This window comes from Mustelus asterias, chromosome 1, assembly GCF_964213995.1.
Source record: "Mustelus asterias chromosome 1, sMusAst1.hap1.1, whole genome shotgun sequence".
Taxonomy (NCBI): domain Eukaryota; kingdom Metazoa; phylum Chordata; class Chondrichthyes; order Carcharhiniformes; family Triakidae; genus Mustelus; species Mustelus asterias.
The window spans coordinates 737,296-1,025,653 of NC_135801.1; the positions used below are offsets into that span (position 1 = coordinate 737,296).

The 288,358-nt window shown below is 45.8% G+C and overlaps 1 protein-coding gene across 4 annotated transcripts; it reads left to right on the plus strand.

Moving 5' to 3' along the window:
* The first annotated feature begins 865 nt into the window (after window positions 1–865).
* Window positions 866–166,006, plus strand: pcgf3 (polycomb group ring finger 3). Of its 4 annotated transcripts, XM_078202167.1 has the most exons (11): window positions 895–962; window positions 36,248–36,334; window positions 37,041–37,110; window positions 63,398–63,515; window positions 80,276–80,372; window positions 82,888–82,943; window positions 118,707–118,817; window positions 121,313–121,401; window positions 143,202–143,339; window positions 157,416–157,496; window positions 163,853–165,777. In XM_078202167.1, the coding sequence occupies exons 4-11, from the start codon at window positions 63,407–63,409 to the stop codon at window positions 163,898–163,900; spliced, it is 729 nt and encodes a 242-aa protein (XP_078058293.1). In that variant the 5' UTR covers window positions 895–962; window positions 36,248–36,334; window positions 37,041–37,110; window positions 63,398–63,406; the 3' UTR covers window positions 163,901–165,777. The 4 variants fall into 4 exon arrangements, with proteins under 4 accessions (XP_078058179.1, XP_078058244.1, XP_078058326.1 ...); XM_078202053.1 differs by lacking the exon at window positions 37,041–37,110 and having other exon boundaries at window positions 866–962; window positions 163,853–166,006; XM_078202118.1 differs by lacking the exons at window positions 36,248–36,334; window positions 37,041–37,110 and having other exon boundaries at window positions 866–962.
* Window positions 166,007–288,358: the final 122,352 nt, after the last annotated feature.

Consider the following 288,358-nt stretch of genomic DNA (forward strand, 5'->3'; position numbering starts at 1 on the left):
GAGGGCATAGGTTTAAGGTGAGAGGGGAGAGATACAGAAGGGTCCAGAGGGGCAATTTTTTCATACAAAGGGTGTGTGTCTGGAATAAGCTGCCAGAGCCATTAGTAGAGGTGGGTACAACTTTGTCTTTTAAAAAACATTTAGACAGTTACATGGGTAAGATAGGTAGAGAGGGATGTGGGCCAAACACGGGCAATTGGGACTAGCTTAGTGGTTAAAAAAAAGGGCAGCATGGACAAGTTGGGCTGAAGGGTCTGTTTCCATGCTGCAAACTCTGACTCAATGATTCTAAAGAAGGCAAATGGTACTTGGGCCTTCATAGCAAGAGGATTTGAGTATAGGAATAGGGATGTTTTGCTGCAATTGTATAGGGCTCTCTCGTACTGAACATTTCCCCTAAAGCTTCTTGCTCAGTTCTTCAGAGATACCTTTTCAAAATGGAACAGAATGGTTGAATGCAGACAGTACAGAAAGAGTCCATTCGGCCCATGGATCCTGCACCGACAACAATCCCATCCAGGCCCTATCCCCGTAACTCCACATATTTACCCTGTTAGTCCCCGGACACAAAAGGGCAATTTAGCATGGTCAATTGGACATCTTTGGACTGTAGGAGGGAACCAGAGCACTCGGAGGAAACCCACACAGACATGGGGAGAATGTGCAAACTCCATACAGACAGTGACCCAAGCTGGGAATCGAACCCAGGTCCAGGCAGCAGTGCTGATCAGCGCGCCATCGTGCCGCCCGTAACAGTGCCCTTGTTCTCAGGCACGTTGCTTTCCCTCCCTTGTTTTCAGGCACATGGTTTTCACACCTCACTGCGCATGTGCGGGCCCATTTGGGCGCTTGTTGATGACGCTGTGTGGCCTGTCGCAGGCTGGTGGCGTCACGGGGAGCGCGGCGGCGGTTGTCCATCAATGAGTCCGCCGCCCCTCAGCCTCGCAGCGCCGCGGAGACAGGTGAGTGCTGGCGGCCGAGTAGCCTGCCCGCGGCTGTGCTTCCGTCCCGCACCGCCCGTCCCGTGTACCGCGGAGAGCACCCCCCCCACCCCACCCTACCCGCCCCCGGCTTCGGAGCAAAAATACACCCAAAGGCGGAGAGAGAGCGGCTTCTGTGAACCAAGGCCGGGGCCCGGGGGGAGGCTCAGGCTGCGGGGCTGGGGGTGCGAGTGTCCCAATAGGCTGGAGTGCTGATCCTTTGTGGCAGCCTCTCTCCGCCCAGGCTTCAGGTTTCACTCTACTTCAGTGTCAGGGTTCACTGCCAGGGATCTAGAGTGGGCATCCCCCAAATCCTGTCATCCCTCAATACACCCCCTGTATACACCCAGTATACCGTCCTGTCATCACCACCCCCATATACCGTCCTGTCATCATCACCCCCATATACCGTCCTGTCATCATCACCCCCATATACCGTCCTGTCATCATCACCCCCATATACTGTCCTGTCATCACCAACCCCATATACCGTCCTGTCATCACCACCCCCATATACTGTCCTGTCATCATCACCCCCATATACTGTCCTGTCATCATCACCCCCATATACCGTCCTGTCATCACCAACCCCATATACCGTCCTGTCATCATCATCCCCATATACCGTCCTGTCATCACCACCCCCATATACCGTCCTGTCATCACCACCCCCATATACTGTCCTGTCATCATCACCCCCATATACCGTCCTGTCATCACCACCCCCATATACCGTCCTGTCATCACCACCCCCATATACCGTCCTGTCATCACCACCCCCATATACCGTCCTGTCATCACCACCCCCATATACCGTCCTGTCATCATCACCCCCAGCATACTGTCCTGTCATCACCACCCCCATATACCGTCCTGTCATCACCACCCCCATATACCGTCCTGTCATCACCACCCCCATATACCGTCCTGTCATCATCACCCCCAGCATACTGTCCTGTCATCATCACCCCCATATACCGTCCTGTCATCACCACCCCCATATACCGTCCTGTCATCACCACCCCCATATACCGTCCTGTCATCATCACCCCCAGCATACTGTCCTGTCATCATCACCCCCATATACCGTCCTGTCATCACCACCCCCATATACCGTCCTGTCATCATCACCCCCAGCATACTGTCCTGTCATCATCACCCCCATATACCGTCCTGTCATCACCACCCCCATATACCGTCCTGTCATCACCACCCCCATATACCGTCCTGTCATCATCACCCCCATATACCGTCCTGTCATCACCACCCCCATATACCGTCCTGTCATCACCACCCCCATATACCGTCCTGTCATCATCACCCCCATATACCGTCCTGTCATCACCACCCCCATATACCGTCCTGTCATCATCACCCCCATATACCGTCCTGTCATCATCACCCCCATATACCGTCCTGTCATCACCACCCCCATATACCGTCCTGTCATCACCACCCCCATATACCGTCCTGTCATCACCACCCCCATATACCGTCCTGTCATCATCACCCCCATATACCGTCCTGTCATCACCACCCCCATATACCGTCCTGTCATCATCACCCCCATATACCGTCCTGTCATCACCACCCCCATATACCGTCCTGTCATCACCACCCCCATATACTGTCCTGTCATCATCACCCCCATATACCATCCTGTCATCACCACCCCCATATACCGTCCTGTCATCATCACCCCCAGCATACTGTCCTGTCATCATCACCCCCATATACCGTCCTGTCATCACCACCCCCATATACCGTCCTGTCATCATCACCCCCATATACCGTCCTGTCATCACCACCCCCATATACCGTCCTGTCATCACCACCCCCATATACCGTCCTGTCATCACCACCCCCATATACCGTCCTGTCATCATCACCCCCATATACCGTCCTGTCATCACCACCCCCATATACCGTCCTGTCATCACCAACCCCATATACCGTCCTGTCATCATCACCCCCATATACCGTCCTGTCATCATCACCCCCAGCATACTGTCCTGTCATCATCACCCCCATATACCGTCCTGTCATCACCACCCCCATATACCGTCCTGTCATCACCACCCCCATATACTGTCCGTCCTGTCATCATCACCCCCATAGACTGTCCTGTCATCATCACCCCCAGTACACCGTCCTGTCATCATCACCCCCATATACCGTCCTGTCGTCACCCCCAGTACACCGTCCTGTCGTCACCCCCAGTACACCGTCCTGTCGTCACCCCCAGTACACCGTCCTGTCGTCACCCCCAGTACACCGTCCTGTCGTCACCCCCAGTACACCGTCCTGTCGTCACCCCCAGTACACCGTCCTGTCGTCACCCCCAGTACACCGTCCTGTCGTCACCCCCAGTACACCGTCCTGTCGTCACCCCCAGTACACCGTCCTGTCGTCACCCCCAGTACACCGTCCTGTCGTCACCCCCAGTACACCGTCCTGTCGTCACCCCCAGTACACCGTCCTGTCGTCACCCCCAGTACACCGTCCTGTCGTCACCCCCAGTACACCGTCCTGTCGTCACCCCCAGTACACCGTCCTGTCGTCACCCCCAGTACACCGTCCTGTCGTCACCCCCAGTACACCGTCCTGTCGTCACCCCCAGTACACCGTCCTGTCGTCACCCCCAGTACACCGTCCTGTCGTCACCCCCAGTACACCGTCCTGTCGTCACCCCCAGTACACCGTCCTGTCGTCACCCCCAGTACACCGTCCTGTCGTCACCCCCAGTACACCGTCCTGTCGTCACCCCCAGTACACCGTCCTGTCGTCACCCCCAGTACACCGTCCTGTCGTCACCCCCAGTACACCGTCCTGTCGTCACCCCCAGTACACCGTCCTGTCGTCACCCCCAGTACACCGTCCTGTCGTCACCCCCAGTACACCGTCCTGTCGTCACCCCCAGTACACCGTCCTGTCGTCACCCCCAGTACACCGTCCTGTCGTCACCCCCAGTACACCGTCCTGTCGTCACCCCCAGTACACCGTCCTGTCATCATCACCCCCATATACCGTCCTGTCATCATCACCCCCATATACCGTCCTGTCATCACTCCCAGTATTCCGTTCTATCATCATCACCCACCAATATACCATCCTGTCATCATCACCCCCATATATACCGTTCTGTCATCATCACCCACCAATATACCATCCTGTCATCATCCCCAGTATACCGTTCTATCATCATCACCCACCAATATACCATCCTGTCATCATCGTCTCAATAAACCCCATAACAGATGCAATCCTGTCACTATGGTTCTGACAATCTCACAGTCGCCAATATATCCTGTCCCCTTACCATTTTTCCACCTGCCAAACCCCTCACTTCTCTCATCATTTCCAACCCTTTCTTTTCTCCCTTCTTCTGTCTCCCCAAACTTCTTTACTCTTCACCCTGCCAAACTCTGTATTTCTCCCAAGCTGCTCCATTCCTGGTAATTCTCTACATTTTTTCTTTAACTCCTGTTCAGTGTGACTCGTCTTTGTACATTTGCTTACTGCTATAAGATATTTACTGTCACTGTTGGTACAGTGGTAAGAACTGCTACCAAAGTGTTTATGCCATTTTTGTTTCTCTTATATGAGATCTGATATTGAAAATGATATCAAGAGAAAAGACCAAATTGGTAATAATATTGCATCAATGGGAAGCCTTTACCATTTGTTGCTGTTTAATATGCTAGTTGCCAATTCAGTGTATGACATGCACAGCTTGATAAGAATTCTTGTGACTATGAATCCAGTATTTAGATGAGCAAATTCTTAATAACATGCTGTAAGATAAGAAATGCTGGAAACACACCAAGTCCATCAATGCCCGTAAAGAGAACAGAGTTTAACTTTCCAGGCGTAGCACTTAGGGGAAGTTGCATAACAAATATTGGATCTGCACTGAATTTCTTTTTGGGTTCAGTGCTGCTGGTCTCTCCCATATGCAAACCCCCATGTCCCTATGGTTGTGAATTTCTCTTATCCAACCCTATCCATAATGAAGATGTGTGAACTGCATAGAGTTATTAGTGCATAGAGAAAGGTCATTCAGCCCTTTGAGTCCATGCATTAAAAGCATTAGTCAACATTAAGAGCATTCAAATGGTTATTGGATAAACATATGGATGATATTGGAATAGTGTAGATTAGAGGGGCTTTAGATTGGTTCCACTGGTCGGCGCAACATCGAGGGCCGAAGGGCCTGTACTGCGCTGTAATGTTCTATGTTCTATGCTGGCTCTCGAGAACAATCCAGTCAGCCCCATTCGCATGTTCTGTTCCTGTTTCTGAAAGTTTATTTTCTTCAAACACCCATCCAATTTCCTGCTGAAATCATTGATCTTTTCTGCTTCCACCATCCTTGTAAGCAGCAAGAGTCCAGGTCATTACCAGGTACTGTGTGGGGGAAAAAAGGTTCTTCCTTCCATCCCTGATCCAAAACCTTAAATTGATATTTCCTAGTCCTTGTACTGTCTACTAGTAGAAAGTTTTGCTTCGTCGGTCTTATCTAAACTTGTTGTAATCTTGTACACCCTAACCAAATCTCCTTTCAGTCTCATTTGCTCCAAGGAAAATAACCCCAGCTTCTCCAAACTAATTATGTACTTCACCCCTGAACCATTCTGCTAGATTTCTGCTCTTACGCAAGGACTCTCACACATCCATCTTAAAGTATGGTGACCAGAACAAGACACAATACTCTTATCGTCACCCAACTGGAACTATATACATGTTCAGCATAACTTTCCTGCTTTTTGTACTCCGTACCTCTCTTCATAAAGCCTAAGATCCCATATGCCTTGTTAACCACTCTCTCACTATGTCCCTGCCAACACCAGTGATCTATAATCTAATATCTCTCATGCTGCTGTGTTGTTTTCCTATCCTCTCAAGAAAACACTGGACATTCTAATTTCACCAAATCAATTGAACACAAAGCAGCTGATTTGATTTATGTGTATCATTATGAATTAATAGATATAGTTTGGCGGGGGTTGTGGGCGGCACGGTGGCACAGTGCTTAGCACTGCTGCCTCACAGCTCCAGGGACCTGGGTTCGATTCCCGGCTTTGGTCACTGTCTGTGGAGTTTGCACATTCTTCCCATGTCTCTGTAAGTTTCCTCCGGGTGCTCCAGTTTCCTCCCACAGTGCGGGTTAGGTACATTGGCCACGCTAAATTGTCCCAAACGAGTAATTTCCCAAAACAATACAACAAGCGCTAAGTAGCGTTCTGATACTAAAACATACACCATCATGTTTAAAAACAGAAATTGAATTATCTCTTTGATCTTTTTGGCAACTGCTCCTTTTAATAAAGTTTTGAAGGGGTTCACAATTATCTTCTTTATTGTTAGGTTAATAATTTTTCACTTACACTTAAGTTGTCTGTTGTAACTTCAGAACTTTTGGATGCTTTAGTGTAACTGTTTTCTGATTTTCTAATGGGATACATCGAGTGAAGATTTTAGTGAAATAGAGGCAATTTACAATCTTGTAGTTCTGATCTAACAAGTGAAGAAGATCATTCTGAACTTCAGCCTTTGCTAAATTTAGGCCTCTCTTACTGATTTTAAAATACATAAAAGGTACACTAAGATACCTTATCTTTTACAATTTTATCCAACGATTTCCTCATTGATACTTTCTAGTGCCATGTTAGTTTCTCGTGTTTGCTAATGCTCCAGTGCTGTATTAATGATGCTTGTGGTCCAGTGCTGTATTTATATGATTATTAAAAATGTTCCAGTGTTGTGTTTATGATGTTTGCTAATGCTCCAGTTCTGTATTTATGGTGCTTGTTAAATCTCCAGTGCTGTAGTTAGTGATGCCTATGTCGTGGTTACAGTGATATTAAGCTCCAGTGCTTAGCCATGTATGCTAAGGTTCTGGTACTGTTAAAGGTACTCACTAACATTCCAGTGTTGTGTTATGGGTTCTTGCTAATGTTCCAGTGCTGTGCTAATGATGCTTGTTAATGCATCATTGCTGTCTTAATGATGCTCACAAATGCTTCAGCGCTGTGTTAATGATGGTTCAGTGCTGTCCTGGTGATACTTGCCATTGCTGTAGTAGTGTTGATGGCACATGTTAATACTCATGTTAATGACACTTGTTGATGCTCCAGTGCAGTGTTGACGATATTTGATAATGCATCAGTGCAGTGTTTATGACACTCGTTAATGCTCCCGTGCAGCGTTAATTATGCTTGAGTATAACATAACAAAATTTGCAGATGATATTAAAATAGGTGGGAAAGCAGACAATGAAGAGGAGATAAAGATTTTACAGATGGATATAGATAGGCTAGGAGAATGGAGTTTCACGTGGATAGATGTGAGGTTATTTATTTCAGCCGAAAAAATAGAAAGGCAAATTATTATCTAAATGGAAAGCAGATTCAAAATGCGTCTGGGCAGAGGGATCTAAGTGTCTTTGTTCATGAATCACAGAAAGTCGGTATGCAGGTACAGCATGTAATAAAAAAGGCAAATGAGATGTTATCATTTACTGCAAAAGCACTGAGGTATAAAAGTGAGAAGCATTGTTGCGATTGTATAGGGTGTTGGTGAGACCGCATCTTGAGTATTGTGTCCAATTTTGGTCTCCTTATTTGAGGAAGGATGTGGTGGCATTGGAGGCAGTTCAGAGGAAGTTCACCAGATTGATTCCAGGGATGAAAAGGTTTACATATGAGGAGAGATTAAACAGTTTGGGCTTATACTCGCTGTAGTTTAGAAGGATGAGAGAGGATCTGATCGAAATATATAAAATACTAAAAGGGATTGATAAAGTAAAGAGACCAAATGTTTCCCTTGTGGGACAATCTCGAACAAGAGGTCATAGGTATAGGTTGAGAGGCAGTAGATTTAAAACTGAGATGAGGAGGAACAACTCGCAGAGGGTGGTGAATATAACATGGAAAAATGTTTTTGGTAGGAGGAAAAGAAGGGCCAAAAGGCCTGTTTCTGAGCTGTAATTTTCTATGGTTCTATGGTTCTAGATGTGCAGTGTATTTTTCAATGGTAAGAAATTAGAAAGTGTAGATGTACAAAGGGTGCTCTCATAAGTCGCTGAAAGCTAACATGCAGACACTGCTAGCAACTAGGAAGGCAAATAGTATTTTAACATTTGTCGCAAAGGATGCAGTACAGGAGTAGCAAAGTCTTGCTTTAATTGTAAAGGAGCTTGGTTAGACTGCATCAAGAGTACTGTTTTAGTCCCTTGACCTTAGAAAAGATATTATTGCCATAGAGGGAGTGCAACAAAGGTTCAACAGACTTGCTCCAGGGATGGCAGGACTGCCCTATTCGGAGAGCTTTGGGAAACTGGACCGGTATTTTCTAGAATTTTGGAGAATGCGAGGTGATCACATTGAAACCTACAGAATATGTCAGGTTGGATTGTTCAAGTCGCATGTGGCCCCAGATTGATTGGTGAAAATGCTGGTAAGAGTGCTGAGTGAGTTTGAAGAATTTTACAGGGGACTGTTTCTCTCCTGCGTTTGCTGCTGATAGGCTCTACGGTGAGCCTATCAGCAGCAAACATGGGATTGAAACAGGCTGTAATTTGAGGAGCAGCAAACAATCGGGGACTGCAAGCACATGAAGGTAGATACTCAGGAGTGTGAGAGAAAGAGTATGCGTGTGAGAGAGAGGGCCAAGCGTGTGGGAGTGTGTGTGGCCTACCTGTGACTCTATGTCCACAGCAATGTAGGTTGACTCTTAAATGCCCTCAGGGATGGGCAATAAATGCTGGCCCAGCAAGTGACGCCCACATCTCATGAACAAATAAAAAAAGATAAGGTGCCACATGCAAGATTAATAGGCTATATGAGGGCTCATTGTGTTGGGTGTAATATTTTTAGCACGGATAGAGGATTGGTTAATGGATAGAAAGCATAAATGGGACTTTTCCAAGTTGGCAGGCAGTGAATGTTAGAATGCCACAAGGATCAGTGCTGGGCCTCAGCTGTTTACAATCTATATGAATGATTTACATGAAGAGACAGAGTAATATATCAAAGTTTGCTGACATTACAAAGCTTGATGTGGAGATGCCGGCGTTGGACTGGGGTAAACACAGTAAGAAGTTTAACAACACCAGGTTAAAGTCCAACAGGTTTATTTGGTAGCAAAAGCCACACAAGCTTTCGGAGCTCCAAGCCCCTTCTTCAGGTGAGACTTTGGGAGAGAGAGAGGTTGAAACAGGGAGACTTCGGGGGAGAGAGAGGTTGCATTATCCCACTTATCACAGCCTGCTAACCTGAAAATTACTCCTTTATTCCTGCTCTCTCATCCCAGGGACTAATTTAGTGAACCTTTGTTGTACCACCTCCAAGGCAAATGTATCTATATGGAGACCAAAACTGCATATAGTATTCCAGATGTAGCCTCATTTGTGCAATTGTAGTAAGAAATAATTTAAAACAGTGAGACTTCGGGAGAGAGAGAGGTTAAAACAGGGAGGCTTCGGGAGAGAGAGGTTAAAACAGGGAGGCTTCGGGAGAGAGAGAGGTTAAAACAGGGAGGCTTCGGGAGAGAGAGAGGTTAAAACAGGGAGGCTTCGGGAGAGAGAGAGGTTAAAACAGGGAGGCTTCAGGACAAGTCTCACCTGAAGAAGGGGCTTGGAGCTCTGAAAGCTTGTGTGGCTTTTGCTACCAAATAAACCTGTTGGACTTTAACCTGGTGTTGTTAAACTTCTTACAATACAAAGCTTGACAGGAATGCAAGCTGTGAGGAGGACGCAAAGAAACTGCAAAGAGATACAGCCAGGCTGAATGAGTGGGCGACAAGATTTGCAGGTGGAGTACAGTGGAAGGAAATGTGAAGTTATTCACTTTGGTAAGAATACAAAAGCATAACTTTTTTTTAAAGGTGTGAAACTTGCAAGTATTAATGTCGCGAGACTTGAATGTGCTCGTACTAGGAACACACAGTTAGCGTGCAGGTGCAGCAAGCAATTAATAAGCCAATTGGCATTTTAGCTATTATTGCAAGTGGATTGAAGTACAACGATAAATAAGTCTTACTATAACTGCACAGATGAGGCTACATCTGGAATACTATATGCAGTTTTGGTCTCCATATAGATACATTTGCCTTGGAGGTGGTACAACAAAGGTTCACTAAATTAGTCCCTGGGATGAGAGAGCAGGAATAAAGGAGTAATTTTCAGGTTGGCAGGCTGTGATAAGTGGGATAATGCAACCTCTCTCTCCCCCGAAGTCTCGCTGTTTTAACCTCTCTCTCCCAAAGTCTCGCTGTTTTAACCTCTCTCTCCCGAAGCCTCCCTGTTTTAACCTCTCTCTCCCGAAGCCTCCCTGTTTTAGCTTCTCTCTCTCCCGAAGCCTCCCTGTTTTAACCTCACTCTCTCCCGAAGTCTCCCTGTTTTAACCTCTCTCTCTCCCGAAGTCTCCCTGTTTTAACCTCTCTCTCTCCCCCGAAGTCTCCCTGTTTTAACCTCTCTAACCTCTCTCTCTCCCCCGAAGTCTCCCTGTTTTAACCTCTCTCTCTCCCGAAGTCTCCCTGTTTTAACCTCTCTCTCTCCCGAAGTCTCCCTGTTTTAACCTCTCTCTCTCCCGAAGTCTCCCTGTTTTAACCTCTCTCTCTCCCGAAGTCTCCCTGTTTTAACCTCTCTCCCAAAGTCTCCCTGTTTTAACCTCTCTCTCTCCCGAAGTCTCCCTGTTTTAACCTCTCTCTCTCCCAAAGTCTCACTGTTTTAACCTCTCTCTCTCCCCTGAAGTCTCCCTGTTTTAACCTCTCTCCCGAAGTCTCCCTGTTTTGGATACTGATGTGGAGGAAGGTCCATCAGGGGACAGCAACAGTAATGGTCAAGGGAGAAGGCACCACGGTTAGCCCTGCTGCACGCAGGGGAGCTACAAAGCATAGCAAAGCAATAGTGGTAGGAGATTCAAAAGTTAAGGGCACAGATAGGTGCTTCTGTGGCTGTGAAAGGGACTCCAGGATGATAGTTTGCCTCCCTGGTGCCAGGGTCCTGGATGTCTCTAAGCGGGCACATCCTAAAACAGGAGGGGAATCAAACAGATGTCATTGTCCACATTGGCATGAATGACATAGATAGAAAGAGTAGCGAGGTCTTGCAACGGCAATTTAGGGAGTTAGGTAGAAGATTACAAAGCAGGACTTCTAGGGTAGTAATCTCAGGAATTCTCCCCATGCCACATGCTAGTGAGGCTAGGAACAGGGAGAAAGCGCAGCTGAACATATAGAACATAGAACATAGAACAGTACAGCACAGAACAGGCCCTTCGGCCCACGATGTTGTGCCGACCTTCATCTGAAACCAAGATCAAGCTATCCCACTCCCTACCATCCTGGTGTGCTCCATGTGCCTATCCAATAACCGCTTAAATGTTCCTAAAGTGTCTGACTCCACTATCACTGCAGGCAGTCCATTCCACACCCCAACCACTCTCTGCGTGAAGAACCTACCTCTGATATCCTTCCTATATCTCCCACCATGAACCCTATAGTTATGCCCCCTCGTAATAGCTCCATCCACCCGAGGAAATAGTCTTTGAACGTTCACTCGATCTATCCCCTTCATCATTTTATAAACCTCTATTAAGTCTCCCCTCAATCTCCTCCGCTCCAGAGAGAACAGCCCCAGCTCCCTCAACCTTTCCTCATAAGACCGACACTCCAAACCAGGCAGCATCCTGGTAAATCTCCTCTGCACTCTTTCCAGCGCTTCCACATCCTTCTTATAGTGAGGTGACCAGAACTGCACGCAATATTCCAAATGCGGTCTCACCAAGGTCCTGTACAGTTGCAGCATAACCCCACGGCTCTTAAACTCCAACCCCCTGTTAATAAAAGCTAACACACTATATGCCTTCTTCACAGCTCTATCCACTTGAGTGGCAACCTTTAGAGATCTGTGGATATGGACCCCAAGATCTCTCTGTTCCTCCACAGTCTTCAGAACCCTACCTTTGACCCTGTAATCCACATTTAAATTAGTCCTACCAAAATGAATCACCTCACATTTATCAGGGTTAAACTCCATTTGCCATTTTTCAGCCCAGCTTTGCATCCTATCTATGTCTCTTTGCAGCCTACAACACCCCTCCACCTCATCCACTACTCCACCAATCTTGGTGTCATCAGCAAATTTACTGATCCACCCTTCAGCCCCCTCCTCTAAGTCATTAATAAAAATCACAAAGAGCAGAGGACCAAGCACCGATCCCTGCGGCACTCCGCTAGCAACCTGCCTCCAGTCCGAAAATTTTCCATCCACCACCACCCTCTGTCTTCGATCAGACAGCCAGTTACCTATCCAATCGGCCAACTTTCCCTCTATCCCACACCTCCTTACTTTCATCATAAGCCGACCATGGGGGACCTTATCAAACGCCTTACTAAAATCCATGTATATGACATCAACCGCCCTACCTTCATCAACACACCTAGTTACCTCCTCAAAAAATTCTATCAAATTTGTGAGGCACGATTTGCCCTTCACAAATCCGTGCTGACTATCCCGGATTAATCCGCATCTTTCTAAATGGTCGTAAATCCCATCCCTAAGGACCTTTTCCATCAATTTACCAACCACCGAAGTCAGACTAACCGGTCTATAATTACCAGGGTCATTTCTATTCCCTTTCTTAAACAGAGGAACAACATTTGCCACTCTCCAGTCCTCTGGCACCATCCCCGTGGACAGCGAGGACCCAAAGATCAAAGCCAAAGGCTCTGCAATCTCATCCCTCGCCTCCCAAAGAATCCTAGGATACATTTCATCAGGCCCAGGGGACTTATCGACCTTCAGTTTATTCAAAACTGCCAATACATCCTCCCTCCGAACATCTATTTCCTCCAGCCTATTAGCCTGTAACACCTTCTCTTCCTGAAAAACATGGCCCCTCTCCTTGGTGAACACTGAAGAAAAGTATTCATTCATCACCTCGCCTATCTCTACTGATTCCATACACAAGTTCCCACCACTGTCCTTGACCGGCCCTAACCTCACCCTGGTCATTCTTTTATTCCTCACATAAGAGTAAAAAGCCTTGGGGTTTTCCTTGATCCGACCCGCCAAGGACTTCTCATGTCCCCTCCTAGCTCTCCTCAGCCCCTTTTTCAGCTCGTTCCTTGCTAACTTGTAACCCTCAGTCGAGCCATCTGAACCTTGTTTCCTCATCCCTACATAAGCTTCCCTCTTCCTTTTCACAAGACATTCCACCTCTTTTGTGAACCACGGTTCCCTCACTCGGCCATTTCCTCCCTGCCTGACAGGGACATACCTATCAAGGACACCCAGTATTTGTTCCTTGAAAAAGTTCCACTTTTCATCAGTGCCTTTCCCTGACAGTTTCTGTTCCCATCTTATGCCCCCTAATTCTTGCCTAATCGCATCATAATTACCTCTCCCCCAATTGTAAGCCTTGCCCTGCCGTCCGGCCCTATCCCTCTCCATTGCAATAACAAAAGACACCGAATTGTGGTCACTATCTCCAAAGTTCTCTCCCACAACCAAATCTAACACTTGGCCCGGTTCATTTCCCAGTACCAAATCCAATGTGGCCTCACCCCTTGTCGGCCTATCCACATATTGTGTCAGGAAACCCTCCTGCACACACTGCACAAAAAGTGCCCCATCCAAACTATTTGACCTACAAAGGTTCCAATCAATATTTGGAAAGTTAAAGTCCCCCATGACAACTACCCTGTGACCCCCACACGTATCCATAATCTGCTTAGCAATTTCTTCCTCCACATCTCTATTACTATTTGGGGGCCTATAGTAAACTCCTAGCAACGTGACCGCTCCTTTCCTGTTTCTAACTGCAGCCCATATTACCTCAGTGTGCATATCCCCCTCAAAGTGCTTTTCCGCAGCCGTTAAACTATCCTTGATTAACAATGCTACTCCTCCACCTCTTTTACCAGCTTCCCTACACTTACTGAAACATCTATAGCCCGGAACGTCCAACAACCATTCCTGTCCTTGTTCTACCCATGTCTCCGTAATGGCCACAACATCGTAGTCCCAAGTAGCAATCCACGCCCCAAGTTCATCCACCTTGTTCCGGATGCTCCTTGCATTGAAGTAGACACACTTCAACCCATCTTCCTGTCTACCGGTACCCACCCTTGACCTTGATACCTTCCCCAATACCTCACCACCCTCAACACTGACTTCTGGACTACAACTCCTTTTCCCACTCCCCTGACAAATTAGCTTAAATCCCCCTGAAGAGCCGTAGCAAATTTCCCTCCCAGGATATTGGTGCCCCTCTGGTTCAGGTGCACCCCGTCCTGTTTGTAGAGGTCCCACCTTCCCCAGAATGTGTTCCAATTATCCACGTATCTGAAACCCTCCCTCCTGCACCATCCCTGCAACCACATGTTTAAGTGCACTCTCTCCCTGTTCCTCAACTCGCTATCACGTGGCACCGGTAGCGTACCAGAGATGACCACATGTTTTGTCTTTGCTCTCAGCTTCCAGCCCAGCTCCCGAAATTCCTGTTTTAAATCCCCGTCCCTTCTCTTACCTATGTCGTTGGTACCAATGTGTACCACGACTTGTGACTGTTTCCCCTCCCCCTTAAGAATCCGGAAAACACGGTCCGAGACGTCACGGACCCTGGCATCCGGTAGGCAACAAACCATCCTCGAGTCTCTTTTGCTGCCACAGAACCTCCTATCTATCCCTCTAACTAACGAGTCCCCAATAACTATTGCCCTCCCGGCTAAAGAATTGGTGCAAGAGGGAGGGCTTCAGATTTGTGGATCATTGGGATGTTTTCCAGGGAAGGTGGAGCCTGCACAAGAAGGACGGGTTACACCTGAACTGGAGGGGCATCAATATCCTGGCTGGGAGGTTTGCTAGTGTGGTTCGGGTGGATTTAAACTCGTGTGGCAGGGGGTTGGGAATCAAGACAGTAGGCCAGCAAGTGTAGAGACTGGGGATGAGCATGGGACAAAGGCCAGGCTAGCTAAGAGGAAGGGCAGGCTGGGGGAGGTCGAACTCAGTGGGCCTGGAGGTCTGGAATGCATCTGCTTCAATGCAAGGAATATAACAGTTGTGACAAATGAACTTCGAGCCTTGATTCATGCGCAGAACTTGGATGTGGCTGCGGTAACAGAGACTTGGTTAAAAGAGGGACAGGACTGGCAGCTAAACGTTCTGGGATATAGGTGTTTTAGGCAAGACAGAGGGGAAGGCAAAAGAGGTGGGGGAGTTGCAATACTGGTTAGGGAACAATGTTACAGCTGTACAGAGGGAGGACACCTTGGAAGAATCACGTAATGAGACACTGGGGGTAGAGCTCAGAAACAGCAAAGGGGCAGTCACTATGATGGTGGTGTACGATAGGCCTCCCAACAGCCCATGGGAAGTTGAACGGATATGTGAGCAGATTCTGGACAGATGTAGAAATAGGGTTGCAGTGAGAGATTTTAATTTTCCTCATAATGACTGGAAATCCCTTAGGACTATGGGTCCAGATGATGAGGAATTTAAGTGTGTCCAGGAGGGTTTTTTGGAACAATATGTAGATAGTCTGACTAGAGAAGGGGCTATACTGGACCTGGTACTAGGGAATGAGCCCGGACAGGTCATCAAAGTTGCAGTGGGGAAAAATGTGGCGAACAGTGATCACAATTCCCTAAATCTTTGGATACTCGTGGAAAAGAAGAGTGTTGACTTAGGCTTACGGTGCTAAATTGGGGGAAGGCTAACTACAACTGGTTTAGGCAGGATTTGGAGGCTGCTGTTTGGGAGAGGTTTTTTGAGGGTAAATCCACATCTAGCATGTGGGAGTCTTTTAAGGGAGCAGTTAATCGGAGTGTAGGACAGGCATGTGCTTGTGAAAAGGAAGGACAGGTAAGGCAAGATTTGGGAACCGTGGATGACGAGAGAAATTGCAAGTCTAGTCAAAAAGAAAAAGGATGCATACATAAGGTCTAGGCAACTAAAAACAGATGAAGCACTTGAAGAATACAGGGAAAGTAGAAAACAGCTCAAACAGGGAGTTAGGAGGGCAAAAAGGGGTCACGATGTCCTTGACAGGCAGGATTAAGAAGAATCCGAAGGCATTTTATACATATATTAGGAGCAAGAGGATAGCTAGAGAAAGAGGTGGTTCACTCAAGTACAAGGTAGGGAAATTATGCATAGAACCAAAGGAAGTGAGTGAGATCCTTAATGAGTACTTTTCATCAGTATTCACAAAGGAGAAGGACATGTCGATTGATGGTGTCTCAGAGGGGTGTGTAAACCCTCTAGAGCAAATCATCATTACGAGGGAGGAGGTGTTAGGTGTATTAAAAAGCATTCAGGTAGACAAATCCCCAGGACCAGATGGCATCTATTCCAGATTACTGAGGGAGACGAGAGGACATTTTTGGGCTTCTATCAGAAGTCTTTGTTTCCTCAGGTGAGGTCCCAGAGAACTGGAGGATAGCCAATGCTGTCCTGTTATTTAAGAAGGGTAACAAGGATAACCCAGGTAATTATAGGCCAGTGAGCTTGACGTCAGTAATTGTGAAATTGTTGGAGAAGATTCTTAGGGATAGGGTCTATACATATTTGGAACTGAATGGTCTTATTAACGACAGGCAGCATGGTTTTGTATGAGGGAGGTCATGTCTCACTAATTTAATTGAGTTTTTTGAGGAGATGACAGTGATTAGAAACATAGAAACATAGAAAACTACAGCACAAAACAGGCCCTTCGGCCCCACAAGTTGTGCCGAACATATCCCTACCTTTTAGGCCTACCTATAACCCTCCATCCTATTAAGTCCCATGTACTCATCCAGGAGTCTCTTAAAAGACCCTATTGAGTTTGCCTCCACCACCACTGACGGCAGCCAATTCCACTCGCCCACCACCCTCTGTGTGAAAAACTTCCCCCTAACATTTCCCCTGTCCCTACCCCCCAGCACCTTAAACCTGTGGGATTGTGGTCGGTGCAGACTCGATGGGCCGAATGGCCTCTTTCTGTGCTGTAGGGTTTCTAAGTTCATAGCAGCCATTTCCACCCTGGGAAAAAGCCTCTGAGAGTCCACCCGATCTATGCCTCTCAACATCTTATATACCTCTATGAGGTCTCCTCTCACCCTACGTCTCTCCAAGGAGAAAAGACCGAGCTCCCTCAGCCTATCCTCATAAGGCATGCCACTCAATCCAGGCAACATCCTTGTAAATCGCCTCTGCACCCTTTCAATCATTTCCACATCCTTCCTGTAATGAGGCGACCAGAACTGAGCACAGTACTCCAGGTGGGGTCTGACGTGGGTCTTATATAGCTGCATCATTATCCCCGGACTCCGAAACTCAATCCCTCGATTGATAAAGGCCAGCACACTATACGCCTTCTTAACCACCTTCTCCACCTGCGGGGCCGATTTTAGAGTCCTATGGACCCGGACCCCAAGGTCCTTCTGATCCTCTACAGTACTAAGAGTCTTTCCTTTTATATTGTACTCCTTCATCCCATTTGACCTGCCAAAATGGACCACTGCGCATTTATCTGGGTTGAAATCCATCTGCCACTTCTCCGCCCACTCTTGCATCCTATCTATGTCCCTCTGTAACTTCTGACATCCCTCCAGACTATCCACAACCCCACCAACCTTTGTGTCGTTGGCAAACTTACCAACCCATCCCTCCACTTCCTCATCCAGGTCATTTATGAAAATGACAAACAACAAGGGTCCCAGAACAGATCCCTGGGGCACACCACTGGTGACCGACCTCCATTTAGAAAACGACCCATCTATACACATTCTGCCTCCTTTGGGCAAGCCAGTTCTGGATCCACAGGGCAGCAGCCCCTTGGATCCCATGCCCTCTCACTTTTTCTAGAAGCCTTGCATGGGGGACCTTATTGAACGCCTTGCTAAAATGATTGATGAGGGAAGGGCCGTGGATGTTGTCTACATGGACTTTAGTAAAGCATTTGTTTAGGTCCCTTATGGCAGGCTGGTGCAAAAGGTTAAATCACATGGATTAAGGGTGAACTAGCTGGATAGATTCAGAACTGGCTTGGCCATAGAAGACAGAGGGTAGTGGTGGAAGGGTGTTTTCTGAATGGAGGTCTGTAACTAGTGGTGTTCACAGTAAGAAGTCTCACAACACCAGGTTAAAGTCGAACAGGTTTATCTGGTAGCACAAGCCACTAGCTTTCGGAGCGTTGCTCCTTCATCAGGTAAGTGGGAGTTCTGTTCACAAACAGGACATACAAAGACACAAACACAATTTACAAAATAATGGTTGGAATGCAAGTCTTTACAGGTAATCGAGTCTTAAAGGTACAGACAATGTGAGTGGAGAGAGGGTTAAGCACAGGTTAAAGAGATGTGTATTGTCTCCAGACAGGACAGTTAGTGAGATTTTGCAAGCCCAGGCAAGTCGTGGGGGTTACAGATAGAGTGACATGAACCCAAGATCCCGGTTGAGGCCGTCCTCATGTGTGCGGAACTTGGCTATTAGTTTCTGCTCAGCGACTCTGCGTTGTCATATGTCATGAAGGCCGCCTTGGAGAACGCTTACCCGAAGATCAGAGGCCGAATGCCCGTGACCGCTGAAGTGTTCCCCAACAGGAAGAGAACACTCTTGCCTGGTGATTGTCGAGTGGTGTTCATTCATCCGTTGTCGTAGTATCGGCATGGTCTCCCAATGTACCATGCCTCGGGACATCCTTTCCTGCAGCGTATCAGGTAGACAACGTTGGCCGAGTTGCAAGAGTGTGTACCGTGTACCTGGTGGATGGTGTTCTCACGTGAGATGATGGCATCCGTGTCGATGATCCGGCACGTCTTGCAGAGGTTGCTGTGGCAAGGTTGTGTGGTGTCGTGGTCACTTCTCCTGAAGGCTGGGTAGTTTGCCAGTGGTGTTCCACAGGGATCAGAGCTGGGACCTCTGTTGTTTGGAATGCATATAAATGACTTGAAAGAAAACGTAGCTGATCTGATTTGCAAGTTTGCGGATGATACTAAGATTGGTGGAGTTGTGCTTAGTGATGAAGATTGTAAGAGAATACAGCAGGATAGAGATAGGCTGCAAAATTGGGCAGAGAAATGGCAGATGCAATTTGATTCGGACAAATGCAAGATGATGTGTTTTGGTAGATCCAATTCAGGTAAAATAAATGGCAGATTCATCAGGATGTGGAGATGCTGGAGTTGGACTGGGGTAAACACAGTCAGAAGTTTAACAACACCAGGTTAAAGTCCAACAGGTTTATTTGGTAGCAAAAGCCACACAAGCTTTCGGAGCTGCAAGCCCCTTCTTCAGGTGAGTGGGAATTCTGTTCACAAACAGAGCATATAAAGACACAAACTCAATTTACATGAATAATGGTTGGAATGCGAATACTTACAACTAATCAAGTCTTTAAGAAACAAAACAACATGAGTGGAGAGAGCATCAAGACAGGCTAAAAAGATGTGTATTGTCTCCAGACAAGACAGCCAGTGAAACTCTGTGGGGGTTACAAATAGTGGGACATGAACCCAAGATCCCGGTTGAGGCCGTCTTCGTGTGTGCGGAACTTGGCTATCAGTTTCTGCTCAGCGACTCTGCGCCGTCGTGTGTCGCGAAGGCCGCCTTGGAGAACCTTCGGGTAAGCGTTCTCCAAGGCGGCCTTTGCGACATACAACGGCGCAGAGTCGCTGAGCAGAAACTGATAGTCAAGTTCCGCACACACGAGGACGGCCTCAACCGGGATCTTGGGTTCATGTCCCACTATTTGTAACCCCCACAGAGTTTCACTGGCTGTCTTGTCTGGAGACAATACACATCTTTTTAGCCTGTCTTGATGCTCTCTCCACTCATGTTGTTTTGTTTCTTAAAGACTTGATTAGTTGTAAGTATTCGCATTCCAACCATTATTCATGTAAATTGAGTTTGTGTCTTTATATGCTCTGTTTGTGAACAGAATTCCCACTCACCTGAAGAAGGGGCTTGCAGCTCCGAAAGAATCATCAGGAGCAGAGACACACAGAGAGATCTGGGAGTTCAGGTCGACAGATCCTTAAAAGAGGCAGCACAAGTGGAAAAGGTGGTAAAGAAAGCATATGGCATGCTTGCCTTCATCGGCAGGGCATCGAGTATAAAAGTTGGCAAATTATGTTACAGTTATGTAAAACGTTAGTTAGGCCACATTTGGAATACTCTGTCCAATTCTGGTGGCCACACTACCAGAAGGATGTGCAGGCTTTGGAGGAGTACAGAAAAAGTTTACCAGGATGATTTGATTTGATTTGATTTATTATTGTCACATGTATTGGTATACAGTGAAAAGTGTTGTTTCTTGTGCGCTATACAGACAAAACATACCATTCATAGAGAAAGAAACGAGAGAGTGCAGAATGTAGTGTTACAGTCATAACTAGGGTGTAGAGAAAGATCAATGTTATGCGAGGTAGGTCCATTCAAAGGTCTGATGACAGCAGGGAAGAAGTTGTTCTTGAGTTGGTTGGTACGTGACGTCCGACTTTTGTATTTTTTTTCCGACAGAAGAAGGTGGAAGAGGGTATGTCCGGGGTGAATGGGGTCCTTAATTATGCTGGCTGCTTTGCCGAGGCAGCGGGAAATGTTATGGAGAGTATTAGCTATGAGGAGAGATTGAATAAACTGGGATTGCTCTCCCTGGAAAGACAGGCTGAAGGGCAACCTGATAGAAATTCATAAAATTATGAGGGGCATAGAAAGGGTGAACAGTTGGAAGCTTTTTCCCAGGGCAGAAATGACAATTATAAGGGGGCACAAGTTCAGGGTAAGGGGGGAAAGGTTCAGTTGAGATGTGCAGGGGACGTTTTTTACACAGAGGGTGGTGGTGGCCTGGAATGTACTGCCAAGTGAGGTGGTTGAGGCAGACATGTTAGTGACATTTAAGACTTATCTGGATAGACACATGAACAGGTGGGGAATAGAGGGATACAGGTGGTTGGTCTAACAAAGAACAAAGAACCGTACAGCACAGGAAACAGGCCCTTTAGCCCTCCAAGCCTGTGCCGCTCCTTGGTCCAACTAGACCAATCGTTTGTATCCCTCCATTCCCATGCTGCTCATGTGACTACCCAGGTAAGTCTTACACGATGTCAGCGTGCCTGCCTCCACCACCTTACTTGGCAGCGCATTCCAGGCCCCCACCACCCTCTGTGTAAAAAACGTCCCTCTGATGTCTGAGTTATACTTTGTCCCTCTCAGCTTGAGCCCGTGACCCCTCGTGATCGTCACCTCCGACCTGGGAAAAAGCTTCCCACTGTTCACCCTATCTATACCCTTCATAATCTTGTATACCTCTATTAGATCTCCCCTCATTCTCCATCTTTCCAAGGAGAACAACCCCAGTCTACCCAATCTCTCCTCATAGCTAAGACCCTCCATACCAGGCAACATCCTGGTAAACCTTCTCTGCACTCTCTCCAATGCCTCCACGTCCTTCTGGTAGTGCGGCGACCAGAACTGGACGCAGTACTCCAAATGTGGCCTAACCAGCGTTCTATACAGCTGCAACATCAGACTCCAGCTTTTATACTCTATACCCCGTCCTATAAAGGCAAGCATACCATATGCCTTCTTCACCACCTTCTCCACCTGTGTTGCCACCTTCAAGGATTTGTGGACTTGCACACCTAGGTCCCTCTGTGTTTCTATACTCCTGATGACTCTGCCATTTATTGTATAACTCCTCCCTACATTATTTCTTCCAAAATGCATCACTTCGCATTTATCCGGATTAAACTCCATCTGCCACCTCTCCGCCCAATTTTCCAGCCTATCTATATCCTGCTGTATTGCCCGACAATGCTCTTCGCTATCTGCAATTCCAGCCATCTTCGTGTCATCCGCAAACTTGCTGATTACACCAGTTACACCTTCTTCCAAATCATTTATATATATCACAAATAGCAGAGGTCCCAGTACAGAGCCCTGCGGAACACCACTGGTCACAGACCTCCATCCGGAAAAAGACCCTTTGACCACTACCCTCTGTCTCTTATGGCCAAGCCAGTTCTCCACCCATCTAGCCACTTCTCCTTGTATCCCATGAGCCTTAACCTTCTTAACCAACCTGCCATGTGGGACTTTGTCAAATGCCATACTGAAATCTAGATAGGACAATGTGACCTGTGCAGCCTTGGTGGGCCAAAGGGCCTGTTCCTGTGCTGTTCTGTTCTTTGTTTTAACCTCTCTCCTCCAACGTCTCACTGTTTTGACCTGTTTCTCCCAAAGTCTCACTGTTTTAACCTCTGTCTCCCGAAGTCTCAATCTTTTCCTGACTAACCCACTTGAGTTATTTGGAAAGCCAAGACTAGAGAATATTTAGGGAGCATTTGAATCATAGAATCCCTACAGTGTCGAAGGAGGCCATTCGGCCCATCGATTCTGCACTGACCACAATCCCACTCAGACCCTATTCCCACAACCCCACATATTTACCCTGCTAATCCCCCTGACATTAAGGTCAATTTAGCATTGCCAATCAACCTAACCTGCGCATCTTTGGACTGTGGGAGGAAACCTACGCAGACACGGGAGAATGTGCAGACTCCGCACAGACAGTGACTGGAGGCTGGAATTGAACCCGGCCCCTGGTGCTGTGAGGCAGCAGCACTAACCACTGTGCCACCGTGCCACCAAATTTGCTTTGCTTCTGCTTTTGTGAATGTTTATTCCAGTGGATTGAGTGAAAAACGCCAATCATTCTGGAACAAGTTTGCCAAAGTTCATTGTGATTTAGTTCTAGAAGTCATTTTAAGACAGTATTTTTGATTGCATTCTCCAAAGGGAAATTTGATCACTTTTTTGCAATGTTTTTATTCCCCTTTTCAATTTAAAGTCAGCATTCCTGAAGCAAAATACTGATATTTCTTTTATGAACTCAACAAATTGGATTTGAGGTTTTGTCTTTTGGCGTGAAACTTTTGCCACTGGTGAGATCTGGAAACATAGAAACAGGGAAGATAGGAGCAGAAGGAGGCCATTTGACCCTTCGAACCTGCTCTGCCATTTATTAAGATTATGGCTGATCATCAAACTCAATAGTCTAATCCTGCTTTCTCCTCATAACCTTTGATCCCATTCGCCCCAAGTGCTATATCCAGCCGCCTCTTGAATACATCTACTAAGCCCTATCTTAATATAAATTTTGTTGATTGAAATAAAAGCCTACTTCAGTGTCAGAACATTAAGCTACAACTCTGGGCTTCTTTTGTTCAAACAATATATTTGATGTGTTTCTCATTTCCTGGATTGAGAGCTGGATAGCCAAACTGATTGGTGTAACTTTTTGCTGGACTTAGTCTTGCCTTATTTACAAATGTCTATTTGATAAAAACTGAACTTCAGTATCGAAACAGTTCAAAAGCTGATGGCCTATTCAAGAAGACAGGTATTTTTGGTTTCACCAGAACCAGTGTATACTTAATGTTGCATTTGCATTGCAATTGTTACCATGCTTGAGTATCCTGTAGATTGTTACTGCTTTCAAAAGATATAAAGCTCCTGTCGCGTAAAGGTAAAGTTGCCATAATCCCAGATGGCCATAGGCTTCTTTCCCCTTTGAGGGGGAGAGCTGACTGGTGGTGATTTAACCTGAGGATCACCACATCTCTGGTGAGGGTCAAGATTGAGAAGGCGGGGCCTTCATGAATAACCTCAGCTGATACAGAATTAAACCCCCGCAGTTGGTGTCGCTCTGCATTATGAACCGGCCGTTCAGTGGACATTACAGACACCTACTTAATAACGTGTCCTGAGTTTCCCCTTTCCAGCATTGAAAAAACTAACAAGACAGTTCAGATGGTATTAACATGGTGTAATTCGTAATTTTGAATTATATTGCATCTGCTTGCAGTTATTGTACATCATTGCTAACGTTTTTAGGGATTGATTGTTTGGTGATCTCTGGTTATTCATTGTCGGTTTTTTAATGATTTAAGATGTATTAAGAGATTGTGAATTTGTTCCAGTTTTCGTTGCGTCAAGAGGGAATTTGAGGCACTCCTCGTGATTTACACCGTATCCATTTTTTGCTCTGAATGCAACATCTTGATTATCGAGATGGTGCAAGACGGCACTCCATGTTCTAAATTCTTTTCAAGGTGATTTGTTACTGATATAAACCAAGATGGACTGAGAAGGCTGATACTTTTATTACTCAAGGGTAGCGGTATCCTGTAGGTTATTAACGTTAGTTGTGCTTGTTGGGATGGCTTCTCATTCTCAGAATACTGATTTAGATTGTGCTGTGCTGTTCTGTGACAAACTTGATCTTTATTGCAGAGCTGAGTGGTTTATTGCATTCATAATAGAATACACTGTCCTTATAAATTTTAAGCTTCTCTATCTATGTATTGGTTGAGAATTTCATAGTGTTTTTAGTAGAAGAGGGCGACCTATTAAGTTATACCTGCTATTTGACAGTGTCCAAATTAGAACACATCACTGCATTTAAAATAATTCCTTTTGTGTTGCTCTTTTCATTGCTTTCATAAGCTGTACTCTTGCTTGTAGAGTGCCTAGTCTATGTACACCAACGTCCTCTTCAACCCTCTCTGTTACCTCTTCAAAAAACTCCAGCAAGTTAGTTAAAGATGATTTTCCCAAACAAATTTATGCTGGTTTTCCTTAATTAACCCAAATTTGTCCAAGTGACAATTCAAGTGACAATTTTGTACTGAATTATTGTTTTAATTATTTTATTTTAAATTATTATTTTATAAATGAATTATTTTAAAGAAGTCTCCCTACCACCAAAGCTAAACTGACTGGCCTCTGCACCCTGTTAAGGACAACTGGTAACTTTTGGGCAATGCCTCTGCAACTTCCACTCTCACTTCCCTCAGCATCCTTAGATGCATCTCATTTGGTCTTGGTGTTTATCACTTTAACTACAGACAGTCTATCTAATTCCTCCTTGTTGCCAAATTTAAATCCTCCTTGTGTATTTATTACCACTTTTTTCACCATGACCTGGATAGCATAATTTTCCTTGGTGAAGACAGATGCAAAATGTTCAATAAATGCCTCATCTGGCCAGTAGTCATCTGACGAAGGAGCAGTGCTCCGAAAGCTTATGGCTTGTGCTACCAAATAAACCTGTTGGACTTTAACCTGGTGTTGTGAGACTTCTTACTGTGCTTACCCCAGTCCAACGCCAGCATCTCCACATCGCAGCTAGTAAATCCAGAGTCTGAGTAAATTTTGTGATAATTTCTTAGATCCACTAGCCTAGATCTGGGTGTGCTCCATTGTTCTATCAACGAAAGGTATGGTGGCACAGTGGTTAGCACTGCTGCCTCACAGCACGAGGGATGCGGGTTCGATTCTGACCTTGGATGACTGTCCGAGTGGAGCTTGCACGCTCTCCCAGTGTCTGCGTGGATTTCCTCCAGGTGCGTGGGTTTCCTTCTACACTCCAAAGCTGTGCAGGTTGGGTGGATTGGCCATGCTAAATTGCACCTTAGTGTCCCAAGATGGGTAAATTAGGTGGATTAGCCATGATAAATGCATGGGTTTACGGGATAGGATGGAGGGGAGGGTGAGATGTTCTTTTGGAGGGTCGGTGGAGACTCAGTGGGCTAAATGGCCTGTTTGTGCAATGTACAGATGATATGGTTCTAACTTACTGGCCAATCACAGGTGTTTTGGTTGAATTGCCCGTATAGTATTGGCTATGCTAAAATTCTCCCTCAGTGTACCCGAACAGGCGCCAAAGTGTGGCAACTAGGAGATTTTCACAGTAACTTCATTGCAGTGTTAATTGGGTTGCCTTGTTAATTAGAAATGAAATTAAATCAATAGCACTAAACGACATAGGGTCAGACGATGTGGAGTCTGTGTGGGTAGAGTTGAGGAACGACAAAGGCAAAAAAACCATAATGGGAGTTATGTACAGGCCTCCTGACAGTGGTCAGGACCAGGGGCACAAAATGCACCACGAAATAGGAAGGGCATGTCAGAAAGGCAAGGTCACAGTGATCATGGGGGATTTCAATATGCAGGTGGACTGGGTAAATAATGTTGCCAGTGGACCCAAAGAAAGGGAATTCATTGAATGTTTACAGGATGGCTTTTTGGAACAGCTTGTGATGGAGCCCACGAGGGAACAGGCTATTCTGGACTTAGTGTTATGTAATGAGCCAGACGTGATAAAAGATCTTAAAGTAAGGGAACACTTAGGAAGCAGTGATCATAATATGGTAGAATTCAGTCTGCAATTTGAAAGAAGGAAGGCAGAATCAGATGTGAAGGTTCTACAGTTAAATAAAGGTAATTACAGGCGCATGAGGGAGGAACTGACAAAAATCGACTGGAAGCAGAGCCTAGTGGGAAAGACAGTAGAACAGCAATAGCAGGAGTTTCTGGGAGTAATTGAGGACACAGTGCAGAGGTTCATCCCAAACAAAAGAAAGGTTATCAGAGGGGGGATTAGGCAGCCATGGCTGACAAAGGAAGTCAGGGAATGCATCAAGGCAAAAGAGAGAGCCTATAATGTGGCAAAGAGTAGTGGGAAGTCAGAAGATTGGGAAGGCTATAAAAACAAACAGAGGATAACAAAGAGAGAAATAAGGAAGGAGAGGATCAAATATGAAGGTAGGCGAGCCAGTAACATTAGGAATGATAGTAAAAGTTTCTTTAAATACATTAAAAACAAACGGGAGGCAAAAGTAGACATTGGGCCGCTCCAAAATGACGCTGGTAATCTAGTGATGGGAGACAAGGAAATAGCTGAGGAACTTAATAAGTACTTTGCGTCAGTCTTCACAGTAGAAGACATGAGTAATATCCCAACAATTCAGGAAAGTCAGGGGGCAGAGTTGAATGTGGTTGCCATCACAAAGGAGAAAGTGCTAGAGAAACTAAAAGGTCTGAAAATTGATAAATCTCCGGGCCCAGATGGGCTACATCCTAGAGTTCTAAAGGAGATAGCTGAAGAAATAGTGGAGGCGTTAGTTATGATCTTTCAAAAGTCACTGGAGTCAGGGAAAGTCCCAGAGGATTGGAAAATCGCTGTTGTAACCCCACTGTTCAAGAAGGGAACAAGAAAAAAGATGGAAAATTATAGGCCAATTAGCCTAACCTCAGTTGTTGGCAAAATTCTAGAATCCATCGTTAAGGATGAGATTTCTAAATTCTTGGAAGTGCAGGGTCGGATTAGGACAAGTCAGCATGGATTTAGTAAGGGGAGGTCGTGCCTGACAAACCTGTTAGAGTTCTTTGAAGAGATAACAAATAGGTTAGACCAAGGAGAGCCAATGGATGTTATCTATCTTGACTTCCAAAAGGCCTTTGACAAGGTGCCTCATGGGAGACTGCTGAGTAAAATAAGGGCCCATGGTATTCGAGGCAAGGTACTAACATGGATTGACGATTGGCTGTCAGACAGAAGGCAGAGAGTTGGGATAAAAGGTTCTTTCTCAAAATGGCAACCGGTGACAAGTGGTGTCCCGCAGGGTTCAGTGTTGGGGCCACAGCTGTTCTCTTTATATATTAACGATCTAGATGACGGGACTGGGGGCATTCTGGCCAAGTTTGCCGATGATACAAAGATAGGTGGAGGGGCAGGTAGTATTGAGGAGGTGGGGAGGCTGCAGAAAGATTTAGACAGTTTAGGAGAGTGGTCCAAGAAGTGGCTGATGAAATTCAACGTGGGCAAGTGCGAGGTCTTGCACTTTGGAAAAAAGAATAGAGGCATGGACTATTTTCTAAACGGTGACAAAATTCATAATGCTAAAGTGCAAAGGGAATTGGGAGTCCTAGTCCAGGATTCTCTAAAGGTAAACTTGCAGGTTGAGTCCGTAATGAAGAAAGCAAATGTAATGTTGTCATTTATCTCAAGAGGCTTGGAATACAAAAGCAGGGATGTACTTCTGAGGCTTTATAAAGCACTGGTTAGGCCCCATTTGGAGTACTGTGAGCAATTTTGGGCCCCACACCTCAGGAAGGACATACTGGCACTGGAGCGGGTCCAGCGGAGATTCACACGGATGATCCCAGGAATGGTAGGCCTGACATACGATGAACGTCTGAGGATCGTGGGATTATATTCATTGGAGTTTAGGAGGTTGAGGGGAGATCTAATAGAAACTTACAAGATAATGAACGGCTTAGATAGGATGGACGTAGGGAAGTTGTTTCCATTAGCAGGGGAGACTAGGACGCGGGGGCACAGCCTTAGAATAAAAGGGAGTCACTTTAGAACAGAGATGAGGAGAAATTTCTTCAGCCAGAGAGTGGTAGGTCTGTGGAATTCATTGCCACAGAGGGCTGTGGAGGCCGAGACGTTGAGCGTCTTCAAGACAGAAATTGATAAATTCTTGATTTCTCGAGGAATTAAGGGCTATGGGGAGAGAGCGGGTAAATGGAGTTGAAATCAACCATGATTGAATGGTGGAGTGGACTCGATGGGCCGAATGGCCTTACTTCCGCTCCTATGTCTTATGGTCTTATGGTCTTAATGTTAGCCTACTTGTGACACTAATAAATAAACTTTAAAAATACTTTAAATGTTGCTCAAAGTTCTACAGGAGCAGACTGAGTGATAATTATTTATGTGTGACATAATAACAGAGTTCCTGACACAGAGAATCTCACTGTATTATGCTTTGGAATTTGTTCAGGCCTTTGTATCCAATCCTTTTATTCATTTCCTGGACTGGATATTGCTGGCAGGACCAGCATTTATTTCTCCTCTTTCAGGTACCATGCCCTAAGACGGTGTTGGCAACCGTGAGCTTCCATTGGATTGGTCCATGGATATGTTTGGCAAAGTACAGCAGTGGTTTGTCATTGCCTTCTGCGGTACTTATTCCTAATTGCGCTGGAGAAGGTGGCAAAGAGCCACCTTAGAATCCTAGAACTTCTTGAGCCATTTTAGTCAGTGTGGTAAAGCACTCCCACAGCACTGTGAGGGAGAGTGTTCCAGTTCTTTGACCCAGTGCTAATGAAAGAACGGCAAAATATTTCTAAGTCAGCATGGTGTGTGGGATGGGGGTGATTGTATTCCCATGCACATGCCGCCCTTGTCCTGTGTAGTAGAGGTTGTGCATTTGTGGGGTGTTGCTTAAGCAGCCTTAACAAGTTGTTGCAGTTCATTTTTCAGACTGCACACACAGCAACCACAGTGTGAGGTGCTGGTCAAGAAGTTTCATTTGTAATGGATGGTCAAGCTTCCTGAGTGGTGTTTGAGCTGCACTCATCCTGGCAACTGTTCATCAATCTGATTGGTACATTGCAAATGATGGGCAGGTTTTGGAGAGTCAGATGTGTTGATTCACTCATTGCAGAAAGCCCAACCTCTGATCATTCTTGCAGCTACAGTATTTATGTATCAAACTGTGGGTCGTGACCCCAGTGGGGACATGGGATGAGCAGTTGGGGTTGCAAGCTTGATGGGTGGGGGGAGGGGAGAGATTAGACTTTGTCTTATTGGAGATGGTCATTGCTTGACCTTTTGATAGTGCGAGTGTTCCTTGCCACTTATTAAACCTATCCTGAATGTTGTCCCGGTCTTGCATGCAGACACAAACTGCTTCAGTCTTTGAAGAATTGTGAATGAAATTGAATATTTTTCAATCGTCATTGAATATTTGCACTCTTGACCTTGTGTTGGAGGGAAGAAACATAGAAACTAGAAGCAGGGGCAGGCCATTCGGCCCTTCGAGCTTGCTCCACCACTCATTATGATTATAGCTGATAATCAAATTCAATATCTTGATCCCTCCCTCCCCCATATCCCATCATCCTTTAGCCCCAAGAGCTATATCTAATTGCTTCTTGAAATCGGATAACGTTTTGGCCTCAACTACATTCTGTGGTAGTGAATTTCACACATTCACCTGCCCCCCCCGGGTGAAGAAATTTCTCCTCACCTCAGTCCTAAAAGGTTTACCCCTTATCCTCAAATTATGACTCCTTGTTCTGGACTCCCCCACCATCAGGAACATTCTGAATCTACCCTATCTAACCCTTTGGGGTGGCACGATGGCATAGTGGTTAGCTCTGTTGCCTAACAGCTCCAGGGACCCGGGTTCAATTCCGGCCTTAGGTGACTGTGTGGAGTTTGCACGTTCTCCCCGTGTCTGCATGGGTTTCCTCCAGGTGCTCCGGTTTCCTCCCACACTCCAAAGATGTGCAAACTCCACACAGACAGTGACCCGAGGCTGGAATTGAACCCGGGTCCCTGGTGCTGTGAGGCATCAGTGCTAACCAGTGTGCCACAGTGCTACCCCAATGGGGGTCGAATGCGGCCTTGATGTCAAGGGCTGTGAATCTCATCTCTGGAATTCAGCTCTTTCGTTCATGTTTGAACCAAGGCTATAATGAGGTCAAGAGCTGAGTGACCCTGGCGAAACCCAAACTGGGTGTCACTGAGCAGGTTATTGCTGAGCAGTTGCTGCTTGATAGCACTGTTGATGACCCCTTCCATCACTTTACTGATGATTGAGAGTAGGCTGGGAGGTAATTGGCCGGATTTGTCCTGCTTTTGTGTACAGGACATACCTGGGCAATTTTCCACATTATCCGGTAGGTGCCAGTATTGTAACTGTATTGGAGGAGCTTGGCTAGGGGAGCGACAAGTTCTGGAGCACAAGTCTTCAGTACTATTACCAGAATGTTATCAGGGCCCATTGCCTTTGCAATATCTAGTGCCTCCAACCGTTTCTTCATATCATGTGGAGTGAATCGAATTGGCTGGAGACTGGCATCCAAGATGCTGGGAACCACTGGAGGAGGCTGAAATTGATCATCCACTTGGCCCTTCTGGCTGAAGATTGTTGCGAATGCTTCAGTCTTGTCTTTTGCACTGATGTGCTGCCTCCATCATTGAGGATGGGGATTTTTGTGGAAACTTCTCCTCCAGTGAGTTGTTTAATTGTCCACCACCATTCACGACTGGATGTGGCGGCACTTCAGAGCTTGGATCTGATCCGTTGGTTGTGGGATCACTTAGCTCTGTCTATCACTTGCAGTTTATGCTGTTTGGCAGGCAAGTAGTCCTGTTTGTTAGCATCACCAGGTTGACACCTCAGTTTTAGGTATGCCTAGGTATATCTGTTCTCATTTAGCATGTATGCCTCAGTGCCAAGACAAGACTTCACAAAAACCCCTACCAATGTTATCGTGCACTTTCAAAAGATAGATTGATGGGGATGAGGTGAAATATTTTTTTCCCCTCCATGGTGGTGTTCTCACCACCAATCACCGAGCCAGTCTGGCAGCAGTGGGTATTTTAGTAACTACAGTAGTGATGGTACCAAATTATTCTTAGTGATATATATTCAAATCTTTCACGCAGTATATTCTGTTCCCTTGCTACCCTCAGTGTTTTTCCAAGTAGGTGTTTCACGTGGTAGAGTATTGATTCATTAGCTGAAGGAAGATGGTAAGTGGTGAAAAGCAGGAGGTTTCCTTGTCTGCGTTTGACTTGATGTCATGAGACTTCATGAGGTCTGGAGTCAATGTTGAGGACTCCCAAGACTACTCAGTCCCTACTATATACCACTGTGCCAACACCTCACCTCTGCTGAACCTGTTCTGTTGATGGAGTAGTGATGGAGGAGTCTGAGACTTTGATTGAAAGGGATAATTCTGAATGACATTTCAAGTGTTAGAACATAGAACATAGAAAGTCACAGCACAAACAGGCCCTTCGGCCCACAAGTTGCGCCGATCACATCCCCACCTCTCGGCCTATCTATAGCCCTCAATCCCATTAAATCCCATGTACTCATCCAGAAGTCTCTTAAAAGACCCCAACGAGTTTGCCTCCACCACCACCGACGTCAGCCGATTCCACTCACCCACCACCCTCTGAGTGAAAAACTTACCCCTGACATCCCCCCTGTACCTACCCCCCAGCACCTTAAACCTGTGTCCTCTCGTAGCAACCATTTCAGCCCTTGGAAATAGCCTCTGAGAGTCCACCCTATCCAGACCCCTCAACATCTTGTAAACCTCTATCAGGTCACCTCTCATCCTTCGTCTCTCCAGGGAGAAGAGACCAAGCTCCCTCAACCTATCCTCATAAGGCATGCCCCCCAATCCAGGCAACATCCTTGTAAATCTCCTCTGCACCCTTTCAATGGCTTCAACATCTTTCCTGTAATGAGGTGACCAGAACTGCGCGCAGTACTCCAAGTGGGGTCTAACCAGGGTCCTATAAAGCTGCAGCATTATCTCCCGACTCCTAAACTCAATCCCTCGATTAATGAAGGCTAGTACGCCATACGCCTTCTTGACCGCATCCTCCACCTGCGAGGCCGATTTAAGAGTCCTATGGACTCTTGCTTGACTTGTCTATCGAACACCTGACCCAATTCGGGTACAACTCCTCAGAGGAGGACTTTGCAGTGTCTACTGGGTCAGGTGAGCTTTTGTCATGTCCAAATTTGGTACCTAGGTCAAAGCTGAATGATCTGTCTGATTTTAATATCATATTTTTATGGCAGGTTGGTATAACTTGGTGATTTTCTAGGAGGGTATTCAGATGGTTAGGGTGCTAATCGCAGGATGGGGATGTGATCGGGAAAGTAGTTGGGGCTGGGGTTTGTTGGAGCTGAAGGGTAGTGGGGAGGGGGGTCAGTACCATAGTTACTCAGGAGTTAGATTTGCTTTAACCTTTTTACTAAGAGAGTTGAAACCATCCAAAGACTCTGATTTAAATTGGAGTATTGAATGATTCCCATAGGGGTATGATGGTTTAAGGTGCGAGGGACAAGGTTTAAAAGAGATGTACGAGACAAGCTTTTTTGCACGGAGGGCACCTGGAACTCGCTGCCAGGGGAGGTAGTCGAAGCAGATAGGATAGTGATTTTTAAGGGACGTTGGGACAAATACATGAATAGGATGGGAATAGAGGGATATGGTTCCCGGAAGAGTAGGGGGTTTTGGTTCAGTCGGACAGCATGGTCGGTGGAGGCTTGGAGGGCCAAAGGGCCTGTTCCTGTGCTGTAATTTTCTTTGTCTTATGGCTACTGACACTTGTGTCGATGGGAATTAAATTTCCCTTTAATCTTCTCTGCTCTAAAAAGAATAAATCAACTTCTCTGGTTTCTCTGCATAATGAAGGTCTTTCATACCTGGTATCATTCTGATAAATCTCTTAAGCATCCTCTCTAATACTGTGAAATCCATTTCTAAATTCTGCTGTGTGGAATTAGCCAGAACATTGCAACTCCAGCCAGTGTTATGAAGATTTACCATAACAGCCTTCCTTTTTTATGCCTGTCTTTATGGATTACAGCCTCCTGTATGCTTTATTAACGATGTGGAGATGCCGGCATTGGACTGGGGTGAACACAGTAAGAGGTCTCACAACACCAGGTTAAAGTCCAACAGGTTTATTTGGTAGCAAATACCATAAGCTTTTGGAGCACTGCTCCTTCATCAGATGGAGTGGAAATGTGCTCTCAAACAGTGCACAGAGACACAAAATCAAGTTGCAGAATACTGATTAGAATGCGAATCCCTACAGCCAGCCAGGTCTTAAAGATACAGACAATGTGGGTGGAGGGAGCATTAAGCACAGGTTAAAGAGATGTGTATTGTCTCCAGACAGGACAGCCTGCAAGTCCAGGAGGCAAGCTGTGGGGGTTACTGATAATGTGACATAAATCCAACATCCTGGTTTAGGCTGTCCTCATGTGTGCGGAACTTGGCTATCAGTTTCTGCTCAGCGACTCTGTGCTGTCGTGTGTCGTGAAGGCCGCCTTGGAGAACGCTTACCTGAAGATCCGAGGCTGAATGCTCCCCCACAGGAAGAGAACAGTCTTGCCTGGTGATTGTCGAGCAGTGTTCATTCATCCGTTGTCGTAGCGTCTGCATGGTTTCCCCAATGTACCATGCCTCGGGACATCCTTTCCTGCAGCGTATCAGGTAGACAATGTTGGCCGAGTTGCAAGAGTAGGTACCGTGTACCTGGCAGATGATGTTCTCATGTGAGATGATGGCATCCGTGGCGATGATCCGGCACGTCTTGCAGAGGTTGCTGTGGCAGGGTTGTGTGGTGTCGTGGTCACTGTTCTCCTGAAGGCTGGGTAGTTTGCTGCGGACAATGGTCTGTTTGAGGTTGCGCGGTTGTTTGAAGGCAAGAAGTGGGGGTGTGGGGATGGCCTTGGCGAGATGTTCGTCTTCATCAATGACATGTTGAAGTCTCCGGAGGAGATGCCGTAGCTTCTCCGCTCCGGGGAAGTACTGGACGACGAAGGGTACTCTGTCCACCGTGTCCCGTGTTTGTCTTCTGCGGAGGTCGGTGCGGTTTTTCGCTGTGGCGCGTCGGAACTGTTGATCGATGAGTCGAGCGCCATATCCTGTTCTTATGAGGGCATCTTTCAGCGTCTGGAGGTGTCTGTTGCGATCCTCCTCATCCGAGCAGATCCTGTGTATTCGGAGGGCTTGTCCGTAGGGGATGGCTTCTTTTACGAGTTTAGGGTGGAAGCTGGAGAAGTGGAGCATCATGAGGTTATCCGTGGGCTTGCGGTACAGTGAGGTGCTGAGGTGACCGTCCTTAATGGAGATGCGTGTGTCCAAGAATGCAACCGATTCCGGAGAGTAGTCCATGGTGAGTCTGATGGTGGGATGGAACTTGCTGATGTCATCATATAGTTGTTTCAGTGATTGCTCACCGTGACTCCAAAGGAAGAAAATATCATCGATGTATCTAGTGTATAGCATCGGTTGAAGGTCCTGTGCGGTGAAGAAGTCTTGTTCGAACCTGTGCATGAAGATGTTGGCATATTGAGGTGCGAATTTGGTCCCCATGGCTGTTCCGTGTGTCTGGATGAAGAACTGGTTGTTGAAGGTGAAGACATTGTGGTCCAGAATGAAGCGGATGAGTTGTAAAATTGCATCTGGAAACTGGCAGTTGACGGCATTGAGTACCGAGGCCGTTGCAGCAATGTCATCATCGTGGGGGATGCTGGTGTAGAGTGCCGAGACACCCATTGTGACGAGGAGTGCTCCTGGTTCAATTGCTCCATGTGCGCTGAGTTTCTGTAGGAAGTCCGTAATGTCACGACAAAAGCTGGGGGTTCTTTGTACAATGGGTTTCAAGATGCCCTCGACGTAGCCGGAGAGGTTCTCGCACAGGGTCCCATTGCCTGGAACGATGAGACGGCCGGGTGTGTTTGCCTTGTGTATCTTTGGGAGGCAGTAGAGATCTCCAACGCGTGGAGTACGTGGGATGAGAGCACGGAGGGTGCTTTAAAGGTCCGGATCAAAGGTTTTGATCAGAGTGTTGAGTTGACGGGTGTGTTCTTTGGTCGGATCTGTGGGTAACTGTCTGTAGTGTTCCTCGTTGTTCAGTTGTCGGTACACTTCTTTGCAGTAATCCGTTCTGTTCAGTATGACGATGGCCCCTTCCTAGACTGTTCTCTTCCTGTGGGGGAGCACTTCAGCAGTCACGGGCATTCAGCCTCGGATCTTCAGGTAAGCGTTCTCCAAGGCGGCCTTCACGACACACGACAGCACAGAGTCGCTGAGCAGAAACTGATAGCCAAGTTCCGCACACATGAGGACGGCCTAAACCGCGATGTTGGATTTATGTCACATTATCAGTAGCCCCCACAGCTTGCCTCCTGGACTTGCAGGCTGTCCTGTCTGGAGACAATACACATTTCTTTAACCTGTGCTTAATGCTCCCTCCACCCACATTGTCTGTATCTTCAAGACCTGGCTAGCTGTAGGGATTCGCATTCTAATCTGTGTTCTGTAACTTGATTTTGTGTCTCTGTGCACTGTTTGAGAGCACATTTCCACTCCATCTGACGAAGGAGCAGCGCTCCGAAAGCTTATGGTATTTTCTACCAAATAAACCTGTTGGAATTTAACCTGGTGTTGTGAGACTTCTTACTGTGCTTTATTAACAACATTCTCAACTTGTCCTGCCACTTTCAAAGGTTTGTGCTCATGCACCCCAGTCTTTTAGGTTCCTGCACCAATTTTAAAATTGTACTATTTAGTTTATATTGCTCTCCTCATTCTTCCTATCAAGATGTTTCACTTCACTCTTCTCTGTATTAAATTTAATCTGTCCAATTCATCAGTCAGTTTATATAGTTGGATTATCAGACTGTATTACTTTGTCTCTCAATCTTCTGTTCTGTCATTAGTGAAAATATAGGTTTAGCTATTTGCCTGCCTGAGATCAACACCATTAGAATCTTTGCTTAGAATACAGACAGAAAGTTGTGAACTTTCAGTAGTTATGATATAACTAGAATATAATGATGCAAACTGAACGTCGCCTCTCATTCTTGCCTAGGTGTTTCACCCGAGTGCTCAAACATTCAGATCTGTACCGGCCTCATCACATGACTACACTGCAGTGCTCCGTGTTAGAGCAACACAGGTAACTTGCTGATTAGACATCATTTCAGCTCATTCTTTACCAAATCCAAATTCTACTTTCAATCAAGTACTGAGTTTAATTTAATGAAATGTTGCTTTATAGCTGTTTACTGTTCTGGCTTCACTTCTCTGAAAATGCTGTTTTGCATCAAAATATACCTTTTTCCCACTGTATGGTACTCATTCAGTAAATCAAAGGAATTACTTCCCCTTGCTTGAAAATTAGAAGTTGAAAAAGGGCAGAAAAATACCAACTGGTCTATCCAGCCTGTTGCATGCCTAGATTTACCATTGAAACTCCAACCCCCTGGAGTCATCCATTCTCCAGAAAGTGACAAATAAAACCCATAGGTAATTTAGGACAAGACTCTGAGAATTTACTTCCTGGCTCCAGAAGCATTTAAGCATGCCAATGTCTTATTAATTACATTATTAAAGTCGAGTGGCAACCACTTGTTAAATAGCAATTACATTTTTAAGGCACTTGCATTATTAAACAGGTGATGGCTATTGGTACACATATAAATGGGGATAGGTACTAAAATAGTCTAGGTAGTATGGGGAGGATTCACCCCTGGAAATGATATTTTGGTTTAGTTAGTTAAGTTTCCTTGACATTTTGGTTTTAGTTGCAGTGCCTCATCAGAGGCTGTCATCCCATCTCATTTGTTGACTTTTGTTTAATTCATTGATTTTTTTTCTGTTAGTATACGCGGGGACAGCTGGAAAACTGAGATGTGGGGAAGTCTTCAGTCTTCAGAATAAACCTGTCTTGAGGTACAGGCTTGGTTTCAAACTCATTTTTGCTCATCGTATGGCTATTGAATTTAACATGGTAGCAGAGGATAAACATTAAGCTCTGGTATTGTTAAATAAGAAGTTTCTTGTCCCTATTCTCTGAGAGAAAGGAAGCATACTACTCTTGGCTAGCTTAGGTACAGGCTGGCAGAAGGACAATGTAAATTCTCTAGTTTTTTTCAGAGTCAGCAATGGAAAAATAAGGTGAAAATGTGGACACAAGTTACCTCATTTTCCCAGAAGAAGGTATGGCTTTGATTTTATCATCGCCAGAAAAAAAATCACAATTAGCAGTAAAACATTTTTGGAACTGGATGTGGATGATCTGGATACTGAAGAAGGATTAACCCTTCCATTACGCTTTTTGGATAAGCTTTTATAAAACGATGAGTTGTTGGAAGTATACGAGACATGGTCAATCTTTGATAGATTTAAGAAAACAGATGATCAGTCATGGAATGGATTGTTATTATGTTACGTTATGGACTTTGATAAGTGGTGTAAGAGACTGAAAAGTTTAATCTTAAAATCCTAGTGTCTGTATTGGCATTCGAGTTGTTGGATTGTGCACACATTTCTCATATAAATAGACTTTTGGTGTTGACGAGGGAGGGAAACATTAGTGTTTCCCTCCCTCTCTCCTCCTCTAACCAAAAAAAAAGGTCACTGTGAGAAGGTAAAAGTGAAGGTAAGAGTTTTATAAATTTTCTTAAATAATTTAATTGGTGCGAGAAATGTCGGTCAGTGGGGTTAAGTGCTGCACTTGTGAGATGTGGGAGATCTGTGACACTTCCAGCGTCTCGGACAACTACATCTGCAGGAAGTGCACCCAATTACAGCTCCTTACAGATCGCATGGATAGGTTGGAGCAGCAGTTGGATGCACTTAGGAGCATGAAGGTGGCGGAAAGCGTCATAGGTAGGAGCTTTAGAGACGTGGTCACACCCAAGGTGCAGGCAGATAGATGGGTGACTGCGTGAAGGAGCATGCAGTCAGCACAGGAATCCCCTGTGGTCTTCCCCCTCTAACAAGTATACCGTTTTGGATACCGTTGAGGGGTATGAATTATCAGGGGATAACAGCAGCCGCAGCCAGAGCAGCGGCACCATGGCTGGCTCTGTTGTTAAACAGGGACGGACAAAGAGCACTAGAGCAATAGTTATAGGAGACTCTATAGTTAGGGGTGTAGATAGGTGCTTCTGTGGATGTGAAAGAGACTCCAGGATGGTATGTTGCCTCCCTGGTGCCAGGGTCCAGGATGTCTCTGAACGGGCAGAAAGCATTCTGAAGGGAGAGGGTGACCAGCCCGAGGTTGTGGTACATATTGGTACTAACGACATAGGCAGGAAGAGTGATGAGGTCCTGCAGCAGCAGTTTAGGGAGTTAGGTAGAAAATTAAAAAGAAGGACCTCTAGGGTTGTAATATCAGGATTACTCCCTGTGTCAATTGCCAGTGAGGCTAGAAATAGGAAGATACACAGCTCAACACGTGGCTAAACAGCTGGTGTAGGAGGGAGGGTTTCAGATACCTGGACCATTGGGATCTCTTCCGGGGCAGGTGGGACCTATACAAGAAGCATGGGTTGCATCTAAACTGGAAGAACATAGATATTCTGGCCAGGAGATTTGCTAGTGTCACACGGGAGGATTTAAACTAGTTTGGCAGCGGGGTGGGAACCAAAGCAAAGGCGAATTAACTGAAGGGGAACCAGAGAGAAGGGTCATTAAGACTCAGAGAAAGAGCAGGTAGGGTGTGGTTGCTAATCAAAGAGGATCTGGTGGACTGAAGTGCATTTGTTTCAATGCGAGAAGTGTAACAGGTAAGGCAGATGAACTTAGAGCTTGGATTAGTACTTGGAACTATGATGTTGTTGCTAATACAGAAACTTGGTTAAGGGAAGGACAGGATTGGCAGCTTAACGTTCCAGGATACAGATTTTTCAGATGGGATAGAGGGGGATGTTAAAGGGGTGGGGGAGTTGCATTGCTGGTTAAGGAGAATATCACAGCTGTACTGCGGGAGGACACCTCGGAGGGCTCAAACAACGAGGCAATATGGGTAGAGCTCAGGAATAGGGAAGGTGTAGTCACAATGTTGGGGGCTTACTTTAGGCCACCCAACTGCCAGCGGGAGATAGAGGAACAGATATGTAAGCAGATTTTGGCAAGGTGTAAAAGTAACAGGGTTGTTGTGGTGGGAGATTTAAACTTCCCCTATATTGACTGGGACTCACTTAGTGTTAGGGGCGTGGATGGGGCAGAGTTTGTAAGAAGCATTCAGGAAGACTTCTTGAAACAGTATGTAGGTAGTCCAACTAGGAAAGGGGCCATACTGGACCTGGTATTGGGGAATTAATCCGGCCAGGTGGTCGACGTTTCAATAGGGGAGGGTGAAGGCTAATTACAACAACATTAGGCAGGAACTGAAGAATGTAGATTGGGAGCAGATATTTGAGGACAAATCCACATCTGGCATATCGGACGCTTTCAAGTGCAAATTGATAGGGATTCGGGACCGGCACATTCCTGTAAGGATGAAGGATAAGTATGACAAGTTTTGGGAACCTTGGATGACGAGGGATATTGTGAGCCTAGTCAAAGAGAAAAAGGAAGCATTTGTCAAGGTTAGGAGGCTGGGAACACACAAAGCAAGTGTGGAATACAAGGAAAGTAGAAAGAAACGTAAGCAAGGAGTAAGGAGGGCTAAAAAGGGTCACAAAAAATCATTGGCCAGCAGGATTAAGGAAAATCCCAAGGCTTTTTATACATATTAAAAGCTTAATAGGATGGAGGGTTATAGGTAGGTCTAGAAGGTAGGGATGTGTTCGGCACAACTTGTGGGCCAAAGGGCCTGTTTTGTGCTGCAGTTTTTCTATGTTTCTATATATAAAGAGCAAGAGGGTAGTCAGGGAGAGGGTTGGCCACTCAAGGACAGGGGAGGGAATCTATGTGTGGAGCCAGAGGAAATGGGCGAGATATTAAATGAGTACTTTGTGTCAGTATTCACCAAAGAGAAGGACTTGGTAGATGGTGAGTCTAGGGAAGGGTGTGTAGATAGTTTGAGTCATGTTGAGATCAAAAAGGAGGAAGTATTGGGGGTCTTGAGAAACGTTAAGGTAGACAAGGCCCCAGGCCTGATGGGATATACCCAGAATGCTGAGAACAAGAACAAAGAACAATACAGCACAGGAACAGGCCCTTCGGCCCTCCAAGCCCGCGTCGCTCCCTGGTCCAAACTAGACTATTCTTTTGTATCCCTCCATTCCCACTCCGTTCATATGGCTGTCTAGATAAGTCTTAAACGTTCCCAGTGTGTCCGCCTCCACCACCTTGCCTGGCAGCGCATTCCAGGCCCCCACCACCCAGGCAAGGGAGGAAATTGCTGGGCTTTGAGAGAAATCTTTATATCCTCACTGGCTGCAGGGGAGGTCACAGTAAGAAGTTTAACAACACCAGGTTAAAGTCCAACAGGTTTATTTGGTAGCAAAAGCCACACAAGCTTTCGGAGCTGCAAGCCCCTTCTTCAGGTGAGTGGGGATTCTGTTCACAAACAGAGCATATAAAGACACAAACTCAATCTTTTAGAGGAAAATGTAACTGGTTTGATTCGTAAGTTTGCGGATGACACAAAGGTTGGTGGATTTGCGGATAGCGATGAGGACCATCAGAGGATACAGCAGGATGTAGATCAGTTGGAGACTGGGCCAGAGAGATGGCAGATGGAGTCCGGACAAATGTGAGGTAATGCATTTTGGAAGATCTAATGCAGATAGGAAATATACAGTAAATGTATTGATAGGTAGAGGGATCTTGGTGTACAGTACACAGGTCACTGAAAGTGGCAAGCAGGTGGAGAAGGTAGTCAAGAAGGCATACGGCATGCTTGTCTTCATCAGACTGGGCATTGAGTTTAAAAATTGGCAAGTCATGTTACAGCTTTATAGAACCTTAGTTAGGCCGCACTTGGAATATAGTGTTCAATTCTGGTTGCCACACTACCAGAAGGATGTGGAGGCCTTGGAGAGGGTACAGAAAAGATTTACCAGGATGTTGCCTGGTATGGAGGGCATTAGCTATGAGGAGAGGTTGGAGAAACTTGGTTTGTTCTCACTGGAATGACGGAGGTTGAGGGGCGACCTGATAGGAGTCTACAAGATTATGAGGGGCATGGACAGAGTGGATAGTCAGAAGCTTTTTCCCAGGGTGGAAGAGTCGATTACTAGGGGCATAGGTTTAAGGTGCGAGGGGCAAGGTTTAAAGGCGATGTACGAGGCAAGTTTTTTACACAGAGGGTGGTGGGTGCCTGGAACTCACTGCCGGGGGAAGGAGTGGAAGCAGAAACGATAGTGACTTTTAAGGGGCGTCTTGACACATAAATGGGAATAGAGGGATATGGTCCCCGGAAGGGTAGGGGGTTTTAGTTCAGTCAGGCAGCATGGTCGATGCAGGCTTGGAGGGCCGAAGGGCCTGTTCTTGTGCTATAATTTTCTTTGTTCTTTTGTTCTTTGTTCTTTGATGGGTGTTCCATTTTATGGGAAAGACGCTCTCTAGATCAAATGGCTGCCACTAAAAAAAATGTTCCTGGCAAAACTGTCATTTGCAGTTACTTTCCTAGCAAATGCAGGCAACTCTGCAGTGAAGGAAAAGATGGAGGATTCTATGGCCACTAAATTTTGAGATTGCCAAAATATTAGACACCAATTTCAATACAACGATGGGGTCGCTGATACGTGATTTGAAGATGGTTGCACTTTTAGCCAGTTTGAGAGTTGAGATAAAAAGAGGGTCTGGGACAGTGACAAAGGCACTTGAATCCGAGAAATGAACGTGACATGGTAAATTGGTGTTATCTGTGTGATTCTGAATATTACACAATGAATTGTCTGCAACAAAAGAATTGTGTTTTTGAAATTGCAAGTGAAGCATGACAGTGAGTGCCATGAAGAAATTGTGTTGGTCACTGAATCCGGTGGTGAGTGTTTTGGCAACTGATTTGTTCAATTGTGCACTCTTGGGTAGCAATTGCACTTCCACAGTGTGTGGGTTGGACTGGCTTAATTGCTACCTGGAGTTTCTTGATGAGGCAGATTGGCGGAAGGTTAAGGAAGATGGAAGCTCTACCTGCTTTAGGTTTGGGGACAGCTGGGATCAGTGTCTTCATCAGTATTAATGTGGTCTCTGTGTGAGAGATCTCTGTTGCGAGATCTTGGCCAGTATTTAAATACTCTGACCAGCCTGAACGAGTACTTCATTAGTAAGTGTGTAGAAGATTGTGTGCCAAAGAAGCAAATCCATGTGTTTCCCAATGGGAAACCATGGATGAACAGGGATATCCACTGCTTGCTGAAATGCAGGTTTGAGGCGTTCAAGTCAGGCGACCCTAACCTATACATGAAAGCCAGATATGATCTATGGAGATCCATCAAAGATGTCAAAAGACAGTACTGGACCAAGCGAGAATCCCAGGCTAGCCACACGTACTCCCGCAGACCGTGGTAAGGTCTGCAAGACATAACAGGCGACAAGATGAAGTCAGGTAAAACCATCTGCTCCAATGAATCCCTCCTTGATGAGCTCTACACATTCCACACCTGTTTTGAGCAAGAGGTCAGCGAGAGCACGCCCTCCATCCCGGAAGCCTTGGACGAATCTGATTCCAAGGTCACCGAGGTCAACATCAGAGCAGCCTTCTCAAAAGTCAACCCACGGAAAGCAACTGGCCCGGATGGGATACCTGGACGAGCACTCAGATCCTGCGCAGATGCAGGTCTGCGAGTACCCCCAGTTGGCGGGGGTATTCGCAGACATCGTCAACCTTTCTTTATACCAATCTGAAGCCCCTACTTGCTTCAAGAAGATGACCATCATCCTGGTACCAAAGAAAAGCCAGGCAGCGTGCCTTAATGACTATCGTCCGGTGGCTCTGACATTCATCATTATGAAGTGTTTCGAAAGCTTAGTCATGGCACGAATCAATTCCTACCTATCAAACTGCTTGGATCTACTATAGTTCACCTATCGCCGCAACAGGTCCATAACAGATGCCGTCTCCCTGGCCGTACACTCAACCCTGAAATACTTAGATAACAAAGACACGAATGTCAGACTCCTATTCATAGATTACAGCTCAGCCTTTAACACCATTATTCCTATGAGACTCATCTCCAAACTTTGTGGGCTGGGGCTCGGCTCCTCCCTCTGCAGCTGGATCCTAGACTTCCTGACCCACAGACCGCAGTCAGTAAGGATAGGCGATAACAAAGAACAGTACAGCATAGGAAACAGGCCCTTCGGCCCTCCAAGCCTGTGCCGCTCCTTGGTCCAACTAGACCAATCGTTTGTATCCCTCCATTCCCAGGCTGCTCATGTGACTATCCAGGTAAGTCTTAAACGATGTCAGCGTGCCTGCCTCCACCACCCTACTTGGCAGCGCATTCCAGGCCCCCACCACCCTCTGTGTAAAAAAATCCCTCTAATATCTGAGTTATACTTCGCCCCTCTCACCTTGAGCCCGTGACCCCTCGTGATCGTCACTTCTGATCTGGGAAAAAGCTTCCCACCGTTCACCCTATCTATCCCCTTCATAATCTTGTACACCTTTATTAGATCTCCCCTCATTCTCCGTCTTTCCAGGGAGAACAACCCCAGTTTACCCAATCTCTCCTCATAGCTAAGACCCTCCATACCAGGCAACATCCTGGTAAACCTTCTCTGCACTCTCTCTCTAATGCCTTCACGTCCTTCTGGTAGTGCGGCGACCAGAACTGGACGCAGTGTTCCAAAACACCTCCTCCACGATCACCCTCAACACCGGTGCTCTGCAAGGCTGTGTCTTCAGCCCCTTACTATACTCCTTACACACCTTTGACTGTATGGCAAATTCCCCACCAACTCTATTTTCAAGTTTGCTGATGACACCACTGTTGTCAAACAATGATCTCAAACAATGACGAGACAGAGTACAGGAAAGAGATAGAGAATCTAGTGAATTGGTGCGAAGACAATCTCTCCCTCAATGTCAACAAAATGAAGGAGATGGTCATCGACTTCAGGAAGCGTAGTGGAGGGCATGCCCCTGTGTATCAATGGGGAGAAAGTGGAAATGGTCAAAAGCTTCAAGTTTTTAGGTGACCAGATCATTAACAACCTGTCCTGGTCCCGCCATGCCGACACTATAGTAAGAAAGCCCACCAACGCCTCTACTTTCTCAGGAGACTAAGGAAATTGAGCATGTCCGCTACGACTCTCTCCAAATTCTACAGATGCACCATAGAAAGCATTCTTTCTGGTTGTACCACAGCTTAGTATGGCTCCTGCTCTGTCCAAGATTGCAAGGAACTACAAAGGGTCATGAATGAAGCCCAGTCCATCACTCAAACCAGCCTCCCATCTGTTGACTCTGTCTACACTTCCCGCTGCCCCAGAAAAGCAGCCAGCATAATCAAGGATCCCATGCACCCCGGACATACTCTCTTCCGCTGCCTTCCATTGAGAAAAAGATATAAAAGTCTGAGGTCACCTACCAACCAACTCAAGAACAGCTTCTTCCCTGCTGCCATCAGACTTTTGAATGGATCTACCTCGCATTAAGTTGATCTTTCTCCACACCCTAGCTATGACTGCAACACTGCATTCTGCAACCTCTCCTTTCCTTCTCTATGAATGGTATGCTTTATCCGTATAGCACGTAAGAAACAATACTTTTCACTGTATACTAATACATGTGACAACAATAAATCAAATCAGATCTTCAATGAAAAAGCATAGATGAAGCTATGCATGATAAATGACAAAGCCATTGTGTTTGGGAAAACTGTGGAACTACAGTTATCTGCCACTGAGGAAGCCAAATATTTCTTGAAGAGTTTAAGCAGTGTTGTTAATTTCTGAGGAGAGACATTTGGTGGACAAGAAAAAGATTATCTGGAAGTTGCATAGATAATTTGCACATTTGGTGTCATATAAATTCAAAGCTGTGAGATCAGATGCTGGAGTGGTTGATTGAGAACACGTTGAGCAAGTTACAGTTCAGTGTGATATTTGTGTTAAATATCGAATGCCACCTCCATGTTCTGTTGTGAGTCTGCCACTGTGAATGGATTTAAAAGTATGGGACTAGGATCGGGGATTTTCTTTGCCACACTTCATAGGCTGAATTACATCGGATTAACTATCTACAGTAATACATGGTAAGGGCAAATAGACTCTTGTCAACAAGGTCATGAAGAAATGGGTAGGCACTGGATTAGGAACACCCAACAAAATTCCTGACAGATAATGGAGGAGAGTTTGCAAATGATGAGTTTTGGGACAAGTATGAAAGTTTGAATATCATAGCTTTGCATACTGTGGCCTCGAGCCCATTCAGCAATGGTTTAAGTGAGAGAATGAAATAATTGATTACATATTGCATAAAATACTAGCCGAACAACCAGAGTGCGAGTTGCAAATGGCACTGGCAAGGGCAGTACACGCAAAAGATTCTTGCAAATGTTTGGGTGGTACAGTCCATACTAGTTGGCATATGGAAGGAATGCAAAGTTGCCTTCGGTGCTATCGGAGGCTCCCACTGCTCTTGAAGGAACTGCCATTAGTTGTGCTTTTTCTGCCATGTGAATGCCTTGCATGCAAACAGGAAAACTTTCATTAAAGCTGAGGCTTAGGAGAAAATTCAGCAAGCCTTATGGCACTACATAAGGCCATTGGGAATACAGTTTAATCAAGAGACATGGTATATTACAAAAGAGAAGGCTGAAAGAATGGAAAGGGCCTGATAACGTTAAGGGTAATGATGCAAACAAACATGGTAATCAAACTGTTGGGGTACATTCCTCGAGACTAATTGGCATAGATTCTGAATAGGACATAGAAAACATGAATGTTAGATGGTTACAAGGAACGGATTATGGCAGATAGAGGGATGACTGAATATGGGCAAATTAACCTTGAAGCATTGGATAAGGCTATTCATCTGAAAGTAGGAATGAGAAAAAACATATTCCAGTCAAGGCCAGTATGTGGAGGAATGCCACTATTATGGGGAGAGCAGGAAAAGCCACTGCAAAACACAAACATTGGCTGAATGTGCAGGATGAAGGAGAGGAGGTAAAACCAATGGATTGACAAAATGAGGTTAAGATATGGAAGATCAGAAAATGTAGTACGTCTTCTGAAAGTAGACCAGAAAGTGGCCATGTCCCTCGAAGAAGATCATGGACTTGCAAAAGGGACTCTGCATGCGGGAGAGTTTGTGTCACAGTAGTCCAGAAAGTGAGAGGAGAGTGAGTGGAGGTCATAGTTTGACAAGAACAAGGACCATGGAACAAGTTAGAAATACTACAAGTAGTAAAAGCCCTTCTAATTGAGAAGTTCTAATAGCTGCAAACAAATTGGAAGACAAGTTGATAAAGGATGCCAAACAAAGAGAGTCAGAAGGAATTTGGTGTATGCACTAAAATACCAGACAGGGAATGGCCAGTCTTATCAGAAAGATGGATATACACAGAAAAGATGCTTCTTAATGGCACTTAGAAGGCTAAAGCCACTAGCTCGGGGTTTTGAAGAAGATTTGGTAATCAAGATGTCAGGATGAACTCCCCTACTGCAGGAAAAGTGAGCTTGAAGATTTTCTTAAGCTCTTTTAGCAATATACTCCTGAGTGTATAAATCAATTCATATGAAAGCTGTGTATTTTCATGGTGAGAAATTTCAAAGGGAAGTGTTTTTAAACCATCTAAAGAAGCTGGTGGTATAGAAGGGAAGATTGAATATTGAACAAACGTATATATGGGTTGAGTGATGCATCAAAAGTATGGTATTTCTCAGTGAGGTTCATCCTGATGAAAATGGGTTGTCTTCAGCAAAAGGCAGATCCAGCATTGTGCTAGTGGTATCACGAGGAGAAACTCGCAGACATCTTTATCATGCATATTGATGATTTTCTGTTAGGAAGCTCGGTAGAATTTGAGCAATGGGTGATGGAAAGAATTCAAGGTCCAAAGTCAGGCTTTTGTGGCCTTTAAATACATAGGGTTAGACATTAAGCAGAACAAGTCAGGAGTGACCTTGAATCAAAAGTCTATTTAGAAAATATTAATCGCATCCCAATATATTGTGCCAGTTCTTCCCAGGAAGAAAACAAAACAGCTAGGAAGTTTGATTGGAGAAATGTTATGCACTCAGACTAGACCTGATGTGAGTTATGATGTATTGGAACTCAAATAAAACATTAAAGAAATTCAATTTAGAAAAATGAACGTTCAAGTTTCCTTTAGTGAACCTGAAGATATGGGGTTAGTCATTTTTAGCGATGCTTCGCATGCCAGTCTTCCAGCGCAGCAGGGTCTATCATATTCTTGATGGGAAAGAAAAATAAATGTTCCCGATTGGCTTGGGAAATTAAGAAAATATAAAGGGTAGTGAAAATCACCTTATCGGCTGAAACATTGGAATTAGTAAAAGCAATAGATATGGGGGTTTATTTGTCTAATATACTGACAGTCATGCAAGACGAGGAATAATCTGAGAAAGGCTTGCCCATAGAATGCTAAATTGGTAACCAGTCTCTTTGGGACGTTGTTAATTCGTCAAAGGGTATCACTGAGAAAAGGTGAAGAATTGACCTTGCTAGCATAAAGGAAATGTTGGAAAGAAGAGAATTTCTAAAATAAAAGTCACCAATGGTCAGACTGTTGTAGAAAAAGAGGTGCTTGCTCCAAGAAGTGATTAGATCTGCTGGAAGAGGGATGCCTTTTATTATAATGATATGGAAAGCCAATATTTTTCTTGCTTTGTAATTAGTTATATCGGGTAAAGAAGAGATTATTTTTGTTCACTTAGGGAAAAAATGTGGGATCTGTTTTTGATTGGTTATAATGTGAAACACAGATGGAAAATACAGGATTTTGTTTCCTTTTCTTCAATTTGCAAAAGCTTTAATTTAAAAGAAGGGGGATCTGTCAATTACATTGTTAAACTGGTGATGGATATTAATGCACATAAATGGGGACAGTTGAAACATTTAGAATCATAGAATCTATGGCATGGAGATAGGCCCTTCAGCCCCAACTGGTCCAGGCCGACCAAAATGCCCAGCTAAGCTAACCCCATTTGCCTGCATTTGGCCCATATCCCTCTAAACCTTTCCTATCCATGTATCTGTCCAAATGCCTTTTAAATGTTTTCAGTGTACCTGCCTCAACCACTTCCTCCGGCAGCTCATTCCACATGCATGCCACCCTCTGTGTAAAAAAAGTTCCTCAGGTTCCCATTAATTCTTTCCCCTCTTAACTTAAACCTATGCCCTCTAGTTCTCGATTTCCCCAATCCTGGGAAAAAGACTGAATGCATTCACCCTATCCATCCCTCTCATGATCTTATACACCTCTCTAAGGTCATCCTTCAGTCTCCCACGGTCCAAAGAAAAAAGTCCTAGCCTGTCCAATCTCTCCCTATAACTCCGTCCCTTGAGTCCTAGCAACACCTTTGTAAATCTCTTCTGCATTCTCTCCAGTTTAATAACATCTTTCTTATAGCAAGGTGACTAAAATGTAGAACAATACTCCGGGTGCAGCCTCACCAATGCCCTGTACAACTGCAACATAACTTCCCAACTTCTATACTCAATGCCCTGACTGATGGTCAGCATGCCAAAAGCCTCCTTCACTGCCCTATCTACCTGTTACTCCAACTTTAGAGAACCGTACATCTGAACTTCAAGGTCCTTCTGTTCAACAGTACTCCCTAAGGTCCTACTGTTCACCGTGAAAGTCCTACCTTGATTTGACTTTCCAAAATGCAACACCTCACACTTATCTGTATTGAACTCCATTTGCCATTTCTCAGCCCATTTCCCCAGCTGATCAAGATCCTGCTGCAATTTTTGATAACCTTCCTCACTGTCTGCAATACCATCTATTTTAGTCTCATTTAGGTGTGGAAAACTCTATGGTGTTGGGAATAAAATTGTCTTGAAGTATGGGCTTGGCTTGGGACTTATTCCTCCCGCATTGTATGGCCATTGGAGTTAACAAAACAAATATCAAACACTGCTGTTGCCAGTGCCACAGTTCATAGCTAACCTTACCTACCTGTATTATGTAAGATGTCTCCAATCACAAGCTCCTTTGAACTGCTGTAGCAAATCATAATTCTGTATCATCTCTAATAATGTTATGTCACAGGTTGTCTTACTCTCTGCAGAAAGGAATAATTCTTAGCACCTAATTTGATTTTGCTTTCTTATTTTCTACTAATGTGTCCTAGTCCTCACCTATCCTGTTCAAACAGGAGCTGTCAACTGAATAAAATCCATTCCTTTCAGTATTTCATGTGATTTCAAAGATTTAAGTTGTATGTTTTTGTGGTCTATGCTTGTTCCCTTCAAAAGTCTGAGTTTCCTGCGTGCTTCCTGATACTGAAGAGCCACAAGCCAGGTGGCTATCCTCTTGACTTTCTCCAGCATTTCTGCAGATCCACTTAAATAACAGTAGGGCATGTTAGCAAAAATAACTTTACCCTGAGGGTGGCCAAAATGGAGAATTTGCTGCCACAGCCATTATAGAAGCGGAGTCAATTTCTTCCCAAAGAAATGAGAGAGCTTCTTGAAAAAGACTGAATGCTCATGACTGTCGAGCATTGCACAAAGGAAATCTTAGCCAAGTGTAGTAGTCACATTAAAGAGGGTTAGATTGCCGCCAGGAAGAGTATTCAGATGCAAGATGCTCAATACAAATGAGGATGAATTGAAGAGTGGGACTAGACGAGATGGCTTACTGAGAAAGACAATGAACAACAAAATGGAGTTGACCCATTTCTTAAGCTGACTTTCCCACCATTTTTCAGAAATATCAAATAAGCAGTAGCTCAATGTTTTTGTGAACATTTCAATACTCTTTGCCAATCATGTTTTCACTTATTTGGTCCAGTTTACTGCGATGTTGCCTTTTGTTTCAGCCTTCTGCTTTCTCTGCCTGCTGTTTGCTTCTGGCCATTACCTCGTGTTGCTATATTTTTGCGTTGCCAAATGGCCTCTATTTGGTCTAACCCCATGTAGATGATTGACTTACTGTGATCATAAGGTGTGTTCAAAAGTCAAATGGGGATGGTAGCACAGTGCAATCATGCATTTAGTGCTGTGCATTCTCTTTGGTCCATAGTCTCTGAATATCCACAAATCCCACTCACCACTCATTTCACTGATATTCCTATCCCTAACTCTAAAGTCCAATGCTGAATAATTAGAGAAGTATGGTTATAGTCCCTTCTCTATGAACTAAGTGTACTGGCAACATCTCTCCAATGCTCCTCTGTTCCTCTTGCTCTGTCACTCTGACCTTGGTAATCCAGTGGCAGGTAACTAAATGCTGTTGGTTTACTTTGCTAAAAATTGGCTAACTCCTGTTTGAAGCACTGCTAACCTCTAACCCTGGGATGTCTTTCTGCCCGAGCTCCCCATATCCTTGTCTTAGTCCCCAGATACTTCCCTTGTAACCAATCCCGTTTACAGACACTGAATCCCAACACCCATCTTCAACCTATTATATGTTGGCTATTAGCTTTATTCATGGTGAATTTTAACCAAGGAGCATTTGGAATAGATGCACCAGAACTTGACAGGGTAGAGCAGATGGAGAAGAAAAATGATAATCAAAAGCGATGGACAAATTAAATGAATAAGTGTATGAGATCATTATGACCCAGGCCAGAAACTCCAATGTGTGTTATGAAGATAGGCTAGACCCTAAATTTTTACATCTGAATTTGGCATGGGTGAGCATAAGGTGTTTCACTCCAGGTATGATTTAAGTGACCCACCAGGAAACCTTTATCAAACAAAGTTTATTTAAGAACACATTGAGGCTTCCCAATCCTGGAACTTTCCAGAAAGCCTCTGAAGTGAGAGACATTGCCTGCCTCCTCCAGTTTCTAACAGCAACTCACAGGCAGCAAAATTTACAACTCCAGAGAGAGGGGGAAAAAAAGAGACACTGCTTTCTGTCTCAAGTCCAAACCGCCTCTGAGAAAAATTAAACTATAATCTTGGACTTTTCTGTGGAAAAACTCCTCAGGCATCACCTGATCTGTCAATCACACTCCACGCAGCAATTCCAAAAGGATTAAGTAAGAAGTCTCACAACACCAGGTTAAAGTCCAACAGATTTGTTTGGAATCACGAGCTTTCGGAGCGCTGCTCCTTCATCAGGTAAGTGGTGGTAGGTTCACAAACATATATAGGCAAAGACACAATTAAGAACATAAGAACATAAGAAATAGGAGCAGGAGTAGGCCATCTAGCCCCTCGAGCCTGCCCCGCCATTCAACAAGATCATGGCTGATCTGAAGCGAATCAGTTCCACTTACCCGCCTGCTCCCCATATCCCTTAATTCCCTTAGCGATCAGAAATCTATCTACCCATGATTTAAACATATTCAACGAGGTAGCCTCCACCACTTCAGTGGGCAGAGAATTCCAGAGATTCACTACTTTCTGAGAGAAGAAGTTCCCCCTCAACTCTGTTCTGAACGGGCCCCCCCTTATTTTGAGGCTGTGCCCTCTAGTTCTGGTTTCCCTTCTAAGTGGAAAGAATCTCTCCACCTCTACCCTATCCAGCCCCTTCATTATCTTATATGTCTCTATAAGATCACCCCTCAGCCTTCTAAACTCCAACGAGTACAGACCCAATCTGTTCAATCTCTCCTCATAAGCTACACCCCTCATCTCCGGTATCAACCTGGTGAACGTGCTCTGCACTCCCTCCAAGGCCAATATATCCTTTCGCAAATAAGGGGACCAAAACTGCACACAGTACTCCAGTTGCGGCCTCACCAGTGCCTTGTGTAGTTGGAGCAAGACCTTCCTGCTTTTTTATTCTATCCTCCTCGCGATAAAGGCCAACATTCCATTCGCCTTCTTGATCACCTGCTGCACCTGAAGACTGAGTTTTTGCGATTCGTGCACAAGGACCCCCAGGTCCCTCTGCACAGTAGCATGATGTAATTTTTCTTCATTTAAATAATATTCCAATTTACTATTATTTCTTCCAAAGTGGATAACCTCACATTTGCCAACGTTATATTCCATCTGCCAGATCCTCGCCCACTCGCTCAGCCTATCCAAATCTCTCTGCAGACTTTCCACGTCCTCCACGCAATTCGCTTTCCCACTCATCTTCGTGTCATCAGCAAACTTTGATACCCTACACTCAGTCCCCTCCTCCAGATCATCTATGTAAATGGTAAACAGTTGAGGCCCCAGCACCGATCCCTACGGCACGCCACTGGTCACCAACTGCCGACCAGAAAAGCACCCATTTATTCCAACTCTCTGCTTCCTGTTAGATAGCCAATCCCCAATCCACGCCAACACCTTACCCCCAACTCCGTGTACCCCAATCTTCTGCAGCAACCTTTTGTGAGGCACCTTATCGAATGCCTTCTGGAAATCTAAAAACACCACATCCACCGGTTCCCCCCTGTCAACCGCACTAGTCACATCTTCATAAAAATCCAGTAAATTCATCAAACACGACTTTCCCTTCATGAATCCATGCTGCGTCTGCTTGATCGAACCATTCTTATCCAGGTGCTCTGCTATTTCCTCTTTAATGATGGACTCTAGCATCTTCCCAACTACGGACGTTAAGCTAACTGGCCTGTAGTTACCTGCCTTTTGTCTCCTTCCTTTTTTGAACAGTGGCGATTGCCTGTAAAGACTCGCATTCCAACCATTCTTCACGTTCCAATCTATAATTATCTTGCAATTGTATCTTTGCCTATACATGCTGTGTTTGTGAACCTACCTCCACTCACCTGATGAAGGAGCAGCCCTCTGAAAGCTCATGGCTCCAAATAAACCTGTTGGACTTTAACCTGGTGTTGTGAGATTTCATACTGTGCCCACCCTAGTCCAACGTCGACATCTCCACATCATGCCCAAAAGGATTACATTTAAGTATTATTGTCACACATAGTCTTACTGCAATGAGGTTACTGTGAAAATCCTGTAATTTTGGATTCTAAACCCCCCCCCCGGACACTGCATTACTCCAGATTAAAAATAAACATGATGGTCCATTACATTGCTTCAGCAACAGTTAGAGGACACCGGTTACAGACCAAATGGTGCCAATCCTAGGAGCTGTTTGAAAAAACCTGCAAAGAAACATGATTAAAATACATTTCTTAAAGACACAGTATCATCACACGATCCAGAGCGATAAACAAAGAAATAGACAAATGGAAAGAAACATGCTAGGAATGAGGCTTTAAAAGACAATTCCAATTTAATTAAGTTGTTAAAAATAGATACCAGACCCTTACCTTTTGTTATGATATGGCAGGTGGTAAGTGCCAAGCTGCCCAAATCTTGAAACTTGAACAAACTATTACGCTTTTCAATTTTATTTCATAGGAAGGCATCTGAAGTCAGGAGAAAGAATTTCAAACCACTTGTGAATATTTAAAGAAATAATTTGAAACATTTATTTAAAAAAAGGAAAAAATAAGAACACAAGATTACATTTTCAGTTAACAGTACTTTTGCAAACATTTTCCAAAGGATTTCTGCTGAATTAACTCCAAGCTCAACATCCTTTTAGGTACAGTCTCATAAATTTTAGTCTGTAAAAATTCCAATAATACCATAAATCTGCTGTTACTTTAGGGAAGTCTCACACAAACTTCACGCTCTCTCATTCAATACTGAGAAGCCAAAACTTGTCTCAAAACTTTGCAGCACAAACACTTTTCTCTGAGGGTAACGGTGGCTACTTCTTCATGGGTCTGTTTCCAGTACACACTACTTTAGGATTTCATAACCACGCCCACAGACAGTCTTCCATCTCTCTTTAAATATATTTCCTCTCTTTCGTCATAGAGTCATACAGTGCTGAAAAGGCCCTTTGGCCCATTATGTCTGCACTGACAATAACTATCACTAAAGGTGTGCTAATCCTATTTTCCTGCACTTGTCCCATATCCTTGTCTTTGACTCTATTGTTTTACATTCTACAGTTCTTTCAGGTTATTTTAGGGCAAAGTAAACTTGCTACTTTGCTTCATCCACTTATGATCCACACCAATTGCACATGTTCCTTTTGAAATACAATAGTTAACTTCATGTCACTTCCCTTATCTTCCTGATGTAAATTTCTATTCATGCTGACCACTGGTAGTCTATATTAGCTCTGCTCACCTCCATTTCGAACTGCTAGCTTTCACACCTAACTCCTTTTTGATGTTCTGAACCTTGAAGTCTATGCCTCCAATTTATTTCAGTTATTCACACAAGCCCGTATGTCACAGTGATATTGGGAAAATATTGAAAAATATGTTATTTGGACTCATAGAACGCTTACAGTACAGAAAGAGGCCATTCGACCCATCAAGTCTGTACCGACTACAATCTCACCCAGGCCGTATCTCGTAACCCCATACATTTACCCTGCTAATCCCCCTGACACTAAGGGTCAATTTAACGTGGCCAGTCAACCTAACCCGCACATCTTTGGACTGTGGGAGGAAACCGGAGCACCTGGAGGAAACCCACGCAGACACGGGGAGAATGTGCAAACTCCACACAGACAGCGACCCGAGGCCGGAATCAAACCCGGGTCCCTGGCGCTGTGAGGCTGCAGTGCTGACCGCTGTGCCACCGTGCCACCTCACAGTTTACAGAGATATAGGACACAAAAGCAAGGAATAAAAACAGCATATGCTGGAAACACTCAGCAGGTTTGGCAGCATTTCTGGAGCAAGAAACAGTTAGCATTTAGGTTTGTGACCTTTCATTAGAAAATTAAAAATTTTAAGATCTGTGAATAGGTGGAGGGCAGCAGAGATTAAACAACAAAAGGTCTCATGGTACAAGACCGACAAGAGTGGGGCAAAAAATACACAAACAATGTCTAGGTGAGGTGTGAATTATAGCACAGCAACTGTTTGATTAACAAAGAAACAAGAAAATGAATCAAACAATCAAAAAAGACAAAATGGAGGCAGATGTTATTGTTGTACTCAGTGTTAAGTCCAGAAGGTTGTAAGGTTTTCAATCAAGAGGATAAGCTTGCATTGAGCTTCACTGGAACACTGCAGCAGGCCAAGGACAGAAATCAGAGTGGGAGCAAGGTGGAGAATTGCAAGGACAGGTGTCTGGAAGCTCAGTTTATACTTGGGGACTGATTGGCAGTGTTCTGCAACGTGGTCACCCAATCTACATTTGTTCTCTCCGATGTTGGGGAAACTACATCATGAGCAGAGGAACAGTGAACAAAAATGAAAGAAATACAAATTTTTTTTGAAAGGACTGTTTGGAGCATTGAAGAGAAAAGGTGAAGAGGCAGGTCTCTTAGACTTGCACGGCACAGTGCTGTAGAAAAGGAAGGGGGTGTTGTGGGAGATTAAGAATTGGACCAAGATATTGCAGAGAGGGAATGGCTCCTTGGAAATGCAGGAAGTAGTGGGGAGGGTAGGACGTGTTTGGTGGTGACATCGTGCTGGATGTAGTGAAAATGGTGGAGGGTACAGAAGAGGTTTACCAGGATGTTGCCTGGTCTGAAGGATATTAGCTATGAGGAGAGGTTGGATAAACTCGTTTTGTTCTATGTTCTATGTTCTCGCTGGAATGATGGAGGTTGAGGGGCAACCTGATAGAGGTTTACAAGATTATGAGTGGCATGGGCAGCTCTTTCCTAGGGTAGAAAAGTCAACTACTAGGGGACGTAGGTTTAAGGTGCATGGGGATAAGTTTAGAGGAGATGTGCAAGGCAAGTTTTTTTACACCGGGTGGTCAGTGTCTGGAACGCACTGTCTGGGGAGGTGGTGGGAGCAGATATGATAGTAGCATTTAAGGGACATCTGGACGAATACATGACTAGGATGGGAATGGAAGGATATGGACTTAGTAAGTGCATACGGTTTTAGTTTAGGCAGGCATCATGATCGGCACAGGCTTGGAGGGCTAAAGGGCCTGTTCCTGTGCCGTACTGTTCTTTGTGATACATTACATTATTGTATGCTTTTTCGGTTTTACATTGCTCTTTGCTCTTTTTTGGCAAGTAGAGCTCCTACCTCTTACAAGTATAAACAGGGTATGTATGATGACTTCTTTTGGCACCTCTCACTGTCATTTTACTCATTTGCCCAGTTTATTGAAGATTGTCTCTGTTTTGTACATTGAAGTCAACTGTACCTAAATCTAGATTTTTTTTGTAGCTGTTATACATTTTTTCCTTTCAAATCCTACATTGAAATGGATCATGTTAAGATTGTATCAGATAAATAAATGTTCATGCACTGTTAGGTCATTAACTAAATCTGGCACATTATGCCTTTCTAAATCTACATGGCATACTCCCTTGTTGTTGTGGGAGTTGTTGCACAAAACTATCCTGAACACACTCTAAAATTAATTATTTTTCTGTCATGAGCTAGTTTCCTGTCCAGATCTATCCCATTTTGTTTTGTGATGTGTAATACCATAGGGCACTAACTGCTAAGTACAATAACAGTTTGATGTAATCTTAATTTGAACAGACCTGAAAAAACAAATGTTGATTCCTTCAGAATTACTGATAGGGGGACTTTGCAAATCAATAATTTTAAAAATCTCAATTATTAGCTTTTGGGTCTTGGCCATAAATTGACTTCTACAATCTACATTTGATAGCTAAATCTCTAAGAAGTCAACTGGGTAAACGTGAATTAAGTGAGAATGCACATGAGGTATTAGAGCTGAAGCTAACTAGGTAGGTCTATGATTCGAGAGCTGTTTGATTACATTAGCCTATTATTGTTTGTGTAATACAATGGAAAATGCACAAAAATAGGGCCTCTTAAGAAAGAGGCTGGTTAGGCAGGGGTTGTTTTACTTAGAGTGGAGAAGACTGAGGGGGGGACATGATCGAGGTGTACAAAATTATGAGGGCTGTAGATAGGAAGAAACTTCTCCCCGAAGTAGAGGGGTCAATAACCAGGGAGTATAGATTTGAGGTAAGGGACAGAAGATTTAGAGTTTTGAGGAAAACCCCTTTTCACCCAGAGGGTGGTGGGAATCTGGAACTCACTGCCTGAAAGAGTGGTAGAGGCGGGAACCCTTGCAACATTTAAGAAGCATTTAAATGAACACTTGAAACACCATAGCATAGAAGACGATGGACCAAGTGCTGGAAAATGGGATTAGAACGGATAGGTACACGATGGCCAGTGCAGACACAATGGGCCGAAGGGTCACTTTTGGTACTAAGAGTCTGTGACTTTATGGATCGATCAAGATCATAACGTGCTTTATCTGTATTATTTTTAAGTATATGGTCAGCTAGGTATGTGTATTAAAGTGTTGTGAAGTTGAGTTGCTTCAATCTTGCATAGATGGCATGACTGTTACTGGGCCAATAATTCAGAGGCCTGGAATAATGACCTGGGCACATCCCACCACAGTGGCAGGGGGAATTCAAATTCAGTTAATTAAATAAGTCTAGAATTAAAAAGGGAGTCTCCGATGGTGACCACAAAATTACCAGTTTGTCATAAAAAATCTGATTCATATCCTTCAGGGGAGAAAATCTGCCACCCTTGCAATAAAGTTGAATCTTAACTGCCTTCTAGAAAGCCTAGGGAATTAGTCAATTGCATTTGAGAAAGTGGCAGAACATCACCCTTTCAGAGTTCGTTAGGGATGGGCAATAGATGCACATTGAATGAACGATTTAAAAAAAATATTGCTGAAAAAAGACATAATTTAAAAACTTTTCACCATGTCATCACCAGGACAGCTATGAAGATAAACCATCAGTAAAGGTGTTATGATGGCAATGGGGAATTGTCAACAGGTCTCCCCATGGGCCTCATAGAATACAAACTCCCCTATTAATTGGGTGGAGCTCGCCCAATGGGGAACAAGCAGGGTGTGCAGGAGGGAGTTTAAAACCAACTGGTTCCAATCAGGCTGCCAGTTGAAAGATTTGAAGGAGTGAAGAACTAAATCCAGATGATTCTGAATTTGAGATTTCTCAAATTAAATTCGATAATTAGAAAGTTATCCTATCTTCGGAGGAAAATCAAAATGACCTGCAAGAGTTATTAAAATCACATGGAGCGATATGTGGGAATAAACTGAAAAGTACTGAAATAGCTATGCATGATGTAGATGTGGGAAATGCTGTTCCAATTAAACAACATCCTGAGAGGCTTAGCCCTCTAAAGTTGGCACAGGTTCAAAAGGAGATTGAAAGCATGCTGAGTTGCAGTGAGTGGAGCTCACCCATATTGATGGTACTGAAACCAGATGGTGCCCAATGATTGTGTGTGGACTATAGAAAGGTTAATACAGTTACAAAATCAGATTCCTATCCTATTCCTCAACTGGAGGACTGCATTGAAAGGGTGGGACAAGTAACTTTTATCTCCAAATTTGACTTATTCAAAGGACACTGGCAGGTATCTTTATCGGAAAGAGCGAAGGAGACTTCAGGTTTGTACCAGTTCAAAATCATAGCATTTGGAATGAAAAATGCCCCAGCCACATTTCAAAGATTAACCAACAAGGTCATTTCAGGATTAGCAAATTGTGTAGTGTACATAGACAACCTGGTGATTTTTAGTCAGATGTGGAAAGAACATTTAGAGCACCTAGTGGAATAGTTCGATCGACTTCAGGGGCGGGCTTGGTGGTAAACCTGGCTAAGAGTGAGTTTAGAAAAGCCTAAGTCACGTTCCTTGGCCATACAATTGGACATGGACAAATGGCCCCATGGGCTGTGAAGGCAAAGGTTATTAGGGAGTTCCCAATACCATTGACGAAAAGGGAACTACTGAGATTTCTGGGCTTGAGTGGTTTTTACAGGAAATTTGTGCTGAATTTTAGCAGCATCGTTGCTCCACTGACTGACCTGCTGAAGAAATGTAGTAAATTTCAGTGGATGGTGGAGTGTCAGCAGGCATTTGACAGCCTGAAAGCTGTGTTAACCACTGCCTGCCCCTGTGTTAACCACTGCCTGCCCCTGTGTTAACCACCAAGTTACGCAAAACCATTCAAGGTGGCCATTGATGTGTGTGATGTGGGTGTCGGTGCCGTACTATTACAAGAAGGCAATGAGAGAATCAAATGGCTTATTGGGTATTTTTACAAAAAGCTAAATGATCATCAGAAAAAATATTCAACCATTGAGAAAGAGACCTTGAGTTTGGTGCTGATCTTGCAACATTTTATCATTTATGTTGCCAGTAATTCATTTGAGATGATTGTGTAGAGATAGATAGGTTCTTGATTAATAAGGGGATCAGGGGTTATGGAGAAAAGGCAGGAGAATGGGAATGAGAAAAATATCAGCCATGATTGAATGGCAGAGCAGACTCGATGGGCCGAGTGCCGAATTCTGCTCCTATGTCTTATGACCTTTTGGTGTAAACTGATCACAATCCATTGACGCTTTTGAAGAAATTTAAGAATGAAAATGCAAGACAGTTTAGATGGAGTTTATTATTGCAGCCATTTGATTTGAAAATTATACATGTGGCAGGAAGAGAGAGTGTGTTTGTCGATGCTTTGTCACGCATTTGATGAAAGAGGAAGGAATGTTCGATGATGGAAGACAAACACTCAAATGGACTATTCTACTGTTATGTTTGCATGTTTTGATTTTATAAAATGTACGTATAACTAATGTAGAGGACTAGTAGAGTGGAACTGAAAGGTTTTGAAATATGAAGCCATCTTTGAATATTGATGGTTCCTTTTTCTCGTAAGGGGGAGGTGTGATGGTACTGTGCCTTTAAAGAATATCTCTGTAGGATGGTTTGTCGGCACTGTGTTGTCTATAGTGGTGTCCATTATTGTTACTGAGGCAGTATAATTGATATGTTGATTTTAATCTGAACAAATGCAATATTCTGTGGTTTTAATGTTTTCCTTATGATTGCAGAGTAGAGCTTGATTTGGGATAATTGACAGGTCAGGTGATATGCCTGGGCCAGCCATTTTTCTCAGTATTCCAGTTTTTAGTTTCCTCTTCAGAAGCAGCTTGAAGCTGAGAGAAGCAACAGTGGTTTTTTTCTCTCTCTGGAGTTGGAGTTTTTGCTTTTAAAAAAAATTTATTTGTGGGACACGGGTGTTGCTGGCTGGGCCCAGCATTTATAACCCATCCCTACTTGCCCTTGGAGGGCAGTTGAAAGGCAACCACATTACTGTGGCTCTGGAGTCACATGTAGGCCAGACCAGTAAAGGATAGCAGATTTCTTTCCCTAAAGGACATTAGTAAACCAGATGGGTTTTTCTGACAATAGATAAAAGTTTCATGGTCATCAGTAGATTCTTAATTCCAGATTTTTAAAATTGAATTCAAGTTGACCATCTGTTGTGGCAGGATTCGAACCTGGGTCCCCAGAAGATTAGCTGGGTTTCTGGATTAATAGTCTAATGATAATACCACTAGCCCATCACCTCCGCAATATTTAAGTGTAATGAGGCGACCAGAACTGAGCACAGTACTCCAAGTGGGGTCTGACGAGGGTCTTATATAGCTGCATCATTATCCCCGGACTCCTAAACTCAATCCCTCGATTGATAAAGGCCAGCACACCATACGCCTTCTTAACCACCTCCTGGGACATTGCTTTACATTGGAACAACAGAGATAGCCAGGTGTTAGGAGTTACAATCATGTTTAAGCCTTGTAATTGGTAAAAGTTATGTTAATTCTTTTGTTATATTTTAACTGTGGTCTTAAACAACTTTGTTTGATAAAAGCTTCCTAGTGGGTCACTTGAATCATACCTGGAGTGAAACACATTATGCTCACCTGTGTGAAATTCAAATGTAAAACTTAGGATCTGGCTAACTTCACAAATACCTGGGGCCTCTGGCCTGGGTCTTAACACACGTTTGACCTCAGCTAGAGTATTGTCATAGAGTCTTAGAGGTTTACAACATGGAAACAGGCCCTTCAGTGCAACTTGTCCATGCTGTCCTTTTTTTAAACCCCTAAGCTAGTCCCAATTGCCCGGGTTTGGCCCATATCCCTCTATACCCATCTTACCCATGTAACTGTCTAAATGCTTTTTAAAAGACAAAATTGTACCCACCTTTTATACTATCTCTGGCAGTTTGTTCCAGACACTCACCAGCCTCTGTGAAAAAATTGCCCCTCTGGACCCTTTTGTATCTCTCCCTTCTCACCTTAAACCTATGCCCTCTAGTTTTAGATTCCCCTATCTTTGGGATAAGATATTGACTATCTAGCTGATCTATGCCCCTCATTATTTATAGACCACTATAAGATCACCCCTTAGCCTCCTACGCTCCAGAGAAAAAAGTCCCAGTCTATCCAGCCTCTCCTTATAACTCAAACCATCAAGTCCCGGTAGCATCCTAGTAAATCTTTTCTGTACTCTTTCTAGTTTAATAATATCCCTTCTATATTAGGGTGACCAGAACTGCACACAGTATTCCAAGTGTGGCCTTACCAATGTCTTGTACAACTTCAACAAGTCGTCCAAACTCCTGTATTCAATGTTCTGACCAATGAAACCTTCACCACTCTGTCCACCTGTGACACCACTTTCAAGGAGCTATGCACCCTGTACCCCTAGATCTGTTTGTTCTATAACTCTCCCCAACACCCTACCATTAACTGAGTAAGTCCTCCCCTGGTTCGATCGACCAAAATGCATCACCTTGCATTTATCTAAATTAAACTCCATCTGCCATTGGTCAGCCACTGGCCCAATTGATCAAGATCCCTTTGCAATCCTAGATAACCTTCACTGTCCACTATGCCACCAATCTTGATGTCATCTGCAAACTTACTAACCATTCTCTCATTAGAGAGAAGAAGGTTAAGAGGTGACTTAATAGAGGCATACAAGATGATCAGAGGATTAGATAGGGTGGATAGTGAGAGCCTTTTTCCTCGGATGGTGATAGCTAGCACGAGGGGACATAGCTTTAAATTGAGGGGTGAGAGATATAGGACAGATGTTAGAGGTAGGTTCTTTACTCAGAGAGTAGTAAGGGCGTGGAATGCCCTGCCTGCAGCAGTAGTGGACTCGTCAACATTAAGAGCATTCAAATGGTCATTGGATAAACATATGGATGATATTGGAATAGTGTAGATTAGAGGGGCTTTAGATTGGTTCCACTGGTCGGCGCAACATCGAGGGCCGAAGGGCCTGTACTGCGCTGTAATGTTCTATGTTCTATGCCTCCTAAATTCTCATCCAAATCATTAATATAAATAACAAATAACAGTGGGCCCAGCATCGATCCCTGAGGCACACCGCTGGTCACAGGCCGCCAGTTTGAAAAACAACCCTCTACAACCACCCTCTGTGTTCTGTCATCAAGCCAATTTTATATCCATTTGGCTACCTCACCCATGAGATTTAACCTTATGCAACAACCTACCATGGGGTACCTTGTCAAAGGTCTTCCTAAAATCCATGTAGACAACATCAACTGCACTGCCCTCATCCACCTTCTTGGTTACCCCTTCAAAAAACTCAATCAAATTTGTGAGACATGATTTTCCACTCACAAAGCCATGCTGACTGTCCCTAATCAGTCCTTGCCTCTCTAAGTGCCTGTAGATCCCGTGTCTCAGAATAGCTTCTAACAACTTACCCACTACAGATGGGTAGCCTGTTGTTCCCAGGCTTTTCCCTGCAGCCCTTCTTAAATAAAGGCATCTGGTTCTGGATGCCCCACATCAGGAATGATGTGAAGGCATCAGAGGGGGTGCTGAAAAGATCTACGGGAATTGTTTTGGGGGTAAGGAACATCAGTTATGACAGTTTGGAGAAGTTGGGACGCTTTTCCTTGGAGAAAAGAAAGCCGAGAGGAGATTTGATAGAGGTATTGAAAACCATGAGGGGTCTAGGCAGAGTAGATAGAAACTGTTCCCACTCATGAAAGGATTGAGAATGAGAGAGCACAGATTTAAAGTTTATTTGTAAATGAAGCAAAAGCTATATGCAGAAAATGTTTTTCATATAGCAAATGGTTAGGTTCTAGAATGCACTGCCTGAGAATTTGGTGGAAACAGCTTCAATTGAGGCATTCAAGAGGGAATTGATTGTGGTTCGAGGAGAGCCTGGAGAATGGCACGGGATGAAATGCTCATTTGGAAAGCCAGTGCAGACTAAATGGGCCGAATGGCCTTGTGTGCTGAAGCAATTCTGTAGTAGTATACTTTGAGATTTTCCTCAATTGCTGTTTGTTTTCTATTTAAAAATGTAACATTTTTATTTGAAACTGTTATTTGTTTGTTTTTAGGGTTCGAAGATGTTGACTAGGAAGATAAAGCTGTGGGACATTAATGCTCACATCACATGTCGACTTTGCAATGGATATTTGATTGATGCCACCACAGTCACAGAGTGCCTACATACTTGTACGTATCAGAATAAAATTGTTCAAGGTTTAACTAATTGCTTAATGATGCAGAGGTGTGAATTTACTTATTTCTTAAAAAAAGGCTAGTCACAGTCTGATCTAGCAACTCTGTGAAAAGTTGAACTGTTAACTTTCTACATCAGAGGGAGGAGTAATTACTGACACATTTGTAAATGAGCAGATGAAAACCAAAAAGAAAAACTTGTCTTATTTCCATGTCTCGATTTGTCTCCGTTTGTGAAGTAACTCATTTCAAATGGTTGGCAGCTGGCTTGCCAACTAAATGATGTACCTTTCTTGCCTGTGGTCTGTTTTTTGTGAACTGTTAAGACTGTTTTTCTCTCTTTAGATATAGATGTACCTGCTGTTTTGTCCAGAATGTTTATTTCCAGCTTATTTGGCTTGAAAAACACTTTTGATGTATTTCAGGTGTTAAATTATATTGATGGTAACAAGTTTAATTTTAATTCTAAATATAGCCACTAGATGGAGCTGCCTTATCACTCTGGGAGTTAGTGAAACGCAGTTCTTTGTTTTGTACAAATTACACTCTTTGGTAAGAGAACAGTGGTTAGCACTGCTGCTTCTAGTGCTGCCAAATAAACCTGTTGGACTTTAACCTGGTGTTGTGAGACTTCGTACTGTGCCCACCCCAGTCCAACGCCGGCATCTCCACATCATGGCTTCGCAGCACCAGGGACCCGGGTTCGATTCCCGGCTTGGGTCACTGTCTGTGTGGAGTTTGCATGTTCTCCCCATGTCTGTGTGGGTTTCCTCCGGGTGCTCTGGTTTCCTCCCACAGTCTGAAAGACGTGCTGGTTAGGTGCATTGGCCGTGCTAAATTCTCCCTCAGTGTTACCCAAACAGGCAGTGGAGTGTGGCGACTGGGGGATTTTCACAGTAACTTCATTGCAGTGTTAATGTAAGCCTACTTGTGACACCAATAAATAAATAAACAAAGTAAGAAGTGGGTTAAGAAACATCAGTTCTATGTGCTGGGGAATCCAGCATGATGATATGTCATCGAGAACTCTGGTTAAATTGAATAAAAGTGTTTGCAAAACTTTTCTCCACAGAGGTTTAAGAGAAAGTGAAAAGGGGGAATTTAATCTGTGGTGCATTCCCGATCAGGGTGACACTTCTCCTTTCACATTGGGAGCTGGCACCCACACGATTCATATGAAAATTTGAAGGGCACAATCAGCGCATAAAACACACAATTTGGGGATGGGGCAAATTGGAGAATTCTGACATCAGTCTGGGCAGGGGCCTTCAACAGTTCAGGAAACTCCATATTCCAAAAGATATCTGAATTGTGAGAGCTCACTGAGAAGTAAGACCTGCAGGATTCTTTCCCTGTGGTTGCAGACTTGTTGGACATTTATAGAGTGGAATATCTTGTGGTTCCTATGTGCTGCTGGCTTTTCTGAAGAAGCTGTAATGACAGCATGAGTGCAGTCAATTGCCACTAGCATTCGAGGGGAACGAGTGGTGGCCACGAACCCATCATCCTGCCCACCTGGCTGTCATCTGTGGTCAACCTAGGAATTAAGTTAAATTAATAGCAAGAAGTGATATAGGATTAGAAGGCATAGAATCTCTGTGGGTAGAGTTGAGGAATCACAAAGGTAAAAAGACCCTGATGGGAGTTATGTACAGCCCCCCGAACAGTAGTCAGGATGTGGGGCAGAAAATAAATCAGGAGATAGAAAAGGCATCTAAAAAAGGCAATATTACAATAATCATGAGGGACTTCAATATGCAGGTGGACTGGGAAAATCAGGTAGGTAGTGGATCCCAAGAAAAGGAATTTGTGGAATGTCTAAGAGATGGTTTTTTGGAGCAGCTTGTGACAGAGCCTACTAGGGAACAGGCAATTCTGGATTTGGTGGTGTGTAATGAGGCAGACTTGATTAGGTAACTTAAGATGAAGGAACCCTTAGGGAGCATTGACTACAATATGATAGAATTTACCCTGCAGTTTGAGAGGGAGAAGCTGGAATCAGATGTAACGGTATAACAATTATATAAAGGTAATGACAAAGACCTGAAGGAGGAGCTGGCCAGAGTTGATTGGAAAGGGAGCCGAGCAGGGAAGACAGTGGAACAGCAATGGCAGGAGATTTTGAGAGTTATTCAGGAGGCACAACAGAAATTCATCCCAAGGAGGAGGAAACATGCTAAGGAGAGGACGAGGCATCCATGGCTGACAAGGGTAGTCAAGGACAGCATAAAAGCAAAAAAAAAGCAGACAAAGTGGCGAGGATTAGTGGGAAGCCAGAGGATTGGGAAGCCTTTAAAAGCGAGCAGAGGACAACTAAAAAAGCAATAAGGGGTGAGAAGATGAAATATGAGTCTAAGCTTGCTAGTAATATAAAAGAAGATGGGAAGAGTTTTTTTCAACATATACATGGTAAGAGAGAGGCAAAAGTAGCCATTGGACCACTGGAAAATGAGGCTGGAGAAGTGATAATAGGAAACAAAGCAATGGCAGAGGAACTGAATAGTTACTTTGCATCAGTCTTCACGGTGGAAGACACCAGTGGGATGCCAGAGCTTCAGGAGAGTCAGGGGGCACAGTGAGTGTAGTGGCCATCACTAAGGAGAAGGTTCTGGGAAAACTGAGAGGTCTGAAGGTGGATAAATCACCTGGACCGGATGGACTACACCCCAGGGTTCTAAAAGAGATAGCTGAGGAAATTGTGGAGGCATTGGTGGTGATCTTTCGGGAATCACTGGAGGCAGGGAGGGTACCAGAGAACTGGAAAGTAGCGAATGTAACACGGCTGTTTAAGAAGGGAGGGAGGCAGCAGATGGGAATTATAGGCTGGTTAGCCTGACTTTGGTCATTGGCAAGATTTTAGAGTCCAGTATTAAAGATGAGATTGCGGAATACTTGGAAATGCATGATAAAATAGGACTGAGTCAGCATGGCTTCGTCAAGGGGAGGTCATGTCTGACAAATCTGTTAGAGTTCTTTGAGGAGGTAACAAGGAAGTTAGATAAAGGAGAACCAGTGGACAAGATTTATTTAGATTTCCAGAAGACCTTTGACAAGTGCCGCATAGGAGACTGTTAAATAAGTGCCCATGGTGTTAAGGGTAAGATCCTGGCATGGATAGAGGATTGGCTGACTGGCAGAGGGCAGAGAGTGGAGAAAAAGGGGTCTTTTTCAGGATGGCAGCCGATGACTAGTGGTGTGCCTCAGGGATCGGTGCTGGGACTACAACTTTTCACAATATACACTAATGATTTGGAGGAAGGAACTGAAAGCACTGTTGCTAAGTTTGCAGATGATACAAAGATATGTAGAGGGACAGGTAGTATTGAGGAAGCAGGGGGGCTGCAGAAGGACTCGGACAGGTTAGGAGAGTGGGCAAAGAAGTGGCAGATGGAATGCAATGTGGAAAAGTGTGAGGTTATGTACTTTGGAAGGAGGAATGGGGGCATAGACTATTTTCTAAATGGGAAAATGCTTAGTAAGTCAGAAACACAAAGGGACTTGGGAGTCATTGTTCAAGATTTTCTTGAGGTTAACGTGCAGGTTCTGTTGGCAGTTAGGAAGCAAATGCAATGTTAGCATTCATGTCGAGAGGGCAAGAATACAGGAGCAGGGATGTATTCCTGAGGCTGTATAAGTCTCTGGTCAGACCCCATTTGGAGTATTGTGAGCAGTTTTGGGCCCCGTATCTAAGGAAGGATGTGCTGGCCTTGGAAAGGGTCCAGAGGAGGTTCACAAGAATGATCCCTGGAATGAAGAGCTTGTCGTATGAGGAACAGTCAAGGACTCTGGGTCTGTACTCGGAGTTTAGAAGGATATGGGGGATCTTATTGAAACTTACAGGATACTGCGAGGTCTGGATAGAGTGGACGTGGAGAGGATGTTTCCACTAGTAGGAAAAACTAGAACCAGAGGGCACAACCTCAGGCTAAAGGGACAATCCTTTAAAACAGAGATGAGGAGGAATTTCTTCAGCCAGAGAATGGTGAATCTGTGGAACTTTTTGCCGCAGAAGGCTGTGACGGCCAGGTCATTGAGTGTCTTTAAGACAAAGAGGGGGATAGGTTCTTGACTAATAAGGGGAGCAGGGGTTATGGGGAAACGGCAGGAGAATGGGGATGAGAAAAATATCAGCCATGGTTGAATGGTGGAGCAGACTCGATGGGCCGAGTGGCCTAATTCTGCTCCTATGTGTTATGGTCTTTTGGTCTAACCTGATTGGCTCAACAGAAGTTTCCAGTGGATACCACTTTGATCCACCTGTGTGTGTGTCGCAGTCTGCAAACTGCCATTCCTATCACTCAGACAGTCTGCAAACTGCCATTCTATCACTCAGACAGTCTGCAAACTGCCATTCTATCACTCAGACAGTCTGCAAACTGCCATTCTATCACTCAGACAGTCTGCAAACTGCCATTCTATCACTCAGACAGTCTGCAAACTGCCATTCTATCACTCAGACAGTCTGCAAACTGCCATTCTATCACTCAGACAGTCTGCAAACTGCCATTCTATCACTCAGACAGTCTGCAAACTGCCATTCCTATCACCCATGCAGCCCTGGAAGCAGCCTGTGGCAAAACATTGAGGGCTGCAGTCACTTTGAGGGCCACAGGTAAGGGGGCTGCTGCCAAATCCATGTGACTCTTTCAAAATGTCATCGATATGGATTTCAGTAAGGCATTTGACAAAGTCCCTCATGGTTAAGAAGGTTAAGGCTCATGGGATACAAGGAGAGGTGGCTAGATGGGTAGAAAACTGGCTTGGCCACAGGAGACAGAGGGTAGCAGTCGAAGGGTCTTTTTCCGGCTGGAGGTCTGTGACCAGTGGTGTTCCGCAGGGCTCTGTACTAGGACCTCTGCTATTTGTGATATATATAAATGATTTGGAAGAAGGTGTAACTGGTGTAATCAGCAAGTTTGCGGATGACACGAAGATGGCTGGACTTGCGGATAGCGATGAGCATTGTCGGACAATACAGCAGGATATAGATAGGCTGGAACATTGGGCGGAGAAATGGCAGATGGAATTTAATCCAGATAAATGTGAAGTGATGCATTTTAGAAGAACTAATGTAGGGGGGAGTTATACAATGAATGGCAGAGCCATCAAGAGTATAGAAACACAGAGGGACCTAGGTGTGCAAGTCCACAAATCCTTGAAGGTGGCAACACAGGTGGAGAAGGTGGTGAAGAAGGCATATGGTATGCTTGACTTTATAGGACGGGGTATAGAGTATAAAAGCTGGAGTCTGATGTTGCAGCTGTATAGAACGCTGGTTAGGCCACATTTGGAGTACTGCGTCCAGTTCTGGTCGCCGCACTACCAGAAGGACGTGGAGGCTTTAGAGAGAGTGTAGAGAAGGTTTACCAGGATGTTGCCTGGTATGGAGGGTCTTAACTATGAGGAGAGATTGGGTAAACTGGGCTTGTTCTCCCTGGAAAGACGGAGAATGAGGGGAGACCTAATAGAGGTGTACAAGATTATGAAGGATATAGATAGGGTGAACAGTGGGAAGCTTTTTCCCAGGTCGGAGGTGAGGATCACGAGGGGTCACGGGTTTAAGGTGAGAGGGGGGAGGTATAACTCAGATATTAGAGGGACGTTTTTTACACAAAGAATGGTGGGGGCCTGGAATGCGCTGCCAAGTAAGGTGGTGGAGGCAGACACGCTGGCATCGTTTAAGACTTGCGTGGATAGTCACATGAGCAGTCTGGGAATGGAGGGATACAAACGAATGGTCTAGTTGGACCAATGAGCGGCACAGACTTGGAGGGCCGAAGGGCCTGTTTCCTGTGCTGTACTGTTCTTTGTTCTTTGTTCAAAAGGATTGGACAAATTTCAATGACTGCTTTCTGGGGCTGCCTCGTGTGCCTCTGAAATTGCCCCTCGAACATCCGGAGGTAGTTTGTCCATTCCTGAAGACAGGTGTCATTGACCTTGTCCTCTGATGCCTTCCTTGGATGGCTGCCTCCTGACCACCCTTTGGTGCTGCTTGCTGCTAGACGTGCAGGCTCAGTTGACTGGAAAAAGTTCTCCATTGTTGCATCCTCTACTGTGCCCAAGGTTATGGGAATGTTGGGTGTATGAACAAAGAACAATACAGCACAGGAACAGGAACAGGCCCGTCGGCCCTCCAAGCCCGCGCCGCTCCCTGGTCCAAACTAGACCATTCTTTTGTATCCCTCCATTCCCACTCTGTTCGTGTGGCTATCTCGATAAGTCTTAAACGTTCCCTGTGTGTCCGCCTCCACCACCTTGCCCGGCAGCGCATTCCAGGCCCCCACCACCCTCTGTGTAAAGTACGTCCTTCTGATATCCGTGTTAAAACTCCTCCCCCCCCCCCCCCCCCCCACCTTGAACTTATGACCCCTCGTGAACGTAACCACCGACCTGGGAAAAAGCTTCCCACCGTTCACCCTATCTATGCCTTTCATAATTTTATACACCTCTATTAGGTCACCCCTCATCCTCCGTCTTTCCAGGGAGAACAACCCCAGTTTACCCAATTTCCCCTCATAACTAAGCCCCTCCATACCAGGCAACATCCTGGTAAACCTCCTCTGCACTCTCTCTAAAGCCTCCACGTCCTTCTGGTAGTGTGGCGACCAGAACTGGACGCAGTATTCCAAATGCGGCCGAACCAACGTTCTATACAACTGCAACATCAGACCCCAACTTTTATACTCTATGCCCCGTCTTATAAAGGCAAGCATGCCATATGCCTTATTCACTACCTTCTCCACCTGTGACATCACCTTCAAGGATCAGTGGACTTGCACACCCAGGTCCCTCTGCGTATCTACACCCTTTATGGTTCTGCCATTTATCGTATAGCTCCCCCCTACGTTAGTTCTACCAAAATGCATCACTTCGCATTTATCTGGATTGAACTCCATCTGCCATTTCTTTGCCCAAATTTCCAGCCTATCTATATCCTTCTGTAGCCTCTGACAATGGTTCCTCACTATCTGCAAGTCCAGCCATTTTCGTGTCGTCTGCAAACTTACTGATCACCCCAGTTACACCTTCTTCCAGATCGTTTATATAAATCACAAACAGCAGAGGTCCCAATACAGAGCCCTGCGGAACACCACTAGTTACAGGCATCCAGCCGGAAAATGACCCTTCCACTACCACCCTCTGTCTTCTGTGACTAAGCCACCTCCCCCTTTATCCCATGAGATCCAACCTTTTGCACCAACCTACCATGAGGGACTTTGTCAAACGCTTTACTAAAGTCCATATAGACGACATCCACGGCCCTTCCCTCGTCAACCATTCTAGTCACTTCTTCAAAAAACTCCACCAGGTTAGTGAGGCATGACCTCCCTCTCACAAAACCATGCTGACTATCGTGAATGAGTTTATTCCTTTCTAAATGCGCATACATCCTATCTCTAAGAATCCTCTCCAACAACTTCCCTACCACGGACGTCAAGGTCACCGGCCTATAATTTCCCGGGTTATCCTTCCTACCCTTAGAACATAGAACATAGAAAGCCACAGCACAAACAGGCCCTTCGGCCCACAAGTTGCGCCGATCACATCCCCACCTCTAGGCCTATCTATAGCCCTCTATCCCATTAAATCCCATGTACTCATCCAGAAGTCTCTTAAAAGACCCCAACGAGTTTGCCTCCACCACCACCGACGTCAGCCGATTCCACTCACCCACCACCCTCTGAGTGAAAAACTTACCCCTGACATCTCCTCTGTACCTACCCCCCAGCACCTTAAACCTGTGTCCTCTCGTAGCAACCATTTCAGCCCTTGGAAATAGCCTCTGAGAGTCTACCCTATCCAGACCTCTCAACATCTTGTAAACCTCTATCAGGTCACCTCTCATCCTTCGTCTCTCCAGGGAGAAGAGACCAAGCTCCCTCAACCTATCCTCATAAGGCATGCCCCCCAATCCAGGCAACATCCTTGTAAATCTCCTCTGCACCCTTTCAATGGCTTCAACATCTTTCCTGTAATGAGGTGACCAGAACTGCGCGCAGTACTCCAGTGTCCCTACACGACACACGACAGTGCAGAGTCGCTGAGCAGAAACTGATAGCCAAGTTCCGCACACATGAGGACGGCCTAAACCGGGATATTGGATTTATGTCACATTATCAGTAACCCCCACAGCTTGCCTCCTGGACTTGCAGGCTGTCCTGCCTGGAGACAATACACATCTCTTTAACCTGTGCTTAATGCTCCCTCCACCCACATTGTCTGTATCTTTAAGATCTGGCTGGTTGTCGGGATTCACATTCTAATCAGTATTCTGTAACTTGATTTTGTGTCTCTGTGCCCTGTTTGAGAGCACATTTCCACTCCATCTGACGAAGGAGCAGTGCTCTGAAAGCTAATGGTATTTGCTACCAAATAAACCTGTTGGACTTTAACCTGGTGTTGTTAAAACTCTTACTGACCTCACCTGTGTCCAGTGACGAGACAAAGATTTGCATCAGAGGCCCAGTGATTTCATCTCCGTCTCCCTGAGCAGCCTTGGATAGATTCCATCAGACCCTGGGGATTTGTCAGTCTTTATATTCCCTAAAAAACCTAACACTTCCTCCCTTGTAATGGAGATTTTCTCTAACGGGTCAACACTCTCCTCCGAGACACTCCCAGTCAACATATCCCTCTCCTTTGTGAATACCGACGCAAAGTATTCATTTAGGATCTCCCCTACTTCTTTGGGCTCTAAGCATAATTCCCCACTTTTGTCCCTGAGAGGGCCGATTTTTTTCCCTGACAACCCTTTTGTTCCTAACGTATGAATAAAATGCCTTGGGATTCTCCTTAATCCTGTCTGCCAAGGACATTTTGTGACCCCTTTTTGCCCTTCTAATTCCTAGTTTGAGTTCTTTCCTACTTCCTTTGTATTCCTCCAGAGCGCCCTCCGTTTTTAGCTACCTGGACCTAACGTACGCCTCTCTTTTCTTTTTGACCAATCCCTCAATTTCCCTGGTTATCCACGGTTCTCGAATCCTACCCTTCCTATCCTTTTTTACAGGCACCTGCCTATCCTGCAGCCCCAACAACTGTTCCTTAGGACAGATGGTGGCTAGAGGAGTGGGTGGGTGGGGTGCTCAGGTTGCCGGGCGATCCTTGCGCAATAATCGCAATAACTTTTCTCAATTTCAATGTTTTCCTTGATCTCTGTTTCTCCCATTATAACATCTCTGACTCATAGACCCCAGACCCCATAAACTTATTGCAGTGTTCTGCTGACTTGTGCTCCTCTCATTTCTCTAGGCTTAGTCCCAGGGATGCGAGAAGTGACTGAAGAGGTATAGCTACTGCTAATTTACCAATCAGGCATGTCCCCCGCCTCCCCCCGCCAACCCAAGAGTTAGGTTTTAGCTTTGCCTCATAGTCGACAATAGAGTTCACCCTTCCCCTTGACTAACCTTACTCCAAAACCTCACTTCTAGATTAACTAAGGAAGAAAAACCAGCACTTTGACCCAGGAACATGCTTACACTACAAGATGAGTTCCAACTCCCCTGTACCTGGCGTATCAAGAACGTGAATCAATCCACCCCCCTCAATACTACCAAAAGAAAGATGGGTCTTTAATCCCCTCCAACAGCCGGCTATAGGGTTACCACCTCCCCTGTTTAAGCTAGTTCTGCTGATGTTTCGTCACATCAAATGAAATGCCTGGGTTACTTTTAATCATGTGGCAAATAAAAGGTTTGATCTTGGGGTAGCGAGAACTAAAACTGAAGAGCTGAAGCTTCCCAAACAACATTTCCATAGGTTTTAAAACTATAAGCAAAATCCAGCAGCAGTTATCGTACACGGCACCTATATCTATTTTGGGATTTCTTCTGGTTTAGAATAGAAACAATTGGTAGTTCAGACAGGATGCCCCAGGCACTGTCTTGTTTGGAGCGATGATGTGCCGGCGTTGGACTGGGGTAAACACAGTAAGAAATCTCACAACACCAGGTTAAAGTCCAACAGGTTTATTTGGTAGCACAAGCCACTCGCTTTTGGAACACTCAGATGAAGGAGCAGCGCTCCGAAAGCTAGTTGTTTGAAGTGAACACACCTTCCTGCTGTGAGTAACTGTGATCTTGGGACCAGCTCTGCTCAGCTCCTGAAATTCTTTCACCACATTACTCATTTGTATGAAAGATGGAATGTCTTTTTAGCTTGGTGGTGGCATTGTGTTAGTGCCAGATACTACTTGCTACTGCACAGTAGCAGCATGAAACAGCTAGCTTCACCTATTGCTCAAATTCCTGTGACACTCTGCCCAGCCAGGATAATCTGAGGTAGACTGGGCACTTTTCAGTGCCATAAGTGATGGCCTTGGGCTCATTCATGAGTTTAAAAAAAAATAGTTTATTTATTAGTCACAAGTGAGGCTTACATTAACACTGTAATGAAGTCACTGTGAAATTCCCCTAGTCGCCCCACTCCAGCACCTGTTTGGGTCAATGCACCTCACCAGCATGTCTTTCAGACTGTGGGAGGAAACCGGATCACCTGGAGGAAACCCACACAGACACAGGGAGAATGTGCAAACTCCACGCAGACAGTGATCCAAGCCGGGAATTGAACCTGGGTCCCTGGTGCTGTGAGGCAGCATATACAGTGAAAAATGATCTGTTCAGGATAATCATTATCCTGCAAGATGTCTTTCATGTGCCCAATTTCACCATTAAGCTTGCATGGTGAGAGAATGGCTTGGGTCTTATTTCCGTGATTGTCAATAAGGCCAATCTTATATTGTGTGGAACAGTAAGAATCCCAATGAGTATATTGGCCAATGAAGGTAGGCTTGTGGTAGACCAGGGTAAAGAAGCCCCGGGCGTATTTCGCAACTAGTACATCAAGAAAAGGGACTCTATTCAACAACTCCATTTCAAAGATTAATTTTAGTACAGAATGGAGCCCAGTAATACATGTAGGGAAATTATTACATCCTTTGTACAGAATTAGTATAACAAATAGAATAACATACTTGCCTTCATACCCCTAGAGGGTATCTTTGTTGTGTGGCATGTAGTACTAATTTAGTATGATTTTGGCAGCATATCTTTAATTTGATTGCCTATAGCTATACAAGGTTGAAGTCTTTAATGTTTTCAATATCTGCCTATAACAGCTGTCCCAGGATAGTGCACTAATGTGAAACTGGGTCAGAGATTGATAACTGTTTTTCTGCAGCTGAATCCTGCCACAGTATCCGACTGCAGGGGGAGCAGCAGCAGCAGTGCTGTATTTGTTTCAATGGTAAGGAGTTCAGCCTACAAAACAAAAGATGCAGTTAACCATTGCTGGATCTTTGTGCTTAAATATTCCTGCCGAAGACACTTTACTCCATCAAAAATATCAGAATTTAAATGATTTTGATATATTAATAAATGATGAATACCACTTTCATCAATTCTCCTGTCAATTTGCCTCATCATGTAGAAATTGGGCAGTTAATTAGGCCGTTTTGGGTTGGGTAATGCAGCCAATAACAATGTACCAAAAGCACATTTACAGATTTTCTTTGAGCGAGAACATTCTTGGTACAAAAATGAAGATATCGAGAATCATAAACTCCAAGCCAAGCTGAAAGCTGCTGGATTTTGTGCCTGAACATTTAACACCATTAATGTGACCATTCAGCACAGCCTTTCCATACTTAATTTCTATAGATATTTCAGATCTTCTTTAACCAAGCGCACTAACACAAAGGCAAGTTTGGTAGTTACATAGTTAATAAGATTATTGGTTTAACTTACAGACTCAAGTTAATAATTGAAAAGTTGTAGGTATAGAAAGCAGGGAGGGGGACTGTGATATAATTGAACTGACCAGCATTGAGGGGGAGGAGGTGATAGCAGCTTTAACAGGCTTAAAAGTGGATAAATCCCCAGGCCCAGATAAGATGTATCCTAGGCTGCTGTGTGAGGCAAGAAAGGAGATTGCAGAGGCTATGACATTAACTTTCAAATCGTCTCAAATTAGCACTGGACGGTGGCTAATGTGGTGCCATTATTCAAGAAGGAAAGTAGGGGGAAAACCGTTAATTACAGGACAATGAGTCTAAAATCAGTGGTAGGGAAATTATCGGAAAAAGGTCTGAGGGACAGAATTAATCTCCACTTGGAGTGGCAAGGATTAATCAAGGATAGTCAGTTTGGCTTGGCAGGGGGAGATCATATCTATCAAATTTGATTGCATTTTTTGAGGAGGTGGCGAGGTGTGTAGATGAGCGTAGTGCAGTTGATGTAGTCTGCATAGAGTCATAGAAGTTTACAACCTGGAAACAGGCCCTTTGGTCCAACTTGTCCATGCCACCCTTTTTTTAACCACAAAGCTATTGCCCACATTTGACCCATATCTCTCTATACCCATCTTATCCATGTAACTGTCTAAATGCTTTTTATTGTATCTGCCTCTACTACTGCCTCTGGCAGCTTGTTCCAGATAATCACCAACCTCTGTGTGTAAAAATTGCTCCTCTGGACCCTTTTGTATCTCTCCCCTCTCACCTTAAACTGATGCCCTCTAGTTTTAGACTTCCCTACCTTTGGGAAAAGATGCTGACTATCTAGCTGATCTATGCCCCTCATTATTCTATAGACCTCTATAAGTTCACCCCAAGCCACCTACGCTCCAGAGGAAAAAGTCCCGTTCTATTCGGCCTCTCCTTATAACTCAAACCATCAAGTCCTGGTAACATCATTGTAAATCTTTTCTGCACTCTTTCTCGTTTAATAATATCCTTTCTATAATAGGGTGACCAGAACTGCACACAGTATTCCAAGTGTGGCCTTACCAATGTCTTGTACAACTTCAACAAGACGTCCCAACTCCTATTCAATGTTCTGACCAATGAAATCAAGCATGCTGAATGCCTTCTTCACCACTCTGTGAAGCTATGAACCTGTACCCCGAGATCTCTTTACTCTGTAACTCTCCCCAGTGCTGTCCAATTAACTGAGTAAGTCCTGCCCTGGTTCGATCTACCAAAATGCATCACCTTGCATTTGTCTAAATTAAACTCCATTCGTCAGCCCACTGGCCCAATTGATCAAGATCCCATTGCAATCCTAGATAACTTTCTTCACTGTCCACTATGCCAGCAATTTTGGTGTCATCTGCAAACTTACTAACCATGCCTTCTAAATCTTCATCCAAATCCTTGAAAGTGGAGTCACAGGTGGACAGAGTGGTGAAGAAGGCATTCGGCATACTTGGTTTCATCGGTCAGAACATTGAATACAGGAGTTGGGACGTCTTGTTGAAATTGTACAAGACATTGGTAACTTGGAATACTGTGTACAGTTCTGGTCACCCTATTATAGAAAGGATATTATTAAACTAGAAAGAGTGCAGAAAAGATTTACTAGGATGCTACCGGGACTTAATGGTTTGAGTTATAAGGGGAGGCTGGATAGATTGTGATTTTTTTCTCTGGAGCATAGAAGGCTGAGGGGTGATCTTATAGAGGTCTATAAAATAATGAGGGGCACAGATCAGCTCGATAGTCAATATCATTTCCCAAAGGTAGGGGAGTCTAAAACTAGAGGGCATAGGTTTAAGGTGAGAGGGGAGAGATACAAAAGTGTCCAGAGGGGCAATTTCTTTCTCACACAGGGTGGTGAGTTCGGAACAAGCTGCCAGAGGCAGTAGTAGAAGTGGGTACAATGTTGTCTTTTAAAAAGCATTTAGACAGTTATATGGGTAAAATGGGTATAGAGGGATATGGGCCAAATATGGGCAAGTGGGATTTAAAAAGGGCGGCGTGGACAAGTTGGGCCGAAGGGCCTGTTTCCATGCTGTAAACCTCTATCACTCTATGATTGCAGCACAAAGTTGGTGTGAAATCTGAGATCTTTCTTGCTGGAAATGCTCAATTTCACACTCCATTCACCGAGTGTTTGTGGAGTTTCTGTGATCATGTATGAAAGTATCACTGCATTCTAGCAATTATGGAATTTCAGGCATTGAAAAATTCCGAGCAATTCTGAAAAGAGACCTGTATTAATATTCTAAATGTTCTTTAAATCCAATTACCAAAGAAACTTTAAATGTAACATTTCAATCAGGAAACATTCGCTGTTTATTAAATGTTCATATTAGAGCGTAGCCTCCATGAATTTCAGTTTGGATTCTCTTTGATCTGCCAGATTGGCTGCTGTGCTATACAAAGGAAAATAGCAACAACCTTTAGCTGCTATCTGCTGAATCAGAAATCTCTGCGATAAAATGTCTTCTGATGAAGTTAAACTTTCTGCAAACATAATGTCATTGTTGGACTGCTTTATCCTATTTGTGTTGGTGCTTTCTAACACTGTTCTGCCCCTTGGAGTGATGGTGAATACTGGGTGCATTAGAGAGAGTAATAGTTTATAGTTAATCAAGACTAGGGCATCAGAGGTGTAGCTGTGGGCTGGCTGAGCAGATTGATAGCTGCAGAAATGAAACGATGAATGAAAGGTAAAAGGTGAAACTGTCCAAACAACAGCTTCTATGCGTATCTGGCAACACAATAAAACATCTCAAGACATTTCATAGGCTTGTAATCAAGCAAAATTTGACACTGAGCCAAGTAAAATGAAATAAAGTCAGATAACCAAAAGTTTGGTCAAAGAGGTAAGTTTTAAGGAACATCTTAAAGCAGAAAGAGAGCTCAAAGTCTAGGGAGACAATTCCAGGGCTTGGCCACAGCTTCAGCTGCCTAGATTCTATCAATGGCACAGCGATTAAAATTAGTTGATCAAGAAATGGGAATTAGAGAAGCAGACATATGCAAGGGGCTGGGGGAGAATACACAGAAAGGGAGGAATTGAAGGGATTTGAAAACAAGAATGTAAAATTTAAAATTACAACATTGTTTAACACAGAACTAATGCCAGTCAGCCAGCATAGGGGTGAGAGGTGAATAAGATTCAGTGCAGATTAGGACACAGGAAACAGTTCTGGGCGACCTTGGGTAAACACAGTAAGAAGTCTCACAACACCAGGTTAAAGTCCAACATGTTTATTTGGTAGCAAAAGCCACTAGCTTTCGGAGTGCTGCTCCTTCATCAGGTAAGTGGGAAGGAGCAGCGCTGCGAAACCTAGTGGCTTTTGCTACCAAATAAACCTGTTGGACTTTAACTTGGTGTTGTGAGACTTCTTACTGTGTTTACCCCAGTCCAACGCCGGCATCTCCACATCACGACCTTGGGTGTACAGGGGGTAAAATGCGGGAAACCATTCAGACGTGCGATGGAATAGTTCATTATGGAGATAACAAATGCATAAGCGAAGGTTTCAGCAGTAGATGAACTGAGAAAGGGACAAAGTCAACCTGTGTAACAAGACTGAAGGGAGACATTCTTGATGGTACGGGTATGTGATCGGAACTGATCCAACATAAAATGATTGTTGTGAAGTCAGACACTTTAGGAACATTTAAGCGGTTATTGGATAGGCACATGGAGCACACCAGGATGATAGGGAGTGGGATAGCTTGATCTTGGTTTCAGATAAAGCTCGGCACAACATCGTGGGCCGAAGGGCCTGTTCTGTGCTGTACTGTTCTATGTTCTATCTCTATGTTCTATGAACTATCTGGTTCAGCCTCAGGCAACCGGCCAGGGAGAGCAGAAGAGTCACTGTTGAGGGAGCAGAGTTTGTGGCAGGGCCGAAGACGATGGCTTTGGTCCTCCCAGCATTTAGTTGGCAGAAATTTCTACTCTGGTGCTGGATGTCAGACAAGCAATCTCAGGGTCGTGGATAGTGAAAGAGCTGATGCTGAAATAGAGGTGTTGTTAGATGATGTCCCTCGGGCCAGAATGTGGATGAAAATAGGATGGGGCCAATAAATAGATCCTTGGAGGGGCAGGAAGAAAAGCCATTCGAGGTGATTTTGTAATTCCGATTAAACCTTTGAGCCTGGAAGGCAAGTTGGGCGGTCATTTTCATGAGAGTAGAGTCGAGGGAGCAGGGGGTGCATCACATGGACAAGATGAGTCGGAAAGCGCATGAATCGAATAGGAGAGAAACTAGAAAATAATACAAGTTCAGTGTATGGAAAGGATGACTATTGAACATATTTGGCCCTCTGTGCTCACAGAACAGAAGGAGGTGCTGGAGGAAATTGATCGAATGATCTCATACTTGTGACATCCATGTGCTCCTCCCACTTGTTGGGGGTGAGGGTGGAGGAGATGGGAGACAGATTTAAGATGGTGGTTTGCAGTCATAAAGTGAGGTGAGAGTGAGTGACTGCCCATGACATCGAGGCACCTTTTGACTCGTGTGTCATCAAGGAAAACTGAAGTCAATGGGTCCAGGAGAAAGCTCTCCACTGGTGGGAGTCGTACCTAACTCCTGCAGGGCATCACTGCAGGAGTTCCTCAGGGTAGTGTTCTAGGCCCAGTCATCTTCAATGACCTTGCTCCAATCATATGGTCAGAAGTAGGGATGTTGACTAATATTTGCACAATGTTCAGAATCACAGAATTATTACAGGCAGAAGGAGGCCGGTTTTTATTATTGAATAGTAGGGCTGTGACTTGAATTCCTTGAGGTATCTCTGATTTAGGTGAGTGAATCTTTTATAGATGTTTGAACTGAAATTTGCGGGATCTAGCTGTATTTTGGACTGTCTAAAAGTGGCATATTTATTAATTTAGAGATCAAAGCCACTTAAACCGGGAGATCTGTTTTATATTTGAACTAACCTTTTTGCTGAAGGTAGAGAACAGAGGAAAGTAAATGTAGGTAGTCCTGTAAATGCATTGTTGGTTTGCCTTCAGTCTGTAGGAGCTGCCTTGTGAAATATCTAGAAGAGAACAACACATGCCCGACCTGCAGGATTGTCATTCACCAGAGTCACCCACTGCAGTACATAGGGTGAGTATTAAACACATGATTGCAACTGCTCTTCAGTGTCAAAATGCGTCTGGAGAATTCTAATTATCGATATTCTTGTTTTCAGATTTTCTTACAGTAGCCTTTTGATCATTTGATATGCACAACATATGTGAGCTGATTTTGTGCATGTTAAATTGCCAATTCTGTATAATCTGTAATAACAATGATTTGATAAGGAAGGTAAATCAACGAAAACAAGCTTTCAAAAAAGCAGTTAATTGAGTATGTGGGGACCGTGAATCTCCAGCCTGTGTTAGCAATGCAAACTTAAGTATCTACACTATGAAGTGCTCCTTCCTCCCTCTTTCAGGACACTGAAAATAAGGCAGAAGCAAACAAATATTGAATACAATCTGTGCTTGGCATTAGCGTCAGAAGAGTTTAGAAACAAAATTGAATTGCATACAGGATAGGAAAGCTGTGGTAAATACTTTCAGTGCAAAATGCTTCTTCCCATTTAGTTGGGAGCAAAGGAGTTCTGCGATTTCATGTCTCCACATTCACTCATACTTCTTTGACAACATAGCTTATTCTGAGCGGCTCCATTGACTCCCCTGTCATTTGCATTGTGCACTAGGCTGGATAGCAGTGAGGAATTTCATCCTGCAATGTTGGCATCTATGAAAGGGGTCTGTCTGGAACTGCAAGTTTAACAAATGTAGTACTCTGTGAAAACTAATATTTTTCACAACATTTATTTTAAAAGGAGCTGCTCTCAGGTTGCTGTATTTTATTTGGTGGCGCTTGAGCCTGCGGAATATAGCTCCCTCCTTCCTTCCCATCAATTTGAAACCTGAACGACAACAGATGAGATTTATGTGGTGTGATAGGCCAAGAACTATGACTTTAGTACATGAACTAGGCTGAGGGCAGTACAGAAGGAGCACTGCACTTGCAGAGTGCTGTCTTTTGGATGTGATATTAAACTGAGGCCCTGTCTGTCCATTCAGGGGATATAAAATATTCCACATACTATTGGAGGAAGGTTTGGGAAGGTTTGATGTTTTGGCCAATACTTATTCTGGTCAGCATCATCAACATAGATTAATGTGTTAGTTAACTGTGTGATTGCTCTGCATGAATCTTCCAGACAGCTTTTAAAATTATTTCATGGGATGTGGGGGGTCACTGACAAAGCCAGCATTTATTTCCCAACTCCATTTGTCCTTGAATTGACTAGCCAGACCAGGGAAGCATGGCAGATTTCCTTCCTTAAAGAACATTTTTGAACCAGATGGTTTTTTACAACAATCGATTGTTTCATGGTCATCCTTACTGAGAGTAGCTTCCAATTCCTGATTTACTGATTTTAAATTCCCACTGTATATTCAGGACAACAGCCCACTGAACTATCTTACACTGCTTTGTATTGTTAATCAAAGATTTGCAATGTGTGTGATGCGCGATTAAATCACTCGGGAGGCTAGATCGTACCCGGGAAATAAAGGCTTTTATTAGTAACAAGAATGGAGCATACTATATAATAATACAATCCCAGACTAAAGGGTCACCAGGCAGTGCAGTGACCTTTATACTCCTACAGGTAGGCAGAGCCAACCGGAGTGTACCACAGAACAATACCAACAGGTAGAACACCCCAACCCTAACCCCAACAGTGACAACAGTAACATATGTACAAGTACCCATAGTGCTAACCATCTATGGTTCACCACAGTGTGCAAGTGAGAAATAGGGGCTTTGGTCTCGATCTGCTGTCAAGAATTCCAATGATTGAGTGTTATTGAACATTTGCTGAAGTGCATCAGCGCAGTTCATGTGTTTACAGACCAACAAATCATCAATTCCTGAATATTCAGTGGGTGATAGCACAGTGCATTGTTGTCGTGAATATAGTTTACCTTCTGCCCTGTGTGGGCATAATTTCTTGTTTACTATATGCCCCTCGTGTTTTCATTTTTTGTCCATTAGAACCATTGAATTTTTACAGGAGGTCATTTGGCCCTTTCTGCCAGGCTGGCTCTTTGAAAGAGCCAGCCAATTAGTTCCACCTACCCCACCCGCTACCCAGCCTTTTCCCCAGAGCCCTGCAAACATTCAAATGTTTCCTTTTCAAATATTTTGATATATATATCCAGTTTTCTTTGAAGAATACCATTGAATGGGCTTTCACCATCTTTAAGGATCACAAGAGCTCCCTGTGGAAAATAAAGTTTACTCATTTCGTCTCTGATTCTATTGACCTTTATCTTAAATCTTTGTCCTCTGGTTACTGACCCTCTCCCACATTGCGCAGTTTCTCATTTATTCTATTAAAATCCTTCATAATGTTCAATACCTTTATTAAATCTCTCAGAGTAAAGGAGAATGATAATAAATTTGTAATTATTGACACTTGAACTTTGAAACTCACCTTTGTACTTTGAGGATATTTTGATGTGTTGGTGCTGAATTATGTGAACAGTGCATTGTGTATAGACTCAAGTTTAAGTAATAGCATTAATATATTTATGCTATTTTATGCTGTGTTTCCAAGACATGATCGCACAATGCAAGATATTGTCTACAAATTGGTGCCTGGTCTCCAAGAAGGTAAGTAGAAAACTTTTAATATTCTTGTGCCTGATTTACTCTCTAATTGCTTGGACTGCAAAATGTATTTAATTCTGATTTAGTCACTCTCCTTCCTATCCCCTAACCCTCTTTCACCACTTGCTTCTTCTTACCTCACCCACTACTCTTTCCCACCCCAGCATCCTTTTTCCCACTCCCGCACCATTTTTCCCACTGAAGGAGGAAGTGTTGGGTATCTTAAAATGTATTAAGATAGAGGAAGTCCCCAGGTCCAGATGGGATCTATCCCAGGTTATTGTGGGAGGCAAGGGAGGAAATAGCTGGGGCCTTAACAGACATCTTTGCATCTTCTTTGGCGACAGGCAAGCCTCGAGTGGACTGGAGAATGGCCAATGCTGTTCCTTTGTTTAAGAAGGGAAACAGAAATAATCCAGGTAATTACAGGCTGCTAAGCCTGACGTTAGTGGCAGGGAAGCTGTTGTAGAAGGTACTGACTGACAGGATTTATTCACATTTGGAAGCAGATGGATTTGTTAGTGATGGGCCCCATGGTTTTGTGCGGAAAGGTCATGTCTCACCAACTTGATTGAATATTTTAAGGAGGTGACAAGGATGATTGACGAGGGAAGGCAGTGGATGTTGTAGACATGGACTTCAGTAAAGCATTTGACAAGGTCCCTCATGGCAGGCTGGTGCAAAAGGTAGAGTCTCATAGGATCCGGGGTGTGCTGGCTAGATGGATATAGAACTGGCTTGGTCGTAGAAGGCAGAGTAGTGGTGAAAAGGTGCTTTCAGAATGGAGATCAATAACGAGTGGTGTTCCAGTGGGATCAGTGCTCGAGCCTTTGTATTCTGTAACATATATAAATGATCTGGAAGAAAATGTAGGTGGTCTGAGTAGTAAGTTTGTGGATGACACAAAAATTGGCAGAGGTGCAGACAGTGATGAGGATTGTAAAACTATATAGATTGCCGACTGAGGCAGAGAAATGGCAGATGGAGTTTAATCCAGACAAATGCAAAGTGATGCATTTTGGAAGATCAAATTCTGGTGTGAATTATACAGTAAATGCAGAACCCTTCGGAGTATTGGCACTCAGAGGGATCTGGGTGTATAGGTCCTGAAAGTGCAACACAGGTGGATAAGGTGGCCAAGAAGGTATACAGCATGCTTACCTTTATCAGCTGGGGCATAGAGTATAAAAGTTGGCAAGTTATGTTACAACTGTATGGAACTTTAGTTAGACCACATTTGGAATATTGCATAATTCTGGTCACCACACAGAAGGATGTGGATGCTTTCTAGAGGGTGTAAAGAAGGTTTTACCAGGATGTTGGCTGTTCTGAAGGGTTTTAGGTATGAGGAGAGATTGGATCAACTCAGATTGTTTTCACTGGAAAGATGGAGGCTGAGGAGCAACCTGATAGAGGTCTACAAAATTATGAGAGGCATAGACAGGGTGGATAGTCAGAGGCTTTTTCCCAGGGTGGAAAGGTCAACTACAAGAGGGCACATGTTTAAGGTGACAGGTGGTAAGTTTTGGGGAGATGTGTGGGGAAAGTTTTTCAACAGAGGGTAGTGAGTGCCTGGAACGCACTGCCAGTGGAGGTGGTGGAAGCAGGCATTTTAGCAACATTCAGATACAGGGATGGGAGGCAAACCGAGGGATAGCAGGCTTGGTGGGCCAAAGGGCCTGTTCCTGTGCTGTATTGTTCTTTGTTCTTTCCTCTCCCCCCCCTTCTTCTCCTCTTCCCCCCCTTCTTCTCCTCTTCCCCTCCTTCTTCTCCCCTTCCCCCCCCCTTCTCCTCTTCCCCCCCCTTCCTCTCCTCTTCCCCCTTTCCTCTCCTCTTCCCCCACCCCCATTGATTATAAAAACACAGCATCTCATCTCATCTTCTATGACCTAAAGCAGCTTTCATCCATTAATTTCCCCTGAACAGTCCGTGCTGTTGAGGTTCGGATAGTTACACTGATTATTCCCTTTGCTAATGTGTTCCTGCACAATATCAGGTCTTCCTTTTCAATGTTTAAGTTGTTACAGTCAAATGTTCGTTCTTCATCCCTTCCATGAGATGCAATGAAGCTCACTTCAATCACAAACTGGAGATTTCTTGCTTAACTTCCAGCTTCAAAGGCAGGAAGCTGTCTGACTCCCAATTCTGAACAACATCCTGCTTCCCAATATCACACTTAAAGTTTCTCTTCCTAAAAGTGTCTATTTGTTTTTCTCAGCTTAGTCTAAGACAGAATACAGAGCTATGACGCACTTCACACTGTTCTGCATGATAATTAGTGTAGATTCTGCATGACACACACAAAACATTAGAACTAGATTGCTTAACTGCTGAGACTGATCAGAATTAACTTCATTCATGATTAAAAGCATAGTTTTCCCTCAGATCAAATTTAACTGGCAAGTCTGAAATTATTGGATTTAAGATTTTCCCCAATGGATTCATTTGCTGAGCTTTCTTTTGGTGTTTATCCAAGCTAATTGTTCAAAGTCCTACTTTTTGTGTTCTTCAGGATGAGGAATGTTTCATTTGTAACAGGATAATTTATATCCTGGTTTTATTTAGCTGTCTGAAGTATTTGCAGGTCTGTCAGACCACTGTGGAAAATTCCTTCATTAGATTAAAACCTTAAACACAAATCTGAAGAGGTCCCTGTCTCTCACAATTTTCAATATGTCGACTCGTCTTTTAAATGCCTCAACTCCCCCGTGTAACAAACTGCTAAACAGACACCAGTACTGCATTGCAGGGATCATTTAGAACTCGTGGTGAAATGGAACAGAGATGCCTGCAAGTGTGTTCTAGAAATAGTCACAAATTTTAAAACAAGGAATTGCAAATTTACAAATCTACAAAAATAGCACTGTTGTTCTGGGAAATTACAGGTTATTGTTAACCAATTTAAACTTTCTATATAATATTTACATTTATTGTACATATATATCACACACAATTATATAATCTCTAACATTTAGAACCATGGATCCAGTTGTCATAGTGACCAACGTTTAAATTTTCAAATCTATTACAACTTTGTATGGAGCAGCTGCAGGACATTCTATTGGGGGAGGGCAAACAGCCAAAGGTCATGGTCCACATTGGGATCGATGACATGGGTAGGCAAAGGGACGAGATCCTGAAAGCAGATGTTCGGGAGTTAGAAAATAAACTTAAAGCAGGGCCTCAAGAGTAGTGATCTCAGGGTTACCTGTGCCAGGTGCTGGTGAGCATAAGAATAAGAAGATTGAGTAGTTCAACACATGGCTGGTGAAATGGAGTAAGAGGGAGGGCTTTACAATTCTGAGGCTTTGGTTCAGGTTGGCCATGGAAAGGGACAAGGAGCAATCCAAAGCAGGGATAATCAATTGGGGGAAAGCCAACTTTGATGGGACAAGAATGCATCTGAGTGGATTGCGTTGGAGTCAAATGTTGGCAGAAAAGACAGTGGCTGAACAATGGGACACCTTCAAAGAGCTAGTATTGCAGGCAATGTTAGGGTATATTCCCTTACAGGGGAAAGGTAGAACAAATAAACCTACAAGGGAGAGACAGGTGAAGATGAAAAGGAAAAAAACGTGCATATGACAGATGTCAAGTAGACAGTATATTGGGGAATCAGGCTGAATATAAAAGGACTAGAGGTTAAGTGAAAAAACTAATAAGAGAAACAAGGCAAGAGTGTGAAAAAAGACTGGCAGCTAACATAAAAGTGAATCCCAAGGTCTTTTGTAAGCATGTAAATAATAAACAGGAGCTATAACAAAGAGTTGGGTCTGTTGTGGGAAAATCACCTCTCGGAGTCAGACTTAAAGATTCAACACGCAGTTTTATCGGACAAAGCTTTGGGAGAAGCACTGGGCTCTCCGCAGCGCGCGCAGTCACCTTCTCAACTTTACAATGGCAGTTGAGCATCTTTATACACTTTCAAATAATGGTCAAGTACGGACATCAGCTGTTAGCACATCATTATACGTTGAGTAGACAAATACAGACATCGGCAGTTAGCACCTCGTTATACATAGAGTAGATACATTTATGCATTTATGTCCCCCATCAATGACTGATCTCGTTACTAAAACACATTGTTTTGGTTCTGCTTTATCTCAAGCAGCTAAGGTGCCTCAAGGTCTGATCTGTTTCCTGCAGCAATTTAAACACTAACAGGTTTTAACTTGCTGTGCAATGTCTGTGCCCAAGTCAGCACATCTTAATGTCTTTTCCCAGCGTCCATTTTGTGCCAGGTAACCATTTTGTACCCTTTAATTTTGATTTTACTCCAACAACTCCCCCTTTTGGTCAGGATTATGATTTAATAATCCGATGGACCAACAATAGCAGCACCGTGGGTCCGGAAATTGATATGCCTGACTCACAACCAACATGTCGCACATTCACAGGTAGACATCCACTTTCTCGCTCTTTCCTTCCTCGCCGTTGTCCTTGGTGTCTTCGGGAGTCCCCATCAGGTGTTCTTCTTCGATGACCACACTAGCTCCTGGCACAATCCGAGTCATCATTACTTATGATAATATAATAATAATAGAACAGTATAGCCCTTCGGCCCACGATGTTGTGCCGAACCTTTTCCGAAACCAAGATCAAGCTATCCCACTCCCTATCATTCTAGTGTGCTCCATGTGCCTATCCAATAACCGCTTAGTTCCTAAAGTGTCCGACTCCACTATCACAGCAAGCAGTCCATTCCACACCCCAACCACTCTCTGAGTAAAGAACCTACCTCGGACATCCCTCCTATATCTTTCACCATGAACCTTATAGTTATGCCCCCTAGTAACAGTTACATCCACCCGAGGAAATAGTCTCTGAATGTCCACTCTATCTATCCCCCTCATCATCTTATAAACCTCTATTAAGTCACCTCTCAACCTCCTCCGCTCTAAAGAGAAAAGCCCTAGCTCCCTCAACCTTTCCTCACAAGACCTACCCTCCAAACATAAGAACATAAGAAATAGGAGCAGGAGTAGGCCATCTAGCCCCTCGAGCCTGCCCCGCCATTCAATAAGATCATGGCTGATCTGACGTGGATCAGTACCACTTACCCGCCTGATCCCCATAACCCTTAATTCCCTTACCGATCAGGAATCCATCCATCCGTGCTTTAAACATATTCAGCGAGGTAGCCTCCACCACCTCAGTGGGCAGAGAATTCCAGAGATTCACCACCCTCTGGGAGAAGAAGTTCCTCCTCAACTCTGTCTTAAACCGACCCCCCTTTATTTTGAGGCTGTGTCCTCTAGTTTTAACTTCCTTACTAAGTGGAAAGAATCTCTCCGCCTCCACCCTATCCAGCCCCCGCATTATCTTATAAGTCTCCATAAGATCCCCCCTCATCCTTCTAAACTCCAACGAGTACAAACCCAATCTCCTCAGCCTCTCCTCATCTCCGGTATCAACCTGGTGAACCTTCTCTGCACTCCCTCCAATGCCAATATATCCTTCCTCATATAAGGGGACCAATACTGCACACAGTATTCCAGCTGCGGCCTCACCAATGCCCTGTACAGGTGCATCAAGACATCCCTGCTTTTATATTCTATCCCCCTCGCGATATAGGCCAACATCCCATTTGCCTTCTTGATCACCTGTTGTACCTGCAGACTGGGCTTTTGCGTCTCATGCACAAGGACCCCCAGGTCCCTTTGCACGGTAGCATGTTTTAATTTGTTTCCATTGAGATAGTAATCCCATTTGTTATTATTTCCTCCAAAGTGTATAACCTCGCATTTATCAACGTTATACTCCATTTGCCAAACCAGGCAGCATCCTGGTAAATCTCCTCTGCACTCTCTCCAATGCTTCCACATCCTTCTTATAGTGAGGTGACCAGAACTGCACACAATATTCCAAATGTGGTCTCGCCAAGGTCCTGTACAGTTGCAACATAACCCCACGGCTCTTAAACTCAATCCCCCGTTAATGAACGCCAACACACTATAGGCCTTCTTCACAGCTCTATCCACTTTGCAGCAGACATTAAGACATCCGACAATTATGCAACAGACAATTATTATTGCAACAAGAATGATCAGTCCATGCATTAAATAGGATCCCCAGGATCCCCCTAATAACCATCCGAGCCAGCTATTCCCCTTCTTGGGGCCTTGTCTAAAGTCATCGAGCTGCTTTCGTATGTTATTAATGGCTTGGGTGATGTTGTAAGATTCATCTGTAACATGCGTTATACATTTGTTTCCTATTATTGTGCATACTCGCCCCTGTTGGGCTAACTGATAGTCTACTGCATAGCGGGTCTGCTGTGCGTATAATCTTAATTCAGCCAATTCTTGGTTGACAGCCTCCAGTGCCTTTGATGTGCTGTTTCCCAGGATGGTTAATCCACAGATAATATGGTTTCTATTTTTGGCACTAATTACTCTTGCTGTCCCCCCCAGAGACAGAGTCCCAAGGAACCCGTAGCCGAGTGACGATCCCAGTGTGGTCGGGACTTCCCAATCGGCACAGAATTCCTTGCTGATGGCCTGTGTCACTATCTTTCTCTGGATATGCCCCTTTTGAAGGCATGGAACAGTGAATGGTCCTATTGTCCCCACTGCAAAAAGGATCGGGAGGGTTGGTGTTGCCGTCGTGAAGGTGCCGTTGAGGGAGGAACACAAATCCCTTCTTGGCTCGGTAACATTTAATATCCTGGTTATTGGTTTGTGTATACCGCCAATTGCTTGGTTCACTTGACTCCCTGTCTGATCCTACCACTTGGTAGGTATCAAACGGGTATGTCCATTCGGCTGAGCTGACACGAGTCCCGTTACACTGACCACAAATGAGTTGCCTCCCCGTGGTTATGTTCAGGCATCTCTGCTCGTTACAGGTACAAGTAAACTGACCTCTATTTACCCAACAGTGCTGACGGACACACTGCGTCTGTACGCAGGAAACATTCTTGGGGACCAAGGCATATGCACATCCCCATCCCTGCCCCGCGAAGCAAAGCGGGTAGCTTGCATCATCTGAGCATACTCTTCCTCCCGCTCCCTGGAGCCCCCTGCACACAGGATCAGTGGGATTTATAATTTCCACACATCTTCCCTGTATACTCCTTTTATATTTGCCTATTTGTCCTTTACAGGGTGCGTTTGAGGTATCTGCCGTATATAAGTCATGGGGGGTCCACCTAGGGGTGGCCACAAATAGGGCCTCTACAGATTGGGCTAGTGGGTAACACACAGTTCGATTACCGTGTAAATGTACATGAGCCTTGTAGAATAAGTTATCCTCTAGCCCAGTCAATTTTACAATTGCGACAACATAGAGTAATACAATCATATACACGAGCTTAGACATGTTCGCAACGGGCAAGTATCAATCTTATTACTTTATGTTAACAACTTTCCAAAGGCTATATCGCCAACCCGAACGCGTCAGTTAATCTTGCTTGTAATCGTCACCTGTTTTGGGGAAAGCACTCTGGTCACTTTAATATCACTCATTCGTTTCTTTGTATAATTTCAGTTGGGTCCAATGTTTCCATACACCTTTCCCCCTTATGTCCAGACAGGCACAGGTATCTCCACTAATTATAACCTCATATGGCCCATTCCATTTTGGTGCAAACCCTGGTTTTTCAGGTAATGTTTTTACCAAGACGCGACTTCCCGCTGTTGGGACGTCAGGGAGCATTTCAAGTTCTCTCTGTGCATCTCTTTCTTCCTGATTATCTTTACTAATTTACGCATCCCTTTTAGTTGGGTGCTATATTCCAAAACATACCGTTTAATTTTGTCTTTTAGTGGACCTACATCGGCCCCATCTGTTAGGATGCTTTCTGGTAATTGCATCGCCCTTCCTGTCATTCGTTCATAAGGGGTTAATCCGGTTGTCCGGTTTGTGGTGGCTCTTAACCTCATTAATATAGTGGGCAATACTTCTGTCCATGTTTTTCCTGATGTTCGCATGGCTTTAGCCAGGGCATTCTTGAGGGTTCTGTTCATGCGTTCCACCATTCCAGAACTCTGTGGGTGGGAAGGGATGTGGAATTTTTGTTTTATTCCCATCAGTTGGCACACTGTTTTTACCACCTTTCCGGTGAAGTGCGTCCCTTGATCCGAATCAATTTGTATGGGTATTCCCCATCTAGGGATTACCTCCTCCGTCAATATTCTAGCCACTGTGATAGCAGTACAATTTTTAGTAGGGAACGCTTCTACCCACCTGGTAAACTGGTCTATAATGACCAGACAATAGGTTTTGCCATGGGATTGTGGTAGTGGCCCTGTGAAATCTATTTGCAGATGTTCCCAGGGCCCCTTTGGTCGGGGCAGGTGTCCCATCTTAATTTTTATGGGTCGACCGGGGTTGTATTGCGCGCATGTCACGCATCAGTGACAATGTCGGGCTATGTCCCTTCCCATTCCTTTCCACCACCAGTCTTTTCCTATGCTAGTTGCCATGACCTCTCTTCCCGCATGTGAGAGTCCATGGTGTAGTTCCAAGAGGGTGTTTTGTATGCACTCTGGTGCCATTACCTTGTCATTTCATCTCCAAATGTTATCAGTCCCTCTGCTCGCTCTCTGTGCTTCCCATTTCCCCTTTTCCTCTTTTGAGGTGTCCTCGTGTAAGTCCCGAATATCTATTTCGTCTCCTGTCTGGCCCGTTACTGCTATTGGCAGCTCACCAACTGCCTCCTGCTCTAACGCTAATTGTGCTGCTCTATCTGCGGCTTGGTTCCCTTTGTAATTTAACCAATCTGGGTTATCCCTTTCTGGTTCCTTCTGATGCGCTTTCATTTTTATTACTGCCACTTCTCGGGGTTTCTCGCTGGCTTTTAGTAATGCCTCGATCCTTTGTTGGTGTTTAAAAGGAGTTCCCCCCGTGGTTACAAACCTCCTACCCCATGCTGTCATATAATCGTGTATTACCCCAAATGCGTACCTACTATCGGTATATATGTTTACCGTTTTTCCTTCAGACAATTCTAGTGCCTTTGTGAGTGCCACTAGTTCCGCCACTTTCTCTGTCAATTCTTCCTGACCTTACTGTTTCTAATTTGTCATTTACTACTGCCCACCCTGTCCAGGGTGATCCTGCCACATAATTACGTGAGCCATCTACAAAAAGGGTCTCCTCAGCTGTTGCTAAAGATACATCCTTTACCCTACCTTCCTCTACATCCATATCTACATCTCCACAGTCATGTGGTTCTCCTGTATCCAAAATTCCTTCTGCTGGGTTATCTCCTGTGTCCCTTACTATTATAACTGATTTGCTGGGAGGTAGGAGGACGGCTTCCCATTTAGCCCTTCTCATGTTCGAGACAGACCTTAGCTTTCCTGTATTTAGCATTTCCACCAAGGTGTGTTTGGTGTGGTAGATTATATTTCCTGTCATTATTATTGGTTCGCTAACCTTTACGGCCCAGGCAGCGCAATCTAAGGCGGCTATGCACCTTGGCAGTCCGGTTACTACCGGCCCTTCTGCTATTGAAAGTAACCTATCGGTCTCCGTTTATTGCCATGATCTTGCATTACTACTGCAGAGTAGAACCCCCCTTTCATTATTACAGTGTATGTGGAAATCTTTATTGGAATCTGGTAGTCCCAGTCCGGGAGCTGATATCAGTTCTGCCTTTAATTTATTATAAGCCTCTTCTTGCTCAGGTCCCCATTCTATGGAGTTTAAAGCTGGTTTTCCCCCTTTAACTAGCCTCTGTATAGGCTCTGCCAATTTTGCGAATTCCGGGATAAAACTTCGGCTATAATTAAACAGTCCCAGCACCTTCCTGACTCCTCTTACGGTGACTGGCCGCGGCATTTGTTGTATCACCTTCTTTCAGTCTGTTGGCATTTCTTTAAGCCCTTGGGATATTAAGTGTCCGAGGTACAAGACTTGTGCTGTCCTGATTTGTGCCTTTTTTGGATTCACCTTTAACCCTGCGGTTTTCAGTTCATTTAACACTAGGTATAGTGCTCCCTGATGTCCTGACTTAGATTCTGAAGCTATTAATATATCATCCACGTATTGTAGAATCGTGCTACCCTCTGGTAGTTCTACCCTGTTCAGGATGTCACTCATTACTCGATGGAAGATAGCGGGGCTATTGCGGAATCCCTGTGATAGGCGAGTCCAAGTGTACTGTTTGTCTCCCACTGTAAAGGCGAATTTGTCTTGGGATTCGGGATCCAAGGGAAGGGACCAGAATCCATTGGCTAGATCCAATACAGTAAAGATTTTATGCTCCGGTGACAATCCATTCAGGATTGTCGAGGGGTCGCTACAATGGTGTGCAATTTGGACGTGACTTTATTGAGACCGGTGAAGTCTAACATGAGCCTGTAGCTTTCGTTGGGTTTGCTCACCGGCCAGGTAGGGGAGTTAGTGGTACTCGTAGTTTCCCTCAGAATTCCTTTCTCCACTAACCCTTTAACTATCTCTACTACAGCTGCCTTTGCTTCCGGTTTTATTGGGTATTGTCGGTGGGGCTTGTGCTCCGGTCCGGGCACCTTTATTGGGTCAGTTTTGGTTAGGCCAGTGTCTAATTTCGTTTCGGCCCATACTCCGGGGACGGAGGCACAGATGGCTCCGAACCCTTCTGTTTCTAGTCGCCAATCTCTGGTGGTGGCTGTGGCCACCTTGATAGTCTCGAGGTGACTTGTGAGTTTTCCTATTCTGGTTTTCCGGCCATCCCATTTTGGCCAGATTAATTCTCCCTTCCCACAATCAATCAAAATCTCATACTCCTTCATTAAATCATTTCCCACTATTGTACCCTTGTTATTTTTACATACATAGAATCTCATAGGTATATACAAATTATTTATTTCTACTAACGTGGTCTCGCTCAGGTAGGCGGGTGTTTTGTTCCCTCCTATCCCTGTTAGATAAATCATCCTACTTGTAGTGGGTAAGGGAAGGTCAGTGACAGATATGGATGCTCCTGTGTCCACCAGCATCTCACATTGCCTGCCCCCTACTAGTGCAGACACATAAATTGGGCGGTACGGTAGCACAGTGGTTAGCACTGCTGCTTCACAGCTCCAGGGACCTGGGTTCGATTCCCGGCTTGGGTCACTGTCTGTGTGGAGTTTGCACATTCTCCTCGTGTCTGCGTGGGTTTTCTCTGGGTGCTCCGGTTTCCTCCCACAGTCCAAAGATGTGCGGGTTAGGTTGATTGGCCATGCTAAAATTGCCCCTTAGTGTCCTGAGATGTGTAGGTTAGAGGGATTAGCGGGTAAATATGTAGGGATATTGGGGTAGGGCCTGGGTGGGATTGTGGTCGGTGCAGACTCGATGGGCCGAATGGCCTCCTTCTGCACTGTAGGGTTTCTATGATGATAAATCCTTCCCTCCTTCTTACCCTTATGAATGGGGGCTGCAGGCCGTCAGTCTTGCTGACCTCGGAGGCTCCTTAGTTCCTCTGATTCTGCTGTGGACATGGATTGGGGTGGGGGTCTCCCATGTTTGTCCCAACATATTGCTTCCGTGTGTCCATTTTTATTACAGTGATTACAATGTTTCCCACTGTTTCCATTTTTATTTCCTTTCCTTGGGACCCAGCACTCCTTTGCAAAATGTCCTTGTCGGCCACAATTGTGACAGGTCAGTTTGGGCTTAGTTCCGCTCCTGCTACCGTAGGCGGCTACTCTCTCTGGTTTTATCCTCGACTGAGATTTCTCCTCCACGCCTCCAAGTACGCCACTAACCCATTCCACCAGTTCATCATAATCCTGGGACATGATCACTCCCATCTTTAGGATGGTTTGGTGAGCGCTGGAGAGCTCATCTTTGAAAGCTTGGACGAAGGCTCGATCTCCACGGTCTGGGTTTCCTTGCCCTGAGCATTCCTGGTATGCTTGGAACAACCGTTCCCCATATTCAGAAGCCCCTTCCCCCTTTTGTTGCTTGGTCGTTGTGATTTTACTCCAGTTAGTAGGAGCATTTCCGAAAACTCTCTGGACTTCTGTTTTAAACAGGGCGAAGGGTGCCTGTTGGGCATCTCTTTCTTCTATTTGGGCTACTGCGTGTGTCCAACGTCCTCCACTGTAGTCTTGTGCTGGGGGACTGGCGGGTCCTCCGGCTACCTGCCTCCATTGATCCGCTGGACATGCTGCCCTCACCAATTGGTGTATATCCCTTAGGTGCAGTTGGTGTCCGACCCAAATCGTATCTAATTCTTCCCAAAATTTCGTATTTGCGCTTCTAGGTTGTAGTTTACCCAGGGAGGCCATTATCTGTTGTCTTTCGCCCAGGGTAAATGGTTTGTAATTTGCTTTTGGCTGTGCGTCTGTTCCCCCTCGGGTTACTGGCGCCAAGTTGTGTTCTAGCGCTTCCCCTTCCTCTGGAGGGCAGTTGGTCCCTGTTGTATGGACTCATAAGGGGGCAGAGGAACAGTTTCCCCTCTCCATTGATTCTTCTCTAATACTCGATTCTTTTTCTCCAATTCCCTTACTCTGGATTCTAAATTTCTAATCTTATTCTTATCCTCGTTCCACTTTTTAGTGGAGGCGACTACTTGTTCAATTAGTCGAGCTAACTGATGTACTAATAATACCCCTGCCTTTTTTGTTTTGTCTCTTTTCCCCATCTACCCACTTTCTCTGTTGTTCTAAGGTCTGAGAAACATCCCAGCCATCCTTTTGCATCTTCTTAATTAACGCATGTCTGTCATATATTTATCAATGAGAGAACCCGCAGATCCCCACTTAGTTTCTCTATCTGCCATCTCGCAGGCTTCACTACCCCCGGCCACGATTACTTCCTTAGCAACGTGTTTTCCCCACCGTTACGGTTTCTATTTATACTCACGGCCACGATTACCTCCTCGGCAACGTGTTTCCTTCACCGGAGTCCGGCTTTAGGTCAGAGTGATCAGCTCCTTTTCCGCTCTGCTTTACAACGTGACAGACAAGTACACAAACGACACAAACCTTCATGCAAACAGGTGGCAAACTCTGCGTTTGTTCGCCACTACAGAGTTTGATGCTAAATAACCTCCATCACTTGTGCTTCACGATCCTAAGTGCCCTGGTGCCTCTATGCCCACTTCAGGGTCCTGATCTTTGCGTGGGGGATTTCCCCTCTTAACAACCGGTCTAAGGCTGCGCGTTTGAGACAGGCACTTCCTTGTCCTTTAGTCGATCAGCACAAGTAACAATCAATACTTATTTCTATACCATAAATTCCCCTAATTTTTACCCATTTTAAACTGCATTGTTGGCTCAGTCTGACTCCCACAGATTCAATGATCTCTACGCCAGTTCGTCGATCGAGGCCAACCGATCCACTCACCAGCAGTGAGATCCTGCCCGACTACACCAATTTGTTGTGGGAAAATCACCACTCAGCGTCAGACTTAAAGATTCAACACGCAGTTTTATCGGACAAAGCTTTGGGAGAAGCACTGGGCTCTCCGCAGCGTGCGCAGTCACCTTCTCAACTTTACAATGGCAGTTGAGCATCTTTATACACTTTCAAATAATGGTCAAGTACGGACATCAGCTGTTAGCACATCATTATACGTTGAGTAGACAAGTACAGACATCGGCAGTTAGCACCTCGTTATACATAGAGTAGATACATTTATGCATTTATGTCCCCCCATCAATGACTGATCTCGTTACTAAAACACATTGTTTTGGTTCTGCTTTATCTCAAGCAGCTAAGGTGCCTCAAGGTCTGATCTGTTTCCTGCAGCAATTTAAACACTAACAGGTTTTAACTTGCTGTGCAATGTCTGTGCCCAAGTCAGCACATCTTAATGTCTTTTCCCAGCGTCCATTTTGTGCCAGGTAACCATTTTGTATCCTTCAATTTTGATTTTACTCCAACATGTCGATTAGAGATTTAAAAAAGAGGACTTGCACAGAGGCAGGAGAAATAGAGGAGGTGATGGCCGAATGGTATTATTGCCAGACTATTAATCCAGAAACTCAGCTAATGTTCTGGGGACCTGGGTTTGAATCCCACCATGGAAGATGGTGGGATTTGAATTGAATGAAAAATATCCGGAATTAAAAATCTACTGATGACCACTAAACCATTGTTGATTATTGGAAAAACCCATCTGGTTTACTAATGTCCTTTAGGGAAGGAAATCTGCCGATCTTACCTAGTCTGGCCTACATGTGACTCCAGAGTCGCAACAATGTGGTTGACTCTCAACTGCCCTCTGAAATGGCCTAGTAAGCCCCTCAGTTCAATGGCGACTAGGGACGGGAATAACTGCTGGCCAGCCAGCGACACCCATGTCCCATGAATGAATAAAAAGTTATTAAACATGTATTTTGCATGTGGAGGAAGTTGCTACCTAGACTGAGGTGAGGGAGGAGGTAAATGGCACACTAGAAGAATTGACATTTGATTTGATTTATTATTGTCACATGCAGTGAAAAGTATTGTTTCTTGCGCGCTTTACAGACAAAGTATACCATTCATTGAGAAGGAAAGGAGAGGGTGCAGAATGTAGTGTTACAGACAAAGCTAAGGTGTAGAGAAAGATCAACTTAATATGAGGTAGGTCCATTCAAAGGTCTGATGGCAGAAGGAAGAAGCTGTTCTTGAGTCGGTTGGTACGTAATCTCAGACTTTTATATCTCTTTACCAACGGAAGAAGGTGGAAGAGAGAATTTCCCAGTGCATGGGGTTTTTGATTATGCTGGCTGCTTTTCCGAGGCAGCGGGAAGTGTAGACAGAGTTGATGGATGGGGGGCAGGTTTGCGTGATGGACTGGGCTTCGTTCACAACCCTTTGTAGTTTCTTGCAGTCTTGAACAGAGCAGGACCTATACCAAGCTGTGATAGCCATGATGTGGAGATGTCAGCATTGGACAGGGGTGGGTATAGTAAGAAATCTCACAACACCAGGTTAAAGTCCAACAGGTTTATTTGGTATCACGAGCTCTCGGAGCATTGCTCCTTCATCAGGTGAGCCTCGCCTTCAAGCTGTGATACAACTAGAAAGAATGCTTTCTATGGTGCACCTGCTAAAGTTGGTGAGAGCCGTAGCTAACATGCCAAATTTCCTTAGCCTCCTGAGAAAGTAGAGGCGATGGTGGACTTCCTTAACTATAGCGTCGATGTAGAGGGACCACGGACAGGTTGTTGGTGACCTGGACATCTAGAAACTTGAAGCTCTCGACTATTTCCACTTCATCCCTGTTGATATAGACATGATGTGGAGATGCGGCACTGGATTGGGGTAAGTACAGTAAGAAGTCTCACAACACCAGGTTAAAGTCCAACAGGTTTATTTGGTAGCACAAGCTTTCGGAGTGTCGCTCCTTCTTCAGGTGAGTGAAGAGTTGTGTTCACAAACAAGGCATACATAGACACAGACTCAATTTACAAGATAATGGTTGGAATGCGAGTCATTACAGGTAATCAAATATTTACAGGTACAGCAGTGTGAATGGAGAGAGGGTTACGCACAGGTTAAAGAGGTGTGACAGTTAAAGCCAGGACAGTTAGTGAGATTTTGCAAGCCCAGGCAAGTTACAGATAGTGTGACATGAACCCAAGATCCCGATTGAGGCTGTCCTCACGTGTACGGAACGTGGCTATCCGTTTTTGCTCAGCGATTCTGCGTTGTCGTGTGTCATGAAGGCCGCCTTGGAGAACGCTTACCCGAAGATCAGAAGCTGAATGCCTGTGACTGCTGAAGTGTTCCCGACAGGGAGAGAATACACCTGCCTGATGATTGTCGAGAGGTGTTCATTCATCTGCTGTTGTAGCGTCTGCATGGTCTCACCAATAGACCATGCCTCGGGACATCCTTTCCTACAGTGTATCAGATAGACAACGTTGACCGAGTTGCAAGAGTATGTAGCGTGTACCTGGTGGATGGTGAGTGGAAAACCATGTCTCACAAATTTAATTGAGTTTTTTGAAGGGGTAACCAAGAAGGTAGATGAGGGCAGGGCAGTTGATGTTGTCTACATGGACTTTAGCAAGGCCTTTGACAAGGTACCGAATGGTAGGTTGTTGCATAAAGTTAAATCTTACGGGATCCAGGGTGAGGTATCTAAATGGATACAAAATTGGCTTCTTGACAGAAGCCAGAGTGTGGTTGTAGAGAGTTGTTTTTCAAACTGGAGGCTTGTGACCAGCGGTGTGCCTCAGTGATCAGTGCTGGGCCCACTGTTATTTGTCATTGATATTAATGATTTGGATGAGAATATAGGGGGCATGGTTAGTAAGTTTGCAGATGACACCAAGAATGGTGGCATGGTGGACAGTGAGGAAGGTTATCTCCAATTGCAGCGGGTTGTTGATCAATTGGGCCAGTGGGCTGACGAGTGGCAGATGAAGTTTAATTTAGACAAATGCGAGGTGATGCATTTTGGTAGATTGAACCAGGGCAGGACTTACTCAGTTAATGGTAGGGTGTTGGGGAGAGTTACAGAACAAAGAGATCTAGGGGTACAGGTTCATAGCTCCTTGAAAGTGGAGTCACAGGTGGATAGAGTGGTGAAGAAGGCATTCGGCATGCTTGGTTTCATCGGTCAGAACATTGAATACAGGAGTTGGGACGTCTTGTTAAAATTGTACAATTTGGCTTTGTCAAAGGCAGATCATGCCTTACGAGCCTGATTGAATTTTCTGAGGATGTGACTAAACACATTGATGAAGGAAGAGCAGTAGATGTAGTATATATGGACTTCAGCAAGGCATTTGATAAGGTGCCCCATGCAAGGCTTATTGAGAAAGTGAGGGGGCATGGGATCCAAGGGGACATTGCTTTGTGGATCCAGAACTGGCTTGCCCACAGAAGGCAAAGAGTGGTTATAGATGGGTCATATTCTGCATGGAGGTCGGTCACCAGTGATCGGCCCCAGGGATCTGTTCTGGGACCTTTACTCTTTGTGATTTTTATAAATGACCTGGATGAGGAAGTGGAGGGATGGGTTGGTAAGTTTGCTGGTGACACAAAGGTTGGTGGTGTTGTGGATAGTGTGGGGGGATGTTAGAAGTTGCAGCGAGACATTGATAGGATGCAAGACCGGGTGGAGAAGTGGCAGATGGAGTTCAACCCAGATAAGTGTCAGGTGGTTCATTTTGGCAGGTTAAGTAGGATGGCGGAATATAATATTAATGGAAGGACTCTTGGCAGTGTGGAAGATCAGAAGGATCTTGGGGTCCGAGTTCATAGGACGCTCAAAGCAGCTGTGTAGGTTGAGGCTGTGGTTAAGAAGGCGTATGGTGTACTGGCCTTCATCAATCGAGGAATTGAGTTTAGGAGTCGTGAGATAATGTTGCAGCTATATAAGACCCTGGTCAGACCACACTTGGAGTACTGTGCTCAGTTCTGGTCACCTCATTACAGGAAGGATGTGGAAGCCATAGAAAGGGTGCAGAGGAGATTTACAAGGATGTTGCCTGGGTTGGGGAGCATGCCTTATGAGGATAGGTTGAGTGAGCTCGGCCTTTTCTCCTTGGGGAGACGAAGGATGAGGGGTGACCTGATAGAAGTCTATAAGATGTTGAGAGGTATTGATCGAGTGGATAGTCGGAGGCTTTTTCCCAGGGCTGAAATGGTTGCCACAAGAGGACACAGGTTTAAGGTGCTGGGGAGTAGGTACAGAGGAGATGTCAGGGGTAAGTTTTTCACTCAGAGGGTGGTGGGTGCGTGGAATGGGCTGCCAGCAACGGTGGTGGAGGCGGATTCGATAGGGTCTTTTAAGAGACTTTTAGATAAGTACATGGAACTTAGTAAGATAGAGGGTTTTAGGTAAGCCTAGTAATCGCTAAGGTAGGGACATGTTTGGCACAACTTTGTGGGCTGAAGGGCCTGTATTGTGCTGTAGTTTTCTATGTTTCTATGTACAAGACATTGGTAAGGCCGCCCTTGGAAAACTGTGTGCAATTCTGGTCACTCTATTATAGAAAGGATATTATTAAACTAGAAAGAGTACAGAAAAGATTTACTAGGATGCTAGCAGGACTTGATGGATTGAGTTATAAAGAGAGGCTGAATAGACTGGGACTTTTTTCTCTGGAGTGTAGGAGGCTGAGGGGTGACCTTATAGAGGTCTATAAAATAAAGAGGGGCATAGGCAAGGTAGATAGTCAATATCTTTTCCCAAAGGTAGGGGAGTCTAAAACTAGAGGGCATAGGTTTAAGGTGAGAGGGGAGAGATACAAAAGTGTCCAGAGGGGCAATTGTTTCACACACACAGTGGTGAGTGTCTGGAACAAGCTGCTCGAGGTAGTAGTAGAGGCGGGTATAATTTTATCTTTTAAAAAGCATTTAGATGGGTACGATGGGTATCGAGGGATATGGGCCAAATGCGGGCATTTTTTTAAAAAAAATGGCCGAGTGAGGGAACCGTGGTTCACAAAAGAGGTGGAATGTCTTGTGAAAAGGAAGAGGGAAGCTTATGTAGGGATGAGGAAACAAGGTTCAGATGGCTCGACTGAGGGTTACAAGTTAGCAAGGAACGAGCTGAAAAAGGGGCTGAGGAGAGCTAGGAGGGGACATGAGAAGTCCTTGGCGGGTCGGATCAAGGAAAACCCCAAGGTTTTTTACTCTTATGTGAGGAATAAAAGAATGACCAGGGTGAGGTTAGGGCCGGTCAAGGACAGTGGTGGGAACTTGTGTATGGAATCAGTAGAGATAGGCGAGGTGATGAATGAATACTTTTCTTCAGTGTTCACCAAGGAGAGGGGCCATGTTTTTGAGGAAGAGAAGGTGTTACAGGCTAATAGGCTGGAGGAAATAGATGTTCGGAGGGAGGATGTATTGGCAGTTTTGAATAAACTGAAGGTCGATAAGTCCCCTGGGCCTGATGAAATGTATCCTAGGATTCTTTGGGAGGCGAGGGATGAGATTGCAGAGCCTTTGGCTTTGATCTTTGGGTCCTCGCTGTCCACGGGGATGGTGCCGGAGGACTGGAGAGTGGCAAATGTTGTTCCTCTGTTTAAGAAAGGGAATAGAAATGACCCTGGTAATTATAGACCGGTTAGTCTGACTTCGGTGGTTGGTAAATTGATGGAAAAGGTCCTTAGGGATAGGATTTACGACCATTTAGAAAGATGCGGATTAATCCGGGATAGTCAGCACGGATTTGTGAAGGGCAAATCGTGCCTCACAAATTTGATAGAATTTTTTGAGGAGGTAACTAGGTGTGTTGATGAAGGTAGGGCGGTTGATGTCATATACATGGATTTTAGTAAGGCGTTTGATAAGGTCCCCCATGGTCGGCTTATGATGAAAGTAAGGAGGTGTGGGATAGAGGGAAAGTTGGCCGATTGGATAGATAACTGGCTATCTGATCGAAGACAGAGGGTGGTGGTGGATGGAAAATTTTCGGACTGGAGGCAGGTTGCTAGCGGAGTGCCACAGGGATCGGTGCTTGGTCCTCTGCTCTTTGTGATTTTTATTAATGACTTAGAGGAGGGGGCTGAAGGGTGGATCAGTAAATTTGCTGATGACACCAAGATTGGTGGAGTAGTGGATGAGGTGGAGGGGTGTTGTAGGCTGCAAAGAGACATAGATAGGATGCAAAGCTGGGCTGAAAAATGGCAAATGGAGTTTAACCCTGATAAATGTGAGGTGATTCATTTTGGTAGGACAAATTTAAATGTGGATTACAGGGTCAAAGGTAGGGTTCTGAAGACTGTGGAGGAACAGAGAGATCTTGGGGTCCATATCCACAGATCTCTAAAGGTTGCCACTCAAGTGAATAGAGCTGTGAAGAAGGCATATAGTGTGTTAGCTTTTATTAACAGGGGGTTGGAGTTTAAGAGCCGTGGGGTTATGCTGCAACTGTACAGGACCTTGGTGAGACCGCATTTGGAATATTGTGTGCAGTTCTGGTCACCTCACTATAAGAAGGATGTGGAAGCGCTGGAAAGAGTGCAGAGGAGATTTACCAGGATGCTGCCTGGTTTGGAGGGTCGGTCTTATGAGGAAAGGTTGAGGGAGCTGGGGCTGTTCTCTCTGGAGCGGAGGAGATTGAGGGGAGACTTAATAGAGGTTTATAAAATGATGAAGGGGATAGATCGAGTGAACGTTCAAAGACTATTTCCTCGGGTGGATGGAGCTATTACAAGGGGGCATAACTATAGGGTTCATGGTGGGAGATATAGGAAGGATATCAGAGGTAGGTTCTTCACGCAGAGAGTGGTTGGGGTGTGGAATGGACTGCCTGCAGTGATAGTGGAGTCAGACACTTTAGGAACATTTAAGCGGTTATTGGATAGGCACATGGAGCACACGAGGCTGGTAGGGAGTGGGATAGCTTGATCTTGGTTTCAGATGAAGGTCGGCACAACATCGTGGGCCGAAGGGCCTGTTCTGTGCTGTACTGTTCTATGTAAAAAGGGGCGGCATGAACAAGTTGGGCCGAAGGGCCTGTTTCCATGCTGTAAACCCCTATGACTCTACCTGCTACGCTGCAGGAAAGGATGTCCCAAGGCATGGTACATTGGCGAGACCATGCAGACGCTACGACAACGGAGAATGAACACCACTCGACAATCACGAAGCAGGAGTGTTCTCTTCCTGTCGGGGAACACTTCAGCAGTCATGGGCATTTAGCCTCTGATCTTCAGGTAAGCGTTCTCCAAGGTGGCCTTCATGACACACGGTAATGCACAATCGCCGACCAGAAACTGATAGCCAATTTTCGCACACATGAGGACGGCCTCAACCGGGATCTTGGGTTCATGTCACACTATCTGTAACCCTCACGACTTGCCTGGGCTTGCAAAATCTCACTAACTGTCTGGCTGGAGACAATTCACACCTCTTTAACCTGTGCTTAACCCTCTCTCCACTCACATTGTCTTTACCTTTCAGACTTGATTACCTGTAAAGACTCGCATTCCAACCATTATCTTGTAAGTTGAGTCTGTGTCTATGTATGCCCTGTTTGTGAACACAACTCTTCACTCACCTGATGAAGAAGCGACACTCCGAAAGCTTGTGCTACCAAATAAACCTATTGGACTTAACCTGGTGTTGTGAGACTTCTTACGATGTAGACATGAACATGTCCACTACACTTCCTGAACAGTCGATTACTATCTCCTTCATTTTGCTGATGTTGAGGGAGAGACTATTGTCGTAGCACCAGTTCACCAGATTCTCTATCTCTTTCCTGTAGTCTATCTCATGTAGGCCCAGGAGAGGCCTGGGAAGGTTTTTTGGTGGATTTAAAAAGGTCTTACCTTGGAGGTTTCACCCTCATTGTTCCACAGGAGCAGGCTGAGGGTAAGAGAGTTTGTTTCTAGACTTGATTTATTTATTTTTTCTGTGATTTTTTGTGTTTAAAATCGGAGGTTTTTTCCGAAACCGGAAGTAGGCCCAGGAGAGGCCTGGGAAAGTTTTTTGGTGGGTTTAAAAGCAGGCCGCGCTTTTGAGCGGGCAGCGTCGTTAGCGGGCAGCGGAGTGAGCAGGGGGCAGACTGAGAGCTATAAGGACTTTGGCTCACAGGGCTTCAGCGAAATACAGGCGGAGGCATGGAAGGTTGTTGTTATTTTTCCAAAAGTATAAAGGAAATAGAACATAGAACATAGAACATAGAACATTACAGCGCAGAACAGGCCCTTCGGCCCACGATGTTGCACCGACCAGTTAAAAAAAAAACTGTGACCCTCCAACCTAAACCAATTTCTTTTCGTCCATGAACCTATCTACGGATCTCTTAAACGCCCCCAAACTAGGCGCATTTACTACTGATGCTGGCAGGGCATTCCAATCCCTCACCACCCTCTGGGTAAAGAACCTACCCCTGACATCGGTTCTATAACTACCCCCCCTCAATTTAAAGCCATGCCCCCTCGTGCTGGATTTCTCCATCAGAGGAAAAAGGCTATCACTATCCACCCTATCTAAACCTCTAATCATCTTATATGTTTCAATAAGATCCCCTCTTAGCCGCCGCCTTTCCAGCGAAAACAATCCCAAATCCCTCAGCCTCTCCTCATAGGATCTCCCCTCCATACCAGGCAACATCCTGGTAAACCTCCTCTGCACCCTCTCCAAAGCCTCCACATCCTTCCTGTAATGTGGGGACCAGAACTGCACACAGTACTCCAAGTGCGGCCGCACCAGAGTTGTGTACAGTTGCAACATAACGCTACGACTCCTAAATTCAATCCCCCTACCAATAAACGCCAAGACACCATATGCCTTCTTAACAACCTTATCTACTTGATTCCCAACTTTCAGGGATCTATGCACACATACACCTAGATCCCTCTGCTCCTCCACACTATTCAAAGTCCTCCCGTTAGCCCTATACTCAACACATCTGTTATTCCTACCAAAGTGAATTACCTCACACTTCTCCGCATTAAACTCCATCCGCCACCTCTCGGCCCAACTTTGCAACCTGTCTAAGTCTTCCTGCAAACTACGACACCCTTCCTCACTGTCTACCACACCACCGACTTTGGTGTCATCAGCAAATTTGCTAATCCACCCAACTATACCCTCATCCAGATCATTAATAAATATTACAAACAGCAGTGGCCCCAAAACAGATCCCTGAGGTACACCACTTGTAACCGCACTCCATGATGAATATTTACTATCAACCACCACCCTCTGTTTCCTATCCGCTAGCCAATTCCTGATCCAATTTCCTAGATCACCCCCAATCCCATACATCTGCATTTTCTGCAGAAGCCTACCATGGTGAACCTTATCAAACGCCTTACTAAAATCCATATATACCACGTCCACTGCCTTGCCCCCATCCACCTCCTTGGTCACTTTCTCAAAAAACTCAATAAGGTTAGTAAGGCACGACCTACCTGCCACAAAACCATGCTGACTATCACCTATCAATTCATTACTCTCCAAATAACTATAAATCCTATCCCTTATAAATGGCAGGTATGAGTGAGAGGCCAGTTCGCTGCGTTTGGTGTGGGATGTGTGAGTTCCTGGAGACAACTTGCCTCCCGGAGGTCCATATTGTGCCAGATGCATGGAACTGCAACTCCTGAGGGACCGTATAAGGGAGCTGGAGCTGCGGCTCGATGACCTCAGTTTAGTCACGGAAAATGAGAAAATAATAGATAGAAGTTATAAGCAGGTAGTCACACCGGGGCCTCAGAAGGAAGACAAGTGGGTCACAGTTAGGAAGGGTAAAAGTCATAAGGGTGATGTACCAGAAAGTACCCCAGTGGCAGTCTCCCATAATAGCAAGGGCTGGGCAACAGATGGGAGAGAGGAAGGGAGTGAGCAGTCAGTGAAGGGATCCCCTGTGGTTGCCCTCCAAAATAGGTATATTGTTTTGGATTCTGTGGAGGGGGATGACCCTCCAGGGGTAAGCCACGAAGACCAGATCACCTGCAGAGAGACAGGCTCAGAGGCCCAGAAGGGGATTAGGAGAGAAATAGTGGTGGGGAATACGATGGTTAGAGGCACGGGCAGGCGTTCTGCGGGTGCGAACGAGACTCCAGGATAGTAGTCTGCCTCCCTGGTGCCGGGGTACTGGATGTCTCCGAGAGGGTAGGAAGCATATTAAAAAGGGAAGATAATCAAACAGATGTAATTGTACACATTGGTGAAAATGACGTAGGTAGAAAGAGCAGGGGGGTCATGCGAGAGCAATTCAGGGAGATGGGTGCTAGGCTAAAAAATAAGGCCTCTAGGGTAGCAATCTCTGGACTGCTCCCAGTGCCTAGTGCTAGTGAGGCCAGGAACAGGGAGATTCTACAATTGAACACGTGGCTAAAGGACTGGTGCAAGAGGGAGGGTTTCAAATTCATAGATCATTGGGAAGTCTTCATGAGAGGATGGCACCTGTACGGAAAGGATGGGTTACACCTTAACTGGAAGGACACAAATATCCTGGCTGGGAGTTTTGCCAGAGTGTTTCGGCAGGGTTTAAACTCGTGTGGCAGGGGGGTGGGGATCAAAACTGTAGGTCAGTAAGTACTGAGGCTGGGGTCGAGCTGGGGACCAGGGCAAGGCTAGGTAAGAAGAAGAGCATTCTGGAGCAGGATGACCTGAGTGGGCCTGGAGGTCTGGAGTGCATCTGCTTCAATGCGAGGAGCGTAACGGATAAGACAGACGAACTTAGGGCCTTAATGCTTACGCGGAATTTGGATGTGGTTGCGGTGACGGAGACATGGTTAAAAGAAGGACAGGACTGGCAGCTGAATGTTCCGGGGTATAAGTGTTTTAGGTGAGACAGAGGAGGGGCTAAAAAAGGTGGGGGAGTAGTGGTATTAGTTAGGGAGCATATTACAGCGGTGCAGAGCGTGGACAATTTAGAGGGGTCGTGTAACAAGTCACTGTGGGTGGAGCTCAGAAACAAGAAAGGTGCAATCAATATGCTGGGGGTGTACTACAGGCCACCCAACAGCCCACGGGAAGTGGAGGAAAGGATATGTCAGGAGATTCTGGATATGTGCAGAAAAAATAGGGTGGTTGTAGTGGGAGACTTCAATTTCCCTGGTGTAGACTGGAACGTGCTTAGGGCTGGGGGTCTGGACGGGGAGGAATTTGTAAAATGCGTACTGGAAGGTTCTTTGGAACAGTATGTAGATAGCCCGACTAGAGAGGGGGCTATACTGGACCTAGTTCTGGGAAGTGAGCCCGGTCAGGTCGTCAAAGTTTCGGTAGGGGAACATGTGGCAAATAGTGACCACAACTCTGTTAAATTTAGGATAGTAATGGACAAGGACGAGTGTTGTCCTAAGGGTAGGGTGCTAAATTGGGGGAAGGCTAACTATAGCCGGATTAGGCAGGAATTGGTGGCCGTTGATTGGGAGAGGCTGTTCGGGGGTAAGTCCACGTCTGGCATGTGGGAGTATTTTAAGGAACAGTTGATAAGGCTGCAGGATAGGCATGTGCCTGTAAAAAGGAAGGATAGGAAAGGTAGGATTCGAGAGCCGTGGATAACCAAGGAATCACAGAATCACAGAAACCCTACAGTGCAGAAGGAGGCCATTCGGCCCATCGAGTCTGCACCGACCACAATCCCACCCAGGCCCTACCCCCACATATTTACCCGCTAATCCCACTAACCTACGCATCTCAGGACTCTAAGGGGCAATTTTTAACCTGGCCAATCAACCTAACCCGCACATCTTTGGACTGTGGGAGGAAACCGGAGCTCCCGGAGGAAACCCACGCAGACACGAGGAGAATGTGCAAACTCCACACAGACAGTGACCTGAGCCGGGAATCGAACCCAGGACCCTGGAGCTGTGAAGCAGCAGTGCTAACCACTGTGCTACCGTGCCGCCCGAAATTGAGGATCTGATCAAAAAGAAAAGACGTTGGGTCGAGGCAACTGAAAACAGATGGAGCTCTGGAGGAATACAGAGAGAGTAGGAAAGAACTCAAACGGGGAGTTAGAAGGGCAAAAAGAGGTCACGAAATGTTCTTGGCAGACAGGATTAAGAAGAACCCTAAGGCATTTTATTCATATGTTAGGAACAAAAGAGCTGTCAGGGAAAAAGTCGGACCTCTCAGGGACAAAGGAGGGGAATTATGCTTAGAACCCAAGGGAATAGGGGAGATCCTAAATGAATACTTTGCATCGGTATTCACAAAGGAGAGGAACTTGTTGACTGGGAAAATTTAAAATTTTCATTCACTTTTTTCCCCTGTGTGTTTAAAGGGGCAATTATGAGTGTGAGGCCAGTATGTTGTTCCCAATGTAGGATGTGGGAGGTCCTGGAGGCTCCTAGCCTCCCGGACGACCATATCTGTGCTGGGTGTGTTGAGCTGCGGTTCCTAAGGGACCATGTTAGGGAACTGGAATTGCAGCTCGAGGACCTTCGCCGGGTTAGGGATAGTGAGGAGGTCATTGACAGGAGCTATCGGCAGGTGGTCACACCGGGACCACGGGAGAAGGGTAACTGGGTAATAGTGAGGAAGGAGAAAGCTCGGTTGATGGTGAGCACCCCGGTGGATGTGCCCCTTAATAATAAGTACTCCTGTCTGAGTACTACTGGGGTGGACAGCCCACCTGGGGGAAGCAGCGGTGGCAGTGTCTCTGGAGCTGAGCCTGGCCCAGTAGTGCAAAAGGGTAAGGAAAGGAGGGTAGTGCTAATTGGGGACTCTACGGTGAGGGGGTCAGATAGGCGTTTTTGCGGACACAGACGGGACTCTCGGATGGTGGTTTGCCTCCCTGGTGCAGGGGTCCAGGATGTCTCTGGTTGAGTCCCAGAAATCCTGAAGGGGGAGGGAGAGGAGCCGAAGGTCGTGATGCATATAGGTACTGCTGACATAGGTAGGAAGAGGGAAGGGGTCATGAAAAGAGAATATAGGGAGTTAGGTAGACAGCTGAGAAAGAGGAATGCAAAGGTAGTAATCTCGGGATTGCTGCCTGTGCCGCGGGAGAGTGAGGACAGGAATCGGTGGAGAATGAATGCGTGGCTGAGGGACTGGAGCAAGGGACAAGGATTTGGGTACTTGGATCATTGGGACCTCTTTAGGGGCAGGTGTGACCTGTTTAAAAAAGACGGGTGGCACTTGAATCCCAGGGGGACCAATATCCTGGCGGGAAGATTGGCTAAGGCTACTGGAGAGACTTTAAACTAGAAAGGTTGGGGGGAGGGAATCGAAATGAGGGGACTGAGAGCGAGGAGGTTAGCTCGCAAATAGATAAGGAATGTAAACAGGGTAAGAGGGAGGTTAGACGAGTGATGGAGAAGGGAAGTGCTCAGGCTGAAGGTCTGAGATGTGTCTATTTTAATGCCAGGAGTGTAGTGAATAAAGTGGATGAGCTTAGAGCGTGGATTGCTGCTTCGAATTGTGATGTGGTGGCCATTACGGAGACTTGGATGTCTCAGGGACAGGACTGGGTGCTTCAGGTGCCGGGTTTTAGATGTTTCAGGAAGGACAGGGAGGGAGGCAAGAGAGGGGGGGGGAGTGGCACTGTTGATCAGGGATAGTGTCACGGCTGTAGAGAAGGTGGACGCCGTGGAGGGATTGACTACGGAGTCTCTGTGGGTGGAGGTTAGGAACAGGAAGGGGTCGGTAACGTTGCTGGGTGTTTTCTATAGGCCGCCCAATAGTAACAGAGATGTTGAGGAGCAGATGGGGAAACAGATCCTGGAGAGATGTAGGAATAACAGAGTTGTCGTGATGGGAGATTTTAATTTCCCAAACATAGATTGGAATATCCCTAGGGCTAGGGGTTTGGATGGAGAGGAGTTTGTTAGGTGTGTCCAGGAGAGTTTCCTGACACAGTATGTGGATAAGCCTACTAGAGGAGAGGCTGTACTTGATCTGGTGCTGGCTAATGAACCTGGACAGGTGGAGGATCTCTCGGTGGGTGAGCATCTTGGGGATAGCGATCATAATTCTATCTCCTTCACGATAGCATTGGAAAGAGATAGGATCAGGCAGGCTAGGAAAGTGTTTCTCTGGAGTAAAGGGAAATACAGTGTCATCAGGGAGGAAATTAGACGGGTAAATTGGAAGGAGGCATTCTTGGGGAAAAGCACCGAAGGAAAGTGGAGGATTTTCAAGGAATGTTTGTCTGGAGCTCTGCATGACAACGTTCCGATGAGACAGGGGGGTGTTGGTAGGGTACGGGAACCGTGGTGCACGAAGGTTGTGATGAACCTGGTGAATAAGAAAAGAGAGGCGTACAGAAGGTTCAGAGAGCTAGGAGGTGTTAAGGATTTAGAGGAGTATACGGGATGTAGGCAGGAGCTTAAGAAGGAAATTAGGAGAGCGAGAAGGGGTCATGAGAAGGCCTTGGCGGGTAAGATTAAGGAGAATCCCAAGGCTTTCTACAAATATGTCAAGAGTAAAAGGATGAGATGTGAAGGCATAGGACCCTTAAAAGGTGAAGGGGGAAAAGTTTGTGCGGAACCGTTAGAAATGGCGGAGCTGCTTAATGAATACTTTACCTCGGTATTCACGGTGGAAAGGGATCTGGGTGGTTGTACTGCTGGTTTGCGGTGGACAGAAAGGATCGAGCATGTGGACATAAAGAAAGAGGATGTGTTGGAACTATTGAATGGCATCAAGGTTGGTAAGTCGCCGGGACCGGATGGGATGTACCCCAGGTTACTGTGGGAGGCGAGGGAGGAGATTGCGGAGCCTTTGGCGATGATCTTTGCATCGTCGATGGAGACGGGAGAGGTTCCGGAGGATTGGAGGATTGCAGATGTGGTCCCTATATTCAAGAAAGGGAACAGGGACAGCCCGGGAAATTACCGACCGGTGAGTCTAACCTCAGTGGTTGGTAAGTTGATGGAGAGGATCCTGAGAGACAGGATTTATGATCATCTAGAGAAGTTTAGTATGATCAAAAGTAGTCAGCACGGCTTTGTCAAGGGCAGGTCGTGCCTTACGAGCCTGGTTGAGTTCTTTGAAAATGTGACCAAACACATTGACGAAGGAAGAGCGGTGGATGTGGTCTATATGGACTTCAGCAAGGCGTTCGATAAGGTCCCCCATGCAAGACTTCTTGAGAAAGTGAGAGGGCATGGGATCCAAGGGGCTGTTGCCCTGTGGATCCAGAACTGGCTTGCCTGCAGAAGGCAGAGAGTGGCTGTGGAGGGGTCTTTCTCTGCATGGAGGTCAGTGACCAGTGGAGTGCCCCAGGGATCTGTTCTGGGACCCTTGCTGTTTGTCATTTTCATAAATGACCTGGATGAGGAAGTGGAGGGATGGGTTGGTAAGTTTGCTGACGACACCAAGGTAGGTGGTGTTGTGGATAGTTTGGAGGGATGTCAGAAGTTGCAGCGAGACATAGATAGAATGCAAGACTGGGCGGAGAAGTGGCAGATGGACTTCAACCCGGATAAGTGTGTGGTGATCCATTTTGGCAGATCCAATGGGATGAAGCAGCAGTATAATATGAAGGGTACCATTCTTAGCAGTGTAGAGGATCAGAAGGACCTTGGGGTCCGGGTCCATAGGACTCTTAAATCGGCCTCGCAGGTGGAGGATGCGGTCAAGAAGGCGTACTGGCCTTCATTAATCGAGGGATTGAGTTTAGGAGTCGGGAGATAATGCTGCAGCTTTATAGGACCCTGGTTAGACCCCACTTGGAGTACTGCGCGCAGTTCTGGTCACCTCATTACAGGAAAGATGTTGAAGCCATTGAAAGGGTGCAGAGGAGATTTACAAGGATGTTGCCTGGATTGGGGGGCATGCCTTATGAGGATAGGTTGAGGGAGCTTGGTCTCTTCTCCCTGGAGAGACGAAGGATGAGAGGTGACCTGATAGAGGTTTACAAGATGTTGAGAGGTCTGGATAGGGTAGACTCTCAGAGGCTATTTCCAAGGGCTGAAATGGTTGCTACGAGAGGACACAGGTTTAAGGTGCTGGGGGGTAGGTACAGAGGAGATGTCAGGGGTAAGTTTTTCACTCAGAGGGTGGTGGGTGAGTGGAATCGGCTGACGTCGGTGGTGGTGGAGGCAAACTCGTTGGGGTCTTTTAAGAGACTTCTGGATGAGTACATGGGATTTAATGGGATTGAGGGCTATAGATAGGCCTAGAGGTGGGGATGTGATCGGCGCAACTTGTGGGCCGAAGGGCCTGTTTGTGCTGTGGCTTTCTATGTTCTATGTTCTATGTCTCAGAGGGAGGTGTTGACCCGTTAGAGAGAATCTCCATTACAGGGGAGGAAGTGTTAGGTTTTTTAGGGAACATTAAAACTGACAAATCCCAGGGCCTGATGGCATCTATCCTAGACTGCTCAGGGAGACAAGAGATGTAATTGCTGGGCCTCTGACAGAAATCTTTGTTTCTTCGTTGGACCCAGGTGAGGTCCCTGAGGATTGGAGGATAGCGAATGTGGTACCGTTATTTAAGAAGGGTATAAGGGATAACCCGGATAATTATAGGCCAGTGAGCTTGACGTCCGTGGTAGGGAAGTTGTTGGCGAGGATTCTTAGAGACCGGATATATGCGCATTTAGAACGGAACAATCTCATTAGTGACAGACAGCATGGTTTTGTACGAGGGAGGTTGTGCCTTACAAATTTGGTGGAGTTTTTTGAGGAAGTGACAAAAACGGTTGACGAAGGAAGGGCCGTGGATGTCGTCTATATGGATTTCATTAAGGCATTTGACAAAGTCCCTCATGGCAGGTTGGTTAAGAAGGTTAAGGCTCATGGGATACAAGGAGAGGTGGCCAGATGGGTAGAAAACTGGCTTGGCCACAGGAGACAGAGGGTAGCAGTCGAAGGGTCTTTTTCCGGCTGGAGGTCTGTGACCAGTGGTGTTCCGCAGGGCTCTGTACTGGGACCTCTGCTATTTGTGATATATATAAATGATTTGGAAGAAGGTGTAACTGGTGTAATCAGCAAGTTTGCGGATGACACGAAGATGGCTGGACTTGCGAATAGCGATGAACATTGTCGGACAATACAGCAGGATATAGATAGGCTGGAAAATTGGGCGGAGAAATGGCAGATGGAATTTAATCCAGATAAATGCGAAGTGATGCATTTTGGAAGAACTAATGTAGGGGGGAGTTATACAATAAATGGCAGAGCCATCAAGAGTATAGAAACACAGAGGGACCTAGGTGTGCAAGTCCACAAATCCTTGAAGGTGGCAGCACAGGTGGAGAAGGTGGTGAAGAAGGCATATGGTATGCTTGACTTTATAGGACGGGGTATAGAATATAAAAGCTGGAGTCTGATGATGCAGCTGTATAGAACGCTGGTTAGGCCATATTTGGAGTACTGCGTCCAGTTCTGGTCGCCGCACTACCAGAAGGACGTGGAGGCTTTAGAGAGAGTGCAGAGAAGGTTTACCAGGATGTTGCCTGGTATGGAGGGTCTTAACTATGAGGAGAGATTGGGTAAACTGGGCTTGTTCTCCCTGGAAAGATGGAGAATGAGGGGAGACCTAATAGAGGTGTACAAGATTATGAAGGGGATAGATAGGGTGGACAGTAGGAAGCTTTTTCCCAGGTCGGAGGTGACGATCACGAGGGGTCACGGGCTCAAGGTGAGAGGGGCGAGGTATAACTCAGATATCAGAGGGATGTTTTTTACACAGAGAGTGGTGGGGGCCTGGAATGCGCTGCCAAGTAGGGTGGTGGTGGCAGGCATGCTGACATCGTTTAAGACTTACGTGGATAGTCACATGAGCAGCCTGGGAATGGAGGGATACAAACGATTGGTCTAGTTGGACCAAGGAGCGGCACAGGCTTGGAGGGCCGAAGGGCCTGTTTCCTGTGCTGTACTGTTCTTTGTTCATCATTGTTTGAGATCTGACCCACTACCGTAGAGTCATAGCAAACTTGAAAATCCAGTTGGAGGGGAGTTAGGCCACACAGTCATCGGTGTATAAAGAATATAATAAGTGGCTGAAGACACAACCTTGTGGGGCACTGGTGGAGGTTTTGTAGCCGATCCTTACTGATTGCTGAGAAGGTGGAAGTCTTAGGCTATCTTTACTTAAAATTGATAACGTATCAGGAGCGAATGAGGGATATCCAGGGTACTGCGGGAAGTGAGAGTGGAAATTGCAGAGGCACCTCGTGATAATCCTCCATTTTTCCTGAGGTAGGATGGTGCCAGAGGACTTCAGAATTGCAAATGTTACACCCTTGTTCAAAAAGAGGCATAAGGATAAAACCGGAAAGTACAACTTATCAGTTTGACTTAAGTGGGTAGGGAAACTTATGGAAACTGTAGTTTGGGACAAAATCAATAGCCACTTGGACAAAAGTACCCAACATGGATTCATTAGGGGAAAATTATGTTTAACTAACTTGCTGGTGTATTTTTGATGGGGTAACAGAGAGGAGAATTGATGGAAGTATTCAAGCACCTGAGGGCAGGATAAATGGTGAGAAATTATTTTCTCCGAAGAGTACATCAAGCACTAGAGGGCAAAGATTCAAAATATTGGACAAAAAGAGCAGAAATGATGTGAGGAAATGTTTTTTCACCTCGAGGGTGGTTGGAGTCTGGAATTGACTTCCTGAGGGGGTGGTGAAGGCAGCATCGATTGAGGTATACAAAACGGAATTGGATTGCTACCTGAAAGGAAAGAATGTGCAATTATGGGGAAATGACAAGAGATTGGGATTGGGTGGAATGCTCTCAGAGCCAGTGGAGGCTTGATGGACTGAATGGACTCCTTCTGTGCTGTAAAGATTCTGTTTTCCAGGTTTTGTTTTTGATCAATCACAGGCTTGATTTCATATTAATGCTATTGTATGAAATAGAAGTGAAGGAAATAAATGTAACTCCCCCATAGTTACCATTGCTGGGTTAGCTTGAGGTAACATTGGGGAACTGAGTATTGAAATTAATTAGTGTTTCCTTCTAAGCTCTGCTCTGTGCACACTGTTAAACACTTTTCAATCTAATCAACACAAGGCACTGATATCCCTTAGTCCCTGAAGCAAGAGTCACTGATACTAATATAATTGGCAACATTAACTTTTGAACATATTCTAATTTTCTGACCTGACTGGGGGTAATTCATAGAGTCATCGATTTTGTTCATCCAGCAAGGTAAAAATTACCAGCAATTTTGAACATCATACATGCTGTTTGCAAATATACTTTGCTGCTGGGTTTGCACTTAAATGAAAGCAAGAGCGTTGAGTATGTACCTCCAATGCACCCTTGCTGTGCACGGGTTATCTTATTGACAGACTGTATGAAAGGAGATTGGAGATGCAAAATAAGATCCATTCAGAGGGAGTCATGAGTTTAGTTTTGGGGGAGATTACAAAGATAGGGGTGGGACCATGGAAGGATTTAAGCTCAAATTGAGAATTTTAAATTTGCGATGTTGGATGACTGATGGATGAATGGGACTTGTAGTCAGATGGAAGCAGTGAAGACTTTGACATCCTGAAGTTTATGCAAGGTGGAGAATGGGCGGCTGGCCAGGGAATCATTGGAATAATTAAGTCTGGAGATGACATAAGGCATGCATGACATATTTCAGCAAGGTTGGAGGTTTGCACTGTTATGGAGGTGGACAGGGATGATCTTTGTGATGGAGAGGACATGTGACTGAGAGCTTAGCTGAGCATTAAGCAGGGTCTTGACCTAGAGTTGTAAACACAGCAATTCAGTATGAAAGAGTAACCAGAGAATGGGGGAGTTGTTGATGAGGGTGAGGAATTTATGCTGAGTCCAAGAAAATGGTTTCAGCATTTCCAGTAACTTCAGATTTTCCAGTGTTATTTGGAGGGCATTGTGGTTTGTCAAAGATTGATTGGTAAATGAGCAGTGTTACAGTTCAGACTGTGAAGAAATTGAGAAGTGATGGCGTGGTAGGATTGGGAATCTTATGTGGAAACGTGCCAGTAAGGCAGAGGCACACACAACTTCATTTTCACCCTTTGGCAAATACAAGGGAAATCCTGTGAATGACAGACGGAACAGTGCTGTGCCTTTGTTGGTGGCCCAGTGGTTAGCAGTGCTGCCTCACAGCACCAGGGACCCGGGTTTGATTCCTGGCTTGGGTCACTGTCTATGTGGAGTCTGCACATTCTCCCTGTGTCTGCGTGGGTTTCCTCTGGGCGCTCCGGTTTCCTCCCACAGTCCAAAAGACGTGCTGGTTAGGTACATTGGCCATGCTAAATTCTCCCTCAGTGTGCCCAAACAGGCACCGGAGTAGGGGATTTTCACAGTAACTTCATTGCGGAGTTAACATAAGCCTACTTGTGACACTAATAAATAAACTTTAAAATTGACCTGATGAAGATTTTTGCTACAGTAAGTTGAAAGGCTTGTGGAAAGTCTTAGCCATATCTGGATGCCCTGACAGAGCTGAAAATCTCATACACCTGTTTCACAATAGAATGATGTCCAGAGTTGCTTACCCATTGCTGAACAAGTGGTGTGAAGCAAGGATGTGTCATGGCCACTGTACTCCTCGTTATTCTTTCTGATACATTTGATAGAATTTCCATCCAATTCAGAACAGGTGGCAATCTTTTTAATATGAAATGACTGAAATCCACAACTAAAGTATCACTTGATGATACAGGAATTTCTGTTGCTGATGACTATTGTTATGTCACATCATGAGTGTGACCTTCAAAGGATCATGGACTGCTGTTCAAAAGTGGCTGATGACAGTGTGTGGTGGGTGTGTGTGTGTTTGTTTGGGGCTAGGGCCTCTATAGATCTCTATAAGATCACAATGGATGCCAACTTGCTGAGTTTTTCCAGAATATTCTGTTTGATTTCAAATTTCCAGCATCCACAGTATTTTGCTTTTATTTTAGAACAAAACTGGCTGTGTACAGAGCTGTGATAATATTCGCCCTTCTGTATATCTGCGAGGCACAGACTGTCTACTCCAGGCAGATTGAGCAGTTGGGCAGGTTGCACACGAGTCTTTTGGAAGATCATGGGCATCAGATAGGAAGACAAAGTACCCGGGTCGGAGGTACTGAGAGCAGAAATATCTGCAATTGAAGCACTCATCATCAGAGCACAGATCGGATGAAGCAATCATATATTCACAACTGAAACTTGGACATCATCTGCAAAGTAAGCCGAGATTAAGGTTCAAGGACTCCTTGAAGATGAACCTCAGGAAATCTGGCAAGTTCACCACAGACTGGGAGGAAAATTCATGTAAAGAGCTACCTTGGATGCAAACTCAAGTAGTGGCTTCGTTTCTGTTCAACAGCAAAGAGCAAAAGACTGGGCAGTCTCAGTCAATAAAATCAGACAATTCATCCTTAGCTGTATTGGGGAAAGCCACACAGGTCTGCAGTCAGGCTCCACAGCCAGCTTAGAATGTACAAAGGATAACTCTACGCATACAAGCAAAAACCAACCTGAGTAATGAAGGGAAGCCAATGACATGGAAGGTGACCTGATGTCTGAGGCTAACGTTGCCAACGAAAAGCACTAAATGAAGGAAGAAGGTTTGAGGGAGGGTCATGGAGAGAGAGCCCCCTTCTGTTCAGTTAGTGATAAGGATTCATAAATTTAATAGTGAGAATGGAGGAAAAAAGGTTGTTATTAGAACATGCAATATTTGGCCAAAGGTATTGTATATTTTTTAAAAAGATAAACATCGAAAGTAGAAGAAGATGTCTAAATATGAGGGAAGCACTGAGGCAGTGCAATTAATTTTGGATTACTGGAGCAATGAGCCGCCTTTGATTTCAGTACAGAAAACTTCACTCAGAGGGTGGAGAGATTTTGGACTGCACAGCCTGGGCAGATAGTGGAGCTGGAAATCTTACAAACTTTAAACAGTATTTGGATGAGCACTTGAAATATCATAACATTCAAGGTTATGGGACAAGTGCTGGAAAATTGGATTAGTATGAATTTAATGGTAGTTATTGTTGGTGAAGATTCGATGGGCTGAAGGGCCCTTTCTTCGCTTTATGACTGACATCTTTTTTTAAAAATCAGTTTATGGTTTAATAAAGAAACTGGATTTATATTTCCAAAAATGAATATCAACCCAAAATTAAACTGTCATTTGCAAAATGTGACTGTATTGATTCATTGTGAATATTCAGAGAATTGGAAAAAAAAAGCTTGTGGTTCATTAATCTCCTGCCTATTGTTCCAGTGTCATGTAATATTCATCTTTCACAAATGCTCTTTGTGAGATGCTACATGGTGAATGAGGGGGCAGTGGCGCAGCTGCGCCTTGTGTGTGTATAACACTCGGTTAACCTGCCGAGTGTTTGGAGATTTTTGCAGTTTCAAACGTTCTTCAATTTTGCATGAAAAATTGCAAAAATACTTCATTAGCCTGTGATATGTGTCATAAAATAAATTTTGTGCAAATTACAAACACACAATTTGTCAGATTTTGTACCAAAAGGAAGGGTTTACGTTTTAAAGAAAAAGTTGTATCGTATTTTTAAGAATAATGTTTTAAGTCTGAATAATTTGTCATTTACAGCGGAGTTAAAAAAGCAAAAAGACTTTTATCAGAAACTGGGCCTTGAAATGCCTGGAGAGGTCAAAGGTGAGACGTGCACAGCTAAACAGCAGTTCGACCCACTCCATGATGGTTAGTCACTTTTCTGTTGAGTAATTTCTGCCAACTGAACTTTTCTGTTTCAGCACTGAGAAAGCTTTACTTTTTCTGCACTATTCTGTATTTAAGCTTAATTTTGTCTGTACACTCGAGGTGTAACTTAACAAACTCTAATTTATAGAATAATCTTTACCTACGTGGTTGATTGAAATGTCAGAGCAAAAATGAGTAATTGTGTACCAGGCATTTATTGCTCAATGTTCCATTGGGTTGCCACTTGACCTCAGGATAATTAGTGTAATACATTGACTTTGGTAAGGTCATGAAGGACTTTATATAAATACAAACCTTTTCTTCCCAGCATTTTTCCCTCATGGTTGATTGTCTTACTATTATAAAATCAAAAGGGCAGAATCGGAGGACATTGTGTATTTAAATTAGGCTGGCTGTTTCTGCACTAATAATTGTCAGCTATAACAAGCTTTGTCAGCCTTGCAATTTCCTCCTCCTTTCTCTGAATGAATAATATATTTTTTAAAAAGCTTCTGTCATGGAGTTTGCTTGCATATGTATAGTGTACTGTTGCTTGTCAGCTGGAGTTGAGTAAATTTTAACATTTTTGAAAAGTGAAAGTCATTTCAAAACCTCACCATTGTATAGTTATTAATTTAATCTTGAGAGCTATGGTTAAAGCACCTGGTGTAACAGAATCATATTTGGGTGTCACAGTGGTTAGCTCTGCTGCCTCACAGCGCCAGGGACCTGGGTTCAATTCCGGCCTCCGGTCACTGTCTGTGGGGAGTTTGCACATTCTCTCTGTGTCTGTGTGGGTTTCCTCTGGGTGCTCTGGTTTCTTCCCACAGTCTGAAAGACGTGCTGGTTTGGTGCATTGGCCATGCTAAATTCTCCCTCAGTGTACCCGAACAGACGCCGGAGTGTGGCGACTAGGGGATTTTCACAGTAACTTCATTGCAGTGTTAACGTAAGCTAGCTTGTGACATTAATAAGTAAACTTTAAAAATCAATTGTGATGAATGTAGGATATTAATTTTCAATATCATCATGACTTAACCAGCTGAAATAATTCTGTATTTTAATGCAGAAAATTATGAACATGTACTTGGAAATTGCTTAAAAACTGACACATTTTACTTCAAAGTTTTACTTCAAAGCTGAATTGCCTTAATTCCTTTGCAACAAAATTATATTTTAATTCCTTGAAAATGATCTAACAATTTTATGCAAGACTGAAATTTATAGAATTTGTGAAACTTTGTATAATGTGGAGTTCAGTCAACTGGGAATGGTAGCATAATGCTTATGCTATTGTGTTGGTAATCCAGAGGCCTGGACTAATAATCCAAAGACATGAGTTCAAATCCCACCATGGCTGGAATTTAAGTACAGTTAATTAAATAAATCTGGAATAAAAGTGAATATCAATAATGGTGACTATGAAACTACATAGTTATAAAAACAAATCTGGTTTGTTAATGTGTCTGAGAGAAGGAAATCTGCTGACCTGTATGTAACTTCACACCTGCAGCAATATGTTAAGCCTTAACTTTGCTCTGAAATGGCAAGCCACTCAATTGTTAAGAAGGCTTTGCTGACTTTTTGAAAGGCAGTTAAGGATGGGCAAGATGCACTAAAGCAACTACTTTGACAGTACCTCCCAAGCACGCAACCTCTACCACATAAAAGGACAGGAGGCACATTGGAACACCACCATCTACTACTCCCTCTAGCCACACACCATACTGACTTTGAAATAGATTGTTAATTCATCATCACTCGGTAAAACTTCTGTAACCCCCTGTCTAACAGCACTGTAGATATGCCTTCACCAAATGGACTGCAACAATTTAAAAAGGTGGCTCACCAACCCTTGTTTGAGCAATTAGAGATGCCTACATCTTATGAATGAATTAAAAGAATCAAGATTACATCAGCCTCTATAGTTCCTCTGGCTAGACTAAAAATGTGATGCTTCTCATTCCCACTCCCGCAAACAACTATCCATTAAATTAGTATATGAAGTTGCCATTCCCAACTCCATCAAGCAAAGAGATAGATGGGAAATTTTAGGCCCAGATGAAAAAAGCACAGCATTTAAGTCAGCCAGCCGAAAAGATCATAGAAACCCTACAGTGCAGAAAGAGGCCATTTGGCCCATCATGTCTGCACCGACCACAATCCCACCCAGGCTCTACCCCATTTCCCTACACGTTTACCCGCTAATCCCTCTAACCTACACATCTCAGGACACTAAATGGCAATTTTAGTATGGCCAATCAACCTAACCCGCACATCTTTGGACAGTGTGTCTTTACTTCAAATTGTATATTCCAGTCAAAGAAGTTGATGCTTGGCCAGCAGATTAACTAGGATCAATGTAGCATTATGGTAATGTTGAGCTTTGCCTATATTGAGCAGTTACTGTGGGTCTCTGTCGATCGGGACTCTTGTGCATTGCCCTGTGTTCAAATAGCTGAGTTGATCTTGTCGATTTGCTTTATGTTCATAAGGTGAAACAAAGCCAGAAGATGATTCAAATAAGCAGAAAACAGAGGATAAACCGGAGGAAGAACATGATTATCACAGAAATGATGAACAGGTAGCTTTTCAGCAATCCTTTTCTCAGCTCGCACAAGCTTTACTGATAATTTAAAGGACTGTAGTTCATATGAATTAGGAGCAGGAGTGGGTCATTCAGTCCCTCGAGCCTGCTTCGCCATTCAATATGATCAGGGCTGATGTGATAGTAACTTCAAATCCTGCCTCCAGCCCTCCCGATAACCTTTCACTGCATTTCTTACCAAGAATGTATCCACCACTGCCTCTAAAAATATTCAAAGATTTTGCTTCTACCACTTTTCAGGAAGAAAGTTCCAAAGACTCTCAACCCTCCGAGAGAAGAAAATTCACCTTGCCTCGATTTTAAATCGGTGACCCCTTATTTTTAATCCCTAGTTTTAGATTTTCCCACAAGAGCAAACATCCTCTCTACATCCACCCTGTCAGGAACGAAATGCTGGAAAATCTCAGCAGGTCTGACAGCATCTGTGGAGAGAAAATAGAGCCAACGTTTCGAGCCTAGATGACCGTTCATGAGAACTGAGAGCAAAGAGAATCAGTAGAGATTTATGCTATGTGGGGGGAGGAGGGGGTGGGTGGTGGTGGAAATGGGACAAAAGGAATGTAAATGAGGGTACAGAAGGCTGAGAAGGTGCTAAAAGTGTCCATTAAGTGATCTGAATGTGTGAATGGCAGAACAGAGCTACAGATGGTTAAAGGACTGCCTGAGGATTGTAGCAGTTGCCCTGAAAAGTGGGGGGGGGGGCTACTCTGGCCCCCTTCCACAACTCCTCTATCAGTACATCGATGACGCTACCTCCCCCTTGACCATGACCTGACCACCGAATATCAAGCCATTTTTTCTAGGATTGTCAATGATCTCACCCCCTCAGGAGATCTACCTCCCATAGCATCCAACCTCATTGTCTTCCAACCCCGTACAGCCTGCTTCTACCTCCTTCCCAAAACCTATAAACAGGACTGTCCCAGTAGGTCCATCGTGTCAGCCTGTTCCTGCCTCTCTGAACTCATTTCCTCCTATCTTGACTCCATTCTCTCTCTTGTCCAGTCCCTTTCCACCTATATCCGCGATTCCTCCGATGCCCTACGCCATATCAACGACTTCCAGTTCCCCGGCCCAAACCGCCGCCTCTTCAACATGGATGCCCAATCCCTCTAACCTCTATTCCTCACCAGGATGGCCTCAGCGCTCTTTCCATCTTCCTTGGTAAGAAATCTCACAGTACCAGATTAAAATCCAACAGGTTTATTTGGAATCACGAGCTTTTGGAGCACTGCTCCTTCATCAGGTGAGTGGATTCCAAATAAACCTGTTGGATTTTAACCTGGTGTTGTGAGACTTCTTACTGTGCCCACCTCAATCCAACACCAGCATCTCCACATCATGGCTACCATCTTCCTCGAACAATGGTCTGAACAATCCCCATCCACCACCACTCTCCTCCGTACGGCTGAACTGGTTCTCTCACTCAACAATTTCTCCTTTACCTCATCTCACTTCCTCCAAATGAAAGGTGTGGCTATGGGCACCCGCATGGGTCACAGTTAGGCATGCCTCTTTATGGGTTATGGGGAGCATTCCCTGTGTATCCCCATTTCCCCCGTCCCCCCTTTCAGGTCCACCTTCACTTTCATTTCCATTTATTTTGTTTCATTCATTTTACCATCCTTCTTTCTCACTTCCATTTTTCCACATTCCATTCCTTTCCTTCTTACCCCCGCCCCACCCCACCCCAGCCCCCCCACCTCCTTCAGGGCAACTGCCATAACGCTCAGGCAGTCCTTTAACCATCTGTACCTCTGTTCTGCCAGTCACACATTCTGATCACTGAATGGACACTTTTAGCACCTTCTCAGCATTCCCTTTGTCCCATTCCAGTGCCCCCCATCCCCACCCTCATGGTATAAAGCTCTGCTGATTCTCTTTGCTCTTAGTGCTGATGAAGAGTCATCTAGACTTGAAATGTTGGCTCTATTCTCTCCCCACAGATGCTGTCAGACCTGCTGAGATTTTCCAGCATTTTCTTTATTTGTTTCAGATTCCAGCATCCACAGTATTTTGCTTTTATGTAAGACCCCTCAGGAACTTGTTTGGATGAACTCCAATCTTTCTGGGCTGCCACAAATGGTATAAACCTGGCCTGTATTTGCCTGTGATGAATAAGTGATCCAACTTGATGTACTAAAGTGCCTTGGATGTCCTGTATGTTATATGAATAACCTAGAGTGTTATCCTTGAAAAATTAGCAAAGTACCTGATCAGGGTAGGAATCATGAGACTGTAGCTGCTTGTTAGGTGGCCATAAGGTTCAATCAGTTCCCTTTGTTTTCAGACCTGTGTGTTTGCAATAGTTGTGAGACCTTTCTTTTGAATGTACATTTGTATTGAATCCATTTAACTGGAGCCAAGCCTATAAGGCATATAAATCAAGCTGAACTTGAACCATTTAAAGAACAAAGAAAAAGGAACAGGCCCTTTGGCCCTCCAAGCCTGTGCCGACCATGATGCCTGCCTAAACTAAAACAATATGCACTTAAAGTCCGCATGCTTCCATTCCCATCCTAGTCATGTATTCGTCTAGATGTCCCTTAAATGACGCTATCGTACCTACTCCCACCACCTCCCCGGGCAGCGCGTTCCAGACATTCACCACCCTCTGTGTAAAACAAACTTGCCTCGTACATCTCTAAACTCTTCCCCACACACCTTAAACCCATATCCCCTGGTATTTGACTTTTCTACTCTAGGAAAGAGCATCTGATTATCCACACCGTCCATGCCACTCATAATCTTGTAAACCTCTATCAGGTTGCCCCTCAACCTTCGTTGTTCCAGTGAGAACAAACCGAGTTTATCCAACCTCTCCTCAGCTCATGTCCTCCAGACCAGGAGGTCCTGGTAAACCTCTTCTGCACCCTCTCCAAAGCATCCTTCTGGTAGTGTGGCAACCAGAATTGTATGCAATTTTCTAAATGAGGCCTAACTAAGGTTCTGTATAGTTGCAGCACCACCTGCCAATTTTTATACTCACTGCTTCAACCGATTAAAGGCAAGCATGCCATATGCCTTCTTGACAACCTTAACTACCTGTGTTGCCACTTTCAGTGATCAGTGGACATGTACGCCCAGATCTCTCTGCCTGTCAATACTCCTAAGGGCTCTACCATTTACTGAATAATTCCTACATGCATTGGATTCCAAAATGCATTACCTCACACTTGTCCGGATTAAACTCCACCTGCCATTTTTCCACCCCATATCTTGCTGTATCCTCTGACAATCCTCTTCGCTATCTGCAACTCGACCAATTTTTGTGTGGTCTGAGAACTTACTAATCAGACCAGCTACATTTTTCTCCAAATCATTTATATATACTACGAACAACAAACGTCTCAGAACTGATCCCTGTGGAACACCGCTAGTCTGTACCAGCATAATTGTGCAGGTCCTGGGTGATGGTGAGTGATCTGGTTCATTACCAGTCACTAATGGAGTTAAACAGACTGCATGCTGGTGGAACTCTCTTCAACCCATTTTTTCCCACCATGATCTCCAGTGCTTTCCATGAAGGTGAACCCGGCATCAAAATCAGAAATTGCAATGACGGAAGCTGCTCAATCTGAAGAGGCTCCAGCTGAATATATCCATCTCCAAGGACACATTTTGTGATATCCTGTTCGTGTGCATTCTGCCGATTGTTACGACTACAGCAGATATTATTTGCTGAGCATGCCAAATCCCAGAGGGAAACTTGTCCTACTGATCATAACCTTTTCTATTGTATTTTGAAAATAAGGAGGAAGAGCTACTGTTCCCAGAAGTATTGAACTCCACTGACACGTTTAAGATTTTAAAAGTTAAAGGATTTTTAACAAGAAAAATCTTAAGCACACAAGATTAAAACTATAGAGTTAAAACAGTCTTACGAAACATTCTCCAGAATCCTACTTGGTTAGAGCACACAAGTAAACTTGGCAGCAGCTGCCTAATTTTTAACTATAAAAATCCAGTGATACCCTACCCAAGGCAAAAACTGCCTTCACTTTTTAAAGGTATACCTATACCACGTGACTCCTCACTCACTCCCACTCTGCTTTGGAAATCCAAGAAAGTTCAGAAAACAAACTGCTTTCTGAAATAAACTGTTTTCTGGTCTGACTGGATGGCTGTTTCTCAACTGGTCTCAGGATATCTCCCACACACAGCTTTCAGAACGCAGCTCAATATCTTCCCTTAAATACTATTTTCTCCTTCCATCTTTGGATGGGGCACTTTTTGTGCAGTGTGTGCAGGAGGGTTTCCTGACACAATATGTGGAAAGGCCGACAAGGGGTGAGGCCACATTGGATTTGGTACTGGGAAATGAACCGGGCCAAGTGTTAGATTTGGTTGTGGGAGAGAACTTTGGAGATAGTGACCACAATTCGGTGTCTTTTGTTATTGCAATGGAGAGGGATAGGGCCGGACGGCAGGGCAAGGCTTACAATTGGGGGAGAGGTAATTATGATGCGATTAGGCAAGAATTAGGGGGCATAAGATGGGAACAGAAACTGTCAGGGAAAGGCACTGATGAAAAGTGGAACTTTTTCAAGGAACAAATACTGGGTGTCCTTGATAGGTATGTCCCTGTCAGGCAGGGAGGAAATGGCCGAGTGAGGGAACCGTGGTTCACAAAAGAGGTGGAATGTCTTGTGAAAAGGAAGAGGGAAGCTTATGTAGGGATGAGGAAACAAGGTTCAGATGGCTCGACTGAGGGTTACAAGTTAGCAAGGAACGAGCTGAAAAAGGGGCTGAGGAGAGCTAGGAGGGGACATGAGAAGTCCTTGGCGGGTCGGATCAAGGAAAACCCCAAGGCTTTTTACTCTTATGTGAGGAATAAAAGAATGACCAGGGTGAGGTTAGGGCCGGTCAAGGACAGTGGTGGGAACTTGTGTATGGAATCAGTAGAGATAGGCGAGGTGATGAATGAATACTTTTCTTCAGTGTTCACCAAGGAGAGGGGCCATGTTTTTGAGGAAGAGAAGGTGTTACAGGCTAATAGGCTGGAGGAAATAGATGTTCGGAGGGAGGATGTATTGGCAGTTTTGAATAAACTGAAGGTCGATAAGTCCCCTGGGCCTGATGAAATGTATCCTAGGATTCTTTGGGAGGCGAGGGATGAGATTGCAGAGCCTTTGGCTTTGATCTTTGGGTCCTCGCTGTCCACGGGGATGGTGCCAGAGGACTGGAGAGTGGCAAATGTTGTTCCTCTGTTTAAGAAAGGGAATAGAAATGACCCTGGTAATTATAGACCGGTTAGTCTGACTTCGGTGGTTGGTAAATTGATGGAAAAGGTCCTTAGGGATAGGATTTACGACCATTTAGAAAGATGCGGATTAATCCGGGATAGTCAGCACGGATTTGTGAAGGGCAAGTCGTGCCTCACAAATTTGATAGAATTTTTTGAGGAGGTAACTAGGTGTGTTGATGAAGGTAGGGCGGTTGATGTCATATACATGGATTTTAGTAAGGCGTTTGATAAGGTCCCCCATGGTCGGCTTATGATGAAAGTAAGGAGGTGTGGGATAGAGGGAAAGTTGGCCGATTGGATAGGTAACTGGCTGTCTGATCGAAGACAGAGGGTGGTGGTGGATGGAAAATTTTCGGACTGGAGGCAGGTTGCTAGCGGAGTGCCGCAGGGATCGGTGCTTGGTCCTCTGCTCTTTGTGATTTTTATTAATGACTTAGAGGAGGGGGCTGAAGGGTGGATCAGTAAATTTGCTGATGACACCAAGATTGGTGGAGTAGTGGATGAGGTGGAGGGGTGTTGTAGGCTGCAAAGAGACATAGATAGGATGCAAAGCTGGGCTGAAAAATGGCAAATGGAGTTTAACCCTGATAAATGTGAGGTGATTCATTTTGGTAGGACTAATTTAAATGTGGATTACAGGGTCAAAGGTAGGGTTCTGAAGACTGTGGAGGAACAGAGAGATCTTGGGGTCCATATCCACAGATCTCTAAAGGTTGCCACTCAAGTGGATAGAGCTGTGAAGAAGGCATATAGTGTGTTAGCTTTTATTAACAGGGGGTTGGAGTTTAAGAGCCGTGGGGTTATGCTGCAACTGTACAGGACCTTGGTGAGACCGCATTTGGAATATTGCGTGCAGTTCTGGTCACCTCACTATAAGAAGGATGTGGAAGCGCTGGAAAGAGTGCAGAGGAGATTTACCAGGATGCTGCCTGGTTTGGAGTGTCGGTCTTATGAGGAAAGGTTGAGGGAGCTGGGGCTGTTCTCTCTGGAGCGGAGGAGATTGAGGGGAGACTTAATAGAGGTTTATAAAATGATGAAGGGGATAGATCGAGTGAACGTTCAAAGACTATTTCCTCGGGTGGATGGAGCTATTACGAGGGGGCATAACTATAGGGTTCATGGTGGGAGATATAGGAAGGATATCAGAGGTAGGTTCTTCACGCAGAGAGTGGTTGGGGTGTGGAATGGACTGCCTGCAGTGATAGTGGAGTCAGACACTTTAGGAACATTTAAGCGGTTATTGGATAGGCACATGGAGCACACCAGGATGGTAGGGAGTGGGATAGCTTGATCTTGGTTTCAGATGAAGGTTGGCACAACATCGTGGGCCGAAGGGCCTGTTCTGTGCTGTACTGTTCTATGTTCTATCTCTCAATCCCATTACCCTCATTTGAACTCAGCTTCTCCAAAATATAACAATCTTTCATGTTTTCCTATTACCTCTACTTTTGGGTCAAATAACATTTAATAACCTTCCCTTGTTACTTATGAAACCTTTTAAGTTGTAAAAGTTCCTTAAACCCCCCTTTGTATTCAACAGCTGAAAAACCACGTCCCCATCTATCTCCTAATACAAATCTTTAAAACACAACCTATTTACTTGTAAATCCACTTAGAATCATAGAATCCCTACAGCACGGAAGGAGGCTGGGTGGTTAACAGTGAGGTTGAGTGTCTTGGCATACAGGAAGATGTAGGCGAGATGGTCAAATGGGCAGATCAGTGGCAGATGGAATTTAACTCTGAAATGTGTGAGGTGATGCACTTTAGAAGGAGTAATTTGACAAGGAAGTAAACTGAAAGGTCTGACACTGGGAAGTTCCTAAGAACAAAGGGACCTTGGCTTGTTTGTCCATAGATCTCTGAAGGTGGAAAGGCAGGTTAATAGGGAAGTGAAAAAGTGCAAACTCCACACAGACAGTGATCTGAGGCCGGAATTGAACCTGGGTCTCTGGCACTGTGAGGCAACAGTACTGTGCCACCATGCTGCTCCACTTCAGCACAGCTTCTCATTAAAATGCATGCATTCAGCACCTTTCCCCTTTCATCTCTCAATTTTCCCAGATAAACTGTCTCTATTAACCTTCCCCATCATAGTTAAATGATATGCAGACACACAACCTTATTTACATAATACCACCATATTTCCAAAAATATCAAAAAATAACACCCATCTTCACACAGTTCTGAGCTGTTCACAGGGACATGCAATGTGGCATGGAATTGTTCATCAGTGCAGCAACTACTTCAGCCTTACGGTCATCACAAAGAAAACGGAAGTAATTACCAGCCTGCTCCAGAGATTCCCTAGCCCAAGATTTCAGAATGTGCCAGCAGTGGATAAGTTAATTTATCTCAGCAGTACTCTCTCTCAAACTGTCCATACTGATAACGAGCCACATGAAAGAATTGCCAGAGCAAGTGTAGAGTTCAACATAGTTCAAACATCAGTTTGGAGCAAGTCTATAGGTCACATGTAACAGACTACTATGTAAAGGTAAAGCACATGGGATTGCAGGTAACGCCTAGAGATGGATAGAAAGCTGGTTAGCAGATAGGAAGCAAAGAATTGGCAAAAAAGAGTCTCTTTCTGATTGACAGTCAGTGACTAGTGGGGTTCCACAGGGATCTGTGCTAGGACCCCAACTGTTCACATTATATATTAATGATTTGGAAGAGGGAACTGAATGTATTATCTCCAAATTTGCAGATGATACAAAGTTGGTGGGAGGGTGAGCTGTGAGGAGGATGTAGAAATGCTTCAGGCTGTGTGTGTGGGCATGTGCATGGCAGATGCTGTATAATGTGGGTAAATGTGAGGTTATCCACTTTGGTAGCAATAATAAGAAGACAAATATTACTTGACTGAGTGTAAATTGAGAGAGGTGGATACTCAACGAGACCTTGGAGTCCTCGTGCATCAGTCGCTGAGAGTAAGCGCGCAGGTACAGCAGGCAGTAAAGAAGGCAAATGGTATGTTGGCCTTCACAGAGAGAGGATTTGAGTACAGGGATAGGGATGTTTTGCTGCAATTGTACAGGGCGTTGATAACCCCACACCTGGAGTGTTGTGTGCAGTTTTGGTGTTCTTGTCTGAGGAAGGATGTCCTTGCTATAGAGGGAGTTCAGTGAAGGTTTACCAGGCTGATTCCTGGGGTGGCAGGTCTGTCATATGAGGAGAGACTAAGCCAGTTAGGATTATATTCACTGGAGTTTAGAAGAACGAGAGGGGATCTCATAGAAACTTATAAAATTCTAACAGGGTTGGACAGGGTGGATTCAGAAAGAATGTTCCCAATGGTGGCCAAAGCGTTGTCTGATTTCAAGAAGAAATTAGATATAGCTCTTGGGGCTAAAGGAATCAAGGGATATGGGAGGAAGGGAGGATATTAAATTCAGTGATCAGCCATGATCAAAATGAATGGCGGAGCAGGCTCGAAGGGACGAATTGCCTACTCCTGCTTCTAGTTTCTATGTTTCTAATAAACCTGCCCACTATGCTCTACGTGTGCAAGACCTGGACTGTGTACCAGCGTCATAGAAACATAGAACATAGAAAAACTATAAGCACAAAACAGGCCCTTCGGCCCCACAAGTTGTGCCGAACATATCCCTACCTTTTAGGCCTACCTATAACCCTCCATCCTATTAAGTCCCATGTACTCATCCAGGAGTCTCTTAAAAGACCCTATTGAGTTTGCCTCCACCCCACTGACGGCAGCCGATTCCACTCGCCCACCACCCTCTGTGTGAAAAACTTCCCCCTAACTTTTCCCCTGTACCTACCCCCCAGCACCTTAAACCTGTGTCCTCTCGTAGCAGCCATTTCCACCCTGGGAAAAAGCCCCTGAGAGTCCACCCGATCTATACCTCTCAACATCTTATATACCTCTATGAGGTTTCCTCTCATCCTACGTCTCTCCAAGGAGAAAAGACCGAGCTCCCTCAGCCTATCCTCATAAGGCATGCCACTCAATCCAGGCAACATCCTTGTAAATCTCCTCTGCACCCTTTCAATCTTTTCCACATCCTTCCTGTAATGAGGCGACCAGAACTGAGCACAGTACTCCAGGTGGGGTCTGACGAGGGTCTTATATAGCTGCATCATTATCCCCGGACTCCTAAACTCAATCCCTCGATTGATAAAGGCCAGCACACCATACGCCTTCTTAACCACCTTCTCCACCTGCGGGGCTGATTTTAGAGTCCTATGGACCCGGACCCCAAGGTCCTTCTGATCCTCCACAGTACTAAGAGTCTTTCCCTTTATATTGTACTCCTTCATCCCATTTGACCTACCAAAATGGACCACGATGCATTTATCTGGGTTGAAGTCCATCTGCCACTTCTCCGTCCAGTCTTGCATCCTATCTATGTCCCTCTGTAACTTCTGACATCCCTCCAGACTATCCACAACCCCACCAACCTTCGTGTGGTCGGCAAACTTACCAACCCATCCCTCCACTTCCTCATCCAGGTCATTTATGAAAATGACAAACAGCAAGGGTCCCAGAACAGATCCCTGGGGCACACCACTGGTGACCGACCTCCATTTAGAAAAAGACCCATCTATACCCACTCTCTGCCTCCTTTGGGCAAGCCAGTTCTGGATCCCATGCCCTCTCACTTTTTCTCGAAGCCTTGCATGGGGGACCTTATCGAACGCCTTGCTAAAATCCATATAAACCACATCTACCGCTTTCCCTTCGTCAATGTGTTTAGTCACATTTTCGAAGAACTCCACCAGGCTCGTAAGGCACGATCTGCCTTTGACAAAGCCATGCTGAGTATTCTTGAGCATACTAAACCTCTCTAAATGCCCATAAATCCTGTCCCTCGGGATCTTCTCCATCAGCTTACCAACCACCGAGGTTAGACTCACCGGTCGGTAATTACCTGGGCTATCCCTATTCCCCTTCTTGAAAATAGGAACCACATTCGCAATCCTCCGGCACCTCCCCCGTCTCCATCGACGACGCAAAGATCATCGCCAGAGGCTCTGCAATCTCTTCCCTCGCCTCCCACAGTTACCTGGGGTACATCCCATCTGGACCCGGCGACTTATCTATCTTGATGCCATTCAAAGATTCCAGCACAACCTCTTTCTTAAAGTCCACATACTCAATCTTTTCAGTCCACCGCAAGCCCGCAGTATATCCACCCAGGTCCTTCTCCTCTGTAAAAACCGAGGCAAAATACTCATTAAGCACCTCTGCCATTTCTACTGGTTCCGTACAGATTTTCCCACCTTCACCTTTTATCGGCCCTATTCCGTCACGTCTCATCCTTTTACTCTTCACATATTTATAGAACGCCTTAGGGTTTTCCTTAATCCTATCTGCCAAGGCCTTCTCGTGACCCCTTCTGGCTCTCCTAATTTCCTTCTTTAGTCCCTTCCTACAAGCCATATACTCTTCTAAATCCCTATCTTCGCCAAGCTCTCTGAACCTTTTGTACACTTTCCTTTTCTTTGCGACTAGGTCCTGCACAGCTTTCGTGCACCACGGTTCCTTTAACCGACCAACTCCTCCCTGTCTGCTCGGAACGTTGTCCTGTAGAACTCTAGACAGACATTCCTTGAAAAACTGCCACCTCTCTTCAGTACATTTCCCCGAGAATACCTCCTTCCAATTTACTCCTCTAATTTGCTGCCTTATGTCTTCATATTCCCCTTACTCCATATAAACACTTTCCTCGCTTGCCTGATCCTCTCTTTTTCCAATGCAAGCATAAAGGAGATAGAGTTATGATCGCTATCCCCAAGATGCTCTCCCACTGAGAGATCTGACACCTGTCCAGGTTCATTGGTCAGTATCAGATCAAGTACAGCCTCTCCTCTTGTAGGCTTGTCCACATGCTGTGTCAGGAAACCCTCCTGAACACACCTAACGAACTCTTCCCCATCCAATCCCCTTACCCTAGGGATATTCCAATCTATGTTTGGGAAATTAAAGTCTCCCATCACAACAACTCTGCTATTACTGCATCTTTCCAGGATCTGTTTCCCTATCCACTCCTCCACCTCCCTGTTACTATTGGGCGACCTATAGAAAACTCCCATCAAAGTGATCGACCCCTTCCCACTCCGAACTTCCACCCACAGAGACTCTGTAGACAATCCCTCCACAGCATACACCTTCTCTACAGCTGTGACACTATCCCTGATCAACAGTGCCACTCCACCCCCTCTCTTGCCTCCCTCCCTGTCCTTTCTGAAACATCTGAATCCCGGCACCTGGAGTATCCAGTCCTGTCCCTGAGACATCCAAGTCTCCGTAATGGCCACCACATCACACTTCCAGGCATCGATCCACGCTCTGAGCTCATCCCCTTTATTCACTATACTCCTGGCATTAAAGTAAACACATCTCAATCCTTTGGTCTGAGCTCTCCCGTTCTCTATCCCCCGTCCATCCTCCCTCTTGCACCGTCTATAACCCTTCTCTGTTTGCGAGCTAACTTCCTCGCTCCCAGTCACCTTGTCTTGACCCCCTCCCCCCAACCTATCTAGTTTAAACTCTCCCCAGTAGCCTTAGCCAACCTTCCCGCCAGGATATTGGTCCCCCTGGGATTCAAGTGCCACCTGTTTTGTGTGTACAGATTACACCTGCCCCTAAAGAGGTCCCAGTGGTCCAGGAACCTGAATCCCTGCCCCCTGCACCAGTCCCTCAGCCACACATTCATCCTCCACCTCACTCCATTCCTGCCCTCACCCTCCCGTGGCACAGGCAGCAATCCTGAGATTACTCCCTTTGCTTTCCTCCTCCTCAGCTGTGTCCCTAATTCCCTATACTCTCTTTTCATGACCCCTTCCCCCTTCCTTCCCACATCAGCGGTACCAATATGTACCGCTACCTCTGGCTCCTCTCCCTCCCCCCTCAGGATTTCCGGGAGTCGACCAGCGACATCCTGGATCCCGGACCCAGGGAGGCAGACCACCATCCGAGACTCCTGCCTGCCTCCGCAAAATCGCCTGTCCAACCCCCTTACTGTCATGTCCCCGATTAACACTGCCTTCCTCCTCTTTTCCTTAGCCCTCTGAGTTGCAGGGCCGGACTTCACTCCGGAGACACAGCACTGCTGCTTCCCCCAGGCGGGCTGTCCCCCCCAGCAGTACTCAGGCAGGAGTACATGTTGTGTAGGGGCTCATCCACCGGGGTGCTCTCAATCACCCGAGCTTTACCCTTCCTGGCCGTCACCCACTTGGCCTCCACCCGTGGCCCTGGTGTGACCACCTGATGATAGCTCTTGTCTATCACCACCTCATTCTCCCTCACCCGCCTAAGATCGTCAAGCTGCAGTTCCAACTCCTTAACACGGTCCCTCAGGAACCGCAGCTCGACACACCCCTCACAGATGTGGATGTCCGGGAGGCCAGGTGCCTCCAGGTCCTCCCACATCCTACACTGGGAACAACACACTGGCTTCACACTCATATTTGGCCCGTTTTACCAAGGTACACAGAGAAAAGTAAATAAGAATTAAAACTCATCCCTGCTCGCCCTTTCCCCCGAAGCCCTGTGAGCCAAAGCCCTTACAGCTCACACTCTGCTCCCTGCTCACTCCGCTGCCTGCTGTATACTGCGGCCTCCCTTTTATACTTCGCGCACTTAAAAAACCCTTCCCAGACTCCTTAGCAGCCCACTTCCGGTTTTCACTTTAAAATTAGGAAAAGAAAAATACTACTCGAAAAATAAAGGCAAAAAAACTACACCAATTAAATAAATATAAAAATAAATAAATCTCTCACCAGCACTCCTGCCACAAATTACTCCCTCTCTGCTTGCTCCAGTGGAACAATGTTGGCTGAACATGCCAAGAAACTCAACCATTTTCAATTGAACTACTTTTGCAAACTCCTGAAGATGGATGGCAGGACAAAATACTAGACACTGAGGGGCTCCCCGAGCTGACATGCCAAGCATTCACACCATATTGAGACAGTCAAAACTCAGTTCGGCTGGTCGTGTAGCCAGAATCACTTAGCAAAACAACTCTTCAATGGAAAGCTTAACTCTGGGGTAAGCTGTCATGGTGGTTGAAGGAAATGCTACAGGGACACTTTGCAGGCTTCAGGTAGGAATCTTATCACTGCCCAAAATAAATTTTAAAATGATGCAGCCTCCTTCACAAGCAAGGGCATATTACGGGCAGGGAGAAAACACAAGGATAGTAAATCACAAGTCAGCAACTTGTCCAAAATTCAATCATATATGGTATCCTGCCCAGCTTTCAGCTGAACCTTCCAAGTGCAGATTGACCTTAGCAGTCACTTAAGTACCCACCGGAAGCCTGCCAAACGCCCAGATGAACAATCATCTTTGCCTCGAAGGATAAGCATGAAGATGACAAATAGAATCGGGGTATAGGATTAAACTGCAAGAACTGGGTCAGGGTTTACAGGTTTAAATTGGTAAAAGACAAATTTCTGACAGAGTTAGGAAGGTTTTCCTCTCCGAAAAAGTGGCCAGCAATTGTACTGCTAAATTGGATAGTGGAAGCAGAATTTCTGGAATCGGTTGAATGCTGCAAGAGATGGATATAGTGGATGGATTAGCTGAGGTAACCTTCCTTCATTAGCTTTTGATGCTGTCCACTTATAAACAGATCGTTTGCTTGGAAGTTATGCAATATACGGTATTTTCAAGGGTTGCAGTGATTGAGGTAGAATTCTGCTGAATGCAGACATCCTAATGTTGAATGCTCAATGCCTCTGTTGCTCTCTCAATATATCCCACCACCTTCAAAGATCAATGAACTCCCTCTGTCCCTGTACATCTTTTAAAGATGAGGAGATAGCATGAGGCTGGTGTGCGACATGGAGGTGAGCAGTGTTGGTTTCTTGGTAATAGAGGTTATTAGACTGTGGTGCTGGTGAAATGAGTTTGGTGAATTGCTGTGATTGCGGCCTCTATGCTGCAGCCATACTTCACCACTGGAGGAAATGGTAGATTTTCATTCAAGTGGCTGAGGCAGCCAGGCAACAGTGCTGTGTCCTGGATAGTGTTGAGTTTTTTGTGGTATTGCAGCTACTTCCATCCAGGTGAGTTTTGAGTATTCCATCACAATTGGGGCTTAAATCCTGCAGATGGTGAGAAAGCTTTGAGGATTCAGAAGGTGAACCAAATGCCATTGATTCACTAACCTTTGCCTTGCTTCTGTAGCAACAGTCCTGACATTGTTGGTCCAGTACACTTTCTGATAAGTGAGTGCCCTCAACATCGTCAACAACAGTTTTCGTTGGTTTAGCGTATTTAAGATAGTAAAATGTTTCAAGGCACTTTATAGGAGCATTACCAAATAAAATTCAATAGGGAGCCACATAAAGAGCCAATAGGACAGATGACAAAAAACTTGGCGAAGGATTAAAGAAGCATCCTAAAGGAGGATTTGAAAGTAGAGAGGTAGAGAGATTTAGGAAGAGAATGCCAGAGCTTAAGGCCTCCGCAAGACCCCATTGTGTAGCAATTAAAACTGGGATTGTGTCAAAGATCACAATTGGAGGAATGCAGATACCTTAGTGAGATGTAGGGCAAGAGGAGATTACAGAGTTAAGTTGGGGCAAGGCCCTTGAGGGATTTGAAAAGAAGGATGAGAGTTTTTAAGTCCTGGCATTGCTCAGTTGGGAGCCAGTTTAGGTGACGTCAAGTGACTTATGACTTGATGCCCATCAGGATATGGGCAGCAAGAGATTTGGATAAGCTTATGTTTACAGGGAGCCGAAGGTGGGTGGCTGACCAGGCAAATATTCAAATAATCAAGACCAGGTAATCAATTAAGACTTGAGCAACAGATAAGCTAAGGAGCGGGGTTAACAATGTTACGGAAATTAAAGCAGGGAGCTTAGTGGAGCTGTTGAAGGTTTGGAGAAAGTTGGGCTTTTCCTTTTGGAAATGGTGAAAGCCTGGCATTCATGTTGCTTGTCAGGACCTTTGTTCTTTTTTTCTTTCGTGGGGGATGTGGCTGTCGCTGGCATTTGTTCCCCGTTCCTAATTGCCCTTGATCTGAAAGGCTTGCTTGGCCATTTCAAAGTGTCAATCACATTGCTGTGGTTATGAAGTCACTTGTAGGCCAGACTAGGTAGATGCAGCAGAGTTCCTTATGTAAAGGTTTCATGGTCACATTAGATCAGTTTTTAATTGCAGATTTATTAATTGAATTCATATTCCACCAGCCCATGGTGGGATTTGAATCCATGTCTCAAGAGGGTTAGTCTGGGCCTCTGGATTACTAATCCAGTGACATAACCACTATGCCGTCATCTTGCCTGCTACAGGTTGACAAGGGCTATTTCATTATAGGAGGTTGTGAACTAAACTGAACATTGCAGAATCACTAGGGAGGAGCCCCACTCGACCTCATGAAGGAAGGATTATCATTGATGAGACAGCTAACGATGATTGTGCTGAAGGTGCTGCTCTGCAGAACTTTCCAATGATATTCTGGGTTTGCAATGTTTGACTTTCAACAACTGCAACTATGCTGTTATGTTATGTGGTTGCTGTAGCCACTGGAGGCTTTCTCTTTAATTCGATTCATTTCATAGAAGGAGGCCATTCAGCCCATCAAGTCTTCACCGACTCTCTGACAGAGCATCTTGCCCAGGCCCTGTCCTCCACCCTATCCCTGTAATCCCACATATTTACCATGGCTAATCCATCTAACCTACGTATCTTGGAACACCAAGGGGCAATTTACCATAGTCAATCCACCTAACCTGCACATCTTCGGACTCTAGGAGGAAACCAGACTACCCACGCAAACACTGGGAGAATGTGCAAACTCCACACAGACAGTGACCCGAGGCTGGAATTGAATACGGGTCCCTGGCGCTGTGAGGCAGCAGTGCTAACCACTGTGCCACCGTGCCACCAATAACAGTGCAAGTTAAATTACGGAAATTTTAAGAACTCTGTGTTTTACGACCTTCCAACATTGCAGGAATAGGCTGTGCTGGCCATTTATTTAAACATTAGTGAACATTACTGTTTCTCAGTAATAGTTTTATTTGAAATCTATACCTAAAATTCTAATTTTTGTAAAGTAGATAATGTTTATCATCTCGGTTCTATTTTAAATCCATTTGTGACTTTTGCAAACTGTATCAAGCCAAGTGTTTTTAACTTTGAAATGTGGGAAAAAACAATTTAACTTGCACCTAAATAGCTGACTAAATGGAAATGTGCACTCCGAAAATAAATAATATACACAAATAGGCCTATTTATTCAAGAGCTCCCTTTGCTCGCAATTTGTAAGTAAAAATTAGGCAATTACATGGTTTAGCAAAATTTTGGTTCTACAACTAAGTTTATGAAACATTATCATTTACACTCAACTGTCTTGTGTTGCATATTAAATATGCATTTTAAGAACTAATTCATTACGTTTATGCAAATTTAAGATAAAATAATCTACATATGTTGATTTCATATTCTAACAGCTCACATCGCCCCTTTCTTAATTTGTGGCAATAAAACAAGCTCCCCAAACCACAACACCTTTGTTAGGATCCGTCACAAAAAGCATTGCGCCAATTTAATTTCAAAGTAAATCCCTTCATGTCTGGAAAGAAGTAGAAGCCGCAAGCATCTCATTTAGTTGAGGGGTCTTGAACATAGTCCACGCAAGTGTTTATTCTCCAGGTAGATGAAGTGGGCATGGGACTGCGACAGCAATTACGTGAGTTTTGTGATAGAGAGGCTGTAAGATGTTTGATAGTTAGAAGTGAAGAGATGTTAGCACAACAGGGCTCCTATTCTTGACAGGAGCTAGTGTGCATTGCTGGGAAGAATACAGGGAGCTTTGCTATGTGCACAATTGTACTGTAACTGATCAGATATAACTGGATGCTGACTATGGATGTTTGAAGTAGAAAAGTTCACACTTCTTTACCATGTGCCTTCTGCTTTTGAAGATGCAATGATAAATTTACCTTGCAGCACATCAGAAATCTGAGGAATTTAATTAGACACATCCATTCAATGAGATGCGGTAGGGAGATTTGATATGGTGCACATGAGCTTTCATTTGATTAACTGCCATACAGCAGGCTTGTCAGCAAAAGGGACAGTGTTTATCATGGATACAAAGTTATCTGAGTGACAGGAAGCAAAAAGTAGTCACTGAGTCAAAATCCTGGAACTCGCTACCGAGCTGCACTGCGATGCACCTACACCAGATGGACGACAGCAGTTTGAGAATGCGGATCACCAACACCTTTCCTGGGACAATTAGAATGAGCAATAAATGCTAGCCTTGCTAGCAACATCTATATCCTGTGATGAATAAAAAAATTGTATGTACAGTCATGAGAAGGACCTAATGAAAATGTGACCGCATTATTCTGAATGTTTCTTTAATCATTTACTCATCCTCTGATGTATCCTTGTCGTTAGTGTCGGACCTCTCGGGAACAAAAGTGGGGAATTATGCTTCGAGCCCAAAGAAGTAGGGGAGATCCTAAATGAATACTTTGCGTCGGTATTCACAAAGGAGAGGGATGTGTTGACTGGGAGTGTCTCGGAGGGGAGTGTTGACCCGTTAGAGAAAATCTCCATTACAAGGGAGGAAGTGTTAGGTTTTTTAGGGAATATAAAGACTGACAAATCCCCAGGGCCTAATGGAATCTATCCCAGGCTGCTCAGGGAGACGGAGATGAAATCGCTGGGCCTCTGACGCAAATCTTTGTCTCGTCACTGGACACAGGTGAGGTCCCAGAGGATTGGAGGATAGCTAATGTGGTCCCGTTATTTAAGAAGGGTAGGAAGGATAATCCGGGAAATTATAGGCCGGTGAGCTTGACGTCCGTGGTAGGGAAGTTGTTGGAGAGGATTCTTAGAGATAGGATGTATGCGCATTTAGAAAGGAATAAACTCATTCACGATAGTCAGCATGGTTTTGTGAGAGGGAGGTCATGCCTCACTAACCTGGTGGAGTTTTTTGAAGAAGTGACTAGAATGGTTGACGAGGGAAGGGCCATGGATGTCATCTATATGGACTTTAGTAAAGCGTTTGACAAAGTCCCTCATGGTAGGTTGGTGCAAAAGGTTGGATCTCATGGGATAAAGGGGGAGGTGGCTAGATGGGTGGAGAACTGGCTTGGTCACAGAAGACAGAGGGTGGTAGTGGAAGGGTCTTTTTCCGGCTGGATGTCTGTAACTAGTGGTGTTCCGCAGGGCTCTGTATTGGGACCTCTGCTGTTTGTGATTTATATCAACGATCTGGAAGAAGGTGTAACTGGGGTGATCAGTAAGTTTGCGGACGACACAAAAATGGCTGGACTTGCAGATAGTGAGGAACATTGTCAGAGGCTACAGAAGGATATAGATAGGCTGGAAATTTGGGCAAAGAAATGGCAGATGGAGTTCAATCCAGATAAATGCGAAGTGATGCATTTTGGTAGAACTAACATAGTGGGGAGCTATACGATAAATGGCAGAACCATAAAGGGTGTAGATACGCAGAGGGACCTGGGTGTGCAAGTCCACAGATCCTTGAAGGTGACGTCACAGGTGGAGAAGGTAGTGAAGAAGGCATATGGCATGCTTGCCTTTATAGGACGGGGCATAGAGTATCAAAGTTGGGGTCTGATGTTGCAGTTGTATAGAACGTTGGTTCGGCCGCATTTGGAATACTGCGCCCAGTTCTGGTCGCCACACTACCAGGAGGACGTGGAGGCTTTAGAGAGAGTGCAGAGGAGGTTTACCAGGATGTTACCTGGTATGGAAGGGCTTAGTTATGAGGAGAGATTGGGTAAACGGGGGTTGTTCTTACTGGAAAGATGGAGGATGAGGGGTGACCTAATAGAGGTGTATAAAATTGTGAAAGGCATAGATAGGGTGAACGGTTGGAAGCTTTTTCCCAGGTCGGTGGTGACATTCGCGAGGGTCATAGGTTCAAGGTGAGGGGGGGGAGGTTTAACACGGATATCAGAAGGACGTATTTTACACAGAGGGTGGTGGGGGCCTGGAATGCGCTGCCGGGCAAGGTGGTGGAGGTGGACACACAGGGAACGTTTAAGACTTATCTAGATAGCCACATGAACGGAGTGGGAATGGAGGGATACAAAAGAATGGTCTAGTTTGGACCAGGGAGCGGCACGGGCTTGGAGGGCTGAAGGGCCTGTTCCTGTGCTGTATTGTTCTTTGTTCTTTGTTCAAATATCATGAACTCACCAACTGTTTCTGAAATGTTAAGAGTTTTACTGTAATTCTTACTTGCAACAGCAGATAGTAGATGAATGAATGGCTTTAATAGTACAAGTTTCTTTGGTGAATTAATGCTTACTTTTGGAATACACTCAACTTTAGACTTGGAGGTTAACCATAGAACCATTGGGTGCTGAATGTAGGTTCTTCTACTCCAAAAGTGTGCTCAGTGCCAGTCTCAGTAGAATACGCTTTCCACCTTTTTTCATTGAAATTCCAAACTTCCATGATCAAATCCTCTTATCAGGATGTATCTAGATCCATTTTCAACAAGCTTGCTTTGGATGAAAAAAAGTCTTTCCCCTACATATCCTCTTGTGTTTTCAGAATACCAGTGTTTTCCCATTACATTATTTAGCTGTTTCTGGAGGTCTGGCCCCAGTCCCCCAAGAGAAATGCTATAGAGTCAGAGAGGTTCACAGCCTGGAAACAGGTCCTTTGGCTCAACTTGTCCATGCTGTCCAGTTTTTACCATTAAGCTCGTCCCAATTGCCCGCGTTTAACCTATATCCCTCTATACCATTCTTAACCGTGGAACCGTCTAAATGCTTTTTAAAAGACAAAATTGTACCTGCGTCTACTACTACCTCTGGCAGCTTATTCCAGACACTCACCGCCCTCTGTGTGGAAAAACATTGCCCCTCTGGACCCTTTTGTATCTCTCCCCTTTCACCGTAAACCTATGCCCTCTAGTTTTAGACTCCCCTACCTTTAGGAAAAGATGTTGACTATCTATCTTATCTATGTCCCATTATTTTATAGACCTCTATAAGATCACCCCTAAGCCTCCTACGCTCCAGGGAAAAAAGTCCCAGTCTATCCAGCCTCTCCTTATAACTCAAACTATCAAGTCCCGGTATCATCCTAGTAAATCTTTTCTGAACTCTTTCTGGTTTAATAATATCCTTTCTATAATAGGTTGACCAGAACTGTACACAGTATTCCAAGTATTCACAGTATTCTGGGGAGCCGATTGCTTAGTGGTATTATCGCTCGTCTATTAATCCAGAAACTCAGCAACTGCTCTGGGTTCAAATCCTGCCGTGACAGTAGGTGGAATTTGAATTCCATTAAAAATGTCTGGAATTAAGAATCTACTGATGACCATGAAAGCACTGTCAATTGTCGGAAAATTCCACCTGGTTCACTAATGTTCTTTAGGGAAGGAAATCTGCCGTCCTTACCTGGTCTGGCCTACATGTGACTCCAGACCCACAACAATGTTGTTGACTCTCAACTGCCCTCTGAACAAGGACAATAGGGGTGGGCAATAAATGCTGGCCAGCCAGCGACACCCATGCCCCACAAAGGAATAAAAAAAAGTGTGGCCTTACCACACTGTACAACAAGACGTCCCAACTCCTGTATTCAATGTTCTGACCAATGAAACCAAGCATGCCGAATGCCTTCTTCACCACTCTGTCCATCTGTGACTCCACTTTCAAGGAGCTATGAACCTATACCGCTAGATCTCTTTGTTCAATAACTCTCCCCAACACCCTACCATTAACTGAGTAAGTCCTGCCCTGGTTCGATCTACCAAAATGAATCACCTTGTATTTATCTAAATTAAACTCCATCTGCCATTCGTCAGCCCACTGGCCCAATTGATCTAGATCCCGTTGCAATCCTAGATAACTTTCTTCACTGTCCACTATGCCACCAATCTTGGTGTCATCTGCAAACTTACTAACCATGCCTCCTAAATTCTCATCCAAATCATTAATATAAATGACAAATAACTGGACACAGCACCGATCCCTGAGGCACACCGCTGGTTTCCAAATGTTCTGACATCTTTCCTAAATTTTTCTTTACGCCAGCATGTTTGTGTCCTGTATCCTGCTGCTCTCATATATTCTGTTTTGTGTTTCCTGTTTCCTGTATTGTCTTCTTTCAGAGACCGTCTGAGAAGCTATGGTTTGTCATCTCTTCAGTATTGGGAATCAGTTCATTTTCCCTCTTTTGAGCCTCTTCTTGCATCTTGTAGCCATTAGAATTGTATCAAGTGATTTAACCCCAGAGCATTGGATAGCTCCATTATATCTGGGGATTTGACCTTTACTAATTTGGCCAAATAACTGAGCATCCTGTTCATTTAATTTGTTCTGGCTGACTGACCTGTAATTACTCAGCCTGTTTCCCCCCCCCCCTCCTTTTTTAAACAATGGTTTAACTAGAAGAGAGATTCAAGGTGTGTGTGGATTTGGGGAATAGCTCTGTTCTCTTTGCATTTTGCTGGGTTGTTGAATGTTCAGTGACAATGCAGAGAATATTTATTGATTGGTTATACTGTATTATATGTCTGCCTTTTGCTTAAGGTAAGCATCTGTTTGGAGTGCAATAGTAGTAAATTGCGTGGGTTGAAGAGGAAGTGGATTCGCTGTTCAGCACAGGCTACAGTTCTACACCTGAAGAAATTTATCGCCAAAAAACTCAACCTAGCATCATTTAATGAGGTAAATTTTCAAAATGAATATCACAGCCAGTATAGTATTCTTTTGGAACTGCATGTATACTTTAATATATTTATTTCACCCAGCATAACCTTATGAAATAGTTGTGTTGGGACAGTATAATGTAGACTATTCCAAGGATTAGTGAATTCTACTTGCACTATTTTATTACCGTGTTTATTGCTTGTTCACTTTGCTTTGGGTGCAGATTGAATCCTTATTTGCTGGAGCATTGTGGAACTTTGTCCTAAATCAAATCCTGGGCTTTGTCTGAAGCTATATCGATACTACAAGTTAGCAAATTTAGTTTGTTAATTTGAGATTATTCCGATGCACAGCAAATGTATCACGCTGCAAAATGGAGGAGCAGCTGCTGTATAGCAAACAACTTTTCTTTCTCTTTGCTTTTTATGTTTTAACATTTCTTTCCCTTTTCCTTGACTAGAATTGCAATGTGTCCTTGTGAAATGCTTAGCCGGTGAAGTTATCAGCTAAGTACCTGTCTCCCTCAAGAGTTTGAAACCTTTTAAAAGGTTTTCTATTTACCCATGTTTCTGCTTTTTAATTCCAGCATATTTAGTGCTTACATTTTCTGTACTGTGTTTGTTGCTGATTTGCTTAGTAACATATTACGGGAACCGTGGTGCACGAAAGCTGTGCTGAACCTAGTCAAAAAGAAAAGGAAAGCATACAAAAGATTCAGAGAGCTAGGCGATGATAGGGATCTAGATGAGTATACGGCTTGTAGGAAGGGACTTTAGAAGGAAATTAGGAGAGCCAGAAAGGGTCACGAGAAGGACTTGGCAGGTAAGATTAAGGAGAACCCTAAGGCATTCTATAAATACGTTAAGAGTAAAAGGATGAGATGTGAAGGTATAGGACCTATAAAATGTGAAGGTGAGAAAGTCTGTACAGAACCGGAAGAAATAGCAGAGGTGCTTAACAAATACTTTACCTCGGTATTCACGGTGGAAAAAGACCTGGGTGGTTGTACTACAGGATTGTGGCGGACTGAAAAGATTGAGTTTGTGGACATTAAGAAAGAGGATGTGTTGGAAATTTTGAATAGCATCAGGATAGATAAGTCGCCGGGACCGGATGGGATGTACCCCAGGTTTCTGTGGGAGGCGAGGGAAGAGATTGCAGAGCCTCTGGCGATGATCTTTGCGTCGTCGATGGAGACGGGAGAGGTTCCGTCTCATCCAGGAGTCTCTTAAAAGACCCTATTGAGTTCGCCTCCACCACCACTGACGGCAGCCGATTCCACTCGCCCACCACCCTCTGTGTGAAAAACTTCCCCCTAACATTTCCCCTGTACCTACCCCCCAGCACCCTAAACCTGAGTCCTCTCGTAGCAGACATTTCCACCCTGGGAAAAAGCCTCTGAGAGTCCACCCGATCTATGCCTCTCACCATCTTATACACCTCTATTAGGTCTCCTCTCATCCTTCGTCTCTCCAAGGAGAAAAGACCGAGCTCCCTCAGCCTATCCTCATAAGGCATGCCACTCAATCCAAGCAACATCCTTGTAAATCTGCTCTGCACCCTTTCAATCTTTTCCACATCCTTCCTATAGTGAGGCGACCAGAACTGAGCACAGTACTCCAAGTAGGGTCTGACGAGGGTCTTATATAGTTACATCATTATCCCCGGACTCCGAAACACAATCCCTCGATTGATAAAGGCCAGCACACCATATGCCTTCTTAACCACCTCCTCCACCTGCGGGGCCGATTTTAGCGTCCTATGGACCCGGACCCCAAGGTCCTTCTGATCCTCTACAGTACTAAGAGTCTTTCCCTTTATATTGTACTCCTTCATCCCATTTGACCTACCAAAATGGACCACGACGCATTTATCTGGGTTGAAGTCCATCTGCCACTTGTCTGCCCAGTCTTGCATCCTATCTATGTCCCTCTGTAACTTCTGACATCCCTCCAGACTATCCACAACCCCACCAACCTTCGTGTCGTCAGCAAACTTACCAACCCATCCCTCCACTTCCTCATCCAGGTCATTTATGAAAATGACAAACAGCAAGGGTCCCAGAACAGATCCCTGGGGCACACCACTGGTGACCGACCTCCATTTAGAAAAAGACCCATCTATACCCACTCTCTGCCTCCTTTGGGCAAGCCAGTTCTGGATCCACCGGGCAGCAGCCCCTTGGATCCCATGCCCTCTCACTTTTTCTCGAAGCCTTGCATGGGGGACCTTATCGAACGCCTTGCTAAAATCCGTATAAACCACATCTACCGCCTTCCCTTCGTCAATGTGTTTAGTCACATTTACGAAGAACTCCACCAGGCTCGTAAGGCACGATCTGCCCCTGTCAAAGCCATGCTGAGTATTCTTGAGCATACTAAACCTCTCTAAATGCTCATATATCCTGTCCCTCAGGATCTTCTCCATCAGTTTACCAACCACTGAGGTTAGACTCACCGGTCGGTAATTACCTGGGCTATCCCTATTCCCCTTCTTGAAAGTAGGAACCACATCCGCAATCCTCCAATCCTCCGGCACCTCTCCCGTCTCCATCGACGACGCGAAGATCATTGCCAGAGGCTCTGCAATCTCTTCCCTCGCCTCCCACAGTTACCTGGGGTACATCCCATCCGGACCCAGCGGCTTATCTATCTTGATACCATTCAAAGATTCCAGCACAACCTCTTTCTTAAAGTCCACATACTCAATCCTTTCAGTCCACCGCACGCCCGCAGTACATCCACCCAGGTCCTTCTCCTCTGTGAAAACCGAGGCAAAATACTCATTGAGCACCTCTGCCATTTCTACTGGTTCCGTACAGACTTTCCCGCCTTCACCTTTTATAGGCCCTATTCCGTCACGTCTCATCCTTTTACTCTTCACATATTTATAGAACGCCTTACGGTTCTCCTTAATCCTACCTGCCAGGGCCTTCTCGTGACCCCTTCTGGCTCTCTTAATTTCCTCCTTTAGTCCCTTCCTACAAGCCGTATACTCTTCTAAATCCCTATCTTCGCCAAGCTCTCTGAGCCTTTTGTACGCTTTCCTTTTCTTCTCGACTAGGTCCCGCACAGCTTTCGTGCACCACGGTTCCTTTAACCGACCAACACCTCCCTGTCTGCTCGGAACGTTGTCCTGTAGAACTCTAGACAGACATTCCTTGAAAAACTGCCACCTCTCTTCAGTACATTTCCCCGAGAATACCTCCTTCCAATTTACTCCTCTAATTTGCTGTCTAATGTCTTCATATTTCCCCTTACTCCATATAAACACTTTCCTCGCTTGCCTGATCCTCTCTTTTTCCAATGCAAGCATAAAGGAGATAGAGTTATGATCGCTATCCCCAAGATGCTCTCCCACTGAGAGATCTGACACCTGTCCAGGTTCATTGGTCAGTATCAGATCAAGTACAGCCTCTCCTCTTGTAGGCTTGTCCACATGCTGTGTCAGGAAACCCTCCTGAACACACCTAACGAACTCCTCCCTATCCAATCCCCTTACCCTAGGGATATTCCAATCTATGTTTGGGAAATTAAAGTCTCCCATCACAACAACTCTGCTATTACTGCATCTTTCCAGGATCTGTTTCCCTATCCACTCCTCCACCTTCCTGTTACTATTTGGCGGCCTATAGAAAACTTCCAGCAAAGTGACCGGCCCCTTCCCACTCTGAACTTCCACCCACAGAGACTCGGTGGACAATCCCTCCACAGCATACACCTTCTCTACAGCTGTGACACTATCCCTGATCAACAGTGCCACTCCACCCCCTCTCTTGCCTCCCTCCCTGTCCTTCCTGAAACATCTGAATCCCGGCACCTGGAGTATCCAGTCCTGTCCCTGAGACATCCAAGTCTCCGTAATGGCCACCACATCACACTTCCAGGCATTGATCCACGCTCTGAGCTCATCCCCTTTATTCACTATACTCCTGGCATTAAAGTAAACATATCTCAATCCTTTGGTCTGACCTCTCCCCTTCTCTATTCCCTGTCCATCCGCCCTCTTGCACTGCCTATAACCTTTCTCTGTTTGCGAGCTACCTTCCTCACTCTCAGTCACCTCATTTTGGTATGCTTGCCTTTTTAGGACGGGATATAGAGTATAAAAGCTGGAGTCTGATATTGCGGCTGTATAGAACGCTGGTTAGGCCACATTTGGAGTACTGCGTCCAGTTCTGGTTGTGGAGGCTTTAGAGAGAGTGCAGAGAAGGTTTACCAGGATGTTGCCTGGTATGGAGGGTCTTAGCTATGAGGAGAGATTGGGTAAACTGGGCTTGTTCTCCCTGGAAAGACGGAGAATGAGGGGAGACCTAATAGAGGCGTACAAAATTATGAAGGGTATAGATAGGGTGAACAGTGGGAAGCTTTTTCCCAGGTCGGAGGTGACGATCACGAGGAGTCACGGGCTCAAGGTGAGAGGGGCAAGATATAACTCAGATATCAGAGGGACGTTTTTTACAGAGAGAATGGTGGGGGCCTGGAATGCACTGCCAAGTAGGGTGGATGGAGGCAGACACGCTGGCATCGTTTAAGACTTACCTGGATAGTCACATGAGCAGCCTGGGAATGGAGGGATACAAACAAATGGTCTAGTTGGACCAATGAGCGGCACAGGCTTGGAGGGCCGAAGGGCCTATTTCCTGTGCTGTACGGTTCTTTGTTCTTTGTGTAAGAGCATATCAGGATGACAATTCTTTGTTCTCCTCTTCCTACTTTTGAAGAGTTAATTGACATTAGTCAAAGATGTCACTTGTTTTCCATTAACTTGTGGGTGCAGGCATAGTGCTCCAAGTGTGGCTACAACCAGTTGGCACGCAGGCATTTTGAGATATTTTCTGTTACCAGTAACTGGATGTTATCAATTGTGGTTCAGTTGACAGCACTCTCTCTCCTAAGTTACAAGATTGTGGATTTAAGTCCCGTTCCAGGCACTTGAGCATAAAATCTCGCTAACACTTTAGTGGAGTAGTGACGTGTACTCCATTGTCTATTTTTAAGGTGGATGTGAAAGTTCCGATGGCATAATGTAGAACAGGAGCAGGAGAGTTCTCCCCAGTTGATTCAGGACACCATTTTCATTAAACTACTCGATGTTGTCACTTTTTGGCACAAGTGACATAAATGGAAATAGGGATGAGGTCCTGAGGAGTGATTATGGAGAGCTAGGAAAAAGGTTAAGAAGCAGGACCTCGATGGTGGTAATCTCTGGATTACTTCCAGTGCCACGTGCTAGTGAGGGTAAGAACAGGAGAATATGGTAGATGAATGCGTGGTTAAAGAATTGGTGCAGGGAACAGGGATTCAGATTCTTATATCATTGGGGTCTTTTCTGGGGCAGAGGTGACCTGTTTAATAGGGATGGGTTCCATCTGAACTGGAGGGGGGACCAATATCCTGGGGGACGGATATGCTGGTGCTACAAGGGAGGGTTTAAACTAGATTGGCGGGGGGGGGGGGTGGGATTCTCGGCAGCAGGGAAGCAAATGAGGGGCTGAAAGGTGATCAGTACTCAGCAACGGCAAGCTGAATAGGCATGATAGCAGGAGCACGGCAGGGAGCGGAGGAAACCTGTTGGATTAAATTGCATCTATTTCAATGCAAGAAGGCTGACAGGTAAGGCTGATGAACTCGGCATGGATAGGTATGTGGGACTGGGATATTATAGCCATAACTGAAACATGGCTAAGGGGAAGGTAGGAATGGCGGCTTAATGTTCCAGGGTACAAGGGCTTTAGGCGGGACAGAGGTGGAGGAAAGAGAGGAGGGGGAGTTGCATTCTTGATTAAAGGGAGCATCATGGCAGTAGTCAGAGATGAAATGACTGAGGGATCATCAGATGGTGACCTTATTGGGGTTGTACCATATAGAACATTACAGCGCAGTACAGGCCCTTCGGCCCTCGATGTTGCGCCGACCTGTGAAACCAATCTAAAGCCCATCTAACCTACACTATTCCAATATCATCCATATGTTTATCCAATGACCATTTAAATGCCCTTAATGTTGGCGAGTCCCCTACTGTTGCAGGCAGGGCATTCCACGCCCTACTACTCTCTGAGTAAAGAACCTATCTCTAACATCTGTCCTATATCTATCACCCCTCAATTTAAAGTCATGTCCCCTCGTGCTAGCCATCACCATCCGAGAAAAAAGGGCTCTCACTGTCCACCCTATCTAATCCTCTGATCATCTTGTATGCCTTTATTAAGTTACCTCTTAACCTTCTTCTCTCTAACGAAAACAACCTCAAGTCCCTCAGCCTTTCCTCATAAGACCTTCCCACCATACCAGGCAACATCCTGGTAAATCTCCTCTGCACCCTTTCCAATGCTTCCACATCCTTCCTATAATGCGGCGACCAGAACTGTACGCAATACTCCAAGTGCGGCCGCACCAGAGTTTTGTACAGCTGCAACATGACCTCATGGCTCCGAAACTCAATCCCTCTACCAATAAAAGCTAACACACTGTACACCTTCTTAACAACCCTATCAACCTGGGTGCCAACTTTCAGGGATCTATGCACATTTACACCGAGATCTCTCTGCTCATCCACACTACCAAGTATCTTACCATTAGCCCAGTACTCTGTATTCCTGTTACTCCTTCCAAAGTGAATCACCTCTCACTTTTCCGCATTAAACTCCATTTGCCACGTCTCAGCCCAGCTCTGCAGCTTATCTATGTCCCTCTGTAACCTGCAACATCCTTCCGCACTGTCCACAACTCCACCGACTTTAGTGTCATCCACAAACTTACTAACCCATTCTTCTACGCCCTCATCCAGGTCATTTATAAAAATGACAACCAGCAGTGGCCCCAAAACAGATCCTTGCGGTACACCACTAGTAACTGAACTCCAGGATGAACATTTCCCATCAACCACCACCCTCTGTTTTCTTACAGCTAGCCAATTTCTGATCCAAACCGCTAAATCACCCTCAATCCCATGTGTCCGTATTTTCTGCAATAGCTTACCGTGGGGAACTTTATCAAACGCTTTACTGAAATCCATATACACCACATCAACTGCTTTACCCGCATCCACCTCTTTGGTCACCTTGTCAAAGAACTCAATAAGGTTTGTGAGGCACGACCTACCCTTCACAAAACCGTGTTGACTATCCCTAATCAAATTATTCATTTCTAGATGCTTATAAATCCTATCTCTTATAATCCTTTCCAAAACTTTGCCCACAACAGAAGTAAGGCTCACCGGTCTATAATTACCAGGGTTGTCTCTACTCCCCTTCTTGAACAAGGGGACAACATTTGCTATCCTCCAGTCTTCTAGCACTATTCCTGTAGACAATGGCGACATAAAGATCAAAGCCAAAGGCTCTGCAATCTCCTCCCTAGCCTCCCAGAGAATCCTAGGATAAATCCCATCCGGCCCCCAAATAGTCAGAGAGACAAGAACAAATATGCAGGGAGATTGGGGAGACTTGCAGGAGTAATAGGGTTGTCATAGTGGAGGATTTTAATTTTCCTAACATAGACTGGGACTGCCATAGTGTTAAGGGCTTAGATGGGGTGGAGTTTGTTAAGTGTGTTCAGGAATGTTTCTTCAGGCAGTATTTGGTGGGTCCTACTCAGGAAAGGGTAAAACTTGACCTATTCGTGGGAAATAGGACAGGACAAGTGACTGAGGTGACAGTGTGAGGCCACTTTGGGACCAGTGACCATTGTCCCATTAATTTTAATATAGTTATGGTAAGGGACAAAACTGGTGTACAGGTGCAAGTTCTAAATTGGGCAAGGCGAATTTTGATGGAATTAGATGGGAGCTTGCAAGGGTTGATTGGAGTAGCTTGTTTGAGGGCAAAGGGACTTCCAGCAATTGGAAGCCTTTAAAAGTGAATTAGTTAGAGTTCAGGGTCTATATGTTCCTGATAGGGTGAAGGGTAAGGCTGGCAAGAGAAGGGAACACTGGATGACAAAACATATTGAGATTTTGGCTAGGAAAGAAAGGGCATGGCTCAGGTACAAGCAGCTGGAATCGAGGGATTCCCTAGAGGTGTACAGGGGATACAGGAGTACTCATAGAGTCATAGAGGTTTACAGCATGGAAACAGGCCCTTTGGCCCAACTTGTCCATGCCGCCCTTTTTTTTAAACCCTAAGCTAATCCCAATTGCCTGCATTTGGCCAATATCCCTCTATACCCATCTTATCCATGTAACTGTCCAAATGCTTTTCAAAAGACAAAATTGTACCTGCCTCTACTACTACCTCTGGCAGCTTGTTCCAGACACTCACCACCCTCTGTGTGAAAAAATTGCCCCTCTGGACACTTTTGCATCTCTCCCCTCTCACCTTAAACCTATGCCCTCTAGTTTTAGACTCCCCTACCTTTGGGAAAAGATATTGACTATCTACCTTGTCTATGCCCGTCATTATTTTATAGACCTCTATAAGTTACCCCTCAGCCTCCTATGCTCCAGAGAAAAAAGTCCCAGTCTATTCAGCCTCTCCTTATAACTCAAACCATCAAGTCCCGGTAGCATCCTAGTAAATCTTTCCTGCACTGTTTCTAGTTTAATAATATCCTTTCTGTAATAGGGTGACCAGAACTGCACACAGTATTCCAAGTGTGGCCTTACCAATGTCTTGTACAACTTCAACAAGACGTCCTAACTCCTGTATTCAATGTTCTGACCGATGAAACCAAGCATGCCGAATGCCTTCTTCACCACTCTGTCCACCTGTGACTCCACTTTCAAGGAGCTATGAACATGTACCCTGAGATCTCTTTGTTCTGTAACTCTCCCCAACGCCCTACCATTAACTGAGTAAGTCCTGCCCTGGTTCAATCTACCAAAATGCATCACCTCGCATTTGTCTAAATCAAACTCCATCTGCCATTCGTCAGCCCACTGGCCCAATTGATCAAGATCCTGTTGCAATTGGAGGTACCTTTCTTCACTGTCTACTATGCCACCAATCTTGGTGTCATCTGCAAACTTAGTAACCATGCCTCCTATATTCTCATCCAAATCATTAATATCAATGACAAATAACAGTGGACCCAGCACTGATCCCTGAGGCACACTGCTGGTCACAGGCCTCCAGTTTGAAAAGCAACCCTCTACTCGAGAAGGAAATTAAGAGAGCAAAAAGGGGGCACGAGGTAGCTTTAGCTGAGAGGATTAAGGTGAATCCCATTCACCTTATTGTGTACAGTTTTGGTCACCTAGTTATAGGAAGGATGTAAATAAGGCTGAAAGAGTGCAGAGAAGGTTCACAAGGATGTTGTCAGGATTTGAGAAGCTGAGTTACAGAGAGAGATTGAATAGGTTGGGACTTTATTCCCTGGAGCGCAGAAGAATGAGGGGAGATTTGATAGACGTGTATAAGATTTTGATGGGTATAGATAGAGTGAATGCAAGCAGGCTTTTTCCACTGAGGTGAGGAGAGAAAAAAACAAGAGGGCATGGGTTAAGGGTGAAAGGAGAAAAGTTTAAAGGGAATATTAGGGGGGGCTTCTTCACGCAGAGAGTGGTGAGAGTGTGGAATGAGCTGCCGGATAAAGTGGTAAATGCGGGGTCACTTTTAACATTTAAGAAAAACTTGGATGGGTTCATGGATGAGAGGGGTGTGGAGGGATATGGTCCAAGTGCAGGTCAGTGGGACTAGGCATAAAATGGTTCGGCACAGACAAGAAGGGCCAAAAGGCCTGTTTCTGAGCTGTAATTTTCTATGGTTCTATGGATTCTTTTAAGTATATTAATGGAAAAAGAATAACCAGAGAGAAAATAGGACCAAAGTGGACACTTGTGTAACCAGAGGAGATGGTTGAGGTTCTCGATGAATATTTCTCATCTGTTTTTACGGTGGAGAAAGACATGAAGACTTGGGAACCTTGGAAAGTTAGTGGCGATATATTGGGGACAGTTCGCATCACGGTAAAGGAGGTGATGGACGTATTAAAATGTATAAAGGTGGATAAATCTCCTGGCCTGACCAGCTATATCCAAGAACACTGCGTGAGGCTAGAGAAGAAATTGCGGCGTCCTGGCTAAGATATTTGCATCATTAACCATGGGTGAGGTACTAGAAGACTGGAGGGTAACAAATGTTGTGACCTTATTTAAGAAGGGCTGCAAAGAAAAACCTGGGAATTATGGACCGGTAAGCCTAACATCTGTGGTGGGTAAGTTACTGGAGAAAATTCTGAGGGATAAGATATACAGGCATTTGAAAATACAGGGTTTGATTAGGAGTAATCAGCACGGCTTTGTGCATGGGAGATCATGCCCTACAAATTTGTTTGACTTCTTTGATCAAGTGACCAGGAAGGTTGATGAGGACAGGGCGGTAGACGTAGTCTAAATGGACTTCAGTAAGGCCTTTGATAAAGTTCCACATGGTGGGTTGCTCTGGAAGGTTAGATCAGATGGAATTCAGGGAGAGCTGGCAAATTGGATATACAATTGGCTTCATGGTAGGAAGCAGAGGGTAATGGTGGAAGGATGCTTGTTGGATTGGAGGACTGTGACTCGTGGTGTGCCTCGGGTCAGTGCTGGGCCCATTGCTGTTTGTTATCTATATCAATGATCTGGATGAGAATGTACAAAGCATGATCAGTAAGTTTGCAGATGACACTAAAATAGGTGGTATTGTAGACAGTGAGGAAGATTATCAAAAATTGCAGCAAGATCTTGATCAGCTGGGGAAGTGGGCTGAGAAATGGCAAATGGAGTTCAATACAGGTAAGTGTGATGTGTTGCATTTTGGAAAGTCAAATCAATGTAGGACTTTTTCGGTGAATGGTAAAACCTTAGGAAGTATTGTGGAACAGAGGGACCTTGGGGTTCAGGTGCACGGTTCTCTAAAGGTGGAGTCACAGGTAGATAGGGCAGTGAACTTTAGGATAGTAATGGACAAGGATGAGTGCTGTCCTACGGGCAGGGTGCTAAATTGGGGGAAGGCTAACTATAGCCGGATTAGGCAAGAATTGGTGGACGTTGATTGGGAGAGGATGTTCGAGGGTAAGTCCGCGTCTGGCATGTGGGAGTCTTTTAAGGAACAATTGATAAGGCTGCAGGATAGGCATGTGCCTGTAAAAAGGAAAGGTAGGATTCGAGAGCCGTGGATAACCAGGGAAATTGAGGATCTGATTAAAATGAAAAGGGAGGCGTACGTTAAGTCCAGGCAACAGAAAACAGATGGAGCTCTGGAGGAATACAGAGTAGGAAAGAACTCAAACGGGGAGTTAGAAGGGCAAAAAGAGGTCACGAGATGTTCTTGGCAGGCAGGATTAAGGAGAATCCTAAGGCATTCTATTCATACGTTAGGAACAAAAGAGTTGTCAGGGAGAAAATCGGACCTCTCAGGGACAAAGGAGGGGAATTATGCTTAGAACCCAAGGGAATAGGGGAGATCCTAAATGAATACTTTGCATCGGTATTCACGAAGGAGAGGGACGTGTTAACCGGGAGTGTCTCGGAGGGAGGTGTTGACCCGTTAGAGAAAATCTCCATTACAAGGGAGGAAGTGTTAGGTTTTTTAGGGAACATTAAAACTGACAAAGCCCCAGGGCCTGATGGCATCTATTCTAGACTGCTCAGGGAGACAAGAGATGAAATTGCTGAGCCTCTGACGGAAGTCTTTGTCTCTTCATTGGACACAGGTGAGATCCCTGAGGATTGGAGGATAGCGAATGTGGTCCCGTTGTTTAAGAAGGGTAGCAGGGATAACCCGGGTAATTATAGGCCAGTGAGCTTGACGTCCGTGGTAGGGAAGTTGTTGGAGAGGATTCTTAGAGACAGGATATATGTGCATTTAGAACGGAACAATCTCATTAGTGACAGACAGCATGGTTTTGTAAGAGGGAGGTCGTGCCTTACAAATTTGGTGGAGTTTTTTGAGGAAGTGACAAAAACGGTTGACGAAGGAAGGGCCGTGGATGTCGTCTATATGGATTTCATTAAGGCATTTGACAAAGTCCCACATGGCAGGTTGGTTAAGAAGGTTAAGGCTCATGGGATACAAGGAGAAGTGGCTAGATGGGTGGAGAACTGGCTTGGCCATAGGAGGCAGAGGGTAGCGGTCGAAGGGTCTTTTTCCGGCTGGAGGTCTGTGACCAGTGGTGTTCCGCAGGGCTCTGTACTGGGACCTCTGCTATTTGTGATATATATAAATGATTTGGAAGAAGGTGTAACTGGTGTTATCAGCAAGTTTGCGGATGACACGAAGATGGCTGGACTTGCGGATAGCAATGAGCATTGTCGGGCAATACAGCAGGATATAGATAGGCTGGAAAATTGGGCGGAGAGGTGGCAGATGGAATTTAATCCAGATAAATGCGAAGTGATGCATTTTGGAAGAAATAATGTAGGGAGGAGTTATACAATAAATGGCAGAGCCATCAAGAGTATAGAAACACAGAGGGACCTAGGTGGCAACACAGGTGGAGAAGGTGGTGAAGAAGGCATATGGTATGCTTGCCTTTATAGGATGGGGTATAGAGTATAAAAGCTGGAGTCTGATGATGCAGCTGTATAGAACGCTGGTTAGGCCATATTTGGAGTACTGCGTCCAGTTCTGGTCGCCACACTACCAAAAGGACGTGGAGGCGTTAGAGAGAGTGCAGAGAAGGTTTACCACGATGTTGCCTGGTATGGAGGGTCTTTGCTATGAGGAGAGATTGGGTAAACTGGGCTTGTTCTCCCTGGAAAGACAGAGAATGAGGGGAGATGTAATAGAGGTGTACAAGATTATGAAGGGGATAGATAGGGTGGAAGGTGGGTAGCTTTTTCCCAGATCAGAAGTGACGATCACGAGGGGTCACGGGCTCAAGGTGAGAGGGGCGAAGCATAACTCAGATATTAGAGGGATGTTTTTTACACAGAGGGTGGTGGGGGCCTGGAATGCGCTGCCAGGTAGGGTGGTGGAGGCAGACATGCTGACATCGTTTAAGACTTACCTGGATAGTCACATGAGCAGCCTGGGAATGGAGGGATACAAACGATTGGTCTAGTTGGACCAAGGAGCGGCACAGGCTTGGAGGGCCGAAGGGCCTGTTTCCTGTGCCGTACTGTTCTTTGTTCTTTGATATTGATATGAAGAAGGCTTTTGGCATGCTGGCCTTCATCAGTCAGGGCATTGAGTATAGAAATTGGGAAGTTATCTTGCAGTTGTACAGGACATTGGTGAGGCTGTACCTGGAGTATTGTGTTCAGTTTTGATCGCCTTGCTATAAGAAAGATGTTATTAAACTGGAGAGAGTGCAGAAGAGATTTATAAGGATGTTGCCAGAACTCAAAGGACTGAGTTATAGGGAGAGATTGGACAGGCTTGGACTTTTTTCTTTGAGCATGGGAGACTGAAGGGTGATCTTATAGAGGTGTATAAGATCATGAGAGGCATAAATAGGGTGAATGCACTTAGTCTTTTTCCCAGGGTTGGGGAATCGAGAACTAGAGGGAATAGGTTTAAGTTAAGAGGGGAAAGAATTAATTGGAACCTGAGGAGTAACTTTTTTACGCAGAAGGTGATACGTGTGTGGAATCAGTTGCCGGAGGAAGTGATTGAGGCAGGACACTGACAACATTTAAAAGGCATTTGGATAGATACATGGATGGGAAAGATTTAAAGGGACATGGGCCAAATGCAGGCAAATGGGGTTAGCTTAGTTGGGCATTTTGGTCAGCATGGGCCAAAGGGCCTGTGTCCGTGCCGTAAATTCTATGATTTTTGGGGCCAGGGGATTCTTGTATGAATCAAGATGAGGATGGTTTTTGATTCTAATTGAATATCCTTTCTATTGTTTTACAAATCTTGTCTGTATCACCAATCACATCCATGCTATTTATACCATGGGTTAAATAAATGGCAATGCACTCTAACCCGTGAAGGTACCTTCACTGCACTAGACATTTCCATTGTGTGTGCCAGTGCCTTTTTGAGTACAGATGAGTTAGACATGTAGGTGTGGACTGCGAACTGGGTTGGGACTACTCAAACTCATTCCACATTGAAAAAGTAAACATGTAAATTTTAGATCTGGCTGGAATTGATCCTAAAATTAGTAAAACCTCTTGTAACACTACATTGGTCAGCTGTGATTCCTTGCTTTCTTTCTTCTGCAGCTGGATATTCTATGCAATGAAGAAATACTTGGAAAAGATCACACTTTGAAGTTTGTTGTCGTCACTCGATGGCGATTCAAGGTAAGCAGCAATATTGTTGTCTTTCTGTAACATGTAACACACTCTGTATTGTAAATTTTTTGAGGTTTTGTTGCAGACATTTTACAAATTCATTGACACACCTTTCCAAATATAATTAGATCACATTTAATTGTATGGACTTAAGGCACCCTTGTTAATGATGAGCGTATGTTTCATTTTCTGTCTTCAATGGTCATTTTCATTCATCAGCTGGAGGTAACTCGCATAGCATGTAAGCACCTTCATCACTCAGCTAACTAAAGCAATGAGTTGCTGAAACATACAAGTCATAAAGTCTCGGGCTCATTCTTCTTCAGCTCTGATTAACAATCTTAGCTGTGGCAGTGGTGGGTAAATCTGGGATGAGGGGTTGGCTAGAGTTAGCTTGTGGAAGGGCAATTGGCCTTCGTTGCTTTCCTATGTCCCTGCTGGAAGTAGATGCATGGACCTCAGGGTTGTGTTGTAATCCAGGTCAGAAACGCCAAAGTGTTTTATGGAGTCTTCCTGGATCACAAGTTTTGCACTTTGAATTTGGCTTGGATAAACATGATAGGTTTCACCTCAGGTATGATTCAAATGACCCACTAGGAAGCTTTAATCAAACAAAGTTTATTTAAGAATATAGTTAACATGTATGGAAAGAAAATTAGCAATAACTATTATCAATTACAAATGAAAACAAAATAATCACAATAATGTATAACCCTTAACAAATATATCTAAAATGTTCCAATCAAACAAAAACTCACCATAAAAAAAAACCCTTTCACAGGTTTAACATAGCAAAGGCTAATGCTCACGTGATACTGGAACTGAATCCTTTGGTTGGAGAATTAAAACCCTGACCTCTCAGCCTTGTAACTCCTAGCAGCCCTCTGGATACACCCAGAACAGTTTGAAGTCAGAACAGCTTCCCAGAACACCAGGGAGAGAGTCTATCTAAGCAGGCTAGCCACAAACAGCAGATTTTCCACTCCAGGAAGGCAAGAAACCTTGCTTTCAGCTAACCAGCAGAATTTCCAGAAACCAGGGAGAGAGAGAGAAACACTTCTTTTCAGTTTGATGTCCCTTCTAAATTAAAACTGCAGCCAGCCAAAACTGAAAATGAAACTGTCCAGAACCCATGACCTACAACCAGCCTTCCTCCAAACAATACAGGGTCGTAAAAGATCTCAAAGCAAAAATAAACAAACCCCATTTAAACCACTGAAGGAGCAGTAAAGGGACTCCTACAGACAACTTGGCAACAATGAAGTAAGCTGAGGCTGTGAGACCTGCAGAGAACACGATTTCTAAAAAAAATTAAAGGTGCACTAACATCACAATTGGGCTTTGTTATGATGCCTCTGCCCATGAGGAGCTCCTGGCACTAATTCTGTTGGCTCTACTTGAAGACTGTCAAATACCAGAGAGTACCCAATACCCATGGAAATGTGCTGTCAGCAACTAGAGGAGAGGCAGATGGGAAGAATAAACTCCGTTGATCACTGACAAGAATTAAGTGATGGTATTTTTGCCAAGAAATGGAAAGAAATTAAATTGTAATGTGGTATATCAATAATCATTAATAAATATTATATATATTCTCCAAAAGGAAAACAGTGACAAGTAAGTTGTCAAGTCTTTGATATATAAGATTGTTTGCAATCTAAGAGTGAAGACAGTTTTTCTAAATTCAGGTGTGACATGATGAAAGTTCATGTTTCTTACATGAGCTTTGCTATTGTCAATGTGAATTTTGGCTGCAAGTGAATTGCAGTCCTTATTGTAGATCTGTCTTGTTTGCTTTAGCAAATATCCTGGTAGTACTTCAGGCTGTCCTGAGTTTCTTAGATAATACTGCCCTCCATTTTTATTTATGCCAAGAAATTACTCTCTCGCGTGCGGTCGCGCTTGCTCTCCCTCTCTCGCGCGCGGTCGCGCTTGCTCTCCCTCTCTCGCGCGCGGTCGCGCTTGCTCTCCCTCTCTCGCGCGCGGTCGCGCTTGCTCTCCCTCTCTCGCGCGCGGTCGCGCTTGCTCTCCCTCTCTCGCGCGCGGTCGCGCTTGCTCTCCCTCTCTCGCGCGCGGTCGCGCTTGCTCTCCCTCTCTCGCGCGCGGTCGCGCTTGCTCTCCCTCTCTCGCGCGCGGTCGCGCTTGCTCTCCCTCTCTCGCGCGCGGTCGCGCTTGCTCTCCCTCTCTCGCGCGCGGTCGCGCTCGCTCTCCCTCTCTCGCGCGTGGTCGCGCTCGCTCTCCCTCTCTCGCGCGCGGTCGTGCTCGCTCTCCCGCGCGCGGTCGTGCTCGCTCTCCCGCGTGCGGTCGTGCTCGCTCTCCCGCGCGCGGTCGTGCTCGCTCTCCCGCGTGCGGTCGTGCTCGCTCTCCCGCGCGCGGTCGTGCTCGCTCTCCCGCGCGCGGTCGTGCTCGCTCTCCCTCGCGCGGTCGTGCTCGCTCTCCCGCGCGCGGTCGCGCTCGCCCTCCCTCTCTCGTGCGCGGTTGCGGTCGCTCACCCTCTCTCGCGCGCGGTCGTGGTCGCTCTCCCTCTCTCGCGCGCGGTCGCGCTCGCTCTCCCTCTCTCGCGCGCGGTCGCGCTCGCTCCCCCTCTCGCGCGCGGTCGTGGTCGCTCCCCCTCTCGCGCGCGGTCTGGGTCGCTCTCCCTCTCTCGCGTGCAGTCTCACACAGTCTCTCGCACGCAGTCGCTCTCACTCTGCATCTCTCGGTCGCAGTCGCTCTCCCTCTCTGGCACAAGCTCACTCTCCCTCTCGCGCGCGGTCGCGCTTGCTCTCCCTCTCTCGCGCGCAGTCGCGCACGCTCTCCCTTTCTCGCGTGAGGTCGCGCTTGCTCTCCCTCTCTCGTGCGCGGTCGCGCTTGCTCTCCCTCTCTCGCGCGCAGTCGCGCACGCTCTCCCTTTCTCGCGCGCAGTCGCGCACGCTCTCCCTCACTCGCACGCGGTCGCGCTTGCTCTCCCTCTCTCGCGCGCGGTCGCGCTTGCTCTCCCTCTCTCACGCGCGGTCGCACTTGCTCTCCCTCTCTCGCGCGCGGTCGCGCTCGCTCTACCTCTCTCGCGCGCGGTCGCGCTCGCTCTCCCTCTCTCGCGCGCGGTCGCGCTCGCTCTCTCTTTCTCGCGCGAGGTTGCGCTCGCTCTCACTCTCGCGCGCGGTCGCGCTCGCTCTCCCTTTCTCGCGCGAGGTTGCGCTCGCTCTCACTCTCTCGCGCGCGGTCGCGCTCGCTCTCCCTCTCTTGCGTGCGGTCGCGCTCGCTCTCCCTCTCTCGCACGCGGTCGCGCTCCCTCTCTCGCGCGCGGTCGTTCTCGCGCTCCCTCCCTCGCGCGCGGTCGCGCTCGCGCTCCCTTTCTCGCGCGCTGTCGAGCTCGCTCTCCCTCTCTCGCGCGCGGTCACGCTCGTGCTCCCTTTGTTGCGCGCTGTCGCGCTCGCTCTCCCTCTCTCGCGCGCGGTCGCGCTCCCTCTCTCGCGCGCGGTCGTGCTCGCGCTCCCTCTCTCGCGCGCGGTCGTGCTCGCGCTCCCTCTCTCGCGCGCGGTCGCGCTCGCGCTCCCTTTCTCGCGCGCTGTCGAGCTCGCTCTCCCTCTCTTGCGCGCGGTCATGCTCGTGCTCCCTTTATTGCGCGCTGTCGCGCTCTCTCTCCCTCTCTCGCGCGCGTTCGCTCTCGCTCCCCCTCTCGCGCGCTGTCGCACTCACGCTCCCCCTCTCTCGCTGCGTGGCGCTCGCTCTCCATCTCTTGCGCTCGCTCTCCCTGTCTCGCGCGCGGTCGCGCTTGCTCTCCCTCTGTCGCGCGCGGTCGTGCTCGCTCTCCCTGTCTCGCGCGCGGTCGCGCTCGCTCTCCCTCTGTCGCGTGCGGTCGCGCTCGCTCTCCCTCTCTCACGCGCGCTCGCTCTCGCTCTCCCTCTTGCGCTCCGTCGCGCTTGCTCTCCCTCACTTGCGCTCGCTCTCCCTCTGTCGCGCGCGGTCGTGCTCTCTCTCCCTCTCTCGCGCGCGGTCGCGCTCGCTCTCGCTCTCCCTCTTGCGCTCCGTCGCGCTTGCTCTCCCTCGCGCTTGCTCTCCCTCACTTGCGCTCGCTCTCCCTCTCGCACGCGCTCCCCCTCTCTCGCTCCGTCGCGCTCGCTCTCCCTCTCTTGCGCGCGCTCGCTCTCCCTCTCTTGCGCGCGCTCGCTCTCGCTCTCTTGCGCGCGCTCGCTCTCGCTCTCCTTGTCGTGCGCGCGATCGCGCTCGCTCTCCCTCTCACGCGCTTGCTCTCCCTCTGTTGTGCGCGCGGTCGCGCTCGCTCTCCCTCTCTCGCGCTCGCTCTCCCTCTCTCGCGCTCGCTCTCCCTCTCTCGCGCTCGCTCTCCCTCTCTCGCGCTCGCTCTCCCTCTCTCGCGCTCGCTCTCCCTGTCTCGCGCGCGGTCGCGCTCACTCTCCCTGTCTCGCGCGCGGTCGCGCTCGCTCTCCCTGTCTCGCGCGTGGTTGCGCTCGCTCTCCCTGTCTCGCGCGCGGTCGCGCTTGCTCTCCCTCTGTCGCGCGCGGTCGTGCTCGCTCTCCCTGTCTCGCGCGCGGTCGCGCTCGCTCTCCCTCTGTCGCGTGCGGTCGCGCTCGCTCTCCCTCTCTCGCGCGCGCTCGCTCTCGCTCTCCCTCTTGCGCTCCGTCGCGCTTGCTCTCCCTCACTTGCGCTCGCTCTCCCTCTGTCGCGCGCGGTCGTGCTCTCTCTCCCTCTCTCGCGCGCGGTCGCGCTCGCTCTCGCTCTCCCTCTTGCGCTCCGTCGCGCTTGCTCTCCCTCGCGCTTGCTCTCCCTCACTTGCGCTCGCTCTCCCTCTCGCACGCGCTCCCCCTCTCTCGCTCCGTCGCGCTCGCTCTCCCTCTCTTGCGCGCGCTCGCTCTCCCTCTCTTGCGCGCGCTCGCTCTCGCTCTCTTGCGCGCGCTCGCTCTCGCTCTCCTTGTCGTGCGCGCGATCGCGCTCGCTCTCCCTCTCACGCGCTTGCTCTCCCTCTGTTGTGCGCGCGGTCGCGCTCGCTCTCCCTCTCTCGCGCTCGCTCTCCCTCTCTCGCGCTCGCTCTCCCTCTCTCGCGCTCGCTCTCCCTCTCTCGCGCTCGCTCTCCCTCTCTCGCGCTCGCTCTCCCTGTCTCGCGCGCGGTCGCGCTCGCTCTCCCTGTCTCGCGCGCGGTCGCGCTCGCTCTCCCTGTCTCGCGCGTGGTTGCGCTCGCTCTCCCTGTCTCGCGCGCGGTCGTGCTCACGCTCCCCCTCTCTCGCGCGCTCGCGCTCCCCCTCTCTCGCTCGCGCTCCCCCTCTCTCGCTCGCGCTCCCCCACTCTCGCTCGCGCTCCCCCACTCTCGCTCGCGCTCCCCCTCTCTCGCTCGCGCTCTCAGTGCTGGCTGACTACTTGATATATGCATTTGTGAATAATTAACGAATCAATACCCAACACATGTTCACCTTGTTACTTTAGCTACTCGGTTTTTAACATCCGTTTTCTTTATCTCATTTAATTTCCATAACTTTTTTTCTTGCCTTCCCCCCATTCATTTGGGAAGGCACCTTTCTTCCAATAAGTTATCTTGTCAGAGCAGTGTATCTCAGTCATGTGGGAAGGTGCTGTACTAGGAGAAAGCAAACATGGAGCTGCAAATGGAATTGCAGCTATCTCTGGGTGGAACAAAAGACCCTCCCCTCCCCTCCCCTCTCCTCCCCTCCCCTCCCCTCCCCTCGCCCTCCCCTCGCCCTCCCCTCGCCATCTCAGTCCCTGGAATTGGAAGCCTCCCTTGTGGCTGCCCACAGTTGGGCTCAGAAACTGGGTGAACGGCTTATAACCATCACTTTATCTTCTGCAAATGAATGCGTGGCCAAGTGCTCGTGCGCAGACCAGTATCAGCAACCATCTTGCACGGTCAGCTCATGTTGCAGGAGACAGAGAAATGGCTGCCTCAGTGTTCTTTCTGTTGGCTTAAGGATCTGCTTTCCAAACCCACAACAGACCTGACAAAAAGCACAAGCATGGGATAGTGAAGGAGCTGCACAAAAGTGTGGGAGACAGAAGTGGAGGTGGGACATATGAGTCGACTGTGACACCTGAAATAATAGAAACGGAGAAAGGAACGTGGAGAGAGAAATGAGGTGACAATGACAATCATTCAAAGCTTGAAGGATATATGAGCTAGATTGGGAGTTGGATATGATCTGTGACCATGCTTCTGTCTGACTGAGATGACTGAATCATTGGTGGCTCATTTCTAGTTTGATACCTGGGTCTGGCTCACTGCAATAAATGATTGGGTGGCTTTGCAGTATTTTTGAAGTGACATTATTTTGAAACTACTTTTATTTATTAAGTATATTTTGCCAATTTGTGACCTGTGCTATATTTATAAAACTGTATTTCCCCCTCTCTTTTTGAAGAAATCGCCCCTCCTGCTACATTACAGGCCAAAAATGGACCTGCTATGACATCAAGTTTTCTCACCAGCAGAACTTCATAAGGTGCAACTTTTGCAGAGACTATCACCCAGCACTCGGTCAGTGCATCACTGGATCTAGCATGTGGCACACACCAGCAAACACACACACCGGATCAGAGGTATTGCTCAACTGGGACTGACACAACAAAAGCCTGCTCCTGTGCTCTCTACTACATTGTGTTGCAATCACTCATGTTTAAGTGAGTTTACAGGATAATATATTACGGAAAGGATCAAATGAAATTGCACCAAGACACTTTTTTATATCTGGTTTATAAAGAAAAATGCAGTGTCATGACTTTGATGTGTTAGAAGGCTTTGTTGTTTGGGCACAAGAAATCTTTTATAGTTTACATTATGACTTTTGCTTTAGCAACTCTGTGAACCTACTTGTGATTTTAAATCATTTTAATGAAGCAGTTTGTTAAGCTGTGGGTCGCTTTGGCTTTCTTATTTAAAGGGCCTTTGGGACGGTTTAATGTGTTCGACTCAACAATTTGAGGTTGAAATTCTGAGTTTTTTTAAACTTGTCTGTGAAATTCTTCTGTTCACTGTTTTAACAGAACCATTAGCCCATGAGTTAAAAACCATATAAGTTAGTGAGCTAATACACAGTGAAATTTTAACTGTTGATCATTGTTTAAAAAAAAGAAACTTTTTGCTTTTCTACACTAGCGTTTGCACACCAAAGTGAATCTCTCAAGGATTCAGTTCTGAATTCAGTCTGTCAGTCTGAACACTGCTGCTCAGGGCACTTGGACCAGGCCCTGACAACAAATTCCACTTCTCTGGAACTGAGCATCATAGTAGTACAATGCAGTACTCATATGGAATGTCTCCTGATCTTGAATCCAAGAGATTGTGACATATTGGGCATGAATATTGCCTGGTAATATACACTCACACCGTGTTGCAGTCTGGCCAGGCTCTGTACAAACATTTTATAGTCATTGGGTTGTAGCATTGTCTGAACCAGGCAAGTTTCCATTGTTGGTTAATCTTTGTACCTCCAGTGAGCTGTAACTATTGCTGAAGAAATGTTGACCTCCTTATTCAGATTGTTTTAAACACTTTCACAAAGTCTTTTGTGAAATTTCTACCTATATCTCTGCTTAGTGAAATAGCATTAGGTAAGATTTGCTTTTATTGTGTCAGCAGGAAGCATGAGTTCTCCATTGGGACATTCTCAATTTTCAGGTTTACTAAAAGGATATTCTCAGGAGAGAGACGATCGATGTATGTTTGCTGAATCACAAATCTTAATTATGACATCACAATCATTTTGAGTGATTCAACTGTATTAAAAGATGAAAACTGATAACTCCCAATACTTGTCAAGAACACTATCCCTAACCCAAACTGTAATAAACTCCCATTTAAAGTAGTGGAAGATGTGACCTGTTGGTGTGGGAGAGCAAGAGAGGGAGGACTTGTAATTGGATTTTTGAGGATTGACACTTTCACTACCTTGTTCAGTGCAGTTTCTGTAGGACTGTGTATTTATTGTTATATAATTATATCTTTTAGTTGCTCCTTCTTGTTGTTTAATTTTCTTACACAATGTATGCAGATTTCTAAATTAGGCAGTCCACTTTTTGAAAAACAGAATAGCATTAAAGAGAGTTGTGCATTAATATACCAGAGCAGCATTACGCTTGTACAGTGTCTTTGTAAATATCTTAATGTGTATAACTGACTGCAAAACTGTTGGTATGAATGTCCAACCATTGCAACTTCCTGTACAGTGACTCACAAAATACTATTTTTGACAGCAATGATAAAATATGTTTTAGATCAGACAAAAAGACTCTTCACAAAATTGGAACTTCTATGATTTTTATGATGGATTAAATGAAATATTATTTCAAAGCTGTATCCCAGTTTAATTTTGGCATGTGAAAGCTGAGAGGGCTATCATAAGGAGCACAAAAGATTTAGTTATGTGGTTTGCAGTAAAAATATTCTCTTCTTCCTTAATCAATAGGACAGCTCAAGAAACTCGACGCATTTCAATGCCTTTTATGGATACTTGGAACTGGTGCTGGCAGTTCTGTGACTCTTGGTGTAAGAATAAAACTGGGTAGAGTTGCGCTGCAAATTTTAGTGCACTTTCCTTCATTTCTTTTTCCATTACCTGGTAATTCCTGTATGTCACATTTTTTACACTAATTTATTTCTTTTTATTAATCTGTGACATTAATCTTTCTCTTTTTTCCTTCCATTCACTATCTCTTTCACACTCTCCTCATTTACCAAAGTTCTTGATGAAAATTCTGCCCTGAGAGAGTTGGTTGGATCATGATTTCAGCATGAAAAGTGAATCCACTATTTCTGTTTAAATCCTGCAAAGTAGGACAATAAATGGAGTGCCTTTACATTTTTGTATCCTCAGTTAGATTCCCCTCCTCCCCATAACCCAGCAAAATGGAGGGGTTACACCAATAGAGTAAATAGCCTTTACTCTTTGCAAGCTTTGATTTTTTTTCCCAAATCTATTCCTGACTTGTGATATTTTTATAGGCAGTCTGGATTCAAGTACTCTCTAACTTCACATTTGGCTTGTGAAAAATCAGTGATTTGTGGAAAAGTTTAATGGGTTTATTAAAGTTAGAATTTTTTGATAGTCACAAAATTGAGAATCTCTGAGAATCAGCTGGCAATCCGATCTCTCATATTAGCTCCAATATTCCACCTCATATGTTACCCCTCTTATGCTTTCTTGTATTCCAGTTGGATTACTAATTGCATTTTTCTTTCCTCATTCTCCCTCTTTATATGGACCACTTTTTTTAAAAAAATGGGATGTGGGCATCGCTGGCTAGGCCAGCATTTATTACTCATCCCTAAATTACAACAGCTTTGACTAAGGCTAAAATGCAGCCCATTTTCCTGATGTAAATATTTTCCAGAAATCTCAGTTATAAGATCTGTCACTATTCATACACCAACTCTCTTCTGTCACTTTAGAGAACACTGAATCAACCAGATAATTATTTCAGAGAAGATGAGGTATTGACGGTGCGAAACCCTTCCCATAATGATTGTCTGGCAACTCTCAGCATTCTGCCTGATATTGACTCTCAAATCAGCAGATTTATTGAATTCAATTTCACAATTGCAGTGGTGGGATTTGAACACCTGCTTGTGTCAGTCCAGTATCTCGAACATTACACTACCTTATCTACAGCATACAAATCGTTTCCAAGATCCCTTTCCTTCAGATACATAAAGGGGTAGTCTTATTTTGATTTGTTGAAGGTATTTACGATGATTTTTTTTAACTAATTACTATATTTATCTTATTGTCCATGTTGACCTTTGAAAGCTAATGGCAATGTGCCAAGTGGTGCTTAGAACAGAGGCCAACTAAGCACACTGTTGGAAAAGTGTAGTTAATGTTCTGAGCATCAGAGTGCATGGATTTGAACTTTGTCCACTTGGTCTGCACTGAATGGAAAAAGGTCGAGTCCATCACAGACCCGAGAGATTAGGAGGATCTGAATGTGCTGAATTGTAGCCCCTTGTTATTTGTGCATTGAAAGAGCTGTATGGCCTACATATTCTCTGATTTCTTATGTTGTTGTTATGTTACTACAGTGAATTAGCCCTTTTTTAAAAGAAAAGTTTGATAGCTTGATTATATCAGTATGAAAAATTACAGAGGGACTTTTTTATTTAGTAAACCCTTGCATTGGCTTTAAATGGTGTTATCATACCTAGGGAACAATATGGGTAAAATATATGAGTGCCTTTAACAAAATCTGGTCCACCTTTGGCTTTGGTATTGCAATTATTGATCCTGTTACATAATACAAGAAAACCAGTCAGTGGTTAATTCTGATTGTTTCATGTTGCCATATGTTTTGCATTTGAGCAAATCAGTGCCAGTTTTGGTGAGATCCTTCTACTGTTATCCATTTGAATCTTGACCTTTGTAAAATGCATCATTTCAAACCATTTTAAGTAAGAAAGCCAAAGCATAATGAAGATAAAAAAGTTGGGGAATTGTTTGGTGAAGCAGTTCAAAACTACAGTCCTTAATACTGTGAAGGTGGGTATTGAATTTGGATTATGTTGTGTTATCAATGATTATGAATGAGTAAACAGTTCAGATCTTTCTTAATGGATTGGGGATGGGATACACTGTACTTTTAATTCTTCAATATTTTCATTGACACAGTTCCAAATGAAAGTACTGTATACCATGTGGCATTCAAGGCAGACTAGATTGAACTGTTTGCTCACCTTGACTACATGTTTACCTATTGCATTGTTTTGATACGAGTAGAATAATGTCCCTGTTTGTGTGGGTTTCAGCTTCTGTGTGGTATCAGAACTGTATTATTTATCCAGCCTTTCATTCATACCTGAATCAGCGCTTGTTTATGGGCAATGGAGCCTTCAAAGACAATATTGTAAGTAGTTTTTTTTAAATGAGGGAGGCCTACAAAATTATTATATATAACTTTATTTTCTATTAAGCTTTGCAGCTATTACCCAATTCCTTGTTATAACAACACAGAACAAGATAAATTACATAACCCTTGCTGTAAATTGGCTAGCAATTTAATCTGAATTATTAGGTACATTTTCTAGCACACCGGTACAGTGAGATATTTCTGTGTAATTAGGCACAATATTAATGCAACGGTGCAGTTTGCAGAGGAATCAAGTTGCAAAGACTTTCTAAAAACTGTGTGAATTTCATTTCTTGCATCTTTGCAACATGGTTAGTTATGTACAGGTTTTGTACCTGTTAATAATCTCATTTTTTTTTTTCAAACCATTTCCTGTTTTAGCAGATATAGTGACATTATTGATTCTTTACAACAGTTGAATATAGAAACTACATTTGAACTCTTCACCATATTTCAAGATTCAAATGTAAATCATGCAGGTTTTCATGTAGATTATTGATAGGCCTAATTGGCCTCCTCCAGTGCTGCGTGATTCTACCATTCTAGCTGGGAGATCCTAGCTGCCTGCTTCCAAAAATCATACCATTCATAAAAGGAACCGTTACGTTTCCACTGAACTTCCAATCAGATATTCAAAGTTTAAATGTACTAGACCAACTAGTCTTATCAATATTAGCCTGGTCATGCAGAGTGCCCCAGAACGAACTGGTTATTTATATATTTGATTTATTTTACGGAAGCTTGAAACAAATGATTTCCTGTGTGTTGCCACTTTGGGTGTTGGTGCTTTAGTGTTGCCTGATTGACATACAATTTGGGACTGTTAATTGGCTTAGTCTATTCAGGTATAGGAACATATTATTCCATCCTCTTGTAAGATATCATTTGCAGATACCTCATCAGTGTGCTCCATATGGAGTATATTTTGGAGATTTAATTTTGTATTTCCTGTCTGTATCTCAATTTTGATCATGGACCGGAAGGGAACACATTATAGAGTATAAGTTGCTTGTGTTGAGTACAAAGACCCAACAAAGACATAAAGGCTAAATAACCTGTTTATGTGCTGTAAATTCTATGTAACGTATTCCAATCATAAAGACAGGCAAGTAATCTTCTGAGCTTCACTTTATAGCTGACTGCAGGTGCTGAGTAAAAGTATGTCAGCGCTGCCCCTTAAAAGCCCAGCAGAAATAGGAAACTACCAAATGGGTAACCACTATATAAACCTATATCTATTACACCATATTATTTAATTTTGGAGTAAACCCACCAGTACAGTCCCATCATAATCCTGAAGGGCAAAACTATTCTGTTTGGTTCACTGAAGATGGAACCATTAGACCACATCAGGAACTGACTTTCCATCCAACAGTCAGCCATTCAGAATGCATGCTTACATCATCATTGCTTACACCATCCGAGTAAATATCTTCCCTGAGAAAAATACTTGGATAATCAGCTGGAGGGTGCAACTTCACATCCCAACCCTAATACTGTTGCAGTAACTGGCTCGCTATCCTAACTCTTTGATGGTTTTATTGCACTTGTTCAATTACGAAACACAGTTATAAATTTATGCAATGTTTGTGTAGAGTACGTAAAGCATCGTTTCATGTATGTGTGATACATAATTGCAAAACAGTGCTGAATAGATCTTACAGGCAGTGCAGGGAACTGATTCTGGTGAGTTTAACTATTGTTCTCTAAACAATTGTATTTTTTTGGGGAGCATTGAATATATTAATAGGTTAAAGGGAATTCAATGGACTTTAACAGCCTTTTCAAATGTTTTGGATTAATTTGTGTATCACTTGAAATTCAGACAAACCACAATACAGTTGTCCTTTCAAGTCTCTATCCCTTATTCAAAGTGAAAGTTAAAAGTGTTTAATAATTATTGAAATTCCCTAGTCTCAAGTCAGACTGATGTGGGGTATTGTACCTGTAACCTGTCACATTATCTCTGCTTCCAGCCTTTGTCTAGGCTAGTCTATAGGCACTTCTATTTACTGCAAGACATACTGACACTGACTGAGAAAGAGACAGTTAGCATTACTGTGAAATAACTATTGTACCAGCCTGCTGATAATGTCCCAACTTTTGGAATAAGTGAATAGTTATAGCAATATTTTCTACACATTGATATTATCACTAATATTAATTTTAGCACACAGGTTTATCTGCATATTAGCGAGCTTTTCTTTTTATGTTCCACAAAGGTAAGTTGGAGTTTGATAACAAATTGGCTTAAAATCTTAATGCAATTCAATGCAGGTTGTTTGGTGCTAACTAGCTATTGCATTGTGTGTTTTAGTTTTAATTGTACTTTACTGTTGTGTTTGATAACACAGCACAACTCAATTTTCTTGTTAAAATTGGGAACCAAATTTGACTTTAATATTGCCATCACACTGAGCAGCTAAGATCTCAATGATAGCTAATCATCATTTCAATTGGTGTTTGCAACAATATATTAAGCAGAGGCAGCATGGATGTTTCCCTAGATACCTCTTTAATCAAGTGTGTCCAGGATATCCACCGTTGGGTTAGTTGAAATACAACATGTAATGTGCTTCTGGCAGTGCTGCAATCTCTGGTTCAATAACCTGAACACATTGCCCACAATATTTTACAGCTCTGCTGATGCAATTCTTTCACCAACCTAATAACAGAAATTAATATCAATAATTTTATCCTTGGAAATAGCTGAATCTCTGAGAAAACAGTAAAGAACTAAAGTTAATGTCTTAAGTTGAGAAAACTTCCTGTTATATTTTTGATATTGGTCCCAAAATAAGACCTCCAGGTGAATGCAGTCAAGCACTAGGAGTCACCCCTTTAACACCTGATAATTGTTGCTTTGGACATCTCCTTACAACACCAAGTTAACTAGCAAGTACACTTTGTTTGCTGCCATATTACTCTTAACTGCCAGTGTGGCTAAACATGATCAAATTTGAGCAATACTTAATTTTCAAAGTCTGTCTGTCTTTGCAGAGAACAGTATTTGTTGGGAACAATTTTGAAATGTTTCAACATTAAAAGAAAAATGAAAAAGACAACTCTGATTCATGTCATATCTGACACTTAACTTCCAAATCCTGAGTGTCACATAGACTGGACAAAATAAAGACTGGGCAGAAAAAATAAAACTTGGAGTGAGACAGATTACATGAAACTTTTTGTGTAACTGATTGTGGATGTAGCAGTCCATGTGGTGCCCTGTAGTTACAGCTCACACAGCAGCTAAAAATAAAACTATCAGCAAAATGGCTTACAGATACCGGACCCCTTATCTGGGTAACTCGGGACTGGACGTGTGTCAGATTTGGAGATTTTACTGATTTTTGATCCCAGACACAGCGTGTACTTACAAAATCAGGGGTTGGTCAGTTCAGTTAGCTGGACAGCTGGTTCATGATGCAGAGCGACACCAACGGTGAGAGTTCAATTCCCGTACTGGCTGAGGTTTTTAATGAAGGCCCTACCTGCTCCACCCCTGAGGTGTAATGATTCTCAGGTTAAATCATCACGAGTCAGCTCTTCCCCCTCAAAGGAAGATCAGTCTATTGTCATCTCGAACTATGGCAACTTTTAGCTTATAAAATAAAGAATTTTATTCAAATTGCTACCCGCAGTATCAGCTTTGAACGTAGGCAATCTTTGGGTCCTTCGGATAAGGGGTCCGGTACTGCTATATCCGATCAAACTCTGTTCTAATTGGAGTGAAAAAGCTTTTAATTCTAAGAAGTGAGCTGCTCTGAGAATGCCATGCCATAATTGAAGGCACAGTATTACTGCAGGAAGTGAGCTTGTGTCCCTGCTGCCAATTCAATAACCAGCAGAGTGAGCATTGTAGTCACATGGTTTCTCAGTATTTTCTATTATTTAGGAGACTCAGATCAATAAATGTGATAACATCAAGCTCTGCATTAACTTAACTTTGATATAGTTTTGTAGTCTATTGTATGACAAATGGGAAAACATCACCTCAAGTGAACTCTAGTTACAAGGTAAAGAAAACCACTCAGGTTTACACCAGAGATCATGTGAACAAATACCTCACTTTATTTCAGCAAATGGTACCACCCAGTTTATAATAAACTGTTGTGATGAACTTCAACTTTGTACTAATCTGCTACTTAAAATGTCTTCTGTAATGAGAATGTTTTGTATTGCTTCATGTAAATTAAACCACTTTTTAGCCCTTAGAATGTGCGGATTTCTTTTGTTCTATTGATTAAAATAAATTATTATACTTGTGAGTGTGTTTTACTTGCCACCCTACTTGTTATGGATGTAATCAGTTATAGCTGGAGAATTAGTTCATTTTAAGGTGTAAAATTGTACCTATTATTGAGGAAAAAGACTTGCTTTTTGAAAAATGCAAAAATAAAGAGAAAAGGCCTATCTTTTGATAACCATTTCCCTTTTCTCAGTTTGCTACGTTGATTTCAGGTCTCTGTTGCTAATGTCCTTGAACTGCTTTTGCTTGTTTAATTCTTTTCTTTTGCCTCCTCTAATTTGGTCTTCCACATTCAGTGTTGGAATCACCTCCCATTCTGTGTTTGTTTTTGGGCCAATCACTGCCCCAGCAGTCTACTCTCGATGGAAGGTGTCATTGACAGTGCTATCAAGCGGCACTTATTCAGCAATAACCTCATGATGCTCAGTTTGAGTCCAGTTTGAGCTGTAACTAGTGGTTTGCCGCATGGATCAGTACCGGGTCCTCCACTATTTACAATTTATATCAATGGCTTGAATGAATGGAGTGAATGTATGACAGCTAAATTTGCTGCTGATGCAAAGATAAGTAGGAAAGCAAGTTGCAAGTAGGATGTAGACAGTCTGCAAAAGAATATAGACAGGTTAAGGTGTATAGGCCTCTACCTTAGTGCTAAAAATTGTGGGCAGATAGAGTATAACATAGGTAAATATGAACTTGTTCATTTTGCCAGAAAGGATAGTAAAGCAGTTGATGATTTAAATTGAGATAGATTGCAGGACTCAGTAATACAAAGGGACCTAAGTGTCCTGGTACATGAATCACAAAGTTAGTGAGATTAGGAAGGCAAATGGAATGTTGGTGTTTTTTGCAAAAGGAAGAGAATATAAAAGTAGGGGAGCTTTACTGCCATTGCACAGGGCAGTGAGACCACGTCTGGAGTACTGTGTGCAGTTTGGTCTCCTTATTTAAAAATTGTTTCAGGAGCAGTTCAGTGAAAGTTCACTGATCTCTGCTGGGATGATGGGGTTGCCTTTTGAAGAAAGGTTGAACAGGTTAGGCATATACCCATTAGAGTTTAGAAGAATAAGGGTTGATTTTATTGAAACATAGAAGATCCTGAGGGGGCTTGATAGGGCGGATGCCCACAGCTTGTTTCTTCTTGTGTGGGAGACTAAAACTAAGGGACATGTTTAAAAATAAATGGTCTACCTTTTAAAACAGAAATGAGCAGAAACCTTTTCTCCCACTTGCTAACAAGTACAGAAATAGGAGAATAGGGACGATGAATGCATGGCTCAAGAGTTGGTGCAGGAGGGAGGGTTTTAGATTCCTGGATCACTGGGACTGTTTCTGGGGAGGATGGGACATGTACAAGCGGGACAGTCTGCATCTGAACCAGAGCGGGACTAACATCCTTGCGGGGATGGGTTTACTAGTGCTGTTGTGAGGAGTTTAAACTAGGTCGGTAGAGCATTAGTACAATAGGGACACAGCATGCTACAGTAAAGGAACAATGATGGAGGGAGTTGAGCAATGTTGAGTTCCAAGAGAGTAAGGCAAGACCGATAGCCTGTACTTTTATTACTAGGAGTATTATAGGTAAGACTGATGAGTTAAGGATATGGATTGACACATGGAATTGTGATATTGTTGCCATCACAGAGACATGGTTGAAGGAGGGGCAGAATTGGCAGCTCAACATTCCGTGTATAGGATCCTCAGACGATACAGGGAGGGTGTAAAAGAAAAGATGGTGTCACATTATTAATGAAGGAGTCAGTTACTGCTGTAAGGAGGGACAATATGTTGGAAGGGTCTTCAAATGAGGTTTTTGTGGGTAGAGCTTAGGAATAAAAAGTGGGCAGTCACATTGGGAGTGTATTATAGACCCTCAGATAGTCAGCAGGCAATAGAGGAGTAGATATGTAGACAATTCACCGAGGTATGCAAAAATAACAGGGTAAAGAGTTTAGAGTGGGTGGATTTCCTGAATTATATTCAGAAGAGTTTTTTATGTCAATATATAGAAGGTCGAAAAAGGGCTGGCACAGTTCTGGATCTGATTTTGGGGAACAAAACCGGACAGGTGTTCGATGTGAAATGAGAGTACAGGCCCAACATATTCCCGTTAGGGTAAAATGGGAGCAACAAGCCCAGAGAACCGTGGATGTCCAGGAATATTAAAGACTTGATAAAGAAAAGAGGTTTTTAGCAGATACAAAGTGAGCAAATCAGCGGAGATGGAAAGGTGAGATCTTAAAGCAATTAGGGGAGCAAAGGGGGGTGTGATTAGTAGGATTCCGGAGAATCCCAAGATATTCTATAAGTATATTCAGGGAAAGAGCTGAGACCAAAAGGGTAATGTGTCTGTGGAACTGGAGGATATTGGTAGAGTGTTAAACAAAGACAGGGGGCTACTCAATGAATGGCAGGATACTAGGAAGCTCAGAGGCACAGAGGGATCTGGGGGTGCTAGTCAGAGAGGTTAATAGAATTGTTAAGATGGCATACGAGACATTTGCCTTTATTAGTCATGACATAGATTATAATTGCGACAAAGGATGAATGAACACCGCTCGACAATCACCAGGCAAGACTGTTCTCTTCCTGTTGGGGAGCACTTCAGCGGTCACGGGCATTCGGCCTCTGATATTCGGGTAAGCGTTCTCCAAGGCGGCCTTCGCGACACACGACAGCGCAGAGTCGCTGAGCAGAAACTGATAGCCAAGTTCCGCACACACGAGGACGGCCTCAACCGGGATATTGGGTTCATGTCACACTATTTGTAACCCCCACAGTTGCCTAGACCTGCAGAGTTTCACTGGCTGTCTTGTCTGGAGACAATACACATCTTTTTAGCCTGTCTTGATGCTCTCTCCACTCACATTGTTTTGTTTCTTAAAGACTTGATTAGTTGTAAGTATTCGCATTCCAACCATTATTCATGTAAATTGAGTTTGTGTCTTTATATGCTCTGTTTGTGAACAGAATTCCCACTCACCTGAAGAAGGGGCTTAGAGCTCCGAAAGTTTGTGTGGCTTTTGCTACCAAATAAACCTGTTGGACTTTAACCTGGTGTTGTTAAACTTCTTACTATAGATTATAAAAGCAGGGAAATTATGTTGGAGTTGTACAGAGCATTGGTTAGGCCACAGCTGGAGTACTGTGTGCAGTTCTGGTCACCTCATTATAGGAAGGATGTGATTGCACTGGAGAAGATATGGAGGAGATTCACCAGGATGTTGCCTTCGATAGAGCATTTAAGCTATGAAGAGAGGCTGGATAGACTCAGGTTGTCTTCTTTAGGGCAGAAAAGGCTGGGGCAGGGGGGAAACGAGGTGTATAAGATTATGAGGGGTATGGACAGGGTAGAAAGAAAGCATTGTTTCCTTGAGTTGAAGGGTCAATAATGAGGGAGCATAATTTTACGGTGAGGAGCAGGAGGTTTAGAGAGGATTTGAGGAAAAATTTTACCCAGAGGGTGGTGGGAGTCGGGAATGCACTGCCTGGGAGAGTGGTAGAGCCGGAAAGCCTCACAACATACAAAAAGTAGGTGGATGAGCACTCGAAATGCCATAATGTAAAAGCTATGGGCCAAGTGCTGGAACATGGGGCTAGTGTAGATTTAGTGTAGTTTTGTCAGTGCAGACTTAATGGGCCAAAAGGCCTCTTCTGGACAGTATGACTCTAAAGTGTTGTTGGTGTGTTGAATTCACTTCCCCAGGAAGTAGTGAGCACTGGGTCTCTGAATTTATTTAACCTTAACCTTTATTAACTTTAACCTGGTGTTGTTAAACTTCTTACTGTGTTTACCCCAGTCCAACGCCGGCATCTCCACATCATGAATTTATTTAAGGCAGAGTTAGGTTTTTGTTAGACAAGAGATTGAAGGTTTATGGGAGATAGACAGGAAAGTAGAGCTGAGACCACAACCAGATCAATCATGATCTTATTGAATGGTGGAACACCCTCAAAAGGTCAAATGGCCCCCTCCTGCTCATATCCTGCCAGGGCCAGTCAGCTCCTGACTTCACCTACAGCCTTGATCCAAACACGGACAAAAGAACTGAAGGAGTGTGGCATTAAGGAAGCCTCACAAAACTTTGGGCATTACAATTGCCCAAAAATTAAACTAGACCAGCCATATAAATACTGTGACTGCAAGAACAGGTCTGAGGCTGGGAATTCTGCAGAGAGTAACTCACCTTCTGGCTTCCCAAAGTCTATCCACCATCTCTAAGGCACAGGTTAGGAGTGTGATGGAATGCTCTCCATTTGCCTGGGTGGTTGCAGCTCTGACAATACTCAAGAAGCTCAACACCATCTAGGAAAAAGCAGCCCACTTGATTGGCACCCCATCCATCGCCTTAAACTCCCTCACGAACTGATGCACAATGATAGCAGTGTGTACCATCTACAAGATGCATTGCAACAATTCAGCAAGGCTCCTTTGACAGCATCTTCCAAGAAGGGCAAGGACAGCAGTTACCGATAAGTTCCCATTCAAGCCATGCACCATCTTGACTTGGAAATATATTGCTGTTCCTTTCGCTGTCACTGGGTCAAAATCCTGGAACTCCCTTTCTAACAGCATTCTGGATGAACCTACATCACGTGATCTGCGGCCGTCAAGAAAGCAGGTCTCCATGACCTTCTCAAAGGATGTGCAATAAATACTGGCCTAGCCAGAAATGCCCACATCCCATGAAATAATTTTAAATATCATAAATGTCATAAGACAACCAACTGAACCCTAAATTGCTTTGTGGTTGCTGATTCTCATAAGAACGTAAGAAATGGGAGCAGAAGTAGAACATATGGGAATGATTTCAGGGATGAGGAACTTCAGTTTTACTTGGATAGGATGGATGAAAAGAGAAGATTAACAGAAGTTTTGATAGACATGCTCAAAATCAGGAGGTATCTGAACAAATTGGGTTAAACTTGCCCTTGCAGAAAGTCAGCATGGATGCGATGGGCCAAATGGCCTCTTTCTGTGCTGTGGCCATTCCAAGAACGTACAGGGTAAATGGTAGGACTCTGAAGAGTGCGGTTGAACAGAGGGATCTGGGAATACAGGTACAGAATTCCCTAAAAGTGATGTCACAGGTGGATAGGGTCGTAAAGAGTGCCTTTGGTACATTGGCCTTTATAAATCGGAGTATCGAGTATAAAAGTTGGAATGTTATGGTAAGGTTATATAAGGCATTGGTGAGGCCGAATTTGGAGTATTGTGTACAGTTTTGGTCACCGAGTTATAGGAAGGATGTAAATAAGGTTGAAAGAGTGCAGAGAAGGTTCACAAGGATGTTGCCGGGACTTGAGAAGCTGAGTTACAGAGAGAGATTGAATAGGTTGGGACTTTATTCCCTGGAGCGTAGAAGATTGAGGGGAGATTTGATAGAGGTGTGTAAGATTTTGATGGGTATAGATAGAGTGAATGCAAGCAGGCTTTTTCCGCTGAGGCTCGGGGAGAAAAAAACCAGAGGGCATGGGTTAAGGGTGAAAGGAGAAAAGTTTAAAGGGAATATTAGGGGGGGCTTCTTCACGCAGAGAGTGGTGGGAGTGTGGAATGAGCTGCCGGATAAAGTGGTAAATGGGGGGTCACTTTTAACATTTAAGAAAAACTTGGACGGGTTCATGGATGAGAGGGGTGTGGAGGGATATGGTCCAAGTGCAGGTCAGTGGGACTAGGCAAAAAATGGTTCGGCACAGACAAGAAGGGCCAAAAGGCCTGTTTCTGAGCTGTAATTTTCTATGGTTCTATGATTCTAAGTTATTCCTAACCTTTCATTTCCATCAAGCCTGATGCAACCCTTGTTTGGTGCAGAGGGACATATCAGAAACAGCATCATATAAACCTAAAAATGAGGTGCCAACCTGTTAAAGCTACAAAACAAGATTATTTGATTTGATTTATCATTGTCACATGTATTAGTATACAGTGAAAAGTATTGTTTCTTGCGCACTATACAGACAAAGCATACCATTCATAGAGGAAGAAAGGAGAGGGTGAAAAATGTAACTTTACAGAAATAGCTAGGGTGCAGAGAAAGATCAACTTAATATAAAGTAGGTCCATTCAAAAGTCTCTTTCCCGATAGAAGAAGGTGGAAGAGAGAATGTCCAGGGTGTGTGAGGTCCTTGATTATGCTGGCTGCTTTTCTGAGGCAGCGGGAAGTGTAGACGGAGTCAATGGATGGGAGGCTGGTTTTGCATGATGGACTGGGCATCGTTCACAACCCTTTGTAATTTCTTGTGGTCTTGGACAGAACAGGAGGAATACCAAGCTGTGATACAACCAGAAAGGATGCTTTCTATGGTCAACTGTAAAGGTTGGTGAGAGTTGTAGCGAACGTGCCAAATTTCCTTCGCCTCCTAAGAAAGTAGAGACGTTGCTGGGCTTTCTTAACTATAGCGTTGGCATGGAGGGACCAGGACAAGTTTTTGGTGATCTGGGCACGTAGATTTCCGCTTCACCCTGTTGATGTAGACAGGGGCAAGTCCTCCACTACGCTTCCTAAAGTCGATGATTATCTCCTCCGTTCTACTGACATTGAAGGAGAGATTATGATGCTAAACAGTGGAAGCAGCATACTATAGACAGAGTGTTGAGGATTAACCAGACAATGCACGGTGAGTACTCAAATCTTTTTAAGCTTTTGTTACTTGTTAGCAAGGAGAACAGACACAGTGAATTTCACTATGGTGTTCTGTGGATTCAACAGATAATAGTTATGGTTAATATAGCAAATGAGAAACCAGCAACTTTCTCATCCTTCATTTGCATACTTAGTCCACCAATCATAACATAGCTTTTTGCCCTTATCCAATGGCAAACCATCTTCTTTATTAGCATAATATGTCAACATGTCTTGTTTTTTGTATTGGTCATGGTAACTTGTCTTTGTTTCATCCTGTGACCAAGGCTGGGAATGCAGTACATATGAAACTGACATAAAGTTAGATTAGTTTCTTTCCTGAATACGCAACCGCTGGCCTTCAACGAGGCACTGTTTAACAAAGTGAATTAAATATTTGGCCATAGCTGGAATTACAACTTAATTTCCACAAGAGTTAAGTGACCCCACAACCAACAGATCAGATCTAAGCTCTGCACTCCTGCTATATCCAGTCGTGAATGGTGGTGGACGAGTAAACAACTAACTGGAGAGGGAGGTTCCACAAAGATCTCAATTCGGTGATGGTGAGCCCAGTACATCAGAGCACAGGACAAGGCTGAAGCATTTGTAACTAACTTCAGCTAGAATTGCCCAGTGGTTGATCCATCTGGACCCCCACCTGAGGACCCATCAACATTGATACCAGTCTTCAGCTAATTTGATTCAGTCCAGATTGTTGATTGTGTGTAATTGCATCTGAGTTTTGATCCTCATTGACGCTAAAAATCAAAACGTAATGTCATCTTATGTATGGCATTAGAAAGATGTCTTTAAGTAAATGTTCTCCTATGTTGGAGCACTTGGTAGTACGGGTGCTATCGTCGTTGTCGTCTTCTACTCCTTGATTGAGGCCACCTTTGCTATGGATTCGGTTGCTGTGCAACAACAATATTTGAACAACTGTACAATCACAATGATCATCAAAATGAAAATGAAAAGATGTGTGATCCCCTGCACTGTGCACATTGAGTGATCCTATCCAGCCAATTGTCCATTTCCCCAGAGAAATTTGACCCGGTTGTTAAAGTTTCTCAATCTCCTTCCAAATATGTGTAGCCAGATTAGTTATGTTCTCCGAGGTGTCTGGTACGTAGGTATAACATTTTGATCCAATCAAGGCACATGATCCACCCCTAGCTGCCAGGATAAATTCTAATGCCATGCGATTCTGTAGCACAACCGTGCGCATTGCAATCATTTCATCACTGATCTCTGAAAGGGCTGTAGCAGTATCATTGGCAACCTTTTCCAAAATTGAGGTAATGGCTTCAATTTCCATAGACTGTCTCATATGTGAATAAGCTAGCATCATTGTCCCCAGGAAATTGTCCAATCCCACCAGGGCAAGTTGTTTTCTTTCCTTTGGAAGCTGGCTAGTATGGCAATTATATTGTTCTACATATCCAAGGTAACGTGACCCCTTCCAGCCAGAAGACAACCACGGGTATGCTTTATTTCCACAAATCCAGTAAGTTCCACTGAGAGTTGGATAGGTGTTCTCTCCTTCGAAACAATATGAAATATTGCAAACTCGCTCATCATTGGGTGGATCTGGACAAATTTTACTGGCTACATCTACTGAGTACTTATACTTGCTGGTTTCTAAATCCACTCTGTGGCCGTTCTTATTCTCGATGTACACCATCTTTTGGGCCTCTGAATCTGCACCATTCAAAATAAGGCTGGATTGGCTGTGTCAAAGACAGGTGTGTATCTATTCACGTGATCTGGCCCACCCGTGCAACACCTATTTCTATAAAAGTCTACTCTATCACATTCCTTAATCAAACCTGTCCCTATTGCCCATGCATCCCTAAAAGACTGAGTAAGCTGATCCTACACAATGAAGTCTGCCCATATTAAAGGCACTGGACATGAAGGTATTCCGTCTTCTGCATGAATAGGAATCTGTGCACACCCAACATTTAGATATGTCAGCAGTTTTAGCATATGTGTATGCCATATACAGATAAGTATTAGTATGCAGTTCTTGATGGACTGATTGTGTTAAACATAACACACTCAATAATACAATGAAATAGGATAATCATCTTGTCAATCTAAGTTAATCTGAATAGTCTATTTTGGTGTTTCCAGACTGTTAATATTGAAAAGATAAATGTACTTTGCAAAACCACGCTATAATCTTCTTGCCTTTATCTTCAAATGTTTGACATTCAGCGTTGGGGCTTGATTGGTGGTAGTTTGTCTTTCTTTTTTTTCAACTGTTGAATCTATCTTCGTGCCCTGTAATAATAAACAGAGTGGCCCTAAGGCCCTAAAATTAGTAACATGATAACTAAATTATTTATATTTTAGTCTAGTACTTAATCTAATTTCAATGCCATAATTTTGGCTAACCTAACAATTTTGTGTGTAAATCCAATTAACCCTTTCATCAGTACTGTGGCTGTTGGAACCATTTGATTCTGTGTTCTGCAAGATTATTAATTTAGTGGAACATTCTCGGTACTGGTAGCTTATCAACTAGGGTATGGTTTCAATTGTGTCCAGTGCTCCATCTGGGACCACATTTTTCACCAATTAGAGCAGATGTTTGTCCTCTCACAACTACACTGAGGGGCCTTCCCATCTAGTGCCAAACCCTTTCTTGTCTGTCATTAGCTCTACCATCCATGGTATATCTTTAATTAGGTCTGCTATATTGCCTCTGATGCTATTATTTTCCTCTTTCTCCTCCATACTCTATCCCGTCCTTTTTGCCCTCCTAGTCTTTTCATCCTTGTTTCTCCTCCTCTGGAGCCTGCGCTTGTACTTGTCTCACAGCAATATCTGAACTCTCTCCAGCTTGTATCATTGACACATCTATTACTTGTGTTCCTTCCAAATTCTGCTACAACAGTTTTTAGCTGCCTTATCTACTTTACTGTTTCCTTCTTGAGCTTTGCCTGTAGTCTTCTTGTGGGCCTGTATTTTGATCACGCTGCTTCCAAAGGAATGTGGACTGCTTGGATTAGATCTTTAATCAGGTTTTCATGCTCTATGTGCCCCCTACTTGAGGTAACAAAACCTTTCCCAGGCTGTCATCGAATTGTGAATTACCCCAAAAGCGTATCTGCTCTCTGTGTAAATGTTAACCTGTTTTCCTGCACTCCATTCTAAAGCTTTAGTTAATGCTATCTGTTCTGCTACCTGTGCTGATTTGCTTCCTGGAATCTGCCCTCCTGCAATCACCGTTCCTTTACTATTTACCACTGCCCATGCGGTGTGGGCTGTGCCATTGAGCCAATTTTAAATCTGTAAAAGCCTGGTTCTCTTTCTCCCCCATTCTATTCTCTCTTTCTGCTGGTTCTACCACCTTTAATGAAATCTAAGAGTGCATAATCTTCCACAAAATTCCTACAATAGTTAAACAGCCTTCAATACTTGTCTTACCTCTTTTCTGGTGAGAGACGTTTATACGTAATGCATAACCTTCTTTCGGTCCTCTGGAATTAATTTCTTTACTGAATTCTATAACATAATAACATCTTTGAAACAAAAATCAAACCTTTCAATTTGATTCCAGGCAGTAACTTATTTTGATTAGTCATTCTTTATCTTAAATAGCATCATTGCATTAAAGTAATTTGCTTTAACACGTTTTCCTATGTTAGAATTGTCCCAAACTCAGAAAATAGTGATAAGGGCTTTCTAATGGCTATTAATATCTATCTTATTACCCTGTTGACTTCCTGCAATGTTTATTTTTATTCTACTGGATTATTGCCCCTTCGTGCTCAGCTTTCATCTGTTATAGTTTTCAACCTTCCCACATTCAGTATTTACACCTAGATGCGCCCTGTGCTCTGGACGACTTCTCTTAGTCTCATGATTAGTTCACTAATTTTAAAAATCCACTCCTCACAATCCGACTAAAATGTTGCTAGGTCACTATCATTGTTGAATAGCCCTAAGTTAACCAGTGCTGTTATCACAAGTTATCCCATAGGGACAAATGTAAACACACTCCTCCCTCTATCTTGTATAATTTATCACTAAATGCTCTCCCCCTTCTGCTAGTTAACAAGTTCTACTATATTGGCTCATAGTTGCTGCAAATCTTTAAAACACGAAGATTCGTCCTGTTTGGGACTGAATGGGTTAACTCTGCTTTGTTTCAAAAAAAGGGGCAGAGATGGACGTCATGTAGTATCTAAAAAATTCTGTATTCTCAGAAGTTTGGCTGTGTTTATTGTAAGAAGCCTCACAACACCAGGTTAAAGTCCAACAGGTTTATTTGGTAGCAAATGGTATTTGCTACCAAATAAACCTGTTGGACTTTAACCTGGTGTTGTGAGACTTCTTCCTGTGCTTACCCCAGTCCAACGCCGGCATCTCCACATTGTGTTTATTTTGCCAGGACCCTGCCCTTCTCTACCTCCCCCCTTCACCCAACAAAACTTTATATCATGACCTACTTTACCGCAATTACTGCACTGTCTTTTAAAATTGTTTCCTGCCGTGCTGTGGCAATCTTTGGCAATGTTCTCTTTCTGTCCAGAAATCATGTCTTGGCCTTGGCTGTCCACTTGTACCTGGGTTTTCCTCCTGTTTTACTTAAAGTTACTTTAACCCAATTTGCGGTTCCTCTACCCGAGTGTCCATTTAAAATTCTGATATTGGTGCTACTGGAGCGGGCTCTTCTGTCTTACTTTAACTAAAGGAATTTGCACCTCCCTGATTTGTCATTTCCAATTGATTCTCCCTGTCTGCATCTTCCTCACTTGACTCCAACGGGGAGTGTTGGATACAATGATTCTGTTATTGCTTTCCCCTTGGATTCTTTTTTAAAATCTTCCTGAGCAGTTTTTTCAGGGACCAACTAACTGTACATCAACTGCCTCCTTCTGCCATACTTGCTATTTACCACACAGTGGTGCTGCACAGACTTTTCAGTGTCTCTCTCTCTCGCACAAGAAAAGCTTCTGAGAATTCTCCTGTTGGCTTCCCTATTGTTTTTCCCTCATTTCCTAATTCTGCAGACCTTTCCTCTGAGAATGTCCTAAATTTAACCCATGGCTCTTACCAAAAGTACACCTTTCCCTCAAACTTAACTCCCCTCTCCACGGGATTATTTTTAACATCTTCACTACCGTTTTCCGCCCTCCCTCCTGCAGTTAGCTTTGTGTTATGGGTGTGCGGCTTTTAAATTTGACACCGCCGATGGGCAGTATCAGGCCCTGTTCCTGACTCCCTGGATCACGTGCTATTTTATTTAAAACACAAAAATCAGACAGTATAAACAATACATTAATGTACGGCTGTTCGGAGGTCTCCAAAGAGTTAAACAGCTCAGGTTTAGAGTTGTGAAACCTCTCCAAAGATCTGAGGCACTCAGCCAAAATACAGATTATACCTTTTGTTATCTAAAATACACCTCTTCATTAGCTTAAAATCAATTTCATTTCGTGTTCTCATGTCATTCCAGTTTTTGACAAGTATCTCAGTCAGTTGCAACCTGCCACTCAGCACAGTGATATCTCATTGGTCCATTCATCCGGACATCTTCCCATTTTGGCTCAACCCACTTCCTGGTTGCTATGTAACAATGGACGCTTTCCATAGATGAACCTTTCCCACAGGCACTTTGCCAAGACAGAAAGATACGTGATTTCTGGGCCCTAGAAATGCATCATCTTTATGTCTGGATAATGTTTGCTGCTATAATGTTACAACATTTGTCCCAAAAATGTGAAACTTTCTAATACTTTTGCTGATTAATGGGTACCCAGCTTATTGTTCTAACCTTCTGAACTTACCGTTACACTTTGCAGCATTTGTTCTTTTTGACTGAGACAAACAATATATTTTATATGTTAAAATACATTCAATACTTGATATATATACTTTAAAATCATATTCAATTGTCTTAATACTGTTATTGCATTCACATATGAGCAAACTATCTATATTAATTTGTTATAAAGAATCATTTAACCCCTTCTCACTATTCTGTCACTAAAAAGACTACATCTGTCTGTGAATCTCACTAGCTGATTTACAATTCCCTTCTACACACCCTATGAGACTATTCTCAATCATCAATAAAGTGATGGAAGATGTTATCAATGTAATCAAGTAGCAATTACACAGCAATAACCTGCTCATTAATGTTCAATTTGGGTTCCATCAGATTACTCAGCTCTGGACCCCATTACAGCCTTGGTCCAGACATGGACAAAAGAGCTGAATTACAGAGGTGAGGTGAGAGTGAATGCTGTTGACATTAAGACAAGACAGCGCTTGACTATCATAAGGAAATCTGAACAAAGCTGGAATTCAGTGGGAATTGGAGGTGGGCGTACTCTCCTCTGGTTGGAGTCATACCTAGTGCAAAGGAAGGTGGTTGTGGCTGATGGGGGACAATCATCTCAATCCCAGAATATCACTGCAGAATTTCCTCAATTATCAGCTGCTTCATCAATAACCTTTCTATTCATCTTATGGTCAGAAGAGGGGATGTTCGCTGATGATTGTACCATATTCAGTTTCATTCACCTGCCTCAGAAAATGAAGCAGTCCATACTCGCATGCAGCAAGACCTGGACAACATTCAGTGACAAGTAACATTAGTGCCACACAAGTGCCTCAAACAGTGACTGCCTCAAACATGAAAGATTCTAACCTTCTCCCTTGACATTCAACAGCCTTTTAATTATACTAATGCCCTGACCACATCCTTAAGATCACCATTGATCAGAAATTTAACTGGACCACCCTGCTTCAAGAGCAGATCAAAAGCTTGGAATTTTGTAGTGAATATCTCAGCCCCTAACTGTTCAAAGCATGTCAAACATCTGCAAGGTACAAATCAGGGGTGTGATGGGATGCTCTCCATTTAGAAACATAGAAAAACTACAGCACAAACAGGCCCTACGGCCCACAAGTTGTGCCTAACACATCCCTACCTTCTAGACCTACCTATAACCCTCCATCCTATTAAGCTCCATGTACTCATCCAGGAGTCTCTTAAAAGACCCTATTGAGTTCGCCTCCACCACCACTGACAGCAGCCGATTCCACTCACCCACCACCCTCTGTGTGAAAAACTTACCCCTAACATCTCCCCTGTACCTACCCCCCAGCACCCTAAACCTGTGTCCTCTCGTAGCAGCCATTTCCGCCCTGGGAAAAAGCCTCTGAGAGTCCACCCGATCTATGCCTCTCAACATCTTATACACCTCTATTAGGTCTCCTCTCATCCTTCGTCTCTCCAAGGAGAAAAGACCGAGCTCCCTCAGCTTATCCTCATAAGGCATGCCACTCAATCCAGGCAACATCCTTGTAAATCTCCTCTGCACCCTTTCAATCTTTTCCACATCCTTCCTATAGTGAGGCGACCAGAACTGAGCACAGTACTCCAAGTGGGGTCTGAACCAGTGTACCTTTAACAACACTAAAGAAGCTCAGCATGTTTCAAATAAAGCAGCTTTCTTGATCAGCACCCCAACTCAGAAGGTTCAGAGAGCTAGGAGGTGTTAAGGATTTAGAGGAGTATACGGGATGTAGGAAGGAGCTTAAGAAGGAAATTAGGAGAGCGAGAAGGGGTCATGAGAAGGCCTTGGCGGGTAAGATTAAGGAGAATCCCAAGGCTTTCTACAAATATGTCAAGAGTAAAAGGATGAGATGTGAAGGCATAGGACCCTTAAAAGGTGAAGGGGGAAAAGTTTGTGCGGAACCGTTAGAAATGGCGGAGCTGCTTAATGAATACTTTACCTCGGTATTCACGGTGGAAAGGGATCCGGGTGGTTGTACTGCTGGTTTGCGGTGGACAGAAAGGATCGAGCATGTGGACATAAAGAAAGAGGATGTGTTGGAACTATTGAATGGCATCAAGGTTGGTAAGTCGCCGGGACCGGATGGGATGTACCCCAGGTTACTGTGGGAGGCGAGGGAGGAGATTGCGGAGCCTTTGGCGATGATCTTTGCATCGTCGATGGAGACGGGAGAGGTTCCGGAGGATTGGAGGATTGCAGATGTGGTCCCTATATTCAAGAAAGGGAACAGGGACAGCCCGGGAAATTACCGACCGGTGAGTCTAACCTCAGTGGTTGGTAAGTTGATGGAGAGGATCCTGAGAGACAGGATTTATGATCATCTAGAGAAGTTTAGTATGATCAAAAGTAGTCAGCACGGCTTTGTCAAGGGCAGGTCGTGCCTTACGAGCCTGGTTGAGTTCTTTGAAAATGGGACCAAACACATTGACGAAGGAAGAGCGGTGGATGTGGTCTATATGGACTTCAGCAAGGCGTTCGATAAGGTCCCCCATGCAAGACTTCTTGAGAAAGTGAGAGGGCATGGGATCCAAGGGGCTGTTGCCTTGTGGATCCAGAACTGGCTTGCCTGCAGAAGGCAGAGAGTGGCTGTGGAGGGGTCTTTCTCTGCATGGAGGTCAGTGACCAGTGGAGTGCCCCAGGGATCTGTTCTGGGACCCTTGCTGTTTGTCATTTTCATAAATGACCTGGATGAGGAAGTGGAGGGATGGGTTGGTAAGTTTGCTGACGACACCAAGGTAGGTGGTGTTGTGGATAGTTTGGAGGGATGTCAGAAGTTGCAGCGAGACATAGATAGAATGCAAGACTGGGCGGAGAAGTGGCAGATGGACTTCAACCCGGATAAGTGTGTGGTGATCCATTTTGGCAGATCCAATGGGATGAAGCAGCAGTATAATATGAAGGGTACCATTCTTAGCAGTGTAGAGGATCAGAAGGACCTTGGGGTCCGGGTCCATAGGACTCTTAAATCGGCCTCGCAGGTGGAGGATGCGGTCAAGAAGGCGTACTGGCCTTCATTAATCGAGGGATTGAGTTTAGGAGTCGGGAGATAATGCTGCAGCTTTATAGGACCCTGGTTAGACCCCACTTGGAGTACTGCGCGCAGTTCTGGTCACCTCATTACAGGAAAGATGTTGAAGCCATTGAAAGGGTGCAGAGGAGATTTACAAGGATGTTGCCTGGATTGGGGGGCATGCCTTATGAGGATAGGTTGAGGGAGCTTGGTCTCTTCTCCCTGGAGAGACGAAGGATGAGAGGTGACCTGATAGAGGTTTACAAGATGTTGAGAGGTCTGGATAGGGTAGACTCTCAGAGGCTATTTCCAAGGGCTGAAATGGTTGCTACGAGAGGACACAGGTTTAAGGTGCTGGGGGGTAGGTACAGAGGAGATGTCAGGGGTAAGTTTTTCACTCAGAGGGTGGTGGGTGAGTGGAATCGGCTGACGTCGGTGGTGGTGGAGGCAAACTCGTTGGGGTCTTTTAAGAGACTTCTGGATGAGTACATGGGATTTAATGGGATTGAGGGCTATAGATAGGCCTAGAGGTGGGGATGTGATCGGCGCAACTTGTGGGCCGAAGGGCCTGTTTGTGCTGTGGCTTTCTATGTTCTATGTTCTATCACTTAAACATTCATTCCCTCCACCACCAGTGAAAATCGGGTGTATCATCTGCAAGATGTACTGCAAAAATCTCGCCAATTCTCCGATAGCACCTTCCAAATCCAAAACCTCTACCACCTAGAAAGATAAGGACAGCAGACGTGCAAATGCCACTACCTGAAATTCCCCTCCAAGTCATATATCATCCTGACTTGGAAATATATCATTGTTCTGTTATTGTCACTCTTTCTAAGAAAGTACACAAAGTATCATTGTCATAGAAATCATAGAAGCCCTACAGTGCAGAAGGAGGCCATTCGGCCCATCGAGTCTGCACCGACCACAATCCCACCCAGGCCCTACCCCCACATATTTACCTGCTAATCCCGCTAACCTACGCATCTCAGAACTCTAAGGGGCAATTTTTAAGCTGGCCAATCAACCTAACCCGCACATCTTTGGACTGTGGGAGGAAACCGGAGCACCCGGAGGAAACCCACGCAGACACGAGGAGAATGTGCAAACTCCACACAGACAGTGACCCGAGCCAGGAATCGAACCCGGGACCCTGGAGCTGTGAAGCAGCAGTGCTAACCACTGTGCTACCGTGCCGCCCCATTGTCCATAGAAGTTTTCAGCTAGTACAGGATTGTATATAGAAAGAAAAGACTGCTGGTCTTTATAAAGCTCAAACTTTTTCTAGGACATGATATAACCAATGTACTTAAATGTGAGAAATAGTTTTTCATATCCTGAACACAGCTGTGTAATCAGACGCAAATTCACAGATTTAGATTTCACAAAATTCACAGCCACCTGTATTTAACACTCTGCAATTTGTGTACTAGCCTTTTTAGTGAAAGGCTTGGTGATGCAACATTACACTGTGTCACCATTACCAGTGGTTTTACAGCTATTCCTGCAACAACACAATTCCTATTCCTTATTATAGTGACTTGACCATCTGTGCAAACAGTTTTCCCACTCAAATGATTCTAACAGTAACTGGATTATTTCCTCACCTGACAAAAGAAAACTCTTCTAAAGTTTCCTGCAGCCAAACAGAATGTAAACTAATCGCACTGCACTCCCAACATCAGCTGTCTCTGAGCGGCAAACTACTCACATTCATCAAACCTTTCTGCCAATTGGCATTTTAAACTTCTTAAAGGTTGTAATTTACTCGCACAAAATCATCCATCAATTTTACCTCCGTATTCTTCTTGTATTATTCTCTGGGATAAAGTAATTATTGATCAATGAATCGGAGATCTGAAGTCTTGGCGACATTGAAGAAGAGGATAAATAAACTCCAGAACAGACTGGTCCGGCCAAATCACCTCCTTTCTATTGTAATTTTTATATAATGATTTTTTTTTTGTGAAAATAATGCAACAAAGTAATTTACTATGACTGTATTTTATGTTGCCCCGTTATGTTGATCCCTCCTTTGTGGGTCCTCTAGGCCCATCAGAGATACCCCAGACTTGCCATTTTCCCCACTTTCTTTACCCTCCCCTTGTCTCTGTAGCCTGACCCTTGCCCTGTTCCCCCATTCCCCTCTGCTCCTTAGCGAGGTGGGGCTGCCTGTAGTCCTAGAAGTCCTAGAACATGCAAATTAGCATAGGACTAATCAGATCAGAGAGATGAATGCATGGATTGGTGTGGGAGAACTGGGTTCCAGTTCATGGGGCACTGCCACCAATACTGGGGAAAGTGGATCTGTGCCATTGGGACAGTCTAAACCTGAACCGTGCTGGGACTGGTGTTCTTGTCAGTTGGGGTAGAAATGTCAATTACTAGGGGACATAGGTTTAAGATAAAAGGGGGAAAGTTTAAAGGAGATGCGAGAGGCAAGTTTTTTACACAGAGAGTGGTAAGTGCCTGGAATGCACTGCCTTTGCAGGTGATAAAAGCAGATACAATAACAACGTTTAAGAGATATCTTGACAGATACATGAATAGGCAGGGAATAGAGGGTTATGGACCGTGAAGAGGCAAAAGGTCTTTATTTTAGAAAGGTGTCATGTGTTGGTTCTTTGTTCTTTGTATAACTAGGGAAGTAGGTTCACTAATGTCCTTTAGGGAAGGAAATCTGCCTTCCTTACCCGGTCTGGCCTACATGTGACTCCAGAGCCACAGCAATGTGGTTGACCCTCAACTGCCCTTGGGCAACCAGGAATGGGCAATAAATGCTAGCCAGCCAGCGATGCCCATGTCCCACAAACAGATTTTAAAAGTAGAGAGTTTTAAACTAAATAGTGGGGGCAGGGGATCAAATTTGGGGAAGATGTGGTAGATAAAAGAGTAGAGACAAGGGACATGAAAAACAGTGACAAGAAGGGATCAAGTGTACAAATCTAACATCAATGGATGAGATTAGAGGTTATATCCAAACGCACAAAACATTTGAAACAAAGCAGATGAACTGAGAACACACAGAAATAAATAAGTTTGATTTGATTGGCATTGCAAAGACATGGCTACAGGAGGACATGGATTGGGACCTGAATATTGAAGAGTACAGGCATTTCGGAGGGATAGACAGCGAGGAAAAGGTGGAGGGATGGCTCTGTTAATTAATGATGGTATTAGAGGGAGGACATAAGTTTAGGAAACAGGATATAGAAATGGTTTGTGTAGAGATGAGATGGTAAAGTTGAGAAATCATTGTGGGAATTGTGTATGAGCTTGTCAGAAAGGCACGGTTACAATCCTGGGGGATTTTAAACTGCGTGTAGGCTGGAAAAGTCAGATGGGCAAAAGTAGTCTAGATGACAAATTCATGGAATGTTTTCGAGAGAGTTTCTTACAACAACACATTCTGGAGCCAGCCAGAGAGCAGGCTATTCTAGACCTGGTACTGTGCAATGAGATAGGATTAACTGATAACCTCATAGTGAAAGCACTCCTAGTTAGCAGCAATCATAATATGATTGTATTTTACATTTAGTGAGAGAGAGAGAGGAGTGGATCCAAGACTATGCTTTTAAACTTAAACAAGGGTACTTATGAGGGCATGAAAGCAGAACTGGCTGAGTGAATTGGTAAATGAGGTTAAGGAATAGGTCAATGGAGATGTAGGGCCCTATTTTACCATTGCCTCCGGGCGTGAAAACGTGGTAAAGTCGGGTGAGAGGCCATTATCACAATCCGCACCCGCACCTGCGCAGGTTGCCACTTTACCGAAACCCGGGAATGGCGGCGAATCGATTCGCACCCAAAACAGGCGCAACGACGATTTAAATGCATTTGCATGCATTTAAATTGAATTAATGAACTGCCCGCCCAACTTTATCAGCATTTCCCCCTTTACCACTGCGTTTGCCAATCCAGAACCGCGCCATAATGGACCTGCTAAATAATAGTCTGAATCAGACGCTCCAGCTTCTGTAGGGTGCGTTCAGTGTCTCCAACGGCTCTCTGACTCAGATCAATGGTCAGGGGGAGGAGGGAGGCGGGTCAGATCGTTGTCTGGTTGGGGGGGGGGGGGAGGAGGAGGGAGGCGGGTCAGATCATTCTCTGTTTGGGGGGGGAGGAGGAGGGAGGCGGGTCAGATCATTCTCTGGTTGGGGGGGGGGAGGAGGAGGGAGGCGGGTCAGATCATTCTCTGGTTGGGGGGGGAGGAGGAGGCTGGTCAGATGTATCTCTGGGGGGGGCGAGAGGGCCGACCGTTGTCTGGTGGTGGGGGGGGGGGGGCTGATCGTTGTCTGGTGATGGGGGGGGAGGGGCTGATTGTTGTCTGGTGGGGAGGGAGGAGGAGGCGGGTCAGATGTTCTTCTAGGGTGGGGGGGGGGGTGGTAATGAGGCCAGACCATTCTCTGTGGGGGGGAGTGAAGCCAGTTCATTGTCGGGGGTGGGAGGGGGGAGTGAGGCCAGATCGTTGTATGGTGGGGAGGGAGGGGTGGGTGAGGCCACACCATTCTCTGGGGGTGGGGGGGAAGTGAGGCCAGATCGTTGTCTGGGGGGGGTGGGGGGGGGGGAGGGATGAGGGAGGCAGGTAAGATGTATCTCGGGGGAGGGGGGGGGGAGAGGCCCGATCGTTGTCTGGGGGGGGGGGGACAGATGGATCTCTGGTGGGGGGCCGGGGGGTCCGCTGCCACTCTGCAGGCGATCGGTGGGGAGGGGGGCAGGGGTGGCGATCGGTCTGGGTAGTGGGGGGGTGGATAAGGGGGACAGTGATGTGTGTGGGTAGTGGGGTGTGGGTAAGAGGGACAGTGATGTGTGTGGGTAGTGGAGGGTGGGTAAGAGGGACAGTGATGTGTGTGGGTACTGGGGGGGACAGTGATGTGTGTGGGGAGTGGGGGGGTGGATAAGGGAGACAGTGATGTGTGTGGGTAGTGCGGGGGTGGGTAAGAGGGACTGTGATGTGTGTGGGTAGTGGGAGGGTGGGTAAGAGGGACAGTGATGTGTATGGGTAGTGGGGGGGATGGATAAGGGGGACAGTGATGTGTGTGGGTAGTGGGGGGTGGGTAAGAGGGACAGTGATGCATGTGGGTAGTGGGGGGTGGATAAGGGGGACTGTGATGTGTGTGGGTAGTGGGGGGGTGGATAAGGGGGACAGTGATGTGTGTGGGTAGCGGGGGGGGGGGGTGGGTAAGAGGGACAGTGATGTGTGTGGGTAGTGGGGGGGATGGATAAGGGGGACAGTGATGTGTGTGGGTAGTGGGAGGTGGGTAAGGGGGAGAGTGATGCGTGTGGGTAGTGTGGGGGGACAGTGATGTGTGTGGGTAGTGGGGGGTGGGTAAGGGGGACAGTGATGTGTGTGGGTAGTGTGGGGGGACAGTGATGTGTGTGGGTAGTGCAGGGGTGGATAAGGGGGCGGTGATGTGTGTGGGTAGTGGGGGGTGGGTAAGGGGGACAGTGATGTGTGTGGGTAGTGGGGGGTGGGTAAGGGGGACAGTGATGTGTGTGGGTAGTGGGGGGGATGGATAAGGGGGACAGTGATGTGTGTGGGTAGTGGGGGGGATGGATAAGGGGGACAGTGATGTGTGTGGGTAGTGGGGGGGTGGATAAGGGGGACAGTGATGTGTGTGGGTAGTGGGGGGTGGGTAAGGGGGACTGTGATGTGTGTGGGTAGTGGGGGGGATGGATAAGGGGGACAGTGATGTGTGTGGGTAGTGGGGGGGTGGGTAAGGAGGACAGTGATGTGTGTGGGTAGTGGGGGGGAGGGATAAGGGGGACAGTGATGTGTGTGGTAGTGGGGGGTGGGTAAGGGGGACAGTGATGTGTGTGGGTAGTGTGGGGGGACAGTGATGCGTGTGGGTAGTGTGGGGGGACAGTGATGTGTGTGGGTAGTGGGGGGTGGGTAAGGGGGACAGTGATGTGTGTGGGTAGTGGGGGGGTGGATAAGGGGGACAGTGATGTGTGTGGGTAGTGGGGGGGTGGATAAGGGGGACAGTGATGTGTGTGGGTAGTGTGGGGGGACAGTGATGTGTGTGGGTAGTGGGGGGTGGGTAAGGGGGACAGTGATGTGTGTGGGTAGTGGGGGGGTGGATAAGGGGGACAGTGATGTGTGTGGGTAGTGGGGGCGGTGGATAAGGGGGACAGTGATGTGTGTGGGTAGTGGGGGGGTGGATAAGGGGGACAGTGATGTGTGTGGGTTGATGTGTGTGGGTAGTGGGGGGTGGATAAGGGGGACAGTGATGTGTGTGGGTAGTGGGGGGGGTGGATAAGGGGGACAGTGATGTGTGTGGGTAGTGCAGGGGTGGATAAGGGGGACAGTGATGTGTGTGGGTAGTGGGGGGGTGGATAAGGGGGACAGTGATGTGTGTGGGTAGTGGGGGGGGGGTGGATAAGGGGGACAGTGATGTGTGTGGGTAGTGGGGGGGTGGATAAGGGGGACAGTGATGTGTGTGGGTGGTGGGGGGGGTGGATAAGGGGGACAGTGATGTGTGTGGGTAGTGGGGGGTGGGTAAGGGGGACAGTGATGCGTGTGGGTAGTGGGGGGGTGGCTAAGGGGGACAGTGATGTGTGTGGGTAGTGGGGGGGGACAGTGATGTGTGTGGGTAGTGGGGGGGTGGGTAAGGGGGACAGTGATGTGTGTGGGTAGTGGGGGGGTTGGATAAGGGGGACAGTGATGTGTGTGGGTAGTGGGGGGGTTGGATAAGGGGGACAGTGATGTGTGTGGGTAGTGGGGGGGTGGGTAAGGGGGACAGTGATGTGTGTGGGTAGTGTGGGGGGACAGTGATGTGTGTGGGTAGTGGGGGGGTGGATAAGGGGGACAGTGATGTGTGTGGGTAGTGGGGGGGGGTGGATAAGGGGGACAGTGATGTGTGTGGGTAGTGGGGTGGTGGATAAGGGGGACAGTGATGTGTGTGGGTAGTGGGGGGTGGATAAGGGTGACAGTGATGTGTGTGGGTAGTGGGGGGGTGGATAAGGGGGACAGTGATGTGTGTGGGTAGTGGGGGGTGGATAAGGGGGACAGTGATGTGTGTGGGTAGTGGGGGGGGTGGATAAGGGGGACAATGATGTGTGTGGGTAGTGGGGGAGGGGTGGATAAGGGGGACAGTGATGTGTGTGGGTAGTGGGGGGGGTGGATAAGGGGGACAGTGATGTTTGTGGGTGGTGGGGGGGGTGGATAAGGGGGACAGTGATGTGTGTGGGTAGTGGGGGGGGGGTGGATAAGGGGGACAGTGATGTGTGTGGGTAGTGGGGGGGTGGATAAGGGGGACAGCGATGTGTGTGTGGAGTGGGGGGTGGATAAGGGGGACAGTAATGTGTGTGGGTAGTGGGGGGGGGGGGGTGGATAAGGGGGACAGTGATGTGTGTGGGTAGTGGGGGTTGGGTAAGGGGGACAGTGATGTGTGTGGGTAGTGGGGGGGACAGTGATGTGTGTGGGTAGTGGGGGGGACAGTGATGTGTGTGGGTAGTGGGGGGGTGGATAAGGGGGACAGTGATGTGTGTGGGTAGTGGGGGGTGGATAAGGGGGACAGTGATGTGTGTGGGTAGTGGGGTGGTGGATAAGGGGGACAGTGATGTGTGTGGGTAGTGGGTGGGTGGATAAGGGGGACAGTGATGTGTGTGGGTAGTGGGGGGTGGATAAGGGGGACAATGATGTGTGTGGGTAGTGGGGGTGTGGATAAGGGAGACAGTGATGTGTGTGGGTAGTGGGTGGGTGGATAAGGGGGACAGTGATGTGTGTGGGTAGTGGGGGGTGGATAAGGGGGACAGTGATGTGTGTGGGTAGTGGGGGGGGGGTGGATAAGGGAGACAGTGATGTGTGTGGGTAGTGGGGTGGTGGATAAGGGGGACAGTGATGTGTGTGGGTAGTGGGGGGGTGGATAAGGGGGACAATGATGTGTGTGGGTAGTGGGGGGGTGGATAAGGGGGACAGTGATGTGTGTGGGTAGTGGGGGGGTGGATAAGGGGGACAGTGATGTGTGTGGGTAGTGGGGGGTGGATAAGGGGGACAGTGATGTGTGTGGGTAGTGGGGGGTGGATAAGGGGGACAGTGATGTGTGTGGGTAGTGGGGGGGGGGGGGATAAGGGGGACAGTGATGTGTGTGGGTAGTGCAGGGGTGGATAAGGGGGACAGTGATGTGTGTGGGTAGTGGGGGGTGGATAAGGGGGACAGTGATGTGTGTGGGTAGTGGGGGGGACAGTGATGTGTGTGGGTAGTGGGGGGGATGGATAAGGGGGACAGTGATGTGTGTGGGTAGTGGGGGGGTGGATAAGGGGGACAGTGATGTGTGTGGGTAGTGCAGGGGTGGATAAGGGGGACAGTGATGTGTGTGGGTGGTGGGTGGGTGGATAAGGGGGACAGTGATGTGTGTGGGTAGTGCAGGGGTGGATAAGGGAGACAGTGATGTGTGTGGGTAGTGGGGGTGGATAAGGGAGACAGTGATGTGTGTGGGTAGTGGGGGGGTGGATAAGGGGGACAGTGATGTGTGTGGGTAGCGGGGTGGTGGAGAAGGGGGACAGTGATGTGTGTGGGTAGTGCGGGGGGGTGGATAAGGGGACAGTGATGTGTGTGGGTAGCGGGGGGGGGTGGATAAGGGGGACAGTGATGTGTGTGGGTAGCGGGGGGTGTTGGATAAGGGGGACAGTGATGTGTGTGGGTAGTGGGGGGGGGGTGGATAAGGGGGACAGTGATGTGTGTGGGTAGTGGGGGGGGGTGGATAAGGGGGACAGTGATGTGTGTGGGTAGCGCGGGGGGTGGATAAGGGGGACAGTGATGTGTGTGGGTAGTGGGGGGGTGGATAAGGGGGACAGTGATGTGTGTGGGTAGTGGGGGGGTGGATAAGGGGACAGTGATGTGTGTGGGTAGCGGGGGGGGTGGATAAGGGGGACAGTGATGTGTGTGGGTAGTGGGGGGGTGGATAAGGGGGACAGTGATGTGTGTGGGTAGTGCGGGGGGGTGGATAAGGGGACAGTGATGTGTGTGGGTAGCGGGGGGGGTGGATAAGGGGGACAGTGATGTGTGTGGGTAGCGGGGGGGTGGATAAGGGGGACAGTGATGTGTGTGGGTAGTGCGGGGGGGTGGATAAGGGGACAGTGATGTGTGTGGGTAGCGCGGGGGGTGGATAAGGGGGACAGTGATGTGTGTGGGTAGTGGGGGGGTGGATAAGGGGGACAGTGATGTGTGTGGGTAGCGGGGGGGGGGGTGGATAAGGGGACAGTGATGTGTGTGGGTAGCGGGTGGGGGTGGATAAGGGGGACAGTGATGTGTGTGGGTAGCGGGGGGAGGGTGGATAAGGGGACAGTGATGTGTGTGGGTAGCGCGGGGGGTGGATAAGGGGGACAGTGATTTGTGTGGGTAGTGGGGGGGGGGGTGGATAAGGGGGACAGTGTGGGGGTCATCGCTCCCGCTTTTCGCTCCCGGGCCGCTTTCTCCGCTTTCTGCGGCCCGGGATCGATCTGACACGGGCGCGCTTTTTCAATTCTTTTCCAACTGCGCATGCGCAGTTCAAAGTTCCGATCGTTTCGGCCGCGCTAAGCCCCGCCCACAGCGCGATTGGGACTGGAGATGTTATGTTCAAGCTTGAGTGCGTATGGGAGGAGCCTGAAAGCAGATTCCCAAGTCGGATCTGCATTACGCCCAGATTCAGCACTTAGAATGAAAATGGTAAAATCAGGCCCGTAGTGGCAAACATTTAAGGGGATATTTCAGAAAATGCGGAATAATATATTCCAACAAGTCAGAAAATGTCCAAAAGACGGACCCACCCTCCGTGTCTAACTAGAAAGGTTAATGATAATATCAAATTTAAAGAGAAGACATATGATTGTGCAAAGACAGGTGGAAAGTCACAAGATTGGAAAGAATATAAGGAACAGCAAAGGATGACTAAAATATTAATAAGAAGGGAGAAATTAGAATACAAGAGAAAGATGGCCAGAAATATAAAACAGATTGTGATAGTTTCTATAAATAGTTTCAAAAGAAAAGATTTCACAAAGTGAGCTTTGGTCCTATAGAAAATGAGTCGAGAGAATTGATAGTGGAAAACAATGAGGTGACAGATGAATTGAACATGTATTTTGCATCAGTTTTCACTATAGAGAATACAAGTAACATCCCAGAAGCAGCTATAAATCAAGATATGGAAGGGAGGGAAGTCGGGGAAAATTACAGTCACCAGAGAAGTGGTACTGAGTAAACTGTTGGAGCTGCGGGCTGACAAGTTCCCGGGTGCTGTTGGACTTCATCCTAGGGTGTTAAAAAGTGTCTAGTGATGCATTGGTTTTAGTTTTCCAAAACCTCTTAGGTTTGGGGAAGGTCCTATTAGATTAGAAAAAGCACATGTAACTCCGTTATTCAAAGGGAAGGAGGCAGAAAGTGGGAAACTACAGGCCAATTAACTTAACATCTGTAATAGGGAAAATGGTAGAAACTATCATTAAAGAAGTTTACAGCAGGGCACTTGGAAAGGTAATCAGGCAGAGTCAACATGGTTTTGTGAAAGGGAAATCATATTTACCCAAATTAAGCATCCATTGAGGAAGTGACATGTGCAGTGGATAAAGGATGTATTGAATTTATCAAATGCCTTCTGGAAATCTAAAGTGCCATAGTAAAATTTATTGTGGGAAATAAAAACTCATGTTATATCGGGTAAGATATTGGCATGGATAGAAGATTGGCTGGCTAACAGAGAACAGGTATAAATGGGTATGTTTCTAGTTGGCAAGATGTAATGAATGGTGTGCCACAGGGATCAGTGCTGGGACCTCAACTGTTTACAATTTATATCAATGACCTGGATGAAGGGATTGAAAGGATGGTTGCCAAATTAGAGGTAGGAGAATAAGTTGTGAAGAGGACACAAGGAGGCTACAGAAAGATATAGATAGGTTAGGTGAGTGGGCAAAGATCTGGAAAATGGAGTGTTGGGGAATTTCACAGCAACTTCATTGCAGTGTTAATGTCAGCCTTACTTGTGACTAATAAATAAACTTTATAATGTGAAATGAGAGAAATAGATAGCGAAGCAGAGTTAACATTTTGAATCTAAATGACCCTTCAGTTCTGCAGAAGGGTCATTTAGATCCAAAACGTTAACTCTGTTTCTCTCCACAGATGCTACCAGACGTGCTGAGTTTATTCAGTATTTTCTGTATTTATTTAAGTCTTGCTGCAATTGAGCCTTGGTCAGCTTACAGGTGACATCCAGGGATACAGAGATAGCGTGGGAAGATGGTGTTGAGGTAGATGATCAGCCATGATCTAGTTAAATGGTGGAGTAGGCTCAAGGGGCCGAATGGCTTAATCCTGTTCCTATGTTCCGATGAAAGCCAACAACCGCAACCATCCTCAAAGAACAAAGAACAGTACAGCACAGGAAACAGGCTCTTCGACCCTCCAAGCCTGTGCCGCTCATTGGTCCAACTAGACCATTCGTTTGTATCTCTCCATTCCCAGACTGCTCATGTGACTATCCAGGTAAGTCTTAAACGATGCCAGCGTGTCTGCCTCCACCACCCTACTTGGCAGTGCATTCCAGGCCCCCACCACTCTCTGTGTAAAAAACGTCCCTCTGATATCTGAGTTATACTTCGCCCCTCTCACCTTGAGCCCGTGACCCCTCGTGATCGTCACCTCCGACCTGGGAAAAAGCTTCCCACTATTCACCCTACCTATACCTTTCATAATCTTGTATACCTCTATTAGGTCTCCCCTCATTCTCCGTCTTTCCAGGGAGAACAACCCCAGTCTACCCAATCTCTCCTCATAGCTAAGACCGTCCATACCGGGCGACATCCTGGTAAACCTTCTCTGCACTCTCTCCAATGCCTCCACGTCCTTCTGGTAGTGCGGCGACCAGAACTGGACGCAGTACTCCAAATGTGGCCTAACCAGCGTTCTATACAGCTGCATCATCAGACTCCAGCTTTTATACTCTATACCCCGTCCTATAAAGGCAAGCATACCATATGCCTTCTTCACCACCTTCTCCACCTGTGTTGCCACCTTCAAGGATTTGTGGACTTGGTCCCTCTGTGTTTCTATACTCTTGATGGTTCTGCCGTTTATGTTAGTCTGTTCCTTTGTGTTAGGAATGACTCCAATCAGTGGAGAATTTTCATTGATTTGAGTTTTTTGCGCCACATGCTGCAAGAGGTCAAAGGGCAGTCCCTCCCACCTCAGAACCTGAGTTCAGTTCTTTTTTCCATGTTTGGACCAAGGTTTGGACCACCTGGCATGAGGTGAGGAGGGTACATGTTGTCGGTGCAGGCTTGATGGGCCGAATGGCCTCCTTCTGTGCTGCAGGAATTCTGTGAAAACAAGGGGGCACAGGTTCAAGGTGAGAGGGGGACAGTTTAAGGGAGATGTGCGGGGGAAGTTTTCCACACAGAGAGTGGTGGGTGCCTGGAACGCACTGCCAGAGGGGGTGGTGGAAGCAGGAACATTAACAACATTTAAGAGACATCTGGATGGGTCCATGAATAGGGAGGGAATAGAGGGATATGGACCGAGTAAGGGCAGGAGATTTTTTTTTTGTTTAGTTAGGGCATCATGATCGGCACAGGCTTGGAGGGCTGAAGGGTCTGTTCTTGTGCTGTACTTTTCTTTGCTCTTTGGTTCTTGCCACCACTGCGGTCACGCCTGCAGAGTTGCTAATGGATCGCGCTTCCATACTGTTTAGACTTAGTGTTCCCAAATCTGTCGGGGAGGGAGTAGGCCAGGCAAGCCTCTCAGAAAGAGCACCATGACTCTCTGAAAAGGGACAGATCATTTAATGTGGATGACCTTATTTCGGCAAGGAATTTTGGTGGCAGACCTGCCTGAGTGCCAAGGAGAGTTGTGAAGAAGACAGAGCCAGTTTGATATGTGGCGGAGGCACAGGGCTGTTGAGTAGAGAAGCATAAAGACCACTGAGGCAGGCAAATAGAGCCAGCTCCAGCTCCAAGAGACAAGCAAGTGGGTCCTGCATCTTGTTTTTATGTGCCAGCCTCTGAACCAGAGATTTTGACGCCCATGGTGAGGCTAAAGCAGCCTCTGGCTTTAGTAGCTGAGTAAGAAGTTTAACAACACCAGGTTAAAGTCCAACAGGTTTATTTGGTAGCAAAAGCCACACAAGCTTTCGAGGCTCTGAGCCCCTTCTTCAGGTGAGTGGGAATTCTGTTCACAAACAGAACTTATAAGACACAGACTCAATTTACATGAATAATGGTTGGAATGCGAATACTTACAACTAATCCAGTCTTTAAGAAACAAAACAATGGGAGTGGAGAGAGCATCAAGACAGGCTAAAAAGATGTGTATTGTCTCCAGACAAGACAGCCAGTGAAACTCTGCAGGTCCACGCAACTGTGGGAGTTACAAATAGTGTGACATAAATTCTGATTCTAGGATCGCATGATAAAGACTCAGGAGGAAAAAAGCAGAAATATTTATGTGAAATAGTGTGACATAAACCCAATATCCCGGTTGAGGCCGTCCTTGTGTGTGCGGAACCTGGCTATCAGTTTCTGCTCCGCGACTCTGCGCTGTCGTGTGTCGCGAAGGCCGCCTTGGAGAACGCTTACCCGAATATCAGAGGCCGAATGCCCGTGACCGCTGAAGTGCTCCCCAACAGGAAGAGAACAGTCTTGCCTGGTGATTGTCGAGCGGTGTTCATTCATCCGTTGTCGCAGCGTCTGGAGACAATACACATCTTTTTAGCCTGTCTTGATGCTCTCTCCACTCCCATTGTTTTGTTTCTTAAAGACTGGATTAGTTGTAAGTATTCGCATTCCAACCATTATTCATGTAAATTGAGTCTGTGTCTTATAAGTTCTGTTTGTGAACAGAATTCCCACTCACCTGAAGAAGGGGCTCAGAGCCTCGAAAGCTTGTGTGGCTTTTGCTACCAAATAAACCTGTTGGACTTTAACCTGGTGTTGTTAAACTTCTTACTGTGTTTACCCCAGTCCAACGCCGGCATCTCCACATCATGACTACTTTAGTAGCTGAGGCAGAGGAAGGAGCCAGCAAGGGCCTAGCCCCAGAGATGGTTAGCACATCCACTCCATCAGTGGATCCTGTGTCATTGGCTGCTGAAGAAGACCTGACAGAGTTGCGATGTTCCCAAAGAACAAAGAACAATACAGCACAGGAACAGGCCCTTCGGCCCTCCGAGCCTGCGCCGCTCATGTGCCCAACTAGACCATTCTTTTGTATCCCTCTATTCCCAGTCTGTTCATGTGGCTATCTAGATGTCTTAAACGATCCCAGCGTGTCCGCCTCAATCACCTTGCTTGGGAGTGCATTCCAGGCCCCCACCACCCTCTGTGTAAAATACATCCCCCTGACATCTGTGTTGAACCTTGGCCCCCTCACCTTGAACCCGTGACCCCTTGTGTTCGTCACCTCTGACCTGGGAAAAAGCTTCCCACTGTTCACCCTATCTATGCCCTTCATAATTTTATACACCTCGATTAGGTCGCCCCTCATCCTCCGTCTTTCCAGGGAGAACAACCCCAGTTTACCTAATCTCTCCTCATAGCTAAGACCCTCCATACCAGGCAACATCCTGGTAAACCTTCTCTGTACTCTCTCCAAAGCCTCCACGTCCTTCTGGTAGTGCGGCGACCAGAACTGGACAAAGAACAAAGAACAGTACAGCACAGGAAACAGGCCCTTCGGCCCTCCAAGCCTGTGCCGCTCATTGGTCAAACTAGACCATTCGTTTGTATCCCTCCATTCCTAGACTGCTCATGTGACTATCCAGGTAAGTCTTAGTTAACCACCCTCTCCACCTGTGCTGCCACCTTTAAGGATCTGTGGACTTGTACACCCAGGTCCCTCTGTATGTCTATACTCCTGATGGTTCTGCCATTTATTGTATAGCTCCCCCTTACATTAGATCTACCGAAATGCATCACTTCGCATTTATCTGGATTAAATTCCACCTGCCATTTCTCCGCCCAATGTTCCAGCCTATCTACATCCTGCTGTATTCTCTGACAATGTTCATCACTATCCGCAACTCCAGCAATCTTCGTGTCGTCCGCAAACTTACTGATCACACCAGCTACACCTTCCTCCAAATCATTTATATATATCACAAACAGCAGAGGTCCCAGTACAGAGCCCTGCAGAACACCACTAGTCACAGACCTCCAACCGGAAAAAGACCCCTCCACTGTTACCCTCTGTCTTCTATGGCTAAGCCAGTTCTCCACCCACCTAGCTAGCTCACCTTTTATCCCGTGAGATCTAACCTTTTGCACCAGCCTGCCATGAGGGACCTTGTCAAACTAAAATCCATATAGACGACATCCACGGCCCTTCCCTCGTCAATTGTTTTTGTCACCTCCTCAAAAAACTCAACCAAATTTGTGAGGCATGACCTCCCTCGTACAAAACCATGCTGTCTATCGCTAATGAGATTATTCAGTTCTAAATGCGCATATATCCTATCTCTAAGAATCTTCTCCATCAACTTCGCTACCACGGACGTCAAGCTCACCGGCCTATAATTACCCGGGTTATCCTTGCTACCCTTCTTAAATAACGGGACCACATTTGCTATCCTCCAATCCTCTGGGACCTCACCTGTGTCCAGTGAAGAGACAAAGATTTCTGTTAGAGGCCCAGCAATTGCATCTCTCGCCTCCCTGAGGAGTCTCGGATAGATGCCATCCGGCCCTGGGGATTTGTCTGTCTTAATGTTTCCTAAAAAACCTCACACTTCCTCCCTTGTAATTGAGATTTTTTCTAACGGGTCAACACATCTCTCTGAGACAATACCAGCCAACATGTCCCTCTCCTTTGTGAATACTGATGCAAAGTATTCGTTTAGGATCTCACCTACTTCCTTTGGTTCTCAGCACAATTCCCCTCCTTTGTCTCGGAGAGGTCCGATTCTTTCCCTAACAACCCTCTTGTTCCTAACGTATGTATAAAATGCCTTAGGATTCTCCTTAATCCTGTCTGCCAAGGACATTTCGTGACCCCTTTTTGCCCTTCTAACTCCCTGTTTGAGTTCTTTTCTACTTTCTCTGTATTCCTCCAGTGCTCCATCTGTTTTTAGCTGCCTGGACCTCATGTATGCCTCTTTTTTCTTTTTATTAGACCCACAATTTCACTGGTTATCCACGGCTCCCGAATCCTACCTTTCCTATCCTTCCTCTTTACAGGCACATGTCTGTCCTGCAGTCATATCAACTGCTCCTTAAAAGACTCGCACATGCCAGATGTGGATTTACCCTTGAACAGCCTCTCCCAATCAACAGCCACCAAATCCTGCCTAATCCAGCTGTAGTTAGCCTTCCCCCAATTCAGCACCTTACCCATAGGACAACACTCATCTTTTTCCATTACTATCCCAAAGTTTACAGAATTGTGGTCACTATTTGCCACATGTTCCCCTCCTGCAACTTTGATGACCTGACCGGGCTCATTCCCCAGTACTAGGTCCAGTATAGCCCCCTCTCTAGTTGGACTGTCAACATATTGTTCCAAAGAACCTTCCTGTACGCATTTTATAAATTCTTCCCCAACCAGGCCCCCAGCCCTAAGCGATTTCCAGTCTATATAAGGGAAATTAAAATCTCCCACTACAACAACCCTATTTTTTCTGCACCTGTCCAGAATCTCCTTACATATCCATTCCTCGACTTCCTGTGGGCTGTTGGGAGGCCTGTAGTATACCCCCAGCATAGTGACTGCGCCCTTCCTGTTTCTGAGCTCCACCCACAGTGACTCGTTACCTGACCCTTCCATATTGTCCACCCTCTGTACCGCTGTAATATGCTCCCTAACCAGCATTGCTACTCCCCCACCTCTCCTCTGTCTCACCTAAAACACTTGTACCCCGGAATATTCAGCTGCCAGTCCTGTCCTTTTAACCAAGTCTCCGTCACTGCAACCACATCCAAGTTCCGCGCAAGCTTTAAGGCTCTAAGCTCGTCTGTCTTGCCCGTAACGCTCCTTGCATTGAAGCAGATGCACTCCAGACCTCCAGGCCCACTGAGGTCATCCTCCCCCAGAATGCTCTTCCTCTTAGATAGCCTTGTCTTGGCCCCAACCTCGTCCCCAGCCTCTGTGCTTATTGACCTATTGTTCTGATCCCCACCCCCCTGCCACATTAGTTTAAACCCACCCGAATCACACTAGCAAAACTCCCAGCTGGATATTTGTACCCCTCCAGTTTAGGTGCAACCCGTCCTTCTTGTAGAGGTGCCATCCTCTCTTGAAGACTTCCCAGTGATCCACGAATTCGAAACCCTCCCTCCTGCACCAGTCCTTTAGCCACACGTTCAGCTGTGCAGTCTCCCTGTTCCGAGCCTCACTAGCTTGTGGCACTGGGAGTAGTCCAGAGATCGCTACCCTGAGGCCCTGCTTTTTAGCCTACTACCCAACTCCCTGAATTGCTCTCTCAGGACCTCCCTGCTCTTTCTGCCTACATCATTTTCACCAATGTGGACAATGACATCTGTCTGGTTACCCGCCCCTTTTAGGATGCTTCCTACCCGCTCAGAGACATCCAGGACCCCGGCACCAGGGAGGCAGACTACCATCCTGGAGTCTCGTTCACGCCCACAGAACCGCCTGTCTGTGCCTCTAACCATTTCATCCCCCACTACTATTGCTCTCCTGGTTCCCCTCTTTCCCTCCTGACCCACAGAACCCGATTCCGTGCCAGTGACCTGGTCATTGTGACTTACCCCTGGAGGGTCATCCCCCCCCCCACAGTATCCAAAATGGTATACTTATTTTGGAGGGGGACAACCACAGGGGATCCCATCACTGACTGCTCTCTCCCCTCCTCTCTCCCGTCTGACACCCATCCCTTACTGTTAAGGGGGACAACCACCGGGGTACTCTCTGGTACGTGACCTTTACCCTTCCTAACTGTGACCCACGTGTCTTCCTCCCGTGGCCCTGGTGTGACGACCTGCCTGTAACTTCTATCTATTAACCTCTCATTTTCCCTGACTAGACTAAAATTATCGAGCCGCAGCTCCAGTTCACTAACGCGGTCTCTCAGGAGCTGCAGTTCGACGCACCTGGCGCAGATATGGACTTCTGGGAGGCTAGGCGACTCCATGAACTCCCACATGTGACATCAACAGCAAAAAATTGGCCTCCCACTCATAATTACCCCTTTAAATTACTGGATGAACGAAGAACAGAACCTATCCTGCCTCTGCCTGTTTACACCGAAGCCCGATGAGCCAAAGCCCTTTAGCTCTCACTCTGCTCCCTGCTCACTCCACTGCCCGCTAACGACGCTGCCCGCTGGATAGTGCGGCCTGCTTTTAAACCTCCCGCGCGCTTAAAAAAAAACAAATTTCTTTCCCAGCTCACCCCGCGCCCGGTCTACTTCCGCTTTTCCCTTAAAGTTAGTAACAAAGAAACCACGCGAGAAGGTAAGTTATAAAAGTCAATCCCTTACCCTTTGTTCTGTGGCCTCAAATCGCTCCTCTCAGCCTTGCTCCGGTAGAACAATGAGTCCAGGGTCCAGAAATCTCCCGACTGGCTGAAGTTATGAACTGTTTTTCCCAGGTGTCCCTTCGGTAATATTGTTGTTTGTCTGCCCATGTGTTAACTGTTTTTTTTTGTTTTACCATAGGTAGTCCAGGGTGTTTGGGAAGGAGGAGTGTGGTATTGTGGCCCTTTGATGGGTGATCCTTTGCAGGCCACGTGACTGGGTCAGAACCAATGGAGCATGAGCGCAGGAACCTGGGCCAATAGGGATTGAGGGCGGCACATTCCCAGTGCTGGAAGGCTTCAGTTGGAGTCAGAGTATTGTCAAGAGTAGACCTGCATAGTGTACTATTATGATACAGGAACGTAGGAACAGGAGTAGGACATTCAGCCCCTCGAGCCTGTTCCACCTTTCAATTAGATCATGGCTGATCTGTGGCCCAACTCCATTTGCATGTTCTCCCCGTGTCTGCGTGGGTTTCCTCTCACAGTCCAAAGATGTGCAGGTTAGGTGGATCGGTCAAGGTAAATTGCCCCTTAGTGTCCAAAGGTGTGTAGGTTACATCGATTAGCCATGTTAAATGGGCAGGATTTCAGGAATAGGGAATGGGGGGGTGATGGACCTGGGTTTGCTTCACAAAAATTAATCCATCTCAGATTTAAAATTAGTAACTGGTCTCACATCCACTTCAATTTGTGGAAGATCTCCACCACCCTTTGTGTCTAGAGGTTGCTTCTTAACGTCTCTCCTGAATGGTCTGGCCTTAATTCTTAGACTCTGTCCCCTTGTTCTAGAATCCTCAACCAGTGGAGATAGTTTCTCTTTATCTACCTTGTCTTTTCCTGTTAATATATTGAAGACTTTGATCTGATCTCCCCTTCACCATCTAAATTCTAGAGAAAACAGGCCTAATTCGTACAATCCCTCCTCATAATTAAACCCCTGAAGTCCAGATACCATTCTTGTAAACCGACATTGTATTCCCTCTAAAGCCAATATATCCTTCCTAAGGTGTGGAGCCCAGATCTGCTCACAGTGACTCCAAGTGGGGTCTAACCAAGGTTTTGTAAAGCTGCAACATAACCCCGGTGTCCTTACGTTCCAGTCCTCTGGACGTCGGTGGTGGTGGAGGCAAACTCGTTGGGGTCTTTTAAGAGACTTCTGGATGAGTACATGGGATTTAATGGGATTGAGGGCTATAGATAGGCCTAGAGGTAGGGATATGATCAGCGCAACTTGTGGGCCGAAGGGCCTGTTTGTGCTGTGGCTTTCTATGTTCTATATAAAGACAAGCATTCCATTAGTCTTCTTGATTATTTTCTGCACCTGTTTGTGGCATTTTAAAGATCTATGTGTCTGAGCCTCAAGTTACTTTAGACATCCACTGTGTTTAACTTCAGACCATCGAGGAAATCCCCTGTTTGAACCTTTTTCAGTCCAAAACCCTTAGTTGTACATAATTCTTCTCAGTCAATAAATCTTTTAGTTTGTTACTAGCCACATCGAGTCGCCTCGAGCTGCTAGTTTTTCCTCTCCCCACAAATGCTGTTAGACTGGCTGAGATTTTCCAGCATCTGCAGTAATTTGCACTTCATCCTCTTCCCATGTCACTTTCCCATGCAACCTCAGGAGGTGTCACATCTGCCCCTTTCCCTCCTCACTGTCCAAGTTCCTTCCAGGGAAAACGGCCATTTACTTGCATTTCTTTCAGTTTAGTCCACTGCATCCATTACTCACAATGTGTTCTCCTAAATGCAAACTGGGTGACCACTTTGCAAACACCTTCATCCGGTTCGCCAGCATGACGCTGATCTTCTTGTCATTTAACTTTTCAATTCACCATCTTGCTCTCATGCTCACGTTCCGGTCCTTAGCCTGCTGTGATGTTCCAGTGAACCCTGACGCAAACTGGAGGAATAGCATCTCATCTTCCTGTTAGACACTTTACAGTCTTCTGAAAGTAACATTGAGTTCAACAACTCACCATGAACTCTGTCCTTGATTTTGATTTTTTTCCCACTAGTTTTGTACATAACATAATGACTGCAATGTGCCAGAGCATTTTCTCACCTTTCTGTATCACGAGCTCAGAGACAAAGGAAAGAAAACATTATTATGTTATTATTTCTGTAGTGCCTTTCGTGACTTTGGGATATCCCAAAGTGCTTTACAGTCAATTAAGTGTTTTAAAGTGTAGCTATAAGAAACATGGCAGCCAATTTGTGTATATCATACTCCCACTAACAGCAAGAATGGCCAGATAATCTGTACCATCCATGGGAGGCTGTTTGAGGGTAAATCAACATCCGACATGTGGGAGTCTTTCCAATGTGAGTTGATTGGAATTCAGGACCGGCATGTGCCTGTGAGGATGAAGGATAAGTGTGGCAAGCATCGGGAACCCTGGATAACGAAGGATATTATGAGCCTTGTCAAAAAGAAAAAAAACATTTGTAAGGTTTGAAAGGCTGAGGACAAATGAAGCCCTTGAATAATATAAAGAAAGTAGGAAGTGTAATAAGTCTTCAGAAGCAGAAGTCCCTTCACCAAAATCCCTTTATTTACAATTTCAACAGCAGTACACAGAGTGCTATCAGTCAGCAGTCTACCTCCGGGAGTGCCAGAGGAACTCGCATTCTCTGTTAAATACATGGAAGAGACTCCCTGATTGGCCCATCAATTGACTCTTTAATCAGGCAGTTCATATTCCAATAGGCCAACCTCAATGGCCTGATTGAAGTCATTACAGGAAGGAACTTAAGGAGGGAGGTAGGAAGGCTAAAGGGGGTCATGAAAAGTCTTTGGCAAACAGGATTAAGGAAAATCCTAAAGCATTTTATACGTATTGTGACAAAGGGGAGGTTGATCTTCTCTCTGAGAACTAACACTCAACCACTCAAAGAGAATTACCTCCCTTCACAATCTGTTAAAATGAGTGTGAGAAGGGGGATTATCTGCCCTTCAACAGCTTTTAGTGGTGAAATCAAAATAACTCCCTGAGCCTCCCTCTGTAAAGCAACAAGTAACAATTTATTTATCTAACTAACAGTAAACAGGTTAACTAAGCTATTAGCAAACTGAATAAAACACTGTTCTAATGGGATGCTGTTTAGATAAATACAATTCCCACTTATTAACCAAAAAAAATTAAATTTTAGTCACACTCAAAATGCAATCACGTTTGTCATCTTCTGGAATGTTCTTCTTTGCTGGTTTCTTCAGTTTTCACTATCTTCTGTTGGAACCTTTACGATTGAGATGAGGCTTTCTTTTAAGACACCATGTGGCTGTTACACTGACAGAGAACAGTTACTATCTGTCTCTCTGTCTCTCCCTAGCTGTGAGCTGAACTAAGCTGTTACTCGGCTGGTGCTGGCAGGCGGTCTTCTGGTAATTCTCTGGAATTGGTTTTATACCCTAATGACATAGCAAAATTCGCACAATAGGATTGGTTTACAGGTTATCAAAACATCAAATTCAAATCCGATAGGCTGCTGCTATTCAAATGCCTATTTTAAATTGATTGGTTAAAATTCAAAAACAACCTGTCATCTTGGCAGCATCACTGCCTAGGCTCACAATACATTATTTCACTCTATGCTCTCTGTGTACTTGCATCTTTTTAAAAAAACTCTAAGTACAGAAAAAACAAAACCGCCTTTTAAACAATTTTGCAACTCTTAGCATTTTTACAATTTTTTATAATTTGATAAACACTAACTTCACAACAGTATGTAAAGAGCAAGATGGTAGCCAGGGAAAGGGTTGGTCCACTCAAGGATAGTGGACGGAATCTACGCTTGGAACCAGAGGAAATGGACGAGCTACCAAATGAATACTTTGCCTCAGTATTCACCAAAGAGAAGGACTTGGTGAATGCGGAGCTTAGGGTAGGGTGTGTAGATATTCTGGGTCATATCAATATCAAAAAGGAGGAGGTATTGGGTGTCTTAAAAAGCTTTAGGGCCAGATGAGATCTACCCCAGAATACTGAGAGAGGCAAGGGCGGAAATTCCTGGGGCCTTGACAGAAATCTTTGTATCCTCATTGGCTACAGCTGAAGTTCCAGAGAACCGGAGAATAGCCAATCTTGTTCCACTGTTTAAGAAGGGCAGCAGGGATAATTCAGGAAATTATAGGCCGGTGAGCCTTATTTATGTCAGTGGCAGGGAAAGTATTGGAAAATATTCTTAGAGACAGGATTTATTCACATTTGGAGACAAATGGACTTATTAATAATAGACAGCATAGTTTTGTGAAGGGGAGGCCATGCCTCACTAACTTGATCGAGTTTGTCGACAAAATGACGAAGATGATAGATGAGAGAAAGGCAGTGGATGTTGTATGCATTGACTTCAGTAAAGCCTTTGACAAGGTATCTCATGGTAGATGGTATGAAAGGTAAAGTCGCACAGGATTAAAGGAGAGCTGGCAAGGTGGATACAGAACTAGCTTGGCCATAGAAACCAGGATAGAGTCTATATTTTCAACTTGCGCTCAGGACGCAGACCAGCTGCAAAACACTGCCAAGCAGACGAGACAAAGGAACTACGCCATCTACATGTACACCAAGAACAGGAAACTTGAGAAACTCGGCATCACCAGCAGCAGCAACCAAGCCTCCCTCGGTACCACAGTAGAAAACAATACCACTGCAGGGAAGTCCATTGTCAACTTGTCAGACTACACACTTCAACCAGATGAAATCGAAGTTCTCAGCCGAGGGCTCAATTTCTGCCCCACCACCAAAATAGACCCCATCAGTCTCGCAGTGGACACAGAGAAATTCATCAGGCGAATGAGGCTGCGGGAGTTCTTCCACAAACCCCAAGAGGCCAACAGCGAACACAATGAGACAGCCAATGAACCGGAACAGCCGACAGAGAGATCTGCAGTGCAGCAACCGAAGAGGAAAGTCGAATTGGACTCCTCCGGAAGGCCGCTGCCCTCGGCTCAACATGTATGCCCAAGCCGTCAGGAGGTGCGTCAATGCCAGATTCATCAGCCGCACTCACAAGACAGCCCCGAACATCACCCAAGCACAACGCAACGCCATCCGTGCTCTCAAGATCAACCACAACATTGTCATCAAACCAACAGACAAAGGAGGGGCCACTGTCATACTGAATGTCAGGAGCATCCGGAATAAGGTGGGTGAGCTTGCAGCATGGGTTGGCACCTGGGATTTCGATGTTATGGCCATTTCGGAGACATGGATAGAGCAGGGACAGGAATGGTTGTTGCAGGTTCCAGGGTTTAGGTGTTTCAGTAAGTGCAGGGAAGGTGGTAAAAGAGGGGGAGGTGTGGCATTGTTAGTCAAGGACAGGATTACGGTTGCAGAAGGGACATTTGATGAGGACTCGTCTACTGAGGTAGTTTGGGCTGAGGTTAGAAACAGGAAAGGAGAGGTCACCCTGTTGGGAGTTTTTTATAGACCTCCGAAAAGTTCCAGAGATGTAGAGGAAAAGATTGCAAAGATGATTCTGGATAGGAGCGAAAGTAACAGGGTAGTTGTACTGGGGGACTTTAACTTTACAAATATTGACTGGAAAAGCTGTAGTTCAAGTACTTTAGAGGGGTCAGTTTTTGCCCAATGTGTGCAGGAGGGTTTCCTGACGCAGTATGTAGATAGGCCAACAAGAGGCGAGGCCACATTGGATTTGGTACTGGGTAATGAACCAGGCCAGGTGTTAGATTTGGAGGTAGGTGAGCACTTTGGTGACAGTGACCACAATTCGATTACGTTTACCTGAGCAATGGAAAAGGATAGGTATATACCGCAGGGCAAGAGTTATAGCTGGGGGAAAGGAAATTATGATGTGATTAGGCGAGATTTAGGTGTCATCGGTTGGGGAAGGAAACTGCAGGGGATGGGCACAATTGTAATGTGGAACTTATTCAAGGAACAGCTACTATGCGTCCTTGATAAATATGTACCTGTCAGGCAGGGAGGAAGCAGACGTGTGAAGGAACCGGGGTTTACGAAGGAGGTTGAATCTCTTGTGAAGAGGAAGAAGGAGACTTATGTTAAGATGAGACGTGAAGGCTCAGTTAGGGTGCTTGAGAGTTACAAGTTAGCCAGGAAGGACCTAAAGAAAGAGTTAAGAAGAGCCAGGAGGGGATATGAGAAGTCTTTGGCAGGGAGGATCAAGGAAAACCCTAAAGCTTTCTATAGGTATGGAGAGCGGAACACTGATTGCTTTTGTGACAGTGTCTGCACTGCTCAGTGCTTTGCTGCCTTCTCCTTGTGGCAGAAAGTCCTGGGTTGTGGAATCTTCAGTTGTGGCCAATGATTAACGTATCCCAGACATCCGCTTGAGTACAACACCTGCCAGACATTTGATTGCTGTCAATAGATATCTACATTACAAACCAACAAATATCCTGGTGCAACAACATTACTGCTTATCAAAGGTGAGACCTTTCAGCCCTCCTCCTTTACTATTTGAGTTTTTTAGTATTTATATTTCAAACCATTTTATTGTCATTTTAATTTCAAAGTGAGTTTAATTTCTCTCAAAACCTATTCTAGTTTCACAAATTTTTAAATTCCCAAGTGCATTACAGAATAAGAAGCATTTGTGCAGTTATGCTTTATCTATAATGTATATAGTTTTGGGTGAGCGTCTTAAATCCAAGTTTCAAACTGAATTGTTTTCATATAGTGGCAATAGCAACCACTGTCCTATTAAAAAAGCTGCAGTGATGTGATTTTGTCAATAGTGATAAGTTTCATGGCCTCCAAGCAATTTGAAAACTTGCAAAGTAAAATATCAGATTTTTATTTGCTGATTCTTTTTGTTTTAACCAGGAACATTAATGTTGCTGACAATTTATAATGCTGTAGCTTGTCCTATAGGGAGTAATCACAGAATCATACAATCGAGACACAGGAGGAGGCGTTTTGATTTGATTTATTATTGTTACATGTATTAACATACAGTGAAAAGTATTGTTTCTTGCGCGCGAATCAGACGGAGCATACCGTTCATAGAGAAGGAAACAAGAGAGTGCAGAATGTAGTGTTACAGTCATAGCTAGGGTGTAGAGAAAGATCAACTTAATGCAAGGTAAGTCCATTCAAAAGTCTGACAGCAGCAGGGAAGTTGTTGTTCTTGAGTTGGTTGGTACGTGACCTCAGACTTTTGTATCTTTTTCCCGAAGGAAGAAGGTGGAAGAGAGAATGTCCGGGATGCGAGGGGTCCTTAATTATGCTGGCTACTTTTCCAAGGCAGCGGGAAGTGTAGACAGAGTCAATGGATGGGAGGCTGGTTTGAGTGATGGATTGGGTTACATTCACGACCTTTTGTAATTTCTTGCGGTCTTGGGCAGAGCAGGAGCCCATACCAAGCTGTGATACAACCAGAAAGAATGTTTTCTATGGTGCATCTATAAAAGTTGGTGAGAGTCGTAATAGACATAAGAACATAAGAACATAAGAAATAGGAGCAGGAGTAGGCCATCTAGCCCCTCGAGCCTGCCCCGCCATTCAATAAGATCATGGCTGATCTGACGTGGATCAGTACCACTTACCCGCCTGATCCCCATAACCCTTCATTCCCTTACCGCTCAGGAATCCATCCATCCGCGCTTTAAACATATTCAGCGAGGTAGCCTCCACCACCTCAGTGGGCAGAGAATTCCAGAGATTCACCACCCTCTGGGAGAAGAAGTTCCTCCTCAACTCTGTCTTAAACCGACCCCCCTTTATTTTGAGGCTGTGTCCTCTAGTTTTAACTTCCTTACTAAGTGGAAAGAATCTCTCCGCCTCCACCCTATCCAGCCCCCGCATTATCTTATAAGTCTCCATAAGATCCCCCCTCATCCTTCTAAACTCCAACGAGTACAAACCCAATCTCCTCAGCCTCTCCTCATAATCCAAACCCCTCATCTCCGGTATCAACCTGGTGAACCTTCTCTGCACTCCCTCCAATGCCAATATATCCTTCCTCATATAAGGGGACCAATACTGCACACAGTATTCCAGCTGCGGCCTCACCAATGCCCTGTACAGGTGCATCAAGACATCCCTGCTTTTATATTCTATGCCCTTCGCAATATAGGCCAACATCCCATTTGCCTTCTTGATCACCTGTTGTACCTGCAGACTGGGCTTTTGCGTCTCATGCACAAGGACCCCCAGGTCCCTTTGCACGGTAGCATGTTTTAATTTGTTTCCATTGAGATAGTAATCCCATTTGTTATTATTTCCTCCAAAGTGTATAACCTCGCATTTCTCAACGTTATACTCCATTTGCCATATCCTCGCCCACTCACTCAGCCTGTCCAAATCTCTCTGCAGATCTTCTCCGTCCTCCACACGATTCACTTTTCCACTTATCTTTGTGTCGTCTGCAAACTTCGTTACCCTACACTCCGTCCCCTCCTCCAGATCATCTATATAAATGGTAAACAGTTGCGGCCCGAGTACCGATCCCTGCAGCACGCCACTAGTTACCTTCCTCCAACCGGAAAAACACCCATTTATTCCGACTCTTTGCTTCCTGTCGGATAGCCAGTCCCCAATCCACTTTAACACACTACCCCCAACTCCGTGTGCCCTAATCTTCTTCAGCAGCCTTTTATGGGGCACCTTATCAAACGCCTTTTGGAAATCCAAAAACACCGCATCCACCGGTTCTCCTCCATCAACCGCCCTAGTCACATCTTCATAAAAATCCAACATGTTCGTCAAGCACGACTTTCCCCTCATGAATCCATGCTGCGTCTGATTGATCGAACCATTTCTATCCAGATGCCCTGCTATCTCCTCTTTAATAATGGATTCCAGCATTTTCCCTACTACAGACGCTAAGCTGACCGGCCTATAGTTACCCGCCTTTTGTCTCCTTCCTTTTTTAAACAGCGGCGTAACATTAGCCGTTTTCCAATCAACCGGCACTACCCCAGAATGCAACGAGTTTTGATAAATAATCACTAACGCATCCACTATTACCTCTGACATTTCTTTCAATACCCTGGGATGCATTCCATCCGGACCCGGGGACTTGTCCACCTTCAGTCCCATTAGTCTACCCAGCACTGCCTCTCTGGTAACATTAATTGTATTAAGTATTTCTCCTGCTGCCAACCCTCTATCGTTAATATTTGGCAAACTATTTGTGTCCTCCACCGTGAAGACCGACACAAAAAACTTATTTAAAGACTCAGCCATATCCTCATTTCCCACTATTAACTCCCCCCTCTCGTCCTCCAAGGGTCCAACATTCACTCTAGCCACTCTATTCCTTTTTATATATTTATAAAAACTTTTACTATCATTTTTTATATTAATTGCTAGCCTAGCTTCATAGTCTATCCTTCCTTTCTTTATCGCTTTCTTAGTCTCTCTTTGTTGTTTCTTAAATTTTTCCCAATCACTTGTTTCTCCACTATTTTTGGCCACTCTGTACGCAGCTGTTTTTATTTTAATACTCTCCTTTATTTCCTTCGTTATCCACGGCTGGTTCTCCCTTTTCTTACAATCCTTGTTTTTTGCTGGAATATATTTTTGCTGAGAACTGAAAAGGATCTCCTTAAAAATCCTCCACTGTTCCTCAGCTATCCTACCTGCCAGCCTGCTCTCCCAGTCTACCTCAGCCAATTCATCCCTCATCCTGTCATATTTCCCTCTGTTCAAACAGAGGACACTGGTTTGGGACCAAACTTTCTCCTCTTCCATCTGAATCAGAAATTCGACCATATTGTGGTCACTAGACCCAAGAGGGTCCTTCACAATAAGATCCTTAATTCTACCTACCTCGTTACACAATACCAGATCCAAAATAGCTCGTTCCCTCGTCGGTTCCATAACATGCTGTTCAAGGAAACTATCCCGACAGCATTCTAAGAACTCTTCCTCCATTCCACCCTTACCGACTTGAGTCTGCCAGTCAATGTGCATGTTGAAGTCCCCCATGATTATTGCCGTTCCGTTTTTACACGCATCCCTTATCTGCTTGTTTATAGCCCTCCCTACCTCAACATTATTATTTGGGGGCCTATATACCACACCTACTAGTGTCTTTCTCCCTCTACTATTCCTCATCTCTACCCATAATGATTCCACGTTTTGTTCCTCAGAGCCTATGTCATCCCTCAGTACTACCCTGATATTATCTCTTATTAATAGCGCGACCCCACCACCTTTTCCTTCCTGTCTATTCTTTCTAAACGCCTGATACCCCTGGATATTCATCTCCCAGTCCTGGTCACCTTTCAGCCACGTTTCTGTAATGGCCACTAGATCGTACCCACTTGTGCTGATTTGCACCATCAACTCATTTACCTTGTTCCGAATGCTTCGTGCATTCAGGCAAAGTGTCCTTATTCCAGCTTTTATCTGGACCCGCTTTGATGAGTCGCGAACACCCTCTCCCTCTACTCCCTTATCTAAATTACCGCCTTCATTCACTTGCACCCTCTCCTCTACCATTAATTTTGTAATTCCCCTTACCCCTGCATCCTCCCCCCCATCAATTAGTTCCTTGATCCTAGTCAACTCTTCTAGCTCCCCTCCCCCCAACCTATCTAGTTTAAATTCTCCCCAGTAGCCTTAGCCAACCTACCGGCCAGGATATTGGTCCCCGTGTGATTCAAGTTCCACCCGTTTTTTGTAAACAGATCACCCCTGCCCCTAAAGAGGTCCCAATGGTCCAGGAACCTGAATCCCTGCCCCCTGCACCAGTCCCTCAGCCACACATTCATCCTCCACCTCACTCCATTCCTGCCCTCACCTTCCCGTGGCACAGGCAGTAATCCTGAGATTACTACCTTTGCTTTCCTCTTTCTCAGCTGTCTCCCTAATTCCCTGTACTCCTTTTTCATGACCCCTTCTCCCTTCCTACCCACATCAGCGGTACCAATATGTACCGCTACCTCAGGCTCCTCTCCCTCCCACCTCAGGATTTCCGGGACGCGACTAGCGACATCCTGGATCCCGGCCCCAGGGAGGCAGACCACCATGCGAGAATCCTGCCTACCTCCGCAGAAACGCCTGTCTGTCCCCTTCACCATCGGGTCCCCGATTAATACCGCCTTCCTCCTCTTTTCCTTAGCCCTCTGAGTTACAGGGCTGGACTCCACTCCAGAGACACGGCCACTGCTGCTTCCCCCAGGCGGGCTGTCCCCCCCAGCAGCACTCATCCCCTCCTCAGTGGCAGAGTGTCTCCCTGAGACCACAATGCTCGTTTTTCTCAGTCTGGGGTGATGGACAAAGACTAAATAAAGCGCTATTTGATTTAATTTGATTTATTATTGTCACATGTATTAACATACAATGAAAAGTATTGTTTCTTGAGTGCTACACAGACAAAGCATACCGTACATAGAGAAGGAAATGGAAGAGTGCAGAATGTAGTGTTACAGTCATAGCTAGGATGTAGAGAAAGATCAACTTAATGCAAGGTAGGTCCATTCAAAAGTCTGGCAGCAGCAGGGAAGAAGCTGTTCTTGAGTCGATTGGTCTGTAACCTCAGACTTTTGTATCCTTTTTCCGACAGAAGAATACCCCGAGGGAATACCCCTGCCAGCTGGTCAGCGCAGGACCTGGGCGCTCGCCTAGGTACCCCATCCGGGCCAGTCGCTTTCCGTGGGTTTACTTTCAAGAAAGCTGATAAGGATTCTGCAGACAGATTAGAAACTTCTTCATCAAAAACCAGGAACCCCACATGGTGTAAATCAGGATCAGTACTGAGGGAGTGCCGCACTGTCAGAGGATCAGTACTGAGGGAGTGCCGCACTGTCAGAGGATCAGTACTGAGGGAGTGCCGCACTGTCAGAGGGTCAGTACTGAGGGAGTGTTGCACTGTCAGAGGGTCAGTACTAAAGGAGTGCCGCACTGTCAGAGGGTCAGTACTGAGGGAGCGCTGCACTGTCAGAGGGTCAGTGCTGAGGGAGTGCTGCACTGTCAGAGGATCAGTACTGAGGGAGTGCTGCACTGTCAGAGGGTCAGTACTGAGGGAGTGCTGCACTGTCAGAGGGTCAGTGCTGAGGGAGCGCTGCACTGTCAGAGGATCAGTACTGAGGGAGTGCTGCACTGTCAGAGGGTCAGTGCTGAGGGAGTGCTGCACTGTCAGAGGATCAGTACTGAGGGAGTGCTGCACTGTCAGAGGGTCAGTACTGAGGGAGCGCTGCACTGTCAGAGGGTCAGTGCTGAGGGAGTGCTGCACTGTCAGAGGGTTAGTGCTGTGGGAATGCTGCACTGTCAGAGGGTCAGTGCTGAGGGAGTGCTCCACTGTCAGAGGGTCGGTACTGAGGGAGTGCTGCACTGTCGGAGGGTCAGTACTGAGGGAACACAGCACTGTCAGAGGGTCAGTACTGAGGGAGTGCCGCACTGTCAGAGGGTCAGTACTGAGGGAGTGCCGCACTGTCAGAGGGTCAGTACTGAGGGAACACAGCACTGTCAGAGGGTCAGTACTGAGGGAGTGCCGCACTGTCAGAGGGTCAGTACTGAGGGAGTGCTGCACTGTCGGAGGGTCAGTACTGAGGGAACACAGAACTGTCAGAGGGTCAGTAGGGAGGGAGCACTGCAGTGTTGGAAGATCAGTACTGTAGGAACATCACACTAGGGGCGGCATGATCGCACAATGGTTAGCACTGCTGCTTCACAGCGCCAGGGACCTGGGTTCGATTCCCGCTTGGGTCACTGTATATGTGGAGTCTGCACATTTTCACCGTATCTGCATGGGTTTCCTCCGGGTGCTCCGGTTTCCTCCCACACTCCAAAAGACATGCTGGTTAGGTGCATTAGCCATGCTAAATTCTCCCTCAGTGTACCCGAACGGGTGCCGGAGTATGGCGACTAGGGGGTTTTCACAGTAACTTCATTGCAGTGTTAATGCAATCCTACTTGTGACACTAATGTACAAATAAACTTGTTGGAAGGTCAGTACTGAGGGAGTGCCGCACTGTCAGAGGATCAGTACTGAGGGAGTGCCGCACTGTTAGAGTGTCAGTACTGAGGGAGTGCTGCACTGTCAGAGGGTCAGTGCTGAGGGAGTGCCGCACTGTCAGAGGGTCAGTACTGAGGGAGTGCCGCACTGTCAGAGGGTCAGTACTGAGGGAGTGCCGCACTGTCAGAGGGTCAGTACTGAGGGAGTGCCGCACTGTCAGAGGGTCAGTACTGAGGGAGTGCCGCACTGTCAGAGGGTCAGTGCTGAGGGAGTGCTGCACTGTCAGAGGGTCAGTACTGAGGGAGTGCTGCACTGTCAGTGAGTCAGCAGGAGACTGGCACTGAGCATTACAGTGTAAGAAATGGGAGCAAGAGTTGGTCATTTGGCCCATTGAACCTGCATCACCATTTCAATAAGATCACGGCTGATCTGACAGTGGATTTAACCACTTTCCTATCGACTCCCATAGCCCTTGACTCCCTTGTCATTCAGAAATATCTGTAACACAACCTTGAATATATTCACTTATCCGGCCTCCATTGCTATCCGTGGAAGAGAATTCCAAAGCTTAATAACGCTCAGAAAGAAGAAATTCCTCCTTATCGGCATCTTCAGTGGGAGATCTACAAGAGAAGGGGCAGTGCTGGAGTTAATTGTAGGTAATGAAGCTGGGAAAGTGGTTGAAGAATCAGTGGGGGAGCATTTTGCAGACAGCGATCGTAACTCAGTTAAACTCAGGATTGTTATGGACAAGGATGGACCTGAAATCAAATTTCTAAACTGGAGAAAGGCTGATTTTAATAAGATCAGATATGATTTGGCCAGTGTGAACTGGGAGCAGACACTTGGGGTAAATCTGTGACAACAATGGGGTACATTCAAGAAGGAAATAGGGAGAGTACAGGGCCAACATACTCCAATAAGAGAAAGGTAGAACCAACAAATCCAGAGAACCCTTGATATCGTGGGATATACAGTATTGGATAAAGAGAAAAAGGGAATCTTACAGCAGACATCGAGGGCTCAAAACAGCAGAAGCTCTAGAGGAGTATAGAATGTGCAAGAGGGAACTTAAAAATCATGTAGAATCATAGATCATAGAATCCCTACAGTGCAGAAGGAGGCCATTCGTCCCATCGAGTCTGCACCGAACACAATCCCAGCCAGGCCCTCCCCCCATAACCCCACGCATTTACCCTACTCATCCCCCTGACACTAAGTGGTAATTTAACCTGGCCAATCAACCTAACCCGCACATCTTTGTACTGAGAGAGGAAACCGGAGCACCCGGAGGAAACCCACACAGACACGAGGAGAATGTGCAGACTCCGCACAGACAGTGACCCAAGCCGGGAATCGAACCCGGGTCTTTGGCGCTGCGAGGCAGCAGTGCGAACCCACTGCAGATGTCATTTTATGTCAGGTTTCTCTCCCTTATTTTGGGAACAGTATTTCAGTAATAGTCACACGGGGGCATCAATCTATCATCAGTACAAAAGGGCGAACATTTACGTACCACTGGTTACGTTGTGGACGCAAAATTACATTAAATGTAATGTGCATCGGAGAGATCAGTTAGAAAGTTTTGGCTGGTTCAATTTTCAGATAATGGGTGAATGCTTTCAGTTTAAGCCCTTTGGTTCCTTTGCTTTACAAACACATCAAGGATAAAAGGATAAAAAGGGAGGGCCCATTGAGGACCACAATGGCAATGTGTGTGTGGAACCAGAGAGCATTGGTAGGATTTTAAATGAATATTTTGTGTCGGTGTTGAGTAGTTGACAGAGACAATGTGGGTATGTAAATCAGGAGGAAGGCCTGTGATACAATTAAATCAATTAATATCGACAGAGAGGAAGTTCTGAGCAGGCTTAGAAGTAGATAAATCTCCAGGGCAGGATGAATTGTATCCCAGGTTGTTGAGTGAGGCAAGGGAGGAAATAGCAGGGGCGCTGGCAATAATTTTCAATTCCTCTCTGGCCACAGGAGAGGTGCTGGAGGACTCGAGGACAGCCAATGTGGTACCATTATTCAAGGAGGGAGGAAGGGGTGAATCTGGAAACTACAGGCCAGTCAGTCTAAACTCAGCAATGGGGAAACCACTGGAAGCAATTGTGAGAAACAGAATTACTCTGCATTTGGAGAGGCAGGAATTAATCAAGAACAGTCAGCATAGTCTTGTTAAGGGGAGGTCATGTCTGACCAACTTGATTGAATTTTTCTAAGAGGTGACCAGGTGTGTTGATGAGGGTGATGCATTTGATGTAGTCTACTTGGATTTCAGCAAGGCTTCTGACACGGTCCCACATGGGAGACTAAAAGCCCATGGGATCCAAGGAAATTTGGCAAATTGAATCCAGAATTGGCTGAGTGGCAGGAAGCAGAGGGTGATGGTCAAGGGGTATTTTTCAAACTGAAAGACTTTGTCCAGTGGGGTCCCACAGGGATCAGTGTGGGGCCCTTACTGTTTGTGGTTTATATAAATGATTTAGACTTGAATGTAGGAGGTTTGATCAGTAAGTTCACAGATGATAGGAACATTGGTAGGGTGGTAAATAGTGAGGAGGATAGCCTTAGATTATAAGAGGATATAGACGGGCTGGTCAGATGGTCTGGTCAGTGGGAGATGGAATTCAATCTGGATCAGTGTGAGATGATGCACTTGGGCAGGACAAACAAGACAAAGGAATGCATGAACGGCAGGACCCTGGGAAGCACCGAGGATCAGAGGGATCTTGGCGTGCTTGCATCCCTTAAGGTAGCAGGACAGGTGGATAAAGTGATTAAGAAGGCATATGGTATACTTTCCTTTATTAGCTGAGGAATAGAGTTTAAAAGCAGGGAGGTTATGCTGGAACTATATAAAACGTTGCCTCGGCCACAGCTAGAGTATTGTGTGTAGTTCTGGAATCCACATTATAGGAGGGATGTGATAGCACTGGGAAGGGTGCAGAGAAGATTCACCTGGATGCTGCCTGGGCTGGAGAGTTTTTGTTATGAAGAGAGATTGGATAGACTGGGGTTGTTATCCTTGAAGCAGAGCAGACTGAGGGGGAACATAAGTGAGATGTATAAAATGATGAGGGGCATAGATAGAGTAGACTGGAAAGAACTTTTCCCCTTGGTGGAGGGATCAGTGACTAAGGGGCACAGATGTAAGGTAAGGAGCAGGAGGTTAAAGGGGATGTGAGGAAAAACTTTTTCAACCAAAGAGTGGTGGGAGTCTGGAACCCAGTGCCTGAAAGGGTGGTGGAGGCAGAGACCCTCAGAACATTAAGAAGTATTTAGATTTGCACTTGCGATGCCAAGACGTACAAGGCTAGTGGCCAAGTGTTGGAAAATGGGAGTAGAGTAGTTAGGTGGATGCTTTTTGACTAGCGCAGACGCGATGGGCCGAAGGGCTGTTTTCTGTGCTGTAGACCTCGATAACTCTGACTCGAGTACATTTAAACTCTGCCCTCTGGTTCTACATTCCACCAAAAGAGGAAACATCCTCTCAGAATCTACCCTGCCCAGCCTTTCAGAATCATATATGTTTCAGTACAATCACCTCTCGTTCTTCTAAACTCCAGAGTACAGGCTTAACCTGCTCTACCTTTCCTGACAAGACAACCCCTTCATTCTAGGAATCGGCTAATGAACCCTCTCTGAACTGCGTCTAAAGCAAGTAAACTCCTCCTTAAGTAAGGAGTCCAAAGCTATATGCAATACTCTAGGTGTGGTCTCACCAATGCTGTGTGAGATTTCCCTACTTTTATGTTCCATCTCCATCGCAATAAAGGCAACATTCCATTTGCCTTTCTAATTATTTGCTGCACGTGCGCGCTAACGATTTGTGGTTCATGTAGGATGCCCAGATCCCTCTGCAATGCAGTATTCTGCAGTCTCTTTCATTTTATATAGTTAGCTGCTTTTCTTTTTTTAAATTCTTTTTATTGATTTTCAAGAAGAGATGGGAACAAAGTACAATGAAACAGCCCCTCGCCCTTAGCAAACAAACCAACAAACAAAAGCAGAATCTTTTGCATTCTTTGTCAAAGAAAAGGCCCTCAATCTGATTTCCACCTGTAGGGGGAGTGGGTGGGGCCTAAATCACCAGAAAGACCGGCTGATAGCAGCACCATGCGTCATTACGCATGTGCAGGTCTCTACTTTGAGAGCAAGAGAGACCTGCCAGTGCCTCTGCAGCTACAGCAAGCCTCCATGGCCCAAACCCAGCACCCCCAACCCCCCAACCCCCATGCTACCGCAGGGCCCCGCAGCTGTTCATAGAATCATACAGCGCAGAAAAGACCCTTTGGCCCATCAAGTCCACATCGACATATCAGAAACACCTGAACTCCCACCTAACCCCATCTGCCAGCACTTGGCCCATAGCCCTGAATGTTATGATGTACCAAGTGCTCATCCAGGTACTTTTTAAAGGATGTGAGGCATCCCGCCTCCACCACCCTCCCGGGCAGCGCATTCCAGACTCTCTCCACCCTCTGGGTAAAAAGGTTTTTCCTCACATCCCCCCTAAACCTCCGGCCCCTCACCTTGAACCTATGCCCCCTCATGACTGACCCTTCAACTAAGGAGAACAGCTGCTCCTTATCCACTCTGTCCATGTCTCTCATAATCTTGTCCTCAATTAGGTCGTCCCTCAGTCTTCTCTGCTCCAATGGAAACAACCCAAGCCTATGCAACCTCTCTTCATAACTTAAGTGTTCTATCCCAAGCAGCATCCTGGTGAATCTCCTCTGCATCCCCTCCAGTGCAATCACATCCTTCCTATAATGTGGCAACCAGAATTGCACACAGTGCTCCAGCTGTGGCCTCACCAAAGTTCCAACATGACTTCCCTGCTTTTGTAATCTATGCCTCGATTGATAAAAGCAAGAGTCCATATGCCTTTCTCACCACCCTACTAACCTGCCCTTCTGCTTTCAGAGATCTGTGGACAAACACGCCAAGGTCCTTTTGTTCCACAGAATTTCCTAGTGTCCTACCATTCATTGTGTACTTCCTTGTTAAATTACTCCTTCCAAAGTGTAACATCTCTCACTTTTCAGTGTTAAATGCCATCTGCCACTTATCTGCCCATTTGACCATTCTGTCTATACCTCAATGTTAACCACCCGTCCAATCTTTGTGTTCACGACCCCCTTGCCCAGAATCATCACGGGGTGCAATGGTAAAATCGCCCCTTCATATCCTCCTCACCTTGCTTGCTTTCCTACCTATCCTTGTAGCATCAGCAAATTTAACTACAATATGCAGGATATTCTGGAGGGTCTGAAAATAGATAAATCCCCTGGTCCGGATGGGATTTATCCAAGGATTCTCTGGGAGGCAAGGGAAGTGATTGCAGAGCCTCTGGCTCTGATCTTCAGGTCGTCGTTGGCCTCTGGTATAGTACCAGAAGATTGGAGGTTAGCGAATGTTGTCCCATTGTTTAAGAAGGGGAACAGAGACTTCCCCGGGAATTATAGACCGGTGAGTCTCACTTCTGTTGTCGGCAAGATGTTGGAAAAAATTATAAGGGATAGGATTTATAGTTATTTGGAGAGTAATGAATTGATAGGTGATAGTCAGCATGGTTTTGTGGCAGGTAGGTCGTGCCTTACTAACCTTATTGAGTTTTTTGAGAAAGTGACCAAGGAGGTGGATGGGGGCAGGGCAGTGGACGTGGTATATATGGATTTTAGTAAGGCGTTTGATAAGGTTCACCATGGTAGGCTTCTGCAGAAAATGCAGATGTATGGGATTGGGGGTGATCTAGGAAATTGGATCAGGAATTGGCTAGCGGATAGGAAACAGAGGGTGGTGGTTGATAGTAAATATTCATCATGGAGTGCGGTTACAAGTGGTGTACCTCAGGGATCTGTTTTGGGGCCACTGCTGTTTGTAATATTTATTAATGATCTGGATGAGGGTATAGTTGGGTGGATTAGCAAATTTGCTGATGACACCAAAGTCGGTGGTGTGGTAGACAGTGAGGAAGGGTGTCGTAGTTTGCAGGAAGACTTAGACAGGTTGCAAAGTTGGGCCGAGAGGTGGCGGATGGAGTTTAATGCGGAGAAGTGTGAGGTAATTCACTTTGGTAGGAATAACAGATGTGTTGAGTATAGGGCTAACGGGAGGACTTTGAATAGTGTGGAGGAGCAGAGGGATCTAGGTATATGTGTGCATAGATCCCTGAAAGTTGGGAATCAAGTAGATAAGGTTGTTAAGAAGGCATATGGTGTCTTGGCGTTTATTGGTAGGGGGATTGAATTTAGGAGTCGTAGCGTTATGTTGCAACTGTACACAACTCTGGTGCGGCCGCACTTGGAGTACTGTGTGCAGTTCTGGTCCCCACATTACAGGAAGGATGTGGAGGCTTTGGAGAGGGTGCAGAGGAGGTTTACCAGGATGTTGCCTGGTATGGAGGGGAGATCCTATGAGGAGAGGCTGAGGGATTTGGGATTGTTTTCGCTGGAAAGGCGGCGGCTAAGAGGGGATCTTATTGAAACATATAAGATGATTAGAGGTTTAGATAGGGTGGATAGTGATAGCCTTTTTCCTCTGATGGAGAAATCCAGCACGAGGGGGCATGGCTTTAAATTGAGGGGGGGTAGTTATAGAACCGATGTCAGGGGTAGGTTCTTTACCCAGAGGGTGGTGAGGGATTGGAATGCCCTGCCAGCATCAGTAGTAAATGCGCCTAGTTTGGGGGCGTTTAAGAGATCCGTAGATAGGTTCATGGACGAAAAGAAATTGGTTTAGGTTGGAGGGTCACAGTTTTTTTTTAACTGGTCGGTGCAACATCGTGGGCCGAAGGGCCTGTTCTGCGCTGTAATGTTCTATGTTCTATGTTCATTTCCTTCATCCAAGTCACTGATGTAGATTGTAAGTAGTTGAGATCCCAATATGGATGCTTCCTCTTGTGGGGCAATCTAGAACGAGAGGTCAGAGTTTTAGGAGAGGGGGTAGCAGATTTAAAACAGAGATGTGGAGAAATTATTTCTTTTAAAGGGTGGTGAATCTGTATAATTCACTACCCCAGAGTGAGGTGGATGCCGGGACATTGAGTAAATTTAAGGAGGAGATAGACAGATTTTTAATTAGTAATGGGCTGAAGGGTTATGGAGAACGGGCAGGGAAGTGGAGTTGAGGCTGAGATGAGATCAGCCATGATCGTATGGAATGGTGGAGCAGGCTCGAGGAACTGAATTGCCTCCTCCTGCTCCTAGATCTTATGTTAAATATTGATCCCTGTGGCACTCCATTAGTTTTAATTTGCTCTCCTGAAATAACCCATTTATCCTGACTCTGTTTCCTGTTAGCCAGTCCTCCATCTATGCTAATACATCACCCTCAATAACATGAGCTCTCATCTTATGCACTAACATTGAATGTGGCACCTTGTTAAATACCTTTTGGAAATCCAAGTACACTACATCTACTCATTCCCCTTTACCCACTCTGCTTGTTACATTCACAGAGATTTTCTTTTCATTATGTTGACTGTACCTGATTGTATTATAATTCTTGAAATATCCTGCTACTACCTCCTTAATAATAGATTCTCGCATCTCACCAACTTTTACAGATGCACCATAGAAAGCATTCTTTCTGGTTGTATCACAACTTGGATTGGGCTCCTGCTCTGCCCAAGACCGCAAGGTTCTACAAAAGGTCGTGAATGTAGCCCAATCCAGTATGCGAACCAGTCTCCCATCCATTGACTCTGTCTACACTTCCTGCTGCCTTGGCAAAGCAGCCAGCATAATTAAGGACCCCACGCACCCCAGACATTCTCTCTTCCACCTTCTTCCTTCGGGAAAAAGATACAAAGGTCTGAGGTCACGTACCAACTGACTCAAGAACAGCTTCTTCCCTGCTGTTGTCAGACTTTTAAATGGACTTACCTTGCATTAAGTTGATCTTTCTCTACACCCTAGCTATGACTGTAAAACTACATTCTGCACTCTCTCGTTTCCTTCTCTATGAATGGTATGTTTTGTCTTGTATAGTGCGCAAGAAACAATACTTTTCACTGTATGTTAATACATGTGACAATAATAAATCAAATCAGATGGACGTCAACCCAGATAAATGCATAGTGGTCCATTTTGGCAGGTCAAATGGGATGAAGGAGTACAATATAAAGGGAAAGACTCTTAGTACAGTAGAGGATCAGAAGGACCTTGGGGTCCGGGTCCATAGGACACTAAAATCGGCCCCGCAGGTGGAGGAGGTGGTTAAGAAGGCTTATGGTGTGCTAGCCTTTATCAATCGAGGGATTGAGTTTAGGAGTCCGCGGATAATGATGCAGCTATATAAGACCCTCGTCAGACCCCACTTGGAGTACTGTGCTCAGTTCTGGTCGCCTCATTACAGGAAGGATGTGGAAAAGATTGAAAGGGTGCAGAGGAGATTTACAAGGATGTTGCCTGGATTGAGTGGCATGCCTTATGAGGATAGGCTGAGGGAGCTCGGTCTTTTCTCCTTGGAGAGACGTAGGATGAGAGGAGACCTGATAGAGGTATATAAGATGTTGAGAGGCATAGATCGGGTGGACTCTCAGAGGCTTTTTCCAGGGTGGAAATGTCTGCTACGAGAGGACACAGGTTTAAGGTGCTGGGGGGTAGGTACAGGGGAGATGTTAGGGGTAAGTTTTTCACACAGAGGGTGGTGGGCGAGTGGAATCGGCTGCCGTCAGTGGTGGTGGAGGCAAACTCAATAGGGTCTTTTAAGAGACTCCTGGATGAGTACATGGGACTTAATAGGATGGAGGGTTATAGGTAGGCCTAAAAGGTAGGGATATGTTCGGCACAACTTGTGGGGCCGAAGGGCCTGTTTTGTGTTGTAGTTTTTCTATGTTTCAAATCAAAACTTTCCCAATGATAACTGTGAGACTAACTGGCATCTCGTTCCCTGTTTTCTGTCTCCTCCTTGAATGAATAGAGCAGTTTACATTTGTGGTTTTCCAATCTACTGAGACCTTTCCAGAATCTTGGGAATCATGGAAGATTACAATCAATCCATTATCCTTGCTGCCACTTCTTTTATGATCCTGGGATGTCAGGTCCAGGGGAATTGTCAGCCTTTAGGCTCATTCCTTTTCCTAATACATTTTCTCCAGTGATGGTGAGTGTTTTAAGGTCATCTCCCCCTTTTACCCTCTGCTTTTCTCCTATGCTTGGGATCGTTTTTGTGTCTTCTACTGTGGCAACAAATAGAAAATACTTGTTCAAAGTCTCTGCCATTTCCTTGTTTCCCATTAGCAGTACCTTCTGTGGTGACCCACTGTAACTACATGTGTATGCCTAGACACACCCATGCTGCACCTGGCCCGAGACTCCTCCCTTTCCACCTGAGACTCCTCCCTTTCCACCAGAGCGAGGTATAAAGGTGATGGTTCCTCCTCCTCGCCTCAGTCTGGGCCAAGTTAGCTACAAGGGTGTGCTCCTGTTCTTTGCGAATAAAAGCCTGTTATTTCACTCACTCACTGGAGTCCTCGTATCGTGATTGATAGTGCATCAATTTTATTCGCAAAGAAAAAAAACAGAATGGAGCAACTTCTAAAGCCTGATACATTAAACCTGGATCCGCAAGCTGTGGGAGCCGCCAACAGCTTCAATCACTGGCTGAAGTGCTTCGAAGCCTTCCTCAGAGCCTCCACTACCGTCCGGTCCGATGCAGACAAGCTGCATGTGCTCCACGCCCAGGTAAGCGACATGGTTTATGCCACCATCCATGACGCAGAGACGTACAGGGACGCGCTAGAGCTCCTAAAGAGCCAATACAGCAAACGGACAAATGAAGTCTACGCCAGGCACCTTCTGGCTACTCGAAGACAGTGACCGGGAGAATCAAGCGCACAGTTTCTCCGCGAACTACGGGTGCTCGGCAGGGCCTGTAACTGCAAGGCTGTATCCGCCGCGCAGTACACGGAGGACTTAACCCGCGTTGCCTACGTTACGGGCATCGCATCCAACTATATTCGGCAGCGCCTGTTAGAACAAGGTGGGCTAGATCTATCAAAAACTGTGACACTCGCTGAATCCCTAGAAGTGGCCTCCCGTAACCTCGAGGCGTACGCACCCGATCACGCGACATCATGGACCTCACAACCACGACCACCCCAGTACCTAGGAGGGCCACAGACTTATGCCACACAGCGCCCCACCAACAACCCGACTGCTGCGTCTGTTGCAGGTCCGATGTGCTATTTTTGCGGTCTGGGGAAGCACTCCCGACAACGCTGGCCGGCAAGGGAGGTGTTCTGCTCTGGGTACGGAAAGAAAGGCCACTACGCTAAAGTCTGCAGGGCAAAGTCATCCTCGAAGCCAAACAGCGCAGCGTGCGACCCGAGGGAACCGAAAATCCGAAAGCCATCAGCCGCGTGTGAGTAAAGGGAGCCGCCATTTTGGACGCTGATCGATGATTCTCCAGGATCCACGGTGGCAGCGATCCAGCTGGACCAGACTCGCCAGGTCCATGATGGACATCCAGGCAAACGGCCGCGTGGGAAATTGTTTGTTTGACTGCGGGAGTACGGAGAGTTTCATCCACCCTGATACAGTGCGCCGCTACGCCCTTTCTGTGCGGCAGGTCAAGCAAACAATTTCCTTGGCCTCAAAGTCCCGCTCGGTGGATGTCCTCGGGTACTGTGTGGTGACCCTTACGGTTCGGGGGACCGAGTACGAAAATTTTAAGCTCCTGGTGCTGCCAGACCTCTGCGCTCCCGTACTCCTGGGGCCCGATTTCCTGACCCATCTTAGGAGTGTCACGTTGCAGTACAACGGGCCTCTGCCCCCGCTCTCCATCTGCAACCCACAATTCCTAGACTGCCCACCGTGCACCACTTGCAGCCTTTCAACCCTCCAAGTCACCCCTCCACTGCTATTCGAACACCTCACCCCCGAGTGTAAGCCTATTGCCACTAAGAGCAGACGGTACAGTGCGGGGGACGGGACCTTCATTAGGTCCGAGGTCCATCGGCTCCTGAAGGAAGGGATCATTGAGGCTAGCACCAGCCCCTGGAGAGCGCAGGTGGTAGTGGTAAAACTGGGGAGAAACACCGGATGGTCATCAATTACAGTTAGACCATCAACCGGTACACGCAGCTGGATGCGTATCCCCTTCCGCGCATATCCGACATGGTCAATTGGATTGCGCAATACCGGGTGTTCTCCACGATTGACCTCAAATCGGCCTACCACCAGCTCCCTATCCGCCCGGAGGACCGTAAATATACGGCTTTCGAGGCGGATGGCCGCCTCTACCACTTTCTTAGGGTTCCCTTCGGCGTCACCAATGGGGTCTCGGTCTTCCAGCGTGAAATGGACCGAATGGTGGACCAGAACGGGCTGCGGGCCACCTTCCCGTACCTGGATAACGTCACCATCTGTGGCCATGATCAGCAGGACCACGACGCCAACCTTAATAAATTCCTTCGTACGGCCGCTCTCCGCGAACTACGTGCGCTCGGCAGGGCCTGTAACTGCAAGGCTGTATCCGCCGCGCAGTACACGGAGGACTTAATCCGCGATGCCTACGTTACGGGCATCGCGTCCAACTACATTCGGCAGCGGCTGCTAGAACAAGGTGGGCTAGATCTATCAAAAACTGGGACACGCGCTGAATCCCTAGAAGTGGCCTCCCGTAACCTCGAGGCGTACGTACCCGATCATGGGCCTCACGGCCACTACCACCCCAGTACCTAGGAGAGCCACAGACTTATGCCACACAGCGCCCCACCAACAACCCGACTGCTGCGTCTGTTGCAGGCCCAAAGTGCTATTTGTGCGGTCTGGGGAAGCACCCCCGACAACACTGGCCGGCAAGGGAGGTGTTCTGCTCTGGGTACGGAAAGAAAGGCCACGACGCAAAAGTCTGCAGGGCAAAGTCATCCTCGAAGCCAAACAGCGCACTCACCGCCTCGCCATCCTGGGGTATGTAGTGGAGAACGGGGTCAGCGGCCCCGATCCTGACCGCATGCGCCCCCTCCTGGAGCTTCCCCTTCCCACCAATCTTAAAGCACTGAGGAGATGCCTGGGCTTCTTCTCATACTACACCCAGTGGGTCCCTAATTACGCGGATAAAGCCCGTCCGCTTATCAAATTCATCCTTTTTCCCCTGTCGGGAGAGGCCCGCTCGGCCTTCGACCGCATCAAAGCAGATATCGCGAAGGCCACGATGCACGTTGTGGACAAGTCAATCCCCTTCCAGGTGGAGAGTGATGCGTCTGACTTCGCCCTGGCTGCCACCCTCAACCAGGCGGGCAGACCCGTAGCCTTCTTCTCACGAACCCTCCAAGGCTCGGAAATTCGACACTCGGTCGAGAAGGAGGCTCAGGCCATCGTCGAAGCAGTGCGACACTGGCGCCACTACCGAGCTGGCCGACGGTTCACCTTGCTCACGGACCAACGTTCGGTGGCTTTTATGTTCAACAACGCGCAGAAGGGCAAGATTAAGAATGATAAGATACTGAGGTGGAGGATTGAGCTCTCCACCTACAATTATGATATCTTATACCGGCCCAGGAAGCTCAATGAGCCTCCGGACGCTCTGTCTCACGGAACATGTGCCAGTGCACAAGTTAACCAACTACAGACTCTCCACAATGACCTCTGTCACCCGGGGGTCACCAGGCTCTACCACTTTATTAAGGCCCGTAACCTGCCCTATTCTGTCGAGGACGTCCGGTCTATAACCAGACACTGTCCGGTCTGCGCTGAATGTAAGCCGCACTTCTATCGGCTGGACCGGGCACACCTCATAAAAGCCACCCGCCCCTTTGAACGCCTCAGCATTGATTTCAAAGGGCCCCTTCCTTCTTCTGACCGCAACATCTATTTCCTCAACGTGATAGATGAGTACTCCCAATTCCCTTTTGCCATTCCCTGCTCGGACATGACCTCGACCACAGTCGTCAAGGCCCTGCACGGCCTCTTCACCCTGTTCGGTTACTCCAACTACATCCACAGCGACCGGGGATCCTCATTCATAAGTGATGAGTTGCGTCAGTACCTGCTCTCCAAGGGCATAGCCTCGAATAGGACTACCAGCTATAACCTCAGGGGTAACGGGCAGGTAGAGAGGGAGAACGCAAGTCTGGAAGGCCGTTTTACTAGCGCTATGATCTAAAGGCCTTCCAGTCTCCCGCTGGCAAGAAGTCCTCCCCGATGCACTACATTCAATTCGGTCCCTCCTGTGCACAGCCACCAACGCCACCCCCCATGAGCGGATGTTTGCTTTCCCGAGGAAGTCCTCCTCGGGAATCGCACTACCGTCGTGGCTGGCGTACCCAGGCCCCGTTCTGCTCCGGAGGCATGTACGACCCCATAAGTCGGACCCCCTGGTCGAAAAGGTCCAGCTCCTCCACACCAACCCCCAATATGCCTATGTGGCATACCACGATGGGCGGGAGGACACGGTCTCTATCCGGGACCTGGCGGGTGCCCCAGAGCCCACTATGACCCCCCACCCCACACCCCTAAACCCCTCTGTTCAGGTAGCACCAGGTCCGCTTACATCTTTGCCCCTTGTACGCAGCTCGCCTGAGCCCCCGGAGTCACCACGCAGGACCCGACCAGAAGGGACGACAGCGGATTCGAGCGGTTTCACCCTGCCATCGGAAACAACACCTCAACTGGTACTGCGGCGGTCACAGCGACTGATCAAGCCCCCCGACAGGCTGAACCTGTGAAGGGACGACACCTTACTTCAGTTTCGTGACTCTTGTATATATATCTTCATGCCTCTGTATATATTGTTCCACCCACCCCCGCCGGACTCTTTTTTTTAAAGAGTGGGTGAATGTGGTGACCCACTGTAACTACATGTGTATGCCTGGACACACCCATGCTGCACCTGGCCCGAGACTCCTCCCTTTCCACCTGAGACTCCTCCCTTTCCACCAGAGCGAGATATAAAGGTGATGGTTCCTCCTCCTCGCCTCAGTCTGGGCCAGGTTAGCTACAAGGGTGTGCTCCTGTTCTTTGTGAATAAAAGCCTGTTATTTCACTCACTCACTGGAGTCCTCGTATCGTGATTGATAGTGCATCACCTTCTCAAGGGCAATTCGGGTTGGCCAGCCAGTACTGCCCACATCCCATAAATTACATTTTAAAATTTCCAGTCTCACCCTCTAAAGGACTTCAGCTCATCTTTTCCTTTTTATATCCCTGCAGAAATTTTTATTGTCTGTTTTTATATTTCTGGCTGATTTTCTCTCATACTCCAATTTCTTCCTCTGTTACGTTTTTAGTCATCTTTTGCTGGTTTCTGCATTTTTCCTCATCTTCTGGGCTGCCATTAATCTTTGCAGCATTGTAAGTCTTTCCTTTCAATTTGATCCTATCCTAACTTCCCTCATGAGTCACGGAAGAGCCTTCGCATAGAGTCTTAATCTCTCAATGGAATATATCCTTGTTGAGAGTTATGATATATCTCAATGTATCGAGGCTAGTTGTATTTTTGAGCCAAGTATGGTATTTTTCTGACCCTACACTCTCATAGAATCATAGAATCCCTACAGTGCAGAAAGAGGCCATTTGGCCCTTCGAACCTGCACTGACAACAATCCCACCCTGGTACTATCCCCATAATCCCACGTATTTATCCTGCTAGTCTCGCTGACACTAAGGGACAATTTAGCATGGCCAATCCAACCTAATCTGCACATCTTTGGAGTGTGGGGGGAAACCGGAGCACCCAGAGAAAACCCACACCGACATAGGGAGAACGTGCAGACTCCACACAGACAGTGACCCGAGGCTGTGAGGCAGCAGTGCTAACTATTGTGCTACCATGCCACCCATTAATCTCCAACTGCATCAGATTAATATACTGGAAAAATTGTCGGGTCACAACAGTTTTATGGAAAAAATCCGAATCCAAAAAATGAACAGCCTTTTGAATTGCAAAGAAAATGGGACATGTGGAAAACTAGTTACAACTTAGTTCTTGCTCCAAATCAGTTTTTCCCAACTGTATTATGCACACTATTGTAGCCATGAAGATGTAAACATCACTGAGACTCCTGGGCTAACATGTCCTGTTTATGGTTTAATATATGGAATTCTGTCTATTGCTCAGGTTATCGAGCGAGTGTATGACACAATACAATGTCAACTCAATATGTTCCTGTCAGAATGGGTGGGTATAAAATGACTGCTTTGTCGCAGAATATGTTGGGAATGAGTCAGCGAATTGCTGTGGTGGGTTGTCTATTTCTTGCAGTTGACCAATCACTGTGATGTGGGACTGCAGTTATCCCACACGTACATTAACACTGAACTCCCTCATCCAGTGTCCCGGCTAAATCCTGTTAAACAACAACATTAAAACACAGCAACCCACAATAAATCACGTCACATCTGAATAAAGCAGATAAGTAAGTTAAACCAAATGAATACATGATTCAGTAGAAATTACATTTTTAAGTGTAAATTTAAAAGGACAAAATTTGAATAAATTGTTGTAATTTTGAAACACTCACAGTAGAATCAGTCTGTCTGCCCAGCTCTGTCCCGTTAGGAATAACAGCTTCACAATATAGAATTCTGTACAGAACAAGTGGAGAAACAATCAAAATAATAAAAGCCTCCAAAAAGGCACAGTCCAGGGTTTGAACGCTTCTCATGTTGGGTTTTGCACTGGTTAATTTGCTGGTTTTAAGATTACGAACCATTCCTATTCACAGATCATGCATCCAGAATGATTTCGAGTACATCATCGAACAGACTCGAGGAACTGAAACATAAAACCCTGTTTCTCAGTTCCTGACAAATGGCCTGATAAACTCTTGTCCATACTTTAGTTTACTGAAATGCACCACAATTGGTGGGTCAGTACTGAGGGAATGCCGCACTGTCAGAGGGTCAGTGCTGAGGGAGTGCCGCACTGTCAGAGGGTCAGTACTGAGGGAATGCCGCACTGTCAGAGGGTCAGTACTGAGGGAATGCCGCACTGTCAGAGGTTCAGTACTGAGGGAGTGCCGCACTGTCAGAGGGTCAGTACTGAGGGAGTGCCGCACTGTCAGAGGGTCAGTACTGAGGGAGTGCCGCACTGTCAGAGGGTCAGTACTGAGGGAGTGCCGCACTGTCAGAGGGTCAGTACTGAGGGAGTGCTGCACTGTCAGAGGGTCAGTACTGAGGGAGTGCCGCACTGCCAGAGGTTCAGTACTGAGGGAGTGCCGCACTGTCAGAGGGTCAGTACTGAGGGAGTGCCGCACTGTCAGAGGGTCAGTACTGAGGGAGTGCCGCACTGTCAGAGGGTCAGTACTGAGGGAGTGCCGCACTGTCAGAGGGTCAGTACTGAGGGAGTGCTGCACTGTCAGAGGGTCAGTACTGAGGGAGTGCCGCACTGCCAGAGGGTCAGTACTGAGGGAGTGCCGCACTGTCAGAGGGTCAGTACTGAGGGAGTGCAGCACTGTCAGAGGGTCAGTACTGAGGGAGTGCCGCACTGTCAGAGGGTCAGTACTGAGGGACTGCAGCACTGCCAGAGGGTCAATACTGAGGGAGTGCCGCACTGTCAGAGGGTCAGTACTGAGGGAGTGCCGCACTGTCAGAGGGTCAGTACTGAGGGAGTGCCGCACTGTCAGAGGGTCAGTACTGAGGGAGTGCCGCACTGTCAGAGGGTCAGTACTGAGGGAGTGCTGCACTGTCAGAGGGTCAGTACTGAGGGAGTGCCGCACTGTCAGAGGGTCAGTACTGAGGGAGTGCCGCACTGTCAGAGGGTCAGTACTGAGGGAATATAACAATGTTAGCGTTTCTGCCGTTTTGATGAAACATGAAACTGAAGCTTCTCTTGTTGCAATTATACAGGGTCTTGGTGAGGTATTGTGTGCAGTTTTGGTCTCCTTTTCTGAGGAAGGATGTTCTTGCTCTCGAGGGAGTGCAGCGAAGGTTTCCCAGGCTGATTCCGGGGATGGCGGGACTGATGTATGAGGAGAGATTGACTAGGTTAGGATTGTTTTCGCTGGAGCTCAGACGAATGAGGGGGGATCTCATAGAGACTTATAAAATTCTAACAGGACTGGAAGGAGGATGTTCCTGATGGTGGGGGGGAGTCCAGAACCAAGGGTCACAGTCTGAGGATTCAGGGTAGACCAATAAGGGCGGAGGTGAGGAGACATTTCTTCACCCAAAGAATGGTGGGCCTGTGGAATTCATTACCACAGGATGTAGCTGATGCCAAAACATTGAATGTATTCAAGAGGGGGCTGGATATAGCACTTGGGGCGAATGGGATCAAAGGTTATGGGGAGAAAGCAGGATTAGGCTGTTGAGTTGGATGATTGTGATGAATGGTGGAGCAGGCTCGAAGGGCCGAATGGCCTCTGCCTGTTCTTCTATGACTCTATGACTATGACTCAAGAGGCACAAAAGATACCACAACTATTTTTGAGTAAGTGTGGTTTTCTCTGGTTTCTGAGCTAACATTTAGCTTTGAACTAACATCAGTAAATAAACAAAATTATCTGGTCATTGCTGTAGTCTAGAGCTTGCTTTGCGCATATTTCCTGCCGAATTTAGATTACAACCACTACGTTTGCAAAGCATTTGGCACAAGGTACATTGAGAATCACAAAGTGTTGTTATTGCCAGAATGAGTTGATGTTTCTTTCATTGGTGTAGGTGTTGTCCATGTCCCTCGCTGATAGTGGTCATGGGTTTGGAAGGTGCTGTTGAGGACTCTTGGTGAGTTGCTGCAGTGTATCTTGTGGATGGTTCACACGGCTGCCACTGTGCATTGGCACTGGAGGGAGTGACTGCTGCAGGGGCTGGATGAGGTCTGAATCATCCGGTCTCCTTTGACCTGGATGGTGTTGAGCTTCCTGAGTATTGTTGGAGTTACATTTATTCAGGCAAGTGAGGAGTATTCCATCACACTTCTGACTTGTGCCTTGAAGATGGTGGACAGGCTTTGGGAAATCAGAAGGTGAGTTACTTGCCACAGAATTCCTAGCCTCTGGCCTGCTCTTGTAGCCACAGTGTTTATATGGCTGGTCCAGTTCCATTTCTGGTCAATGGTAACCCCCCTAAGGATGTTGATCGTGGAAGATTCAGTGATGATATTGCTGTTAAATATCATGGGGAGATGGTTGGATCCTCATTTGTTAGAGATTGTCACTGCCTGGCACTGGTGTGGTGCAAATGTTACTTTCAGGAGTTTGCCTTGCCCATGTTTAATCTGATGCTGTGAGACATCAGAGTTGATGTGGAGAACTCCCAGGGCAACGCCCATCCAACTGTATGCCACTGTGCCACCACCTCTGGTGGGTCTGTCCTGTTAATGGGATTGGACATACCCAAGAATGGTGATGGTTGTATCTGTAAAGTATGATTCCTTGAGTGTGACTATGTCAGGCTGTTGCTTGACTAGGCTGTGACAGAGTGGCACAGTGGTTAACATTGCTGCCTCACAATGCCAGGGACCTGGGTTCGATTCCCGGCTCGGGTCACTGTCTGTGTGGAGTTTGCACATTCTCCCCGTGTCTGTGTGGGTTTCCTCCGGGTACTCCGGTTTCCTCCCACAGTCCAAAGATGTGTGGGTTAGGTGGATTGACCATGCTAAATTGCCCCTTAGTGTCAGGGCAATTAGCTAGGGTAAATGCATGGGGTTGTGGGGATAGAGCCTGGGTGGGATTGTTGTCGATGCAGACTCAATGGGCTGAATGGCCTCCTTCTGCACTGTAGGGATTCTATGATAGTCTCGCAATTTCGGCAAAAAGGATTTTGGATTTTAAAAATGGGTCAAGATGGAGCAGAAAGGTCATAGTCTAAAGTTGTTGAACTCAGTGTTGAATCCTGTGGGCTGTAATGTGCCTGATCAGAAAATGAGGTGTTGTTCTTCTAGTTAGCGTTGGGCTTCACTGGAGCAATGCAGTGCGCTGAGGATCGACATGTGGACATGGGAGCAAGGTGCTGAGTTGAAATGGCAAGCGATGAAAAATTGGGGTCATGCTTGTGGGCTGCGCGAATCCTTTATTGAAGGTGGCATCATCAGAGATGCAGAAATGGGGAGAATGAGATGGAGCCTCACAGGGAGCTGGGTGTGAGGAGTGGATGGAGGCCCCACGGGGCACTGGGTGTGAGGAGCGGATGGAGCCCCCACGGGGCACTGGGTGTGAGGAGCGGATGGAGGCCCCCCAGGGCACTGGGTGTGAGGAGCGGATGGAGCCTCACAGGGCACTGGGTGTGAGGAGTGGATGGAGGCCCCACGGGGCACTGGGTGTGAGGAGTGGATGGAGGCCCCACAGGGAGCTGGGTGTGAGGAGCGGATGGAGGCCCCACAGGGAGCTGGGTGTGAGGAGCGGATGGAGCCCCCACAGGGAGCTGGGTGTGAGGAGCGGATGGAGCCCCCACGGGGCACTGGGTGTGAGGAGCGGATGGAGGTCCCACGGGGCACTGGGTGTGAGGAGTGGATGGAGGCCCCACGGGGCACTGGGTGTGAGAAGCGGATGGAGGCCCCACAGGGAGCTGGGTGTGAGGAGCGGATGGAGGCCCCACAGGGAGCTGGGTGTGAGGAGCGGATGGAGCCCCCACAGGGAGCTGGGTGTGAGGAGTGGATGGAGGCCCCACAGGGAGCTGGGTGTGAGGAGTGGATGGAGCCTCACAGGGAGCTGGGTGTGAGGAGCGGATGGAGCCCCACGGGGCACTGGGTGTGAGGAGCGGATGGAGCCCCCACGGGGCACTGGGTGTGAGGAGTGGATGGAGCCCCCACGGGGCACTGGGTGTGAGGAGTGGATGGAGCCCCCACGGGGCACTGGGTGTGAGGAGTGGATGGAGGTCCCACGGGGCACTGGGTGTGAGGAGTGGATGGAGGCCCCACGGGGCACTGGGTGTGAGGAGCGGATGGAGGTCCCACAGGGAGCTGGGTGTGAGGAGTGGATGGAGGCCCCACGGGGCACTGGGTGTGAGGAGTGGATGGAGGCCCCACAGGGAGCTGGGTGTGAGGAGTGGATGGAGCCCCCACGGGGCACTGGGTGTGAGGAGTGGATGGAGCCCCCACAGGGAGCTGGGTGTGAGGAGCGGATGGAGGTCCCACAGGGAGCTGGGTGTGAGGAGCGGATGGAGCCCCCACAGGGCACTGGGTGTGAGGAGCGGATGGAGCCCCCACGGGGCACTGGGTGTGAGGAGCGGATGGAGGCCCCACAGGGAGCTGGGTGTGAGGAGCGGATGGAGGCCCCACGGGGCACTGGGTGTGAGGAGCGGATGGAGGTCCCACAGGGCACTGGGTGTGAGGAGCGGATGGAGCCCCCACAGGGCACTGGGTGTGAGGAGCGGATGGAGCCCCCACGGGGCACTGGGTGTGAGGAGCGGATGGAGGTCCCACAGGGCACTGGGTGTGAGGAGCGGATGGAGGCCCCACAGGGAGCTGGGTGTGAGGAGCGGATGGAGCCCCCACAGGGCACTGGGTGTGAGGAGTGGATGGAGGCCCCACGGGGCACTGGGTGTGAGGAGCGGATGGAGGCCCCACGGGGCACTGGGTGTGAGGAGCGGATGGAGGTCCCACAGGGCACTGGGTGTGAGGAGCGGATGGAGCCCCCACAGGGAGCTGGGTGTGAGGAGCGGATGGAGGCCCCACGGGGCACTGGGTGTGAGGAGCGGATGGAGGCCCCACAGGGAGCTGGGTGTGAGGAGCGGATGGAGCCCCCACAGGGAGCTGGGTGTGAGGAGTGGATGGAGCCCCCACGGGGCACTGGGTGTGAGGAGTGGATGGAGGTCCCACGGGGCACTGGGTGTGAGGAGTGGATGGAGCCCCCACAGGGAGCTGGGTGTGAGGAGCGGATGGAGCCCCCACAGGGAGCTGGGTGTGAGGAGTGGATGGAGCCCCCACGGGGCACTGGGTGTGAGGAGTGGATGGAGCCCCCACGGGGCACTGGGTGTGAGGAGCGGATGGAGCCCCACGGGGCACTGGGTGTGAGGAGCGGATGGAGCCCCACAGGGCACTGGGTGTGAGGAGCGGATGGAGGCCCCACGGGGCACTGGATGTGAGGAGCGGATGGAGGCCCCACGGGGCACTGGGTGTGAGGAGCGGATGGAGGCCCCATGGGGCACTGGGTGTGAGGAGCGGATGGAGGCCCCACAGGGAGCTGGGTGTGAGGAGCGGATGGAGGCCCCACGGGGCACTGGGTGTGAGGAGCGGATGGAGGCCCCATGGGGCACTGGGTGTGAGGAGCGGATGGAGGCCCCACGGGGAGCTGGGTGTGAGGAGTTGTAGTCGAGGTAGCTTTGGGAGTTGGTGAGTTTGTAATGAACATTGGTGATCAGTCTATCACTGGAAATGGAGTTAGTGTGGTAAAGGAAGGACAGTATCAGTGATGGACCATGTGAAGGGGAAGGAGGGATGGAAATTGGAAGCAATATTGATAAATTTTTCCAGGTCCAGACGAGAGCATGAAGCTGCACCAATACAGCCGGCAATGTTACGGTAAAGAACTGTAGGAGACGGCCTGAGTAGCTCTGAAACAAGGAGAGTTCTACATAACCACAAAGAGACAGGCACACCGGGGCCCAAGCCCATACCATAGCCACACCGTTTATTTGCAGGAAGTGAGAAAAGTTAAAGGAGAATTTGAGTGAGAATGTGTCAACCAGGCGGAGGAGCGGGGATGGACGGGGATTGTTCAGGCTACAGCTTGAGGAAGAAGCGGAGAGCCCGCAGACCATCCTGGTGGGGGATGGACATAGAATCCCTGCAGTGCAGAAGGAGGCCATTTAGAACATAGAACATAGAACATTACAGCGCAGAACAGGCCCTTCGGCCCACGATGTTGCACCGACCAGTTAAAAAAAAAAAAAAAAACTGTGACCCTCCAACCTAAACCAATTTCTTTTCGTCCATGAACCTATCTACGGATCTCTTAAACGCCCCCAAACTAGGCGCATTTACTACTGATGCTGGCAGGGCATTCCAATCCCTCACCACCCTCTGGGTAAAGAACCTACCCCTGACATCGGTTCTATAACTACCCCCCCTCAATTTAAAGCCATGCCCCCTCGTGCTGGATTTCTCCATCAGAGGAAAAAGGCTATCACTATCCACCCTATCTAAACCTCTAATCATCTTATATGTTTCAATAAGATCCCCTCTTAGCCGCCGCCTTTCCAGCGAAAACAATCCCAAATCCCTCAGCCTCTCCTCATAGGATCTCCCCTCCATACCAGGCAACATCCTGGTAAACCTCCTCTGCACCCTCTCCAAAGCCTCCACATCCTTCCTGTAATGTGGGGACCAGAACTGCACACAGTACTCCAAGTGCGGCCGCACCAGAGTTGTGTACAGTTGCAACATAACGCTACGACTCCTAAATTCAATCCCCCTACCAATAAACGCCAAGACACCATATGCCTTCTTAACAACCTTATCTACTTGATTCCCAACTTTCAGGGATCTATGCACACATACACCTAGATCCCTCTGCTCCTCCACACTATTCAAAGTCCTCCCGTTAGCCCTATACTCAACACATCTGTTATTCCTACCAAAGTGAATTACCTCACACTTCTCCGCATTAAACTCCATCCGCCACCTCTCGGCCCAACTTTGCAACCTGTCTAAGTCTTCCTGCAAACTACGACACCCTTCCTCACTGTCTACCACACCACCGACTTTGGTGTCATCAGCAAATTTGCTAATCCACCCAACTATACCCTCATCCAGATCATTAATAAATATTACAAACAGCAGTGGCCCCAAAACAGATCCCTGAGGTACACCACTTGTAACCGCACTCCATGATGAATATTTACTATCAACCACCACCCTCTGTTTCCTATCCGCTAGCCAATTCCTGATCCAATTTCCTAGATCACCCCCAATCCCATACATCTGCATTTTCTGCAGAAGCCTACCATGGTGAACCTTATCAAACGCCTTACTAAAATCCATATATACCACGTCCACTGCCTTGCCCCCATCCACCTCCTTGGTCACTTTCTCAAAAAACTCAATAAGGTTAGTAAGGCACGACCTACCTGCCACAAAACCATGCTGACTATCACCTATCAATTCATTACTCTCCAAATAACTATAAATCCTATCCCTTATAATTTTTTCCAACATCTTGCCGACAACAGAAGTGAGACTCACCGGTCTATAATTCCCGGGGAAGTCTCTGTTCCCCTTCTTAAACAATGGGACAACATTCGCTAACCTCCAATCTTCTGGTACTATACCAGAGGCCAACGACGACCTGAAGATCAGAGCCAGAGGCTCTGCAATCACTTCTCTTGCCTCCCAGAGAATCCTTGGATAAATCCCATCCGGACCAGGGGATTTATCTATTTTCAGACCCTCCAGAATATCCTGCACATCCTCCTTATCAACTGTAATACTGTCTATTCTACTCCCCTGCAACCCAGTGTCCTCCTCAGCTATATTCATGTCCCCTTGCGTGAACACCGAAGAGAAATATTGGTTCAATGCTTCACCAATCTCCTCCGGTTCCACACATAACTTCCCTCTGCCATCTATAACTGGCCCTAAACTTGCCCTAACCAACCTTCTGTTCTTGACATACCTATAGAACGCCTTAGGATTCTCTTTAACCCTATCCGCCAAAGTCTTCTCATGTCCCCTTTTAGCCCTTCTAAGCTCGCTCTTCAACTCCCTCTTAGCCAATCTAAAGCTTTCTAGTGCACTACCCGAGTGCTCACGTCTCATCCGAACATAAGCCTCCTTTTTCTTTTTAACCAACAAAGAAACTTTTTTGGTGCACCACGGTTCCCTAGCCCTACCAATTCCTCCTTGCCTGACAGGGACATACCTATCACAGACTCGCAGTAGCTGCTCCTTGAAAAAACTCCACATGTCGGACGTTCCCAGTCCCTGTAATCTCCTAGTCCAACCTATGTTTCCTAATTCTCTCCTAATAGCCTCATAATTACCCTTCCCCCAGCTAAAACCACTGGCCCGAGGTTCATGCCTATCCCTTTCCATCACTAAGGTGAACGTAACCGAATTGTGGTCACTATCACCAAAATGCACACCAACTTCCAAGTCTAGCACCTGGTCTGGCTCATTTCCCAGCACCAGATCCAATATAGCCTCACCTCTAGTTGGCCTGTCTACATACTGAGTCAAAAAACCTTCCTGCACGCTTTGAACAAAAACTGACCCCTCTAACGAGCTAGAGCTATAACAATTCCAGTCAATATTAGTCAAGTTAAAATCCCCCATAACAATTGCCCTATTACTTTCACTCCTAAGCAGGATTGACTCCGCAATCCTTTCCTCAACCTCTCTAGAACTTTTAGGAGGTCTATAAAAGACTCCCAACAGGGTGACCTCTCCTCTCCTATTTCTAATCTCCGCCCATACTACCTCAACAGATAAGTCCTCATCAAACCTCCTCTCTGACACTGTGATACAATCTCTGACCAATAATGCTACCCCTCCCCCTCTTCTACCTCCTTCCCTACTTCGACTAAAACATTTGAACCCCGGGACCTGCAGCATCCATTCCTGCCCCTGCTCTATCCATGTCTCTGAAATAGCCACAACATCGAAGTCCCAGGTACTGATCCACGCTGCAAGTTCACCCACTTTATTGCGAATACTCCTGGCATTGAAGTATACACATTTCAAACCCTGCTCCACCCCACCTCTGCAATGCCGTGCATTGCAGTCCCCATCCATGCATCCCTCACTTTCAGCCCCACTACTCAGGATCCCTCCCCCCCCCCGAATCAGTTTAAACCTCCCTGCATGGCCTTAGCAAATTTACCCCCCAGGATATTGGTCCCCTTCTGATTAAGGTGTAGACCATCCTTCTCATAGAGGTCACACCTTCCCCAGTACGAGCCCCAATTGCTTAAGTACCTGAACCCCTCCCTCCTGCACATTTGGCCCATCAAATCTGCACCGACCATAATCCTACCCAGCCCTTATCCCTGTAGCCCCACATATTTACTCTAGCTAGTCCCCCTGACACTAAGGGGCAATTTAACCTGGCCAATCCACCTAACCGGCACATCTTTGGACTGTGTGGAGGAAACCGGAGCACCCGGAGGAAACCCACGCAGACACAGAGAGAACGTGCAAAACCCACACAGACAGTGACCCAAGATTGGAATTGAACCCGGGTCCCTGGTGCTGAGGCAGCAACGCTAACCACTGTACCGTCCATGTAGAGGGATTGGACATCCATTGTGAAGAGGAGGCAATTAAGGCTAGAAAACCTAAAATAGTTGATGTAACATTACACCTGAGGAATCACAAATGTAACTGGGAAGCGACTGGACAAGGGGAATGAGAATGGAGTCGAGATTGGGTAGAAATGAGTTCCGAGGGGCAGGAACAGGCTGATACAACGGGTCTACCACGGCAGTCCTGTTTGTGGATTTTGGGAAGGAGGTAGAAGCGGGCTGTCCAGGGTTGGGAGACTATGAGGTTGGAAGCTGTGGAGGGAAAATCTCCTGAGGAGATGAGGTCAGTGACAGTCCTGGAAACAGTGGTTTGATGTGTGGTCATGGTTCAAAGGAGGTAGGAAGAAGTGTCTGAGAGTTGGCACTCAGCCTCTGCAAGGTAGTCAGTGCACCAGAAAACAAAGGCACCATTCTTGTCGGCAGATTTGGTAACAAAGTCAGGTTTGGACTTGAGAGATCAGAGTGCAGCAAGTTCAGAGGTAGACAGGTTAGAGTGGGTGAGAGAGGCAGAGAAATTGAGATGGCTGATGTCGCACCGACAATTCTCATTGAAAAGAATACAAACAGGTAAGAGGCCGGAGGGAGGGGTCGGAATAGAGGGAGAATACTGGAGGTGGCTGACAGGATCCATTGAACGGGGGAGAAATCCTGCTCAAAGGTGAGGAAAGGTTGAGGGAGCTGGGGCTTTTCTCTTTAGAGCGGAGGAGGATGAGAGGCGACTTAATAGAGGTTTATAAGATGATAAGGCGGATAGAGTGGACGTTCAGAGACTATTTCCTCGGGTGGATGGAGCTATTACAAGGGGGCATAACTATAGGGTTCATGGTGGGAGATATAGGAAGGATATCAGAGGTAGGTTCTTTACGCAGAGAGTGGTTGGGGTGTGGAATGGACTGCCTGCAGTGATAGTGGAGTCAGACACTTTAGGAACATTTAAGCGGTTATTGGATAGGCACATGGAGCACACCAGGATGATAGGGAGTGGGATAGCTTGATCTTGGTTTCAGATAAAGCTCGGCACAACATCAAGGGCCGAAGGGCTGTACTGTTCTATGTTCTATGTTCAAAGCAGTGAACATGGAGACAAAGGTAACGGAAGAATACTTCAGCATGGTGCTGAGCCCGGAATTCATTGAGGCGAGGGTGTAAAGGGGTTAAAGCTGAGTCCGGGGCATTCAGCATCAGAGAGGGGAAGGTCAGAGGGCATAGCTGGGATTGGAAGGAGGAATGGGGTCAGAGGGACAGGAAGGTGTGGAGGGTCCTGGATGACTGTTGGTATCAGTAAATTATTGGAACTTGCGTTTGTTAATGCGGAAGGAAGAGAAAATATTTCTTGTTGAGGCGACAGATGAGATGAAAGATAAAATGGGACTTGGGACATGGACAGCTTTGAGAAAGAGTGAGTCGGTGCTGCTGGAGAGAGATATCGAGGGTGTGCATCTGGCAGCGCCTGGCACTGAGTGTGGATCTCAGGATGTGGTGAAAACAGCAGTCCGAGGAACGTTGTATATCCTGGAGATAGCTGTAACCCGAGGTGGATTCAAAACATGAGGGATGGAACTTGAGTTGGGGTGAGACGGAGACAGATGGAAGGAAATATGAGTGTGAAAGTGAGTTTTGGTAAACACCTTGTCAAACACCAAGACTGAAATGGAAAGCAATGAAGCTGAACATGGTAAAAGGGACAAACGGAAATCCCTTTGGAGAGAGGAACAGGACTTCTTCAAGGTTGGCATTCCTGGAAGAGAAGTGGCCGAGATTAAACACTGAAATCAAAGCAAAATACTGACGATGCTGGAAATCTGAAATTAAAAAAATGCTGGAAAAACTCAGCAGGTCTGACAGCATCAGGGAGTCGTTGAGGTAAATAGTATAGATACATTTCAGGAAAAACTGGATATAAACATGAGGAAAAAGGAAAAGAAGGATATGCTGATAGGATGAGATGAAGAGAGGTGGGAGGAGGCTGGTGGAGAGCAGAAACACCAGCACGGAGCAGTTAGGCCTGTTTCTGTTCTGTAATTACCGATCTTCAATGCTGTGTGATCACTTCCCAAAGGTAGAATTGACACTCCAACTAATGCAGTACATAGCTCCTGTATTCCCCCAAGGAACATTGAATGTGGTTCTTGATCACCTGTTTGTTACATAACACGATTTTTAATTTGGACTGAACTGGAAGGTTAATAATAACACAATTAATTTCTATGGGGCATCTCTTTTGCACTAGAGTTAAGACAGTTTGAAGAAACCCTCCCCTTTTATAAAAATTACATCTCTCTATCTGTGCATGAAAGTGTGAATTAAACCTATTATTAGATAAAATATGAACTGGTTTCATAAATGTATTTAATTTTGGTTCCTGTAAATTGCATAATTTTAGTTGCGCTAGGAAGCTGTGAAAGGATGATCTCACTGGAAATGTATTTGTTTGTCACAGTCGAGTAGATGTAGGCGGACAGGGTAATATGGCATTGGAGGTGGAGAAAGAGTGGAATCATTATGAAAGTTGCTCTCAGAAAAGGCACGCGAACAATATTTATTTCTTACACGTCTCAGAGGAGCCGATAAATCGAAGGCTTTAACTTTCCAGCCCAGTAGTCCTCCTTCCCGCTGAGGCTTCCTGCTACCTTGAGTGCTGCAAATGCCTGACTTCTGCTCACTTATCATCCAAACTCAGATACCAACTTCCTTCCAGTAACCTGCACATGAAATCAGGAGACAAGAGAACTACACAGGGTTCAATGGCTGTGGGAATGAGCAAGGAGGAACTCTCCTTTGGGCCAATGTCCAGCCCACGAGATGTTCTGCTTCTCACCTTCAAGGGACCAACAAGAAGTGAAGCTGGCCAGTTGGAAGGAATGACGGTGGGGAGCATTTTGGTGGTAGCGATCATAATTCAGTTTTAACATAATAATGGAACTGGACCAACAGGCATTAAAATTGTACACTGGGGCAAGACCAGTTTTACTAAACTGAGGAGTGATTAAGCAAAACTGGACTTGAAAGTTATTTAAAGGTAAATCAGTGTCAGAGCAGTTGGAGACATTCAAAGGGAATGGAGTATCTTTCAAAGATGGGTGACCACTAAGTAGATTAGTGAATGAACAGTTTATTAAGTAACTATATGCAGAGAATGATATAAAGCTACCGTACTCCATGACTGCAGACTCCTAACTAGCAAGGAAAACCCACATTCGACTCGAGGATTTGCACGCTTTGACCTGATTGGCCAAATAGGTCAAGTGACCTTGCCCCTTCTAGGGGCATGCTACCACAGGGAGAATCAAAGGGTCCAGAACATGTTCCCACAAAGTAAAAGACTGAGATGCCCAATTCTAGAGCCCCCGGAGGTCAGAGTAAGATAAGGCAGAAAAGGAAAGCTTATGTCAGACTCTGAGAACTTAAAACTATAGAAAGCTGAGAGGACTGAAATCAAAAAGGAAATTAGGAAAGCAAAGAGAGGGCAAGAAAGAATATTGGCCAGAAGAATGTCAGTATGTTAAGAGTAAGAGGATAACTAAGGAAAGAGTAGGGGCTATAAAATACCAAAAATATAGCCTATGTGTGGTGCAGCAGATGTGGATCAGTTTGAAGTTTATTTATTAGTGGCACCAGTAGGCTTACATTAACACTGCAATGAAGGTACTGTAAAAATCCCCTAGTCGCCACACTCTGGGCCTGTTCAGGTACACTGAGGGAGAACTTAGCATGGCCAATGCACCTAACTAGCACGTCTTTCGGACTGTGGAGGAAACCGGAGCACCCGGAGGAAACCCATACAGACACGGGGAGAACGTACAAACTCCACACAGACAGTGACCCAAGGCCGGAATTGAACCTGGGTCCCTGGCGCTGTGAGGCAGCAGTGCTAACCACTGTGCCACCATGCCCACCTCAGGTTTTTAATGAATATTTTGCGTCTGTCTTCAAAGAAGAGGGGGCATTGCAGATATCGTAGTTGAGGAGAAGTGTAAACATTGGATATGAAAAACATAGCAAGAGGGGAAGCATTAAAGGGATTTTTTAAAGGGATTAGTTTCCTTGACAATCACCAGGGCCAGATGAAATGTACCTCAAGCTGTTAAAGAAGGCCAGGAGGAAATTGTGGAGGATTTGACCATCATTTTCCAATCCTCACTGGATTCAGGTGAGGTGTCAGAGGATTGAAGTTCTGTCTTGTTTAAAAAGGGAGTGAGGGATGGACCAAATAATTACAGACCAGTAAGTCTAACTTCTGTAGTGGGCAAATTATTGGAATCGATTCTGAGAGTCAGGACCAACTATCACTTAAAAAGGCATGGATTAATCAAGGAGAATTAGCATTGATTTGTTAAGGAGAAGTCACTAATTTGATTACATTTTTTGAGGAAGTAACAAGGAGGGTTGATGAGGGGAGTGTGGTTGATGTAATCTATGTGGATTTTAGCAAGGCTTTTAAGAAGGCAGACTGGTTAAAAAAATAAAAGCCCATTGAATCCAGGGGAATGTCGCAAACTGGATACAAAACTGGCTCAGTGGCAGGAAACAAAGGGTAATAGCTGATGGATGTTTTTATGACTGGAGGGCTATTTCCAGTGAGGTTCCGCAGGGCTCAGTACTTAGCCCCCTGCTTATTGTGATTTAATGATTTGAACACTAATGTTGAGGGAATGATCAAGAAATTTGCAGATGACACAAAAATTTCTGCATGACAGATTGTAAGAAGGATTGCTAGAGGATATTAATGTACTGGTCAGGTGGGCAGAAACCCACCGAGAAGTGTAGAGGAACCATGGAGTGAATGTCCACAGATCCCTGAAGGTAGCAGGACAGGTCCATAAAGATGGTTAAGAAGCAGATAGAATCGTTCGATAAGGTCCCCCATGCAAGACTTCTTGAGAAAGTGAGAGGGCATGGGATCCAAGGGGCTGTTGCCTTGTGGATCCAGAACTGGCTTGCCTGCAGAAGGCAGAGAGTGGCTGTGGAGGGGTCTTTCTCTGCATGGAGGTCAGTGACCAGTGGAGTGCCCCAGGGATCTGTTCTGGGACCCTTGCTGTTTGTCATTTTCATAAATGACCTGGATGAGGAAGTGGAGGGATGGGTTGGTAAGTTTGCTGACGACACCAAGGTAGGTGGTGTTGTGGATAGTTTGGAGGGATGTCAGAAGTTGCAGCGAGACATAGATAGAATGCAAGACTGGGCGGAGAAGTGGCAGATGGACTTCAACCCGGATAAGTGTGTGGTGATCCATTTTGGCAGATCCAATGGGATGAAGCAGCAGTATAATATGAAGGGTACCATTCTTAGCAGTGTAGAGGATCAGAAGGACCTTGGGGTCCGGGTCCATAGGACTCTTAAATCGGCCTCGCAAGTGGAGGATGCGGTCAAGAAGGCGTACGGCGTACTGGCCTTCATTAATCGAGGGATTGAGTTTAGGAGTCGGGAGATAATGCTGCAGCTTTATAGGACCCTGGTTAGACCCCACTTGGAGTACTGCGCGCAGTTCTGGTCACCTCATTACAGGAAAGATGTTGAAGCCATTGAAAGGGTGCAGAGGAGATTTACAAGGATGTTGCCTGGATTGGGGGGCATGCCTTATGAGGATAGGTTGAGGGAGCTTGGTCTCTTCTCCCTGGAGAGACGAAGGATGAGAGGTGACCTGATAGAGGTTTACAAGATGTTGAGAGGTCTGGATAGGGTAGACTCCCAGAGGCTATTTCCAAGGGCTGAAATGGTTGCTACGAGAGGACACAGGTTTAAGGTGCTGGGGGGTAGGTACAGAGGAGATGTCAGGGGTAAGTTTTTCACTCAGAGGGTGGTGGGTGAGTGGAATCGGCTGACGTCGGTGGTGGTGGAGGCAAACTCGTTGGGGTCTTTTAAGAGACTTCTGGATGAGTACATGGGATTTAATGGGATTGAGGGCTATAGATAGGCCTAGAGGTGGGGATGTGATCGGCGCAACTTGTGGGCCGAAGGGCCTGTTTGTGCTGTGGCTTTCTATGTTCTATGTTCTATGTTCTTTCATTTATTAACTGAGGTAGAGAATATCAGAGCAGGGAGGTTATGCTGGAGCTATGTAAAATATTAAAGCTAGAACAATTTGTGTTGTGTGTGCAGTTCTAATTATGCTTAGAGCCCAAAGAAGTAGGGGAGATCCTAAATGAATACTTTGCGTCGGTATTCACAAAGGAGAGGGATGTGTTGACTGGGAGTGTCTCGGAGGGGAGTGTTGACCCGTTAGAGAAAATCTCCATTACAAGGGAGGAAGTGTTAGGCTTTTTAGGGAATATAAAGACTGACAAATCCCCAGGGCCTGATGGAATCTATCCAAGGCTGCTCAGGGAGACGAGACATGAAATCGCTGGGCCTCTGACGCAAATCTTTGTCTCGTCACTGGACACAGGTGAGGTCCCAGAGGATTGGAGGATAGCTAATGTGGTCCCGTTATTTAAGAAGGGTAGGAAGTTGTTGGAGAGGATTCTTAGAGATAGGATGTATGCGCATTTAGAAAGGAATAAACTCATTCACGATAGTCAGCATGGTTTTGTGAGAGGGAGGTCATGCCTCACTAACCTGGTGGAGTTTTTTGAAGAAGTGACTAGAATGGTTGACGAGGGAAGGGCCGTGGATGTCCCTCATGGTAGGTTGGTGCAAAAGGTTGGATCTCATGGGATAAAGGGGGAGGTGGCTAGATGGGTGGAGAACTGGCTTGGTCACAGAAGACAGAGGGTGGTAGTAGAAGGGTCTTTTTCCGGCTGGATACCTGTGACTAGTGGTGTTCCGCAGGGCTCTGTATTGGGACCTCTGCTGTTTGTGATTTATATAAACGATCTGGAAGAAGGTGTAACTGGGGTGATCAGTAAGTTTGCGGACGGCACGAAAATGGCTGGACTTGCAGATAGTGAGGAACATTGTCAGAGGCTACAGAAGGAAATAGATAGGCTGGAAATTTGGGCAAAGAAATGGCAGATGGTCGCCACACTACCAGAAGGACGTGGAGGTGTTAGAGAGAGTACAGAGGAGGTTTACCAGGATATTGCCTGGTATGGAAGGGCTTAGTTATGAGGAGAGATTGGGTAAACTGGGGTTGTTCTCACTGGAAAGACAGAGGATGAGGGGTGACCTAATAGAGGTGTATAAAATTATGAAAGGCATAGATAGGGTGAACGGTGGGAAGCTTTTTCCCAGGTCGGTGGTGACGTTCACGAGGGGTCATAGGTTCAAGGTGAGGGAGGGGGAGGTTTAACACAGATATCAGAAGGACGTATTTTACACAGAGGGTGGTGGGGGCCTGGAATGCGCTGCTGGGCAAGGTGGTGGAGGCGGACACACTGGGAACGTTTAAGACTTATCTAGATAGCCATATGAACGGAGTGGGAATGGAGGGATACAAAAGAATGGTCTAGTTTGGACCAGGGAGCGGCGTGGACTTGGAGGGCCGAAGGGCCTGTTCCTGTGCTGTATTGTTCTTTGTTCTTTGTATTACAGAAAGGATGTCATTGCATGAGAGAGGGTGCAGAGGAAATTTACAAGGATGTTGCCTGCACTGGAATTGGAGCTCTGAGGAAAGATTGGATAGGCTGTGGTAGTTTTCCTTGGAACAGAGGCGGCTGAGGGGAGATTAGATTGAGATATACACAATTGTGAGGGGCCTGGGTAGAGTGGATGAGAAGGGCCTATTTACCAGAGCAGAGAGGTCGCTGACTAGAGGGCATAGATTTAAAGTGATTAGGAGCAAGATTACAGGGGAGCTGAGAAATTCCAGATGGTTATGGGGATCTGGAACTCATTGTCTGAATGGGCATTAGAGGCAGAAACCCTCAACTCATTGAAAATGTTTCTGGATTTGCACCAGGTGTTGTAACCTGCAGAGCTATGGACCAAATGCTGGAAAGTGGAAATAAGCTGCGTCGTTCATTTTTAGTCCAGTGCAGACACGATGGGCAGAGTGGCTTCTTTCTGTGCAATAAACGTTCTGTGATTCAATGACCATGGAACCCTCCCACCTTGTTTACAGATTTTAGCAATATTTATGCCCGTCCTAGGCTGGCCCAGAGAGAGGCTCCCTGGCCTATTGGGCCTGTGAAGGCTGGCGCTGATTCTCAGCTTTGGGATTTCTTTGCCAATGGAAGAGAGTGAGATATCTGGTGTAATAAATAGCCTTTGCTCAGCTTTGCACCTCGTAAATAGGTTAACTTGAGGCAAGTGACCAAAGAATACTGAGGCCTTCATGTCTGGGCTTGTGTTGAAGAATTGCTTCAATGATTTTTTAAAATTATCTGTCTAAGCTGGTCACACGGTTTGTTTGATCATTGTGACTCGCGTTGCCATGTTGAAGATACATGTCAAAATACTGAGAAACTGAATGGACCTACCTTCCATTAAGTTGATCTTTCTCTACACCCTAGCTATTACTGTAACACGACATTCTGCACTCTCTCCTTTCTCTATGTATGCAATAAGAAGTCTCACAACACCAAGTTAAAGTCCAACAGGTTTATTTGGAATCACGTGCTTTCAGTGCGCTGCTCCTTCATCAGGTGAGTGGGGTCACTGGAGCAGTGCTCCAAAAGCTTGTGATTCCAAATAAACCTGTTGGACTTTAACCTGGTGTTGTGAGACTTCTTACTGTGCCCACCTGCCCACCCCAGTCCAATGCCGGCATCACCACATCTTCTGTATGTACCGTATGCTTTGTATCAGTGACGAGTGTGCGCCTCAGGGATCAGTGATTTGGAGTTGGGGACCAAGTGTAGTGTGTCAAAATTCGTAGATGACACTAAGATGAGTGGCAGAGCAAAGTGTGCAGAGGACGCTGAAAGTCTGCAAAGGGATATAGATAGTCTAAGTGAGTGGGCGAGGGTCTGGCAGATGGAGTACAATGTTGGTAAATGTGAGGCCATCCATTTTGGTAGGAATAACAGCAAAATGGACTATTATTTAAATGGTAAAAAATTGCAGCATGCTGCTGTGCAGAGGGACCTGGGTGTCCTTGTGCAGGAATCTCAAGGAGTTGGTTTGCAGGTGCAACAGGTAATTAAGAAGGCAAATGGAATTTTGTCCTTCATTGCTAGAGGGATGGAGTTTAAAAACAGCGAGGTTATGTTGCAGCTGTATAAGGTGCTGGTGAGGCCACACCTGGAGTACTGTGTACAGTTTTGGTCTCCTTACTTGAGAAAGGATATACTGGCACTGGAGGGGGTGCAGAGATCCACTAGTTGATTCCGGAGTTGAGAGGGTTGGCTTATAAGGAGAGACTGAGTAGACTGGGGCTATACTCATTGGAATTCAGAAGAATGAAGGGAGATCTTATAGAAACATATAAGATTATGAAGGGAATAGATAAGATAGAAGCAGGGAAGTTGTTTCCACTGGCGGGTGAAACTAGAACTCGGGGGCATAGCCTCAAAATAAGGAGGAGCAGATTTAGGACGGAGTTGAGGAGGAACTTCTTCACACAAAGGGTTGTGAATCTGTGGAATTCCCTGCCCAGTGAAGCAGTTGAGGCTACCTCATTGAATGTTTTTAAGGCAAGGATAGATAAAGTTTTGAACAGTAAAAGAATTAAGGGTTATGGTGAGTGGGCGGGTAAGTGGAGCTGAGTCCACAAAAAGATCAGCCATGATCTTATTGAATGGCGGAGCAGGCTCGAGGGGCCAGATGGCCTACTCCTGCTCCTAGTTCTTATGTTCTTATAGCGCGCAAAAAACAATACTTTTCACTGTATACTAAAATATGACAAAAATAAATCAAATCAAAATCTGCACCCAGTCATTATCCAGGTACACATTTTCTTCATTGACCATAGGGTGGATTCTGTGTCTACCTGGTGGAAAATCCGATGCAGAATTATTTGATGCTGTAGGCTTCCAATTTGGCAGATCCGTTAGTCAGTCCCAACTCCTTAAATCAAGGTGCAGAAACAGAAAATGCTGGAAAATCTCAGCAGGCCTGACAGCATCTGTGCAGAGATAATGGAGTCAACATTCTGAGTTTGGATGACTCTGCCAAAGCTTTGACAATTGTGGCAGACTGTGAGTTTAAGGTGTTAACAGTCTGCTGTCCGTGTCACTCACCTGTCCATTAAAGAATGTGACCCAGAGAATGGAGTGTGGAATCACAATCCAGTTCCAAACACTCCCAGATTACATGGTGCTGGTGAATGTGGAGCAGCAGAAACTGGCACCCGAATCCTGCTCTGCAATCCATTCTTTCACAAGGATCAAAGAAACAGGAGGAGGTCATTCAGCCCCTTGAGCCTGACCTAATTTCACCAAACAAACCAGGACCAGGGCTGGTAATTCTAAACTTTCTAACTTGCTTTCCTGCTGAAATCGGATCTGAGTTATTTATTTCATGTCTGACAATTTACAACATGAAAAGAATGTAAAGAGAGGCAACTGACATGCCACACTGACGTGTTCCTCCCACGCTGCTGTACAGTGTGATTATGTGCATATTTTTTCTTTAAATTCCATTATAACACTGCATTATGTCAAATGACAAAATTGAAATGGACGCAAGTATAATATTTACGTGACAGAAATGCTGTGCTGTGACTGCAGAATGTGTTGTCAGTGGTTTCTGTGTAACTGGGAATCCGTATTGTTAAATTTCCCAGTCCGGTTCAATCACAGGTCAGGGAATATACTGACTGCACAGCCAGAATTGCAGCAAATTTATCAATAGCTGGCAGAATTGGAAATTGAGGGAATTGGAAATTCTGATCGATAAGTAACACAGAAGCTGCAATGTGATAGCAAGTGTCAAAATCGCTTCGAGACAAAAATATCTTCTTGCTGTTGAACTTCCAGGTGTTGTTTGGGTAAATGATGGGAGCAGGACAGATCCATAGCAGTGACGCCCTGATCTCCACCCTAGTCTGCACATGGGTGATGATTGACCCCAAGAGAAGCTCATTTGATCTCGTTTACCGCTCATTAGGTCAGTTTAAAGAACCAAGCAGAAATTTAAAAGCTTTTCTGATTTGTATTTCTCTATGAATCATTTCAGTAAACTGTGAGGCTGGAATATGAAACATTAAACTAAGAGCCTACTTACTCTCTGCACTGGTGTAGAAGATTCCGCTGTAAGACTATCTGTACCTGTAAAGACTTGATTACCTGTAAAGACTCGCATTCCAACCATTATCTTGCCATTGTGTCTCTGTCTATATATGCCCTGTTTGTAAACCCAACCCTCCGCTCACCTGATGAAGGAGCAGTGCTCCGAAAGCTCGTGATTCCAAATAAACCTTTTGGGCTTTAACCTGGTGCTGTGGGACTTCTCACTGTGCCCACCCCAGTCCAACACTGGCATCTCCACCTCATAGCTGTAAGATAGGAAGATCAAGGAATTCTCTGTTCCTCAATCAGAAACAGGTTATATAGTCATTATCACTTTTTTTGTTTGTGGGAACTTGCTGTTTTAATGTTGCTTAACTTCTTTTGAAAAGAACTAGATTTATCTCTGATTCAGGAAGATGTTGAAATAATTTGATCTAAATAAGAGACTAGGAGGAAGTGAGATTGGTGTTTAGTAATGGAACCAGTACAATATCTCTGGAGACTGAGACAAATAAACTGCATTGCAATAATGGACAGGAATACATTAATCAGATCTCAGAGTTTTAACAGCCAGAGTTATGCCTCAGGGTTATAATTCACTGGTACTCTGATGAACAAGCGTAATATCCTGTTATACTTTCTATCCAAAATACTTTCAGATACACATTTCCACTCTGTCACATGGCAATACAAGCACATCAACAGCTATTTTATTGACTATTATCCATTAACAGTGTCATGCAGGTGAGAATTGTATATTACAATTCAATTACAACAGGGGCGATCTTGAGCCTCCATTCACCATCCGTGGGAATGTCGACAGGGGCTCAAATTCGGTGAAACTCCGAGAGTCACGGATCTCGCCGATAAGATTGCAACTTCCAATTTTTGACAGCCTTCACAAGTAATGTAATCAGGTTCACATTCACACTGGGTATTCGCCAAAACGTCAATATATGGCGAGGGGGCATTGATTAAATGTATTAATGTGTGAACCTGATTTTAATACATTTACAATTAATTAACACCCTTCACTGTACATTGACGGATTGGCAAATACCCAAGCTGCACCCATCTGACCTCACAGCGGTGCGGTTTACTATGGGTTCACCCAGACGTGAACCTGTGGTGGAAATACCTCCCCCCCGCCCCCACTACCCTGCTGGGACATAAAGGTGAGGACAGTCCTTGGGGGAGAGGGGCATGGTCAGGTAATGCCCCCACGCTGCCCCTTCACTGCCAGTTTGGCATGGGCATGGTGCCAACTTGGCAATGCCCATTTGTGCCAAGAGGAAATGCCAGGGGCGGACCCCAGTGAGAACCCCATGGAGAGGAGCAGATTCACTTATTTGTGGTGATGGCTAGAAGCAGGGGACTACTGTTGGGGTCTGATGTTGCAGATGTATAGAACGTTGGTTCGGCCGCATTTGGAATACTGCGTCCAGTTCTGGTCGCCACACTACCAGAAGGACGTGGAGGTGTTAGAGAGAGTGCAGAGGAGGTTTATTAGGATGTTGCCTGGTATGGAAGGGTTTAGTTATGAGGAGAGATTGGGTAAACTGGGGTTGTACTCACTGGAAAGACGGAGGATGAGGGGTGACCTAATAGAGGTGTATAAAATTATGAAAGGCATAGATAGGGTGAACGGTGGGAAGCTTTTCCCCAGGTCGGTGGTGACGTTCACGAGGGGTCATAGGTTCAAGGTGAGGGGGGGAGGTTTAACATGGATATCAGAAGGACATATTTTACACAGAGTGTGGTGGGGGCCTGGAATGCGCTGCCGGGCAAGGTGGTGGAGGCGGACACACTGGGAACGTTTAAGACTGAAGAAGGGAAAGGGTTAATGTTTTTTTTTGTACTCAATGTATTTTGTGCCTAAAAGGTTGAACTTTGTACCTGGAATGTATCATAAACATAACCCTTCCTTATGGCTAGTCTCCCCTTTGTTTATATTGCTCCTGGTAGTAGTACAAGCCATTTGTTCATGTCTTTCATCTTTGACTTTTAGTAGTATAAGCCATTTGTTCATGGTTCCCTCACTTGTTTATATCATTCTGATAAAACAGACAGTTAAATATAGATGTTAGTCTTACTTTTCCCGTAAGCTTGTCTATGATTTAAACAAAGGAAGCAGCTACCAAATGGTAGAGCGCGAGAATGGCCATTTGAAGGAGGACTCCCACTGGGACAGCTGCACTCGTACTCAGTCACCTCAAAGGAAACGCTGCGGGAAGAGCAGGGGACCAAAGGTGGCACCTTGACTACAACGACCAGGAGAATTGTGCTTTATGACCCAAGGATACCAGATGGTCTCTAACCATGATCCAGAGACTATCAGAAGCTGTTAAAGGAACTATAATTTACGATCAAGGACTGTTAACTGGACTTTGCTTTATGGCTTGTATTGGGGACCCTGATGTATAAAGGTCCACGCTTCTTGTGTTCAGAGAGAACTCTGGCTTCCGCTTTCAAGGGGTCAAGTTCTTCCTCAAGCTTGTGAGAATAAAGGCTGACTGTATTTTGATTCATACCAGCCTCAAGAGGTATATTTACTGACTTCAAAGACTTATCTAGGTAGCCACATGAACGGAGTGGGAATGGAGGGATACAAAAGAATGGTCTAGTTTGGACCAGGGAGCGGCACGGGCTTGGAGGGCCAAAGGGCCTGTTCCTGTGCTGTATTGTTCTTTGTTCTTGTTCTTTGTACTGCTGATGGCTGTTTGGGGGGTGGCTGTTGGTTAAGGCTGTTTTGGGGGGGAGGGGGGGCACTGCCGGTGATGGCTCTTTGGGGGGGTTTGGGGGGTGATGGTTCTGTAGGTGGGGGGGAGATGATGCCGTCTCTGATTGGGGGGATGAATTCATTGTTTGTTCTGAATGGAAACCCCTCCTCACTCAGTCTCTGTTCCCCTCTCCACTCTGTCTCTGTCACTCATGCCCTGTGTAACTCCCACTCTCTGCTTAATCTAAGTCTCCAAATTCCTTGTGATGGGTGAAGCTCAGTTGGTAAATGAGACGAGTGAGAGATTGTGTGCCTCGGGTTTCCTGGATATCACTGGCTTTCAACATCCAGAATGTTTACTCCAGGATATAACTTTTCTTTTGAATCTCAGAATCCTCTGAAATGAGGTTAGTTACTGCTTGCTGATTTATCAAATCCACAGAGCTTGTAACTTTGAGGCTGATGTTGTGAGTTAACGGCCTGCTGTGGTTATTAGCAACTAGTCACGGTTAGGTTAGTAATCCTGTCACTACACAATGGATGGAAAGCAGTCTTCAGACCTCTCCACAATGACAGGACATCAAGCACCAGCATCCATGCTGTTTCTCTTTATGGACAGTTATTATTTCCAATCCATCAATTGTTTAATCCAATAAGAAGGATACAGGCCCAGACATTCTCCATTAACCTGACAGTCAGAGCGTGTCGGTGTAGACACAATCCAGCAGTGAGACTCTTCCTTACCCAACATGGTCCTGATACCCCAAGTACAAAGAGATCTAGGGGTACATGTTCGTAGCTCCTTGAAAGTGGAGTCACAGGTGGCCAGAGTGGTGAAGAAGGCATTCGGCATGCTTGGTTTCATCGGTCAGAACATTGAATACAGGAGTTGGGACGTCTTGTTGAAGTTGTACAAGACATTGGAATACTGTGTGCAACTCTGGTCACCCTATTATAGAAAGGATATTATTAAACTAGAAAGAGTGCAGAAAAGATTTACTAGGATGCTACTGGGACTTGATGGTTTGGGTTATAAGAAGAGGCTGGATAGACTGGGACTTTTTTCTCTGGAGCATAGAAGGCTGAGGGGTGACCTTATAGAGGTCTATAAAATAATGAGGGGCACAGATCAGCTAGATAGTCAATATCTTTTCCCAAAGGTAGGGGAGTCTAAAACTAGAGAGTATAAGTTTAAGGTGAGAGGGGAGAGATACAAAAGGGTCCAGAGGGGCAATGTTTTCACACACAGGGTGGTGAGTGTCTGGAACAAGCTGCCAGAGATAGTAGTAGAGGTGGGTACAATTTTGTCCTTTAAAAAGCATTTAGATAGTTACATGGGTACGATGGGTATAGAGAGATATGGGCCAAATGCGGGCAATTGGGATTAGCTTAGGGGTTTTAAAAAAAAGGGTGGCATGGACAAGTTAGGCCAAAGGGCCTGTTTCCATGCTGTAAACCTCTATGACTCTATGACTCTACACAACCACCCTGACACTCGTACCAAACCCAACACTCAAACACCCTGACATTGCCCACCCGGACACCTCCTGAAAATCTCCACTAATTGAGGAGCCAAGGTGTGTCTACTGGTCTACACTCGCTGATACGACCTACCCTAACCTACACTCTCCTGACACCCTGAATCCAACATTCAGATGCTCTGATACACTGACAACACCCCTCCCCCCACCAACCTTATATCCTAAGAGCCTGGGCTCAGAGAAAGACCTTAGTTAATGTTGCTGGTATTTGTCTATGTGTATTGGGGGCTGTGTGTTGGGGAGGGGGTGCAGGGTTACACTGTGTTGTGTGGGGTGCAGTTGTGTCCTGGAGAAATGGTCAGTTTCCATTGCGGGGTTGGGGGGGGGAAGGGTTGCAGCAACAATAGTTTGAGGAGAAGCTTCAAGCACCAGCAGAATCTAACCAAGGAACAATAAATGGCGGCCTCAGTAGCAGCAACCACATCTCTCGATGTTTTGATGTCCGTGAGAAACCAGTCAATCGAATTCCTGCTGCCAGTTCAGTTGCCATGGAGAAATGTAAGATTTTGACAGGAAATAGATTTATTACCACTGAACAGTAAATTTGCTGCCATTGCCCCAGAGGATAATTGTGACAATTTAGTTCAGGACAGGAAGACAGATTGTTTATTCAGGCCCAGGAGATAGTTACAGTCAGAGCTTATCTTTCAAACTAGCTGGGCAGCTTGGATTGGTCAGTGTTTGGCCCCATTAAAAGTCGCTCTGACCTTGACAAAAGCACTGAAATGGGATTGCCTCTGAGACCTATAAAACCCATTTCTTATTCATAAAGATCACACTTATCATTGGTCAATTCCTACCTTGCATCACTGACAACACTTTCAAAGATACGTCTTTGTCCGTAAAGCTCTGGTGTATCTGAGGTCAGAAAAGATGCAGCTTCTTCCTTCCTCTGGAATCCATCTGGAAATGTTGTAGGTTTTGTACAGCTCTGCTTCTGGTGAGTGGTGAGGATGTGAGGTTGGGTTCACAGGTTTCTTTGGTTTTTGGATCATTTTAAAATTATTTTACCCTAAGTTGATATCGATTAGACCAAATAATAAAAAAATCGGTGTCCACGTTTTCCTGATGAACACTCACCTGATGAAGGGGCAGCATTTCTTAAGTTTTTGCTACCAAATAAACCTGTTGGACTTTAACCTGGTGTTGTGAGACTTCTTACTGTGCTTACCCCAATCCAACGCCGGCATCTCCACATCATCACATTTTCCTGGATATCTGCACTGCAAAAAGAGGAAGAAATTATGGACGTAGCCATTAATTTTCTATTTCTCTGGTACTTTTGGATTATGATTCACTCTGAAAACAGCAAATAATAGAAGCTTTCACCAAACTGGGTACAATGAAGAGGGGCAGAAGGATTTTTGTGTGAATTATTAAAGTCAAATGGCCAGTTCCTGTGCTTTCCTGGATGGGTGCAGCTCCAACAACACTCAAGAAACTCGACAACATCCAGAATAAAGCAGCCCGCTTAATTAGCACCCCAACCATAAACATTCACTTGCTCCAGCTCTGATAAATCGTGGCAGCAATATGTACCATCTACAAAATTCACTCCAGCAACTCATCAAGTCTCCTTCGGCAACACCTTCCAAACCCACGACTGCTACTTAGAAGGACAAGATCAGCAGATTACCTGGGAACACCACCACCTGCAGGGTCATCTCCAAGTCACACACCATTCTGATTTGGAAATATATCACCTTTCCTTCACTATCATTGAGTCAAAATCTTGGAACTGCCTCTCTAACAGTACCTTGGAAGTTCCTACACCACATGGACTGCAGTGGGTTCAAGAAGGCAGCTCACTACTACCTTCTCAAGGGCAATTGGTCATTTCCACATAGCTGTCCCGTTAGTCTATGGGTGTGTTGGTGGCATATTGGTTGGTGTCTGATCTGATTGGTCACCTTCTCTGTCCGCTCTCCCATCTACCTTAAACATAAGTGAAAGGAATCCTGGTATGTACAAATCGGCAAAGAGAAATAAACATTCTGCCTTAGTTCCTGACACGTGACTTGTGTGAAAGGAGCAAGTTTAGAAACCTCTGTTATGTTTCAAAACTACAACTTTCCATGTCCTACCTCCTACCTCAGTGACATTTGTGTGTCCATTCACAGATCAGCTCAACACAGTCTGCCAATCATGTTTGGACTTCATGCTGTCCTCATAAACCGTTACTGCACAGTAAACTGGACAAGTCTGTGAACGTGTAAATGACAGAAGATGAAGCACTTTACACTCCAAAGGACCAATAGCTGTACTTACCCAGATAAACACGGCCCAGTAAAGAGGTAAGAAACAAGATAAAACTGAAAGTGGAAGTGTACAAAAAGTAGCAAAGAAGCTGGTGAACAGGAACAGTAAAGGATAACAAAACATGAGTGTGAAAGGATCTGTGTTGGGGCCACAACTATTCTTCATATTTATTAATGATTCAGATAATAGGATAGAAAGCAGCAGGTCCAAATTTGTTAATGACAAAAGTGGGTGGCATGTGAACTGTGTGCTGGAATTATAATCTTAGAAAGGAATATTTTATACATTCACTGGATGGACAAAACCACAGCAAATGGATTTCAATGTTGACAAAATGAGATCATCCTCTTTGGATCTAAAAAGGATAAAACAGGATTTTCTAAATGGCAAAACAGTGGAAGCCCAAATAAACCAAATCATGATTAAAGATGATTAAAATGTCATGAATAGGCCCAGAAACTAATTTAAAAGGCTAATTAAATGCTGGGCTTCATATCGAAACAGTGGTCTCGAATACAAGGGGTGGGAATTGATGGTTGTATTCAAGGTATTAAGGGAAACACAGATAGAATAGATAGAAACTATTTCTTCTAGTTGGGGAACATTGGGGAACATGAGTCGTTTGTGACACAAAAGCTTCGTTAACACAGTCAGGCAGATGGGATACTAATGCCTGAGTAATGAAGAGCTCTTAACCTGAACAAGTTCACAACTACCAGTAATAGATTTTAAAAATCCAAATGATGGAACAGAAAGTAAATCTGGAATTGCTCAGCGCTCGCCAATTTGAAAAATCAGAGTCCGTGGAGACTTATCCCATCATTCTGTATATTCAATACTTCCTGGAAATGTGTCTGCTTTTCATGGCGACCAGTTATCCAACCCGGAACAGATTCCCTGATTTCCAGCTGCTGCAGGGGTCCAGCTTCTCCTGGTTCCCAGCACAACATGGGCTGAAGGTTGGGGAAACTTGGGCTCTGCAGGAACCAGCCCAGGAGAGATTCCTGATGCAGGTACAGCTGGTGAAGTGTCTCCAGGCGAGACAGTGGGGAGAGAGGAGAGGGTGATTTCCACTCGGACGGGGGAGGGGGGAGCTGACCTTGCCAACTTTGCAATGTTCACTCGTTGCGAATGCACCCGTCCAGAACATTGGGGGAGGGGGGGGGCGGGGGGTGCAGGGGGATGCCCTCCTTATTGTTACTTCAGGGCTCACAGATTCGGAAAGCCTCCCCACCCCCGTCCCCCCCAGCACCCCCCACCGCCCCCCCCAGCACCCTCTCCTGCCCCCCCACCCCCCAGCACCCTCTCCTGCCCCCCCCCACCCAGCACCCTCTCCTCCCCCCCCACCCCCCAGCACCTTCTCCTCCCCTGTATTGCCCCTTCCATCCTTAGTGCAGCTTGTGCTGTGGGTATGAGCGAAGTTAAGAGTGGTCTCCAAGAAGGCGACAGCAGCTTCTACTCATTTCCAAGTTGTGGAGGCTCTAGCCGGGTACATGCTGCTGATACACAGTCAGAAAAGTAATTTCCCACTGACAAGGAACTTAATTTGGATCAGGGACTTAATTCTGGCAAGGTGGCCTTTCCATAAACATGCATGACTTGCTAATGCATGGAAAAAGCTTCTTGACATTGTTCATCGGGAAAGAACCCACTTTTAACCCAGCTTTGTAATCCCGAGGACAGAATTCAAACTCCTCATATCGGGAAACTGATTGGGGTTCCTGCCAAATGAACTGCCCTGCCTGCCCTGCCTGCCCTGCCACACTTGTCGCTGTGAGTGGGACTGGAACATTCTATCTGTTGTCTCTCAGGGGCTGTGTTCCCTCTAAACTGTGCGCCCATTCAGCAGGCCGAAAGCCACTTTAAGATAAGATGCAAAAAAAATTAAACAGCTCAAACTTAAACAAAACAATCAAGCACTGCAAAAAAAAACTTACTTTGTCTTTTCTCCCTGATCTTATTGCCGTGAGTTCAGTTCCCACTCCAGCTGCTTCAGAACGTGAGTTCAATCTAAAATCAAATCTGGTAAAAAAGCTGATCTCAGCGACTATATCAATCCCAACTGGTTCATGAGTGTCCTTTAGGGAAGGGAATCTGCCCACAGTCCGTCTGCCACTCAGTTGTATCAAACTCATGGCAACTGGGGAGGCAATAAACCTACAACTTTGCACACAAAAGATAAAGTTTTATCCAACATTTTTACCAGAAGGAAGCAGTTGATGTACATGGAGACTGTGGTGAACCATCGTTGGTTCCCACTAGGTAGTACTGAGCCAGGGTCTGGCCAGTACTACGAGTATGTATATATGTTGCTGTTGGGGTTAGGGATGGGTTGTTCTACTTGTTGCTGTTGGGGTTAGGGTTGGGCTGTTACACCTGTATTATAGTTATTATGGTACATCCCAGTCGGGCTCCGCCTCCTGGGAGAGGTATAAAGGTCACTGCTCTGTCTGGGACCCCTCAGTCTGGGATCGTGTACTATACATGGTAGCTTCGTTGTAATAGTAAATAAAAGCCTTTATTTCCTTGAGCATCTCAGCCTCGTGTGTGATAACGCGCATCAATTTTATTTACTATTAATTAAACTCTCGTCGTTAAAAAAAAAGAAAAAAGAAAACGATACAGAGAGTATGGAGCAAATGTTAAAACCCAAACGTCTTACACTGGACCCACCTGCGGCGGGCGCCTCTAACACCTTCAACCACTGGTTGAAATGTTTTGAGGACTACCTTGCAGCCTCCGCAGCGGTCACCACAGACGATGACAGACTCCGGGTCCTCCACGCGAGGGTAAGCGACACCGTATATCTCGCGATCCGTGCGGCCACTGACTACACAAGGGCCCTCGAGCTTCTTAAGAAGCGTTACATTAAACCGCCAAACGAAATGCATGCTCGATACCTCTTAGCCACTTGACGACGGCAGCCCGGCGAAACGACGGAAGAGTACGCAAACGAGCTCCTACAGCTAGCCAGGGGCTGTAACTGCAAAGCAGTATCGGCTGAGCAGAACATGAACGACCTCGCTCGAGATGCGTTTGTGGCGGGAATCGGATCATCTTATATCCGACTCAGACTGTTGGAGCAAGGTAATCTTGATCTCACTAAGTCGATAGAACTAGCGGATACGTTGGAGACGGCCTCCAAAAGCCTAGTATTGTATCCCGAAGACCACGTGGAGACAACGTGGCAGGAGCAGTCGCTGATCCCTCCTCGTCCCTCGGGTTCGAAAAGCTGCGTGATGGCATGCCCACACTCGGGCCTGACGATGGCAGCAGCTCCGGGCGGCCCGCGGTGTTACTTCTGTGGGGGAGTGAAGCACACCCGGCAGCGATGTCCCGCTAAAGCTGTGTTGTGCTCCGCCTGCGGTAAGAAGGGGCACTATTCGAAGGTATGCCGATCCAAACTTACTTCCAGGAACGGTAGTGCGGCCTGCGACTCCCCGGAGCCCGGTTCTTCGTCGTCGGCATCGTCGAGGGTTTCGTCCACGTGCAAGGCCAGGACGCCGCCATTACAGTCGACGGAGTCGCAAGAGATGCGCGACCACCAGGGGTCGCTGATTTTGGCACCATCACCCACGTGCGACCTATGGGAGCAGCCATGTTGGTCGGCACCGACCGCGAACGACCAGCAGGGGTCATCTTCATCTATCTCAGCTGCCTGCAGTGGCGCTCACAAACCAACGGTGGCGTCGATCATCCTGGACCAGGCCAAGCCTCACAGACTCGACAAGTCTATGATGGACATTCAGGTAAACAAACACTTGATTTATTGTCTGTTTGACAGCGGGAGCACTGAGAGTTTTATTCACCCAGACGCTGTGAAGCGGTGTGGCCTCCAGATCCAACCTGTCAAACAGACGATTTCAATGGCATCAAGGTCCCGGTCTGTCACCGTGCTAGGGAGTTGCGTGGTAAATTTAACGGTGCAGGGCACGGTTTACGAGCGCTTCAAGCTCCTGGTGTTACCGCACCTTTGCGCGCCAATACTCCTCGGACTAAATTTCATGGTCCACTTGAAGAGTGTAACCTTACAGTACGGTGGGCCACTCCCTCTGCTTTCAGTGGGAGAACAGCAGCTTCCAAATTGCCCAACGCGCCCCGCCTGTAGCCTCTCGACGCTGAAGATTACCACACCCTCCCTGTTCCAGAATCTTGTGCCAGGCTGCAAGCCCATCGCGACTAAGAGTAGGCGTTACAGCGCTGAGGATCGGATCTTCATTCGATCTGAAGTTCAGCGGCTCCTCAAGGAAGGGATCATACAACCTAGCGCTAGTCCTTGGAGAGCGCAGGTCGTGGTGGTCAAGAGTGGGAACAAACCCCGGATGGTCATTGGCTATAGTCAGACCATTCATAGATACACGCAGCTGGATGCGTATCCCCTCCCGCGCATATCTGACATGGTCAACCAGATTGCGCAGTACCGGGTGTTCTCCACCATAGACCTCAAGTCTGCTTACCACCAGCTCCCCATTCGCCCAGAGGACCGACAATACACGGCTTTTGAGGCGGATGGTCGCTTGTATCACTTTCTCAGGGTTCCTTTTGGTGTCACCAATGGGGTCTCGGTCTTCCAGCGTGCTATGGACCGAATGGTGGACCAGAACGGGCTGCGGGCTACCTTCCCGTACCTGGATAACGTCACCATCTGCGGCCATGACCAGCAGGACCACGACACAAATCTCCTTAAGTTCCTACGCACTGCATCTTGCCTGAACCTGACCTACAACAGGGAGAAGTGTGTATTTCATACGCGCCGTTTAGCCATCCTCGGATACGTGGTGGAAAACGGGGTCATTGGCCCTGATCCAGACCGTATGCATCCCCTCCTTGAACTTCCCCTGCCCACTAGCGCAAAAGCACTGAGAAGATGCTTAGGCTTCTTCTCTTACTATGCACAGTGGGTTCCCAATTACGCGGACAAAGCCCGCCCGCTCATCAAGTCTACCTCTTTTCCCCTAGCACCAGAGGCTCGATTGGCCTTTGATAAACTAAAAGCCGACATCGCGAAAGCCACAATGCATGCTGTTGACGAGTCCATCCCCTTTCAGGTGGAGAGCGATGCATCTGATTTCGCCCTGGCCGCCACACTTAACCAGGCGGGCAGGCCCGTCGCCTTTTTTTCCCGCCCCTCCAAGGCCCCGAAATTTGACATTCAGCGGTGGAAAAGGAGGCCCAGGCCATTGTGGAGGCCGTCAGGCATTGGCGCCATTACTTGGTGGGAAAACGGTTCACCCTGATCACGGACCAGCGGTCCGTGGCGTTCATGTTTAATAACACGCTGCGGGGCAAGATCAAGAACGACAAGATCTTGAGGTGGAGAATCGAACTCTCCACCTATAATTATGACATCATGTATCGTCCAGGGAAACTCAACGAGCCCTCGGATGCCCTCTCGCGTGGAACATGCGCCAGTATACAGGAGGACCGTTTGCAGGCTCTCCATAATGACCTATGCCATCCTGGGGTCACTCGGCTCTACCACTTCGTAAAAGCCCGCAATCTGCCCTACTCGGTGGAGGATGTCAGGTCCATAACAGGGAGGGAGGCAAGAGAGGGGGGGGAGTGGCACTGTTGATCAGGGATAGTGTCACGGCTGTAGAGAAGGTGGACGCCGTGGAGGGACTGACTACGGAATCTCTGTGGGTGGAGGTTAGGAACAGGAAGGGGTCGGTAACTTTGCTGGGTGTTTTCTATAGGCCGCCCAATAGTAACAGAGATGTTGAGGAGCAGATGGGGAAACAGATCCTGGAGAGATGTAGGAATAACAGAGTTGTCGTGATGGGAGATTTTAATTTCCCAAACATAGATTGGAATATCCCTAGGGCTAGGGGTTTGGATGGAGAGGAGTTTGTTAGGTGTGTCCAGGAGAGTTTCCTGACACAGTATGTGGATAAGCCTACTAGAGGAGAGGCTGTTCTTGATCTGGTGCTGGCTAATGAACCTGGACAGGTGGAGGATCTCTCGGTGGGTGAGCATCTTGGGGATAGCGATCATAATTCTATCTCCTTCACGATAGCATTGGAAAGAGATAGGGTCAGGCAGGCTAGGAAAGTGTTTCTCTGGAGTAAAGGGAAATACAGTGTCATCAGGGAGGAAATTAGACGGGTAAATTGGAAGGAGGCATTCTTGGGGAAAAGTACCGAAGGAAAGTGGAGGATTTTCAAGGAATGTTTGTCTGGAGCTCTGCATGACAACGTTCCGATGAGACAGGGGGGTGTTGGTAGGGTACGGGAACCGTGGTGCACGAAGGTTGTGATGAACCTGGTAAATAAGAAAAGAGAGGCGTACAGAAGGTTCAGAGAGCTAGGAGGTGTTAAGGATTTAGAGGAGTATACGCGATGTAGGAAGGAGCTTAAGAAGGAAATTAGGAGAGCGAGAAGGGGTCATGAGAAGACCTTGGCGGGTAAGATTAAGGAGAATCCCAAGGCTTTCTACAAATATGTCAAGAGTAAAAGGATGAGATGTGAAGGCATAGGACCCTTAAAAGGTGAAGGGGGAAAAGTTTGTGCGGAACCGTTAGAAATGGCGGAGGTGCTTAATGAATACTTTACCTCGGTATTCACGGTGGAAAGGGATCTGGGTGGTTGTACTGCTGGATTGCGGAGGACAGAAAGGATCGAGCATGTGGACATAAAGAAAGAGGATGTGTTGGAACTATTGAATGGCATCAAGGTTGGTAAGTCGCCGGGACCGGATGGGATGTACCCCAGGTTACTGTGGGAGGCGAGGGAGGAGATTGCGGAGCCTTTGGCGATGATCTTTGCATCGTCGATGGAGACGGGAGAGGTTCCGGAGGATTGGAGGATTGCGGATGTGGTCCCTATATTCAAGAAAGGGAACAGGGACAGCCCGGGAAATTACCGACCGGTGAGTCTAACCTCAGTGGTTGGTAAGTTGATGGAGAGGATCCTGAGAGACAGGATTTATGATCATCTAGAGAAGTTTAGTATGATCAAAAGTAGTCAGCACGGCTTTGTCAAGGGCAGGTCGTGCCTTACGAGCCTGGTTGAGTTCTTTGAAAATGTGACCAAGCACATTGACGAAGGAAGAGCGGTGGATGTGGTCTATATGGACTTCAGCAAAGCGTTCGATAAGGTCCCCCATGCAAGACTTCTTGAGAAAGTGAGAGGGCATGGGATCCAAGGGGCTGTTGCCTTGTGGATCCAGAACTGGCTTGCCTGCAGAAGGCAGAGAGTGGCTGTGGAGGGGTCTTTCTCTGCATGGAGGTCAGTGACCAGTGGAGTGCCCCAGGGATCTGTTCTGGGACCCTTGCTGTTTGTCATTTTCATAAATGACCTGGATGAGGAAGTGGAGGGATGGGTTGGTAAGTTTGCTGACGACACCAAGGTAGGTGGTGTTGTGGATAGTTTGGAGGGATGTCAGAAGTTGCAGCGAGACATAGATAGAATGCAAGACTGGGCGGAGAAGTGGCAGATGGACTTCAACCCGGATAAGTGTGTAGTGATCCATTTTGGCAGATCCAATGGGATGGAGCAGCAGTATAAAATGAAGGGTACCATTCTTAGCAGTGTAGAGGATCAGAAGGACCTTGGGGTCCGGGTCCATAGGACTCTTAAATCGGCCTCGCAGGTGGAGGATGCGGTCAAGAAGGCGTATGGCGTACTAGCCTTCATTAATCGAGGGATTGAGTTTAGGAGTCGGGAGATAATGCTGCAGCTTTATAGGACCCTGGTTAGACCCCACTTGGAGTACTGCGCGCAGTTCTGGTCACCTCATTACAGGAAAGATGTTGAAGCCATTGAAAGGGTGCAGAGGAGATTTACAAGGATGTTGCCTGGATTGGGGGGCATGCCTTATGAGGATAGGTTGAGGGAGCTTGGTCTCTTCTCCCTGGAGAGACGAAGGATGAGAGGTGACCTGATAGAGGTTTACAAGATGTTGAGAGGTCTGGATAGGGTGGACTCTCAGAGGCTATTTCCAAGGGCTGAAATGGTTGCTACGAGAGGACACAGGTTTAAGGTGCTGGGGGGTAGGTACAGGGGGGATGTCAGGGGTAAGTTTTTCACTCAGAGGGTGGTGGGTGAGTGGAATCGGCTGACGTCGGTGGTGGTGGAGGCAAACTCGTTGGGGTCTTTTAAGAGACTTCTGGATGAGTACATGGGATTTAATGGGATTGAGGGCTATAGATAGGCCTAGAGGTGGGGATGTGATCGGCGCAACTTGTGGGCCGAAGGGCCTGTTTGTGCTGTGGCTTTCTATGTTCTATGTTCTATAACGAGAAGCTGTCGGGTATGCGCGGAATGCAAACCGCACTTTTACCGACCTGACCGGGCACAACTAGTCAAGGCCACTCGTCCCTTCGAAAGACTGAGTGTCGACTTTAAGGGCCCCCTTCCCTCGACAGATCGGAATGTGTACTTCCTCAACATCATTGATGAGTACTCGAGATTCCCTTTTGTTATTCCCTGCTCTGATACATCCGCTGCCACGGTTATCAAGGCATTTCATGATCTTTTTACTCTGTTCGGTTACCTCTGCTACATACACAGCGATAGGGGCTCGTCGTTCATGAGCGATGACTTGAGGCAATACCTGCTCTCATACGGGATTGCCTCTAGTAGAACCACGAGCTACAACCCGAGGGGTAACGGACAGGTGGAACGTGAGAATGCTACAGTCTGGATGGCTGTCTTACTGGCGTTGAAGTCAAAAAGCCTTCCAGTCTCCCGTTGGCAAGAGGTGCTCCCTGATGCGCTCCATTCTATTCGCTCACTCCTGTGTACGGCAACCAACACTACTCCTCATGAGAGGCTGTTTTCATTCCCTCGGAAGTCTTCCTCTGGGACCTCATTACCGTCTTGGTTGACGTACTCAGGACCTGTCCTCCTGTGGCGACATGTAAGGGCCCGCAAGTCCGACCCGTTAGTCGAACAGGTCCATCTCCTCCACGCCAACCCTCAGTATGCCTATGTGGCATACCCTGACGGGCGAGAGGACACGGTCTCGATTCGAGACCTGGCGCCAGCAGGGGATGTAGAAACCCCTGTCGCTCCCATACCTCCTGTTAGAGACCCCCCAACTATTGTTTCCCCTCCTGACACGGCGCGGGCAGCATCGGGACCATTACTTAACCCTTTTACTCCCGTGTACAGCTTGCCTGAGTCCAGGAGATGGTCACCACTTCAGGACGTGTCGGAACTCAACGGATTATCATCACCTCGGGGTCAGCCGGCCCGTGAGACTGTGGAGGAACCGTTGGACACCGCCTTGGGGAGAACGCCACCGTGAGTGCCTACTCTGGTGTCATCACCGGTGTTGAGGAGGTCACAACGACGGTGCGGTCCCCCTGACCGTCTGAACTTACAGACTGATGACAAATTATTCTGTTTTTTTGTACCCCGCCGGCCTTTGTCTTCAAAGGAGGGGTGAATGTGGTGAACCATCGTTGGTTCCCACTAGGTAGTACTGAGCCAGGGTCTGGCCAGTACTACGAGTATGTATATATGTTGCTGTTGGGGTTAGGGATGGATTGTTCTACTTGTTGCTGTTGGGGTTAGGGTTGGGCTGTTACACCTGTATTATAGTTATTATGGTACATCCCAGTCGGGCTCCGCCTCCTGGGAGAGGTATAAAGGTCTCTGCTCTGTCTGGGACCCCTCAGTCTGGGATCGTGTACTATACATGGTAGCTTTGTTGTAATAGTAAATAAAAGCCTTTATTTCCTTGAGCATCTCAAGCCTCGTGTGTGATAACGCGCATCAGAGACCCTGGATTATAGAACATAGAACATAGAACATAGAACATTACAGCGCAGAACAGGCCCTTCGGCCCACGATGTTGCACCGACCAGTTAAAAAAAAAACTGTGACCCTCCAACCTAAACCAATTTCTTTTCGTCCATGAACCTATCTACGGATCTCTTAAACGCCCCCAAACTAGGCGCATTTACTACTGATGCTGGCAGGGCATTCCAATCCCTCACCACCCTCTGGGTAAAGAACCTACCCCTGACATCGGTTCTATAACTACCCCCCCTCAATTTAAAGCCATGCCCCCTCGTGCTGGATTTCTCCATCAGAGGAAAAAGGCTATCACTATCCACCCTATCTAAACCTCTAATCATCTTATATGTTTCAATAAGATCCCCTCTTAGCCGCCGCCTTTCCAGCGAAAACAATCCCAAATCCCTCAGCCTCTCCTCATAGGATCTCCCCTCCATACCAGGCAACATCCTGGTAAACCTCCTCTGCACCCTCTCCAAAGCCTCCACATCCTTCCTGTAATGTGGGGACCAGAACTGCACACAGTACTCCAAGTGCGGCCGCACCAGAGTTGTGTACAGTTGCAACATAACGCTACGACTCTTAAATTCAATCCCCCTACCAATAAACGCCAAGACACCATATGCCTTCTTAACAACCTTATCTACTTGATTCCCAACTTTCAGGGATCTATGCACATAGATTATACACATAGTAGTCATGTAACATTGGTAAGGAGTATGTTCAGCACTTGGAATAATTGCAGGGTGAGGAAAGGTTTAACACAAACAGTTTAGTTTAAAGTTTATTTATTAGTGTCACATGTAGGCTTACATTAACACTGCAATGAAGTTACTGTGAAAATCCCCTAGTCACCAGACTCCAGCGCCTGTTCGGGTACACTGAGGGAGAATTTAGCACGGCCAATGCACTTAACCAGCACATCTTTCAGACTGTGGGAGGAAACCAGAGCACCCGGAGGAAACCCACGCAGACACGGGGAGAATGTGCAGACTCCGCACAGACAGTGACCCAAGCTGGGAATCGAACCCGGGTCCCTGGCGCTGTGAGGCAGCAGTGCTAATCACTGTGCTACCGTGAATGAACAGAGAAAGACATCATTTGTTAAAGCTCTGCAAAGCTTTAATGTTCGCTTTTGCTGCTGTTTTGTATTCTGACTGAAGGAATCCAGCTGTCAGCTGCTGTGCTCTTGTCAATGAATCAAGGTCACTTACAATTGAATTGTGATTTATACCGGCTCTTAACACATTTATTTTGACCTTGCTTGACAAAATGTGTCTTTTACTTTATCAGTTGCTCCATGAATAAATTATCTTCACTTCAGCAGGAGGGGCCACAAAAAAAATGATAAAAAGGGAAAAAATGGAATGAGAGTAAAGTAGTCAGTAATATAAAAACAGATCATAATAGCTTTTATAAGTAAATAAAATGCAGAGAGCAGCTGAAATAAATGTTGGTTCCTTGGAAACAAAGACAGGAGAAATTAGGTATTGGACAAGTATTTTGTGTCTGTCTTCACAGTAAAAGGTACAAGAAATAGACAATAACCTAGAGGCTAAAAAGATTCAGAAAATTAAGATAATTAATATCAGCAGAGAAAAAGTACTGGAGAAACTAAAATCCACCAAATCCCCAGGACCTGATATCCTGCATCCTAGGATTTTAAAGGCGATAACTGCAGATTGAGTGTAGGCACTGGCTATAATTTTCCAAAATTCCCTAGATTCTGCAACAGTCCCAGCAGATTGGAAATGTAATACCAAAAAAGAAAGGAGAGAGAAAAGGCCAGTTAGTCTGACATCAATTCGCAGAAAAATATTGGAATCTGTTAAGAATTAGGAAGAATTGACAATGCACTGAGGAAAGCACGGTCTGATTAGAACAACATGGCTTTAAGAAAGTGAAATTTAATTTGACAAAATTATTGAGAGATTTTTGAGGATGTAACTAATAGGGTGGATAAAGGGAAATTAGTAGATGTAGTATATTTGAATCTCCACATAAAATGTTAATACACATTTCATATACTTGGGGATGATATATTAGCATGAATAGAGGATTGGTTAACAGATAGGAAGCCAAAAGTAGGGATAAGTGGGACAAACAAAAGGAATATGTTCAAACCTTGTGCGATTTTTAAAATTAGCCATGAGTTTGGGTGTCCTGTAGTTCCCCATTTATTCTCTTATAGTAATGCTCAGCTAATAGGAGTCAACTTACCAACCAATCAGCATTCTTTTCTGCTATAGTCATAGAGGTTTACAGCATGGAAACAAGCCCTTCGGCCCAACTTGTCCATGCCGCCCTTTTTTTAAACCCCTAACCTAATGCCAATTGTCCGCATTTGGCCCATATCTCTCTATACCCATCGCACCCATGTAACTATCTAAATGCTTTTTAAAAGACAACATTGTACCCGCCTCTACTACTACCTCTGGCAGCTTGTTCCAGACACTCACCACCCTCCATGTGAAAAAATTGCCCCTCTGGACACTTTTGTATCTCTCACCTTAAACCTATGCCCTCTAGTTTTAGACTCCCCTACTTTTGGGAAAAGATATTGACTATCTAGCTGATCTGTGTCCCTTATTATTTTATAGACCTCTATAAGATCACTCCTCAGCCTCCTACGCGCCAGAGAAAAAAGTCCCAGTCTACCCAGCCTCTCCTTAGAACTCAATCCATCAAGCATCCTAGTAAATCTTTTCTGCACTCTTTCTAGTTTAATAATATCCTTTCTGTAATAGGATGACCAGAACTGTACATAGTATTCCAAGTGTGGCCTGACCAATGTCTTGTACAACTTCAACAAGACGTCCCAATTCCTGTGTTCAATGTTCTGACTGATGAAACCAAGCATGCTGAATGCCTTCTTCACCACTCTGTCCACCTGTGACTCCACTTTCAAGGAGCTATGAACATGTACCCCTAGATCTCTTTGTTCTGTAACACTCCCCAATGCCCTACCATTAACTGAGTAAGTCCTGCCCTGGTTCAATCTACCAAAATGCATCACCTCGCATTTGCCTAAATTAAACTCCATGTGCCATTTGTCAGCCACTGGCCCAATTGATCAAGATCCCGTTGCAATCGAAGATAACTTTCTTCACTGTCCACTATGCCACCAATCTTGGTGTCATCTGCAAACTTACTAACCATGCCTCCTATATTCTCATCCAAATCATTAATATAAATGACAAATAACAGTGGGCCCAGCATTGATCCCTGAGGCACACCGCTGGTCACAGGCCTCCAGTTTGAAAAATAACCCTTTACAACCACCCTTTGGCTTCTGTCAAGGAGCCAATTTTGTATCCATTTAGATACCTCACCCTGGATCCCATGAGATCTAACCTTATGCAACAACCTACCATGCGGTACCTTGCTGTAGTATAAATTATTTGAAATTTGGCATTCTTGTGTTTGTCCTGATGATGCAAGATGAAAAGGTTTGGCAACATGTCTCACTTTTCAGCAATATTCAAGGGGTATGATTCACCCGAATCAGTTTGCACTGGATTTCAAAAGTCAGCATGGCTTTGTGAGTGGAAAACCATGTCTCACAAATTTGATTGAGTTTTTTGAAGGGGTAACCAAGAAGGTAGATGAGGGCAGTGCAGTTGATGTTGTCTACATGGACTTTAGCAAGGCCTTTGACAAGGTACCGCATGGTAAGTTGTTGCATAATGTTAAATCTCACGGGATCCAGGGTGAGGTATCTAAATGGATACAAAATTGGCTTCTTGACAGAAGCCAGAGGGTGGTTATAGAGAGTTGCTTTTTCAAACTGGAAGCCTGTGACCAGCGGTGTGGCCTCAGGGATCAGTGCTGGGTCCACTGTTATTTGTCATTTATATTAATGATTTGGATGAGAATATAGAAGGCATGGTTAGTAAGTTTGCAGATGACACCAAGATTGGTGGCATAGTGGACAGTGAAGAAAGTTATCTCCGATTGCAACGGGATCTTGATCAATTGGGCCAGTGGGCTGACGAATGGCAGTTAGAGTTTAATTTAGACAAATGCGAGGTGATGCATTTTGGTAGATTGAACCAGGGCAGGACTTACTCAGTTAATGGTAGGACATTGGGGAGAGTTACAGAACAAAGAGATCGAGGGGTACATATTCAAAACTCCTTGAAAGTGGAGTCACGGGTGGACAGAGTGGTGAAGAAGGCATTCGGCATGCTTGGTTTCATCGTTCAGAACATTGAATACAGGAGTTGGGACGTCTTGTTGAAGTTGTACAAGACATTGGTAAGGCCACACTTGGAATACTGTGTGCAATTCTGGTCACCCTATTATAGAAAGGATATTATTAAACTAGAAAGAGTGCAGAAGAGATTTACTAGGATGCTACCGGGACTTGATGGATTGAGTTCTAAGGAGAGGCTGGATAGACTGGGACTTTTTTCTCTGGAGCATAGGAGGGTGAGGGGTGAACTTATAGCGGTCTAGAAAATAATAAGGGGCACAGATCAGCTAGAGTCTAAAACTAGAGGGCATAGGTGTAAGGTGAGAGGGGAGAGATACAAAAGTGTCCAGAGGGGCAATTTTTTCACATAGCGGGTGGTGAGTGTCTGGAACAAGCTGCCAGAGGCAGTAGTAGAGGCGGGTACAATTTTGTCTTTTAAAAAGCATTTAGACAGTTACATGGTACGATGGGTATACAGGGATATGGGCCAAATGTGGGCAATTGGGATTAGCTTAGGGATTTTTAAAAAAAGGGCGGCATGGACAAGTTGAGTGAAGGGCCTGTTTCCATGCTGTAAACCTCTATGACTCTATGACCTGGAAGGCTGGCAATGATTTTGAACTTTCTAGGAAGGCTCAGAGACTTAAAAAAAATACAGGGTTAAAAGAATGGGGCTCAGTGAGCAGCTCTGGGGAAGGGAAAACCCCTCTAGAGAAAGTAACTTCTCCTATGAGTCAGAGGACTTCAAAAGGCTCTTCCCAAACCTGCAGCTTCTTTGAGAGAGAAAGGGGAATCCCTTCTGCAGAATGGGAGTGCTTCTGGAATTTGAAAGGCTGCCAGGTGTCCAGGGGCATGGAGATTAAATTGACCAGGCCACAAGAAGGGCTGATTATAATAATTAAATCAATTTGAATATTGATTTAAATATCATTAATTGAGCCTGGGATGCAGTAGTCCGGGCTCTCTTGCCTTAGCGATCTCGCCGGCGAAAGTCCTTACCATCGAGGATCACATATAGTCCCCATCAATGGGGACTTGACGTGATGGCCTTATTAGTCTGACTGGAGGCCATTGGGCCCCCCCAGGAGGTCGGAGGTGGTGCACCATGGGCAGTGCCAGCATGGCACCCTGGCACTGGCAGCCACTGGGGGGGCCTAAAGAGAGGCAGGTGGGAATGGGGGAGGGTGTGCACTCTACAAACAGCGATCGGCCGGGCTAGGGGGAGTGATTGACCAAGCCGAGGGGGATTGTGATCAATGGGGCTGGTGGGGTGTGTGTGATCAGCTGAGGGTGGGTGAAGGGGGGGGGCAATATCGAGGAAGGAGGGGGAGCTGATTGGCACAGAACAGAGATATGTGCATGCATGATTAAGCCCTCTGGTGTGAGCAGCTGTTTGGAAAACGTAGGCCCCACCCCCTCCCTCTATTGGCGGGAAACAGATTATGCATCATTTTTTGCACTGTGGCATAAGATTTCATCTGTGGCCTTGCCGAAAAAATGGATCTGAAATTCTCCCCTTCTCACGCTCATTCGACCCATCGATGTTTTTGGTAAGATTGCCCCCTTTATTTATAATTATCAAACCTATCTTTATAGTGTGTCATTAAAATTAAAGCCCAAGTACAAATGTAATTATTTCTCAGATTTTTATAATGCTTTGTTTTTATTTTAGTTTTTTACTCCATTTGACACCAAGCCAATACTCACAGTGGGTCAGGTGGACCCAGACCCATCTCCTTGCCTGTTCCAAATTCAAATTAAAATTTAATCCAATTCATGGTCCCACAATGGAGACAAACAAGATCCAAGCTGACAAGATAAGGCATTGCACCCCATCTTGGGCTGGATCTAACAAGTGATCTTAGCCAAAAGGCCGAGTCTATTCAATTAGATAAATGATGCTTGTAAAAAGGAGTTAAAGGGGGAGGGATTTGGTCATTGTCATTTTACGACCAGGCTTACTGAGTAAGGGATACGTAGCCTGAACAACTAGTTAACTCCAGATGCTGGGAATCTCTCTAAGGGAGGGGTTTGCCTAGTTAAAAAGAGTGCAGTATGGACTAACTTGAAGCATGCAGCTAATGAAGCACCCTTGTGAATAAAGTGAATTTGTTCAAATTAAGAAGCCTCCGGGAATACACCTTCACAATGACATTAACCTGACAATTGATCATTGCGTTGAAGATTATAACGTTGTTAAGGCTAAAAACTGAGAGCTTGTTTTTCCTGGCTGGGGAATCTAAAACAGCCAATTACAGGCTCAGAATAAGGGGTTGGAAATTTAGGGCTGAAATGAGGAGCTATTTCTTCACTTAGGGAGCTGTAAATCTGGGGAATTCTCAACCCCAATGAGATGTGAATGCTCAGTTATTGGGTATATTTAAGGCTGAAACGGATACATTTTTGGATACAAAGGGAATGATGGGATTTGGGAATTAGGCAGAAATATGGGTCAAAATTTACTGACCTCACTTGTGGCTAGGATTTCCGGTGTTGCTGAAAGTTAATGGATTTTTGGCTGGAATGTCACATTTTCCATTCTCACTCACAATGGGTCCCGCCACAGATGAGAGCGGAGAATCCCACCTATGGAGTTGGGAATGATCAGCCATAATCTCACTGAATGGGAAGCAGGCACGAGAGGCAGCAGGTCTACTTGTGCTGCTATGTTTTATGTTCTTTGAAAGCTTTGTTCTTGTTTAAATTAGCTTCCCATAAAGCTATTTCCCTAAACATTTCTAATAATTTCACATTCTCAAAGGGTTAATTAAACTGTAATAAAACTTAGTCAGGCTAAATGGTAAGTAGCAATCCAAAGACATTTCTCAATATTTAGCTGTCTGTTTAAAAGTGCTTGCCAATGGAATATTAATGAAGCAGTTAGTTGAAAATACTTTAAGCAGTGAATATAATTGAGCTGCTCCAGTGTGAAAGAGGTTAATGTGAAAAATCGGGAGCAGTTTAGAATTCAGCAAAGGAGGACCAAGAGATTGATTAAAGGGAGACAAAATAGAGCATTCGAGTAAACTTGGAAGTAAGATAAAAACAGACTATAAAAGCTTCTGTCAGTGTGTAGAAAGAAAAAGATTAGTGAAGGTAAATGTAGGTCTCTAATAGTCCGAAACAGGAGAATTTATAATAAAGAATAAGGAAATCAGTAAACAACTGATTTAGTTCGGTCCTCACAGAAAAAGCCAAATAACTTCCCAGAAATATGAGGGAAGCAAAGGTCTGTTGAAATGGAGGAATTGAAGGAAACTAATATTCGTAAAAAATACTGCTGGAGAAGTTAATGGGACTGAAAATTGATAAATCCCCAGATAATCTGATAATCGCCATCCCAGAGCACTAAAGGAGGTGGCTATCTTCCAGAATTCTGTAGATTCTGGAACAGTCCCGACAGATTGGAGGGTGACAAATGTATCTCCATTATTTCAAAGAGGAAGGAGGGAGAAAAAAGAGATTACAGACCAGTTAACCTAACATTAGTAGTAGGGAAAATACCAGTCTGTAATAAAGAATATGATATTAGGAACTGAGAAAATATCAACGTCAACATGGATTTATGAAAGGGAAATCCTGGGCGGGATTCTCCAATCTCATTCACCCTGTCCCCACAGAGAGTGAAGATTGAAAATAGAGTATTTGGCACTTAGCTAAAACTCCATTCAATGCAGCGGCATTGGAGAATCCCTGCCGTGAGTGAAGTTGGAAGTTTCCGGTTAATGTCTGACAAATCTGCTGGAGTTTTTTTCAAGATGTAACTAGTAGAGTAGATAAGGGAGAACCAGTGGATGTGATGTATTTGGATTTTCAGGAAATTTTTATTACGTAAGAGGTTAGTATGCAAAATTAAATTGCATGCCACTTGGAATAATATATTGGCATGGATTGATAAATTGGTTAACAGACAGAAGAGTAGGAGTAAATAGTTATTTTTCAAAGTGACAGGTGGTGACTCATGGGTTACCGCGGGAATCGGTGCTTAGCCTCCAGCTATTCACAATTTTTAGCAACAATTTGGATGGGAATCAAATGAAATTTGCTGATGACACAAAACTAGGTGGAACTGTGAGTGGTGAGGAGGAAGTAAAGAGGCAATTTAAACCAGTCTAGTGAGTGGGCAAATACACGGCAGATACAGTATAATGTGGATAAGTGTGAAGTTATCCAGTTCGGATGGAGATACAGAATGGCAGAGTATTATTTAAATGATAGATTGGGAAATGAAGACATACAAACACATCAGCTCTCCTTGTACACCAGCCATTGAAAGCAGGCATGCAGGTACAGCAAGCAGTTAGGAAAGCTGTTGGCCTCCATTACAAGAGAACTTGAGTACAGGAGCGAGGATGTCTTACTGCAGCTGTACAGGGCCTTGGTGAGACCACACCTAGAGTATTGTGTGCAGTTTTGGTCTCCTTGTCTACGAAAGGATATACTTGCCATGAATCAAGTAGAAATTATTAAGCAAGATTTTACATGTGCTTCACAAAACACAGTGGAGACAACATGGAACTCTCTTGTTCATCAAATTCCTTGGATTCCTTGAGCATTTCCAGCACAGGCAATGTCCTTCTCTTCATCCGTCTCTGAAATAGTGCTAAACTGTGTCACAAAAGAATCATACCACAGAAGTCGTAGCAAAACTGTGCCAACAATGTAATAGGTTAGGACTTTATTCCCTGGAGCGTAGAAGAATGAGGGGAGATTTGATAGAGGTGTATAAAATTATGATGGGTATAGATAGAGTGAATGCAAGCAGGCTTTTTCCACTGAGGTTAGGGGAGAAAAAAACTAGAGGGCATGGGTTAAGGGTGAAGGGGGAAAAGTTTAAAGGGAATATTAGGGGGTGCTTCTTCACACAGAGACTGATGGGAGTTTGGAATGAGCTGCCAGATGAAGTGGTGAATGCGGGCTCACTTTTAACATTTAAGAAAAACTTGGACAGGTACATGGGTGAGAGGGGTGTGGCGGGATATGGTCCAGGTGCAGGTCAGTGGGACTAGGCAGAAAAATGGTTCGGCACAGCCAAGAAGGGCCAAAAGGCCTGTTTCTGTGCTGTAATGTTCTATGGTTCTAATGTCTCTGATTTTTCAACTTTTATCCCCACTTCTCATTATTCCAGTGTGGTGAACCATAGATGGTTACCACAATGAGTACTGAACCATAGATGGTTAGCACTATGAGTGTTTGTAGATATGTTACTGTTGTCACTGTTGGGGTTAGGGTTGGGCTGTTCTACCTGTTGATATTGTTCTGTGGTACACTCCAGTTGGCTCCGCCTACCTGGAGGAGTATAAAGGTCACTGCAGTGCCTGGTGACCCTTTAGCCTGGGATTGTATTGTATACTCCATTCTTGTTAGTAATAAAAGCCTTTATTTCCCAGGTACGATCTAGCCTCCCGAGTGATTTAATCGCGCATCATCCAGAATTGCTTATTTAGTAATATTCCAAATTTATCACTTCCATTGGCTAAGGGCACGGGTCATCTGGTGTAACCCCACCTTTGTAATTAGTGTCATGTAGACTGAAGACAAATGTCCTCCCCTTATTTCTGGGCCCCCAGAGTTTACATTCCATTGTCAACAAAGGATACATTTCCTGTAGATACAGAGCAGTTACAACCAATGTCACATCCTCTCCCTTTAACTCGAGTCTCACAGATACTAAAGCCATTAAGAACAAATGTTAATAACACCTCCTACCATAATGTCAAAACAAAAAGAAAATGTTTCTCTCTGTACAGATGTTCTCCCCTACAAATCTGGTTAATCAATTGAATCAATGGATAGGTTTTATTTAAACTTAGTATCATCCTAAATTCAAGCTACTTCTTAGCCATTTCTTCAAGGCTGATGAAAAGGCTCTTAATTGCGCACAATACAGTTAAAACAGCATAGAATTGCTGAACCCAGACGCTAAAGGGTCATAAAATTCAATGGCTGGAACTCTACCACCTCACCCGCCACAGAATCAGCGCAGGTGAGGGTCAGGTGAGGGTCAGGTGAGGGTCAGGCAATGTAAACCTCCATTGACCTCAAGTGGGAATTTCTGGTCTCACCCGAGTGAGCTGTAAAATCCTGCCCATTCAGTGTATTTCCTCATAAATAGCTGCCTTCCTGTTCCCCAACTGCTTTGACTTTCCATGTGTCACTAACAGAAATTCAAACGGAACTATTTAAAAAATGGTTAAAATAAAATCCATAGGCGCTGCTTCAGATCAACAAAAAATCGTAAAAATTAGTTATATTATCAAAACCTTTGCCTTTCAATCCTTTCCTAGTATGTAAACCCATTCATGTCTAATACTTTCCTTGTAAATCTTCTCTGCACCCTCTCCGATACCTCCATATTCTTTTCATAATATATGGACCATAATATATATAGTACCTTAAGTGTGCTCTAACCAAGGTTTGATAATGGCTTAACTTCCCAACTTTTCTATTCTATCCCTCCAGAAATGAAGCCTAGTTTTTGGCTGATGTTTTTTATTGCTTTGCTAACCTGTGGAGTAACGTTTAGTGATTGGTGTGTTTTTATTCTCCAAGGTTCCTTCGTTACTCTACCCACCCAGACTCACAACTGCCAAGTGTCCTCCCTGTTCTCCTTGCCAAATAGTACTACCTCATTGTACTAGCTGTGTTGAACTTCATTTGCAAATTATTTACCCATTCTGCATGTTTATTAACGTCCTGTCATTTGTTGTAGTCCTCATTGGATTGACTATTTGCAAACGGTTACAAGTATTATTAGATCACATTGACCTTAAATAAGTTTGAAATCAAAAGTTATATTGATCTGTCAATTCAAAGCACTTTTACCTGTGATTGTCATAGTTCAGATTCAGCTGTTGCACTATTAGCCTTCACCACATGGTCACATCAGGAGAGGGAGTTACTCCAGACTCTGTAGATGGGACTATGCATAATATTACCTTCTTACTGCAGTGCTGATACATCCAATCCTGCTCTGTAACCATCATTTTAAATAGGATTTACTTCCATTTGATTGACAAATGAACCAATGATTTGATGAGATGCACTTCCTCAATCAATGTAAGCTCCAATTCTTACTGAAACTGAAAGTGCAACATAGGATGTATCTTAATGTCTCTTTAGAGAATGTTCTATACACAGCTGATTAAAACTTATATTCAAACATGATTTCACAATGCAAATGTATTGATGTTAAACACAAGGTGTCATTGGTAATGAAAGCAAGAGAGAAAAAACTCCCTGAAATTAATCTGTTCATACACTTTATAAAGGCCCACCTTCAGTTAATTAATTATGAAAATGCTTCATTTGGAACCAGCACAGAAAATCAGCTAAAAAGGTCGATTGCACGGATAATGGTTGTGTACAGCTGTCCTGGATTGACTGTGAATGATTGATTATTAGGGGAAATATGCACAGCAGAGTGGTGAATTCTTCAGGCAGACGGACAGGGGAAAGAAAAGCAGTTCGTGGCCTCTCTGAGAAAACTGCAAAGACCTCGAAAATAGGTTTGGTGATAAAATGTTTGGGAATGAAAATAAACTTTATACAATTTACTAGACTGAATCATGGCAATTTCAAGAGGTTGAGCTAGTGTAGGCCATTCAACCTATCGAACTAGTCTAATGCTTTAAGTGGAGCTGTTGACTCCAATTCACCCTTTTATGCCCTTCATTAAATTTATTCACAGAATGTGGGTGTCATTAGCATTCTTCCGTCTAGGCAAGATGCAGCAGACTGTGGGAATGGGATAGTTTCATCCAATGCACTTGTGCTGGTGGCTGAAGAGAGGCAAATACTGCCAGAAATGCTGCATATGAAGTGGTTATCAGGTGTTGTTTAAGATGCTGTTCTTGGTGTTTATTGCCATGCTCCTGATTGTCAGATTGGCACATGCCAGCCACAGGTGATGCCTCTGTCGTCAGCTAGTGTGAAGATCAGTGTTTAGGGTGTTTGTGTCATGCTTGCAATCATCTTTGAAGCAGAGCCTTGGGATCCTACTGATCATCTGGCACCAGCTACCTCTCCATGCAGAAACTTCTTGGGAATGTGTCTGTCTTTCATCCTGTCAATGTGCCTGACCTAGCGAAGATGCCTCTGTTTGATGCATGGCCACACATGGAGAGGATTGCTGCATCACTGGTAAGGCCAGTATTTATTGCCCATCCCTAATTACCCTTAACAAAATGGCTCACTTGGCCATTTCAGAGGGCAGTTAAAAGTCAACCACATTTCTGTGGTCTGGAGTTACATGGTGGCCTGACCAACATGTTGGCCAAGTTCTTTGTTCTTTGTTGAGGGGCGACCTGATAAAAGTCTGCAAAATTATGAGGGGCATGGACAGAGTGGACAGTCAGAAGCTTTTTTCCCAGGGTGGAAGAGTCAATTACTAGGGGGGGACATAGGTTTAAGATGTGAGGGGCAAGGTTAAAGGAAATGTACAAGGCAAGTTTTTTTACACAGAGGGTGGTGGATGCCTGGAACTCGCTGCTGGCGGAGGTAGTGGGAGCAGATACAATAGTGACTTTTAAGTGGCATCTGGACGAATACATGAATAGGATGGGAATAGAAGGATATGGTCCCCGGAAGGGTAGGGGCTGCGGGCTTGGAGGGCCGAAGGGCCTGTTCCTGTGCTGTAATTTTCTTTCTTTGTTCACTCACCATCCTGACTTGGAACTATACCAACTGTTCCTTCACCGTCGCAGGTTCAAAATCCTGGAACCCACCCCTCACTCCCCCTTCCTAACAGCATTGTGGGTGTATCTACATCACATGGACTTCAGCAATTCAAGAAGACGGCTCACAACCACCTTCTCAAGGACAAATAGAGATGGGTAATGAATGCTGGCCTGGTCAGTGACACCCACATCCCGTATAGGAATAAATAAAAGAGTAGCACAGTGTGGGTGTTAATCCTCTCATCCAGACTCACAATGTGTGCTGAGATCACCAATGGATGTTTTATATATAGTTTGGATTGTTGATCCTATATCTTGTGAACATGTTCAATGACCACAGTGTGCCCATTGATAATTTATTATAATCCACAATACATGACATTGCCGAGCCTATAATATCTCAAACCTCCATAAAACTGCTGGATCTTCAAGTGAAATATTCCAGTTTGAAAACTCAAGGGTCTTTTTGTATTGTTAGAGTTTATTAATCCCCACAAACATATATAGAGCACAAGTATAGCCTGAAATTGGCTTCTTGAATGACTAACTGCACCCACATGCTGAGTAATTTTAAAACACTTGACCAGAGCTTTGCTGTCTGTGTCTTTGCTGCCCATTCCAAGCTGCAGAGTGAGTCACCCCCTTTTCATATTTAAATTTCACAAAAATGTTGCAAAAATTTCCTGGTAATGTTTCTATGAATCGTGTTGGGATGACACCTTGTCACAAGATTAATTTTCAGGCATATTCCTAGAGTAATTTAAATGAGTAACCAGTCAGAAGCAGCAGACTGATTGCCGCTTCCCACATTATTCCCTTCGGGGAGAAATTGATGCTGTACCTGATGAACTAACCAGAGAGCTAGAAACACTGCCCTGAAGGCACATTCAAATGTGCACTTCTCTCTGTCCATCAGTTCAAGCTTGAAAGATTTATTTAAATCACTTATGATGCTAATAGCCTTGAAAAGTCTAGTCAATGGAGAAAGCTGATTCAATAATGATGTTCTGATCTACATGTCTGTGTTTCTGGTCTCTATGTTTGTGCAGAGATTGCAGTCACCTTGCACATAATAGATTCCTACTTTTATTCTTGGCTGTGCTGCTAATCTCTCTGCTGTAAACTCTCATCAACTCTCCAGTATGTTGTGGCGTTTATATTAGTGACTGAAGGATGAGGAGCACCAAGCTTTAACTTAGAGTATTTGTCATCAATGTAACCTTTGCAGAAAATTCAGAGCCAGTGGAGGGCTTTTCCAGCCCTGTTCACCCCAAAACCGGAAAATCCCGCCCGAGGTCAACGGATCTTTCCATGGTCCGCCCCTCACCTGCTACAATTCCCGTGGAGTGCAGGACAGGGACATTTTCCCAGTATCTTTAAAAAAATTTTTTTACTCCATCCTTAAAGTTACAAAGCCAATGTTCAGAATGGAACAGGCAAACCCCAATCCATTCCTTGCTTTGCTCCAAAAACTAAATTCAGAATTCAACTGAATCCAATTCATGGTCCCCACAGGAGAGACAAACAAGATCCGAGCTGACAAGATCAGGGACTGCACCCCATCTTGAGCTGGATCTGATGTGTGCCCTTTGTCTGCCCCAGGGTACTCCACTTGCAAGGCCTCTATCCTTCAGCCAACAAGGCGAACAGAAGCAGCTGGTTGCTGGTCTGAGCTTTTCACCTTTCCTTCTTCCCTGTGGGAACTGCGGCTGGGATTTGCTGCTTGGGTTTGCAGTGGACATGTTTAGTGTCGGGAAAATATCAAGAGAAAGCCCTTGACGTTTTCCCAGCGACATAAATACAGTGTGCGCTTGTTCCCTCTCCCCATCAATAGTGGGCCACCATTCCCACCAGCCAATATTGGGAATGTCATTATAATTAATTTGCATTTCTTTATAGTGCCCACATGGCAGAATCATTCTCTTAAGTCAAATTTAAACCCACGGCAGTGTGTTTTTGTAAGAGTCCGATTCACAACCAACATTGAAAGGCCTGCTCCTGGTGACCCGAACTCTGAAGAAAGCTCAGAGCAAAGTGCACAAAACCTAGTACAGTGCTCGCAAAGATCCCAATGCATTTCTGTTGGGAATTAAATTAATCTCCTTCCCTCAGCTTCCTCTCTTCCCCTACACTTCCTCAACCAAGAGAATGCCCTTGTTGCTCAGAGCTCTATGTGTGCTGAGGTGTTACTGAACCCTCTGCTCCAGCGTCTTGCTGGTGTTTTAATATTGGGCAGAAACTTCACTGTAAAACAATCAGGAAATATTGTTCCACAGAATGTTCTCTCAACAGCTTATTTAGTAGAGATGATGTTGTTAGAAACATTAATATATTTGTCAGATCACAACGGGATTTACATTAGCATAAATGTCACTGTTATATATGGACATGCAAATTAGGAGCAGGAGGAGGCCACTCGGCCCCTCGAGCCTGTTCCACCATTCAATAAGATCATGGCTGATCTGATTGTGACCTCAGCCCCACATTCCTGCTGACCCCCCCACCCCCCCGCCCCCCCAATAACCTTTCATGCCCTTGTTTATGAGGAATCGATCTCACTCTGCCTTATAAATATGCATTCAGCACCTTTTGAGGAAGAGAGTTTCCCTCTGACACAAAGAAATTATTGTTTAAAGCAGCTTCAACTTTATTGATTTATTTCTTATCAAAATCAAGCAGGCATTTTTTCCACATTCTTTCCTCAGCAACAGTTTATTTAAAACATTGTCAAAAGCATTGTATTGGCTGCACAGCCACTTTGAGATGTCCTGAGAATATAAAAGGTATTTTTTTAAAATGCAGACATCTTACCTGGAGTTAGAGTTCCATTCAAGTCATGTTTTAACCTAGAGCAGAAATAAGAGTTTGGAATAAAAACATCTCTTCATTCTGTTGTCAGCTTTGAAGTTTAAAAGCCTGGGGTTGGGAACGTTTTGTCACCCTTAATTAAAGATGAAATTACTACAAATCTAGATGAAATTAAGATAATTAGAAGCAGTTGTGTGAAGTTGCGAAGACTGAGAATGCAGATGTCACTGTTTTAGGTTTTGCTGTGGGATATTGTTGACACTTTGAGGTGGATCTGGGCTGAGATGGTGGCTTTCGCTTCATCATCTACATCAGAGGGCATCAGAATAATTGGCCAATGTTCTCCTCTATCAAACCTTCATGCCAACTATCAGCACCACCCCCTTCTCCTCTCCTGTATTTATGTGATTGTTAATCCCATGAGGCAGCATCAACAGTAGCTCATTATGAGCCCCTTCCCAGTGTCAGCAGTGATGGACACATTCCCCCCTCGGGTTCTGCTGCTTCAGCCTAAATGTTGATGGCTCTGAAAACTAACTCTTGTCAGTTCAGCTCCCTAACAGACTCTGAATTCAGCTTTCAGATTGAGCAATTCATCAACTTCTCAAAATTCCATTTCTTTATGGTAGTATTTGGGCTGCTCTCTCTGGAGCGGAGGAGGCTGAGGGGAGACTTAATAGAGGTTTATAAAATGATGAAGGGGATAGATAGAGTGAACGTTCAAAGACTATTTCCTCGGGTGGATGGAGCTATTACAAGGGGGCATAACTATAGGGTTCATGGTGGGAGATATAGGAAGGATATCAGAGGTAGGTTCTTTACGCAGAGAGTGGTTGGGGTGTGGAATGGACTGCCTGCA

Bases quoted from the DNA above. Each gene is read 5' to 3' on its own strand.
- pcgf3 (XM_078202053.1), top strand. From the start codon at position 921: ATGAGTCCGCCGCCCCTCAGCCTCGCAGCGCCGCGGAGACAG. The intron at 963-36,247 runs GTGAGTGCTGGC...ATTCTTGCCTAG, and splicing joins TCGCAGCGCCGCGGAGACAG to GTGTTTCACCCGAGTGCTCA. The intron at 80,373-82,887 runs GTGAGTATTAAA...TGTGTTTCCAAG, and splicing joins CACCCACTGCAGTACATAGG to ACATGATCGCACAATGCAAG.